The 288,358-nt window shown below is 38.4% G+C and overlaps 2 protein-coding genes across 2 annotated transcripts in view; both read left to right on the top strand.

Annotated features, from left to right (window-relative positions):
- Window positions 1–93,142, top strand: part of LOC139722202 (septin-7-like) — a 102,133-nt gene extending 8,991 nt beyond the window's left edge. The window contains exons 2-14 of the mRNA XM_071633518.1: window positions 5,970–6,075; window positions 34,015–34,121; window positions 55,338–55,438; window positions 58,969–59,103; window positions 62,435–62,552; window positions 68,488–68,580; window positions 70,919–70,969; window positions 75,369–75,465; window positions 77,228–77,387; window positions 79,609–79,756; window positions 80,285–80,436; window positions 85,361–85,405; window positions 91,574–93,142. Of these exons, the coding sequence (XP_071489619.1) occupies window positions 5,970–6,075; window positions 34,015–34,121; window positions 55,338–55,438; window positions 58,969–59,103; window positions 62,435–62,552; window positions 68,488–68,580; window positions 70,919–70,969; window positions 75,369–75,465; window positions 77,228–77,387; window positions 79,609–79,756; window positions 80,285–80,436; window positions 85,361–85,405; window positions 91,574–91,619 (1,359 nt within the window). The 3' untranslated portion in view covers window positions 91,620–93,142. The remainder of the gene's footprint in view (window positions 1–5,969; window positions 6,076–34,014; window positions 34,122–55,337; window positions 55,439–58,968; window positions 59,104–62,434; window positions 62,553–68,487; window positions 68,581–70,918; window positions 70,970–75,368; window positions 75,466–77,227; window positions 77,388–79,608; window positions 79,757–80,284; window positions 80,437–85,360; window positions 85,406–91,573) is intronic.
- A 19,208-nt stretch (window positions 93,143–112,350) lies between these two features.
- On the top strand, window positions 112,351–251,928 carry LOC139722178 (F-actin-uncapping protein LRRC16A-like). Its single transcript, XM_071633493.1, has 32 exons — window positions 112,351–112,683; window positions 137,002–137,099; window positions 152,798–152,848; window positions 155,984–156,043; window positions 158,716–158,852; window positions 160,237–160,405; window positions 161,365–161,438; window positions 162,316–162,394; window positions 163,667–163,755; window positions 164,418–164,599; window positions 165,254–165,357; window positions 187,486–187,524; window positions 198,775–198,926; window positions 201,457–201,564; window positions 202,503–202,572; window positions 203,431–203,612; window positions 204,477–204,531; window positions 205,276–205,379; window positions 206,471–206,608; window positions 207,561–207,753; window positions 208,938–209,066; window positions 211,121–211,231; window positions 225,705–225,877; window positions 232,637–232,724; window positions 234,780–235,091; window positions 236,740–236,818; window positions 237,901–238,375; window positions 239,830–239,933; window positions 244,375–244,556; window positions 245,885–247,028; window positions 248,284–248,355; window positions 251,681–251,928. The coding sequence occupies exons 1-32, from the start codon at window positions 112,644–112,646 to the stop codon at window positions 251,851–251,853; spliced, it is 5,166 nt and encodes a 1,721-aa protein (XP_071489594.1). The 5' UTR covers window positions 112,351–112,643; the 3' UTR covers window positions 251,854–251,928.
- Window positions 251,929–288,358: the final 36,430 nt, after the last annotated feature.

The raw sequence follows: 288,358 nt of genomic DNA, 5'->3' as shown, positions 1-288,358 counted from the left end.
TCATTCGCACAGGAAATTGCAAATCTCACTGGTAATTTCATCTCTTGAACAGGCTGCACTGTACATGTATTTTCATTGTAAAATGAATTGTTAGAGAATTAGGAGGATCTCATTGATTTCTGAGATAACATTAGGTCTTTGATCTCTGATGATTTATCAGACTTTTGAAAGTCTTCAAATGTCAAGAAATGTCATTTTCAGTTAATATAAAACACAACTACAAATATTAGCTTACTGTAGGTAATCAAAGGTATTCACAAATGTTGTAAAGCTACATCAAAGAGTGTTGAAAACTTGCAGAAATTAAAGCATAGATACAGTATGATTACATCTGCTGATTCTGATCTCTCAAAGATCAGAATTGGCAAGATTTTAAAAAGGGGAAGATTATCTTATAGAGAAGTTACTAATAGCAAAAAGGACAAGAAAGAAATACCCCATATACTGAATAGTCCAATCAAAGTCATATCAAATGTCAAGAGAACACCTCCATGTACATTACACAAACTTTCCCAAGGGAATACACAGTAAACTGTATATTATTTTGTACTTTCATTTTGATCTATCTACCCATAATTACGTGAATTTGTCTTCCCACAAGATCTTACGTTGCAGATGTGAGATTTTCAATGTGTATCATCATCGAACATGTCATATTTATTTGGTGAAGTGTGAAGTCAAACAGTAACTGGAGGAAGTGTTGTTTACCCATGCCAAGGTTGTTTACACATTCCAGAAAGGGGATAAATTCTATACGCAGTGGAATCAAAGCAAATTGAATGAAAATCATTCACTTGTGTGATCGTTGGGGACTAAAGTGCGACTCGCCTTACAAGCTTGTATCAGCACCGGAATGTTTTGTAAAGGGAGATCATGTCAGTTGTCGGGGAAAAGGAATTTGTTGAAGTTTTGGAGTGTTGCTGAAAATAGTTTACAGTTTTACATAAGTAAGACGCGTAACCCTGAAAAGATATTTACGTAGGACATGAATTAAAAATGTGTTTTAAGAAGCAATTATATAGATACAAACCATCTCTAGTTTGAAAAGTAGTTAAAATGCAGTAGGTACTGTAGCAGTATCACATAGGGCATATCGATAATGGTTAGCATCACATAGAGTTTAAATTGCTGACTACTACAGCACATTTAAAACCCCTTATAAATGATGCAAAACAAGTGTATACTTTTTTTTTCAGGGGTTTGATAAATATTTCTAAGCTTTACCACATGGCATCAATATAAGTTTGTATCATGTAGTTACAATTCACAGAGAAAATGGTAGCTGTTTGGCAAATTTTAGGCTTAAAAACAAACAAACAGACAACCCACAATTTGTCAAAGCTGGCTGTTTTCCAGGTTAGAATTTTTTAGAATTTTGTTTGTTACATATTTTTGGTTAAGTGGTTGGCAGTTTTGCCTTTTGCATTTTCTACTTCTTTGTCTTCTTTTGATGTGCTGCTGCAATTCCCTTCTTAATCTAACATGTGGGAAATGAAAATCAATGAAGTTTTAATATATTTGTCAATTCTACTGTGATTATTTCATGTCACACCAACAGGATAAAACTTGATACAAATGTACTGAACTACATACAAATGTACATTAGCATGTTTCATGTTTACAGTATAAAACCATGGTACACATGTATTGCTTATTAAAGTACTCTGCTTTATATTCGGCCAGCATTAATTACACAAGTGTATGTCAGGAATGAGTGTGATTACATTATATGCATGAATGTGTGACCATTTCATACATGTATGATGTGTAATGAACTCCATACACATTCAGGGTAATACGAGGAAGTGGATCATATTGGAAACACAGTATCATTACACACACAAGTTTAGATACGTTCTTAATGACTAAGACCCCACAGTAGAGTTTTATAAACCACGACCTCATCTCAACGAGTGGCTGAAGCATTCAGGAATAAAAGCAGGGGAAACCGTAACTTTGGATACAAGGAATACATATACCCATACTGTTGCTTCAAAAAGGTACATTGTATCTTTCAATATCACGCCAGAGCAACAAAGTGGCTCAGCCTGCACACACTACACTTTTAAAGGGACTGTACAGTACTGGTTGAGGTGAGGATTCAGGTTTATGACATTCCTATGTGAGATAATGAGAAACCTCTCATGAAATATGAAAGAGTATGTGATTTTAAAAAGGATTCAATGTTTTGATGAAAATTGGTTTTCAAATGGCTGAGATATCAAAAAAGTGACAATAATAAAAGGCGACAGGCCACGCCTTTTATTAGGATATCTTTGTTCCACCTTGTTTTTTGATATCTCGGCTATTTCAGAACCGATTTTCATCAAATAAACTTTTGATTCCCGTTAGAATTTCATGCTTCTTTGACATCTCATAGCGTAATGGGGCTTCGCATTGTAGCATTCAGGATCATGACAGAATTAGTATCGCGGGTAAATGTCAACTTAAAATCCAAAAATTTCTTCGATTTGAAGACTTACCAATTAAGTTGAAGTATTGAAAACAGGCTTCGAACAACATTTGGTTCTGCCAATAGTCCCTTTCTTTTTGAATTGATGACTCAATGTGACTCGGTCGAGAGGACCTTGGGAGAGCTACATACACTTACTACTACGGCCAGCGCATGCGCACACAAACATCTTATCCGTTGATGGATTTGAAATTTGTGCGCATGTGATGTGTTCGCATGCACTGGCTGTAGTATTCAGTGTATGTAGCTCTCCCAAGGTCCTCTCGACCGAGTCACATTCAGTCATCAATTCGAACAGAAAGGGACTATAGGCAGAACCAAACGTTGCCCGAAACCTGTTTTCAATACTTTACCTTAATTGGTAAGTCTTCAAATTGAAGAATTTTTGGGATTTTAAGTTGACATTTATCCTGCGATACTAAATCTGTCATGATCCTGAATGCTACAATGCGAAGCCCGATTACGCTATGCGTATGGGACTGCTGGTCGCTATGCGTATGGGGCTGCTGGTCGCAGTTAATTGCATGATTACTAAGACATGAGAGCACTTTGGGGTGAGTAAGTCTCACAGTGTTAGTTATATGAAAGGTACTTTAACCTGAAACACAAACTAAGACAAGGAAATTCAAGGAAACTTTTGAGGTACCAAAACTTTTTATTATCTTTAACCAGAACTGTACAATCTCTTTAATACCTCAAACAGCATGTGATAGTGGCATGCAGAAAGGTCAGTTTACTCTAGCCATGCCCTCTACTTTCCTAGTAGTCCTGAATTTAGTAGCTGGATTTATCACTCACCATGAAGTGCTAGAAGCGAGTAGAAACGGGCAAAGTTATATACTGGGATATATTGCTTTCTACGCAAACCTGAATACCGTATAGTGACCCATGTGTTCATATGTTTCATAGTTTGTATATTGAAGAGGCTTTCTATGAAAGAAATCACGACTCTAGAATGAAAGATTGTATGATTGAGGAGGTATGCGAGCTCATTCATGTAATTTACCCAAATACTCAATGCATGGAATAACATTTTGCAGTTGTCGCTTTACCCTGAGCTATTTATCCATGTAAATTTTCTTCAAATTTTCATTGTTTTTCACTGGTGTCGCAACATTGAGTTACAAAAGATTGTAGTCAGACACAGAGAGGGGAAAGGGAAGGAGGGAGATTTGATGATGATGATGATGATGATGAAACAGCATTTATATAGCCCCATTTATCTGTAGATAACACATCATTCACAAAGTTGCTGGAAAAGATAAGTCTTCAGTTCAGACTTGAAGGTATTGAGGCTTTTGCAATTCCGAAGCTGGACTGGTAGAGAGTTTCACAGACGTGGCGCATTTTCAGAAGAAAAGGCTCTATCCCTATACATTTTTAGGCAGGTATTGGGAACATGGCAGGATTTCTGACCATAGTTTTCAATGTGAACACCAACTTCTATACAGTTGCCCATGTGAAAGGGGTATTTTGTTGGTATGTAAAGTCTGCTTTAGGCTTGTAATAGCATGTATCTGAAGGCTTTTGAGATGGAATTTGTTAATGATTACAAGTTTGCCTCCTGTACCCATAGTCATGGTCCAGCAGTCATTTCCTGGTTGGCTGGTCAAACAAAAAACAAATTCTTGTGAACTTGTGCCATTGTACTATTATAGAGACATCAGAAGTTGCATTGCCAGTTCTAGTCCTACTGTAGTGTGTGTCAAACACTGCATATATGATGGTGAACCAGACTCATGAAACATGTACAAAAGAGCAAAACTTGTGTGAAAATTACTCTGATTGTATAAGCCATATTATGTGTAAGTATTTAGCGAGTCTAATTTTTCGCGAATCAGGACTTCCCAACAATTTTGCGAATAGTTGTATTCGTGATACAGTGCTGAATGGAGAAAATATGCATGCATGTCATTCGTATACTGGATCAGAGTCAGTTTTTTTTATGTGTTATCAAATTCTTGAATAACACCTGACTTGTGAAATTCATGAAAATAAAAACATCACAAAATATTCGGTGGAGGACCCTATAGGCCTACAGTATTCTTTACCTTTTGCCACTATCACTGGCAAGGTGTTTGCATTCAATGTTAATAGCATGTATCATCTTTCTAGTTTCAAGGGGGTTAAATGGCATGGTATATATGAATACCACTGTGTATGTGTTCATTTTTAATACACATACAGAGATGTAGGATGGATTCAGTTTAATATTGTACAACATGCCTATGGATAGTATAAAACAAATTGAGAGAAGAAAATAAAAAGGATGCATTAATCAACAGTTGAAAACAATTACTTATAGACAGTTTCTATTGTGTGCAATATCAGATGTCTACATGTACATCTGACACACTGCACATTGTTTGTGTCTAGTTTCAGTGCAGTTGTCAGGTGAATACAGAGTATGTATTACAGGCGTGCAATACACTTGTACATTGTAAGTGTGTGTTGAGTGACTTGCACCTATGTGTCACTTCTCGCTCTGCGTACATTATTCATCACTGGAACCTTGCATGGCAGGTAGAATGGCGTAGAATCAATAGTCGAAAGGCGGGAATCATCAGTGTCATAGAGCATGGTGCCCCGTCACTCTCGAGCTAATTGAGCAAGCGTCCGTCGTGGCTCGTCATGTACAGCTGTAATGTGATTGGTGTGACTGGAATGCCCATGGGCCGGGCCACTCTTAACACACAGGTCGCAGTCAGTAATTTGATTACTTATCACTCCGGGCGAGCCACTGACTAGGTGAATGTGTCGAATATGAACCCGTATTTGTTTTGCATTTAGTCGGTGTTAACTCTTATGCTGCTTCCTATAGCTTCTGAGAGTTATTCTGTAGCACGGGACCATGAATCCTAGTTTCTCGGAATTTCATCCCGAGGTGGGAGGTCCAGTGTCTTTACCCTGATTTGAAAATCTACCCCAGGGATGGGGTGGGGGGGGGGGGATGGCACAAATGGCAGTAGTTCATTGTGATATAATCACAACATTTGATTCCTTGTGATATAATCACATTTAAAAAGAAAAAAAAAAAAAGAGAAATGGAGATTTTCATGAGATTGATGCAGTAGGGTGCACTTTGTATTCTAATTGTAAAGATTCAATCTCTGAATGGAAAGTGAAAAGAAAGGTGTCTGCTCTAAAACTTTATTCATTATAAATTATAAAGTAACATTATGTTGATTCTGCACTTGCTACTTTCTCATTCAGAGATATGATTTCAGTGGATTTCAAAGGATTTTTCTTCACAGGCTTCTTCTCTTCAGATATTCATGTCAAATGATAGTCATGTGTAAACACAAATTATCGGCTGAGAATGATAAAAAAAGGCCATTAAGGTGCCTTGAACAATAAGGCTTTAGTGGCAACTTAACACCCTCATCATTCACACCCGACGAAATATTCATATGATATCCTTCACATCCACGATTTCTCACTAAAAAATTGATGATGATATTCCTTCTCTTTTCTCCCCTTTTATTTCTGTGAACAGAATAAACCCAAGGAGATGGAGGGTTATGTTGGCTTTGCCAACCTGCCCAACCAGGTCTACCGGCGGTCAGTGAAACGAGGATTTGAATTCACACTCATGGTAGTAGGTAAGTTAAGGGTGCTGGCTCCATTACCCAGCATAGCCATTACCTGTAGTTTCAATATCAATGTCAGATATTGTGTTTCAGGAGCACCAAGAATATACAACAGCATTCTATATTTCACAGAGAGGGCCTGCTGTGAATACTATAAAGTAATGGTAATTGTTCAGGCTTGAACAAGTAAAGTCAACTTACTCATCCTCATTTTGCTGTTGTCAATCCTGGCATAAATTCATCTAGATGAGCCACAAAGTCCTGTTCACAAAGTATTTGTATACGGGTGTCTTGTGTTTTCACTAATACCACATCATGTAAAATGTGCAAAAAAAACAAACAAACAACAACAACAACCAAAAGCGAAATTACAGTTCTGTGAGAGCCAAAGTGTAAATCCATATATGCCACTGTTTATGAATACGTACAATGTTTGGGCAGAGAGATGAAGTATAACTCCATCATATCAACAGCGTCTGCTGTAATTAGCCGACTTTGTTGATTGCGGTGACTGGGTGGACTGTCTGTGGCTCTGCGTGAGGTTGTTTTTAGTCTGACATATTTCCACGTCCCACTGCCCGCTTCCCTCTTCTTTGCCCCCTCGGCTTTGCACTTTTAATTCCTGTGGCATTAAGCTAAATTAACCAGTGACAAGGATGTTCTTGAATGCACTGCACAGAGTAACAGGGAGTGTGTACAGAGCCATGACTCCAGACACTACACGTCTATGGATCCACAGTGTGCGCATTTCATCAGTGATTGAAGTATTCCGACACACACCAGCAAGGTACACAGTACAAGGTGTAGGTTTCATAGGATAGACTGCCAAGGTGACGTTTAATCGTCAGTTAATTCAATCTTCTTCGTGTCTGCACCATTCCTCAGTTGGATTGTATAGTAAAAGCCATTACAAATCAGAAATGCTGTTAAAACAGATCTCGGACTGTTTGAGTAACTCCTTCAAATCGAGATTGGTATGACACATAAAGAGAAAAATAGACACACACACACACACACACATTTTTACACACATTACCAGTACCTAGAGCTGCAATCATGAACATTGATAAAATCTATTTTGAATTCTAAATCACTCGGATTTACATATGAAGTGATAAAAGAACAAATCTGTAAACTTATGTTCATGTCAACTCAGTCATTTTCGTCATTTTTGTCTGAAATTCAGACAAATGAAAGGCGATGGAAATGTTCAAAGCAGTCAGCATTATCCAGATACCTGACTTTTTGTCGCCGCGACTAGATAGCCAAAGTACCCAATCAATCATGCTTGGGGTTCACGCTGCGTTTTGTGCGGAGATAACCGTTTCGTCGTTGGCATACCAAAGGTGTCAAAAGGATCACTCAGGTATGGTAAAGACATCTTTTTAGGCAGTGCTATCTGCTACGCCGACAAGCAGGTAACAATGGTCCATGGAGTGGGGCGGGGTAGGGCCATTCTATGTGAGTTCGGGGGGGGGGGGGAACTGTCGGGAAGGAAAACTGTTGATGAATGGGTCAAAAAGGTACAATATATGGGCTGTCCATGCTCTGATTGACATATTGTTGTATGGGTTGCACATTTTCATCCAAAGACTTGGAATATAAAGGCATACAAGAATGATGATAAAGAAAATAACCAGTAAATGCCCCCCCCCCCCCAAATAAGGGGAGGAAAAAGCTTACAGTATGAGAGATGCAATGGTTGTAGTGATTTATCGGCGAAGCCTTCAAAACTCTTTATGGTGCAAAGATTACAGATTTGTCATTGGGGATGGTATTATACACAGCCATACCAGGTACAATGGTATAAGTATTAAACAGTCTCTGCCCCTGTGATCGCCAATGTAAAAGAGTCACCCTTGGTTATCTGTGTCACCGGTGAAGGCTTGTTTTCATGTAGAAATATACCTTCTGATGGGCTGGATTTGAATAAGAAAATGATGACAGAGAAGGGACAAGTTCGGTTCAGTCATGTGTCAGTAACCTCAACATACATACATAGGGTTCTCTCGTGGGTGCAGGCTGTGCTGTCAATGTAGATCGGGATATATCCATGGACGGACGCTGTACATAAAAAGACCTGGAATGGTTCAGTCATACGTTAGTCACTAATCTCATTGCCCAAGATAGTCTTTTGAGTACAGGCTTTTAGTCGATGTTCCTGTACCACTTTGGCCCACCACATTAAATTTGACTACAGGAAAGCTCTGTACATTTGTAGCAATGCCGTATAGATTAAAAGAACAATTGGCATTTTCACTGTAACCTGTACATACTGTAACATACTTTGCTGGCCTTTGAAGCACAGTAAACTTATCCATTAGTGTCCAAAATTATCATATCTGTTGCTAGAAATGTTGGAGCAGTGCAATACAACATACACCACCTTGAATTGTGAATATTAATGTAAGGTGAAATTTCGATTAGTGCAAGTTCAAATCTCCCTTGATATACAGTGTAGTATAGATACATGTACTGACTACATTAGGAATAAGCCAATAAACGTACAAGTCTAGAAGAACTATAGTTTTTATGACCACATAAAGAGGTCTAAAAATACTGACATTTCCCCCAGAGACCACATTTCTAGAATATCTGTTGTCATTATTGTCACTATCTCCCTTCCTTTCCTTTCCCTTTTGAACAATGCCTAGTAATAAAGAAGTCTTATCTCCTGGCTCACCATTTCCCAGTCTCGTTGAACCGAAATTACCTTGGTGCAATACAGGTTATGATAAACCGAGGTGGGGTTATAGTACTTTTGGGGGAACGCTATCACTCTTGGGCAATATCTCGCATCGAACATTGCAACAAGAACAAAACCTGATGGTACCATGTACTGTAATCTATCGTGCACATACATGACTTCTGTTTGTGCTGCAGTCAGTGATCAGTTTTACAGTTCAGCCACAGTGTAATAGCGATAGAGGTTTCCTGCTGTGCTTTTCTGTCGTGTTTGTTGTCAAGATATTATTTTTTTGGAAGGGGAGTGGGAGGGGAGGGGTTGGACATCGGAGGGAGGTTGTTACTTTATTTTGTGAAAATTTGTCAAACTTACAAAATATGTGAAAAAAGCACACAAAATGTAGGGCATTTATGCACAGTAAATCACTGTGGCATTAGATTGTCACTCTGACCTATTCAATTTACTATTCCATACCATTATCAAGTTGGCTTTGATAACTAGAGTACACTCAAACAAACAAATGGACAGAGGTTTTATCAAATTCGGACCTAACAACAAGAGAGTTAATCTCATTTCAAAGTTTCCCTCTGTTTTTCACTGTTCACTCAGTGTCCAGATACAATCCTGCATTTGTCACAACCACAGACTCTAATGGGCAGAAACTATGATTGCCTCACCTTAAAAGTCTCCCAATAAAATGTATAAATCTTTACAAAACTTCCCTTTACTGACATGGAATCAATGAGAATAAGATTTATATCTGTTGCATCAAATTATTGTGAGCTTGTATTACCCAAGTAACCATGTTCATTCAATGAATATTGTGGTCTACAATATATGCCTTCTCGTAATCTTTTGTAAATTACTTCATCCAAATATTTCATGGTGTGAAGTTACTGTGGGAAAAATTGCTACACAAATAGCAAATGGTAGTGAGTGCTATGGTGTACACAACAAGTACAGGATTTCCATATTAAGATGAAAGAAGAGATAATATGCTCTATACTGTACGAGAGACAAAGCCGAGTTCATTAGAGTGTTTCATCTTGCAGCGAGTTTGAAGTCTTGATCAATTGTATGAATAAAGACCATGCTCTGATTGTTCTAAACAACATCATGGATGCTCCAAGCCAAGGCCTGAGTACAATGACAACCATTTCTCAGGACAAAGTGAATGGGAAACAAGCTGCGTGTTTGAAGGAGAGCCTTTGTGGGGAGTACCATGAACATGGCTCGATAGCGAAAGCGTGTAGCAATACTTTTTAGCGAGTGTCGTAATGAGCAGACAACTAATCAGATAGCAGCGATATATTGGGCTGTTGTATCATTTAAATGCTAGCCATCAGATTGCTGCTTTATGATGAATGTTATGCAATGAGTTAATATCTTTCTTTGATATAGACTGTAGATACTTTTCTCATGATACTTGATTTGATCTTGGAATAACTAGCCACAGTGAACATCAACAGACATTTGCAAGATTATACATTCTGTAACAGCGAGTGGACTTTTTAATGCTTCTTTTTATGATTATGGTGGGAATTTGTGAGCAAGGCCTACACATGCATAGTTTAACTCTCCTGAGATGAAGATGTAAGATACAAGTATAGTGCACCTGTAAAATATATTTTATATCTAATTGATGCACTGTTGTCAAAGGCAAGATTGTTGGAAGATGTGATAGAGGGTACATTTTGCCTTTTAATTGTGCTATACTCCCACAGTGACCACCTACATCTCAATCTAACCAGCTACAATGTAACAGTCCTTTCTTGCTGGGTGCCTTGAACTCACATGCGGATAACAAGTGCTAGAAAATGGTACACCATGCCAAGGGGTCAGTGCAGCTTTAATGAAGTCTTGCTGTGAGGGACACAGCAGGAATTTCTTTCAGTATGAAATTTCTATTTTCACATTCATGCACTCACAAAGAGAAATTGCCAAGAAACAGCAAAGGATGATAATCATGGGGGGGGGGGGGGGGGGGGAGGGGGAGTCATGGCCACTCTTACAACCATGGGAATGGTGTGATAATGAAGGAATGTTGTACATACAAAGTAGTTTTGTCAATTGTATTAAACTCTGCAGTACAGAGGTAATGGACTGAGCTTTCATTTACATTATAGTGCATGATACTTTAGGTCATTATTCAAAATTCCTATGAAATGCTGCATCATAGCACTTTGACTTCTCTGTAAAGCTGGATGCTTTCTTAAAGATGAAGTGACTTAAAAGTTTGAAACTCCCAGTCAGACTTGCCAGTATTCATTTAAAGCTCTATTGCAGATATGAGCTGATAGTAATAGTTAACCAATGTCCAATAGCTCACACTTTTCTATCTAGATGTGTGTTGTACCCAAAATCAACCCCTTAGTCCCACTCTTTGATTATTTTGGAGTTCATTGTTCCATTGATCTTCCTTCACAAGTCGCTGGTATATGCATTTTGGCAATGCCAAATACAGGAAAAAGGAACTCCTGGACAACATGATGTAATAAAGGCTGATCCAAAAGAACGTTTGCAGTCTTTCCTGCTAAAAGTTTGTCAGAGAACTAATGCATAATTCCGGCTTGTTAAACCATGCTCCATGATGTTAACATTTTATTTTCTGGCTGGCATGGCTTCCAAGCCCTGGTGTGTGATATCGCCTACATCGAGTTGCAGTCAAATTTGGAAATTTGCCACATAGAAGATTGTAGACAGCAAAATGCTCGTAATTTATCACAGATTTAAATAAAGTCACATAATCGTCCAGAGATGATATGATACTTATTCCAAATTTTACCACTTTAAAGCTGCAAAACACTTAGCGAAAGCATGGTGTTAGTGCCACTTCAACCCACAAGCTATGCTTTGCTGAGTAAACAAACAGACTTATCAATGTCTTTCCCTTATGTAGTCAGTGTTATGCTAGATTTGTTTGAATATGTCCACACTGTATCCTTCCTCCATCCTGCTGTACTTGCCAACCCAAATTCATTACTTCCTTCAAACTGCCTGATAATGGGGTCCACTGCTTGACATTCTAGGTTGTATCGAGCAAGATAAAGTTTGTTTGTGTCTGTAGAGAAGATTCAGTTGGTGTCATGCAATAAATCAGCAACAGACAACAGACAACAAGACATGTGGTACTTGTATGTTTAACATACAATCTTTTTGTACTACATAGTTAATCACATTGAATGATTGTAGTGATATGGCATCAAATTCTAGCCAACAGTTTGGGGAAAGGTTCCATTGTTTGGCAATTTTTTTTATTTGTTTGGAACGCAGCGGCTTTTCATTTGACAGTTTGACAACTGAGACGTCTGGTCAATTTGGCAATTCTGACTAATTTCCTTACTAAAGCTGTGGAGAGCCGTGGACTGTGTGAGGTCGGTGATTCAAAGCCAAGTTGGCAATGCACACCTTTCCACTGTCCCAGTTGGTAAAGCTGAAAGACAAAGAATTCCCTTGTGAAGTTTCCATGTATACTATATTTAGGCCAGTCAGCAGAGTTGATTTTTGTTTTGTTTTGTTTTTTTTTCAAAACCTTCGTTTTTATACCAGCTAGACACTCTAGAATAAAAGCCTTGTAAATTTGAACTGGCACGTGTAGTCTCTCAGAATTTCGTCACCTTTTTGTGGAAGTTCATAATTCTGCAATAATGTGGTGTGCTAAACTACTCTGTACATCCATGTGTCTGTAGGTGTATACCAATATCAAGAGGAGGAGGTGGAGGAGGAGGAGGAAGAGGAGGAGGAAAAAGAAGAGGGGAAAACCAGTTTAGTATACAGGCACTGACTGGTTTACTCTCCTATTCATATCTAATGCATAAATTTATAGCAAAGGTTGTTCAGACTGATTCCAAGAAATCTTGGACAAGTCTTGCCTGACATAGCAACAACTGATGCATATGAACTAATTCCATATACAAGTATTTTGTATGGAAATGCCTTGGGTATATGTACAGGTTGACTAAATAACTTGTGAGAAGGTCGTCATTGAACATCATCCTCTTTAGAGCCTTAAGTGAGAATCATTTGGCATACCAGCTTCTTGACTTTGGTCACTGTATTTCATGCCAAAAGAGATACGTTTTATGTCACTATTACGTCAAAGGGAACGTCACTGATAAAGTCAGAGCAAGATTGAGTTTTGGTTTTTTTTTTTTTTTGTTTTTTTGTATCCCAGGCTGTAGTAATTCTAAAGCATGTATCATGAAAACTTCCCAGCCTGATCCATTTCCAGAGAAATCACCGTCATGGGGGCTAGGATACATAGTGATTCAGCCAGTGGTTTTTTCTGATGTTAATGCATAGTGACATGCGTGAAGGGCAATCAGAACCATCACTGAGCCTGTAGAGGGCAGAGAGCTAGCCAAAAGTTTTCAAAAAATCTGAATTTCAAGTTGTCATGTTGATACCAGAAAAGCATAGGCCTACTGTATGTACCTTTCAAATTGATCTTATACTAACCAAGTACATCATTCCCTTAAAAAGATAATCAAAATGATATCAATATTTGCTAGAATGGCAACTTCTTGTAGACCAATGGCCAATCAGGAAGTAGGGATTTTGTCATTACCTGGACACTTGTCCTACTGCGACAAGAGTTGCTAGTATACTTAGTATGGCAACTTTTTCATGAGATGGAGCCGCAGATTTGTCCTGAAACCATTCCTAATATTTTTCATGTAAGATTCTGAATCTGCACAGACTTTATACAAGATCCACCAGGTGCCCATACGCAGTGGGTTAACCAGAATTTAAATATCCTCTGCAGTTTTCTAGTGTATTCTCTCATTTTTTTTCTAGAGCATTCCCCAGTGCCTAGCAAGAATGGATGGGTTAAATGTGTCTGAGGGTATGACAAAGAATGACCAGGAATTGCTCACTGTGTTTTGAAAACAATGCAAGTCATTGCCTTCGGCTGTAGTGCTGGTGAGCTCCTCTCGTTGGAGACTGCTCAGAGTGCTTCGAAAAGAGGGCTAGTACATTGTACCTACCTTTAAAACTCGTCTCGAGATGGGGGAGCTGGGTAAACTCTTCTCCGCGTCTCAGTCGATTTAGATTCAATGGGAGGTTGTGTGATGAGGTAGTCAGAAGGGAAGAGAACACAGAAGTGTGTGTGTGTCTGAGATGTTGATCGTAGGAATTCCACATAGTTCACACGTCTGCCTTATGTCTCTCCGTCTCCCCCCTCCCCCCTCATATTGTGCTCTCGATTATGTGACACATAGGAAACAGTGATATTTGATTTGTAATCCGAGTAGAAGCATTCTTAAAGCCCATTCTTACAATGCTGTCAGATACAGAAGCTCATCAAAGGGACATGGTCAACTTGTTTTCAATGAAAAGAGAGGAAAAAAAATCAATTTGATTACAGTTTGTAAGCAAACACTAAAAGCCATTGCTGGTTCTGCCTCTCGCACATGACCATGTTGGCACGACAGCTATAAACATCAAATACATTTGGCATTTTAACTGCCTGACAACTTTGATATATGCTCTGAGGTTGATATTGTCTAGAAACCATTCATAAACCTTGCATGAGTTTGTAAACTTCTAAACTTCTGCTGTAACAGTTGAAAAGAAATGATATGATGTTGTTTGAGGACACAGAATTTGATCATGCTGACGTGCAGGTCTGTAAATCCAGAAGCATTAGCAGCATGGAACGTTTTAGCGAATTGGAGCCGACGGCCTTTTTCGCAGCTTGAAATTTTCGTGAATTGCTGACCATGAAAAAATTACAACTTATACTACATTATGTACCAGTAATTCAAGGATTTGTTGAACAGACACTGCTTGTCTAGATCGAGATAGAATCTGTAGCATTCAGTATTTGGGAGCTCTTATTCAATAAAGTATCATGACAGTATCAGAAAGTATTTTTGTTAATGCCAGTTAAACAGAGTTGCTAGTGCATAGTATATCTCAGCATATTGTTAGCCCCAGAGTAATACCATTGATGTGAATATGTGTGAAAATGAGTTTTGTTTCGAACAATTCTTTGATGAAGTTTGACAGAGGAAGATGCCCATATTGTATAATGTAGACTTTGACTATTCAAGTGATTACACAGAATGACATCTTATTCTTGAATAATATGTTTCACACAATGATCACTGACAGAGAGAGAGAATGTATGGCTTTAAGGTCAGGTTGCCATGACAGCGTGAGACTGTGAGTCAGGGAAATAGGTCCCCCCTGTCACCCGAATGTCGCAGCCAATTCCCGCTAATCGATGAGGATGCCACCACACTCTTGATACAGAGCAGAGCGAGGGCATCCGTATCCGACCCTGGTTCCGTACTGGAGGAGACTTAAAAATGCATTGACTGTGGTCTGCAGCATTTTCTTAGTAAACGAGAAGCGGCTTTGCGACCTCACGTAACAGTCCGATATGTGCGGTTTTGAATGAAGGTCCCACTCAAGTTTTCTCACATGATGTTACTATGTAGTTGTCATCCCCTCTCCTAAAGTACTGAATTCCTCCCCACCAAGTCCTCCCTCTATGAAGTGTTATCAATTCAGGGCTGTATTAGGTTTCTGTGAAAGTGCTTTTGGCGGAGAATCGAAAGGACGTCGTGTTAGCACCATACAGAGTCTTTGGAGTGAACGCCCTTCTTGTTCTTAACCACCATTGTGCCATTATCAGTTACACTGTATGAATTCATGAAAATTCAGGAGGGTAGTGCCCTCCTAGTCAAATAGATTGGAGTGGAAGAAGTTAAAGGAGAATGAAACCTAACTTTATAAATACAGCAATATTAGTAGAAGACATCAGCAAGGTTTCTAGAAAGTAGAAAGTCAGATAATCCATTTAGAAGTTATGAAGTTTTAAAGTTCTGGTTGATGCTGCCATCATTGGATGCAAAGAGTGTGACACTTTGTGATGTATGGAAATATATACAAAGAAATGGAAAGTACACGTACACTGTATGGATATTCAACACATTCTCACATTTTTAGCATAATGGAAAAGCACTTGACTTACCTCTTCCAGGAAGCAGGGGAAATAATCATTATTCTTGATATATTATGTCAGTAACAAGTCAAAAGAATTTGTACTTTTCATGAAAAATGATTTGTGTGTGCGTGTGTGTGTGTGTGTGTGTGTGAATTCACTACATCAGAGCTATGCTCTATGTGTGTGTCTGCATGTGTATAGTGTATCCAGCTAAATTGTGCAAAACTGCAGTGTTTATGCTTTTGTTTGCGTACTGTATGACCTTATCTAGTATCTTGATAGGGATATCAGAGAAAATACACAGTACGCCTTTGGAAACCTTTAATTTGTTTTTGTACCAAACATCCATCAGAGTAACGTTTAAAGTTCATCTGTGTACATATGCACCATAGTGATGTGGTTCTGAATTCTTATCTCATTGGTACAACTGTATAATAGCAGATCCTTGGAATAACATGGTGTCTCTGACAAGCATGGGCTACAGTTTGTACATGGTATTGATGCAGTTTACTATTCACAGGGGAAAAGTGCATGGGAAAAGTCTTATCTGTGTCAATGGGCAGTAGTGACATACAATTGTATTACATGAGTATTTTTGTATTTAATGTGCTTGTACATTTTTTTTTTCAAAGAATGAAAATAATTTTTCCAGCTGACCCTTTAGGAAAAAGACTTAAGTGAATTTACGGCATGATTTATGTCATGTGCTGTCTATAAAACAAGCCATTGCACTGACTTTGATAGCAGGTAAATGTCCATATTGTACCTTCTTGATACATTAAAATGCAATAGATTTTGTGTTTTATCATGGAGTAAAATGCTTGAAGAGAACTTCAGTTGCGGTGTGCATTTATGCATAGTAGATATTTGATTTCTACAGAGAAATTTATCCCACTATGAGCTATGATATATGATGCCATTATCAGCTATGCTGTGTGCGTGCAATGGTGAGCCAAACAGGCAAAAAGAGTAAAATGAAAGCACAGAGTTGATGAGACGTTTCAAGGATAACTCCATCACGATGATGTCATCAATACTCCAACAGCTCTTCCTGTCTCTTTCAATGAGAGAAGCCCCGGGAATGATTCGAGGAATGGGAAATTTTCGCCTGGATGGAGCCAGAATGAAGCGCTGTCATGTGATTTTCGGGGCATCTCACCAATTTGGCCCTGTAGCCACTTTCACAGATGTGTTGGCGTACACATGCCACATTCTTGACATTCTCGATGTAAGCTGTCAAGCAGAGTTTGATTGCACTTAAAGGGAGTTTATCCCTCTTTTCCAAGCTCCTCAAAATCTCCAAAATATTCTTTTAATAGCAGGACGTATTAAGATCTCATCATATTTGTAGCAAGGCTAACACTTCGAGGTTCAGTTGGCGTGTAGGTATTTGTAGAGCATTAGAAATGTTCTGTCAGTTTTCTCTAAAATTGTTTTAGATTCTTTATGCCATTGTTCTTTCTCCTTTAAATCACAAGTGTGGTTTTTGAGTGAAGAAAATGAATTTTTGGAGAAATTTGTGAGACACTTGTTTTCTGTGTGTAGAAAGTTTATGGTCTGTATGATTCACATGGTTGACTGCGCATTTTAGTCTAACGTAACAATAACATCCAATTTTGTGTTGATCACTGATGAAAAGTAGGATAATTATATTAGAAAGTCAGTATGGTTATTAATGTTTTGAAGTCAGCACAGATGAACTCAGTACTATGCAACGGTTTATCCTAGGATGGACTGAGAAAGAACTTTGCTTTGATTCATGCTTAGCAGTAGCAATCTCTAGAACTGAAGTGTCAATTCTAGAAGCTGACTGCCCCCTTTATAGAAAGTCAAGGAAAGTCTTTAGAACGAATGGTCAAGGTTTCACTGTTGCTGTCCTTAGCACCCTCCTTCAGAAGGAGAGGGGGGAGGGAGGATGCAGCGTATTGCAAAGTGATGCGTGCTTTAATTTGCACGCTAATTAGAGCAGGCACTAATGGCCATTACTGACAACAAAGCATGAAGTAGGGGTGGAGATTTCGTGTGAGATGAGATATGTCTTGCCAGGGTTTCCACTAGCTGGAATCCCAGAGGGCGCATCACAGATGCCCCAGCATTGACAAGAGCATGTCAATCATTTTCATCAACTTGGCTGTCGCTACGGCAACTGCTCTTTCTTTCCTTGGTCTTATTATTTTTAGGAGGAAAAAAAAAGAGACATAATCCACCTCAGAGCCAACAAAGGCAGGTGCACTGTGCAACAGTTTACCTCCCTTGCACTCTAGAAAGAAAAGGACAGATATCAAATATATTTAATATATAGTATAATGTATTAAGAAATATAAAATATTCGTATCATCATATGTTGAGTAGCAGAGAGTTTGCTAGACTTTTTTTTTGTATCTTTTGAATTTCAAAGAGGAAAAAAAATATTCTTACTATCTGTGAAGTGAGCTCAGAGATTAGAGCCATGTGAAAGTGTCAAAATATCAGATTGAATGGGAGGTTCATATATTATACAAAATACACACCTACATGTGTATAAACTAGAAGAGTCTTTGCAAGATAGTTTGTGAAAACAGCATTTAGGGGAAAAGTGGCATACAATCAACCTTGTTTAAGTCAAATAATCGCTCAAGTCGAAGGACTTTCAAGCTGTAGGATGATGTTTTGTAGTGGAATATCTGTCATCCCTTAGGGTGGGATTTCACGGAGCACGCGAACGATTTGCGAAGGATGCGAATGACAAAATCCAACATTCGGAAAAGTTTTTCTCCAAATGTGTTCCGACAATGAAGCCGAAAACTATTCTTGCGCAATTTGTGCGAAGTTCCCACGACGTATGTGCGATTGTCGTGTGTATCATTGCTAAAGTACAGCATGTTACGTACACGAACAACACGCGACGGAAATGCGAACAACGAAACATTTTCAATAATCATGGGAGAAAATGTAGCAAGGAGAGGTGGAAGCAAGAAAAAAAATCAACTCAAAACAGCTTTCTTGAGTTGAATTTTTTTTCTTTCCTGTATTTCTCCTTTCTTTTTCTCTCATTTCTCTATCGTGTGTTTGCCTACATTTTTCCCCCTAGGACGTATCTCCACTGGTAAAGCATTGATCTTTTTTTTTTTGCAGTTCCTCCAACACATAATCTCTATTGTTCAAATGAAATTTACACACTTAAGATTGATTTTAAGTGTATTCTGCGATTTTTTTGGTATATCAAATATTCTTTCTCTTTGCTAGTCTTTAATTTCTTTTGTTACTATAGTTGTTAATAATTGTTTGATGTTAAGATGTATGCTACGATTTTTATTTGTAGAAAACGTACAGGGCATACATCCCCCAAACGTGCGCTAAACGTTCGCGAGAATGTCTCAAAAGGTACGCGAACAGTTTGCGATTACGTCGTAAAATGATCGGAAAAACTTCGCAGATTTCGCGTAACATACGCGAGACATTCTCCGAAGTTTCGGAGTCTGCTTGGGGTTTAACGAACATTTTGCGAACATTGCGCTTGTCTTGCGAAGGTCTTGCGCATATGACGAAGCTTTAAAGACACTTTCGAGAACAATTCACGAGCAAATACCGACTAAGTGTGCGGAAAAGGTTCGCAAAAAATTTCAAACTTTTTTGAAATTCTCGCCGAAGTAAAAACGACATTCGCGAACAATTGACGACGCTTCCGAACCCTCACGTTTGTTTGGCGATCTTTTGCAGACTAAAATGCGAATGCTGGAATTTGCCATTCGCGTCATTCGCAAATCGTTCGCGTGCTCCGTGAAATCCCACCCTTAGAGATTTAGACCCAAGGTCAAGACCTGAGGCCAATTAAAAAGTGCCCAATCAATTATACAAGAAATAATGAAGAGGGAAGACAAAAAATAGTCTCTTCAGTTATTGATTGCTGTATATCCTATTAAAATAGAGCATAACCCACTATATGACAGTGCATTGTAACATCACTTTTTACAGTACTTTTAAAAAAGCATAGCCCATAAGTCTGTCATGCTTGTCATTAGGAATCCTAAAGATAGAATGTTGCTTGTGTTGTTACTCTGTGCACACACTGTCATCATAAATGTTAATGAGATTCATTGCTGTCCTCTTCGGTTGGAGAGAAAAGGGAATCTTATGGGCATTCAGGGCATCTAGAGACTTGTATCGGGGTTCGCTGTACAGATGAATATCAGCTTAAGTTCCGACATTGTGAATTTGTTTCTTGCTGTTTCAGATGTAATTGTTCTGAGTTGTTTGGAGTTGCATTTGTTGAGTTCTCAAGTTTGTGGATGACCTTCGTAATTCAAAACCTCAAACATTATTTTGAAATAAAGTTTCAGGAGACAAGGTTAAAGGATCATCTGTGACAAAAAAAAAACAACAACACACAAATATTTAAGTTAAGTTTTGCTTGGACCTTGGACCTTACTCTCTGATTCTCTCTGTTTTTGTCTTTTTTGTTTGTTTGTTTGTTTGTTTCTCAAGATATCTCAGAGGTGACAGGTCATGATTTAGCACTGGACCTCTGCCACTGTTTGTCTGCAATTGATTAATCCAGCATCTACTGCAAAACTTGATCTTGTTTCTCCATGTCATAGTACATCCACGGCTAGACTAAAAGAAGGGAGAAAAATAAAAGAAAATCATGTGGATGTTTTGTTGACAGACACAGCTGGCTAAAGCCCATGAGTAGTGAGCATTAGACCCTGACATGATGGCTGTACACGTCTCCACAAGTACATTAACCATAGTGCATTTACTATGCAGGTTTCACAATATTACACCAGAGAGGATGGCTATCACAACTGAAACTGTGTGGGAACTGAAACTGTGTGGCTTCGTGCACTCACATTGAGCCATGCAGATCTACACCCGTTGTACACATTTTATCCAGTGCTGCATTGTGCGCTGCAACTGACATTGTATACATTCCCTGTATGATTTATGTAAAGTGGTACTCCTAATTACCCTGTCCAGAGTGAAATAGGCGACTGCTATTTATAGTGGGCCTCATTCATGTTCAAGCTGCATAACTACACTTCATTGTCATTATAGCTGCATTTGTGTCTCACTGATGAATGTATGAATTGCAGAAAATTACTGACTGATTTTGTTATAGCGGAGGAATTTGATATTTTGTAAATCATCTCGAGAAGACACATGGCAATTACTCTGCCTTACTGTATACGCCGTTATTTTCGCATACAGATATTTTCGCGAATGACGAGGTCATAGACATTTTCGCGAGGTGTTGTTTTCGCGAATTGACGTCGACGCTTACGTTAATGCTCTATCAACAAAGCGCATGGAGACAATTTCGCGTGTTGTTAAATTTGCGATCCAACTGCAATTCGCGAAATTCGCGAAAATTAAACCCTCGCGAAAATAACGGCGTATACAGTATATTTCAAACTCCAGATCTTTAGATATGACTTCCCTTTCAACATTACGTTGTATGTTTCTACAGTGTGGTCCACAAGGGGTTCGATCATATTGCTGCAACATGCTCAGATTTTCGTGCAACATCGTCAAAAACCAGAACACGCTATGAAACATCCTCGAGAATTGGCAACATGCTCACAATAAAATGTGATCAAACGTGTGGAAAACATGTGCAAAACTTGAGAAACATCAAACTACTCTGAAAATTTGTGCACAAAACATCGAACATACGCAGCACTTGATGGAAATAAGTTGCGAAAGATTGCATGCTGTACACTCGTGATGTACACTCCGTGCATGTACAATCTCTGCAATATTCTCACATTCAGAGCTTGCAACATACTCAAATTTCAAGTTTTGGACCACCCTGTACTATGTTCATATCTGAGTAATCTGCAGTACAATTGAGGCAAAGACTTAACAAGTTCCAGTGATGCCCGAGGATACACTGTAGAGGAAAGCAACTTTAAATAGGGTACATTAGACAGACCCTTTACTGTGGTAAAACATCCCCAAAAGGTTTCTTCGTTTTTTCCAGCACAATGTGTCACGTTCATGGGGAATTGACTCATGAACCCTCATACAGGCATCTGTACATTACCTGCACTGCTTTTTTGCATGATGCATATTGTATGATATTACTGGATCTGCATTACATGAGAAGTTAGCAAACGAGTGTAACTGCCTGTCAGGCGCTGGTGACCCCAATCTTAGCAAGGCGACCCTCTCTGATGGCTCTCAGAGTTTGTATTAGGAAATGGGAATCTGGGAGTGCAAACATTGTTAGCCTTTACACAAGTCTGAAGGTTATTTAAAAAGGAAATTTCATTCTGATTAATGAGATGCCAGAGATGTGGAGATGTAAATTTCCTTGCAAATTTAAAGTCTTTTTTATCAAGTAACTTATTCCCAAGAGACCAGGGTCTTCATGATTTATGAAGAAATATCTTTTTTTTTTTTTTGTTCTTCTTCTTTTATCTGCCATGCAAGATCAGATATGCTAAAATAAAGAAAAATCAATAATGGTTGTGACTATTTCCAAGATTATGTACATGAAGTTTAGAGAATGTTTTGCAGGGAACTTTGTGCCGGGAATGTGCTTATTGAAAACTGTTTTCATTTTTGTTGGAATTTGTCGTGCCTTTAAAAACACTGTAAACCAGTTTGGAGACAATGTGAACTTTGTGTTAACTGTTACTGTTCGGAGACATACTGAAACCAGTTTGCCACATTCCATGGGTATAGAGAGAAAGAGGGGGGGGGGGGGGGGGGGAGAGAAGACCTTAGTAATGATGACACTTGATCCCAAAGACATGGTTACATTATACATGACAACATTGAAAATATGGTGTACATTAAGCTATGTGTATTGAGTCATTTCATTCCATCACACCACATTGAGGCTGATAGTGAAAATGGATTTTTTTTTTTTTTTTTTTACCCAGATACAATAATGTGCTTATACTGTATAGGTCCTATATGTTTACACTGTAGATTATTTATTCCTCCTCCTTGGTATACATGTATGATGTATCTACACAATTAGCTTACCTCACCAATGTTCCCTGCAAAAAGAAGATCTATGCATTAAGGAGAACTTCTGGCATGAATCTGTGGGTATTTTTATAATTTACCAAACAATTAACAATTGATTGCAAGAATGTACTACATCAGACTTTTTTATATTGTATGCATGTTATTAATGTTATTTTAGATGTATATCTGAAAGAAATGTTATGTTTGGACTTTATTTCTTGATTCATTTTAACATTCTGTTGCTGCTAGTTTTTAGGAATGACAATATTGGCCATCTTGATAATGACCTATTGCATTATAATAGAGCAGATTGTAATCTGATCGTATTTATGCAATTATGAACCATTCTCAATTTGTCTTGCCCCATCAATTGTAACCCTACAGGGAAAGAGAGAGAGAGAAAAAAAAAAAAGAGAGAAGGGGGAGAGATTGAAATGTGAATATGTTATTGTCCTCTGATACCATTATTTAACACCTGTAGGGCATTGTCAAACAAGATTTGTCACTGTGTAATCTGATCCAATCTGTCAAAACTCTGAGAGGCACAAATTGTACATTTTTTATACCCCCGCCAAACGAAGTTTGAAGGGGGTATTAACATAGGAATCAGCGGACGGTCGGTCGGGCGGTCGGGCGGTCGGTCGGGCGGTCGGTCCGTTGCAAATCTTGCGTCGCGAACTACTTCCTCAGTTTTCAACCGATTCCCATAAAACTTGGCACAGATGTTTGCCTTGGGTTGCAGATGTGCAAGACGTATTTTTTTGACAGTACCCAAAAGTACGTTGCCATGGTAACGGCATATTATGGGCAAAAATGGGTACAAATCTTGCGTCGCGAACTCCTCCCACAGTTTTGATCAATTTTTATGAAATTAGGTACAGATGTTCATCTGAATATGTTAATGTGCAAGACACATATTTCCGCAGTGGCAAAAAGTGCGTTGCCATGGTAACGGCATGTTATTGGTAAAATATAGGGCAAAATGCTTCATGGCAAAACTGCTTCATCAGTGTTCTTCCAATTCTCATGGAATTCATATTGAATGTTTGTCTTAGGATATAGGTCAGCATGACACATTTCTTGACAGTGACAAAAAGTATGTTGCCATGGTAACAGCTCACATATTATGAGCCAAAATGATGGAAAATTTTGTGTTGCAAACTACTTCCTCAGTTTTTGCCCAATTTCCATGAAATTTGGTACAGATGTGTGCCTTTGGTTGTAGATGTGCAAGACGCATTTTTCGACAGTACCCGAAAGTACGTTGCCATGGTAACGGCATATTAATGGCAGAAGATCAAGGAAAGATCTTGCGGATTTAACTACTTCCTCAGTTTTTTGACCAAAGCTTATGAAATGTTGTTTGGCGGGGGTATAACCAGTCGCTGTAGCGACATTTCTAGTTTCTCTCTCATTTTATAGACAGGTAGGAAGTGATTTGCCAAAAGAGGTAGAAAGATGCAGGAATGCACAGATTGTGTTATGTTTCCACCACAGACAAATTGTGACACAAAGTCATACGAGATCACAACTTTGTCTCACAATGTTTTGAGATATCAAAGGCATTGTTTACCATTGGGAGCAGTGATTAAAAAAAAAATGTTCAAGTAATCATGTTTGATGCATACACTTGCATGTGGAGGTCAGTTTTAACACAGTTTTATCAGGGAGATGGATTCGTGTCATTGCCATGACGCCTTGCAAATCCAAAGAGTCACTGTCATTGCAGCTTTTTATGAATTGAGGCCCAGGAATTGCAATAACATTGCTATGTGTGCATTCATCATTTAGGCCTATTGATGAGGTACAGTACGTGTACATACTAAAGCAATCAGCATTCTATCGTTTAGATATTTCCAATAAAGTTGCGTGTGTCCTTGGAGGTTATGATATCCTACTGGCAAGCAAATTTGTTTGACAATTTTTTGTTACTTATAAGGACTTTGAGGAAGTGTTTACTTTCCATATCATCTAGTGTTTACTCTTGGGGTCAGGAATTTGACTAGCTGGCATACAAATAATGAGGTCACCAGCCTACCTTTGATGTCCTAAGTAGTCCTGACTTAACAAATATTACCAGTGATATTTACTGTATGAATGCAAGCATTGCTGACTGTATTTCTTCAGTTCCAGCTGATACATTGAGCTGTTTACAGTTTTTACTTTTAGGCAACCAACAGATAGGAAAGGGCTTGTCATAGAAGTTTGGCAGATGCTACTGATAGCAAGTTTTATGAAATTATAGGACACACCTCTCACAACAGAATGACTGTTGTTTTCTTGGCTGCTTTTGACTACCAGGTACAGCTTTGTGTACTTTATAATATTAACTAGAAAATGGGACACTTTTACTCTAGCGATGATTGCAGCTTCAATGCCCATTTGCTGCTCAGGGGACTGTAAAATGTTGATGTATTGATGACAGCAGTGTTACAAAAGTTAAATCAGAGGTTAATCTAATTTGTCTTTCCCACAGAGAAGTTGAAGTTAAAAACATACATTTACAGGCCAACTATAAAAGATCATGTTTCAGAATGACTGTTGTTTTCTTGGCTGCTTTTGACTACCAGGTACAGCTTTGTGTACTTTATAATATTAACTAAAAAATGGGACACTTTTACTCTCGCGATGATTGCAGCTTCAATGCCCATTTGCTGCTCAGGGGACTGTAAAATGTTGATGTATTGATGACAGCAGTGTTACAAAAGTTAAATCAGAGGTTAATCTAACATGTCTTTCCCACAGAGAAGTTGAAGTTAAAAACATACATTTACAGGCCAACTATAAAAGATCATGTTTCATTCAAAATTTCTTTGGAACTTGAGATGTCTGTTTGTTGTGGTGGTGGTGGGGGGGGGGAGGGGGGCAATTGGCATTGCATATCATTTGATCTTGGCAATATTTGTGTGACACCATAATGTGCATAACTGCTCAACTTTGGGCTGCTCACTGCAAGGCAAACCCATGGATACCAGTCAATGTATATCCAGTAGATCCATCCAATACCCAGTCTAGAGCTGTGATAGAAACATTATGTGTGGCAAAAAATTTTTGGTCTAGCTGGGGTCAGAGGTCAAATTCATGCAACCTTGCTCCCAGGAGCCTTAGCCTGTCTCTATTTGGCAGTCACAGCAAAATCTTCATCCTCATACTTTTCTCTTGCATGTAAACATGTATTTAATAATATGAATATTTTTCTTGAGGGGGGGGGGGGGGGGGGGAGTTACTGTGGTAGAAAAAAATTATGGTAAGGGTTTGCTGACAGGGGCTGTCTGGAATCGTTGAGGTCGGTGTGCCAAGTTCAGAAGGTGAGGTTATTGATTGGGAAGAGGTCTTGAGATAACTCAAATGGGTCAAGATTTTTTTAAACAAAAAATGAGGATGAGGACAGATAGGAGTGAACACTGCAGGATTGGGATAGAGCCATCTAAAGATATGGGAGGTCACCAAAAGTGACATGTTGAAAGACTTACACTGTAGGCCTACCTTTTATGCATGACCCCCCCCCCCCCCCCCCCAAGAAAAAAAAAGAATGATATCCAACAGCTCTGCTCAGTAGAAATTTACACATATAGATGTTCTTTTTCTGTCTCATCTTCTTTGCTAAATATTGATTTAAATATGTTGCCAAACATATTATCAATCCAGAAATAGTATTTCAGCATTTTTATTGTTCAGTATACGAAGTATTCTTCATAATTCTACCTGTGAAATCCATGTCGTACCATCAGCTTCAAATTTACTTCTTTTTTTTTTCTTCAACCATGACTATTCCTGACAGACCAAGGATTGTTCTTTCCTTTGAGCCGCAAATGTACTGTTTGTTTTTTTCTGACACCAGAATGTCGCGACTGCCTGCAATGTGTGATCCCGTAGCCTGCGCTCCACCGCCGCTCCTTGCAGTACCGTAATTGCCAAAGGCACAATTTTACAGCCCTCGGCGATGGCTTCGGCACCATCAATAATTTGTTCCCCCCTCACCAGGAAACTTGGGAACGCCAAGTTTCCCTCTTTGTGCACGGGGCTGGTCAGATCCTGTTTATAATAACCCCTATGGGCAGGTGTCAAGATCCAAGTGTTAGCTGGCAATGAAAATGCCTCACATGTCTGATGTGTGAAAGTCAATTTCGCTGAGCTGTTTGAACAATTTGAAATTTGTGTGAACATGAGCAGTGTTTCTTATTTCTTTCTTTCTTGTTTCCATGTACAGTATTCAAGGAGGTGTCATTGGATGAACTTTGCATCCTTTTCCTCTCCCTTGGACCTTCACAAACTATAAATGACTTGCTTTTTCATGTTCAATTGTGGACTCCAGCTCAGTATAAACACAGTATAACTTGAACTGGATCAAATAACAAAACATAGGAACTTGTGCATCCAGTATCTTGGCACAAGGTGAAAGCAAGTTCCAATTCTGCCCTAGAAGTAGAACTCAAAACCTTAAAATGTTACAGGATGCTGCAAGCCCACTTGCCCTTATGCCCAGATGCAGCTAAACTGTAGGGAAAATAAAGTGAGTGGGCTCGTGGCCTGTGTGGGCAAGTTAAACATTTTTTTTTTTGTATTACCAAAATTTAATATTGCTACTCATTAAAGTGAAAACAAAGTTCTGGTAAGGGCTAGAGAACCCGTCTGGCACCATTTCATATTTGCTTGCAATATATTGAAAGAGTCTACAAAGAAACTTACCTGGCTGACGCGGTTTGCCGGAATGATGAGTCGTTTTGGAGTATTTTGAGAAAAATAATTAAGAAGTTGGTAGACCGACTTTTCTTCCAGAAGGCTCCAGACTAACTCGGTCTCAGGGAAAACTCGACCCTATTTCAGACAATTTACACACAGTTCGTGATCGCCATGTTCATCAGTACTGAATACTACGAGTACCAAACGAGGCCTTTTATGAGCAGACAGGAAAGTGCGTGCTAATCCTGTACAAAACAAATGGACAGCGCGCGGTCCTCAAGCCTGCAAGTATACGCACATCACCTCAGTTGCTGAGACGCGCGGTCTTTGAAGTTTTTGTGGTTGTTTATCAAGCGTCTTTGATTGTTTTTAGAGGTGCTTGAGAGGCGCACACTAATTTTGCATGCACGCCAAAGAGGTTTTTGATGCGCGCGTTGTAACAACTCGGACCATTACTGCGAGTAGCCAGAATGCTACAATGTAGTTTACACAGGCCGCTTCCATATGCATAGTACAACACTGTACAATCCAGAGGGACAACCAATACAACTCATCCCGCCGTCAAGCAAAGCGAGGCCAAGTTATCCCCGAGTCCGAGTCTAGCCTGACCCCGTTCGGGTAAGTTCTGAGACTGAACGTTTTTGGTTAATATTTCCCATTTTCGTCGTTACCCATTGAATATCTTGTTATGACAGCGTTATTCCGCACATTTCCTAGGCATACAAGTATGTTCACATTTTGGAGCAAAATTTGACAACTTTTGCAGGCATACCAGAACTTTGTTTGGGTTTAAGATGTACTTTGTGTGATGATGAGGACTGTCAATAGAATTCAAATTAAAATATGAGTGAATTAGCTCGAGTAAAGAGAGGCATACATTGCAGCTTGAATAAACATCCAAGTCCTAAAGGATTACAGTGTAGCTTTCTATTAAATGGATTAGAATTCATTTTATTCAATGAATGGCTGGCTGGCATGGCAACATTTCTTTAATGCACTGTAGATCCCTTGATAGTGATGATGTAATTGTCACAAGCTAATTCACACAGCTCAGTCGCAGAAATTTGAGGATTTCTGAAATTGAGCCCCTGCAGTGTTTAACTATGCCATTACAATCTGGTTAGGTCAATGGGGAGTCATAGATTACATGGGTAGACAGTGTTGGAAGTGGTATGGGGGGGGGGGGGGTGGAAGGAGGCAGATGAACATCCACATCCAGGGAACGGGGTCGGCTGGCTTCTGGTGGTATTCAGCTTCTTAGCTTTTGGGTAAATATGCACAGTTTTTTGTCTTCCCCCCACTTTTTCAATAAAACAGGAACAACCTCCTTTGTGCGGGAACCCTTTCCTCCGGTCAACGCAACATATTTGTGAGGCTTAGCATGCCCCTTCTACATACAGGGACAATCAGACTGTTGCGGTTAGGTTCTTTATAGAAACCAAAGACGGGTATGGTGGAAGCGAACAAAACTATCAGGAGTGGGCGTGGTTCGTAGGGGTGAGGGTTAGTACTGGTAGGCAAACTATTTTTAAGTTCTAAACTTTTGTGGTGTAGGCACCCTACTACATGTACATATAATGCAGACACTATTCACAGTTACCGAAGGTCTTCTTTGCTGGCAGAACTATCTATTCAGATGGCTAGATTAGTACTCTGCTAAGCTCTTGTCCCCATTTATAAACTTTGGTGAAGTTTTGGTGACAAACAAACTAAATAGAGGTGTTCTTGGAGAATAATCCTGAGTTGTATTTTGGAGTGATTGATTTTGCAATAGCTACAAACAATCATATGTGGACTAGCCATGGTGTAAACAAATTAAAAAAAAAAAAATACATGTTCTATTCAGCCTCCGAAAGTTTGGTTTGTTCGTTTTGGTTGCGAATGATAAGGTCATTAAGTTGCCACTAAAGTCAAGAGTTTTCATGAAACCTTAACACCCTTATTATCATTCTCAATTAACAAAATGATGAAACAGTTCCTTGTCAAAAGAATTTCGAATGCACAACTGTAGACCTGTATTTTGAATTAGAACTGCAGCAGCCATTTTCGTGAGTAAATAAAACAATAATATCTCGCCCAGTCACTCTCGTGATGTGAAAGTGCTCATGACTGGTGATTATACTTTGTAATGACTGGTTATGAGCAAAATTATGTGTCAGACAAGATGAATGCCTGGTCACATGTAGTCCTACACTCTCAGCCAATCATTTTATTAAGATCTGTGTCATCATTTTACATAATAGAATTATTCTGACATATATGAGAAAGAAGTGGGGAAAAAGAGAAAAAGATATCCATTATTTTTGTATCCTGATACCGGGTATATCGTGCTGATGTTGCTCAATTCAGTGCTGTAGTGTCTGAGTTACATGTCGTGTACTGTACAGGGAATCTATGGGGAATCCAGGCAGAGGTGTTGTGCGTAGCTGTGCACATCATAATAACTTTATATCAATCTGCTTCGTATATAATGCAGGTACTTCACACGTCCCTGGTCTCATTGGTATAATCAACTATGTATGATTACATGATACTCTGCCCGTGTGTGGGTGGTGTATAGAGTAGGATTACATTTCATTACAAACACAAGTGCACATACAACACGTACACATACATGTACCACTGCAAGTTTATATTTCTATTCAAATTTCATTTCAATAGTGATATGGAAACCATATTCACAAGGAACGAATGCGCAAAAAAAAGTACTAAAATGAAGCAGCTAATATTGCACTTTTTTATAATGGTGTGGCTTGATCACGTAAATTTCTTAATGCAAAGAAAGAAATTATACAGATTCATGCAACAACAAAAAAGAAGAGTAAGACCTGCACCATTGTGTAGACTGCATAGAACTCTAACATAATGATTCAACTCAATCGCCTTGATCAAATTCATATGCACACGCACACACAAAACAGAGAATCCATCCTGTAAGGTGTGGCTTCTGATACGCATAATTTCCTATTTAATTTCCTATAAAATGTCATACTAGAGTTACAAGATAATTCACCGACACCCAAACATACTTGTCAACATTCCATCTGCTCAATCTAGCTCACAATGAATGAAGACTACCACATTGTCATTTGCACGGTTGGGGCAGTTAATCGAGTTTTCTCTGTTTGTTTATTTGTTTGTGTGGGTTGTTTTTTTTTTCCAAAATATCTTTCCCTTTCACTTTACCTTTCACTTTGTTTGCCATCATCCTATTCAGCTGCGTCTGTTCATGTCTGCATCATTATAAAGAGACATTAGTGTTTGGAGGTAGTCTTCATTCAGTCTGGTTGGGTATTTTGATATCAGAGTTGACAGGGTATTTTTAAAGCGTGGAGGAAAGATGACATCACATGATGTAATAGCCAGACTGTTTAGATGCCCTTTGTCAACATTCTTTTCATCTGTTGTGTATTTTTTTAACCTTTTCTATTTCAAAGAAGAAAGGGAAGAGCTCAATCAGCTCTTACTCTGCAAAAATAACGTATACTATATTTTCCCTCTTTTTTTTTTCATCCAGCAAACCTGATTAATCAGAAAATAGCATACTATTCATGTGACCTTTTCTTAAAGATAGCGTTGCATTTTCTTTGCCGATACATTTTTTTTTTTCACCCCAGATTTGTGAAGCTACAGTGTATCTGCAATCAGGAAGCTTTTTTGGATACACAAAGTGCTATTTCTGATGATGTCATTGACACCAAAACACCAGTGCTTTTGAATCTTTGCCAGCATCGTGATTTCCGTCAGATCTTCTGTTCCATCACATGAGTTGATGCAGAGTTTACATAACCTAGAACCACTATGGAAGATACATCTTGAAGGATCATAGAGAATGTCAAGGAGATAAAGTTTGAGTGGTTAGAATATGTATTTTCTTTTCTTTTTTCTTTGGGGGGGGGGGAGGGGGAGGCTGATGGGCGATCTTGAACTGACTTTTGCTGCGTTTATCAAGTTCCCATGTTTGAAACATGTTTCAATACCCGTTATCAAAATGCCTTTGCAAACGCCTTGTGTTTCTCAAGTTGTTGGTTTATCAAAGTTCTCTATGGCGAGTCAATTGGGAGGCCTTATCACAGCACAGCTCCATTGCACTGTTTGACCCAAGGTTCGGAGATGTGTAGTTTTGCATTTATCAACTGCCCAAAACTACCCAAAAATTATTTGGAAACCTTAATTCTGCGCCAGAAGTGAGTTGATGAAAACACCCAAAGACGCATCTGAATGACACCACACTTTTTAAAAGAAAAGTTTACTGCCCCGTGAATCTAGAACAATATGTGGTATGGTTAGTCCCATTTAAATAAAAATGGAGTAAAAATGAGGTAAGAACAAAACCAGTGAAGTCCAAGGTACTTGGCAGCCATGCTTAATTCACTTATTATTCCTTGGCACAAAGGAAGATGGTTAAAAGGAAATATGAGGGAGGAAGGAAGGAAGGAAAAGCCACCTCTCATGAGGTTGATCGTCTGGTAGCAGACAAAGGGGCCCTGCAGAGTGCCATGTGCTAGCCAATGTCATTCACATTACTGGCACAGTCACTCATCCAAGGTGGCTTTTAACCCTTTAGTACCTGGATGTTTCTTGAGATGACAACCTGTTCTCACTGAAATTAGCACCAAATTGAATACTTCTATATTTGAATTATGAGAAAAATGATTGTGTTTGGAGCTTGTTAGGTGATATGCTATCGGCGTATCACCTCTTGAGTTTGTACGGAATCTTCCTCTTTCTTTTTGGTTTTATATTTGTTGGATTATATATCTCTAACTCTCCCTTGTTGTTTCCATTGTAAAGGGATGGCACAGTTTTCCAACGTCTTTTTTATGATGAATATTTGAGATAATGAAAAACAATACTCTTACAAAATATGAAAGAGCGTGTAATTCTCAGAGGAATTCGAAGTTTATTTAATAAAAATTGGTTTTGAAATGGCTGAGATATCTGAAACAAAGCAATACTATTAAACTAGAAAAGCACTCGGAGAGCACAGACCTCTGCCAAGCCAGCAATTCATTTCCCAAAATAGAAGCCTTTTGTTAATGTTATTACGCGGCACCTGGTGCCCGAGCAGAGATCACGCTTTAGTGCATGTAGGCCTATTTGAACCTCCAATATGTGCAACTTGAACCCCAAGTTCGTTGACCTTATATGCCAAAAGATGAAAAATCCTTCAAAAATCCATAAAAATTCCTGGATCACTACCAAAATTGAATGAGTTGTTCCTTGTGTCAGTGTCAACTTTTTATGCAAGTTTCATTTTAATCCGTACACAACTTTTAGAGTTATTTTGCAAACAGACAAACCAACGCCGATGATCACTTAACCTCCTCCTTCCTTGGTGGAGGTAATAAAAGGTGGGACCCACCTTTTGTCAGAATTGCTTTGTTTTACTTTGCTTTTGGATATCAGCCATTTCAAAACCAATTTTCATCAAGTAAACTTTGAATTCCTTGTAGAATTGTATGCTCTTTGGTATTTCATAAAGTGGTTTCTAGGTATCTTGCAAGAAGTTAAAAGCTGAATCCTCACCTCAACCAATACTATGCCATCCCTCTGATATGTACAACTATGTAATTCACGCTAATACCCCAGAATAGGTCACTAAATCGATGACGCAAAATAAGTGCTGCATTTATTATCGTTATTATAATTTATGGAAATTAAGTTGAACAACAGGGTGATATAAAGATAAAGCCAGGCAAAGAAAAGTACACACTTGCCCACGACGTCCAGGATGCACATGGGGTCAGCCGCAGGTACTTCACTAAGCTTTGAGAGGGGCAGGAGCAGCTACGTGTATGTTGCTTGGGGACTGAAGGGTTAAAGAGGGGATTCCCCCTCACAGCTCTTGAGGGTCGGAGGCATAAGAGAATGAGGCAATTGTCCTCATATTGTGTTCTCGAACTTCCTGCGCGGACCTGGTCATACATATACCTCCTTCCACAAGATGTGAGTCAGTCACAGCCAAACATTGCTAGAGGGCTGGGAGCGCAGTCCTGCTCTTGTGTCCGCGTTTCCCTTTGTAATCCCTGGAACAGAGGGTCCCTTCTATGCTTACCGTCACTGGGGTCAGGGGGTTAAGTCTTCTAAAAATAGAAGGAAAGAGAGATGTTTAATCCATGGGGTGGGCAAAATCTTGAACTACAGGCATTACTCATGAAGGTGAGTCTTGCATTGTAGTCTCCTATGATCATATATTATTTATTTAAAGGTCTTGCCTTGCTTTGTTAAACCGTAATAGGTATTGTGACATTTGGCAAGACTTCAAGATACCAGGTATTGTGGAAGGGTTGGATTACATTCGTAATTGCAGTGCAACAAAGTGTGGAAAGAATCTCATGGAAAACCAATGAATTTGGCCTTCAAGTACACCATGTTGCAGAGTAGGGTACCAAGTGCTCAGCTGAGTTTTTATATAGGGGTGTGGTAGTTAACATTAAAATGTTTGATGTTGCCATACCAAAAGTCTTACTTCCACTCCAGTGCTGTATTGGCATTTGATGACCAGTAAACTGCCGATAATACACTATTTTTTATTTACATGGTTGATGGTCTCAAAATGAGTGAGATTTACATTAACAAGCATACCTGAATACTGTAACTATCAGTGTGAATTACAACTGTATCCTGATTAAACGTCCTTCTTCTGTATTTTGTTCTCTCTATCCAGGTGAATCAGGACTCGGTAAAAGCACACTCATTAACTCCCTGTTCCTTACAGACCTCTACTCAGCAGAGTACCCCGGTCCATCACAACGAATCAAGAAGACAGTCAAGGTAAACTCTTTTTTCCCCTTGCAAGCTCTGCTCGTCCAACAGAACAATTTAGGCCTGTTCACAGTCCCCCGAATTAATGTTTTTTCTAAATTTATTTTTATGATGCGATGCAAAAATTGTTAATCCTTGTGCATGGACAACAAAAAAAATTGTTTTCTCTCGTGATAAATGTCGCTATGCAAAACTCAGTCCAGCATCACTTTTTCATAAACCCTTGTGATAATTTTCCTGTGCAGCATATATGTGAATGGCATGTGAAGAAGCTATCTAATTTTTCATTTTTTTTTATCCCGTAATGCATCTCGCCACAAACAGGTGCCTTGGGTCACACTCTGGTCATCATTAACACATGTGCAATGTAGACATTTTAAGTGCTTCATTTGCCACGAAGTAATTATTACTTTTGCTGTGTGAGAATGTTGGCAAATAAAATCTATTTTTGGCATCGCAATACAAAAACCGACAACTCCTGTGTGTGAATGCAGCCTCCGTAGTGATTTGCGTTTAATAGCTAAAGCTGGCCATATCGACCATAAACTTGTATTATAGGGTTTAATTGATGGGGGAAGGGGGTATGTGGATGGGGTGAGGTTGTCCACCGCATCCCCCCTTGCTAGAAACTTGATAAAAAATGTGATTTCTGAGTGCTTTATATTTCTGGATAATTAGCCATTTTGTAGTCCTTAAAAAGAAATGACACCATGATTCTAAATTGCTAGAAAAATTTAATTGTCCCTTATTTTCACCATATGATTTCACGAAATGACAAACTGCATCGCAGTGATGGAATATCTGGTTTTCGTGGGTCAGGGGGTAATGCTTCATGCCCCATTGGTAATCCCCCAGGAGCAGGCAGAGACAACATACCCTCCAATGTGTTACAGATGTACCTACCTTAGGATATCCTTTATCCGTTTTATGGGCAGCTGAAGTAAAAGGATATAATGCAGTGAAAGAGTGGGGAAGTGATATTTTCCTCTCAGTGCGACTGCAATGTCAATATTATTACTCTAAACATTATCTAAGACATATGTTGTATACACAGTTTCTTGGTTTTTATCTTCTTCTCTCTTCTTTTTTTCTTAACACCTGGCCAATGATTCCAGGTCATAGACACAATGCCATGGTACCAAACATGAACGAGCGATGAAAATATTTTGATTCAAAACAGTTTCACTGAGGCCTTATGGTTTTGTTTTCCCCATTTTCTTAAATGCAAACATTCATTTGATTTTGCGTGGCACTTGATATGACACCCCCACCCCCCCCCCACACACATATATACACACACAATCCTATCAAGAAAAAAATATGGGACAGAGGTCATAGCTGGGTAATGAAATATGGGGGGGGGGGTGGCAAGAAGAGAATGAGCTAGAGAAGGATATAGAGGTAAATAGGTGGTATCATATACATGTATATTTGTATCTTTATCTACATCGTATTCATCTGTTTTTCTATATGATCATATCTGTACATCTATGAATACATTTTCCAAATGACTGTAATTTATTGTATTAGACACGAATTGTGCAGGTTACAGAGATCTCCAAAGAATGAGCTGTGAATCCCTAATGTAATGATTTGATAGCATACAATAATCTTACATGATGCCTTATAGGCCTATTTGTTGTAACCCAGTAAACATTCATTTTGTCATCACAAAAAAAAAAGCAGACTGTCATTAAAGCAATTTTTCCTCCTTTTTTTTTTGGGGGGGGGGGGGGGGGGGGGGGGGCAAACAGCGGGCCTCAGCTTATAAAGCATCCAGACAATCATTTGCCAACATTTCTTTAAATAAACATATCTCTTCAAATGAGAATAGAAATTTGTATTGAATCTTCGCACATAAGATTTTTACATATTATTTTATGTTTTGTTTTTCTCTTGTGTGCTTTGATAAATCAGGCCCCTACTAAGTTGACGCAAGTTTTGAAAGGAAAGAAAAATCTTTTCCTTCACTTGTTCCAAATATTCAGATATAATAGCATATCAAGGTATCTCTTTGATGTGATATTTTATTGTCCTAGCTGAACTTATTCACTCGCGTATGATTTGACACAGCTCCATTAGAATTGATGTGAAGTTTTTGATGCCTTCAGATATGTCATGCACATTTAGTAGGATTTGTGCCTAAATGGCACGGATGAGTCGGGATTACGATCCCTAAGTGGGTTCAAAATCCCACGCAGCCTTTCAATTGACAGTAATTAGCATCGCAGGATAACATTTCTGTGGAAAAAGATTGCTTTTCCCTGTGATCAAATGATATTGAAGCCGTTTTATGTGAAATTGCCTTTCCAGGCCTTCTCTTCAAACTTTCTGTGTTTGCAATGAAGTTTGTATTTTTCTGTAACAGAGGCTAATATTACATGAGGTGCCAAATGCTGGCAGTATTTTGTATGGAGAATAAAATGGTTGCATGCAGGTGACTGCATAAATTCACACGAACTCCTGCTAGGTACAGTTCTCCCTTGCGTGTCACGATGATGCCGGAGCTGGCGCAGAATTGAGTTCACGCTCCGTCTCTCTTTCGATCTATCGCTATACATAGCACTCTGACTCATCTCGCAGAGTGAAGACGCTCCTGTGAAGTGGTGTCGAAAAATACTATCTCTCCCGCTCGAGCTTTTCCCTCCCGCCGGAGCTTTTCCCTGATTATGCTCTTTGCAACCTACTGATGGACGTGAAATCCAGTCCACTGTGTGCTCACGGCTTCCCCTGTTCCCATAGAATTATGCAACACTGGTGATGTGCTGTGCAGTGTAGTCCCATGTGTAGTGTTCTCTGTTGCCTGTGATGAATCTGAGACAGGTGTAAAACGTACATAATTTATGAACCTTGTGGAAAGAAGACTGAACTCGATCAATATCCGTGTGTCGAGTACAGGTCTGCAGAGGGACTTGAGCTTTGTGGCGTTCATATAATATAGCGCAGAAGAATATGTCTATAGGTTTTGCGCTCTATAAATTGATACATTATTATTATTATCATTATATTCATTTTAATACATTATGTGTGTACAGTTTGTGATCTAATTTGTCTGCTCAAAATTTTATTTACGTACTTAGTGAGTTTGTCCTTCCTGTGGTAAAACCCTTTCACAATTTAGAGGGTTTGTGTACTCTGTATCAATGTTAAACCAGCATTTGAAATGGAGTATAACAGTAACACAATTTCTGTTTACCTTTTTGACTAACCTCCTCCTCCTCTGCCGCCCCACTCCCACCCCACTCAGTATTTCTCTCTGATCTTTGGGAAACAATTCCGTGTCTGATTTCAGGCGTACTGGACTAATGGATAGATTTGGTATGCGGTTTTGTAGGAAATTCCTAAAAAGAGTGGGCATTTAGAATGAGACATGCCAAGCCATTTAGCTTCTCTCTGTTCTCTAATTTATTAATGCAGAAATTTTGGGGGATTTATTTGTTGAGTTCATGCTCTGCTGACTGTGCTATGTAGGTTTAAAGTGAGATGGTTTTTGTGGCTTGGCATTGCTGTAAAGCTGTGCATACAAAGGCCGCTCTTTTCTTTTATAGGGAGAGGTTTATGCATGCGAAGGTCATGCACTGTAGTGCTAAAAAACCAACAATTCTCCTTCATTTCCGAAATGCGTTCCAGGAAATGAAATAGTTACCAAATTCAGAGCACATTTGTTCAAACAGCACCGAATTATGTTTTATTGATATGACCTTATGGCAGAAATAAAGTCCTATGTAGACCCTTTGTCAACAGTTCTTACTCTTGTAATTCATGTAATTCAGTTGTATTTAAAAAGTCATATGTGCCAAATACAAGAGAATAGCACGAATATGAGATTACATATAAAGATAATGATGTATTGTAATTACATAGAGGCAGTAAGATGCTCTATGAGCCATACTTTGTGCTAAGATTATAATTATTGTGATTAGTACTTGTACATACCCTTGTATGCACATACATGAAGGTATGTTGAAATCTGAACCCTTCCCAATTTAGCTATCTCTCCTATTTGATTTTAGAATGTACTATAATATTTGTTGTTGCAAAATGGAATGAGAGTGGAATTATGTAGCCCCACTTATTACCATCTGTAATTATTGCCACAAGTATTTTCAACATTCACATTCAATATTATAGATGCACCAAGGTATAGGATTATCACATATGATAGACTTGTACAATGTTATACCTCTTGCAGATAAAAATGTAATGTGGGAACTGTGGGATGCCAGGCTTCCTTGTTTTCCCTGTAACCATACTGTTATAATTGAGCCTGTCTAACACTGAACAAAGTTTATGGAATGTAAAACAAGAAGGGCAGCCAACTGAGGTAGGCCTACATGTAGTACTGTCCTGTAGTGTGCCAGACATGATGACTATCTGTAACCTCCAGGGAATACAGGTATTTTCTTGAGGTCAAGATGGTAGGTCACCTCAGGTCAAATGTTTTTAAACTTTATTGCCGTCGTTTATGTTGGTGTTTTTTTCATTTATTAACCTCTGTTTTTAGTCTGATATTTTAGTGGATGATTTACAAAGAAACAAGTGCTAGCCACACAAACCTGATACAATTTCAGCAGGTCAAGCCATGGACACAAAGCAATGACCAAGTAGTCATCTTTATCATTGTGTTGATTTGCATAAATTTATGACACAGAATCGCACCAAATCTCAGTGATTTTGAAAGAGCTTTGTAATGAAGAAGAACATCCATATTAAGATGGATAAAATGTTTCTCACAACCAAACATGGCCTTATTTCACTGAATAAGTAACTTGCATTGAGTAATAAAACAAAAACAAAACAAAACAAAACAAAACAAAACCCTAGCACCTCTATGGCTGAAATAGTTAGAGATGGAAAAATTAAAAGAAAAGAATATTATTTATCACAGAGACTGGGATGAGTTGTAATGAAGTGTTTTGTTTTTTATTTGATTTGATTTGATTTGATTTTCCAGTAGCCTGGGCAGAAATGTATTGCTGATTGAGTGATACCAGGGTCCTGTTGTATGTCAAGTTGTGACTGATTCAATCTAGTTGTAAGTCCCTCAGTCACTCCCAAATAATTTCTTAAATCCATCTAAAAAAAGGTTAGAATTGATATCAGTCAGAACTTTTGCATTGAATTTTACAATTGAATGTAAATCAATCATCGGATATTAAAAAATAATAAATAAATTGCAAATTGTAGGTTACCTTGAAATTTACAATCAGTCAGTCATTCTTGACATCAGAACTATGCATAGAGTATTGTAATAGGTAGAGGAGGAATCACACTTTACCATGAGGGTAATTTTAAGGTCTGTGGGAATTTAGATTTGGAATACAAAGATACCAAAGTTAGGTACATGCTTTTTTTTTTTCAGTCTTACAGGATTGATATGATTCATACTGATCGGTGGCAATTTGAATTATATTAGACAGATATTTGCAAACTACAAGTTGAAATCAATTGGAAGTTTTATAAGACTGGGCCCTGCAGCTCTTTTGCAAACATGCTAGTGTTAATATCCTCATATATTGAGAGGAGATGTCCCTAAGTATACGACTTGTATCAAGCTAAGATCAGACTGGATTTGATATCAAACCAGGTTCAAGTAGCAGCACTTATCCCATAAATGTGTATCACCTTCCCGACTGGATGGCTATATATGGACCTGGACCTCAAGAAATGCATAATGCCAGGTCATAGTCTTAATACCAGAGGTGATGACACAAACACAAGTACAATTTTTTGCAGATTGAGAGATGTGTGCATTTATAAAGCATATTCTTAGGCAGGGATTTAAGAGAAACAGACAAAAAAGCTGTAACAAAATGAAGAGAGTTGTACAAACGTAGATACACTGTAGGAGGACAAGACATGGAGAAAAGGTCAGCTTCAGATCTTGTGCTGGCACTGTGATAACACGTACAATTGAAAAGACTGTTCAGATCCTTGATGAGATGGGGAGAAAAGGGGGTGTGGGGTGTGGGGGGGGGGGGGTAAGAGAAGAGGAGAGTTACATTTTTAGGGGAAGGGGATCGGCAGATATTTATATAGCTGTCCGGCAATGGTATTGAGCGTTTCAATTTCGAGCAGCTGTGGTCGCAGGCAGTCAGGAAATGATTAAAGCACCGGCGAACGAGGTCAGATCCTTGCTCGGATATATCTGCTCATCTGTTCCGCTGCCGAGCCCTCATAGTAGATTAAATCCATATTTTTGTATCATTTATTCCACAATTGAGCACTACTGTCCTTTCAGGTATAGACATAAGGTCAGAATGTTGGGGGAGGGGGGGATGTGTGTATAAAATGAAAAATCTGTACTGTAATAATGTAGAATGTTAGGCGTTTGTATTGTAAGCACCAGTGATATTAAACTATACCGTATTTGAAATTGATATGCTCGGGTTCTTGCATTGCTAACAATTTCATTCAATGTACAATTATTCTGTTAACAACAACAAAAACAACAAAGATTCACTGAGAACCCCCTTGTCATACATACTCTGACACACTTCTATTACCCTGCGATTGACAAGATTGATTTCTGTCAGTACAGCACATATTACATCGTTTATAACTTGGCCACAATAATGTAGTTGGTATTGAGGAGCAACTATGTAGGAAATAGAACTCATAACATAGAGACAGACCGCATAGCCATTGATGCACCAGATGCGACTACACTCTTGACAGGTGAAGTTTATGAGCGCGGCGTGCCAGGAGACATAACTTTCTGGCGTAAATCAATCCCCCGAAGAATGAAATGAGAGCCAGCCATGCGCGATTAATGGAGCAAAGTTCGGAGGCTGGATTTTGCCGCACGAGTCATGAATGTTTGTGTTCTCCACGGTCGATGTCGGAATTTGATACTGTTGAACGATTAGGAGAAAAATACCAATGGTTATGCTGTCACCACTTCAAACATTCTCTGTTAAAAGATTCGGCAGTCCATGACTGAAAGACGGCACAACCATACAAATGTGGAATATTTTGTGATGTGGAAAATTTCTGCATGTTTTATACCTGATACTCATGCAAAGATATAAATGTCTATACATTTGTAAATGTTGTGTACTACTTTTTGCTCATGTGAATTACTACAAGATACCTGTATTGTTTGTTTTACAGTTTGCAAAATAAAAAAGTGTGCCATCCATTTTGACTTTAACCGGAAAACATTTATCCCTAATTCTTGGGGCATTGCCTCCTGTCAAAAATGTCAAGTTTGTATCAGAAATCATATAAAATGGAGACCCGGGTTGAAGAATTCATGAAAATGTGACATTTCTGACTATTTTCAGCATTTATGAGTGGAAGATGTTCTTATGATATCCAGTGATGTATGTTTATGTTGATATCCAACTTTGTTTTATCAAATTTGACATGTGGGTACAGGTACAGTTGTATGCCAGTATCATCAATTGTAAGTCATTCTGAAATGAAAGAGATACACTTTTTGTATTTTAAAACTTTGTGAGGACTTACTTGAGTAACGGTACCTTTAGAATCTTCATTTTGGAAGTTCACTTTTTGGAGGGGTAATGAAAAGAACCCTCACAAGCCTTCGAGTATTACATGTACATTACAGGGCAAAGCTGATATACTCCAACTGCATGCCAATGAAGAAAATTGGGTCTTCTTTGTCAGGCCTGGAAAGCAGAGCTTTTTTTGAAAAAGAGTGAAGGTGCAGTGGAGGAGAGGAATTCCCAGGCTCTCAGACTTGTCAGATCTCGTTGCCAAAATGGCTGAGAAAAATCTCGCAGATCGCGGGGAGATGTGGAGGAGAGCCAGCCGCACGGAGGATTTATGTCGCAGAGACTGTGACGTGATTGCGCAGTTTGAGGTTCGGTTTCAGTGATGTCATAACCCCAGGAAAAAGTGCTGGATGCATGCAAAAAGCATGAGCTCTAGGAGATGGCTATTTCGTGTCATTCTGTTGACATCGAAAGTTTTTTTGGGGAAAAGATTGATTTCTCGACATGAAAATAAGCGAATGAAAACCAATGTTTTGCCGCACCCTTCGACGACATTTGATAGTTAATGGCAGACGTGTTTGTGGGAGTGGATTTGTGAGTCTCATGCGTAGTTGTTTTGTTTCGTTTAGCAAGTGTAGGGGTTGATTTCGCAGTGTAACCACACTTCATTTTCAACAAAATTGATAGATATGCTGACTTGACTTCTCCGTTTCACCAATAAAGGTGTGAAAGAGAGGGTGTTTTGATAGAAACAGCAGTGAACTGTGATCATTCTGTATCCTTTTGGTCAGTATCGAAGAATAAATTCACATAGAAAAGGTAATGTGTCACCAATTTTGCTCTTGCATTTCAGGATTGGCTTACACTAACATGTTACTGCCTCCGTACATATGATGTTCAATTGTAATTTTTGTAAAATTAATATGAAAGATTAGTGTGTTTATGTGCATGCTTGCAACATCTTCTGGAAGATTTTTAGTTGCAGTGTGTTACACATTATACTCTGAATGTAGAATCTATGTTTTGAAATGTGAATTTTCTGAAAATGTTAACATTTCTTTATATTGGATAATAGACTGTAATAATTTTTGTCCGTCAGGATGTATGGAATACGTAAATATTTCCATAATTATTAACCTTTCAAATCTCCCAGATTTTGATACTGTACTGTATGCACGAAATGTTTTGCGAGGTTTTATTTTCGCGAATTTCATGAGTCAGAGTGTGTTATTCGCAGATTTAAAGACATGTGAAAATATTGACTCTGATCCCGACATGAATGTGATGTGCACTAATAGGCCCTACAATTGTATACATTTCTCCATTCAGTACAGTATTCCACAATCACAAATTCAACCACTCGCGAAATCGTCGGAAAGTCCCAATTAGCGAGAATTTAGACTCACTAAATGTATGGTGTGTGCTGTATTCTACAGTTGTAAATGTACAGTGTGTAGGATCACCTTGACAGCCCTGCATGTTTAGCCATGTATATATTGTGATAGGAATATGTATTTCTTTGCTGTAGAGATCTATCCTTGTACAAAGGAGAAAGTTGTCACATGGGAAATTAACATTCTGCTCCCCCCCCCCCCCCCCAAAAAAAAAAAATGAATAAATAAATAAATAAAAATAAAAAGATTTTCACTACAATATGAGTTATTTCTGTAGGATTGTAGTTCAGAGAAATACATTTTTGTAAGCATTCATGGAGATTGATTTCTTATGTACATGAAGGGAGAAGCCTTATTACAGAAGTTACAGACGAGAAAGTCTGACCCTTGTCATTTCAGAATTTATTGCTTCCCTCATGCACTTGTGCTGCTGAATATTACTCTAGCAAATTGAAAACACTGTAAAAAGCATTGCTAATCTTGGTGAAAATACTCCAGAATATTATAAAAAGAGAAAGTTCATTTGACCTACCACTTGCATTGCTCTGACAAGGTTGCGGTCATTGATGAGTTGAAACTTTGATATGGTGGGAAAGAACGTTTGATAATTCGTCTTAACTAAAATTTAGCATCATAGCTGAAATTCTATATATCTTAACAACCTCCTTTCAAAGTTTCAAAGTCTTATAATGTACATTGTGGTATTGAATTTGAAAAATTTACAAAGCTTATTACTGTGATCTCTTGGATTGACCTATTTTCATTACATGACTCCTGTCTTACAAGCCATGTTTTTGTGATGACTGGCTTTCCTCTTTCCTGCTGTGGTAGGTTCTTGGAAATATAACTGGATAGAAATATAACTGGATGGAAATATATTTCACTGGAATGCTCTTTATCACATGTTCAGGATTTTGTGGTAATAGGTCACGTATGCATGGACGCACAAAGATAAAAACATCAAAGAGACATTCAGTATAAATGTTTTGAAGAGTGGACTGGTACATGTACATGAGCAGAAGGGCGGTCACATTAATGAAGAATTCACCTTGGAAATAAATGACCTTGCACTTTGGTATTCATAGCCTAATATGGAAATTATTGAATGGATGGTTGAATTTTATGTGGGTTTTTTTTCCTGTGCCATAAAAGAGAATTAGGTCTCAAATGATCCTCATTATCTGTATGTAGTGGGGCAGATCAACACCTCATAGACACGTTATCACGAGACATCCGTCAGTAAGTGTGAATTGGGCCCAAAGAGTTTCGAAAGGCGCCACAAAACCTGCTCAATAGTGAATATGACTCACTGTCATGATAGCATTTTTGCGATGTCCATTGAGTGGTGATAAAATCAATTTTATATGTTGTAATCATGATGATGGCTATTGATACTTAGAAAGGCACAATTAGCTAATCTCTTGCAAATTTCCACTCCCCCTTTCCCACCCCACCCCCAGTTTTTAAAGCCTCTATCAACAGAGTACTTTTACTATTTATGTTATGTCTGTCTGTTTGTGCACATTAAACCATCAAAACGTAAAATACATATGTATAGTCAGAAACCTTGATGATACATGTACCTCTTTATGGGTACTTTCCAGCTGCGGATGGTGTAATATGTACACTTGTAGTGATGTACACATATTTTGACATGACAGTGTAGGCTGTCCCCTACTATTGTTCTGAAGGTACGATTATGTACCCAATTGTACACATACACTGTGTACAACATATCAGTGTATCAGAGTACATGTAGATGGGTCAGTGGTGGAATATTTCTTTGTGACATACGTGAACAAGGCAATGTGTACATGTAGACTCCAGTCCAAACTTCTCATCTCTCTGGTTTACAGTTTGAGTTGACCAAATACATGAGAAATGGAAGCAACATAAATCTGGGAAATTTTGAGCAAAAGTCTCAGCATTTGATACTAGGTGACTTTGACTATATGTGGCCATAGAGATTTGTAATACTAGAACTAGTATGCATCTTTATGTATGATTGTTTGTTTTCATAGTATGCAGAATGTAGTATCCTGGTATGACAATGTATAATGCAGATGTTTTGCATCATGTGTTTAAGACATTAGTTAGCAAAATCTAGATGCTGATTTGATAGTTTAGAATAGTTTTTCCCACACAGAATTTCATTTTGCATTTCAGACCATTTCAGGTCATGAATTAAGTACAGTATGTGCCCACTGATGTGCAGTGTTTGTACACTAACACAAAAACGGACGTGTGGGACAGCATCTTACATGAATTACAAGTTGCAAGTTATTTCTTGTTCTACAAATGCTCTTTCAGGTTCTTGGCTACAGCTATGATAGTCTATGCAACCCTCTTTTGTCAAAGCATGTTATGTTGGATGCAGTTTTGACGAACAATTAATAAGTGAGAGAAAAGCGGGCAAGACGTGTTTGTGGTTTACCTCTAAAGTCTTTGAGTGCTTCAAATGCAGTTAAACATCAACTGAAACTGGAATGAATGATAAACTGCCATGCCTTGTGTCTCATGTAATAGCGTGTGTCTTTATTGGACTTTGGTCTCCTTTCAAGAGACTTCTTTTACTTTTTATGTTATTTTTTTCTAGTTTATATTTCAGTCATGCTAATGTGCATTAATTTTTACTTCTGTTCTCCAGGTGATTCATTGTGTTTATATCCTAGATGCTTGTACTTGAAAACTATGTACATTGCTTGAAGTGGAATGTAGCAACTTATAAAGTGAATTTTACTTTTCAATAGTCTTCTTCTTTGCTTTCACATATCAATATGCTGGAAAAGTCACAAAAACTGACACTATTATTCATCCTATTTGATCCATTTGTCCACATAGGACAAGGCAAATGTTTATCCATTGTATCTTTTCCAGCAGATTATGGAAACTATACAATAACAACTTTTATTTGATGGTGGTTTTGTTTTCATTGGGGACAAAAGTACTTGGATTTTCTTAGCGATGAGTTTGTTTTTGTTTAGTGATCAAGGAGGGCCTCAACCCACGAATCTAAAAGCCTTTTCTAATAACGGGAATTGGTATCTGTGTAATATTGGCTTTCAAGGAATACACTAGATGGTATAGCTGGGAGCATGTAAGAGTGGAAGACAAATACGTAATATATTTTGTTAGATTAATATTTCAGACAATTTCACTAGCACCACTTTGACGGAATGAGAAAGAGGAACATTGTTATTCTGCAAGAGAAAGAATAGAGACTTCCTACCTTCGATATAAACAGCACACTTCAGTGATATGTATGTACAATATAGTGAGCAATATTTCTGTAAGTGTTGCTTTTTAAAACTGACAGTCACCTTGTAAAATTTTTAGACAAAAAAATTGAGAAATATGCTGCACATACACCACAATATGGTCCTAGTTGTAGCTATAAATGTGTCTGATGTACCAAGTCAATGAAAGTCGGGATTTAAGGAGTTAAGAAAATACCAGAAAATGGCTAAGAATGAAAGGCATTTGTGTCTTGAAAATGGTTGCTGAGCAAAACATGGGTCAATATCTTCCTGTATTTAATAGTGTAATAAAAGTGCATGTAAATTACTAGCCAACTACCTTACACTCACCCAAACAAAGAAAAAAGAAATTATGTACAATGTAAATAGACACAAGCTTGTCTGTGAGGCGCTTGAACACATGTACCCATTCTAAAGGGACCATGAATGGCGACTGGACATTACCACAGGACATGTTAGCAATTTTCAAAGTGCATAAAAGCAGATATTAAATTGACTGGTAAATTATATTCTCCACAGAAAGAGAAGAGGAGTTTCTAGTCATGTTCATTGGTGCGAGGTATACCGCTGTCAGGGCCCAAGGGTATAGGTTTTTAAGGCAAGGAAGGCATTCAGCGAGGGTAGCCTCTTTTTCCGTTCTTCTTTTTTTATCCGTTATGAAGATATGATGGGGGTGATTATTCCATATGAAAAGGGGATTAGCCTAGAGGCGGTCTAATTTGATTATCTCACCCATCTGAGCACTCATGCAACTCAATCTCATCACGCCCTTGTGTGCTGTAGGTCGCATGCAAACTGGGTAGAGGGGGGGTTCGGAATGTTGGCAGTGCTCTCTGGGTAGTGCAGACTGGAAATCAATGGTAATCAACTTAATTAAGGGTTGATATTAGATGAGATTCATGGTTGCCATTAGAAAATATCTCAGATACTGGCAAACCATATGAATTTTCAGATTCATATCCTTACTATTTTGCAGTACGTTGTTTCCATGCCTGGGGGACATATTTACCAGTTTTCTTCTAAGGATCTGCTTTCGGTCTTTCTTTCTTTTTTTTTTTTTTTAGTTTTTATCAGCTATTGGGAATGTCACCAATGTTGGCTGATTAATGATGATTACTCTGTAGTCATTGATCACATACACACGTGTGTATAGAGCTTCTCACTGTGGGCATTGCATCCTGTATTCATTTTGGTTCTGCACCAATCCAAGCTTGAATGAAGTGAGTAGGATATCAATCATGAAGAGTGTGTGTGTACCTCTTTTTCTTCCTTTCTTCTGTTGACACCTGCTCTAGAAAGCATCTGGATATCAACTGGCTTGCGAAATTCGTGAAAATAAAAACCTCGCAAAATATTCGGCGTATACAGTATGTCATCACATTGTGTCAGTGTATCATTTAGAATGGGAGAGGGAGAGGGGTAGTCTTGATAATACAACTGTAGCAATCACATCGATAATAGTAATGGCTTGATTTTGCCCTAAATGCTTTGTCATATTGGAAATAGAATAAAGTGGTCTTGACTTCTGCATTTGGATAGAATAGTCTTTACATTGTATGAAACACATTCTGTCTGTAGCGATACATAGGATGTATTCTTCTAATCATGCTCAAGTTTGTACAGTGCACTTTCCTAGAGTAGCGACTGTTGTTTGCATACAGGTATAGATATGTATCTTTTTCAGGTTGATAATCTGTTTGCAGAAACCATTTGGACAGGTTTTCTTTTTGTTTCTTTTGTATTCATTAGTGCAAGAGTCTGTATTACTTAATCTTGATCGACAACAATAGAACTTACGATGCATGTTGTGGTGCTCGTATTGGGGCAGATTTCGGAAATATTTTGCTTGCACAATACATTCAAATTTCTCTCTCATACCAGAAGAAGCCACAATAAAACATTCATTTCAGCGATGTAGAAAGTTAGAAAACACTATGCCAAGAAACAACTGAACGTGTTTGTTTTTCTTATCCAAAGGGTAAAAGCCTTGTGAAAACATGTACATGTACACTGTATATCTATTTTTTTTTTTTAATGAGACATATCATGCTGTATATTCTCCTTTCTATTTTCCATTTATTTCTTATCTCCTTCCTCTCCACTGACTGTCATCTAATCCCACTTCCAGTGTAATTCCACACTTTAATTGCATCTGTTCTTTTCATGAACGATAATTCCACCATGTCCACGCTACTCCTACAGTACTGCCTCTCTATAACATCTCACAGTGGGACCGCTCTAGCATTAACCCTCAGATTGTCTGCCTGGTTCCATGTTCTAATCAATTCCCTGGCCCCCGTCGATGATAATCATGATGGTACATTCAGGTGTACCACCGCCAGTGACTCACCCAGGGGGCTCCGTCATAGACAGATGTTCCTGCGGTAACAAAGGGGACATCTTCATTTGCAGGCAGACATGCATCCGCCTCTGTGGCCCAGCCTTTTGTATGATGCCTCCAGCTATTGGCTAGGGCAAGGTGGCACACAAATTACTTGCAGCTCCTCCTCAAAAGTCTGGTGCTGGAGACTACACTTTTGTAGTAGATTCCTAGCATGTGAGCGTCTGTGTCTGTGCGTGTATGGAGCATAATTTTTCTTGTGGCAATTACTAGAGAAGTCTACACTTTTTATCTCTTTCACATGTTAAAAATGGTTATCTATAGATGTTGAACTCCAGGTAGTAGGGTTTAAAAGAGGCCGAGAGCATTGCATTGTTTTTTTTTTTTTTTTTTAATGGATTAATAAGTTTTGATGTATCAGAGAATGGGAGAAATGTGCAGAGTTTATTCATCATGAGCACATTCATGCAATAAGCAATGCAGTGTTATGGATTGTTTTGCCACAGTAAGACTGAAGGCAAATGTGTATTCAGACAGGACATGGTATGAGTGAATCTTTTCATGTGTTGTGCAAATACCCTTAGCACAGATGATTAGTTGTCTTATGGTCCTTCAGTATTACAAACTTTATTCCAGCATCCATATAATTTTATGTTTAAGTGTATTTTCTAGCGGTTAGGAATTCCTCCCCCCCCCCCCCCCCGACTGACAGACTTTATGCCAACATGGGTACATAATTTTATGTTTGCTATTTTCCACTGTTAAGAGACCCCCCCCCCCCCCCATCATCCGACAGAGTTAATGTTTTGCTATAAAGGTAAAAACCTAGCATGTGGCATAGACATGATGCATTTACAGCATGTGCAATTTACCTTAATTGCAGTTGCCATGACAGCAGCCGGAAAGCAGCAAATTGAATCCACAATTAGCAGTTGTTGCCATGGTAACCGTTATAATTTGTGTTTTGCAGTATCAAGTTTTCGTGGAATCTTTGTGAAGTATTTTCTAGGAATACAAGATTCACTTCAGGGATACCAACATGAATGACGTAGGGACTATTTTTCTTTCTTGTGCTCATATTTTTGTTGTTCAACGTGCAACTACTATGTACGTGTATCTGCCTTTTTCAATATTTGTTATTCAACTTATAATTTGGTGTAGCATGATGATTAAACATCGATAAAAAAAGTTTTCTTATTAGAGACTAAAAGTGAAGGAGGTATATCTGTCATGAATAGACATCGAGCCTGCATCAAGAATCACATGTTTTGATTGTCTGTAATCTACCAGACTACCATTGAATTGGAGAAATATTGTATTCATTATGTGTATGTCACAATAGTTGTTGTACAATAGCGTGAGTCATTATGTACACATCCACTCCTGTGCATATTTTGCTCTCTACAAGGACATTATCTGGGTATAACTGCAGCAATTTGCTAGTTTTACTGTCTCATCAGTAGTGAATAGAAAGGCAAAGTTTGCTTCTTCTTCTTTCTTTTTTTCTTCTTTTTTTTTTGGTGGTGGTGGCAGGCTTTAGTTCTCAATACTCGGATAGTAATCTGCATACTAAATTTTGACACAAGAATTGAACAACAAGACTATACATTGATAATATCCAGGTACATCGTACTTGTCATATGTGTAGTATGTGATATAGATTGTATGTGTAGTTCTGCAGTTTGAGCTGAAGTGCAATTTTTAGGATCAAACTTCGAGGACAGGGACAGTCTGTTTTGTCGTATTGATGAACATGTCTTTGTTATTAACCATCTGTGCATAAAGTCATCATTTCCTCTGTCTACATGTATCTGTCTATCTATGTGTCTGTCTGTCTGTCTGTCTGTCTGTCTGTCTGTCTCTGTCTCTGTCTCTGTCTGTCTGTCTCTCTCTCATATACATGTACATGTATACAACTGTATGAAATGTACCAGCAAGAGCTAAATTGGGGTTGTACTACTTTTTAAACGTTTAGAGACTTGACATTTTTATTTAGAGTACTGTAGCCCCCTCATTTAAACTGGAATTTACATGGATGGATAAATGAATTGCAAGGGTATATTGCGTGTGGACTGTTACCATTGGCTGTGAAATACTGGATATATGCCATATATTTCGTGAGTTTAAATTTTTGCGAATCAGGAATTCCTGACGATTTCGCAAGTAGTTAAATTCGCAGTTGTGGAGTCCTGTACTGAACTGAGAAATGTACACGCGTACGTCACATCCGCATCGGAATCAGAGTCAATATTATTGCGTGTCTTTAATTTCACGAATAGCACCTGACTCGCGAAATTCACGAAAATAAAAACCTCGGGAAATATTCGGCGTATACAGTACTTGCGTTCATCACTCCAGACATGAACTTTCACTCCAACCACAACTGTCTCCCCTTCCACATCATGCCCATGAAAATGATTCTGGAAGTATTCTCACACACTGTAAGTTTTGTATGTTTTAAAACCCGGTGTGGATGTCATATCCAGTGGGATTTTGTGCTCAGCTGAATGAAACAGGATTTTTGTAAGTGGTGGCATGCAACCGTGCTTGGAAGTTATAAGTTGTTGTAAGTTGATGCCAATGGTTTCTGCTGAGGTCTCAATGGTTGATGTTCTATAAAGGGGAGATCATGAAGTGATTTCTCATTGTGTACTTAATTCAGCCTTACACGGTATATTGGGTAGCCCTGGGCTCTTAGTTAACCCATTGAGGACGAGTCCCGAGTATACTCGGGCAAGTGTCTGTGTGGAAATGCGTGTTGTAGCAAAATCAGCCTGTCCTCAGCGGGTTAAGCCTGCAAGGTGTGGCATTTGGGTGTGGTGCATATTTAGGGGCCTACCCGTCACCAACCCCCATCATCTCACCCCTCCACATCCAGTGAAGGTACCACAGATCCCAGCCCGAGTCTAGAAACTCCAGCTAAGCCTTTCACCATCTCACTCCACGTGTACATGTGATGTGTGCGGCAGACTAAATAAATAGTGGATGACCTCCCCCAATCCCTACATGTGTTGTTAGCTATCTTCTTCACTCTTCTGATCATTCTCATAATGCTGGCGTATAGAGGGCACCAGACGAGGCTCCTCCCATACTCCCAACCTTTCCTGCCTGTAAAAATAATGCCCCAAGAGTCATATTACCTGCCATTTTTTTTTCTGTGTCCTGCCTTCTCTTTTTGACCCCAGTTTATTTCATTTTCATTTCCCTGCGATGTTGTGAGAATTGGGAGAATGCACATCAAAACTGCGGGCGAACATTATGAGTGAATTTGGAGGGATGGTTCGGTCGTAATGTACCAAAGCCGCTGATCTCTGAACCCTGCGTCTCGTTAACGTTCCCATGAAAAATGGGGCTCGTTTGTGCCCTGACAATCAGCGTGGGGATTTGATGATGTTAGACCAGGGGTACATGAGGTCGTTATCTCTTGTCAGCGATTCACTCATGTATGGCTGCATTTTTTTGTCTGGCCCTGGTATATATCCACAAATAATGTGTCTCTCCCTCACCTTTTGTTAGGTTAAGTGTATTCCGATTGTATGATAAACCACATCTGCCCAGTCTTCCTTATTCTTACGAGGAGCCCTTGAAGCTTTTGAAAACATCTCTTCAAATTCCCAGAGGATATTAAAGCTTTTCTGATACGGGAATTACCCATATTATTACGGATGTGTATTTTTTTAAATATATTGAGATGCATGTAAAATGCAGGTACAGTGTATCTCCCTTGACCCGTTGAGGACTGGCTGATTTTGCTATATCACACACATTTCCCATAGACACCTGCCTGAGTATGGTCGGGACGAGACCTCAGTTTTCAAAAGAAACCTCCATGATTGTGGCTTGTAAATGCTAGCAGCTCTGACTTGTGTATTTGCATCTCTTTCTAGGAATAGATGGTTGACTGACATAGTAAATTGTGTGCATATTATGCATTGGTTAGATGGCATCGTGTTGTTTGTCTATCTCTGTTTGTCTGTCTGTCTGTCTGTCTGTCTGTCTGTCTGTCTGTCTGTCTGTCTGTCTGTCTTTCTGTCTGTGAGGAGGGGGAGGGGCATTAGGGATGCTTTAATTTTGCTTTTGACATAATTTCATACAGACTGCTCTCTCATTATTCTCCCTAATCATTGTTCCGAGTCACCGTCTGCAGCAAATTCCGACTGATTTTGCGTCAGACAGGTCTTTGCTATTATAAAGAAATGTGTTCTTTGAAGATGTACATTGTATGACAGTCTTACTGATCCTGTAAAACTGTTTGTGCATTTGAATTTTTCTGTTGTCATTACTGAGTAATAAAAATGAGTGCAAGTTTATGTTGCAGGTTGTAAGAGCTTGCTTTGCCTTTACTTTCAGAGTTAGATTTCTTTAAACCTTTTAGATTAAGAAAACTAGAGAAAGAGATAGAGAGAGATATACAAACAAAGACAAAGAGGGAGCTATTGAAAGAAGAAATGAATTTGGAAAGAGAATGAGAACAACTATTAACCATTTCAGATTGACAAAAGAGCTTATTGATATTAAAATGTGTTCTTTGACACACATTTCATGCCCATCAAGTTATTTCTGTGAGTCTGTTAAATTTATAGCAAGCTTGAAGGCACAGTTCTCCCCAGCATGTATCTCAAGTCATATACAATGTGACTAATCGTACTCTGGAGGTGTTTTCCAGTTGAGGTAGGCTTGGGTTTTTGGTTGGTGCGCATTTCTGATCTGAATGGTTTCTCGACCTCTAGCGTATGTGTGAAAGAGGTAGAGCTCATCAGCTTGACCTTCATTCACTTCCCTCAGCAAACAGCGCTCTGTTTGTATAATGTGTGTGGTGCATGCATACTCTTGCTTCTACAGTATGTGCATGAGGATCCATGTCTTAGGATGACAGGCCATACATAGGACAGGGCTATAGCGTGGAATGCCATTCACATGTTGCGATCGGCGAGAAGACTCATTCGAATGTCCGAATACTCCATGACTGTAAACGTGACTTGAAGTGTGTGACGGAGGTATGAGTGCAAGCAAAAACCAAAACAAACCAATGCTACCGTACGTGTACTGTGGATCTGAAAGTGGACTGCATCTCTTGTGTGCATGCATCACGAGCGGAGGGAAAATCACTTAGCGATAACAGCGTGGCAATGAAATCATCCCGTTTTGATGTGGCTGGCAGCTCTCTGTGCTAACCTCATTCATTTCTTATTTTCCTTCCTCTCACACACACACACACACACACTCACTCACTCACATACATATGCACACACTCATGTCGTATGAAGCCATAATGTTTCCTGTGCGGCATTTCATTACAGTCTAATTAGATTTTCCACCTAAGAAATGGGATAATGAGGTTCTGCAACCGCACTAGCTCTTGTCACTTCTCAGACATTCGTAACAAGTACCTTTAATCATCCAATTACCCCCCTCCCCACACACATACACACACAAGGAAAATCTTTTTCGGTAAACTCCCCTCCCTCCATGTACAGAATCAGATGCACACTTTGGAAAAGCAGTTGTAGTGTCAAACTTGAAATTGTTCATGTTTCGTTGAAATGGAATGAGGTTTAAGATTCAGTAAAGCAGCCGCAGCCATCCAACCATCCCCCACCCCCATGTAAAAGTAATATTAAGAACTAGCACAACAAGAAAAAAAAAAACACATAAAATGCATTATTGGAAAATATACTGGTCTATCATTGATGTAGAGCAGTATTTGACCTTACCTTACATCTTCGAAAAAATTATGATGCTTTATAGGGGAATAGGATAGTGTCCTTTCTTTGTTGTCATTATGCCATGGTTCCAGGTATTAGATTGTGCAAAACAAAGAGTATGGAGCAGTTTACTACTGTAGTTGTCTCTTATGACAACAGAGCAGCTGTGTCAAGATTTTCTTGTTTTTAAGATGAGTCGACCTCTTTTTTTTTCTTTCTTTTTTTTGGTGGTCTTCTCTTGGTAGTGATGTGAAATCAGATTGTGTATTGCTGTACTGTATAGTTCACCAGTTACTGTACGAGCTGAAATTTTCGCGTACAGATATTTTCGCGAAATGCTACTTGGAGGACATTTTCGCGTGTTGTTAATTTCGCAGTTGTGAGGGTCTAACTGAACTTAGTTATTCGCGCGTTGTTATTTTCGCGTGTTGTTATTTTCGCGGTTCAAAGGCGATTCGCAAAATTCGCGAAAAATAAAACCACCGCGAAAATCTCGGCTCGTACAGTACCTTCTTCTTGTTCAATCATATTAGCATTTTCCAGTGATTGACAGAAGATATCACTGGCATATTCTTAGTTTGGAAGGTGTTTTGTACGTGTATCGAATCCAAGTTGTAAAGAAAAATAGTAGGAAAATTACCCAGTGTTACAGCGACATACAAGACATGTTTAGATAGTCATTTAGTTAGACACAAGGTTGTCCGTGAGGATCACGGTGTTATGAATCAATGCAAGTCAACATACGTTTGTATTGCATACTGTATAAGCTGTTATTTTCGTGAAAGAGGTCACAGACATTTTCGCGAGATGTTGTTTTCGCGAGTTGGCACCGACACTATCGAAAAAGCACAACCCCAGCGCATGGCCACATTTTCGCGTGTTGACTAATTCACGATCCAATTGTGATTCGTGAATTTGGCGAAAATTAAACACTCCTAAAAATGATAGCTTACACAGTAGTTCCTTTAACAATAGTAAAATTACCGCTGGAAGAGTAAATAGATTGATGTCTCTACAATGTTTCTTTACTCTCCCCTACCCCCCCCCCCCCCCCCCCCCATGCTACAGGTGGAAACATCACAAGTCGTCCTCAAGGAAAATGGAGTCCAGCTGAGACTGACAATTGTAGATACACCAGGCTTCGGCGACCAAGTAGACAACAGCAACTGGTAAACATTTCTGTGAACTCATTGGGCAGTTAGCCTATTGTCGTGAATATATGTATGTATATATATATATATATATATATATATATATATATATATATATCCCTTCCCACATCCAACAAACTAAAGAAGCACTTGGGAGAGTGCAACTTTCGCCAAGCAGCTCATTTCCACCCATATACACATACACGTGTATGCTAAAAATGGCCCTATTTTTCTCATTCACAATAATAAAGAATCCTTTATAATGTCTCTGCCGTAGCTTCTTGCTGCACCTTGAGTGCACTCTTGTGTGTTTATGCGCACCTCAAATGCAAGCAGCTTGAATCCCCTCATTTGTTGGCTCTATATCCTGATGATAATCCTTCAAAAGAAATTTTTTTTTTACAAATCCTGGATCCAGGCAGTGATCTGGATCACTCCCAAAATTTATCTGTTCCTTCTGTCATTATCAACTCTTTCTGAAAATTTTATCCTGATCTGTTCCTAACTTTTTGAGTGATTTTACAAACAGACAAACAAACCAATGGCTACAAAAAAAAGTAATCTCCTTGTCAGAGGTAACTAGAAATGTTCCTTTGATACAAGATCTGCATTCATATATGAAGTAGAAAGAGTAAAGACTACCTCCCCCCGCCCCGACACACACACACACATACACTGACATTTGTTGTTTTATCATCAATACTCAAATATCAAATGTCTGTGGTGTGGTCAAATTACAAAATCATGCAGTTTTTATAGCAGAATTTCTGCACTATTCAGCTTATAACCGTATACGTGACGTGCAACAAATTTTGTATTCACATTCAGGTAGGCTAGAATGCACTCGACTGTAGGAAGAGGAACCAGTTAAATCTCAGAGGAATGAATATCAAAGGCCATTCCGTTTAAAAGTTTGCGATAGCGCTTCCAAGGAGACAAAAAACTCGGCATGAGGTGATCGCCGAACAGTAGCACATCTGACGGACTGAACTGGCTGTTTTGGAGAGAGCTCAAGCCTTGTATCCAAGTTTAGTCAACAAGCCGCAGCAAAACCTTATTTGATACAGATCTATCTATCTATCTCTCCTCGCAAACCCTCCCGTAGTAATCTGATTACGTGTTTATTTCCGAGACCAAAAACACCGCGCAGCGTTTCCCACACTGTTTTAGGTTGAGTGGGATAAAACGAGACACCCTAAACAACCGAATGATGAGGAGCATATTACCCGATACCCATGAAATCATGAAACCTTGAACTGGAAATATCTGCAATATTTACTGGTAGCTGGATGCACCGGTGGCATAAACACCCACGGTGCATCTCGCATTGCTAGTGAGGAAGACTGCACAATATCTCGTTCATCAGTGGCATCAAGTAACATTCCCTAAACCGTGCTTTTGCTGTTTTGCAGGGGCTCAAATTCCCTCCTCAACAATCCTTATAAACAATGCTTTACAGGCAGAAATTCACACACCCCTCTGGCTGCCCCCAAACAAACTGCAGAGAATACTTTTTGTGTTGTTGTCTCCGATGAAACAACAAGTTTTTGTTTTTCAATATCTACCTGTGTCCATGTTTGGCAAGATGCACAGGTAGTTCTTAAAGCCAAGTATGATTTTGTAAGCGCAAGTCCCTAATAGAGGGAAAGTGTTTTTTCAGTCTCTTTAAAGATTATACACTTAAAATGCTGATCTTCTCATATGGAATATTTGGCCAAGCAGTTTTAAAAAAAAGAGTAAGAAAAAGAAAAACAAACATATCTTGAAACTGAATAGTTTATAAATGCAGCTATTAGTGTGTGGGATTTTCAGTTAATGTAACTGCTGTAAACTTCTTATGCAAGACTATGTAGAGATATGTAGTATATAAATAATATATATGATATGGGCATTATATATAATCTCAGAGTTGTGTTTGAAGCAATCTGGTTCTACTGATCTTTTTGTGGCATTTCCTTGTGACAAGTCTATTATCACAGGATGTTTTCCTCACTAAATATAACAGCAGGAGCCAAGATATATCTAAACCATATGGCTGAGATGGAACCAGTTGACTCGCAGGATGATTGAGATCTATCACGTCTATTTCTGTGCAAACTTATCTCTCCTTGTGTCACGAGAATTGCCAAGAATTGCAAAGAGAACTGCCAGAATATGGGAACTGACTGTGTTGTTTCAGACAAACTGGCTGTTGCAATACAGTTAGTCCAAGTGGGCCCATGCTTGAATTCAGATATGCATGGATTTTAGAAAGTAAAGAGTAACTTGGGGGGGGGGGGGGGTAGGGAACAACTTTTAACTATGTGTGTTGCTACTCCTTTTATTCTTCAATGAAGGAAAACAAATCAACGTATTAAAACTGATATCCTATTTTCACTCATTTTTACCTACAGTGATATTCTGAAGTCATGATTCACACACTGAAATAATTATGGGCACAGAATATAAGGGAAAGTTCTTGAAACAGGAGCGGTTTTGACTTGATTGCCCCATTCACATCACTGTGCAGATGATAAACTTTCAGTTCAGCAGCAGAATGTCATTCATTGCACTTTAAAGAGAATTATAAAGACAGATACTACCTTTCACTAGTTTCAGTAGGCATGTCATTATGTGACCCACAAAATTTTAATGAGATGACACTTAACCATGTTTACCACAGTATTTTGTTGTTGTTTTTTTTTTTTTCATAGTGCAATGTTTTATCAGAGAATCTCGTGATCTCAATAAAGTGAATACAAGTACATTCCTTTTTGTACCATAATGATTCAAGTTATGCACCTCCATACACATACAATTTAGAAGGGAAAAAGAACAAGATCTGTTAATCATGCAAAGAAGGGCACCATAAGTGTTGTATTTCCTGTGTGTCTAAAGTAATATCATTCTAATGATCATTACTGGATGCTGATGTGACTGGCTGGCTTTTCGGGATCTGTATCTCAATCTATGTTAAGGCCAGCATGTTTGCATGTTAGGGTTAGTCAGGAAATGTTAGGGTAACTTTTCAGTCCTTGGGGCTGACAGAGACCCCATGTCTGAGAAACAGGTGTCGGTGGACAACCACGCATCAAATTTGAGACAGGTGGAAAGGAAGGTAGTGTTGTTTGTTTTGGGTTTTGTTCTGTTTTTTTGTGAGGAAATCATAACCAGGCCATCTTATTTCATGCTCAGGGACTGTGTGGCCAACGGAAGTCTGCATTCTGCTTTACAAGTACAGTGTATAGATACATGTCGTATGTATGTGCAGGGAGGTGTATTCACCTCCCTGGTATGTGCGTGTGTTATAAAGGAGGTATAATATTTCTGCTACAATCAGCTTATTTATTTTTGCTTACATTTGAATAATCAGTATACATGTTGTACCCTGAATTAATCCATATGAAACGTTCTGCTTTGAGATTCCTCCTTGTATTGGTACAATTTTGTGTTCTGACTACACTATAGTATGGCTTTGTGTATGCCAAATTAAGCAGTCCCAGTAAAGAAATCATTGTTTAATGTTATCCTTTGTGTCATTCTCCCCTGTCTTCCCTGTCTCTGACCAGCTGGGCACCCATTCTGGACCACATAGACAGCAAGTTTGAGGAGTACCTCAACTCAGAGTCCAGGGTCAACAGATATTCCATCGCCGACAAGCGGGTACAATGCTGCCTGTACTTCATCGCGCCCTCAGGTCACGGGTAGGTAGTAGCCGAACCGAAGCCGGAAGGCGGGGCGTCGATCCCAACCGAGGCACAACGCGTTGAGTTTAGGGATGGGCCTTTATCACGTACGGGAATGACGAGTTATGGTCTCTTTTGGTGGTTGTTTAATTGCCAGAGTGAAAGCTTCGTTAGAACTGGACAGTTTGTCCATTGACAGCGATGAGGCCATTAAAGGATCTAACCATGTAGAGCGAGAAGGTTGTTAATGCTGTAGACTTATCACAGAGATAATGCCCTCATCATTCTGTGTCGGTAAGGTTGCAGTGATAATAACAAACTATGAAACTCTAGCAAAACTGGACTGCAGTGTGCGATGATGGAGCAAAGAAGATATCTATCAAACAGCATGCAGCATGGTATATAAATACCTGCTCGATTCTCCCCACAAATCTGGACACATACCCCCAACCACACACACATATGCAGTTTTTATCTATACTCCAGGAAGCAAACCTCACACACAGTCCTTGCAGATTGTCGAGAAAGCGATAAGCAGTATTGCTCCAAAAAGATAGATACAAGATGTATTAAAGTGTACAGTCTCATCAATAGAGAAAAAAAAAGGAAAAAAAGAAATGAAGACTTGTATAAGACTTGCATGGAATTTGATTTGATTTCATTTTTGCATTTTTCACAAAGTGAATATAGCATTACAAAGAATTGCTCCGAAAGGATTAAGTAAATTGACAAATATTATGTATGATTTCATTTCGTTTTTGTAATTTTCACAAAATGAATATAACATAACAATGAAGGGGTCCAAATATGATTAAGTAAATTGAAAAAATATTATGTATAGTAATCATACAATACAAGACACTAATCATACATTTGAATTAATTTTTTTAATCACATTATCATAAAGAAATGCAGAAAACCGCCAACTTAACCAGAAGCTTTATTTTTATGTCGGCCTCTGACAAGAATGCATATGGTCAAATTGTCATTGCAAATCAGTTCCTATAGTTAAATTGTCATTGCAAATCAATTCCTATGGTCAAATTGTCATTGCAAATCAGTTCCTGTTCTACATGAATACATGATAAAGAATAGACTTTGTGTGTAACAGATTTGTCAGAAGAGAATGAGTAAAAAAAAACACATGCTGGCCTTTGCCTGCCATCCAGTGCAGACATTTTGCCCCCTCAGTGGTGAGAACATCCCGCTAAAAGGTCACACACTGTGGAGGGGAAAAGGAATTAATTTCCTTCATATCGGCACGTTGATCCTAGTACCATCTCTTTGTGAGGGTCTGTCTTGTTCAATAAAATGCTGTCTCATATCGGACAGTCAAAGAAATCCAATAAATGGCTTTGCGGAATTTTGGCCAGAGCAGAATGTAATATTCTGTTGATATGATTTCTTTATTCATTTTTTTTTTGGGGGGGGGGGGTGGGGTAGGGGGGTGGGGGGAGGTGGAGGGTTACATGCATTTGGTTTTTTGGGTTGTTTTTTTTTTATTTTGGTGGTGGTGTTTGTGTTTTGTTTTTGTTTTTCCACAGATTTGCTTTTACAGTCACAGACAGTAGCATGCTAGCAATGTATTGTGCAGCCATACTATGGTTGAGATTCATCAAAAATTATACGTGTGATTTGCAACAACATTACCCTCAAAGGAACAGACTTTAAAGCAAAGAAAATTGCAAATTGAGGTGATATGGCTGAAATGAGAAATATGTTATGTATGCTGAAAAAAAAAATGCAACATCTAATTTTGTAGCTACCTACTGTCAAGATTTCCAAAGTCTGTTATCGTTTTGAATTTGAATGTTTCATTTACTTAAGTGCAGTAGTAAATAGGATGCTTTGAATTAGCCTATTGTGTGTATTTTTTTAAATGCCCAGTCTGATCTCCTGCAAGCTAGACTACATGCATTGTATGCACATTAAAGGTGATTCTCCCATTTCATCTGGGGTTCGTTTCATGAAGTCATCACATAAAAGTCTTTACATAAAGTCAGAATGGCCAAAGTCGCTCATAGATTATGTAGCTGTGAGAGACTTTCAAAGAGGTCTATTTCATGAAGTCTTTCATAAGTGTGTCTTATGAGCAAAAAGTCTCTTGTAAGACATTCATGAAACAGACTCCATGTGCCCAACTTTCTGAAAATCTCTGTGGTGCTATTTTAGAATGGATAGGGACAAATTTTACACTGTCAGAATTTCTCGATAATTGGACACATCCCGTAATGCTGAATTTTTTTTTTTTTTAAGTGTTAAACAACTTTATCAGTCTTTAGGTCAAGTGGTCACACAGATCCAATCATCCATGAACTGTGTTGCTATGTATGCAGCAGATCAGTACGTGTTGGAAGGGGGTTGTCATGGCATCCGTTGAGATCAATTTTTGAGGCATGACGGGCGAGAAAGGACGTACTCATGCTATCAGTTGGAGGGCCATGTTGTCCCCCCTCGAGAGATAGGTCATGCGTGGCCCTGGATTTTAATCTGTGGTTACATCAGAGGTTTGCGTGACTCAGCGATGCCGCCACGGGCCGTGGATATTACGTGCATCCGAACACACTCCAGACGAACAGGAGAATCCTTCGCATTGCATGTCATCCCTAGCAAAACACTTGCCTACGGTGCTTTAGCAGGCTCAAAGGGTGTGACACCATCCACTCATGTTAAAATAAAGACAAATTTTCTGCTCAGATTAATTGAAGTTGATCATCCTTGAATTATTTGCCGAAAAGACAGCAGCCTTCAAATGCTATTTGTTATTGCTGTATTTCCCCAAAGTTCATTAGGTAATACTTAGAATTCCAATATTTTTATTGATGCTTTTTTGTTGAAACCCAGCATTACATGGCTATTGTATCAAAGGAATTCTTTTTTGTGAGTCATGAATTGCCATAACCCCTTTTCAAGGTAAATGTCATGAATCTGAAGAGCCATTAAAGTAATGTGCAATACACCTGTTACTGAACGAAATCTCTCGGTTCTGTTTGTTACAAAACACCCTGGCATTGATTGAAGTTTCTGCACAAATTGAAGGAAACATAGAGGCAAGTACCTGTATAATCCCTCTAAGGGTTTACCCTTGCCCTTACTTTTAAAAAGAAAAAGGGTGTGTATACAAATACTTGCATATAATAAGTTGATATCCCTAATTGCTACTTCCAAATACTGACAAACTCAAAAAAAAAAAAGAAGGAAATTTGTACAACAGTGTCACTTTCCCACATCCAAGCCTAACAGTCATTTGATTTAAAATTTCTGTGCTAGTGCGTACGGATATCAGTCACCGTCGCCCTCAACTTCCTCGTATCTTAACATGTGACGACTTACGTGCCCTTCGTTGCAGGTTGAAACCGCTGGACGTGGAGTTCATGAAGAGGTTACACGACAAAGTGAACATCATCCCACTCATAGCCAAAGCAGACACACTCACACCGGAGGAGTGCAGAGAATTCAAGAAGAGGGTGAGGACGGGGCAGCAACATCTAGTATAATAATTATCGTCATCATTATTTCTTTGATGATAATGGTGGTAATGATGATTGATGACAATAATAGATAATGCAGTCAAACCTGTCTAAAGCAGCCACCCAAGGGAGACCAAATAAGTGCCCATTATAGACAGGTGGCCACTATAAACGGGTCCTTTAACATGCCTTTTTTCTTGGAGGGAATTGTTTTTAGTGATTGTATACGGCAGGTGGCTGCTATAGACAGATGGTCGCGAAGACAGGTTTGACTGTAGTAATGATAATGATAACAATGATTAGAAGAAGCAATATAGATATCTTTAGTACTACTGTCATCATTATTATGATTAATCTTTAATTTGAATCATTTTATTGTCATTAATTCCATACTGTTATTCTTAATACTGTTCAAACAGTATCATGGTGAGTGGTATGGTCATCTATAGAGAGCTGACTACGATAAAAACTGGGAAGTTTGGCAAAAATGCAATTAGCAAAATTGCTTGCTTTAGTAACCCAGGAGCACTTAACAATTTATCCATGCATCCCTCAGTTCATATCATAGATAATTTCATTCCACAGACTACTTTTCAGTAAGATTAGGGTTATGGACAGACCGCTGGTTAATGAGCAGTGCGTGGCTTGTACATTTTCTTCTCATGTACACTGTACAAGTGCATCGTTAATCCTGCCTTTCTTCCTGCTGTAAGCCACCTGTGCATGTTACTCACAGCTTGGATGGTTCAGCAGTCTAATCCCACTTTGCTCCCGCCCCAGCCCCACCGCATTTCCTCCCCTTCCCTCACCCCACCCCTCCCCTCACCCCACCCCTCGTCATCCCACCCCTCCTCATCCTAACGCTATCCCGTCCCTCCCCCATCTCAACCCCATCTCTTCCCTAACCCAACTCCACCCCATTCCCCATCCCACCCACCTCCCTTCTCCTTTCTATCGCACCCAATACCCTCCCTTGATGCTAGTGTAGATACATGTACATGTATGCACCACCTCATATTGAATGAATCTTAAACCTACTCCAAACTTGCCCTAAATATTTTACAACCTAAAACACTTGCATATTAGTATCCAAAGTCCAGTAGAAGTTGAGCATAAAGACACTCAAAAGACACAATTCAGAATAATTCAATCTTTTGAATTGAAGCTCAGCACCATACTCAAGCAGTCGTTAGTAGTAGGGTACGTACATGTACACAGTAGTGCACCTGTTATTTTCACATAAACAGTCAATCATCCAACAGTATTTAAAAGTGTCAAAATTAACGGCAAATAGGAAACTGCTACCAGACTTTGGAGACTCAGATGCAAGTATTTTAGGTTGTGAAATATTTAGGGTGAGTTTGTGCATATTTGAAAATCATTGAACGAGGCGGCGCGAAACTACTCTAGTACCCCTCTCCCAATTCTCTCCCCATTCCCTCCCTTCCCTGGCCAACCCCACCCCTATTTCTCCTTTGCCCCCCCCCCCCCCCCCCCCCCCCTTCCTTTATCTTTCTCTCACTTTAATTATCTTTCATGCAGTGGTTCAGCAAACTAGTCCCACTTGTCCCCACCCCCATCCCTCTCCATTCCCTCCCCTTCCTTACCCCACCCTCTCCAAGTCCCAATCCCCACCCCATTTCCTCTCCTCCCTGCCCCACCCCACCCCCATTTCCCCTTCTATCTCCCCTACCCACTCCCTGTCCCAGTCCTTTAAACTCTGTTGTACACCACTCACTCTGCGGCTTACCAGAAGACAGAGAGCAGTAAGGAAGACGTGTTAGCGCAGATGACATTTTGCTAAACCAACTTTGCCACTGCACTGAAAGTGCCTGATTAGCACCATTTTCTTGCTGGTGCAGTACAAGTCTGACATTGCCCAAAGAAAGGCTTCTTAAAGGCCTTTATCAGCTTTTGTAAGCCATGCTGCAAATCTATTTCAGAACTGTACAAGATTAGACTTTTTATAGATTCCTATAAAGAACAGGGGCACTTTTTTAAAAATTTATTTTATATATACAATGATTATTATTTTTTTTAACAGTGAAAGCGTCAGTCATTGCATTTATGAAGCAGTGATTCTCGTGGGGGGGGGGGGGATACATGTAAGCGTGTCTCATCTTTCATACTGTAGCTAAATCCATATTTGTTGCTTTTCTTGAATATTGCATTGTATCCTGTTGGGTTATGGTGCTTTTCCTTGTTTTTAAATGACCCTGTAACTTATGCAAGTTCATATTCTTTGCATTACCAAACAATCAGGACTACATACATTATTTTAAACTCTCATAGAGCTTAAATTTTTTTAAAATTGTTAATCCTCAAGGCTAAGAGTGTCACGGTGGCAACTTGCTCGCCGTTCTTTTGACGCGACTTGCCAAGCATGAACGTAGGCAGAGCCAGAGCCAGAACGTTGGATGTCAAATTCCAGCTAAACCCAGCACTGTGCAGTGACTTGACCTGTCCAGTCCTATTAAGGTCTATTTTAGTGCCTGCTAATTTGTCCATACCGCCCAACAGGTGAATCTGTTGCCTGAGTAAGGTTTCAGATGCTGACCCCCACACCCCACCCCCAACTTTGCTAGAATTTATATAGTGGCCTGGATTATGTAGGATTTCAAGTTTTCTTCCTTGTTTTTTTTTCCCCCCTTCTTTTTTGGATTCTTTACTGTCATCATATTGAAAGGAAGGCGGCGGGGAAACTTTCCGGTCCAGACAAAATGTCTCCCAAATTATCTTCTGTGCTTCCTTGCTGGGGAAATACAAGTCTTGTCATATAAGCTTCCCATATATTTTGGCTCATGCTGTGTTGATAGCCAGTAGCAGAGCTGCTATCTAGTCTTTTTGTTGTTTGTGGTGTTGCTTTTAGATATTTAGGATGTTACCTTTTTTGGACATCAAACGGAACAAAAAAAACCAAAACACAGACACAGGTACAACGTGTACTTGTATTTGTGTATAAGGCACACCCCCAACTTTCCATATTTTTCAGGACAAAAAAGGTGTGCTTTATACATGAGTGTGTTTATGGTAGACAAATAGAACCCTACTCAAGGAACATTCTTGCATGCTTGAGTATTTTCAGAAAATGAGTGTTTTAATTTAAGATTTGAACTGTTTTTAAATACCATAGATTAATTTCTCCTCCTACAAGTATCGAACTGCCTCCAGAAACTTGGTTGACAGTGTCATGGACATAATTCTCTGGATTTATCATCTTTTAAAATCAAATGAATTCATTCAAAAGTGAATTGATGTGGTTCTGGTTTGGGACAGTTTTTGAGATTGGGAATGGAGAATCTGAAAGTTTCATTTAAGAGTTTTGATGCCTCCGCCACAAAGTGTTGCTGGAGGCATTATGTTATGGAGACAAACCAGTCACCATACTGCCATTTCTTGGTTATCTTTTTTTTCGGGGGGGGGGGGGGGACACGTTGTGGATAACAGGTGTGAAATGCTAGTTTCCACATCAAGGTGTTGCAGATCCATTGTATCACTGATGTGAAGATGATAGATGAAATGAGGCTTTTGTGGTGAAGGATGGAATAAAGTTGTAAGAGTGCTAGTATACAAGAATACTTTATCACCCAAGGATATTCCTAGGCCCATCGATTTCTTTGACAAAAGGAGAAAAGGAATTAATGGGGAACGATGACTTTAGATTTGTCAAATAACAAATACATTTCCTTTCAGGACTATTTTGGGAATGAAGATTTTCTTTTCTCAGTGTCGTGTTACCTGACCACAAGCTAAAAATGGTCAGGCAATGTTCGGAAAGATTGGGAATTAATCGGCACAAGTTGTGGAGTCTTTGTTCGGCCATGGCTGGGCCAAGAGTTCTGACACTGCTCAGTGTTGGCTGTCGGTGGCAGAGTTTCCTAAAGGGGGGACCGCTTCCTTCTGCAATGTAGGTGTGCAGTAGGGCACTGTACAGGTCCTGGCCTGGGAAGTAGGGTATGGAAATGAGTTATTTCCTTGGCAGATTGTCAACGCAGACGTCACATAGCGAGAGCTGTAGGAGAAAGGTCTGGCTCTGGCGCAGGGGAATTTGCAGGGAGTTTGCAGAGCACTAGAGAAAAGGCACCGTCTGAAATGCAAAAGACCACATTTGTAGCCACGAGGGAAAACAAAAAACAAAAAAAGCAATCAAGTTTGGAAATTGAGGCTGTTAGGGTATGGGCATTGTATTTGCAAACTTGCTGAGATTATTTTCAAATAAATGATCCTAGTTGTACTTGTCTTGTCTTCAAAGCATACTATTGAGGAATATGTCAAATTTGGTGAATGAGGTAAAATTTGTTGTATAGTCCAATCAAACCAAAGAGGAAGCTTTGCTACGTACACAATTGTGATGAGGATGAGGCGCAAATAAGCCGTATATATACTGGCAATGAAGGGTCATGTATGTAGAGCAGTGATGAGGCTACTACACCATTTCAGATTCACATGTGGTCAAACCTGTTGTTCCAGGAACTGCTCTTTGAGAACTGTGCCTCGGCCTAGAGAGTGAAATTGACAGCAGCTTCTGCTTTCAAGGAATAGTGATTTTGACAGGATAATAATAATGATAATAAGGTCTCCTTTATCCAGGGTAGCCTCTTCATTGTTGCCACTGCTCTACCAGAGGGCCCTGCCATTATTATTACCCTAGCATTGCCAGGTACCCATTTATACACCTGGGTCGAGAGAAACATCGTGGGTAAAAACATCTTGTCCAAGGACGTAAGCACTTGGCGGGAATCAAACTCGGGTCTTTCGATTGGGAGTCGGGAGTCCTATCCACTATGCCACAGCGCCCCCACATGGTCATTACCCTCTGGTCTTAATCCTGCAAAGTGCATACCTTTTCCCCCCATACAACTTTTCCCCTTTGCCAAACTCTTTGCCGAGCCCCCTGCCACACCCCCCTGCCTGGCTTCTGCCCCTCACACTAAGTGCCATGCTGATGTAACCACTGCCTCACTACTAAGCCTGGCTCCTTCATCTTTAACTTGCTCCATTCTTAAACCACTACCCCCCCCCCCCCTTTGCTCCTTTCTCTAAAAGTCAGCTTTTATCCCCCACCTCACAGGAGATTTACCATCCACAAAATTGATGGTATCTTTGGCCTTATGTGGAAGCAAGTGTTGCCCAGTAGTAACGGGATGCCATGGTACAAATCCCTTGAATGGATTTTTTTTTCTCTTTAAAGCCACCTTAGGTACTAGCATCAGTTACCTGACCCGTATATTGAAATATTGATTGATCCCTATCCATTGCGTGACGTCAATGTTGTAAAGGTGGCACCTGCCAGTAGAACACTTTGACCTTTTTGTCCTTTTTATTTCTATCTCTCTTTTCTTTCTCTCCCTTGCCCCCCCCCCCCCCCTGCACTTGCTCATTCGCAGTCCCTTTTCTGTGTGTGCATATTTGTAGTGTGTGTGTGTATGTAGATCATTTGAATGTAGGGCATCAGCTGTCGGTTCACTTTGACACACAGAGTCACCTTTAATAATTATGAGGCAGAAGGGACGAATGGGAGTCGGTTTCCTGTCAGAGTTAAATGTTCTTTGTCAGTGAAAGTGACAAATCAAGTAATTAACCTTTTTTTTTGTGACAGAGTCTGGCCCCTTATACAATTATAGTTCTTAACACTGATGCATGTGTGTAGCGAGCTCTGGTATGAACCTTTATGTGGCCCACACATGATAATTTTGCAGAATGTACTCATGTTCATCTGCCTGCATGTACACGTTTTAAGTCCCATTTATTTGAAATTTTAGATAATCTATTAACTTAAAAATAAGCCGAAGTGACTTTTGATGATTTTCTTTATTGCTCATATCATTGCAACAACAAAAAAGCAAGTATGCACATACATGTAATTTTTTATCTTGCCTCGTCATTATTTTTCTCGTGTGCCTCTGCATCTGACCCCTTGACCCCCACACAGATAATGGCTGAAATCAACGAACACAAGATCAAGATCTATGAATTCCCAGACATTGAGGAGGAAGAGGAGAACAAGGAGAATAAGCGAGTCACGGTAGGTCAAATAACCGCGTAGCGATGTCGGGACGGTCAAATGACCTCTCGGCAATGTCCAGAAAGTAGCCCCACGTGCATAGACAGTAATGGTTGACTTTACCGTACTTAACGAGCCTTTGCAGTATTCAAGTTGTTTAAAGAACATGGTTAAAGTTGGTCGTGTGGAACTTTTTTTTTTTTTTTTACTTGGCGCAGCCTGCATTTTCCTTGAAAAGATCGGAAAGAAGAAATTTAGCTTTGATTACTAAATTTAAAAAAAAGAACTGAAACAAGGTATCAAATTGGCAGTGGTTGTTGGAGGTTGTGGACATATGAAATGATGTAAAATATGCAAGAAGTCTTGACAATTCTACCTGTAAGAGATTGATGATAAAAGAAACATTGCCAGAGCATTCGAGGGAATCGTAAGTAACTCTAAAAGAGACTTTTTTGTTTCCTTTTCATGGCTTGGCTAGGCTAGATGGCTGGTAGAGAGTTTATTCATTCATGCCATTGAATGGGTTTCACATCTTTGTGTATCTATGCTCTCTGATTAGCAAACAGTACTAGCATAGACAGATATTATTTGTACATTCCTGCCTTCATATCTTTTCTAAAAAGGTTGTGGTTTTCTCCTTAATAAAAATAGTATGTGTAAAGTGTCTGTCTAGTTTAGAGGTGTCCATTCGTACAGCAGACACAAGATTAGTAATCAGTAGAGTCTTTCTTTTTCTCTGTGTGAAATGGGTTGCCTTGGTGTAATCACAATTCTCTATCTATATGCATAAAACTTTAAAAATCAGATTTCTTGCCACAAGTACTGTGAAGACAGTGAAGTCCACTTTTTGTGCCAATTTGCATTTCTCAGTTGTCCAGTCTGAAGAAATGTGTTATCTATCTCTCAGGATTCATTCTGGCAAAAAGGAGAAAACCGTCAGAATCATTTTGCCATATTATTGCTCAAAAGGGATTTACTAGTAAGATGGTGTTCGACTGCATACATGTATGAAGCATATTTCATCGTTTACCTTTTTGTTTAGGACAGAGATTTTAGGGCGTTGTGAAATTTCCATAATGGTGAAAGACATTGAGTGTAATATAGCCATTTTGGTCTGCCACTACCATTGCATTGAATTGTGACTCCACTGAATCGGGCATAAAGGCTGAGTGTTGTTGTACATGCATACAATGATTGTATGTGTTGTTATTGCATCTATTTAGTCACCCATGCATTGGTGATATTGGCTTTAACTTTAACAACTTCTTTTTTTGTTGTGTTTTGTTTGTTTGTTTCCATCCTTTGATTCTTTGACCATCCTTAAATCCGCACACCCCCTGTACCTGATCTGTGAATCAATCCTGCTTCTGTGTTGAACATCACCCTGAATAATCTTTTGCTTCGACTTTACGCAATATTGCATCTATGACCTTTTACCACTCATTCATCTCTTTTCTAACTTTTGTTTTTGTTTTTGCCATTGTCATCCTTTCATATCACCTCCTGTGGGTTTTCCCCTTATTTATTCACCTGTAAATTACTCCACTCTCAACCTTTCACTGTTTACGCTGGTCCAACATTTGTTTCTACCACCACTTTGGCTTCACATCACATCAATCTCTTCTGTTCCCGCTTGTCTCCTGTGGATTTCTCTCTCTTTTCTATTGATGACGTTCTGCTTCTGTGTCCATTCTGGGTTTCGTACATTCCTCCTGTTCGTCCATGTATCATGACCATGACATGACCACTACTGTTGATCTCATCATATTTACGTCTCCCATTTATCTTTGCTCCTTCGCTCGCGCCTCTGTCACCGATCCTTTCCCTGCACCTTTTCCACCGAACCTTCATCTCACATGCCCACAACATCCTCACTGGCCCGTCCCCACCTCCATCCCTATTCACACCCCAAATTTTACACTTTTCATTCTTCCAACCCCTCTACCACCCATCGCTCTTCCCATTTCCAAATCATCCTCTGATCCTTTCCCCCATTTATTCCAAATTATTTCCCCCTTAACTCTTCCTGCCTCCCTTTCCCCACCTTCACCACAACCACTTCACAAACCATCCCCAATAATCCCCTGATGTCCCTCCCTACCCATCCTCCAACCTCTTCTACCACGTCTGCCCCTCTTCCACACCCCTCTCCCATAATCTTCTTCACTCTTCCTCCCTATATCTATCCCTCCCTCATTCAATCCCCACCAATCTACCCTTTCCTCCCCTCCCCCTTCCAACCATTCTGCTTGCCTCACCTAACATCCCATTCTGGAATGCCATCATGGTTGGTCCGTGCACGAATGCGCTCTTGGTCCAACCAAACCACACCCCCTCGCTCATGTGAACGAACCAATAGCAACGGAGGAATGGCCCCAAAGAGAAAGAGCACTCTCCCAACAGTTTGAAGGTATACCAGAAATCACCGTCATTTTCCATCTTTTTTTGTTTATTCACATATGATTTTTTTTTTGCTTGTAGGGACAGTGGTGCCCAGAGCTCACTGGACGAGTCATAAGTTGCCAAAGTTACACCTCGTGCTAACTTCTGTTTATCAAAAGAGAAACATAACAGCTGACGCTTGGCAAGAAAAAATGTAGGATGTGTGTCTGAGTTGAATGCGCCATATTTGTCTAATCACTCCAGCATTTTTTAATAACCAGCGTCGTTGTTTTTTCCAATCATATAATTGATTTCAACAGCAGAAGAAAAGTTACGATAGTTGTGGGTTATGATGGTAACCTAGCCAAACAACTGGTGGTAATGATCTGAAACGGATGATGATAATAACTGCGCAGATTTTCTGAGACTGGCTGTCTTTTGCCTGTGACCCAAATCTCAATCATTTTGGCTCCCAGTTTGTGTGTCGTTGATGAAATTGAATCGTCTGTGAATGGCAACTTATGGATCTTGTCTCTGTGCGTTATCTGTTCCCATATGATTGACTTGGTCACAGCTCCCTACAGCTTCACCTGGACTGAGTTGGTTGCGTGACAAGAATTGAAGCATTTGGCGAATTCTTAAGCTTTACGCTTTTAGCATGATTTCATGCAAAAACTTTCCATCATCAACAAATACACTGATCAATGAGCACAATGAATTTCACAAGCATCTTCATTTTTCCATTCTCGGATTATTTGCGTTTACTTTAAAACATTTTCCTCTTGCACTCTGCATATTAACCTGAGAATGTTGCAGTGGAATATCTTCTGAAGAGACACCGTGGCAGTCTTATATCTATGAACTTAACATGAATTTGTTCAGTATTTTTTTTCCCTCTGATTTTGCTTGAATTCTTCTTTTGAATGTATGCAGATTTACAGCCTTGATTCTCCTTCTTCTTCTTCTTCTTTTTCTTCTTCTCTCTGAAATATTAGGATTGTTACCGTCCTCTTTTGGGTTTTTTTTTTCTTGTGTTCAACAACTGCAATATGCAAAAACTTGTGTGCTTAATTTTTCTGCCATACAATGTAGCTTGTAGTGTGAGAACAATATTGCAGCAATAAAGTGACTATTACATATTCACAGTCATGTAGATGCTATGAGGTTGTAAATAAGTTTAGCAGGGGCATGCTTAACCTATGTTTGAGCTCATGACCATACAGCAAGTACCAACATTGGGGTCTAAATTATTTCGATTAAGAAAGCAAGTGATGAAATTTCTCTTCTTGTTTATCTTGTGTGTCTGTACCGCGTAATCTTATGTTTTGTGATAATCTGCGCTAGTAGAGTTAATATCAATACACTACTGAATAGAGGTCGATGCTCCAAACTTCAGACATCCTGGTAGAGCTGACGGAGTTTCTCACAATGTTAACAATAACTTTTACTGAACGCCTTTGCGTAAATCATGTATTACGTGCCCCTTTGTCCAAATGATGGAGTCGATAGGGACTAAACCATATTGCCCTTTACATTGCTCAAAGCAGCTGCAAGCTATCAAGCTAATGCCATATTCTCATGCTGCAATGGAAATCATTTAACAAAACATATTCTTTGCCCTCTACTTTGAAAAAAAAAAATGTAAAGGCACGAGTAGCATCGCCAAGAAAGAAGAAACTTGTAGTAAGTTGCGCTGGAATGTTTCAAAATTGCAACCGAAATCCAGAGAAAATTCACAAGCATGATCTCACTTGAATAGCTATTCATCGCTTTGTTTTTTCCCCTCCAGCTCAAACTTGGAATGATTCTCTTTTGTTGTTGTTGTTTTTCTGAAATGTACATGATCTAACCAGAAGATGTGTCATTTTGTTTTCGTCCTGATGTCAAACAGTCTTCATCAAAAAATGTTCTTGTCAACTGTATGTGTGTGTAGAAGTTTCGAGAATTGTGAGGAGTAGATAGTATATAATCATGCCTATCAACTGCTCATCATTTGCTTTGTTTGTTTTTTTAACTGTCAACTTTATGCTTTTCACTAGAGGATATTCTTTTTCTAGATACATTCAGATGATGATCCTTAACCTTGAGGATAAGTTCTATGGGGTGCCAAGTGTCACACGATTGATTTTGTTACGAAATCAGTCTTTTCTTCAATGAATTGATTTTCCCTTTTATTGACATAATGACTGATTTTGTAACGAAATCGACCATGCGACACTTGGTACCCTGTAGAACTTATCTTCGTGGTTAGTTATCCTTGACATTAAGGATCATGTCTGAATGTAACTAGTGAATGGGGGAAACGGGGAGGGGGCAGGATGAAAGTTCAGTTTATTCCATGTGCCTATACACTCCTCAAAATCACCCTACCAAATAGATGAATAGATAGATAAATGAAGTACAAAAATTTGACCAAGATAACAAGATTACTTTCACATATTTGGAAAGAAATATCATATCCTGCTTTGAGAAGATATGCTGTAGAGCACTCTTGTCGAAATTAAAGTGTTCTGATTCATGATTACTGTTAAGTAGTCATTGAGGAACCATGTGAAGATAGCATAAGGCACAGGATAGGGGGAAAAGGGGGGTGATTTACGATTGAGGTCATTCAACCTGAAGGTGTGAATGAAGTATCGCACAGGTGTGTGAAAGGCTGATTCACTGTATGCTAACGAGTTGGGAGATTTCTATTTTTGATATTCATCCAAAGTCTGTCAGGCAGATTATGCAACAGCCATTTCCTTTCTGTCCCATTGCTTTCTCTGCACAAGTTTTCGCTCCTCTCTCTCTCTGCAAAATTGGCCTGGCCCTGGTAGCGAATGCCGTGTGGGTTTTGGGCAAGAGAGTTTTGGTGCGTTGGGAGCAAAACTTGCCTTTGCAGAAACTAGAATGAGGAAGGGATGGATCACTTCTTTGATTTAAACTTCCTAAAAATGAAGAAGTAGAGAAAATGGCTCAATTTGATACAAGATAAAAGATGCAAAAAAGAAAAGAAACAAATTTGCGTTTTTAGTGCAATGTTCATGTTTTGACTGAAGAGAGAGCTTCTTCTAGTGAATTTCTTTTGGTTGCGAGTCCAGTATTAAAAATGGTTACACCCATAAGAAGTGTTCACTGCTAAAATGTTTTGGAAATCTCTGTTAATGAGAAAACGTGGTCCACTGGTATGCTTTTGGGCCAAAATTACTTACGGTGAATGCACTTGATACATGTGTGGGACATCTAGTCCCAGTCTTTACAATAAAAAACAATAGCAAAAACATTAGTTAACAGATATTTCTCTGTTCTTAGTCATAAGGATTAATCATTGTATAATAGAAAATTTGGTGGATTGGATTGACATCCAATTGTTTTTTAGCAGTTTCCAAATATTACAAATTTTAGGAATTTCATTGTGTGTGTGTGTGTGTGTGTGGGGGGGGGGGGGGGTTGTAAATTTACTATCGTATTCCAGAAAGCACATCCTAAAGTATCACAGGAAAGATTACAATCATGTCTTTTTCTTTTTGTTTCCATGTTGACATGTACAATGTTTAGAATGTGGCTGAGTATTAGTATTCGATATTTATTGAGTCTTTTAACCCGTTGAGGACGGTTTAATTTTGCTCCAACACGCATTTCCCGTAGACACTTGCCCGAGTATACTCGGGACTCGTCCTCAATGGGTTAAGTGACAGGCTTGATGAACAAGGATATTCATTTGCTTTGTCATGCTCTGACTTCAGTGTCTTTCTCTCGTGTGAAACTGCGTGCTCTATTTCTGTAGCTCTTTGCCGGTCCTGCATATTTACATTCGTGTTCTTCTTTTCTCTTTCCATTCTTCTTTTAATCTCGCACATTTGCGTGCGGCGTCTTTCAGCGTTCCCCCTTTGCAGTGTGTCTGTAAATTTCAGTTGCAAAGTGACATGTACCGTGTATTAACATTACTCTAATGAAAAGAGAATCTTGTGAAAGTGAAAACACAATAATAAAATCTTTGTGTCAAATGAATGTTGGCATAAAAAAATGTTCATATCTGCACTAGCACATATGATAAAATGGAATGAGATCAAAAATAAATTATGCTAATACAGTGTATCTAGTTGTTAAAAGATAACATGCAGTTTTGTGTTCATAAGTCATAAGTGTTAGTATTCATAGACGCCTATTCTTGTGTACGTGGGATATTGATAGTGATGTAATGATTTTTTTTTAATGTTTAGAAATGGTCATCCAATTTCATACACGATAGTACTCGGCTCTATCTGCACACTCTGTACATACGTACAGTGTGTCTTTGTAGTAACTGACGAACCTATGCAGATGATTCAATTTCTTGTCGTAAATCGATTGATGATGGGGAATTAGATGTGACAAGACGTACACTGCATGTATCACATGATGTAGTCTAATCTTCGGCCTCCTCTTTGATTTGGCACCCACAGGAACGCGTCCCGTTCGCAGTCGTCGGCAGCAACCACATAATGGAGGTCAACGGAAAGCGGGTCAGAGGTCGGCAGTACCCCTGGGGCATTGCCGAAGGTATTTCAGGGGCACCACGCCCTAAATGTTTGCCTCCCAACATGAAAATGCAGGGGTACTTTGCTGTATCCAAAATTCTTACTGTTGTCTGTAATTGACATGGCTTTATGGAAATGAGATGTTTCTTTGCATTAGATGTAGATTATGAAGAGATTGATGGCAAAATGAGGTACAGTTGAACCTCTCGTATCCGGACAAGTCGGGACCGGGGCTCATCCGGATAAGGGATTTGGCCGGATACGGGAGACTCAGTGCTTTATACATGTACATATACATACACATGTACTGATGTAGCCCATTGTAGTACCACATGTAGTAATGTGTATACTGCAACCTTTTCATTGTTACACTCAGTAACAGACCCCAAAATAGAGGTTCGTGTTTGCAAGAATGAAATAATTTTCTTTTATAAATTCTTGGGATGATTAACCTATATAATTATTAAGAAATGTATCAAGTAGATCTTGAAAATAAACAGTACGAGTCGACGAAACTACGCTTCAAAATTCGATCATCACGGCTCGGCAAAGTTGACTGTGGGTCGCCATTGTTAGATTGAGTTGGGAATCCCTCTTTCCTCCCGTAATTATAAAAAAAAAAAAAAAATCACGGCGAGATTGCGTCCGTATAATAGAGAGATCCTGATAAAGGGAGGCCGGATAAGAGAGGTTCAACTGTAACTCCATTCTTGTCAATTTGAGATATTTGCAATTAAGACAGCTAAAAAACAAAGAAAATAATTAGGAAAATATGGGATTTTCTAAATCACAACTTCTAGAATATTCCTTGGTATCTGACAAGGGAGGTATCCTTGGAAAGGCTGTAGTTTGCTCTATCTGAAAATGGACTTGGTGTAAAATGTGTAAAAATGGCGGTGAACCTGTTTTTGCGACCAAACTCCTCATATGTATGTTGTTTTCTCTGGAATGAGTTGAATGCATCAAAGTGCACCAGTACAATTGCGTAAAGCTGCAATCATGTGCTGTGATTTGCTGCATTTTGATCATTCTGTCTACTGTCACTTGTGATGGGATCTAAAAAAATTTTAAAAATGGCTGAAGACGATCGGTGAGTTGTCTCATCGACTGACTAGTGTGCTCTGGACTTAAATGAGAGGTTCCTGGTTCAAAACCCAGAGAGAGACCAGCTGGGCAGACGTTGTGCGTTATGATGCCATTACCTCTCTACAGTGAATGTCTGTATTTTACAGACAGTAGAGTTGAATTAAATGGTTGATTTCATTGAATCCTTCTCTAAGGTTGAAAATGAGCAGTCTTATATGTGAAATAACTGCAATGTACATATCGTCAGTTGAGAATGAGAAGGGCTTTAAGTCTTCTCGAACACTATGGGTTTTGTGGTCACTTAACGCCCTTATCATTCTCAACCGACGATATGTATGCATGCAAAACATTCCATTTCACTTCGTTTAAACTGTCCATTCCATACACAAATAGGAAAATGGGCAAATGGTGCAGATCCGGTTTGGAGCATCCCAGGTTACAAGCAATAGCTAGCAAACAGTAGTAGTAATCATGCACTACAGGCTGTATGTGCCATATACAAAACATTGTAAAACAAACAAACAACTGGCCATCAAACAAACTGACATCTTTATAGTTACATGTGTACATGTAGGTCTAATCAAACAGCATCTAAGTGGTTAAAAGCAAGTTATACCTTCTACCCTGACTGACTCAGCTAACCCTCTGAATACCGGTCCTCCTCTTCCATCTCTAACCCTGTCCTTCCCACCACACAGTGGAGAACTTGGAACACTGTGACTTCATCCCGCTGCGCAACATGCTGATCCGCACCCACATGCAGGACCTTAAGGATGTCACCAACAACGTCCACTACGAGAACTTCCGGTGTCGCAAGCTGACCGCCGTCACGTCGGGAGACGCCAAGAAGGGCGGAAAGTAAGGATTGTGGATTTTGGGGAAAAAATTTGGTGGATTCTCAATGACCCTTGTTGAATATACTGTACAGCAAGATGTTTTTTGCGAATTGGAGCCGACGACCTTTTTTTGTGGTATGAAGTTTTTGCAAGTCGCCACTGGCATTCAATGCATATAGTGTAGACAAGAACTTCACGTGCATTTTAATTTCGCAAATTTTTGCTGTCGTGAAATTAGCGAAATTAAAATGCACACAAACATTTCTGGTTTTACAGTAGTAAATAGGGCAGGGAGGCCAAAAAAAAAATAGACATCTGTATGCTAAATCATACGTGTACATTGCAGCACCATAGTCAACAGTACTTCCATACAATTTATGTTGCGTGTGGTCAAGTGATAGGACTGGGTAGTTTTCAGGCCGCGTTTAGCTGCCATACTATGAATTGATAGTGGGACTGTATACCGATATATGAATTTGATGATATCCTATCATACAGGAATGATTCCATTTGGAAGTTAGAGATTATTACAAAATGTACCTCACTATTGGAAGGTAGATGCATTCTTTTATTCACATATCTCTTGTAGTTAATTCAAAGACGTGAAGATTTGGTTTGTGTGCCAAATAGCTTAATTAGAAATATAGAATATATCTGGATGGTTGGCTGAGCACAGTCTTGACAAACTACTGTGAAGGTTCCTATGGTTTATACATTTGACAATAGAGTAATGATGTGGGATAGTACGTTGGCCAGTGTAACTGGATTTTGTGGGACCTTAGGTTTTCACTGCCCTTTGTAAACTCACAAGATCAACATGGACTTGCTGCAAATTTCCAGAAGATTGCAGTGTACTACAGCAGCAGCAGGAACTGCTCAAGTTTAGTTGATCTTGATGTCGAATCAAGGGCATGATTAAGATTCACTCCAAAAACAGAATTGTTATCTTTGACCCGCAGTGGTCAGTGTCATTTCAAGGACGAGTTCTAAATGCAGAACAGCAAGGGAAGTAGAAGTGCATCGAGGTTGAAGAGGTTTTCCTGTGTGGTATGTGAAAATCTCGCCACACGCACCATGCATGCTTTGGTTCCCTGAAAGGGCAGATTTTCAGACATGCAGCCCTCAAATTTACATTAATCCTTATCAGATTAAAGGGACTGTTTAGTTTGCTTGAGATGGGATTCAGATTTTAAAACTTTTTGCAAGATAATAAAAAACCACTTATATGAAATAGTAAAGACCATACAATTCTATTAAGAGGAATTCAAAGTTAATTTGATGAAAAGTATTTTTTAAATGGATGAGATATCCAAAAACAAGGTAGAACAAAGTGGTCCTAATAAAAGGTGGGACCCACCTTTTTAATATTTCATATAGGCGGTTTCTATTGATGTGGCAAAAATGTTAAAACCTGAATCCCCAACTCAACCAAAACTACCATCCCTTAAAAGTTTTCCCAAAGCTAGAGGAAAATTTTAGAGTTGTACATGGCAATTGTCTAAATATCAGCAACAGTATAATTTATGGATTTGTTTGTAGTGTCTCTTTGTCTTCCCCTGATCATATGAATAAATCTATCACTGTTTACAAACCAACCAGCAAAAGTTATCCCTCAGATGCAGTTATATTTCACCCATAGAGTGATAGTACATTTTCTTTTATTAGGTCCAAAAGTTTTGCACAATCTTTCCCATCCTCTTCACCAGGTGTCTGCAACAGACGGTTTCAATCAGAACAAAAATCATGCTCATTCAACCTTTAGTTCTCCACGACTTACTTGTATTTCTAAACACTCTTTGATTACTCCTCTCAGCTGTTTCTGTGCCATGTGTCATAAGTGTCTATACAAAAGTTCCACGAGTGTCAAGAGGTTGATCTGTATGTTATATATTAAGTACCGAGATGAGTATGATGATGATGATTGTTAATATTGTCATTATTTTGATTATTATCATCATCATCATCATCATTATTAACAGTATTGCAGAGCCGCCAAGTCTCCCTGATTCTGCAGGAGTCTCCCTGAAAACGTCAAAATCTGTTCATGTCTGAATAAGAGAATATTAAGATTTCCCTGATTTGGGAATTATTTTTGCCCATTGAAATGCATATAACACACAGATGTATCTCCCTGATTGCTGTATGGAATCTCCCTGATTTGGATGTGGGAATGTTGGCAGACCTGGTATTGTTATTTTATGATGTTGTATGTCATGGTTTGAATTGTTTTCCCCTCATCACAGGGCCAGCTCCAAGAACCCCATCGCCCAGTTTGAGGAGGAGAAGCTGGAGCACGACAAGAAGATGAAGAAGATGGAGTCGGAGATGGAGCAGGTCTTTGAGATGAAGGTCAAGGAGAAGCAGAAGGGTCTGGAGGACTCGGAGACCGACGTGAGTCCCCCAAGAGCTTGGACAGTGGTCACTTCTGTGGTCATTAGTATGAGCTGGACATTGGTCCCAGTGTTGGCTGTCAATTTATTGTTCAGTGGTTTGATCTTATTTTATTTGCCCATCTGTTTGATCATCTCATCATCATTGAACGTGCACCTCTGAATATTGCACTGCATATTTTGCAATATCTAAAATTCCTTCAATCTGTGCAAAATCAGAAAGAAATCTACAAAAATGTTCCAATTTGAGAGAGGAGCACAAATTTCAATAATTTTTAAATGTCTTTTTAAAATAAACCTTCGGAATTATGAATCTTGTATCTTTTTTGGACTAGCAAATCTTTTTTTCACGTTTTTGGATTGACAAATCTTTGAAATACTGAACGTTATTTCATTTTTGGAATTAAGATCCTTCGGAGTAATGAACCTTCAGAATAATGAACCTTTGGATTAACAAACCTCAAGAATAACGTACCTTCAGAGTAACAAATTGTAACCAAACCATCCATTCCATTTGTCACGACGGCAGATGAAGAAGCGTCTGGAGCAAATGAAGAAGGGGCTGGAGCAGCAGCAGCGTGACCTGGATGAGAAGAGGAGAAACTTTGAGAAGGAGAAGGAGGCCTTTGACGAGAACCAGAAACTCAAGGACGAGCAGCGCAAGGCCGTGGAAGGATCAAAGTAAGTCCCGACCAATCCCCCTCCACCATCCGCCCCCTTCTCCCATCAGACGATGGGAATAATTCCCACTATCTGTCTCAGATAGTCTGGGTGCCAGAAGCTTGACATAGATTTACCGTCCCCCAAATGTTTGTTTTTCTTCCTTTTTTTGATGGTTTTACTCTATTTTGAAGGTGCTAAATCCAAATCTGGTTGATTCACCTCTTGCATCCTTGAGGATTTTGAGATATTCAATTTTTTGGGGTGGTCAATTTTGGCAGCCTTCTTGAAGAGCTCGAATCCCTCGAGGATGCAAGAGTTGCATCAGCCACATTCATATTCAGCCCCCTCAAAATGTGGTAAGAACCATCAATTTATTTTCAATATTTTCATTACTTATAAGGGAATACTTATATTGGAATTTCAGTTTTTGGCAGCCACTTTGGATATTTCAAAACCCTTAGGGATGCAAGAGCTGCCTGATTGGGGGCCAGCACCCTTGAAATAGGGTAAAACAAATTTCGACTTCAAAATGTTAAGCGCAGTGTATAAGCATGACTATGAAACATTTCTGTGGCTTTTAAGCAAAGTTGAGGCAGTTTAGCCAATTTAAAAAGAAAAAGAGTGAGAATAGAAAATTATGGGGGTGGGGGGAATCCTAACAATCTTTGAAGGCAAGGCTCCACATGTGGAATGTAGACCAAATTTCATGATAGGGTAATGTTAACGAAGGTAGAAATACAAATTCTTCATCCCTGATCATAATTGCTCTTGTCAGAATATCAGTGAGTCAATAAGAGATTCAGTTCCAAGGTTTATTGCTGTGGCCCGTTGCTTTGAAAGCATGCTGTGCTCTTAAAGCAAGTCAGGTCAAGCTCTAAACAAGACAGAGTCACAATGGAATTCAGTGGAGCAGAAAAATACTGAGTAGACCCATTTTCTCTGACATTTGAGGCCTTTTTATTAAAACATCTCACAAGATATCAAAAGTAAGGATTGTGTATGTGACATAAAGTTTACATGTATCTCTGGTATTTGAGAGGCCTTTTCACAAGAGCATCTCGCAATATTTCATTTATAGTAGTAATTGTGTAGGTGGTGTGGAGTTAATTCTCAAGAAAAATAGACCATGTGTCTGGATGCACCATCTGTGAGAACGATGAGCTACATTATTGTAAATCTTAATCAATCATGTGATAGACATAGCAGATTTTTTTTGAGGTAGTTTAGCATACCATCCATGTTGCATCAGAGTGACAGTGAATTATAGTCCGCTGTAATGACTTTTCGTAGGTTTGTTACAGTCGGCTGGCTTTCATAGTAAGCAGTGATAGTTTGAAAGCGTAGTGTACCATCACGACTGAAGCCTTAACAATCTCCCTGATTAACACGCTCTTGTATTTTTATGTCATATCCATTTCACTTTGAAATGTTAATGTTGTGATATTTATCATCGCTGAAGAGGATGTTTAGAGAGTAGCTAATGATTCAGAAATGCTGCAAACATTGCTCATCCAGTAATCTGCCACAGAAATCTAATCATTACATTTGCTTTATCATCATGCTTTTTCGTGTTGTTTTCTTTTTTATTCATTTATATTTTTTCTTCCGCATCTAACCTTCAATAGTTTGTCTTTTACCACTCTGTCCACATATTTGTTTAGTAGTTAGTAAATTTAACGTTCCTATAAAAATTCAAGACTTCCCTGTGACTTTAAAGGCAAACAGGCCATGGATTTTGTTGAGCTCAAATAAAAGAATGAATATTCATTATTATCATAATTACTTTGTGAAATGATTGTGTGAATACTATTCTTTCAAGAATTGAATCAAAATTTTAAAAATTAAACACACACTCTCACACACACAAAGAAGGGGGTGGGCTTTGGAAAGCCTTTTCATATTTGATTCACAAATTCTTGTCTATCAAGTGTACTTTAAAGTTTGTTTGCCATATGATGGCGATCAAATTATACAAACTTGATTTCTATTAGTTAGACTGGTTCAATGCACCCACAACTAGAATATGCTGCTATTACATTTGATTATTCATACCTACCCCCTTTGTAGAATAACCTATCGTGACGATCATAATATGAGAAAGAATTTTATGAGCTTTAGCTCAAGTGAATGATCTATTAAAAATTATAATAATGATTAATGATGTAAATGAACTAGCTGATGGCAGCAACCCATATAATTTCATTGCATTTCTCAGTCTATTTAGTTACACTTTTTTTTTAATCAGTTTAAAATAAAATAAGCAATTTGATGATTAGGGTATACAAAGTTTCAAAACAACACAGAATTGAGAGCATGTATATGGGAATTTTGTTCACAAGAGCGATGGAGAAAAACCTGCTACGGTTGTAGATTCATTGCAAACCGGTTTACCCACAATTACATATCAAACACCTTTAAAGACTAAATAAAAGAGTAAGAGTTTTGGACTTCTTCATTTTTATCTATCTCATTATTTTATTCTTTTTCATTCATTTTCATGAATTATGTTTTTATTACATGCCAGAAGGAAATTAAAAAACAGGTTACACACAAAAGTAAAGTCAGCTGCATGTCTGCCACCATTAAGCTTGCAGAGCAGCCATCATATTCTGTTTCATCAGTTACCTTGCGCTCACTAAATGACCAAAAAAAAAAAAAAAAAAAGTATATCAAGCATGAGGGCACAACTGAGCAAATGCATAAGCTCTGGTTTTAAAACCCAACGAATCCCCCTTTCCCAACGGATGTAATCAGAGTTGGAATATATTGTGCACAAAGTGTAGAATAATTTTAATGCATGATGGCATCAAATTTTGCAGGAAAATATCTCTGTTTGTGGATTGGGACACCAGTACTAGAAGGGGGCGTTGCCGCTCAGACACCCCCTTCCCTTAGTCAGTGTTTCTCTCTCTCTCTCTTTCTCGTAACTATGTGACCGATTCTGTGTTGTTTTCATGGGTGCTCTTTGAGATACTTGCCCCCCCTCTACCTGCCTGTGTTCACAGAATGTGGGGCGTGCAAATTGCATTCCACAGGAAGAAGAGCATTCTCATGAAGCCCCCCAAGCTGTTCAGCCAGGGCGATTGACCTTTGACCTCCCACTGGGTCGCGGCCTGAAGAGAAGGGGGGGAGGGTAAGAGCGAAAAAGAGAGAGAACCCGGGGGAAAGGAAATCAGAGGACCACTCGAACACATTCTTGGAACATGAGTAACACACACACTTTAGGCAATCGCACACACTCACACATCACAATCAACTACCACCCCCCCCCCTCCCTTCGTCCGCGACGAGAGCAGACTTCGTGCCGTGTCTCTCGTAAGTTTGGACTGCCATGATCGACTCATGCATAGCTGTGCCCATTTGAAAAGGGGGGAAAAAATGGCTGCACCGTGTCTTGCTGTTAGTCGTTTCCGTGGTGATGTGACAAGCATGCCTCCTTGTGTTTGTAACATTCGGTTCTAATCCTGATTACATGTGTTTCGTGAAATAGCCAGAGAATTTTTCGGCCTCATCCCAATCGTGTCTGATTGTACAGTTCGTTCGCTTTGAGTGTAGTCTCGCTGTCTTGTTTGCATGAAAATGTGAAATGGTTTCAAACTTGCATGGGGCCTGTCCTCCCCGTCAAATATTAAATCACAGTGAGTTTGATATTAGCATGCATATCTGTGGACATTTATCACCTCACCTCACAGTGCATGAATCTGCTGAAAGAGGATGAAAAGCTGTGATATTGACTTGACTCAGAATGCTCCTCCACTCCTCAAATCCTCATTCCTCAAAAAATGCAAACTACCCCAAAGGCCAGGGGGAAAAAAAATCCCCTTCTTGCTGTTGTTGTTGGTACACTTGTTTGTTTGTCTTTCATCTCTGTGTCTATGCCATTGAACGACAGACAATAATCGGACATGAGAACATTCCATTCGGAATATGACTTCTGAGTAACTACCATGTGGAGATTAAGTTAGGTGAAGCACCTAAGGTATACCAATGCAAACAGTCCACGAGTGAAGTCTCAAGGGATCCAAATCAACTAGCCTTTTCTTGGTAAGGGTGTCCTATTGCAGGTGCTGGTTTCTAAAGGAAGCAGTCCATCATAACCTCCTCCCCTGTCAGACAGATAAACAGACAGACAGACAGACAGACAAAGACAGTTAAGGTCTGAATCATGTGAATCACGAAGTCATCGAGCCCCAGCGACCTGAGGATGGATTGTTCACACGCAACGAACAGATTAGCACACCACTTGGGCATCACGTTACACTTTGTAACAACTTTTCTTGAACACAGTCCAAATCCAAATAATCTTACATTTAATTCTCCTGTGCGGATTGAAACTTCGGCAACCCTGGCTTACCAGACGGAAAGAGAGATTTACAGAATGAATACTTAGTGTGAATTCTCTGTAAAGAGTACCAAAGTGTCAGCATTCAACATTGTGAAATTGATTTGACCTTCAGCACTATTCATAAATTCACTCATTGATTACACAATCACACTAATATCACCTCACACCGTCTCCGGATCAACAAAATTACGGTTCCATCTCAGACTTTCTCTTTAATCCACAAGTAATATCTTCCCACCCAGAATAATTACTAGTATATGAGACATCATTTCGTCACCCTCAAGATAACTTGTATTCATTGAATATTCACAGCCATGACACCCATCTCCCATGTGTCAATCAAGTTTGATGTACCCTGTGGGTCACCGAATGCCATGGCATGCATCTATATCTATCTATCTGTATCCTTCCCAGTATTCCTTCACTCAGTTGTCTATCTATTCATCTCCTATCCTGATTGTGTATATATTTATATATACATGTACAGTTAGTAGAACACGTGATGTGGGATGAAACACATCGCCACATCTATTTTTCATATCCGTAAATGTCTATTGTGATGCCATTTGGTGTTTTCTGGTGTGGTAACTTTTGTAGAAGAACTCTCAGCAAGAGATGGTCGTTTGATCCGTCTACACAGAGGTAACGACAAATTTGGCAGCATCTTTAATCCCAATTGCAAAATTATACAGCCATGCCGTACTTTTGGTTTGAGTTCATTGATTTGCAGATATGATTTTTTTTTTTTTTAAACAGTTCTTAATGATTAACACACATTCACAGCGTACACTGAAAAATTTTTTCAGTTCATTTATCAATTTTGATTCCGCATTTGTTTTGATAACAGTATTGCAGTAAAAGTTCACAATATTGATATATGCACACAATTTTATCAACATTTTTTTTTTTTTTTTTGCAATCACAAAGCTCTGCCTTTTCTGAATTTCTGTGCAAGCCACAGAAAATATCCAGCTTTCTACCTGTATTTAAGTGCTCATTTCTAACAGAGCCAGTATGCAAACTCTTAATTGGTTGTAACCCTGAAGTTTGGCTACTATTGATTTGTGTTTTTCAGTGCTTCTATGCTTCAGACTAACCTACTGCTTATGCATCTCACTTGCATCATGTTTCTCGAATCAAAGAATCACTAGAGCAGTCGTGGAAAAAGGACATGAAATTTGACCCGCCGCAACAAAAGGATCGTAAAGTCGCTGACAGCTGAGCCGAGAAAATTGAGTTTGAAGTCAGATCATCAAAATCGGTCAAAACGATCAGATTTCTGTCTTTGGCATAATTTTGTAGTCTAATGTGTCGTCTATCATCTGCCGAAATTTCAAAGTTAAACGATCAAAGGAAAGGCAAGAAATTAGTGTTTTTCTGGGCCATGATTTTCTGACTTTCAACAGAACAGAAACGTGTCCAAAGATTTGGACTTAGCGCCGCAGATAGACTCCGCCCCTAGCAATGTGGGAGTGATCTTATTGATCAGTGCGTGGCACCCTGGTTAATGATTGGTCATGCGTAGACCACTGGCGCTAAGCTTGAATGAACAGCGTGGAGGTTGCTATGAGCATACAATACCTTTTATTGTCAAGAGGTGAAACTTTCTTACCTCCCCCTGATCATGATTGCATCGGAAAGAAAACTTTGAAGGCGGTTTTCTCGAAACGCTGATTTCTTAGACCACTCGACATGGTCTCATAAAATCAATAATATCTCCGTAACCGAGTACTTTTATGAGTCATGTTATATACAGAATTAATGCGGAGGAGTAAGGGAATAATGCCGTGTCATTTTCAGAAAATCATCCTCCCGCGACTTTCAGATCCTTTTCTTGTAGCGGTCACAAATATGTGAAGAATACAATGAGAAAACAGGGATGGCCAGTAAGGCAGTATGAAACATCGTCACGTTCCGTCAAAAACTGATTTTTGACTGACCATCAAGGCACACAGGGACAGGATACAGAGAAATGCTGGAAATTTGAGTTTTCTAGACAATGCTTCACTGATAGAGCAAAATCCATTCTATGTTTGACATTTAACTTATTGTATTTCTGTGTATGTAATTTCTCACACTACAACACGGTGGTACTTTCAGTTCAGAAATTCACATCTTACCTTTTACAAAGTATACTTCTATAGTGGGGGGTACAAAAAAAAATGAGATGATCCATGGATTCAGTGATATGTGTACAGTTATGAAGACTCTGCCAGCTTTTTTTTTTTTTAATCTATTTATTGTTCCAAATTCAACATTTCATATTCCATTGGATTTGAAGAGAGAAGTACAACACAAAATAGTCAATTTTGGATGGAAATAAACAAATATATGCTTGTAGAATTTAGGCTCCATAGTAATGACTTGTAGTTTATTACAATGTATTAGTGATCAAAAATGATGAAACATATGACAACACAAGATGTCAGTAAAGTGATAAAGTTAGATAATGCACTCACACACAGAATATACAGTGATCCATGATTAACGCTGAAGGTATACATGTATGTAATTCAATAGTAGCAATGTGGTCAATCAAATTTAGTCACCTGAGTAAGACTTCATTGTGAATACGCAAAGATATTCCTATTGATCAGGGTACATGTAGGACAATAAAACATATGATTGTAAGAAATTGGCTATTAAAGCTACGAGTGTAGCTCATTCCAAAATGAAGGGCATGTACAATGTAGTCTTTAAGAGCCAATGCTGTACAAATGGGGGAAACTGATACGAGCCACTGTGTCCTGGAGAGTAAGATTGAATATTACTGTTTTTAACAAACATTGAGGAAAATGATTCTTCAATCAGTGATATAACAGAGTCAGGTTGTTTGTAGCAGGACACAATGTTGTGTTTAACACAATCATTCTATTAGACTGTATCCAGCTGTATGTGTTAAGTTTGTCCCCCCCCCCCCCCCCCCCCCCCCCCCCCCCCGTGTGTTGTATTTCTTCTTGTGTTTTGAAGCCCTCGTCTGTGTATGTGAATATCTGCACGTGTGTGCATGCTCTTTACATGTACTTGTATGTACCCATGATTATTATACATCATTGCATAATTTCTTGGTTTTGTTATATTTATTTCTGATTCTTATTTATTGTTAATGCCTTTGTTGATTTATTTATCTCTCCTGAATGTTCTTGTCTTTATTTTCTTCTGTGTTTATAATTTATTTGTTTGTTTATTTATTTATCTATTTCAATATATTTGTTTATTTCGATATTCGAAGTACTACCCAGAGAAATTATTCTTTAAGAGTGAATGTTTAGAACCATGCACTTTACAATCAACAGTGCCCTCCTTGTATATGGTGGGAAATATTATCATCTTAGTAGATAAAGGAGTAAGGGAGGGTGGGGGACAGGGGTATAAGAGTATTGTGTTAAAACTGACTTTGTTCTAAAACTGACAGTATACTCGTGTATGATGTCAAATATGCAATTGATAATTTTGTATGCATACATTCATGCATTCATCTTTTATGACTATCGCATGAGAGAATGCTCCATATCCTCTTGATAGCATGATTTTTTTCCCCCTTTTTCTCTTTTTTTTTTCTTCCTGGGGTAAATGATTTTTGTGTTTTGTCCTTTGCATTTTGTGAATTTGTTTTGTATGTTTCTTTTTGCTTCCTTTTTAAATTCCCTTTTACTTTTGGTAACTCTTTGTTTTGCCCACGTTCTTGAAGGTAATTTTGAATCTGCATTTGTTTCGTCTTCTTGTGGCCTATGATTAATAAGATGATCAATGGAAATGCTTTCTTACTGTACCTCAAATTTGTTGTACATGTTAGAGTGATCGACACATATTTTATGCTTGTGTTGTCATTGCTGTGAAATTAGATTTTTTTTTTCACTTCATTAGATATAACTGCTTTTGTTGTCGACTCCAAGAGATAGTCCTATCTTTCAATTTATCTGCTTGTGAAGTTGTGTCATTGTGCCTGGATAGATTTTAGTGAGTTCACAAAAATAGAGAATGCCACGATACGTGACTAATATATGTACTACTATTTAAGGATCATTGCTTTCTTGCAGCAGGATTTGCCCTTGTAAATACAATTCCATGACGTGCTCAGGTTGGCTTTAACAAATAAAGTGACAAAAGGGGAACAAAATGGTGGAAATCATGGATGTACATACTCGAGCAGGATTCGAACCTACGACCTCCTGATCACCGGACAGGCGTCATCTCCACTAGCCCACCAATTACGCAATTACGCAGTACCCGCTGCATGCAATAAGGATTAGAACCAACACTTGCCTGCTGGAGTATGTACGCCCATGATTTTTTTATCATGGCTACTACTATACGTCGATGTAGGGCAATTTGTCAATCAGTTGCAACAAAAAATGGTGGAAGTTCCATAAAAATTGGACCCAAATTAGTGCAAGGAAATACAGGATTTTGAAGTTCATAGTAGTCACATATCACTGATATAAAAGTCAAAACCATATGTACTGAAATTGGCAGATTTGAGAATTTTGTGACCTTACATTGAACTACATGCAAACTTCACCATATTTCCTTTTTTTTTTTTTTTCTGTTTTGGACATGGGAAATCACTATGGATAAGATGTATCCTGAGCATAGAACTCTTGCTGTCTTTTTATCACCTAGCAACAATGACTTCGGAACAAAGGGGTTTGCAGTTGCCATAACATTGACCAAAACACTTTGGTAATGCTTGTATGTCAACCAGTGGAAGCTGGCTGTGAAATGAATTTGTGTGTGTTCAGTGAAAGCATGTAAAAGTCTAAAGAGTCCATAACTTTCTATCTTTATGTCCAATTTTCATGAAACTTTTGCCTTTTGTCCATTTGATTTGACTCTGTATTTAAATGCCAACTTGAACACATCGTGGGATTGCATTTAAGCACTAGTATGACGAGACTTGCTTTTATCAATTTATTATTTTTTTTAAAGTGAGCCAAGGGAGATATCTGTTGCTTAGCCATATTTCAAAGATGGGGAGATGCCAAAAGAAAAGACAAATGTCTAGGATGTTGTAGTAGTTTATATTGGTCAAATTCAAATAAGTGTGCAGGTACCAGTTCTACAATTCAATGAGCAATGGACATGTGGAAAAAAAAATTGACTTGTAAGAAGTTATCAGATACACCTGTGTATGTCAACAGTGCTGTTACATTCATCTGCAAGTTCTCATGTTTGCGATCAACTCTTATAGATGATCATTTGTGCACCTTGCATTTTGCATTTTGAAGCAAATTGGAACCTCTTTCTTGATTTCAATTCTCTCATTCTTATTTTTTTTTTTTGTCTTTTTTTTTTTTACTTTTGATGTCAAGTTGGTTAAGAGTGGGGAGAGTTGTCCTTTATTCAGAGAAGTGACATTAGATGTATTCCTCTGACACATTTAAGGCATCATTAGTGTTGCAGGCCTGAACAAAAAACAAAACAAAAAAATAAATGAGTTGCATAGTCTCTGGTTTGGTGTGAAAATGAAACAGTTGAAAGAAAATGTACAGTTGAAATTTATGATTGAATGCTTTTTCCTTGTAATCACAGTTAGTGGATGACTATATTTAACTCCCCAACTTCCAAATAGACCAAAGTGTCAGAACACACAAAATGTTTAAAGATGGTGTACTGGCTTTGTGGTTTACAGTGTATGCTCATAGATAGCTTAATAGTAACAACACACTTTCAGAAACTATTGTATGCTTGACTGTCTCTGTATGCCTGTGAATATTAATTTGAATCATACATCTTTTATAATAGGCAAAGTAACAATCTTTAGGATTAAGCCGCTATGATTTTAAATTTTTGTTATGTGTCTTGTCTTTCTCGAGACAAATGATTAAATTCAGGAGAGGCTGTGTCACTTCCTACATGCAACTTTATAAAGAGTTGTTCTTTTTTTTTTCCCAGATTATCTATTTATGATAAACATCTTTTAACTGAATTTGCCAAGTTCAAATATATTTTTGAGGAAGTACCACTTTTTAATGACAATATAACATTTCACTCAATTTGATATCTCATGATCATAACTGAACCACTGTCCTTTTGTGAGACTAAATTCCCATATGCAGTTAATCTATTGACAGTGTGTGTTGGGGTAGTGAGACAGAACACTGAAATGAGGAGATCTCCCCATTTCTAACCTGACTTGACATCAAAGGTTTTGATCTTGTTTTCTTAGGGTTTGACCATTATTTTCTTCAGTTATCAATTAGTTTTTAGTTTATTGAGTTTCTTTAAGTTAAATTACATACCTGTAAAACTCTCCATTAGCATTGTTTACTGTATACGAGAATCAGTACACCTTGGTTCATACTTGTATTCAATTTAGACATTTCCATTTGCCCGTTTGCTTGGGGTGAACGACTCTTGCCACTTGTAAATCTTCATAATTGTCTCACATGAAATGGTTGTCAGAGAGCAATAACAACATTTTTAATTGTCATCCAAAGTTGGCAATAAGCCCTGGATCCATTTAGGAAACTCTGCCTTAAGTCATTCCATTGATAAAAAAGAAAAGAAAAGAGTGTTTACATTTTGCATCACAGTTAATGCCTCCGCATCCCATCTTTACTTTAACTCAACAGATTTATACCATTAGTAAAAGAAACAGGGTTTATGCCATCTTAAGGCAAAGGAGTTCTGCATCAAAAGTGCAAGCACATCCCCATTAAGTAATGTGGTTCAATGGGAGACCAGAACTGTAATGCCTAAGTGTCAAGAATCACTTAAAGAAATGTTTGATGTCTTGTAACAACTGTTTTTCAACATATTCTCTTTTCTTCCCACTCTCTTTTCCCCCCTGTTTCACATGGTGTCTAGGACCCTGGACCCCAAGAAGAATAAGACAAAGAAGACTATATTTTAAACTGGACTTGAACAGAGCCTCATGAACTCTTTTTTTTTTCCTATGTGCGCCGATTCGCGACATCTTGGGAAAGGATTTTTTCCCCCACTTTCTTCTTCAAGAGCACTGCAATAGACTAAGAACCGCAGTCACCTTCCTACAGCCGCAGAGTTGTGCCACACTCCTAAGGTTCCCTGGCATCTTTGGACGATGTGTCCAAAATACAAAAACTGAGGGGAAGACCCATTCACACTAAAAATGTGATCCAGCTGATCGTCGCCCTCTTCCTCAGAGCATCCCTGGTCGTCGTCGTCATCATTTGCCAGCATTATCTTCATCACCGTCATCGTTGTCATCACTGATTTACACTCGCCTCGGGTGGCAACGGTTTTCGTTTGATTTGTTGTTTAGAAGTGCAAAGCTGTGAAGCAGTTCAGCATAATTGAAATGAAAAATAATGTCATAAGAATATGTCCCTTGTAATTTTACTTTAATATACTCTGTCACATGATGTGAAATGAGTATTTTAATTTTCCCCTCCCCCCCCCCTTTCCTCTTAAAGACTGCTTCATTGCGGTTGCATTTTGCAGTGTTGTGAGGAAATATGATCATGCAATGTGTACATCAAAAATTTCCAAGTCCTAATTGTTTTTCATTGTTCTTATAGACACAACAGTAATTTCTTGTTCTTTGCATTGTAGACATGTATGTGAAGTCACATATCTGCTACAGGTTGTGTTGCAGAAGAGAAAACAATTTTTAAAAAAAACTGTGGGGTCTACCCGCGAAAGGTCATCATTTCCTTCCTTAGTCAAATGTTTTCGAGCCAGATTGACACAAGCAATTTTGAAAGGCAAGGTTGGTTGGAGATGATTTCAGGAAGAGGAATGGGCGAAACAGTAACTAAGCAACAGCTAAACTCTGTGGGGGGTGATGATGACTAGGACTAGCCAAGTGATGGATATGGAGCTTTAATTTCCAAGTAGACACCGAACGTGATCAGAACAAGTTCCGACAAGCTAGAGAGGCTATGTTAGACGATTTGCTGAGTGGAAGGGGGAAAAAGCAAGGAGGGGGATGAAAGTTCACTATGAAAGTTTGAATATAGATTTTGTTACAATCACAAATATTTAAGTGTGTGCTCGTAATTCTCTTTAAAAAGTTGTAGCTCCAATATCAGGAGAGTGCTTGTCCATATGGGCAATCAGCTATTCCATTGCCCTCATATCTGCACCTTGGGATGGGGTGTAAGCATGACCCCCTCTCCCTCTCAAACTCCCCCCCCCCCCCCAAAAAAAAAGAAAGAAGAAGAACTATGCACCATTGGTACTCGAATGAACATTTGGAGGAGTCGTCTTGTTCAAGTATCTACCCCCGTCAGGTTCTACTAAAAAGATGGAATGGATATGGAAGCATACAGATTGTACATTTTGTCTACTTTGTTTGTTAATATGTTAGTCTTGTTTTTGTTTTTGTTTTTATTCCGTGGAGAAATCCTGGATGACAGTATGTATTTCATTAAAAGATGCGGGGCGGTTTATGCTGTTTTGAAGAATCTGATCTGCAGTCTCACGTCAAGTAATTGAGCAGAACATTTTAAAGAATGAAACAAATTTGCAAATTCTAGTCGGAGCCTGAAGACTGGTCGTTTATATATAATGAACCTTGTAGTGAAAAGTCTGTTACTCTTCTCTTTCAAATCGAGGTGTCTCAGCCATTTTTTTGTCTTTTTCTTTCTTTCTTTTTTTGATAGTTATCGATGGGACCAAATAGGGTACTACAACCAGTGATGAATCATTCTGCATATACAATGTTTGCTATGGATCATAGTGAAGGTTCTGCCGAGCTGTATGGATAGTCCTTTTGCGATAGTTTTTATTAGTGAATTGATTGATTTGCATCCATGAATTTTGATTAAATAGGAAGAAGCGTTTCAGGCTGGGTCTATTTTAATGGAGAAGAAGAGAGAAATCACAGCAGAAATTCATCAAACCAGTGTGAAATGAACGGCACACTCGTGAAATTATATCCACGTATCTTATCCCTCCATGTGTTGTGTAATTTGAATGTGTAAATAGTAATTCTCTCCTTCATTGGAATGAAAATGGAAGTTAGGTAGGATGTTATAGTTCTTGAATGAGAAGTCAGTTCATTTGAGCTTAACACAAGGAGATGGGTGCTCCAACAGCTGAGGTAAACTGTTTTCATGTAGACTATTAGTCCTGCTGTTAAAGGATGATATTCTTTTCCCTTTTATCGAGGTGGAAGGGAACTTGTAGCAAGGGTGTAAAGGAAGTTGTTATATAATATAATAGATGGTGTCTACTTTGCCACACATAGAACAACAGTCAGATTGTTACAAGCAGTGTAGAAGCGTCACCAGTAGCTTCAATTTCTATCTACTTTACAGTGAATACTTCTCTAAAGAGGTACCAAAAAAAAAAAAAGTAATTGTATACAATAACTGCAACATAGCTATTTAAAAACAAAAAAGACAGTATACCTGGTCATCCTTTGTAGATATTTTGTTTATAGTACGAAGTAGTTTCTCTTTTGTATGACATTTCTACATTTTTGTGTTTCTTTGTGTATTCGAAAGAAAATGAAAAGAGTCACGGTGTGACTTGCTGTAACTGGTGTTTCTCGATGGTGCAAAAATCGGCTCTTCTTGCTTTCGAAGAACGTTGGATTATTGGCCGCATAGGTCGGTGTTGACTGCTCGCATTAGCAGGTGAAAAGTTCATACAGCCCATTCAGCAACACATGTGCCTATGGTATTTATTATTTCTGCTGATGTTTTATCCTTTTCTTGTGTGAGCTTCTATGAAATGTCTATTTCCTAATGCATTATTGTTGGGTTTTATTCTTTTTTATGTATTTGTATCTCTCTTTATTTATTTACATTTTTTTTGTACCCAAATCCATGAAAGCGAAAGTTTATGCATCAGTTTTATATCTGAATAACATTATGCATACAAAAGCTGTATAGGGTAGGATATGATTAGGTAGCAGTTTGTGCGTATATGTGTATTAACAAGTGTAGGCTATTATATGTTACGGTTGAAAAATTGTTCTGTTGCCATTGGCTGGCTCTTATTTTAATGGAACCGTGTTGTATGCATATGTGTACATATTATGTAATTTAAAATGCTACGAGTTGATGAGAAGCACGTTTGAAATATTGGTTTCCCCCTCCCCCTTTCACACCTGTGGTTTTAAAAATCATGAATTTGTCCGAGATACTGCGACAAATTGTTCTCTACTAGCTACTAGTAAATCTCCCCCCAAAGAAATGCTGCCTTTTATTTGTGCTAATATGTGGAGTTTGAGACATGTATGTTAGATTCATGGGAGTAATTCTTTTTTCTTGTTTCTTTTTCTTTCTTTTTTTACTAGTACGTTCTCAAAATAAGTTCACAAGGACTTTGACTGTCTTTAGAACGGGTTAATTGTATCTTTCCTCTTTCTTTGATTGATCCGTTCAAAAGAGCGACAACCAGTAGTCACGGATGCATTTAGCGTTCAATGTACACTTTACTAGCACAAAGAAAAAGCTCAGACTTCACAGGTGTCTTACATACATAAAAAGAAAATGGAAGAAAAAAACACTGGGAAAAATGCATACACATTTGTAAAGGGACATGTTTAATGGATGGATCTCGACGCTTATCTCGTAGCAGACTGGCAGTGAAAGTCGGTCAGCGTGGTGTATGAGCAGCAGAATAGAGACACGGTTGATACGTGGTGGTCCCCTTAGATTGGCATTCACAGTCAAAAACTGCAAGATTTTTTTTTTTTAAGAATCCAGCTCCTTGAGAGAAGACTAATCTTCATGTTTCAAAAAGCTCACTTTTTTAATCCATGTCTTACTTTTTCTTTTCTTTTTCTTTTTTTTTGGATATATGAGATTGAAGTTCATTGTTTATACAATCCTCACCAATCAGATAGAGATTGTGAGAGACGGGGGGAGGAGTTTTTTTATTATTATCATCATTTTTTTTTTCTTGGTAAGTTGGTGATGGGTATATGAACATGTGATACTGTATATTCCAATGACAGTGAAATGTACAAGTGATCTTATTTTTATTACTGTCATGTACCACACGATGGAGAAAGAAAAAATTAGCATTTTTACTAACAATAGAGCGAAACAATACATATCTGTCTGGAGTTTACAGAGTGTGTAGAATAAATTCTAAACTCATGCAGGTTTGTGTATACTCACATGCAAGAAACATGCATGTGCATGGTATCGTGTATAGCGTCATGTACATACATGTATGTTTATGAACCACCAAAAGTATGGACTAAATATGTGTTTATTTGACATGAAACAACAACAAAAAAAGAAACATACTCAATTAAACCTATCTTATGTTACGACTTTTTTCATATCGGAAATGTGTGGTTTGTTTCTTGTCTTGTGAGTGTGAGAGGTTGTGTTGTGGAAAAAAAAAATTAGTGATTATCAACTAATTATGGATATACAACTATAGATTATGGGAATATACAGTATTGTCCAACGGAAGGGTTTGAAATGTGAGTAAGGGGGGATGTCAGTCTCAAGACAAAGTGTACGTGGCATACAGTATATACGTGTGTATGTGTGATGTTAGTACATATATCTTCCTTATGCATTAAAAGAACCACCCGTGCAGTTTTAAAGATATTCTTAGCACATAGTTGTGTATGTATGTATATATATATATATAAATATATATATATATATATACATAGTTGTGTGTATATATATATATATAATTTATATATATATATATTTATATATATATATACATACATACATATACATATATACATACATATATCCATATATCTTGGAGTTTCCCACGTGTTGGACTTCGAATGTTAATATGAAAAGAAGATAGTCTCGAATATGCCATTTGTAGATCCAACAAGAAGGTTTTTATTCACAAAATTTTTGGCCCGAGGCAGACCGAAAATTTTGTGAATAAAAACCTTCTTGTTGCATCTACAAATGGCATATTCGAAACTTCTTCTTTTTATAAATATATATACATATATACAATTACATATATATAGCAGGTGTACACCCACAGTTAATCTAATACACAAATTTTTGGGCACCTTACCCTTTGTCAAGTGATTTACAGACTGAGTCGTATGAAAGAACATGTATTTTTGTTGAAGAATAAACAACCATCGTTAAAGGATTTACTAAAACTTTGTCGTAACAACTCACTGTTATACAAAAATAGCTTTTGAATCCAACCTTGAAAAGAAGTGTCTGAAAATGTAATTATGGAACCATGAAAGTACAGCAAGCCAAAACAGAATACAATGTACATGTATATCAATAGTAATACAAAACCTATTTGGAAATGAATTCAACATGAAAATAATGAAAATACAGTTAATGATTCTATTCATCTTAGAAATGAAAGTATAACCAACAGTCAAGATATTGCAAATACAGTTAGTGTAATCATTATTTTGTTAATATTGGTACTAAACTGCAAAATCTAAGTAGTGATAAAGATGCAAATAAAAGCTTTTCAAGATTAATTGAAGTTGCCAAATGATAACATGTATTAAAGCTGATCACAAACGAAATGATAGCCATATTTGATAATAATTATGAAGAACGATATCAGCTCTGGTATTGATGATACTGATATCAAGGTGGTAAAATATGTGATTTCATTGATATTATGTGTTCCTCAATGTATCGTTTTCAACGAAAGTTAACCTACTTGTAGTTTTCCTGAGAAAGTTGCTCGAGGTACACCCATTCACAAAAGAGGAAAACTAACTGATGTAAACAATTATGATTTAATATCAGTGTTGCTTACATTTCCCATGATATTAGAAAAACATATTTATAACAGATTATAATTTGTAGAAAAAGGTTAACATATTCATTTAAAACTGTGTTTGGTTTCAGGCAGAGTCATTCAACAGAAGCAGCAATATTACAATGATGATAAAGTATATGCGTTAAATGTTTTCATCAATTCAACCAAAGCTTTGATGTTATAGACCATTTTATTTTGTGAAAAAAACTTACATTATTACGGTGTAAGGAGCGTCTTATTAAGATTACTGACAAGTTATCTCTCAAATGATCTGATGGTGTCCAATCAAAACTTAAAGAAATAAAAGTGTAGAGTAGCAAAAAATTATATTCTTGGTCCTCTTTTTTCATATCAATGATACACATGATCTGGATTATACATTATTTGCAGATGACACACGTGTATTTTGTGAAGGCCCAGATCCTAACATTATTTCATCGTATGAATGTTCAACCTGATAGTACACTCTAGGAAAAATATATTCTACCGTCGCAACTTTCAGACCGCACCTTAAAAGGCGCAATTTTGCACCTTTCTGGTCTGAAAGGTGCAAAATTACACCAGTAAAGGTGCTACAATTGTTCACACATCGAGGTACAAAGTTTAATATATTTTTCTTAGAGCGTCATAAGCAACTGGATGTTAGCAAATAATTGATTCTGAATGTTATAAAACCAATTATACATTTGGAACGAAATCTAAGAATTATAATAATTTGAATTTGATTTACCGAGATAGGGAAATAAAACGAGTTATGATATCAAATTTGGGGGTGTTTTATAGATGGTAAGTTGTCTTGGAATAACCATATCAAACATTATATATGTTAAATCATATCTTAAAAAACTATTGATGTTCTTCATAAATTACAAGTTCTCCCGAGAAAATTTTAAAGATTTTATAGTATTTCTTTGTTTCATCCTACATAATAGTATTGCAGCTGTAATTGTTTGGGGCTTTACTGCCAAGAAAAATGTTGTTCGCATCTCTAAATTACAGAAACGTAGTATTCGTTTGACAACCAAATCCTCATATTAATTCGCCACTAAACCATTATTTTTTTAATGATAAAAATTTTACCTGTTCAAGAATTTATATCCATTGAAAGTGTGATGTTTATGTTCAAAATTTGTAACAATATTCTTCCTGAAGTATTTCAAAATCAATTCAGTCTGAATTGTTCAATATTCATAATCACAACATTACGACTGCTCTAATTACTAACGTCTTATACCCCATCAAACTGGATTTCAAAAGCACAATCTTCTTCTTAATTCTTTTGTTTTCTTTTTGCAATGGTTATGTTCTTTGGAATATCTTTTCCCCCAGCAATCAAAAGCAGTAAAACTTTTATTCTATCCAAAAGACTTTATGATAATGATCATTTAAATTATCTAAAGTTATCTAAATTAAATCATCTGAAGTTACGTGTATGAGTATACAGTATTTCTTTCCCTCTTATCTTCTCTTTTCAATGTATTTATTTTTTCATCTTTGTTTTATCATGTGAATTGGTTTGATCATTGCTCCGTTGAGATGTAATCGATGTTTGTAAGGGATTATTTCAAATAAGCCTTGTGTGTGCTATAGTTGTAATCCCTTCATTCAAGATAATCTATATACATTATAACATGATTGTTGTATTTTGAATTTTGTAAATGTCTAGTTTTAAAATGGCAATACTGAATGTGTGAATGAATGAATGAATGAGTGAATGAATGAATGAATGAATGAATGAATAATTGAACGAATGAATGAATGAATGAATGAATGATTGAATGAATGAGATACTCCTTGATAGACGGTATAGTGTATGTAACAATGTGTACTAAGGGTTGTCACCTGTGAAACACTGATTGAATGGGATGTCACGTGGGTGAGACGGAGTGTCGTCTCATTAAGATCTATGTCTTCTTAAGCTACGCCATCCCATAATACATAATTATAAGTGTGAGTGTATACTTAGTATGTACCGCGCTTCATACTTTGTACTCATTTACATTATGAATATCAAGTGTGTGAGTATAAGAAAGAGTGTACATTATAGTGGAGGCTGCTTTGTTTTGAGGAAGTGTTTGGCGTTGAAATTTTCTCTCGTAAAAAATCTCGCCGACAGAAACAACGTGGAAATGAGCTCTCTAAAGACAATAAATTTCAAATTACTGCGATCCTTTCACCGGCTAAACGCTTCCTTGTTTCGAGCAGTATACTCACTCCTAATTTCCCTTTTCAGTGCCATATCATAGATGGCATTGTTTGCGAAATTTCACTATCCAACGAGGTACGATACTTGGCACTCATATAAGGAAAAATGGAAAACCCAAGATAGAAGTTCTGGCTTGACAAACACAACATGACATCTCGGCAGATTCCATACGGTACGTAGCTGCACTTGCATATAATATGTACATCAATCATGAGTATACTATTGATTTCAAAACGTTGTTCTACTAATTCACAGCCGCTTTCGAATCGCTTATAGGCCTATAGATCATCAATAAACTGGCGGTAGCTGCTAGCATGGAGAAGAACAACAGAACTCCGCCTTGTCGTGGAGGTGTCGATGCAGAGATGTACTTTAACCAGGCACTTTGGTGAAATAAATTTCAAAGGATATGATTGGAAGCAAAATGGTTTCATTCTCAGAGACGCGGGAAAGTAAAAGATATATACGTGAAGTGGGTAGACGTGAGATAGAAAAGTTGTGTTATTATTTGTTTTGAACGTTAAGGCGGATGAAGAATAAGAATTCAAGACAATTCATGGCGGAGTATTTTGATCTATCAACGTATAACATATAAAGGGGCCTATTGTTTCTGTTAGTGTAAACATGTAAGAAACTGTAATGACTATGATATAATTGCCGTTGTCCTCATAAAAATGTGCACACATTATTGTGTATGTCTACTTTTTTGTGTTGTATACCTATAGGTGTAAAGTCAGATTGACTCTGTATTTCCTCTTCAATTTTTAGTAGAACGACATTGTAAATACATTTGGGCAATTACATTCATCCCTTTTCAGCATGCTACCTGGTTGCAAATCTAAATCGCACTGATATCATTGGGAGGAGATACATCCGTATAACAATGTTTTTTTTTTTCACTCGATATCAGTCTATAAAACCACAGAAATCCGGGTTTTCCAAAGTTTTCATTTCCGAGCATTAATTCATATTTTTTTCTTTGTTGCAACACAAGTCATTGTGCCTCCACGATCCCTTGAAGGGTGCCGGTGGCATCATTTTCGGATTCAGTTGTCCGTAACGGTTCGTCCCGTCCAGAGCTATAGTTGTGAGATTTTGTTTCCCTCTTAAAGGTGTCTTTAATGATAGCATCATTATTATATACAAATCAAACGTATAACTATATATCACTGCCTCTTATCACCAGGAAATAGACCCATTTATCTAGCTCAAGTATAATATACTCAGCAGCGCCGATCAGGGAAATGGACTCAGTGGCGTATCTAGGGAAAACGACGCCCGGGGCAAGCGCGAAAATTGCGCCCCTAATTTCTGAAAAAGACTATTGTTCAACCCCAACCCCCCATCCCGGTAGGGACTTTAAGCAAAGTCCACATGATATGCTTTTCAAGCCCTTAAAAGGGGTCTTTTGAGGGTGATTTAAATGTAATGAATTTTGATAAATTTTGGCGAGCGAGCGCAGCGAGCGAGACGAAAATTTGTGTATTTCAGCTGACAAAACATGGAATTCTTGTCATTTTTTGCTTACCAAATCTTACAATTCTAATCAAGATAGTGACGGCCTTATAGATAACGATTTATCTATACCAACAAACTGAGTACTTTAAAAAATATTCTAAATCACAGGGGCATTTCATGAAGCATTTTGTCCGACAACTGGTCGGACAAAATTTGCTTTCAGCCAATCAGAAGCAAGGATTTCAGTAGCTTTTAACAGTTTGTCAGACGAAATATCTGACGAATTGCTTCATGAAATGCCCCCCCCCCCCCCATGTACGCGCGAGTGAGCCGAAATTTGTATATTTCCGCGTCATCATCACGTTTTGTTCTTATCTCCTTTTTAATTTTGATAAATTTTGGCGAGCGAGCGCAGCGAGCGAGCCGAAAATTTTTGTATTTCAGCTTACAAAACATGGAACTCGTCATTTTTTGCTTATCAAATCTTACAATTCTAATCAAGATACAATGTACACTGTAAAAAATTTGTTTAGTTTCTAAACACCTAACTAAACACTTTTCTGTGACAGTTTAAAAACACTGCGACGCGTTTATATATTAAACATGTTTAGGAACTAAACACATGCTGTGTTTATTTTCAGCACACCCTAGGTGTTTATCACACACACATGTTTATGTTTTAAACGGTTGTGATGTTTAAAAACTAAACACCTGCTCTGTTTATAGCCTAAACACCAAACGTTTACACCATAATCACTCACAGTGTTTAAATACTAAACACCACACAGTCACATAATCACCCACAGTGTTTAAGATCTAAACACTGAACCAAAAAATAAACATGACGCACTGTTTACGATGTAAACACTGCGACATGTTTATTCGCTGTGACAGATTAAAAACACTGCGACATGTTTATTTGCCATTGAAGTGTTTATTCTCAGAACACATGTCTGATTTTTAGATCGATCACAAAATTGCATACACTAAACATGTGACATGTTTACATATTAAACATCGCAATTTCTCAGTGTTTATATGATACATGTTTACACCTTATACATGCTGAGTGTTTATATGAGACATGTTTACACATCATACATGGTAATTTCCACGTGTTTATATGAGACATGTTAACACATACATTCATACATGCTAATTTCTACGTGTTTAAATGATCATGCATGTTAATTCCCATGTATTTATTAATGTAAAGTGGATTGTTTCGAATGAGATAAACGCATAACATTACAATATAGAATTTACCCAGTATGTACCAAATCATCAGCACACTTACATCGCATAATACCAGGGAAGACCTGGGCTAGCTTTCACAAACATTTTGGCTACAAGAGTCAAAGGCAATTCTCTGAATGCAAGTTATCAAAACATCAATCAAAGCTTGGACAATATCTGATGAATAATAAATTAAAATCCTTTAAAGGGGAAATCGAGTCCAATAGATAAGATAGTCTGATAAAAAAGAGTAAAATCTTACAAGTTAAACAGTAAAAAGTTGAATGAAATCGGATGAAAAATAAGGAAGTTATAAAGTTTTGAAGTTTTGCTAATTTCTGCAAAGCAGTTAAAAGTGAAATATGCAAATGAGTGAGTTGACCATGCCATAACCTCACAATTTTCCATTGATCGTGTACAAAAAAAAAAAATGATGAAATTCAATGTTTATGTTAATGAAATGTGAAACATTATGGTATTGCTGGTTGAATACCTTCAGAAAAGTGATCAGTTAGATAATATTATTAGGACTTGAGCCTCGGGAATAATTGCGTTTGAATGAAAAACTTGAAATTAAGTAAGTTGTGAGGGAATGACATGCCCCCGTTGCCATTTGCATATTCATATCAACCATTCAAGAACTGTTTCCTCAAAAATTAGCGAAACTTCAAAATGTCATAACTTCCTTATTTTATATCCGATTTCGATCAAAATTTTACCAATGAACTCTTAATATTTTACTCTTTCTTATCAGACTAACTTGTATTTGGACTGCATTTCCCCTTTAAATATTGCCATATTTTGCTATACGACACAACACTGAGTTAAATGCAAGATACCTGGGAGTCACTGGCATGTACACGAAGACATAAATGAAATTCTTTCCTATACACACAGTAAAGTCTGTATATGCAGGAAATGGCACACAACTCATTTTGGAGAAAAAAAAATATTGCATTAAACAATTACTTTTCAGCCACATGTAATTCTTGGCCTACTTTCAAGAATTGCCGTCTTTCTACTGTATTCAGAACTAATTCTTAGTATTGTAAAACAAACTAATAAACTTGTTGATTGTGACTTGCAACTCAACGCATCGGAAGCTTGACATGTATGTAACACCTCCAGGAACATAACTGCAGTCTGTGAACAAACCCATGCCGACCTTGAAGATTGCATCAATTATTGGCAAAGTACTTTGGGGTGTACCCGAACCAGATTAGGCTCACGGCAAGTTATACCATGCACAACACTATGGTCGTATTGGTATTGGTCAGGGAGTGTAGATGATGCACTCCATCATAAAGAGACCAAAGGAAAAAAAAAAATGTTTTCTCTGTATTTAGCCTGTGGTGAACATCTGCACTCCCTGATCAGTACCAATAATGGAACTTAAATACATACATGATATTGTTCTTTTCACTGCGACGATCACTGAAAGTACATGTAGGCTAACAGTACTGTATGGATTTTTCACTTTTGCTATTTTGAGAGAAATATTAGAATGTTAGTGGATTTCAAGGGGTGAGTGAGACAAAACTTCTACCTTGCTAGAACCTTGAAGAAAGAAGTCAAACTCAATGGGTATACATGCATAGTCTATTAGAGTCTAATCAGTCTCATCATACTCCACATAATCATGGTATGGAGGGCTACTTTCAATCTCGACACAGCAGAATTTTTGGTAAAGACAAGAGGATATGAAAAAAAAATAATACATTGCAACTGGAGGCGGGAGGGTATGCAAGGCTGTCATGAACACGCGATGTGATCAGCAAGACTCCTCCCTTGTCAATTTGTCAGTCAGTTGCAAGACCCCTCCCTGTTCTCCACACATGTTGTACTACATTTCTAATACCTCTCTCCATGTGACCGATTTCAAGAATATCCCAGAAAGAAAATATTAACTACCGAATACTGCATTTCCTATCAGGTCTACAAGAAGATTGCAAAGAATTCCAAACAAATGCAACTACTGGCCTCTTATTTGCGTCCAATATCTGCTGATTGTATTGGAAGCACCTGAGGGGAAAAAAATGATATGGCTGATATCTTGATTTGATTTGTTTTGATTTCTATATTCCTTTTTGCACAAGACTATAACAGAAAGCCACTCGAACAAAGTTCTTGAGAAATATCTTAACAGGGAACTACAATTAGTACTTTGGTTGATGAATAAAATGAAGTGAATAAAACTGTTTTTCTTAAGAGTGCGAAACGATTTCGAGCAAGTGTCTTTACATACTAGTATTAGATGAAATTACAATTTTACGTACCAGCTGTTAAAAAAAGACAATTACACATATCTATGAGCAATAAGAATGCAGGTGACCATTATCGTAAGCACAGAGGACAATAGAATCGCTTTGTTTTGGATATCTCTGCCATTTCAAAACCAATTTTCATCAAATAAGCATTGAATTCCTCTTCAAATTATATAGGCCCCCTACCTTCATTTTCTTTAGAGGTTCGTCATTATGTAATACACACACGCATACACACACACGGAGAACTGAAGCCCCATCGCATACAAAACCCTATCATCCCCATATGATTTACTTTATTCTAGTATACAGGTTTAGATGCACACTGTCAGTGAAGAAAAAAAATAGAAAGGTTGCTCTAACAGGTGGGATGCCTCCTAATTGGTCTGTAGTGCATCATGACGATGTGAGACATCACATGGCTAGCGGGAAAAAGATTATTAACATTCAAAATTATTGTCCATGGTTTATTTCCTTCATATGGCATGTAGGCCTACAGATATACTGTATATCAGTATATCTTGCGATGTCCTTGTAATCCTCAGATGTTTGCTCTTTTAGACGGGTTGTATAGAAGTAAGCGCATGCATCTTTCATTCTAATCCAGACAGGTTTGGCGTGATCCCTGATCAATTCTTCCATGATGTACTGGTGCTAGTAAAAAGAAATGATTACACAAGGAAAACAAATCAGTTGGCTATGCAATACAATGGACTTAACTGCTCCCATAGATTCTGAAAATGAATGGATAGCAAAGAAGTTGACCGAATCCATAAGCAAGTTCAAATTAAAAGGAATGTCAGAGTCCCTTCATCACATTAGCCCTTGGTGTCTTGCGTCAGTTTTTACTTACTTTGCTGAATTTTCTGAAAATAATTCAAGTCTTTTTTTTTGTTGTTGTTGCTTCTTTCTTATTCATCATCATTATCAAGCAGAGTTACGACCATTACTGTATCCTTTGTCTCTTGGGTGAAGATTTTCACATCTGTAATTTACACTTTCAACAACATTTGCAATAAATCAATTTTCCATATTTATTTTAGCATAATGGATTAGATTCAGGAGTCGGGAGTAGGTAATCACCCCCCCCCAAAAAAAAAAAACAAAAACAAAAACAAAAAACAAAACAAAACAACAACAACAACAACAAACAAACAAACAAACAGAAGAACTTTAAGCATCTAAAATATGCATTTTATAGAAACTCATTTACATGCCCTTTCATTGATTTGGCTCTGCAATTTTGAGTACTTACTTGATTTCCACTTTCCACATGGGTAGTATACAGTGATGTACTATCCCCAGTTGATGTAATACTCCGCTGACTGCACCATGCCTCGTTCTCTGCCAGCAGAGGTAATGGTGTCTTGCAGAATTTATACAGTCGTCAAGACATCACGTCACCCACTTTGGTGCCATCGGCATCCCTTTCCAAGACATCCTAATGGGCCTTACATTCAGTTTTCACCACCTGTTGAGTTATGAAGAATGTACAGGGAATAAAACTGAATTTCACTCAAAATGTAGATCTAGTCACTAACCCATCGTCATTCACATGAAAGATACTTCATAACCTCGTAAATACAGTGAGTTTACCCGCTAGGCCGAGTTTACGCATAGCTACGGTACCGGTAATCTGTAGAGTGTAGGCCTATTGTATTAACGTTAACAACACTAACACGTTACAGTTACAGCGTTTCCCGTTCAAACGTTAGATTTAGAAATAGAAAACTAAAACAAACAAGCAAAATCTTCAGGGCGTAGCCTATTTCTACGCCTACTACAGTTTTACATTAAACGAGGGCAATTTTGCAATAAATCTTGTTATTCACCGACTTAGCAGACTTACCTTTCTGCTTTCAAAGTTTCATGCAGGCCGGCCAGGCTAGAACTTCTTTATCGCTTCGACGCCATCTTAGCTAGATCCGTTCGTTTAGCTTCGAGCTTTACATGCAGTACAACAGTACAGTCAGTGCATGCAGTCGATCGAGTCGTAAGTACAGTGTAGTGGACGATACCAAGCCTAGAACGAATGCGCACGTACTGTAGGCCTACGCACATCACGCTGCTAGGGCAGCACCAGCCAGCCAATCAGACAGATCCATCCGTACAGGTACCTAACGCGCACATCTCCTTTCCCGCCAATTGTGCATTGATTATGGTCATAATTATGCATAGCACGAGTGTGCGCTAGAAGCGCACGCACAGGGCACCACTGCATGCGTTGAGGCCGCGGCCGTCATGTCACATGCGCTGCTGACTGGTAGAGTACTCGTATCACAGTGTTTATGTTAAACATGTGCGGTGTTTAGAACGTGTTTACGAGGCGTTCTAAATGTAAACGCGTCTGTTTACCCTGACAGTAGAAGTGTTTAGGCCTAACCAACAAACATATGGGTAATGCCCTAAACCATGAACGAATTCATTAACAAAGGCAACTCCCATTTTTTTCTAGCAGTTAAAATATAGGACTGTAGTATGCGAAACCAAAATATAAATTTATTACAGTTGTATTACATATTTTTAGGTTATCCTTTTTCCTTATTGGTTAGGCATTTCAATGAAAGGCCTAAAACATGAATTATTTCATAGTGGCTCTTGATGTCGTAACAGTTTCCACTTTCTCGTGATAAAAGGAAACTAGAAATTGCAATTTACACACCATTTCCAACACTTCTCCATATATACATGGACATATTGAGATTAACATAGCGTGACCAGAATAAACACTCCAACTAAACATTCCAAGCTAAACACTTTAACTCTCAATACTTTACACGTGCTATACACACCGGGTGTTTAAATGTTAAACAAAGTGTTTAGATTTTTAACACTGTGTTTAGTTCATAAACATGTCGCATGTCGCATTTTTTACAGTGTATAGTGACGGTCTTACAGATAACAATTTTTACCAACAAACTGAAGACTTGAAAAAATACTCTGAATTAGTACGAGCGAGTGAGCCGAAATTTGTATATTTCCGCGTCATCATCACGTTTTGTTCTTATCTCTTTTTTGTTTTGATAAATTTTGGCGAGCGAGCGCAGCGAGCGAGCCGAAAATTTTTGTATTTCAGCTTACAAAACATGGAACTCTTGTCATTTTTTGCTTATCAAATCTTACAATTCTAATCAAGATATAGTGACGGCTTTATAGATAACGATTTTTACCAACAAACTGAGGGCTTGAAGAAATACTCTAAATTAGTACGAGCGAGTGAGCCGAAATTTGTATATTTCCACGTCATCATTACGTTTTGTTCTTATCTTGTTTGATTTTTTTGGCGCCCTCCCCCCCCCCCCCCCGTATGTTCGAAACCGTTGGCGCCTTCTTTTGATCCAATTGGCGATCGCTTCAGAACGAAAGAAATTGCAGCCGCTGCTCAGTGAAACATTTTGCCTGCTAAATATAAAATGACATGTGTGAACATAATAGAAATTGTCATTTTGTCCGCTTCATCATCACATTTTGTTCTTACCTTCTTCTTCTATATAAAATTTAGAGAGCGAGCGCAGCGAGCGAGCCGAAAATTGTATTTCAGCTTACATAACATGGAATTCTTGTGTGAACACAATAAACATTGTCATTTTGTCCGAGTCATCGTTATGTTTTGTTTTTATCTTTTTTTGATTTGGTTTTCTGCCCCCCCCCCTTCCGGTGAGTTTCTTCTTCTTCTTCTTTTCTTTTTTCTTTTTTTCTTTGTTTTTTTTCTTCTTCTTCGTTTTTTTTCTTCTTCGTTTTTTTTTTTTGCGCCCCCAAGGAGTGGCGCCCGGGGCACGTGCCCCCCTTGCCCCCCCCCCCCTAGATACGCCACTGAGATGGACTATACTGGAGATCCATTTCCGAACTACAAAGAAATATGCTCCGTACTGATATGATTGTATAATACTTGTATAGTAAAACTCATCGAGTCGAAGGCAGACATGTTCGGCCTGTTACTTTCATACTTGATATGTTTAAATTATATACACGATTGCCCCTCCAGTACAAATTTTCTCGAATTTGCTAACGCTGACAATAAAAGCAACAATTTTGTTTGAGTTTGTTAACTCTTTTAGTCATTTTATCTGTTTGGTTGGACAGTAAAAGACCATGGTTCTATTCATTGTGCTGTAACGCTTTGGTTATGAGCAACATCAATAATTTGTTCATATAAGTATACAATCACTGGTCCAGTAGGCCTGTATACCTGGAGCAAAACACTGCGACTTCTACGTAGGGTGATTCAATAAGCTGATTATGACACACGACGAAAATAAAGATTTTTAGATGCGGTGAACACACAGTGAAAACCAAACAAAATAATAGAATATCTACAAAGATGTATTTCTCCCCTTTATCAACATCATTATCCTCATGGTATAATCATTGAGTTCTCAGCGAAAATAACGCCTGAAAATCTTGAAATGCAGTGTAAGGTCTGATGTACCCTTTATTCATCATTTTTAGCTCCTGCGTCACATAGTATTATCATAGTATTTTTTTTCTCCCCAGCGATAAATTTAAACTAGTAGAAAAGTAGAAACTGTGCTTTTCAAGAGGATCATTATATTTTATCCTTTTATTCTATGCAGGCACGCGAAAAAGCTGACAAAAAAAATTATTCCCCATCCCAGTCGGCATAAGTTTCTGTCCTCTTTTATAGGCCAACATTTAAACACCTACATCCCGTGTGATCGCGTCTCCTACACTTTGGTCAACCTCTTTCAGTCAAGGGGACTGATAAGCAAAATGCAGAATTTAAGATGCGGCGTTTGTTTGTTTGCTTGGTTTTTTTTTATGGGGGGGGGTGGTTGTTGTTGTTGTTTTTTTCAAATGCCCATCGAGACATAACCGTATGTCCCTGGACCCGAATATGATAAATGATAACCAGGAACACACGTTTATATATCTATGGTGGGTATCGACAAGTAGGCCTCCTTTGCTCAGGTGCCCTCTAAGTATCGTTTGGGGCGCGGCGAACTGTGATAGCTGGCATTTAGTTGCCCACAGGGGGAGCTGTCTACCTATACATGTACATAATATTTCATAGTACCTTTTGTATTACTGTTATCATAAAGGGTGCAAGGTATCTATCTTGTTTGCCTGCTTTGAAAGTTGATGCATGACCCCCTCATCAACATACAAAAAAAATTTAAAAATGGAAGTTCTGCGCCGGAGTGTAATAAATAGATATCAAGAGTAAAAACTGCCATATAAAAACACCGCAGGAAGAAGCCAAAAAATTGGACTGACGTTTCGGTCAAAGACCTTTATAAAAGACTTTGATAAAGGTCTCTGACTGAAACGTCAGTCCAATTTGTCGGCTCCTGCAGTATTTTTATATGACTGTTTTTACTCTTTATGTTGTATGTATATATACAGTCAAACCTGTGTATAGCGGCCACCCAAGGGACACGAAAAGAATGGCCGCTAAAGACAAGTTGTCCAACTTTTGTTTGCATTGCCTACATGTAGGGCCTATGTACATGTATCATCGTTGTTGAGTACATCTATAAGTACTTTCATGTACACGCTGTACATGTATTGTATGTGTACACGTTTGCACATGTGTATCATACAATCGCATAGTAGCATGTGTACAGTCGTGAAGAAAGTTTAACACTTTTGCATTGCGACTGAATGAGTGATGAATGCAGCGGTGGCGATCACTGAATGTTGCCCATGAATGACTGGCGCTGCTACAAAAAGCAGAAAAACACGCTGAATTATTTGTTCAGCTACGGCGCCATCGGGTCCGTGGCCGCTATATAGACAGGTTAAAATCTACCGCGGGAAACAAAATTTGTGGCCTCTGACCGCGTTAGAGATGAGGTGACAGCTATACACAGGGTCTTTAACAGGGCCTTTCTCTCTGGGTCATTTTTCAATGGCCGCTGTAGACAGGTGGCCGCTAAAGCAGGTTTGACTGTAGGCCTATGTACATAATAATACACTGTAGTAATATGGTGGAATTCACCCCCTGCAGGGTAAACTCTTCAGTGTTAGTATACTGCCCGAGTTTCAAAGGGCCCTGATGCATTTTCTCTCCAGTTGTCAGGTGTCGAGGTCGTCGAGGGGAATCGACACTATCGATATAACTTCTGCAAAAACATCCCGTGTCCAAGGGCGATATAGCGTCATCAAAGCAGGAATCAAACTCGGGATTAGATTCGTTATTCTGAAGGTTCGTTGTTCCGAAGGTTCATCCTAAAATTATTAATAAAAGGTTCGTTCGTTATTCCGAAGGTTCGAAAATCCGAAAACGAAATAAAATTCGTAATTCGGATGGTACGGTAATACGCATCTTCTTCTCCATTTTCGGATTGACGAGCTTTCGGAATATTAAACAAACTTTTATTTCATTTTTGGATCATCCAACTTTGGGAACAACAAGCATTATTTTTTGTCGGATTATAATAAGGAACCTTCCGAATTTCTAATATCCTTAAACCTCACAAATGTTCGGATTAACGAACCCTTTTTCATTTTTGGACTAATGATCCTCCCGGATGCGTTTTTTTTTAAGACGGCACAGATTGGGGCATGGCGCGTGTGAAACCTATGGGAAAAACGTTGGGTTAGGGTTTTTGGTTATGGTTATGGTTATGGTTAGGGTTAGGGTTGGGGTTAGGGTTAGGGTTAGGGTTAGGGTTAGGGTTTGATGGTTAGGGTTAGGATTAGGATTAGGGTTAGGTTTAGGGATAGGGTCCCCGATAGATTTTTAGTTTCCCCGGATAACGAACCTTATAGGTTGTTATTCCGAGGGTTTATTTTCCGAAGGTTCTTTCATAATAATTCGAAAATGAAATAATTATGGTTTGTTATCGTATAGACCTATCTCGAAGGTTCGTTAATCCGAAAAACGAAATAAGCTCCGTTACTCTTACGCGCCTTAATTTGGCGCTACACCATTGGAACAATTTCTCTTTCTTTTTTTTTTCATTACAAGGAACTTAAATTATTCTAATAGAATCATAATAAAAAGTAACTCATATGTGGGTCGATTAGTCGTGATGATCGAATATCGCCTTTGTGGAGTTGCGGGGACGCAACATGTTAATTACCGGTGGTACTGCCAGTCCGTTTTGCAAACGTATATGCAGGCCTACCCAATATCAGGGCTGTGAGAGATCAGATTTTAATCTGATTTCAGACTTTTTGCTCTTCCCCAAACCCCTCTTTTCAGATTTTTTTGCAGTTGAGATGCACTGAAATATCTATAGTTTAGGGTATTTCAGACTTTTTTCTGTTAGTTTCAGATTTTTTCAAACTTTTTTTGGCAAGTACTCTCACACCCCTGCAATATATTCCTTGGAGACAATCACGGTCTTTGTTTGCTGTCGCAATTAATAGGACAAGGTAAAATAGCTCCTTTTTTCTAATAGTATGTTAGTTTGCAACACTTTCCCGTTGGCCACTCCCTTGTCCACGTTATGACGTATGACAGGGGGTGTCCCCCTTTTGACCCCGTTTCTTTCGCCCTTGGCCTTTTTGGAGAATGAGATTCCAGGCGCTACCTCAAAATGACATAAATGGCATTCTGTGATAATGCCTCTGAGTCCCATATGAGCTAATGAAATCGCCCTCATGGAATGCCGATTGGACAGAACGAATTTGACAGCGTATGGCGCAAACACTCGCTGACAAAAATCTTTCAAGCTTCTCACACAACCACGCCGTACGGAGATGTGGATGTGTGTGCGGCGCGGCAGTGGTGTGCTAGCGCAAGCAGCAGTGGCCACTTGTTATGATTTGTAGCGAGAGATTGGTCTACATGCATGCATCCAACTCACACAGCTGAACTCATACACAACTCAGTTTCGGAAACAACTTCCGCATGTTGATCCTAGGCACTTCCACCGTTTCGTTTGGGGGAAGCACTTCTGAAAAACGCCCATGGTATTTTGAAAACACAACATTCTCCGTGGAGGGAATTTCTGGAGTATTTTCTTTCGTTCGTCTCATTGTTCCGATAACCCAACCCAAACGTATGCCACGCTCTGTGGAGAACTAGTAATAGGGTTTTTCTTTCATTTGGTGGAGAACTGTCAACATCATCACCAACATGAGTTCCACCACGGGCGAAGTACCACCGGAAATAGTCGGTAAGTTATCAGTGTGTGGATAGGAATAGGTGTTACCTCGTCTGTCACCGGCCTACTGGGCAAGTCCACAGAGGTTTGAGGCGATGCGCAACTTTAGCGCTGCCACTGTATTCCAAATTTAGCAAAATTTGCGAATGTGAAGAAACAAAACACAATGCCAGTTGTTGTCCAGGGTCCTTTTCCTTTGGCGCAGGTAGTGTGCCACTGGCACTGCTTCAGATCGTGCCTGGAATGATGCTGGCATTCTTGATCATCATACTCATAGCCCATGATGGGCCATGGCCATGTTGATGGCCATGGCATTGGGAGGAGTGAAGTGGAAGTAGATCTACTACTAAGTAGGATTGTAGGAATAGATAACATTGTACAAGTGGGGGAAAGAAGACAGGGTGATTTGCCTCGTTTTGAAGATGGGGGGGGGGGGGGGGGGTCTTTGTTATATTACAGCAAAAGACCTACCAGATAGAGATGTACCATACCCTGACCCGTTATCCTTTCTGATATCCATTGAGCAGAGGCTCTTTTGTGTGAACGACATCTGAGGTATGGTGATGAATCTGGACACATACAATGACCAATGTATTTTTGTTGATGACATATTTTGTTTGCAATACATCATGCCATTGAATACAGGCAACAGAAGGCCAATGAGCGTTTTTACACTGACTTAAGATTTCGAAGCGATGCTGATCCAATCCTGATTGAAGACTTATCTGTGACCCACGCTCGTCAATCTCTGACATAAATGGAGGGAAGAAAGGAAGAAAAAGAAGAAGAAGAAGAAGATGGACAAGAACTAAGCTTTTAACACACACTGTCACTGTGATACCCCCCATGCCATGCAAACAAATTCATACGATGTGAGACAAAGTACTGTAAAACGCAATATTTTCGCAGCATTAAATTTTCGCAAATTGGAGACAACGGCCTATTTAGCGGCATGAAATTTTCACGAGTATAGTGTAGACAAGAACTTTCATGTGCATTATAATTTTGCGAAACTTGGTTCTCGTGAAATTCGTGAAATGCAACAAAAATGGTCATGAAGAATCTGTGCTGTCTATATATGAGGATAATTTACCATATTGGCCTATAGGCATACTCGATAAGTGTACAATGTAAGTTAGGGATAAAATCTTGGATTTAGGGTGAGATTGACCATTCTTTGCTCCGGTAGTGTTGAGCTGCTAATGATGCAAAATGAAATATTTTCTAAAATACATATTGGGAGTAAAATACAAGGGCCTAGCGGTTAGGCCTACAGCTTACTAGTTCAAAAACAGCAGGTAGAAATATCAGCTTTATCCCCAATGAGTTCAATTGTTGGTATTTTATATCCTGTAACAGTTTGCAGGAAGTGCAGGGACAGAATATCACTAGTCATTGAAAAAGAAAGCTCCATCTGGCCTCTAAAGGAAAGGCTCTGTAATTGTCATGATAGCTCAGCAAACTGCAGTGTATAATCAATACCTGACGGAAGGAAAGAGATTGCACATTTACACAAGTGTACGTGTCTTCATTTAGAATAAAAAGAAACACAACAACACAATGGTCCATGATTGCTTATTTTGGGTATAGAGCGCACTATTTTTAGACGATTTAAAAGCAATTCTACAATGCTAAAGGTCATTGTGGACACAAACTGTTGGCTTACAGTCAAACCTGTCTATAGCGGCCACCTAAGGGAGATGAAAAAGTGGCTGTTGTAGACAGGTGGCCGCTATAGACAGGTTCGTTAACATAAATTTTCTCTTGAGGGGGAATTGTGTTTAGTGGTCGCTATAAAGGTTTGACTGTATTACAGACATTGTAAATTAATGATTACTTGTATGGGGCCAAACTAGCCATCATTTCAAATCATTGCATACAGAAATGCCTTGGTGAAATTGATTGTAGGGTTTCTGAATTGTACTAAACAAAAACATGGTAAAAGAGTGTTATGCTAGCTCTGCAGGGTAGGTCAAATTAAGAATCAAGACACTACAATTTGAAAGGCATTCTTTCACTTTATAAGTTGTTTCATAGCACTTTACATTGTACATCAATAACAAAAGAAAAATGATATTATTGTTGATTGAACTTCAGAACAAAGAGTAGAGTTTTGAGATGTTTCATGCAAACCTCCAGAGAAGGGGACAGATGAACAAATCTTGGAAGCTTGTTCCAGTGTCTGTAAAAGAGGAATACAATGTACACATGCCTTGAAAGCACTGTCACCAACCAAAACGTCTGAGGAATATGGAGTATAAGGATACTGTCTGTAGGTACCCGTACTAGAACAAAGACTGGGACACAACTAATATGTGGAAGGATGAGAGAGTTAATGGGAATCTGGAGCATTGTTTTGGACTACACTTCCTCAGAAAACAACAGTCAGGATGCATTTCTTGACTGGGAGCCAATGCAATTCTCTCTTCTTTTTTTTTTGTAGCATTATATATATTACGGTACATCCATTAGCCTTAAAGAGCAGCACTGACATGTATACACACAAGTTTTAATAGTCATAAAATACTGAGAATGCATGCATGTCACAGCATTCAATGTTTAACCAGTTGAAGATGAGTCTAGAGTATACTTGGGCAGGTGTCTATTTGTTGTAACAAAATCAGCCCGTCCTCAACGGGTTAAATATTTTTTTTGGTTTATAGTCAGTTTGCAGTCAGCAATTGGATTTAAAGGGACTGTACCATACTGGTTGAGGTGAGGATTCAGGTTTATAACATTTTTTTGGTGAGATAATGAGAAACCTCTTATGAAATGTGAAAGAGCATGTACAGTACTGTAATTTCAAGAAGTATTCAACATTTATTTGATGAAAATTGGCCTTGAAATGGCTGAGAATGTCCAAAATGCAATCCTAATAAAATTGACAGGCCATGACTTGCATTAGGACCTCTTTGTTTTTCGTTGTTTCTAGATATCTCAATCATTTCAAAACTAATTTTCATCAAATAAACTTTTGATTCCCCTTAGAATTGTATGCTCTGTAATATTTCATCAACTGGTTTCTAAATATCTCGCAAAACATTAGGTTGAACATTACCATGTGATGGTAGACTGTAATCATTCCCTCATTGGGAAAACATATGGGAATGGTCGTACCCATGGCAGAACGTTTTTGTGTAAAACAACGGCAAACCATGGAAAGCAGGTTGTGCTACAATGTATATAGAAGGGTATTGCAGTTTGCTATAGGTTGTACACACTACCTGTGTGTATGCATGGGTTGTTGTTTATCTGCAAAAATGGCTACCCGCTACGTTTAAAAAAAAAAAAAAAAAATCAAGTGAGAGGTTTTGTATGCATTACTCTCAAGTACTTTGACCAAACTATCTTGGGAATTTACCGGTAATGTTCTAACCTCAGGGTTTGAATGTATGCTACAGTGTATTGTGAAGGTTATACAATTTAAGTCCCTCAGCTTCAACATGGAACTTAAAACTTTAAAGTGGCATTTTAAACTGTCCAGATATAATAGGGATCATGCTAGATCACTCTGTACATTTTCCCTCCTAGAGATGTACACACCAGTCATCTTCTACACAACGTTGCGACCACGCTTCATTGTCGGTACTGAAAGTGCGCTGGAAAACACTGAAGTTGTAAATTACCCCAGTTTCCCACGTCATTAGTTTTGATGGTTGCAGACTATTTATCAAACAAGGATTGCGGACTTTGTTTTCTTGTGTTTATGTGTGAGTCTGCAGTGTCTGAGGGGATAAATTTATCAGTTAATGTGCGTCTTTGTAGATAATTTATTCTAATAATGATAAACATGGCCAGGGTGCTACAACTACTTGACTGCTCATTCGGGGCTTGTAAATCATACTGTTGGGCAGGTTAGATGAAAGAGCACTTCATTCATTTATTCACATGGGGCCCTCGTCCCATAACCCATTATTAAACAAGCTGGAGAAATATTCTTTGTAGCAGCCTGGATGCATTGAATGTACTAGCTTACTGTACATACCGTAGGTTACATGATTTTGTTGTGTGCAAGCAATGTCTCGGAATTGTTGCAAGATGTTTTTGGAGAGAGGAATACTATCATGAATACTTGTAGATCTTGTTCTTTTGACCATTTCAATCATTTTCATGGTACATTTTCAACACAGAATCAAAAAAATTGTATACAAAATGTATGTGTGTGGAGTGAGTCATGTTATAGGTAAAGTCAATAACTTTTTGAATATAATATCTAGCTGAATTAATAACTGATCGGCTTCTTAGATTTATTTACTGTGTTGTGTGTGGGATTTTTTTCACTTCATTAATTCATTTTCAATTTCAACAAAGAATAAGTTTGTGAAACATATGCAAAAAAACATGTACATATTCTATATATCAAAATATAGTGTAAACACACAATAAGTTGTGAAGTCAAGATGCACGATTATGGAGGGGAGCTATAAAAGCAGATCTTGTAATAGTCATTCCTCTCAAAGCCAATATTGATAAGGTACAGAAATAAAGATGTTGCCTGTATACAGAGAAACGTACACGTTATTGTTATAATACAGGTACAAGTGTACATGTATTATGAAAAGTAACAACAATATTATCGGACATCGATGACCAAACTAAAAATCCTGACAGAGCCCTAAGGTTGCGTTCATGCAGCAAAGGAATGGGGGTGGGGTAGGAAGAAGTCATGAGTTGAGTTTCGCTTTAGAAAGTTTGATGTTCATGCCAAAACTTTTTTTTTCCCTTTTTCTTTATATTGATAAACTTTCAAATTTGTTTTTCCTAGCTTTCATTAGTTTCGAATCTGTTTTTCCTCTTTCATTAGTTTGGCAATCATAACTTCCCCTTCAAAATGTCACCAGCGCTGTTGAAGTCATTACAGCCCCACCGAGATTGACTTAATGAGAAGGATAAGTGTCTGCCTCCTGAATACAGTTGTAATACAAGTGTACGATGCCCGTGGAAGGTTGCATCTTTCTTGAATGGGAAGAGTATAGAGGTGGTCTACACGATACAATGAATTTCCATATGGAAGGGCAAACTGTACTCCATGATTGAGTGCAGATTCAAGTCACTCTCAGTACGGTCTATTTATTTGCCGAGAGATGTGCAGCAGCGTGATGCAGAGCTCATCATAACTTAAATAAATTTGGCTTTCCCCCGAATAAGTTGTCCTTGAAGTGCTGTACAAGCAGACAGTTCGATAGCCCTAAAACAATGACGACAACACAACATAGCAAAAAACACACAGCACTGCATTTCCAGTTGCATAGTGCATGCATTGAGTCTTCAAAAACATTCCATCACAGTGCTGTGATTGATAGGCTACATACATACGTGTCAACAGAGATTGAAAGATGAAATGTCATTGCTGTTTTTATATGGCATGTACAATCAATGTACTGTAAGATCCGTAAAGCAATTTTCAGCTTAATCAAGTGCCGTAACAAGAGTCTCATACCTTCAGAGATATAGCACGCGCAACAATGAGTGTCAGTTTTATGGAGCATGCATTTGCAATGTGTACCACAGTACTTATATACAAAGTAAGTGGATATTCTGCAACAAGGATACAAAGTGTACAAAGATGCATGCTGCTGCCATTTGCTGCGTTATTGACAGCAGTATTGGTGGTTCAAATTCTGAGATTTGGAATACTTGTGTGTGCGTGATTGCTTTTTCGCTTGTTTGGGGCATCAGCGTCAGTGCAATACTGTAAAACATGATATATTCGCGGCACGAAATTTTCGCGAATTGGAGCCGACGGCCTTTTTCGTGGCAAGAAATTTTCGCGAATTTCCACTTGTGTTCAATGCGTATAGTGGAGATAAGAAATTTCGCATGCATTTTAACTTTGCGAATCTTGGCGCTCGCGAAATTGGCGAAATTAAAATGCACGCGAATATTCCTCGTTTTACAGTCTAAGGATCATTCACCTGTTGTGATGTATGGGGATCATGCCTGAATGCCCATTTGGGTATTAAAGTCAAAGAAATGTTTGTTGTAATGCCAGCAGAGTGATATGAAAATATGACTGCCAAATAAAAGCCTTTATGCGAATTGTTTGCACATTCGTTTCCAAAAATACTCATGTTTATGTTTCAAAGATAGTGAAACTGTATTTGGATTACAATTCAAGATTCCACTTGTCTTTGATTTAAAAAAAAATCTACAACATCTTTTTTTTTATATGTCTAGCGCAGAGACAAGGAAATCATTTCCTTTGCTAAATATGTGAAATAAGTGACATTTGACAGACAGGAAATTTTATTACTCAGATGACCTTTTACGTACAAGTTCACTCTCTATCAGCAATTTTAGATCAACTCTTTATATAATATGCAATGATACATTCATGAATGTCTGTTTGCCTGAACTAATCATTTTTTTTGTGGCCTCACTTTTGATGCCCTCCTTTAATAACATGTCATCTTCTGTACAACTTATTGTAGGTCTCCAATGAAATAATGCTACATTGTAGGTTTGCCTTCTTCTTAAAGAAAAATTGAGGTATCATAATGTGATATCATAATGTCAATCCTTTGGGCTATCAGGACATTGTATTCCTAAAAAGGGCTTAACATTAGTGATGGCCCGGTGGCCCGAGGCCATTCAAACTTGATGTTGGGCCACAAAATTTTCAAAAGGCTATCTTTTGGTGGCCCATTAATGGGACACTAACTGTAAGATTCAAAGTGAATTGTTACAAATGTATGTTTCCATTAATTTTTGGGCCACTATATTACTTTTTTGGGCCACCAGAATTTCAGATTTAAAGATGTTAGTGGCCCACATGGGCCACCAGATCAAAAAAAAAGTTAGTGTCGAGCCCTCCTACATTGTATATCAGGTGTTTGCTCCAAACGAAGAGCGAGAATACATTTGTAGCATCAGTCTTTGCTGAATTGTAAATTTAAACAGTAATTTTTTAATTAACTTTTGCATACTATGTAAACATACAATGTATTATATGGCAGATCATTTTTACCAGATGATTTACAAGTCAGTTGATATCAGTGAAAAAAAAGAAAACACAACACACCAGTTGAGTATTTCTAGTGCTACATGTACACATAGTTTGTACGTTTGCAGAGATTGTATATTGTCAACACAATACACGTGTACATTATTACTGAAGTAGCTGGCATCCCTTGTACACACTGTACAGCTGTCATTATGGTCTTCAAGAACAAATTTTGTAATGACTTGCACAGTTGTCTTCATATACGTTGCAGTATCGATATGCTTGGGGAATATGTGAGGAATACAGTATTACTTTCAGGGTCATATCATACTTAAAATTATGTTTTGACAGCTGAAGAAAAAAAAAAAGGGAAGTGTCTGACTTGGCTCAAAGTCAAACCTTTGCTCTATACAATCTGAGCTGGCAATGGCATTCCCCTCGGAAGGATTGAGGTGTTATGTATATGGTGCACTTATTCCCAAAGATGCCAACTTACATTCCATTTTGAAACATACAGCTTAGGGCTTAATACCAGTGCTGTGATATAATACAGTTGTAAGAGGAGAGTGTAAAAATCTGCACAATACCTGAGCTGTGTATAATTTGTAATTAAACACGACCACGGCCCAGGTGTGGGCAGTAGAGATAGCTCAATCAGGGAATTTACGAGGGACAGGTTTGAATGTGAAAGGTCATTCTCGAAGATCTGCAAGCCATCGCTGCTTTCTGCAGGTATTCTTGAGGGGTTCTGTTCGGTAGATGAGGTGTCAACTGAGCGAGGCAGTACAAATTCACATGGACATCCATGCCTTGTAGCTCAAGTGTTAAGTGTTGTTAGTCACTAATTTGTGAAACCCCAGGAGTAATGCCAAACACAATTCTCCCCCCAAACTGACTTAACCCTAACTAGGCCGGGGGGGGGGGGGCCCGAGGCCCCCCCCCCTCGACGTTCCGCGCAAAAATAGCAAAAAGCTATCGCCGCGACGTTTCATGACTTTTTTCTTTCGAGTCTCCCGCATCTTTTGACACCAAATTTGCGACGCCCGGGCACGTGGTTCCGAAGTTACACATAAATATGTACAAGTACATGCATGTCAGACCAAAAATTGCTCAAAAACGTTAATTCGTGTACAATTTCAATGCAAACTGTGCTTACAGGCAAATTTCATAAAAGCATGATTATTTTGGTGTTTTATTGATTAAAATTAATGAATAACATATTTTCTTGTTCGGAGCGATGTCGCGGACAAATTTCATCGAAAAAACAATGAAAAACATAAAGTAGAGAAAACAACGAAATACATAAGAAATTAAAAAAACAATAAAATACTTAAGAATTTTTTCTGATATCACAATTTTTTTTTATTACATTTGCTAAGGACACTAAAAAGAATATTAACACAAAAAATGTGCCTGTTTTGAGCTTTATTTTGTGATTTATACCAAATAGTCTGATTTTATGCATCATCATGCATAAATTAGCATAATTAGCATAAATGATAATTTTTTGAAAAAATAACTTCATGGTATTTTAGATTACATCATAGGCAATGTGTGTGCCAATTTTCGTCGCGATCGCGCAGTCGACGGCCGAGATCTGGAGGGGGGGCCTGGAATAGAAAACCAAACTCCTTCCCATCTACAAAATATGTCTGCTTTTTATATGCATTAAATTTCTCTATTACAAAAATTCACCGCTAAATCATGGACTCATGTACGTATTATACAAGGGACAGATAATGTTCGATCAGATAAGATAATAAATCCAGGAGCCCACGTGCTTGTTCTAATTCTCGCCCAGTTTTCCCTACCCCTTCTAACTTTGCCCCATTTTAAATGTAAAGAAAAGAGAGAGAGAGAGAGAGGACAAAGCAAAGCATATGTCCATATATGTTTTATGTATTGCAAACCTCAGGCGAGCTTTCTGCTCAATTGATTCACAGAATACCAATGTGTACTGTACAGTATAAGTTCTGTGGTCTACTGAAAGACAAATGCCCCTCAACTCATTGATTCATTTAATAGAAATTAGAAATTCAATGTCATTTATGATAGATACTTTCATATCAAAACTAAAAGCATAAATCTCTTCAATAACAAATTTGTAGTACTTGTGTGCTATCATCTGTACAGTTGTACATCTGAAGCCTTTGAGGAATGGGAGAATATGTATTTGTATAGTTGCTGCACTATGGAAATTCATATCTGCTGTTTTTATTGTTATTATTTGCAAGCAGAATTCAATCTTCTTGGATTCAACACTGAACACTTGATCACGACTCTTGTAGTATCTAGTCATCAACTTACAATGTTGCTAATAAACTCTGACAGTAATTTAGAATGGGGGGGGGGGGGGTATACTGGATCAATTGTCCTAAGTTGAGAAGCCATTTCAGGTCAAAGGAAAGAGGAAGTGGCAGATTAGAGGGATTACAGTAGATTAAAGCAGAGCTGTGGCTGAAGTTAAAGTCAGACAAAGACCAGATTTGTACACCTACCAGTACAGTGCACAAACTTGTTAATTAAGGTGACAAGGCAATTGTGAGGCAGTGGGCAGTGGCCAGGTCTACAGTAGCGAATCTACTCTTATTTTTGATTAAAACAATAGAAATAAAAAGAAAAAATGAGGGGGGTGCACGCGCCTCCCTTTAATTTTGCAAAGGCGCCTCCCCTTTACAGAATTCCTGGATCCACCCCTGGGTCTATGATGTCTCTTAAAGATGTGTTACTAATATATAAAACAATATACACTTGAAGCATCACAGGAGAAAAATAAATATATTACCCTCTTGAAAAAACACACACACATGCAACAAAACACCACAATATCTAAGTGAGCTTAGAATTTGCAGTAACCAGTGAAAATTTTTCTCAGTGCATTTCTGACAATAAAGCACCTTTACCAAACAAGTATTTTGAAAACAAAAATGAGTACCTTATAATGTAAACTTGTAAGGTAAATTCCTACACGTAAGTTTACAATGGGACTTCACTCATCGAGGACATGTTTGTTGAAGTATTAACATGAAAGTGTCGGTGAATATGCAATCAAAACTGAAAGATGCAGAGAAACAACAACAACAAAATCATTTGAAGTGATACCTAACCATCAATTCACTATGTGCAATGTAATATACACTGCCAGCCACACCTCTCACTTGTGGCATGTGATTATGACATTACTTGCTCTGAAAATATCATGTATTGTGTATACAGATCAGTCAACTGCATGATCTGTATGGATTTTTTTTAAACTGTGAAGTTATTAAATGCACGTCAATTCACAAAGTTGTTGAATCAGCCCTATGTGGCAAGTCGGGGCGGTAAAATTAGAACTCCTGCAGATACAACTGCTGAAATATGATAGCGTACCATTTAATCTCCCGTTAATTGCGCATGCCAGGATGTCACAGTAACTGCTGTGTGAAAGGATATCGCTTATCTTTTTTCAGGTCGCCATGGGAACGGTGAATGAAGCAGTGATATGTCAGGGTTACTTTAACATGAAGCAACACTTGACTAATTTGTGTGTGTGTGTCTGTTATTTTTGTTTTACTGGTTGTTGAATGCTTTTAAAAGGTGTGTAAACAGTTGCATAAATGCTATTTAAGTCTTTGGATGTGTGAATGACGTTAATGAAAGTATGTGCCAAGTGGCGGATCCAGACGGGGGCGCACCGGGTGTGTGCCCCCTCTTTATTTTTTCTTAATACAAAAGAAATAAAAAGAAAAAAATGAGGGGGCGTGTGAGCCCTCTTTGATTTTGTAAAGGCACCTTCCCTCTAAAGGGGATGGCTAGTAATCGATCAGTGGGGATCAATGGGAATGCTGAGGGATGATTGTTCCAATCCTTGTGGGATTCATTTAAGAGTACATTACCGTATATATCTGCTGTTGTGTGAAAATTATTTGCTTCAGAACGGTCTCATATTCAAGTAATAATGTGCAGATTAATGCCCCGTCACTGACCAGGCACGCTAACCTGGAAGCATTAAACTGCACATTACGGTACTTGAATATGAGACCATTCTGAAGCAAATAATTTTCACACAACAATAGATATATAATTGTACTCTTAAATAAATCCCACAAGGATTGGAACAATCATCCTCCAGCATTCCCACTGATTCCCACTGATCAGTTTACTAGCCATCCCCTTTAACAGAATTCCTGGATCCGCCCCTGTGTACCTCACCATTTATGTAACTTTTTTTTTCCTTTTGTGTGTGTGTTTATGCTGAAAATATTACTTACACAATTTAGAAACTGAAAGAAAAATGCTCAGTCAATTCACACAAGAGTAAATACAAGGCCACAGATTTTTTGTATATTTTCTCTAGGCTGTTAGATGTCCAATGAAGATAATGATTTTCTTGTTTGCATAAATCATTTTGATTGTTTATAGTTTCTGGGACCTGCATTCTTTTCTTGTAGATTGCTATCTTTTTCCTTCGTAACCCAGCTAGCACAAATGTAAAGGATACATCTGAACTTTCATACGGCACAGGCTCAGTGAAAATAAATCCAATGGAGAACAGTTCAAAGTTTAAATTGATGCAGCTGCCATTTATATTAGCTGTGCACACTTGTAAGCAATGATGTCTTGAAGGGATTGGTATGTAATTTGTAAAAGGGAAAATTTTTGTATAATTATGGTACATGCTCTATGCACTGATTGAAGTTCAATTACCTTTGCCTTTTGTGTGTGTTTGTTCACATAATTTCTCTGTCTGTCTCTCTAATTATTATTATTATTATTATTATTATTATTATTATTATCATTATTATCAACATCATCATCATCATTGTCTATCTTATTATTATTTATATTATCATCACTTTATTCATTTTTGTGTTTTCTTTCATTTGCACTCCTCTGTTGTATAATAACTCATATTTGAGAATAGAACATGAATGAGGTGCAGTGTTTGAAGAAAGATATCAAAGGTCCTATTTACCTTTGGGAGTGTCAGTGATTTAAAAAATATTCATATCACTTTTGATGCATATGTGTAGGTCAGTTGTATCACAAAACATCCTACCATATAAAATTTTTGCAATAAAGCCCAAAATATAAGGAGATATCACTATTTTTCTCATTAAACCGTAACCGTAGACAGTTTAGTCTGGAAACAGAATTTATTTATAACTATTGTTCACATTCTGTGCATTTAACAATACTTGGCATCGATTATACTGGTTCAGTTTTTTACATTGGTTGTTTCTATCCCTAACTCACATTATAAAACTATTTAGAAGCAGTAGTGCTGGGTTTTTGTTTCATCTGCAAATGGTAAATTATACATTTAAGTTGCCCAAACTCTGTAAGCTTCACAGCTCAGTCCACCAGAGAAGTGGACCAGCAACAAGACAAATCAGTTCTCAGCTCATCGTTAAAATAAGCTTTACACACATCCTACACATTGGAGGATGGAAACTACACTGTCGTAATGTACCATGCATTGCAGTTTCAGGTTCCAAATGATAATTGATGGCATAGTGTGAAAGCCTTCAGGAAGTTCATAATGACAGGTCCAATGCCAAATTACATCATTAAGATGATTTTATCCTCACAGAGCCTTCACATTATCCCCTAACACAGGTTTATCTTCACACTGACATCTTCAAGTTGGAACCAAAGCAGTCCACCCCACAGATATGCATAGATGGGACTATGCACAAAATAATCCTCTTTATAAACTATCATTTTTTTTTCCCTCTTGAGCTGAAGAAATAAACCTATGCCCACCAAATATTACGAGTGTCATTTGACATGGTATCCACTTACATTTAACATTGATAAACTTATATTGAGGCCTTCCAAGTGTCTTAAGGGTAATAGATGACATTATAAAGTGGAAGTGGATGTTTGCACACTTAAAGGCCCACAACAACATCTAGGGAATGCACACAGCACACACGGCAGCTAAATTTGGTAAGTTGTTCACAAAAATTGTAATGATTGCCGGTTCACATGAAGGCAGAATACCCTCACTCCCATGCAGTAATTCAAAGCAATTCATTCATTTCTTTACTCATTATTTGGTTTAATTCGTTCTTCTTCTTCTTTTTTCTGTACAACAACTAGTGGTTCCATTGAATAAAAGAAAACAAAGATGTCTGTTAAAGGTAGACTACCACATTTCATCAATCAAACCATAATGATGTCATGTGCTACACCTAAAGGACATAAAAACTAGAATGTCAACTTAATATGTAAATACTTGTATATGTTTTTACATCCATCACTTGATCAAGTTTTGAAAGCTCTTTCTGCTTACAAGGTAAGATGGAGAAGAATAGAGCAATGTGAGATATCCCACTAATAATGACAGTGGGAAGCAATTGAAAAATCTTTTTTAAATGACATTTATTACATTCCGGTTGACCTCTCTTGATTGAGTTAATGCTCTTGCCCCATGCATAGTGGTATGGTGTCTTCATTTTTGGAAAGTCTTGGGTCTGAGAACGCCATCAAACTTCATCCCATAAATGAGGCTTACCTCTTTATTGATGTAAAATATGTAGGGCCTATATATAGCAGCCTGCGTGCCATATATGTTACTTGTATCTGATAGTGGTTATGTGGACACAGAGTAGCGTACACAGGCAATAACATGGGGGACTTGGCCCTAATGATATTGGCAGGTGTTGAAAAGGCTGAGCACGCATTGGTTTAATTGCAGTTAGCATCTTGGGAACCTTCAATGCATGTCTTGGTGCTTTGTGAAAAAAAAAAAATGGAAGAAATCAAATGCATATTATGTGATGTTTTGGTACAGTGCATGGAATCGTGGAGAGAATTTGATCTGCAAACAAGTGTTGTCTTGAAAATTGAGTATAACATATCACAGACACACTCATACTGTGCAGTTATATATAATCTCTTGAAATCTGACATTTAAAATCTAATGTCATATGCAGCGAAATGCATTCATGATTCATCAAATGTTTGAAATTAATCGAGGAGAAAAAGGGAAATAGCTGATATTCTGTCCACTTTTTTTTTACTAGACGAATGGGATATGCGGTCTATGTGAAAATTGTGAAAATATGCTTCCTTTACAGACACTTGTATGTAGAAAGATTGTTGTATATGGTCGGAGGGCAAGCAAGCAGGCAGAAAAGCCAAGCTGCTATTATGTAGTGGTGGAAATTATGTTTACATTGTATTTTTGTTTTTGTCATCAAAAGTACTAGTACACTGTAGCTATGTTTCTTGAATTTAAAATAAAATTACTTTCAGATGTTTGATGGAACATGCATCATTTTCTGTTTACTCATTTTTCAAACTTAAATGTGATTTTTTTGTTTAAAATATTTTGAATATGTCCTTTTTGTCTGTTTTTTTTTTTTTTTTTTTTTTTTTTTTTTGGTTTTAACTGTACCTAAAGTTCTTAATCTGCAGAAGTTGGCACTCCTGAAAAGATCTGCTTTATTGGCCTGTCTAGGTCAAGAAAATGTGGAAAAAAGGTTAACACTGCTATCTTGACCCACATAGGTCTACCATAACAAGTGAGAGCAGTCTACATGTGCCATGTACATTGTACTGTAGATAATGGCATACTGTGAATATATCATATTTCGTGTGCATGGATTGTAACATTATACTACATGATCTTTCATCATGTATTGGGGGGGGGGGGGGGGGGGGGCAAGACCAAGACGAAATGCCCTCCTCACAACAATGTACATATCAGTGAACAAATTCTGTATTAGCATCTCAAGGAAAAAAAGCAGGGTTTTTGAACAGGCTTTCAATACTGCTTTATTGGGTAACTTCAGCATATATGTACCGGTATATAGAATTATCGATACTGGATTAACCATGGTTCCGTCAAATCTCAAATTGTCATTCCATGTCGTACCCCAATTTTGATGATGGGTTCTTTGTGCTGTTTCATTTTCAGATGTTGTAGGTTTGTTTGTTTGTTTGTCTGTTTATTTGTTTTCAGACTTCAAAGTGGTATGATCAGGCATTACAATGAATTTAGCCAGGGGTCCTTTCAAAACTAAAGAATTATTGTGACCCATTTGTGCTTCCTTTGTTACTTTGTACATGATAGTATCATGTCTTTGTTCGGTCTGGTTGTGATTACATGTACAGCTGTACCCTGTATGTTGCAGTGGGAATCCTTTTTTTTTTTAAACACTGATCATAAACCTGGGCCTTCAAGGTACAGAAGAGCAAAGTGATGTATGCTGTGATTTTTACACACTATACAAAGAAATGTGCAGTTGATGAACAGTGATGATTTGAAATACACAAAATGGTACACAAAAACACCTGCAACTATATTTTGTACATGTAACATATCTCAGAATAACTTTTTTATGTCTTTATTGTATAGTAATTTCTGGTAGGGAGGAATATTCATGACATAGTAGCATTTTCATAAGTGTCATTATGATCTACCTTGTATAGTAAATTGCAAAGAATATGGAAAGGAAGTTAGCATTCGAGCAATTCCTATCATTATAGATATTTCAAACATAAAAAATATTATTGTTCATGATTTGTACTTGAGATATATCTGTTTGTCTTTATCTAACATGGGGTGGGGATGACATACACACTGTGGGTGCACTATTTTTGTTATGCCTCCACCACGAAGTGGTGCCGGAGGCATTATGTTTTCGGGTTGTCCGTCCGTCCGTCCTTCCGTCCGTCCGTAATGAATTTTGTGGACAAGGTAACTATCAAAACCTGTTGAGGTATCCTAATGAAACTTGGCATGTATGTGTATTAGGGGGTGAAGATGTGCCTATCAACTTTTGGGTGCACATGCTCAAGGTCAAAGGTCAAAAGGTCAAGGTCAAATACATAAAATTTCACTATTTCCACCATATCTATCGAATGCCTGAAGATATTTTCTTGAAACTTAGTGTATACATGTATTACCCAATTAAGATTCTCTGGTGAAAGTTTGGGTCATGAGGTCAAAGGTCAGAGGTCAAAAGGTCAAGTAAAAATATTAAAACTTCTTTTTTTTTTCTCCGTACCTTGGAAAATTGTTCAAGGTATCTTCATGGAACATAGTATATACATGTACTGACTGGAAGTGATTATCTAGAGAATGTAGAGTTCATGGGGTCAAAGGTCAAGTGCAACACTTCAAAATTTTACTATTTCCCTCATATTTATGCAATGCCAGCAGGGTTATTTTTTTTTTTACACTTGGTGTATGCATGTGTAACCTAATAGAAATTCTCTGGAAAGTTTTTTTTTTTCTTCTTTTTTTGCCTCAAAGGTCAAAAGGTCAAAGATCAAGTGAAAGTGCTGAACTAACTTTTTCCTCCATATCTCGGAAGTGGCTCAAGTTATCTTGAAACTTAGTACATATTATGCATGTTCTACCTGAAAGTGATTATCTTATGAATTTTAGGGTCAAGGGCTAGATGAAAATGGTAACAATTTACTATTCAATTCAGAAATTCCACTTTTTCTCCACACCTGTACCTTGAAAATTACTCAATGCCTAAATGTATGAATGGGTCAAAGTCAAGTTGAAGTCCTTAAATCCCTAGATGCATGCTCTCCTATTCATCCAATTAAACCTAGGTCAAGGAAGGTGAACATTCAACACATTTGTGACAAACTTGTCATTTCAATATTTTGCCGATTTTGTGAAAATGTTCAAGTTCAAGTTCAAGTTTATTTTCCAAATCTCATAAAAAGAAAAATGAAATCAATGTGATTTCATGTGAGCATAACAAAATGTACACACAGAAAAAACATTCATAAACAAAATAATGCACATGTATAAAAATCAAAGTTTGTGACTCAGGATATGTGGCGAGTGTGGAGGGGAACAGCAATAGGCCATTGACCTTTCGAGGCCGAACCCCATAGACAAAATGTTAAAAAAGAGAGTCATTAAATAATGATATCATAATCAACAGTTATCAATACAAGCATTACAGAATAATTAACAACAAGCACATAAAACAATTACAAATACTAAATGCACTTACAGAGGACAAAATAAGACACAAATTACAAAACAAAAACAGTCTACAAAACAGGACATTATGTAGCACTAAGCCAGATAGGACTACACATTTATACAATAATTTGAAATAAGCTGTAACTTATATTTTCTTCTGAATGATGCAAGAGATGGACTTTGTTTTAAATCAATGTTTAAACTGTTCCACAATTTTGGACCTAAAAATTTTATACTACTTCTCGATATCTTATATCGGTAAAATGGAACGTACATATTGCACGAATTTCGGGTTTCATAAAAATTGCTATTAAATGCAAAGTAACCACACATTGTCCACATGTAATCACACATTGTCCACATGTACTATCTACCACCTATTGGGAAAATCATGCATTATGGCGGAGGCATACCAGTCGCCAAAGCGACATTTCTAGTTCTGTCATGTTTATAAAAAAATACCTGGTTGCCCAATGCATGGTTGGGTAGCTGATGTTTTGTTTTTCAGCACTATGACCTTATGAATAAATGTCAACTGTGTATGGTTGTTTGGTATCATTTCCTGAATCAAAAACCTTATCCTTGATCTGAGTTGCTCTGCATAAAACACAAATTTCTAGATGTTTTTAATAAATCATTATGCCCCATGCATGTAGACAGTCAGGCTGCTTGCCAGTGTACAGCACACATGCTGTATGAGCAAAGAGAAAAGCACAGTGTACATATACATAATTGTTTTGTGAGTGGAACTTTGAACCATCCATCCACTTTTGGGAGAAACAGTTGATAAGATTGTTGGTTTGTAAATCTATTCTGACGTTCAAAGGGTATTTCCCCTTTTACTGGTCTGCCATCACTGCTGGGCAAACACACTTCGGCCAAGGGGTGAAAAAGGAAACAAAACAAAAAGCCATTACAAGAAACCTGCATGTAGGCACACATACATATAAACTGAGGCAGGCTAGAATGTAACATGATGAGTTTGGAGAAAAAAAAAATGGTGTGTATGTGGGCACTTATTACAATAAAAATATCAGCTTTTGCAGTGTGACAAGCATTTTTTTTTTTGATATAATCTAAGTTATCAGAGTTATTCATGTTCTTTTCAAATGAAGACATTGTACGTTTATATCACATAATACAAATGTCTTAATTGGAAATAACAAGACTTTAGTTGGATTTTTTTTTTTTTTTATATTACCGGTACTCTTATGTTTTGATCATTTTTTAACCCTGCAAACTAATAATGGAATGGGCATGAAATGGAATTTCCTGGTATTCAGATGGTGTTTACATATTAATCATATCTAGGATGATTTACCTTGACCCTATGCCATGACCCTCACAAACAATTAGAAAAGCCACAGACTCTATGTGGTTGTACTCGCTACCCACGCACAGTCCAAAATTGATGATGAAAAGCAGAAATGATAAACTGTGCAATACAAAACTCTGCAGCAATTTACGTATAAATGTACTGGAACATTTCCAATGTGGGCAGCAATGAGGCATGCTGGGCTATGCACATTGCATCTGAACTTAATAGATTTTGGGCGTGTGTCAAGCTGAATTAGAAATTTGTAGACACAAGTTTGAATGTTGAGTAAAATAAGGTGGTGCTATTTTTGCTTAAAGGGATCATATAGTTTTGGTTGAGACCTAATTTCAGGTTTCTTACATTTTTTTTTTTTTGGAGATAATGAGAAACCTCTTATGAAATAAGAGCATGTAATTCCATGAGGAATTCAATGTTTATTTGATGAAAATTGATTTTGAAATGGCTGAGATGTCCAAAACAGAGCGATTCTAATAAAGTGTGGGACCCACCTTTTATTATGATCGTTTTGTTTTGCTTTGTTTTTGGATGTTTCAGTCATTTCAAACCCGATTTTCATCAAATAAACTTTGAAAATTTCCTCTTAAAATGGTATGCTCTGTACTATTTCATAAGTGTTTTCTTGGTATCTCGCAAAAAGATAAAAGCCCAATTTCCATCTCCACCAATACTGTACCATTCCTTTAATGTTTCACTGCTCTCTGTACATTCTGTGAGATTTACTGTGGCTAGCATAAAGTTTAGTACAACTGTTTAACTTTCGTGTGGGCCTGCTTCTATTGTGCTTCACTGAAGCATGACAGCAAATAAGGTTTGAATCACAAACAGGTTTTCTTTAAAGTTCAGGCAGTCTTTGCAGCAGCAGCAACAACAACAACAAACAACCCCCCCCCCCCCCATTAAAAAAAAACCAACAACAACAACAACACACAAACCACCAAAGTCTTGAGGCATGTTTGACCATGGAGATTGCTAGAATGTCAACGAAATCCAGTGGGTGCCCATGAAAGCATTGTTTATTCATCTGAAGTAGAGTCCAGTCTACTATCGTGGCATTATTATCAGGTTGTCCCATACTATGTGATGTAGTACAATGTAATGTGGTGCAGCAGGCCTCTGCAATCTCAGACTATCGGCATTGCTCTGTCAACAAGGAAGTTTCCCCTGCCAGATAAAGATTGAGGCTGATTGAATTGAACAAAGTTAATGATTTGTTACACCCTTCCCAAGTTCCTTCTAATATCAAGGTAGGCCTACATACAAGTATACGCTGGCACATTGTACATATTTTATGTACAGAGTACGTATGTTTAATTACAGCAGGTGTGCAGTATTGTATACCTGAAATCATGTACGGAATGTACAGGCCCTGGTAGTTTAAAAGAGGCTTCAGATTTTGAAATATGTTTTGGAGGTTTTTCTGTGTTTTTTTTCCCCCTTTGGTTGACAGATTTTTGTATTTATTGCTCTTTTTTTTTTTTGGGGGGGGGGGGGGCAGAGTGGTTGATAAGTATTAAGTGATGTGCATGTATACTGTGTGTGTATCACTAGAAGTCTGTATAACACAATGAAATTCTTGACGAGGCTGAAATGCTTTAAATGTGACACTTCACGATAGATTATTATTATCAATATGATTATCAGAGTGATTTCAATGAGGTTAACTGTCTGCCAAGAAAAGAAAAATCAGTGTGTTCTTTTTTGAGACATGAACACAATCCTTTCAGAAACTGCTACATTCCCACTCGTATTACAGTTTCAGTTTGTTTTCATCATCATAATTGTTGGAAAGCAGCCAGTATAAAACAACTACAGAAGTGCTCGGGATCGACCTACAAACAATTTCGAGCCGTCAAATTTACAGCGCACCACGTGCTGGAAAATTTTACGAGACAGGCATGCCTGCACTTGTGTGTGTGACAGAGAGTAGTTTCGATGTCTTCACATCTTCGAAGTGTGTGTGAAATTGTTTATTATGCACGATAGGCAACGGCCACTGTTGCTTTGGCTTCCATTAATAATGATGAATTAGTGGTGATTATGGTACTGGTGGTAATAACGATAGTGGTTATGGTAATGATGACAAATAATAATGATGGTATCCGTTATAACTGTGATGATTTAACCCGTTGAGGACGAGTCGCGAGTATGCTTGGGTAGGGGTCTATGGGAAATGCGTGTTGTAGCAAAATCAGTCCATCCTCAATGGGTTAAGTGATAAAGATGATTATCAAATTATCTTGTCAAAAAAAAAAGTCCCTTAAATCCCCATTTCTATCTGGGGTGTGGCACAGTGCCTGTTAATCATATATTTTCTGTCATTCATTGTTGGTGTTTCATAACCATGGAAGCATAAAGTTCTCCTTCATTTGACCCCTTTGTTGTTCATATATGGTTGTTTGTGTTGCAGAATATACATCTTGATTCCAACATTATAATTAATCCCTAAAGTAGCAACACATTTTGGAGAAGATTTAAGTTCTTGTTTTCTCTCTCTGGTTGGCAATTATTTGTAGATAAAGAAAATATTTATGTTAAAAAAAAACACACTCTACTTCACTTTTCTCGCATGATAAAAGAGCACTTGGCTTGCTTCTTTCAGAAGGCAAGGGAATGAGTATTACCCCTTACATGTACATCAGTAACAAGGCAAAGGAATGTGTACCAGTACTTTTTTTTTTCTCTCTTTTTATTTGCTGTATACATGTATATCTTTCTACACATGTAACATCACAAATTTTAGTAGTCTTCTCATCCAGCGATGGCAGCACTGAAACTTTTGAATGAAACTTTTGAATGGATTGTCTTATTTTCCTGAAATTTTCATTGATGTGTTCAACTAATATTGCTGCATGCACTCAATCCAGATCATATATATTATGGTGAACTCATCCTTTAATGACAAGATTCCATTGTTTCCAAGCCTCCCTGTACATTGTACAGGATACTGGAGGTATCAAATTTATAAACCCCTTTGCTTGTTTGTTGTTCTTTGCAAGGATTTGTCATCTTTAATTAAAACTCTGAATTTTTCGCATTGTATGATATAGATACTATGCTGTACACATTATAAACATATTTTGTGAGTATGATACTTTGCAAATTAAGGCTTGTATAAAAGCCAAGTGAAAAAACTATTAGTTTCTCATCCTAACTTTTTGAAAAAAAAACCAGGAGGATGAGGGCATTATTCCTTTTTTTGCCTCAATGCAAGGTTCAAAGACTGTAAACAGTGAAAACTCAATTGAAATTATGTCTTTTTATCATTCAAAAAAAAATCTTGATGTGACAGCAAAAAAAAAAAAAAAAAAAAAAATTGGGTGGGGACAAGAAATTAATCTTTTTTTTTTTTTGTCTTGGCCTATAAAGACAATTTCACACAAGTTATTGAATTCATGACCGAGAATCATAAGAGATTACAAATTAAGTATCCAAATCCCATTTTTCAGGGAAACAGTTGGTACTTTCCCACATGTGTACCATTGACCACAATAAACAGCACATTTGTGTATACACGTGGTGATGATTTCATGCATTTTTAATTTCCTGAATATCACTCAACTCTTGAGATTCACATAAATAGAAATACTACAGACTGTACGTACTACGAAATAAACTACTGTACAATCAGAAACAGTCACAAGTTGAAGCCGACAGCCTTTTTTGTGGCGTGAAACTTTTGCGAATTGCGACTTTCATGTGCATTTATGCTTTCACGAATCTGGACTCACAGAATTTGCAGAGGTTTCATGCGCACAAAAATTTCTGGTTGTGCAGTATACATAAAAGTGATTGCAAAGTTCCTCCTTGTAAGTTTGAAGATGAATTTGGCCTTGAATTTCCCGTTCAAGTCTTGTCCACTAAGAAAGAAATATAAGTCACATGATGTGACTTTCATTTCCATCCAATAGTGTTGTTTGTAGTTTAGAATTTGTCCACATATACGTATGTATAGTTTATTTGCATGACCAAAGCAGGAAATGAGACACATTTATTTTTTTAGACTCTGCCAGGACAATTCTCATTGCAATTTGTCATTGAGCTCTCGTTTGTGCTGTTGTGGAAATAGTCAAGGTTATGATGCCACTTGATTTCAGAATTGTGTTTAGTATCTCACAATGCATGATTAGACTATTATTTACAGTCAAGCCTGTCTATAGTGGCCACCCAAGGGAGAAAAGAAGGTGGCTATTATAGACAGGTGCTGCTATAGATAGGGTTTTTAACATGGCTTTTCTCTCAGGGATTTTTTTAGTGGACTTATTGGTATATGGCAGGTGGCCACTAAGACAGGTTTGACTGTGGCTTATAAGGCCCATAGGGTGTACCTCTTGCTTTTGAAGAGTGAAGCACTGTGGTAGTACACTGGTGAAAAACTAGTCAAAGATGAAAAACAAAAATGACAAGGGCTATGACTTTTTCTTTAACATGACATATACGGTCGGCTTGAGTCAGGGACCTTAAAGATAATCATCAAGGTCATGTGATTTGGTCATGTGACAAGGCCATGTGACTTTGATGTCTGAATAGTACTACTCAGTTATTTCTATACTTACTGTAAATGTTGATAGATTTCTGTTTCTTTTCCCCCCACATGCTGAGAGTAATTGACTTCCTCTAATGGTGTGCCCAAAGAGGCTATCGCAGTGTGAGATATGAAGGTTACATTTTTTCATATGAGTGTCCAACATGTGAGTTAATTTATTCTCTAGCTATACTTGTGATCCGCTCAGATAACTGACTGTCATTCACATGGAGATAACCTTGTCTGTGGCGAACATATTTATAATTATTGAGGACATGTTTTCCCAATATTTTGCACTTTTTTATACCTAATGTGGACTATGAAACATTTTTTAAAGAGTCAGAAGCGTAGGGAGACATTGAAACAATCTTCGTTTGCTGCCCGCCGGGTTACATTCAAAAAACACAAATACATGTAGCACATCAGATACAGTGTACATGTACGGTGTATGTGCATGGAAGCATATGCTCGTCGGTAACGATCAACTGCAGCCGAAATTCTTCATCTGTTTGTGTACTGACATAAGTTACGTTCAGACGACAAGCCCTAACCTCGAGTTTAGGCTCTTGCCCCCTAACTTCGACGCACGTCCACACGACGAAGCTTAATCTCGAGGTTAAACTCCTGCCCCTTTGAGTTCGTTGATTTTTGTGTCCACACAGGTGCTTAACTATGAGTGGGGACCCCCCGCGGCTCATGGTTAGAGCGCTAACTATAAGATTTCTTGTGGCTCTTAACATCGAGCTAACCTTGAGGTTAGCTAACTACAAGTGCATCTACACGGTTCCTAACTACGAGCTTAACCTCGAGGTTAAGGCTTGTCGTCCGAACGTAACTAATGAGATCAGGGATAAAGCTGTGAAGAATTTATGGGGATTCTGGAGTAGGTGTATATATCCAAGCTGGACCAATTTTTCGAAAACAGCACTTGCTTTATTGATTTTCGGACAAGAATACACCAACGTGTATCTTTCTTATAGAATCATGCAAAATGTTCGCATGTTATCATTTCGTACTAAAGTGAATTCATCATGAATCAGAAAAGCACTCTGAGAGCGCAGACCTCTGCCAAGGAGGTTTTTCCACCACTGATCTCGTTCTTTCATTGAGATAAATGATATCCACTAAATACATGCATGCTGAAAATAGCCCACTTTCCCAATATAGAAGCCTTTAGATACGTCATCAACTTTCACCTGTGCATGTGCCTCGCCCTAGCCCCCCAGCAGAAACAAGAGCACGCACTTTAGTGCGCGCATGCATGCAAACCTCAAATACGTGCAGCTTGAACTCCCAAGTTCATTTACTATAAGTGCCAAAATATCGAAAATCCTTCATAAAATCCATCAAAATTCACAGATCACTACAAAATTTAATCATCTGTTACTTGTGTCATTCCCAACCTTCTCTGTAAGTTTCATCAAAATCCATTAACAACATTTTGAGTTATTTTGCACACGGACAAACAAAACCAACGAAAACATAAACCTCCTCCCTTGGCGGAAGTAATAAGTTTTTTGTGCCTTGCGTTTTCCCCTCAAGTTCAGCCAATATCCCTTCATTTCTTCTTCCATTCACAGAGAGCGTGAAGCAGGCGGTGGGCAAGTCATACGAGCATGGACCGATCAAGATGGTCATGATGAATGTCCGTGGTACAGAGCAGGAGGAACGGATACTGGTGAGAAAAATGTTGGACAGGCTGTACAATTTTGAGCCAATGATTGGCATTAGTCTGGTTGGCATTGCTTGGTTACAGTTTGTTCATGTAAAGATAAAATAAGGGTTGCTATTCAGAAGGTTTGTTTAAAATATTCTGAACAGGAAATTTTTTTTCCAACTCAAATTTGAGTAGCAATTTCAGCTAATGAACAACATTTCAAATGGGGTCTAGGGCAATTACCCCTGGGCAATTACCCGGGACCCTTCCCCTGGCCCTAATCCTAATTGTAATCCTGAACTTAGTCCTAACCCTAACCCAAACTCCTAACCCTAAACCTATTGTAACCCTAACCCTAATCTTTACTCTAACCTTACCACTAACCAGTATTTAGCTGGGAGTAATTGCCCTCTGGGAGTAATTGCCCGGATACGTTTCAAATGGTATCATGTACACTTCTATGGAAGAAAACTGCTACACACAAGTTAGTTTGTGTAGTAGTGGTGTAAAAATGCATATCAAATTGCGATGCGACACCAGGAAAATTATTCCCTGCTGAAGATGAAATAAGACTCGCTATTCTGAAGGTTCATTAATCCAAAAATGAAATAAGGTTTCACGTTTGTTACTCCAAAGTTTTCGTAATCTGGAAGTGGAGTAGGATTAGTTATTCCAAAAATGAAATGAGGTTCACTATTCCATAGAGGAATAGGTTTGTCATTCCGAAGGTTCATTGATCAAAAAATGAAAAGGGGTTTGTAATTCTAAAGGTTCATTGATATGCACCATCTGTTGTTTTGTTTATTTGTTAACCTTATTTCATTATGAGATTAACGAACCTTTGGAATAACAAACCTTATTTCATTTTCAGATTAACGAATCTTAGGAATAATGAACCATATTTTTCATTTTTTAATTAATGAACCTTTGAAATAATGAACCTTATTTCATATTCAGATTTACGAACATCTACTTTTGTAGGTGTGGGGAATTTTTTATGTTTCAGAATAACAAACCTTTGGAATAACAAAAATTAGTTGTCATTTTCAGATTATAACAAACCTTCATAATAATGAACATCAGCCGTTTGTGGTAAGTGTGATGTCCAATATATATAGGTACTGAGAGAGGGTAACTTGATCTGTCATGATATGAGTTCCATTCATACAAACCACAAGTCTCGTTGGTATTGGATTACGGTACAAAACTTGACCTCATTCACCACTCACTGTTCATACATCTCCAAAACATTCGATTGGCTACAAGATAAGCTCTTTAAATGTCTAAACTGTGCATTCCCAAATGATGACATTGTAGCGAGTTGGGACATTGGATAAACAAGTTGATCAAGTATTTATACACAAGTCAATGTACCCATGTATGCTGTGCGATAACTTACCGGGTACTGCAAGGATGTTAAAACTCAAGATGGACTCATTTTTGCATCATAATACAGATTGCAAATATTAGGGTGGGGTTTTTTTTTGTGACTCCATACACAAGAATTATTAGGTTTTACAGTTTAGATTTTCCAAACTGATTTGTAAAAGCTCAAATATGATGGGGAGTTCATTTTCCATTTGCAATTTCAAGGTACGCAAGCACTGGAACGCAAGAGCATTCTCTTATTGTGTGTACACTGTAGATCGTTCAAAAGCGCGTTCTAGAGGAGTCACAATTTCTATAGCGGATTTGCGAACAGTAGCGCATGATCTTTCCGTGGAACGCTCAAGAACCTGTCCCCAGTAAATCGGTAATGACTTTGTTCTTGCCCGTTCCGCAAACAATAGCCAGATTTCCGTTAGTCTTCCTGCCAATCGAAAGATAACGTGCCTTTTGTTTCATTTAAGTACCTCGGACTGAATGCCAGCAGAACTCCAGTGACTTAATTCCCTGACGCCTTATTATGGGATGCCTATGAATAGGCCTATTGGGTTTGTGATAGGTACTACTCAATTAGTAATCTCCATAGCATCAAGTGGGGATTGTTAAAACGGTTACAATTCATAGAAGCCGGGGGGGGGGGGGGGGGGGGGGTACAAGCAGAAGATGATTGCCATTAGTGAGGCAAGTGAAGTAATTGATTACAGCTTAATGACAGATGGACAAAATGTTATGCATAATTTGCAAACATGATACAGAGTAAACTGATTGATGTCCATAGCATTTACCGCTAGATAGCCGACGACAAGTACGGAATACAAGACAAGCAACTCAGTGTGTCGTAAAGCATCATGTCCAGTACCATATTTGGCCCTTACAGTGTTATGTTCACTGATTGGCACACATGCTGTACCATGTTGTGCTTGTTTCATCTATTGTCACAGTTGTCTAGAAACAAGCTGTCAATGAATAGAGATTACCTAATCCCCCCTAATCCGTATTGTGGCACCATAGCCTTCCTGTTTGACTTTGAATAGGCACCAGGCTATACCTGAGTGGGCTTGCTAACTTTTTCAAAGTTGTTTGTCAAATTTGCATGTATTGCTAAAGCCAAAGGATGATGAAAAAATAAAGCTTGACAAGTTAGGCTGAAGTGTCATGGGTGTAACTGGTTAAAGATTGACTCAGTGTAGATTGTAGATGTACATGGATTTATACAATAAAAGTCCACCTATAAAATGACTTGTTTTTTCAAAGCGTCAGCCATCTTTTGTATTGGGGGACACAAAGAAATTTTACCTGAAAAACTTTACAATTGGGTTTAGATGCTACTTGCACTCGACAGGAAACAGATTCTCTAAATTGCAGCATAGGGCATTGGGGTACTGTTAAACCAAAAATTTCCATAATCATGTACATGAAACTTTCACATGTTTTGCGAGGGGCAAAGATTTGCGAGAGTTAGTTGCACATGACAGTTTTTGTCCACACAATGCATTGAATGCCGGGTTGGCAAAATTTCACTAAAGTTTCATGGCGCGAAAAATGCCATCGGCTCCAATTCACAAAAGCTTTATATGGTTTTACAGTATCATAGTACCCAGCATGCTTGCACATGGTGACACTGGAGCATCTTAAATTCCATGGTGTGGCTAATGGGATAGTGTGTGATTATCAATGAGAAAATCAAGGCTTCATTGCATTTCATGATGTACCAGCAGACTGGTCAATAATGCCCAGTACAATAAGGATAGAAACTTGGCTAAACAATTGCAGATGATACAGTACAGTGTGATTATGGTGTGTAACATGAGCTCGAATTTTGATAGTATGTTATCAAATGAATATAGGCCATAGCTAGCCACACAATGATTTGATGATGAGATATCCGAGGACAAAACTGATAGCTTTCTATTCACACTTGAACAAAGGGGGTTCTCATACATGTTGAGTATTTTTTTGTGTGGTCATATTGGCGGCATGGCCATGCAGTATTTCGATGTGAGAACATCTACACGTATAATGCGAGAGTCGTATGAAGGACCATTCTGATTAATCTTCCCCTGCCCTGATGTATAAAAGTTGATATCAAATTTACAGTGTAGGCCTACCATTAAGTGAGAAAATCAAGCATAAGTTTCGGAATGCTCGTTTCTGATTGGCTATTAATTATATGGCTTTAATGTATAAGTTTGGTTTTGAGACTCAGGTTTGATTTCATCTTTTTGTGCAACACGGCCCAGGTTGAGTCTTGAGAGTATTGAGAGTAACTTTTTAAGCATTGAAAGCTTGTGTTCAACTTCATTCTTATGCAGGGTTGACTTTGGGGAAAGATTCTGCAGACAGTGTTTTAATAAAGTCCACACAGTTTTATTATCTATGCATGCTGGTTCTGGAGTAGAATTGAGTTTCATGACTCGCCTCACTATATGCACGTAGAAGAGGTCCCACCTACAAGTGTACAAGGAAACCCTGTTATAATGAGCTCACTTACAAAAAGATCCCACGTTTTGGTAATTAATGCACATCTATTTAACGTGATGAAATAGGCAGTCCCAATTTTCCATAACTGCATTAAAGCTGGTCTCTTGTAGTACATGTACGTTTACAACGAGGTACATGTAGAATCGGCGGTTCTGCCGACCTCGTTATAATGGAGATTCCCCTGTACTTTAAACACATGTGTAGATGTATCACAATATGAGACTCGACATACATTAGACACCAAGGAATGGATTACACACAGTATACATGTACTTGTACATCGTTACTTATTTGAAGACAATGCTCAAAATTGTTGTTTCGATATACACTATGCAGTCCATTATATCTCGTTTTGATGACAGGCATTCACATGAAAACAAAAAATTCGTGAAGAGTTGTTCATCAAAAAAGGTTGTATATCTAGTCGTCGTACAAATTGTACATCAGTATGTATAGTGATACCAAAACTGCCTTGAATCAGAGTGTGTGTGTACATGTGTGATGTTTCAACTTGCGCAATTCTCCTTGACAGGTGGGTTTATTAGCTGTTGTTTTGTTGAAGACGAGTCCCGATAGTTCCCTGGCAGACGTCTAGAAAGTGGGAAATGCATGTTATATAGTAAAATCAGCCCATCCTCATTGGGTTTAATAATAGTCATGGATAGATTCCAAGGCAAGCTATTCTCAGTGGCTTTGAATGAATCACTTTTAGTCCGGTTCACATGCTGTTCCTAAACTTCAAGTTTACAATTTGTAGGTCAAAAACTTTATAACTCTTGATGATTAGCTTGTAGTGTAGCACCGTGTGGACGCACTTGAAAGTTACAAAAGTGTAGCAATCTTAAAGTGATGATGATTAGAACCACGATGATTAGAAACACTCTAGACATCTTTAGGTTTACACACTCTCCATGAGCTGCTGGGGGTCCCCCACTCATAGTTTCGCTCCGTGTGGACACAACAATCAGAGAGCTTGTGAGTTAGCGTGAACCTCACTTCTCGTGCGAATCCTTGTCAACCTCTAGCTGCGCTATTTTGTATGGGCATAAGGTTATTAGGCAAGACTCTGCACTTCTGGTGTAATCATCGAGTGGGATGCACTCATAAATTGTAACTTAAAGTTTAGGTGCGCCTGTGAATTCACAAGTGGAAAATGCTATAATCATCAACAGTTCAGTTTTCGACCTAAACTTCAAGTTTGGCAACTGCGTACCGTGTGAACGTTACAATTTTTTGTGGGGAAGGAATGTGATGTACTTAACAACTGTTTAATAGGAGGCGTTAGTGGCAAGGAACATTAATTCTTTCTGTGCCAGGGACTTTGGAAAGTGTGTACAACACTATGGGGTTTTACTGGGCCAGTCAGCACTCAAAGCACACAAGGAACGAAAATCTAAAAAGCTCAAGGGTGTCATTGCATCTCTGATTACCTTCAAGAATAGGAGATTGAATATTGTGTTTTCCGTTTTATTTTTTTTTTTCTTGCTTTGATGGCTCCAAGTAGAAGAGTATATAATCAAATTGTGCAAAGGAATGGTAGTGTAGAAGTTTCACCAAATTTCTACATAAAATGAGAAAGTTACCAAAGTTATAATACATGTACTTGAGTTCATGAACAGTAAGTCTGGTTGCAACCCCATTATTATAACACCATGAGGTGATGATGTCGTCATACCACAACACTCATATAAAACACAAGATAATATTCTTGATTGATGATCCGGCCAGTGCTCTCCGTACTGCTTTCCGAGTTATCATTGCCAGCTCATCATAATTTCATGTGAAAGATATGATTATGCTTCTTTCGGTTTCACTTCAAGAAGGAAGATCACATATGAAGATCTGTGATGTGGGTCAACAGTGGCGGATCCAGAGGGGATCGCACTGGGCGCGCGCCCCCTCTTTATTTTTTTGTTAAAACAAAAAAGAAATAAAAGGAAAAAATTGGTTGCGTGTGTGCCCCCCTTCAACTTTAGTTACGTTCAGAGGACAAGCCCTAACCTCGAGGTTAAGCTCTTGCCCCCTAACTTCGACGTGTGGACACACGACAAATCTTAACCTTGAGGTTACGAAACCTAGAGGTTAAATTCCTGCCCCTTTGAGTGCGTTGATTTTTGTGTGCACACGGTGCTTAACTACAAGTGGGGACCCCCGCGGCTCGTGGTTAGAGCACTAACCATATTAAAGTTTTCTTGTGGCTCTCAACATCGAGCTAACCTCGAGGTTAGCTAACTACGAGTGCATCTTCACGGTCCCTTACTACAAGCTCTAACCTCGAGGTTTCCTAACCTCGAGGTTAAGGCTTGTCATCTGAACTTAACTTTTGTAAAGGCACCTCCCCTTTACGGAATTCCTGGATCCGCCCCTGGTCAATGGGCAACTTGGACAGTGATGATATCTTGAGAGCCCCCTTCACTTTTCATCATGTGCCATTGCAACAAGAATAACTTTTGCCCTCTGAAAACATAAATATTATACTAAAAATTCTATGCCATCATCATGAAGCCTCAAACAGGCTGTATCATTTCAAACATGATGGTGTGGTCTGCAATTGTAGCTGTTCACTTTCAAATACACCATATTTGTACATGCACATGCTAACTGTATTTGCTCTAGGAGGCTATGATAGGAAAATTTCCAAAAGATAGTCACAGTTGAACAAAACTGCGCAATAATGTGAAAGTTGTTGTCTTCTTTTGTTAGACTATATTGATATTGCATGGGAACTGTTGCTTTGACCTCATTGGATTACAGGAACTATCAATATACCTTCTCATTTTAGGAACAAATACGTGATGGAAACACATGTAACATGTGAAAAGTGTGGGTTACATTGAATTCTGTTACATGAAGGTGGTGGTGTTACCTTTAAAGAGGCTGTCATTATCAAGTGAGGACTGTATCGCAACTTAGGTACACACAGTAGCATCCACGTCTAATTGCATACAAGTGTTTGTCTTTCCTTATGAATGTTTTGCCAAAGCTGTGACACTTTTTGCAGTTATTACTGCCTGGTGTCTGATGATTTGGAATGCTGCCACAAAAAACAAACAGGCATACTATGTAGTGTATTATCTGTTGCTGCAGCATGCTATGGACTTCCCAAGCATGTGTTTGATGTCTACTGAGATATCTCTAACTCTCAAGGGCTGAAAGTGCCACTGTTGCCATGTGAGTCAGATAAACTTGGCAACTCTTTTATAACAGGCCCTTATTATTGTGAAAAATAATACTTGTAGTTCTTAGATTCTAATGGGCCCTTATCGTTATCAAAACATCAAGGAGAAACCCTTCAAACACACATAAATCAATTTTCTATTACTACTGCATTTGAATTTCTGTGAATTTTTACATTGCTACGACAATGATTATAATGACCAATTGATATTGATGATATAATGATGATGATTTAAAATGATACCAACCACACCTGAACTGGGCACACAGAGGGATATAACAAGGCAACCATCCCCCAAAACAAACAAACACAAACAAAGGAAAACAGCAGAAAAAAAAGACAAAGAAACAGAGAAAGAAATGTCCCAAACGAACAAACCAAAACAAATGGAAGGAAATGATTTGTACAGTATCTATTATGTAAGTTTTTTAAAGGAAAGAAATTTGAAAAACCAGGGGGGTCATGTCCCTGGAAAAACAGAGGTGCTCATAGGCTAGGGAGAATAGCAGCTCCAGTTAGCAAAATAAAAACTTGCATTAAAGACACAAAGCTTGCCTCTGTTGGGGAAGTCAGTAATAGGAACTCAATAAGCTCGCCACATTCTTGTGGAATCAACCATTCCCTCCCTGGAGGCCATATTGCGTTGTGTTCGCATTGTCTGACATTTAACCCTTTGTTTGCTTTGGGTACAGATTGTTACAGAAAACCCCATTGGTGTTACATGCTCGGTCCAAAGTCCTCGGCAGTGGAAGAGTTAAGGTTAGGGTGGCATGTCACCTCAGGGGGATTTTACCAGGGGAATTCCCAAAGCCTGCATGAGGTCAACTAATTCCCAATGAGGGCACTACTGTGAGGCTTCATACATTTCTTACCCCATGTCATCAACCTAGAGTTCACTATTTGTGTGATATTATATCATTATATTGTTACCTTGGAAATCAAGACCAGTCAAAATATCACACACACACCCACACATACACATAGATTAGTGCGATTAAAAGAGATTTTCCTAATAATCAGTACTTATGTAAAACATTACTGATATATGTACAAAATGTGCCACTCCTAATTAAGTTGACTTTGATAGATCTGATATAAAAAAATAAAAGAAATGTCCAGTGGAAATAGAGAAATTTACATTAAAACAAATTATTGAAAAGTAAGAAGATTAATGACATTTTAATTCAAACTTCCATGTCTTCAGATATGTTTATTGGTGTGTGTTTGTGTATTGTGTTTATGTCAGTCTATTATATGTTTAGATATCAATATTGTACAGATATTACCTTTTTGGAGGTGTAATATAACTCATGTAATTCCTGCCGTATTTATATTTTCCCCAAGAGATTATATTATTGAGTGCTTCAAGGAAATATTGTCCCCTGGGAAAGATATACAATACTCCCAAGAGACTGTTCAGTATTGATTATATGATGGTATTACAGTGATAGACAAGACAATAGCCGGGTTCACACGTACAAATTAGCGGGATGACGATCGCGATGCTCATCCCGAGTTTTTTGGCGAGCGTCCACACGTACCAAATTAGCGGGATGGCGATCGCGATCGGTATCCCGCTAATTTGGCGAGCGTCCACACGTACCGAATTATCCCGCTAATTGCCGACAGAGACAACAACAAAGCCTGCAAACTGGGTCACACAGCGCCCTTCTCTATCACTGCTTGCGCGCACTTACCTTTGTCTATTGTCTTTTACGCGTCAGTGGTGTGGTTTGCGCGCTGAGTGGTTGTGCTCCAAAGAGGTGAAGGACCTCTTCGCAGAGGCCTCGCTGTTGTGATGTGCGCATTGCATGATGGGATGTAAAAACTCGAGATTGTAATCCCGACCGTTCACACGTACCAGCGCGCGGCCAATTATCCCGCTAATTGACGAACCAGCGCAAGATTTCTTGGGATTAGCATCGCGATGCTTATCCCGCTAATTTTCGGGTTTTTTCTGTCCACACGTGCAAAAAATTCGGGATGACGATCGCGATGCAAATCTCGAGATTTGTATCCCGCTAATTGGTGTACGTGTGAACCCGGCTACTGTGTTACATGATCTGGTTGACATGAATACACACCATTTCATTCTAGTCCTATTGGCAGCCAGCCAGTCAAATTTTGGAATTATATTGACCTCATGTGACTCCATTATGACCAATTAACAACCAGTATTTATATTTGATGTATAAAAATATTGATCTTGTATTCATGTGACAGAAGTAATTGCATTAATGAGCTTATAAATGTACTGTAGGCATATGTACACCTGTATGCAATTGTGTGTTTTTGTGTGTGCACACATAACATGATACAAAGAAGCTTGTTGTCATGCTGTTATACTTTCATTGTTTTAATACACCAGCATGGCATTTGATAAGAAGAATTTGTTTCTGACTTATTGATTTTTTTTTCTGCCAGGTGATCTGTGTAATATGCAAATCTTTCACCTGTTTTGCAGCTGTTGTTGATGTGTGTGTAATGGTCTACAAGTAAGCCAATGTATTGATCATCAAAATATCTGCACTTTTGAGGGTAGTGTCAGATTTACAATTTGTTGTTATTGTTGTCAAAGAAAATCTTACGTTTCTGGTTGTGCATAACATATTTAGTACATTTTAGAACTCCCATACTGGAATATCTGATGCTGCAAAGCTCTGAAATACACAGTTCTGATACTAATTTATTGACCTCTGAAATACACAGTTCTGATACTAATTTATTGACCTCTGAAATGAATACACTATTGAATTGTCATAATATACCCTTATTATTTAGTCCTGTTTTTGGATGAATAAATCTGCTTTCAAAAAGAGACCTCCGGATATTTTTTCAGGCTTTTACATTTGAACAAGTTACAACTATAAGATTGGTTATACTGGGTCCAGAGTTTCAGAATTTATAGTGATTGGGATGAGGAATAAGAATGTTTTTATGCCTCCGCCACGAAGTGGTGCCGGAGGCATTATGTTTTCGGGTTGTCCGTCCGTCCGTCCGTCCGTCCGTCCGTCTTTCCGTCCGTCCGTCCGTCCTTCCGTCCGTCCGTCCGTCCGTCCGTCCGTCCGTCCTTCCGTCCGTCCGTAATGAATTTTGTGGACAGGGTAACTACCAAATCCTTTTGAGGTATCCTAATGAAACTTGGCATGTATGTGTATTAGGGGGTGAAGTTGTGCCTATCAACTTTTGGGTGCACATGCTCAAGGTCAAAGGTCAAAAGGTCAAGGTCAAATGCTTAAAATTTTACTATTTCCCCCATATCTATGCAATGCCTGAAGATATTTTCTTGAAACTTAGTGTATACATGTACTACCCAATTAAGATTCTCTGGTGAAAGTTTGGGGTCATGAGGTCAAAAGGTCAAAGGTCAAAAGGTCAAGTAAAATGTTAAAATTTCACTTTTTTCTCTGTATCTTGGAAATTGTTCAAGGTATCTTCATGGAACATAGTATATATGCATCCACTGACTGGCAGTGGTTATCTAGGGAAATTAGGGTTCATGGGGTCAAAGGTCAGGGGTCAAAGGTCAAGGGTAATACTTCAAATTTTATTATTTTCCTTATATTTATGCAATGCCAGCAGGATTTTTTGTTTTAAAACTTGATGTATGCATGTATAACCCAATAGGGATTCTCTGGGATTTTTTTTTTGCCAAGAAGGTCAAAGGTCAAAAGGTCAAAGATCAAGTGAAAGTGCTGAACTTACTTCTTTCTCCATATCTCGGAAGTGGCTCAAGTTATCTTGAAACTTAGTACATGCTGAATTTATGTATGTTCTGCCTGACAGTGATTCTGTTATGAATCAAAGGCCAGATGAAAATGATAACAATTTACTGTTCAATACAGAAATTGCGCTTTTTCTCCATACCTTGAAAATTACTCAGTGCATAAACTTATGAAATGGTCAAAGTCAAGTTAAAGTTCTTAAATCCCCAAATACATGCTCTCTTATTCATCCAATTAAACATAGGTCAAGGAAGGTAAACATTCAATACATTTGTGACAAACATGTCATTTTAATATTTTGCCAATTTTGTGAAAATGTAATCACACATTGTCCACATGTACTATAGACCTATTAGGAGAACCATGCATTATGGCGGAGGCATACCAGTCGCCATAGCGACATTTCTAGTTAAGATTTATGATACAAATCACAATGAACGAGGATGATGACATTGCAGTTTCACTGCAAGAATGCATGCATGGGGGCTCAAGGAAACAAAACAAATTATGAGGAAGAATATGTACATAAATTCTACACAGGTGAACTCGTTAAGCAAGCAGTATTGCTCAGTTTCTGAAATGTGTGAGCCTCCTACGTCATCATCCTTGTTCAGTGTAACTTGTTTTGGGTTTTTCAGGGTATTGGTTCCTATATACTCAAGGACCACAATAAATTCTACAAATCTAAATATGAAGAGCTCTGGCAATTTATGTGCTTCTTGATGTAAAATTATGAAAACTGTCTAAACTTCCCTTTAACGTACTGACATTCTTTGCTGTATTACTAGAGTGATTTGTCTTCAGTGTTTGTTTTCTCTTTAAGAGGTATTAATGACGATAGGCCACTATCAGACACACCGAGTTTTCAGATTTTATATGTTATATGGATATCTCTCATATGGATATTCTATTAGTATGCAGACACAAATAAAGCAGTTATATGGATTTTATATTTATGTGTAATATGTTCATGTATGAAAGTGTTTAGACATAATGTCCTGATCTTTTACGTTTATTGTGTGGCTGCATCATACGTCGCGCACTGTCAAATTTCATTTGAAGCTCGTGGGTCATGTACACTTGTAAGAATCTCTCCCTCGCGCTATACATACGAACCTTGTGCAGGCTTTGTGCAGTCTGTTCGTACTTCACGGTCCATTCATCTGGCAGTTCGCGCTTACCCTAATGAGCGCCATGAATAAGTCCCACCTGCTTATAAATACGACATACATTATGCATATGACAACATTCAGATGCAAATAAACTCTGTATGGGTATACAAGTCATATGTCAAAACACTGCTCAGACTGTATTATGTTGATATATATGACGTGTATTATCTATACAGCGTATCAGTATTAGAGTATTCAGGCATACAAGATACAGACATGCTAAATGTATACATGCATACATCGTGTATATAAATCCATATGTCACATACTATATCATGAGAACTCTGAGGCTGAGATTCACACTTCATAGTTTGCCATAAGTTGAATTGTTGTGACATTTTTTGTCCCCGCCGAACGAGTTCGAGCAGGGGACTATGAAACGGGCTCCGTACGTGTGTGGGCAATTCCACGGTAACTGACGTTACACGTAAGGATTTTCATGAAATTGTTTACCTTGTAGTTTTGTGAATGAAAGCACCTTGGGCTTGCAATTAGCATTGATGAATAAGTTCATGAGAATGAAGAAATAGGTGGAAAGTTTTTCTCTCAAACTGCATTTCTTATCACATAGCAAGTGAAAATGTGTCGGTAACTGACGTTACGGAAAAAGGACATGGGAAATTATGGTGTAGATGTAAATGGAAATATCTCATGTCCCTGACTTTTAGCCTTTATGTGTTTAATATGGCAATACACCTAGGTTCTTAGGAACAGGTGTGCAAAATAATGTGCACTTTAGTTGTCTCCTTTTACCACCATGCCAATTTCAGTGAAGGCATGACGGTAACTGACGTTACGTAACTGACGTTACGCTTACATTTGCCATAGGGTTTACACATGCAAAATCATGATTGGGAATAGCTATGTGATATTTCATAATTCTGACCATTCAGAATGATTTGGTTGATATGGAGTCATACCTTGTTTCATCAGTCATAAATACACAATGAAATGAAACAGTAGTCCATTTTCTTTGTGTTCTATGAAAACTTAAAGGTAAACATGTCAGTAACTGACGTTACGTAACTGACGTTACACATACTTTGCCGTGGGGTTTACAGAGAACTAATTTATTTAACGGGTTATTATACTGCTGCAATGTACCAGTGACAATCCCAGGCAACTACAGCAACAAATTAAATCAAAATCTAAAGACACAAATGATATTGGGTGGGCCCTTAGGGGGCACCCCCCCCCCCCATGCCATAGCACAGTTGGGTAAAAATAATGTAAATGCACAAGAGGATATTTCTTGACATTTGTCTGAAGATTTAATTTTTATTCAACATTTATGATTACACAGAGCCAATAATAGATTAAGCAGTTCCAAGTATAAATATATTGACATGACTAAGGGCTTTTTTGTTTGTTTGTTTGTTTGTTTGTTTTTTAATGAACAGGAAAGTTTTTATCTACATAGAGTGCTCCACCCATAATACCTTGTAGTACTACACAAAACATGGATACTTTTGTGCTTGAAAAAAATATCATTCCAGGTCATGAGGAAAAAACATGTATCAACTCATAAATATGCATAAATATGTATGAAATCAATTGTGATATATTTCTCCTTCTTTTCTTTATTTCACTCCTGATGATCTCCATCAATTGATTTAAATGAAAAGTGTCGCACTTTTAATATTTCTCTGTGAAGAAGAAAAATAAATGCTTTTTTGGTCAAAAGAGCATTATTGTTTTATTCCTAGCTTGAAGTAATTTAACTGTTTTTCTTTTCCTTTTCACTGATATATCACGGCTTGCAAATACATTCGAGATACCAAGAAATCGGACTTTGCAACGAAAGAATACTAAAATCAATATAAAAAACTCTTCCTATTCATAATTATTATGTGTTGTATTACAAAATGTCCCTGCATGAATAGAATAAAGTAATCAACAAATACACACTGTATGAATTTTTTTTTTCAAACCCTATAATCCTCTCTCACTTTGAGCAACATCAGTGTTAAGTTTCAAACAATAATGAGTACATGCCTTACGTACCATAATACAAGATGAGCCATGTTAACTACACCACACATTTAAGTGCAAGAGAAGAAATATCTGTTTGTGCATTTGCCTTGAAACTTGACTAAGCTTCCTGAAAAAAAAAATGCCAGCAAAAGCAGACATTGGTGAAGATTGTTAAACTGTTGGTATACAGCTGTGCAGAAGTTTTTTTTTTTTTTTTTTTTTTAGAAAATGTGGTTAACATGCAATCATGTCACTGATTAGGCCTACAAACTTTGGTAGCTTTATCATCGCGTAGGACTGGGAATGTACTAATTTGAGTGCATATACTGCATGTGGCAAACTAAACTTCCAGATGATTTAACCTTAAACTTGTGCTGAATCAAAAATCGAAAGCTCAAGCCCCCCCCCCCCCCCCCCAAAAAAAAAGAGATAATCATGGTAAATGTATGAATAAATGAATTTAGAAATAAAATTAAAAAAAAATATCCATGGACATACCATAGTAATGACATCATTTCCTATGAAAGGGATTGCTGCTCTTTGTTGTACGTTGACTTCCCAGATGTATTGAAATGGCCAAAAGTAAAAAAATTTGCCTCAGTTATAATTACTGTCATGGTAACTGACGTTACATACTCGTGTATGACATTTCGGTAACTGACGTTACACATTTTGTAGTGTTCATTTTGACTCTCCAGTATGCTAAGTATCCTTATTTCTGGTATTAAAATAAAGGCATATGGGCATACATTAGAAATCCCAAGTTACATCATACAGCTCACTTCCTTTGATGAATAAACTTAAAAATTCCTTGTTTTTGGTAACTGACGTTACATCCATCATTATCAAAGTAATTAATAGTTTTTATCAAATTCTTTAAAGTTACCAGCTTTTTTTTCTATCGTGTGGTAAAAGACTTCTCTGGTAACTGCATACATATGAAAGATTGTTGTTTAGAGTACTAATAAAGTGGATATACAGAGAGTAAGTTATGCGACAATACACTCTTTTCACCATTGAGTTATAGGCATATTTTGGCAGCCATTTTGAAAATCAAAATGGCCGCTTTTATTGAAAAACATAATGATTCTTAAAACTTCAACTCAAGTACTGTCTGAAAATGTATGGTGTTTGAAACAAATATCATTTTGAATTTTTGGCACCTGTGTCCTAGTTACCGTGGAATTGCCCGTGTGTGTCCGTGTGTCCGTCTGTGCGTCCGTGCGTCCGTGTGTGATCAAAATGTTCAATTTGCTACTTCTCTGTCAAATATGAGCCAATTTTGATTCTGTTTGCTTTATATGATAGCACTACATGGGAGCTTTGAAACTTCTACACAGAATTTCAGTTGTGACCTTTGACCTATATTGTACATTTTGCTTCAAAATGCTACTCCTTCGCCATTTCTAACCCGATTTCGATTCCAATTGCTTTATGTGATGGTACTAGGTGAGGGCTTCAAAACTTCTACACAGAATTTTGACCTTTGACTTCTTTGACCTTTGACCTTGATTTTTGACCTATATTGTACATTGGCTACAAAATGCTACTCCTTCGCCATTTCTAACCCGATTTCGATTCCGTTTGCTTTATGTGATGGCACTAGGTGAGGGCTTCAAAACTTCTACACAAAATTTTGACCTTTGACTTCTTGACCTTTGGCCTTGATCTTTTTACCTATATTGTACATTTTGCTACTAAATGCTACTTCCGGCGGGGACATATATTACGCACCGCGTAATTTCTACTTTTCCTTGTTGCTAATGTAATGTTTCCTTTGTATCTCCTGTTGTGTCATTGCAGGCTCTGACGGAATATAAGATGTACATTCTTCAGCACAAAGTGCAGACAAAGGTTTGTATTATTCACCTTGTTTAAACGTATTAATTGCCTGTGATACAAACGTATAATATCCTTTATGCTTTTCACTTTACCTGTGATACCCATCTATAAAGGAGAAACATGGATGATATTTGAAACCTTTATGTGTGCAACATCATCACATTAAAGATTTCCACAATTTAAAGAGAAAATGGCTGGTCTAATTCTCTTGTATTTTTTATCTTTGTAGAACACATTGTACTTGACAGTTTTTCCTTGCTAATAAATTTACAACTTTGATTGTCCCCAGAGGGATCTACCATATTGTCAGCGGTCATCTGAACCGTCGTATACAGTATGCAATTTTCGCTTAAGAATGATATTTTGAGATAATCGCGTTTGAAGTGTACCCATTTTTCAGTCATGATTGCTATTCTTACATATGTCTAGCATTTCTAATTATTTTAGTAAATTGTCAGACTTTAATTCTTACTTTTACCTGTGATGTTTTCATCAAATAGAATTTTTAGGAATTATGCGAGAAATCACGAGAGAGCCTATATGTTGTTGTTGTTGTTTTTTTTTTTGCAAGGACCATTATCTTTTACCATGTATATTACAGTGTTGTTGACCGCGTGCACAATAAAATGTAGTTTGCAGTCACAGAACCGTTGTATATCACTAAATATTATGCGCAAAGTCAATGTGCCTGATATGACAGTCTGGTTGACTGCTTGCATTGTGCCTGAACTGTCTTTAAATAGAGAGGACGGCATAGTGTTGTTTTATAACACGTGTGCCTATGGGAAAAGTAATTATTGGAACAAAATTAAATGACAAGACTCTATAAAAGGGATAATTACGCACAAATATTAAACCAAATCAGAAACTGAGAATTTGACATTACAGTATGTATCCAATGGAATGTCCACTGTTGAAATGACTGAAAATCTCAAAATAAAAAATTTGACCAAAATATGACGGTTTGGATGACTGCCGACGATATTTGTACTAAGTATTGCTTTTACTACAATGTTTATGTGCAGAATATGGTATGTATAAGTATGATTTAAATTGCTGTGTGTCCACAATGCTCAGTAGTCGGAGGTATTCTTTGTCATACACATAAGCTTTGCAGATTTTGAAGGTCAATGAAGCTCACATTGTTATCACACAAACTCAGTGCTTTTGTGTGTTTCAGTGAATTATGAATATCAATCAGTATCTCCCAAATTTACTCCAGGGTCAGGGTTCAAAGGTTTTAAATGATGAAATATAACAACAGAATGCACATTCAGTAGCTGCATTAGTAATGAAACACACAATCACAGATCAGACCAGTTACGAATGACTGTAGGTGATATATTGATATTTTATGAATGTGTATCTGTATAAGGTTCAGCCTATGGTGTATGTATGCATTTTTGAAGCAATTTTGAGGCAAATTGTAATCATCCTCTGCCACAGCGGCAGAATAGTTTTATCTCGCGCCTTTAATGTTTAATGAGCCGTAATGAGTGAGTCATAAATCCATTGATGATTGGCCTCGGTTCGGTCATCATTCATGGCTGATGCACATCGGGTTGTGACCTTGGCTGAATACATACAGCCAGATATTGAGTTTTTCTGCTGCTGTGAAAATTTGATGCTTTGCTGCAGGGATATTCGCTATTAAATGTGTTCTCCCCTCAGAGGAATGGTGTCAGATACCGGCATGATTAGGGAGGTTTTATCACACATGAAAATTTTATGTTCATGTGATATATGAAGGTAGCTATTACACAATATGCATTCTACTATCTGATGAAGTACACTGTACAATGTACATGTATGCTCTGCACAGAGATAGGTTTGAATAATACTTCGAGACCTGATACTCATGATGATCATTTATCTCTATGGTAAAAGTTAGTAACCGCAGATTACTTACTATCAATCTATTAACTATCATTATGTATGATTATCTATCATTATCATATTAATCTATCATTATCATATCTATTATATCTATCATCTATTATAATGCGATATATGATATGTCGTTTTTGGCTTGTCCTTTCATATCTGGATGTTCTTTGCAATATCAACACTACTTTGCTGAAGAAAAATTTCTGTCTGTGGCACAGGTTTACAGTAAACTGATTATGTTTGTTGAGACTATCCAGCAATTTGTGGTGGTATAGGGCTTAAAGGCACATAGTCCCGATAGTGTAGAGGGCGCTGTTGATGATACTGCTGATCACCGTTAGCATTGATACGAAGATTACCAAAGTTGAGCTGTCATCAAGAGTGAAGTGCATAGGTGTTGCTAAGTAATGTTGCCTTTGTTGTCTTCTCTGCGCATCGCGCAGTCTGTAGTAATGCCAGGGTGCGTGCATATGTGCTTCTTATTATGACATCACAAAAGAAGTTTGCTAAAGCTGTCATCCCCCTCAGCCGAATCATGAGCCGAACTGTGATCGGACCACTGACTACAGTGGATCGGACTTCTTCGGACTCGGAGAAGTGGGTCATAGCGTAAGCGCTAAAGAGGAGTCGATAGCGTAGGTCTCTATAGGAAACTTGCGCCGTGCGCCCGTGTATGCATTCAACTAAACCACCGGGACCATGTGCCTTTAACCCTTTCTGTGTCAGGGGCTTTGGACAGTGTGTATGATGTTATAGGGTTTTCTGTGCCAATCAGCACTCAAAGCATACAGAGGGTTAATTAGACTAGACAAAGAAGCACAATTCATTTTCACATAATTCCTTTTTATATTGTAAAGCATATGTATACACATGCATACGCATAGGCCTACTTATTTATCAGCCATGGGTGGTTCAGTGTTTGCGGTTTTTTGTGTTGTTTTTTTTAAGAGGGGCAACTATTCACTGTGGAGGTGTAAAATGGTTATGTAAGGACATACGATCTTGGCGCAATACAATTAGCCCATTGAGAATGGACTAATTTTGCTACAACACATATTTCCCATAGACGCCTGCCTGAGTATACTCGGGACTAGTTTTCAATGGGTTAATGAGGGATGAAAAAATAGCAAGTACACATTAGACCCATTTACACACTCTCGAAATTAACATTAAGTGTATTTGAACACCATTTTTTTCCCAATGTGATCATTGCTGTGGGGACTTTTACATCCATTCATTATATAATATTTTTCTTTTCAGGTTGAAGCCAAGTTCAACCACTTGCAAATCGAGGCCATTGAGAGCGACAAGCCATTAAAGGTAAGGAATGGCGAGGGGAAAAGAGGTGATTATGCTCTGGGGAAATACTTTGAAGTTAAAGTGCTAGAGAAAACCAAAAGATGAGAGAATGAGAATGAGCCTACTTTATGACGCCAGAGCTGGACACAGCCCAGAAAGTAATTAGGCAGCGAAAGTAAATCAACAATGAGCTGATTGAGGTCCCTACAATAGTTTAAGCAGGGAGGCTTCCACTTCCCTGGTTTAAGTCTCACAGCAATCGCCTGTGATCTTGGACAAGGCAGTTTATCCTAGTGATCGATGGCCATTTACACTTACGGCAAAGTACGCAGAATTTTTATGGTATTTCGTTATTAAGTGAACACAAATACCTCACAAAAATGCTGTGGCTTTTAGGGTGGTAATTCAAAGTTTGTGGAAAAATTATGCGTGCGACATATGAATGTGAATTCTGTCACAAAATATTACCCTTTGGACAGCAGTGCATTTCTCACGTTAACTGACATCCTTCCCTGTCCTGTCAGTGTAGGAGATGCGCGAATATGTGCACAGTGCTTCCCTCTGAGAGGTGTACTTTCTGGTGACAGTTACATATACCACAGTGTTTTGCAAATTATGACAATGATACCAATTGACGGAACATATCAGGACAATTACCTCCCCCCCACAAGGACACTAACCCCCCTCCGGCTAAATACTGGTTAGTGATATGGTTAGAGTAAAGATTAGGGTTAGGGTTAGGTTTAGGGTTAGAGTTTGGGTTTGTGTTAGGATTAAGTTCAGGATTGGAATTTGGGTTAGGGTCAGGGGAAGAGTCCAGGGGGTAATTGCCCTAGAACCTTACTGTGGTATCTATTCCTGTGGTATTTCACAAATGAGAACAATGAAAACGAAATACCACAGCAATTCCAATGTGATTACACCTAGTGCCAAGCCCTGTGGCGGGCTACAGCTCTGTCAATCGCTAATGGTTTCTTGCTTTACATATAATATTCCTTGCTTCCCGAGCTGGCAATGTAGAACAAAGTTAAATTGTTTTCGAAGAAAATTTGAAAATATTTTGAAGAAAATGTACTGCCATTGGTTACTCTATGAAGATGAGAACATTTAGCCTAAATTTGTTTCAGCTTTTACCATGTAGGTTATGTATTTGATTTTCCCATAAGGGCAGATCAATAGATAATTCTAATGCCTTTATAGGATTTTTAATAGTTTTTGTCATTTCTGTCAAGAAACGATTTAGAAAGAAATGTTCAGTGCAGTGAGTCATCAGAACTTTCAGAGAATCTTTTGTGTATCGAGTATGATTTGTTTAGATAATGGTCCATGAAATGGACTTTGAAATTTGATGTATTGATAGAGGAAGCATGGTCTCAGAGAGAGAGAGAGACAGACAGACAGACAGAGAAACAGACAGACAGAGGGAGAGAGAGAGAGAGAAAGATAGAGAGTTTTGGGGTGTTAAATTATGAAGCATTAAAACAGGATGAGATTTGATCAGTATGGCGTGCAATGTTATTTATACATACGCATAGTAGTTCAACATTAAAGGGAAATGCCGGACCAGTTAAAAGTTAGTCTGAAGGAAAGAGTAAAATCTTTAAAACAGTTAAAGGGGATGACTAGTAACTGATCAGTGGGAATCAGTGGGAATGTTGGGGGATGATTGTTCCAATCCTTGTGGGATTCTTTTAAGAGTACATTATATATCTATTGTTGTGTGAAAATTATTTGCTTCAGAATGGTCTCATATTCAAGTAATGCGCAGTTTAATGTTTCCAGGTTAGCGTGCCTGGTCAGTGACGGGGCATTAATCTGCACATTACTTGAATATGAGACCGTTCTGAAGCAAATAATTTTCACACAACAGTAGATATACGATATACTCTTACACGAATCCCACAAGGATTGGAACAATCATCCCTCAGCAATCCCACTGATTCCCACTGATCGGTTACTAGCCATCCCCTTTAAGATTTGGTCAAAATTAAATGAAGATTAGAAAGGTTATGAAATTGTAAGGTTTTGCAATTTTATCCAGAATGGTTCTTGAACAGTCGATATTAGCATGAAATGAGCTAATGATTGTGTCATCCCCTTTAAATTTTCATTGATTGTTATTTAAAAATTTATGAAAATTTAATTCTTCTGCTATGAAAGGGTAAAACATGACGTTATACTGGGTGAATCACTTCAACATTTTGATCAGTCGAACGTATAGAATTTGAGAGTGAAGCATATTGTATTTTACCAAAAAAGGGGGGCAACTAGAAATGTCAAGATTTTATGTTCAAAGTACATGTAGATATGCAAGTCATAAGATGATGGCATCGTCAACTCACTCATTTCAGTGTTCATTACTCTTCAAGATTTTTTTTTTGTGTGAAAATGTATTTAATTCATAAAATAGATGAATGTGAAGGTAGCATAGCAGAAAGTAACCTGAACTAGCACTATTCTAAAGTAGAAGATTCTTGGATTTATATGCGATAAGGTTGCTTCAGAAGCTTCTGCTTTGTAGTAGGTTCCTCATATTAAATGTATATTTTCTTATATATTTGTTTATTTCCATCTCATATTGACAATTTGGTGTAACAGTTGTATTTCTCTCTTCATATCAAATGGAATGTAAGATTGTAAAAAGAAAATTACAAGAAGTCTTGTTTCATATAATGTCTTTCCATATACTGTAGCTGAAGATTACTCTTCCAAAGGAGAAGGACCGGGATCGGAGTTACAGTCTTCTGATGGGCTCTGTCAACGACACCCTGGACGTCATCGAGTTCATCCTGAAATCCCTGCGACGAGTCTTCCCTCTGACCAACATGGAGTGAGTGTGGATAACGTTGGGTTGGATGGGGAGGGGGATGGGAGGGTTAAAGGGAAATTCTGTCTGGATGTCCTCATGGTCGGGTCAATGTCACTTTGGGTATAGCTGGAGTAAAAGCTACATGATGTAACAGCTAACCTTTACAATAAATATGTAGAGCTTGAGCATAGATCATGATTATGCATGCAGTGAACGAATCTATGTGATGATACAGACGACGCACTTCACAGTACAACGTTGATGTTCTGAATCCTCAAGCTATCATTCTTTACCATAATTTGCGAAGATTAACATTTCTTGTGGCTATCAGAAATGTTAAGATAGACCGAATCATACAGTTTCATGAAATGTCGAGGCCGATTATGGAAAAAAAGGTCGATAATTTTGTCAAAAACTTTTCCAGTGGTGGTTTTGTAATAGGTAATAATTACCAAGAAATGTGTAGAGTGTTGTTATGTGGTTGCTACATTTTTGTCACTCATGATTGTAACCCTCATCATGGAAGCATGTCCTTGTAAGGTTTGTTGTCCTGACTTACCCTCCCATTCTCATTGCCCTCTCCACTCTCCCCTCTACCCTTCCCTTCCCATCCCGTTCCCTTCCCCTCCCCCTCCCTTCCCCTCCTCTTCCCCTCCTCTTCCCCTCCTCTTCCCTTCCCCTTCCCTTCCCCTCCCTACTCCTCCCCTTCTCTTCCCCTCCCTATCCTCCCCTCTCTCCCTCCGCTTTCCCTCCCCTTCTCTCATTCCCCATCCCTCCTCTCCCCCTCCCTTCCCTTCTCCTTCCCCTTCTCTTCTCCTTCCCATACCCCTCCCCTTTCCTACCCTCCCTTCCCCTCCCCTTTTTCTTCCTTTTCCTTCCCCTTTCTTCCCCTTCCCTCCCCTCCTCTTCCCCTTCCTTCCCCTTTTCCTCCCCTCCCCTTCTCATTCCGATCCCTATCCCTCCTCTCCCCCTCCCTTCCCTTCCCCTCCCCCTTCCCTTCTCCTTCCCCTTCCTTCCCATACCCCCCCTTTCCTACCCTCTCTTCCCCTCCCTTCCCCTCCCCTTTTTTCTTCCTTTTCCTTCCCCTTTCTTCCCCTTCCCTCCCTCCTCTCCCCCTTCCTTCCCCTTTTCCTCCCCTCCCCTTCTCATTCCACTCCCTATCCCTCCTCTCCCCCTCCCTTCCCCTCCCCCTTCCCTTCTCCTTCCCCTTCCTTCCCATACCCCTCCCCTTTCCTACCCTCTCTTCCCCTCCCTTCCCCTCCCCTTTTCTTCCTTTTCCTTCCCCCTTCCTTCCCCTTTTCCTCCCCTTCCCTTCCCCTCCCATTTCTTCCTTTTCCTTCCCCTCCCCCTCCCTTCCCCTCCTCTTCCCCTCCTTTTACCCCCCCCCCCTTTCCCCCTTCCACAGGAGGCTGATCCGTAAGGTGGAGTTGAGTCCAACAGAGCGCCAGACCCACATGGAGGCACGCCTAAACAGAACCTCGCTGGTGGAGCAGGGCCCTTGCGGTGGCTTTAGCCACATGTACAAGTTCATGTGTGACTATTGGGACCTGTCCTACTTGGCAGAGGTGGCCTGGGTAAGTCCTTGTCCTGCTGATGGTAGAGGGGTGCATTTTAAGCATCCATCAGTAAAGATAACTGTAGGCTGGGTTGACAGTTAGCTCAAGATTTAAAACTTTCATTTTCTTCCGAGTGATATAGACTGGTCTGACGATTATTCATATATTGCACATATTTTACTCCTTGAGGTAATGGTCTCAAGATATCTAATTCACCTGTTCCTGTGGAATACAGTTAAAAAATGGGGATCCATTTTACTGGCATTAGTTGTGTCAAGACATGGGCAAGTGTATAAAATATTAGGAACATTCAAAAAGAGCATGCAGAAGCTTTTATGTTGGAAACTGGCATCATGAACCTCTTCAGGGTTCCCAGCCCATCAGGGTAATCAGGGAAATCAGGGCACACTATTTTACTGTTTTCCAGTCATGAAAAAGTCAGGGAATTTGATAAAAATGCCTCAAATCAGGGAAAAGTCAGGGAATTTTGATTGGCCCAAAAATTAAAAGTAGTCAGTCAGACTCTGTTATATTTTGTTGCATATCAAAACAACATCCATTGGATGACCAGTGTTTTATACTGCAAATATTTCACTGCAACAACATAGAAAACATGGGAAACTGGCAAAGAGTTGAAATAATTATGGAATTTTGAGACTTCATTAGGGAAAAATCAGGGATTTTTTGTTTTCTTTAAATGCTGGGAACGCTGATGATAGGGCAAGCTTCAATACCAAAATAAGTTTTGACACTTTCTGTTGCTTGCCCGCAAATAAAGAAACCAGGTTGATTCAGTGTCTTCAAATTTGTTGAATAGGTTACTTTGTGCTTCTTGTGATCCTTTATTTTCAATTTTCCAAGTTTTTCCTCTGGTGTCACAGTACATGTATGATTCTTATAAAAGAGATAGGATTTTCTGAATATGATCATATGTTGGCTATTTAACTAATGTGTTTTTCTTTTTTCCGGTTATCAAGGATGTGGACACTATATACTTGTCTCAAGACTGCAGGGAGCTGAGATTAAATGATTTTGATGATCTCAAACCAAGGTACATGTACTTCCAGCTCTTAAAGTGAAATCCACCCTGAAAGCTAGTTTATGTGTATAGAAGCAGGAAAATTAAGGAACAGGGCAGTGAAAATTTCACTAGACTCTGATGAAAACTTAGAAAGTTGTAATTTTATAATGTTGTGATCAATCAAGTACAAATTGGCAATTCTGTGATTTCACATGTGAGTCTGCTGCTTTTCTCTGTGCTGTAAAATAAGAAATTTCATTTTCCCATCAAGTATTTTTTCTTTGTTATTTGACTTAACCTGATGTGATTTAAGTTGTATTTAGTTGTTGTGTCACTGTACTTGTTTTTTTGCTATGAACATGACTTGGAACTTGATGTTGTTTTTGTGTGGAGATGCCTGTATATACAAGGTTGCTAAACTTTTCATGAAGAATACAATGTATGATGATATGAAACTTGGATTATCTATTGAATTTCTGTATAACATTGTACCATTACATTCCCCCTTACTGTTTTGTGAGCAGCTTTCGGTGGCTAACTCTTGCTCGATGTAAGGGTTGCAACTCGAATACAAACAGTTTCATCATAGTCTGGTGCTCAGTTGTAATCCTTTCATCTAATGATGACCGACTTTGACTGGTTATCAGAGATGTGCAACTGACTCAGAATCTTCATCATTCCATTATCACTGAATGATCTTACAATGACTTCTCACTTCAGCTGGAAAGAAAAAACCAAACAAAAAACTTTGTAAATCTTGACTACAAATATTTCTCACTTGACTGCACTTTGTCAGGCTAGGTTCTTGAAAGGAGACTACTAATGAGGCCTATTTTAATACTGACTTTAGAAAAAAAAAACAACAACACATAATCCTGTTACAATTTCAATGCATTTCTTACTGCAGCAAACATCTCTTGCCGATTGTGTCAGTACTACACTACAACACATGGTTTACCACTCTCTCAATGGTCAACTTCAAATTGGTAAGTCACAGAGGGCGGATATCTGGGCCATGCCATTATAAAGAACTGTGAGCAGGCCCCATTTCATAAAAGATGTTAGGATGGCAGCTCTTGCTGGAAGAGCAACTTCCCATAGCAACAGCCAATCAGGAAGCTGGATTCTTGTCATTACCATGACAACTGCCATTCCAGCAAGAGTTGCTATCATAGCAACTTTTTATGAAATGGGAGCCTGGTCCATGAAATAATTTCTCCAATATACTGATAAACTTTGTAACAAGTACAGTATGTGATTGATACTGATTTCACAAGCATCTAGAAGGTTCTTAGTCATTTTATGATTCCAAACTCAACAAAGCCTTCAATGCACTTGTGCTTTTGTCATTAACCATGTTATGATGGTGATCCCACATATCCAAATTGAAATTTCTTTGTGAACTGTTCAAAGTGTATTGCATTCGTCAGCATTTCTGATTTCCAGTTGTGAAGGTGTCGTGACAGTTCATGTGGTGCTTGTCATGTAGTATAAAATGATCGATTGTGCTGGATTGCAAATGAAAGAGATCTACTTGGTGGAGGACCATAAGTGCAGACGAGCACTAATGTAAATCTGTGATAGTTGTCACAGTACTCTGTGTTCACACTGCTACACTTTGCTCTCAGTATGACAACATTACCTGCTTTCTGACAGACAAAGTGAGTGCAGCTATATCAAGATCTATGTAGTGATTGGATTGGTGGGTGCTTACTAGTTTGCAGGCACAAACCCTTGTTGGTCTTTAACCAGGAGTCTGCGCCAAGACTACTACATGCACCACTTCGGCACTGTCCCATAGGCTGCACTGCAGTGGTGCGTGTATTAGTCTTGGCGCATGCAGACTCCTTACGACCAACAAGGGTTTGTGCCTGCAAACTAGGTGCTTACCATCGTATGGTGAAATAGAGATTGGTTTCTAGTCATTATTATATCTTTTCTGTTCAATCAAAGAGGATGTCATAGACCCTGCTGCCTTAAGAAAGACTACAACATAAACTAAACAAGGTGGGAAAGACAGATGTCAAACATGATGGTATTTGTATTAAAAAAAAAAACAAATATCCACCCCAATGTCAAATTGGGTAGAGAAATATTGATTATATATACGTTTTTGGCTACTGATGCTGAAATTTGCAACATAAAAGTGATACATGTCTATCTCTCCTTCTCTCCCTCCCTCTCCCCCTCTCCATCTCTTTCACTCTCCATCTCTATCCCCCTCCATCTCTCTCACCGGATGGTCCCCACATCCTCAGCCACAAGAGGTTCTGAGGGAGATACCACGGGTCCTTCTATCCTCCCAGACCCTCGAGTGTTTGATCCTCGATGGAGTGGGCCTCAAATGGTAATCTGATTTGCCTCTTGTAGCATCTGATTTTTCTTTTCCCCTTTTCTATTTCAACAAAGAGGCTCTTTCATACCGAAAAAAAAAAATTGTATTTGTGAGAGTGTGTACAAGTTGGCATAATGCTAATCGAGGTACCATAAAGTCTCATGTACATGTATACAAGTAAATACTCTGTTGTTAGTTTCACAACAAAGAATCTTTATAGTCAATGTTGCGCTTTATGCATCTAAAAACAAAAGAATTGTGGCAGAAATCACCCAATTAAGATAATTAACTTCTGGCTCTTAATGAATGTAGGACAGCAAAATTTACATAAAAAGAATTAAGCTGAACTAGATGACTGACTAATATCTTGCAACCTGTCAAAATCAAGCAGAAAAGATGTAAGACCTTTTCCACTTGCAAATCTTCAAAGGTATCATGAAATCCATAATCTTTAAAGAAAAGAAAAAAATTGAGGACATTGTCATACAACTGAAACTTTATTACAGTGAAACTTGGATTTTCCTTCATGGTTGAAACAGTAAACATCAAAAGATAGTAGTATGCAGCTGTCCATCTGTTGCCATTTCAGATGTTTTTCTCTCTACTTGAGTAAAGGCAGTTAATATGAAAACATGCTTCTCTGTCTCACCAGTAAAATCTTTTTATTTCTTCAGGGACTTTGTGCGGGACTTGAGCACCTCGCTGCTCTCCAACCCGCAGTCCAATCTCCGTGTCATCGACCTCTCCAACAACCCCCTCGATGACCGGGGCATCAAGCACCTCTGCGGGCCCATCGCGAAGATGTCGCACGGCCTCTCGGAGCTGCGGCTGTCCAAGACGGGCATCAGTGGGGACGGTGAGCTCATCTTCTGGGACTGACAGTAGTCCTTTTATCTCATCACTACTGGCATTCCCAGTTTCTTGTCCTATTTACATTTATATTTGGCTCTAACCCTTCTGTGCTTTGTTTTATCAATTGGCTTGCAGGCCGGAGCATTTCTTTGCCAATTAGCACAGTTGCATGGAAAGAAATTGTCAATGGAATAGAGATTACATTGTACCTCATCCCCCAACTGCATCCCCCCATACTTTATATACAGACTGTAGTGTCATTATGGTTGGACAGAGACACATTGCTACACCTGAGTTGGTTTGCTAACTTTACAGCTCAGTCATGTTTGGCTTGATTACTGAATACTAAAAAAAAAAAGTACTTGGCAAATTACAATGGGTGCCTGAGCACGTAAAGCCTAAAAGATAGATAATTCTGTCTTTATCATTGCTTTCATCATAGCAGCATCTTTACAAAGATACAAAGATTACAAGATAGGAATAGACCAAGAGTATGATACAGTCAGAGAGGGTACTTTATGTTAACACACTATTTTGCACAACTTTTATTCTTATATGTGATAGGGACTAGGATTTTATGTCGTGGGCGATGATGTTACCAATTTGTGAGATTTGCATGGTTTTTAAAACTATCCTCCCTCTGTTGATTGAACTTTAGGTGCCTCGGCACTAGGCAAGGCTCTTGGAGAAAACAACTTCATTCCTACCACACTCAAGGTGCTGGACCTGTCAGGGAACGCCTTCAGGGATTCCGACCTCGCGGTAAGAATAAACATCTCTTTCCCCTACCTCTTATCATGGTACAATGTAAAAAAAAATGTCAAAATATCATATTTTGTGACTCCTTTGTTTGTAGCTTTCTTGTGGGATGCGTAGGCTTAATATAGGGGAATTTTTTGTTGTAATTTTTTTTATAGTCTGTGTGTGTGATTTTTCCAGACTCCACTGTGCTCTCTATGTAAAGCATCTTCAGCCGTGTGAAAGAATGAGGTTATTCAAGAGTTCTCTTCAGATTCTGAAGCAATCGTACCATATGCGATCATGAATTGTGCTAAAGTTCACTCTTAATTGCTCCTGGCAATTACAGTAGAATTTAGCAGGCAAACTCTCAAGTGCTATAAAGATGAGAGAGCTTGGTGTCACATGCATATACAATACAATGGTGTACTACCCACTACTGCTTATCAACAACTGTTTTTTAATATAAATCATTGTTTTCGGGCGAGTGAAAAGTACTGGTATAAACTTGGCATGCCATTGCATGAGAGAAGCATGCAAAAGTAACAGTCAGATACATGTAACTGTTATTCTTGTTTCGAATCCTTTTCATGAGAGATATGTTTCTGTCCAAAGATATGTTCATGTGAGATATGTTCATGAGAGATATGTTTCTGTCCAAACATGTCTGGAAAATCTGGAGCTTGAGGTTTTTTTTTTCTTTTTTCTTTTTGTAACATATGTATTGCCCTCATTGTGGAAATATAGATTTTTGTGATTGAAACATGGTCACAGCATCACTGGTCACTGGTCAAATTGATCTTGTTCACTGTGATGTGATGTATTATTCGGCATGCCTTTTTTTTTTAGTTAGTAGCAGTGAAACATTCAAACCATGTCCCCTCCCCCAAATGATCAGTTAATGATGATTGAAAAAAAAAAAGATAGGACACCATCAATGACCAGTAGAGACTGATCATCATAAAGTGACCAGTGGAAGCTTAAAGGGATCATACAGTTTTGGTTGAGACCTAATTTCAGGTTTCTAACATTTTTTGGTGAGATAATGAGAAACCTCACGTGAAATATGAAAGGGCATGTAATTCTAAGAGGAATTCATCGTTTATTTGATGAAAATTGGTTTTGAAATGGCTGAGATATCCAACAAAGAGCGATTCTAATAAAGTGTGGGACCCACACTTCATTGCGATCGTTTTGTTTTACTTTGTTTTTGGATGTTTCAGTCATTCAAAACCCAATTTTTATTAAATAAACCTTGAATTCCTCTTAAAATGGTATGCTCTGTACTACATCATAAGTGTTTTCTTGGTACTGTATCTCGCAAAAAGTTAAAAGCCCAATTCTCATATGCACCAATACTGTACCATCCCTTTAAATAGGGAATGATAACAATAAATGTCTACAATGGTAGCAGTACATCTAAATCATGGAAAATACTGATGTTTGACTGTCTTTAGTATGCAAAACAACAAAGTGGGTGAGCGAGGCAGCGTAGTGTCCTATCTTACCACTCGAGGATCAAAACAGATTGAGAAGATTTAGGCAAATCCACGTATTGTGGACAGCCAGGCATTATGAACACGTTCCAATTCACTCATCCTGGCCTATCACACAAGGCAGTTTGTAACGTCTGCTGCTCACAGTAACGACTGTTGCCATGGCAACAGTCTAAGCAACAGACAATCAGCCTCGGAACATTTGAGATGTTGCCATGATAACTGCAACTTAGGTGGCTTACAATAATTTCAGGCATCTCTGTAAAGCAATTCATAGAATGAATATCGGTGACCAGGAAAATAATGATTTGTATTTTCATATACAGTTACATCTGTAAGTAGAGACAATTTGTTTCATAGTTTCAACTATGTGTACATTGAAGTGGAGCCAATTTGTGTCTCGATTCTGGAGTGTGTTGTTGATGATGTAAATTATGACATTGTTAAGAGAAACTGGCCCACTTTTAAAGTAATTCTCAGGTCCAATAAGCCTATCAGACTAAATGCATAAATGTACTGTCTGTAGAATATCCCTAGCCTCTTTATTCTGCCTGTTTGTGTGTGTGTCTGTATGTTTATGTGTGCCTGCCTGTCTATCAGCATGTGTGTTTGTGAATGTGTATCCATGCAAAGAATTTCAGAATTCAATATGGCAAAAGACTACATTTTTTTTTTCAGTACTGATTGTGTAATTGCCTTCTGAACATTGTGGACTGCTCCCACAAAGTTTGAAATATTAACCAACAACAGTTTTAATGTTAGATTGGCACTATTTAGATGTCATCATTTTTAGGATCACAGACAGTGAAACAGTGATAAAAAAAACACCCTTGTTCAGATTGTAATTTGTTACTCTTTTGATTTGTCATGAGATATATTTTATGACGTATAGACAGTGCATGCTCGTGAAGGCACTGGACTATATTATATTACATGCATGATTAGCCCCACAACCGGTTTATGTCACTGAGGTCAAAGGTCAAGAGGAAGAAGAAGTTTTTATTGGCTGATAAAGCATTTAGAGATTGTGAAATATAGAGTGAAGTGTTAGGACAGGGTCTGCACTAATTATCTTTTTAATTAGTTAAGTAATGTGAATTTGCAACATTGCAGTGCCGGGGGAGATTTGATTGTTATAGTGCATGACCTCACCATGCACTGTAACAAATGTCGCATCCTGCCAATTCAACTGATCATAAATCATGGCATGAATACTTCATTTGCCCATATGCATGTAATATGTGGTGTGATTTCTCCTTTTTTTTTTTCTTTTTTTTTTTGGCAGGTGGTGGGGGATGGGATGGATCAAATATAATATTATATTATTGGTAATTGAAATGAATTCATGCATATGCAAAAATTACCATATTTGGAGTGAAGTCTCACATTCCCTTTAACTCATTCTCTGCCAAGATGCTGTTGGTCAATGGGACTTTGATGTACAAATAGTGTGAATTTGTTTACTGGTCGTGCAGGGACTTAATTCAGCTGTCGTTTGTATCCCTATACAGCTCTCCTAAGACTACTTTGTACATTGTAACTCTCTGTGTACTTGAGCTGCAAAAGCAAGGAAGATCATTAGTCCCACTAGTTCAAGTTTGTGAAAGTGTTTGAAAGAATAATGAGCTTTGGTTTCAGAGCAGAGGGAAGTGATTCCCTTGATACTGTAAGAGCGTAACTCAATCTCTCTGTGCAGATACTTACATTTGGACATAATTGTCATCTTCTACCACATCTGTGACAAATACAAGTTAGTACATTTGCAGTTACATACACATAATTATATGTTACAATACCTTACGCAGAGTTTGAGAAGATGAAATGGGATACGGGTAATTAAGAATATCTAATTATGCCTGTGGGAATACTGACAATGTTTTGGATGGCATTCGATAGGCACACACTTCTGAGTAATTCAGCACTCAGTGTTTCCTTTGTTGTCTTTTGTTTTAATCCACAAAGAGGAGAAGACTCTAGTTTAGAATGTTTAATAGGAATTTCTCAAGTGTGAACCAATCCCTGTGGTGATCCTTTGTTGCGTGAAACCATAACTAGACTTAGGTTTTCAAATGAATGCTTTGTGATAACAAGAAAAAGATTTCAATGGCTTAATCAATATTGGAAGGCTTTCCTGGAAGAGATCACGTAGACTTGAGTGCTCACTCATAGCCAGGCATTGAAAATATCCTGTCATAGAATCTGGGGTGCGAGTCTTTCTGAGATAATTGAAAGTATTAAAGGTAGAATAAAGTTCTCTGAAGGGCTCAGAATTCATATTCCACCATTTGGAATTTGTTTTGCAATAGATTGAAAGGATCTACCAAGAAGCTTGTCTGGCTGACACAATTTGCCAGGATAATGAGTTGCTTTGGAGCAATTTGAGATCAAAAGTATGAGATAATTTCGATCTTAGTACCTAACTTTTCATTCCGAAAGTGCCCTCCTCATTCAGTAGAGGATAGGTAGAACATTACGTGATGGTCGATTGTGCCCTAGCAGTAGTACTTCCCAACAAGCTGTATGTGATTCAATCTTGCACAGAAGATGGATGGATACTGCTCTGGCCTGATTCGTAATCAATTATAAAAACATAAATAGATAAATAACAATGTTTTTAAAAAATTGTGTAATCTTAGCAACCACAATCTGGTATGCTCTGAGAGTGCAATACTTCTGTCATACCTTTTTGGCTAATATTTCACATTTTCATTGTTACCTTACTGAAATTGTGTTAATATCACAGCATCATTTCACACACTTCTTTGGCATATGTGTCCATTTTCGAGAAGAAACTGACACTGTCTGCAGGCATATGGAAACTATGTTTTACCCTTAAAGGAGAGCTTGATTATTGAGAAGTGGCCTCTTATAAAGAAATGTTCACAGAGTAGTTTTGATGAATAGTGTTATGACAAGAGCATCACTCTTTTTAAAATCTCAGTCTTTGAGGCCCCTCACGGGGCCTGTTAAAGATGATTTGATTCAGCAGGTCAGCTTTGCCAACTTGGCAACTTAAACTCTAGTAGTGAGAGTGAAGCGGCAAAATAGAGTAAAATAACCCCCCCCCCCCCCAAAAAAAAAAAAAAAAAAGGAAAAATGAACAGATAAGTTTCATTACTTTTACACATCATGATGGACATGGAAAAGAAAAATTTTCCATATATTCAAATTTAAGCCTTTACAAGTGTATTTAAAGAAATGAAAAGTAACAAGAATAGATATCAGTTTTAGATGAAGACTCTGTTTTAAAATTGTGTGCGAGTCATGTCATTAAACCGATGTATGCCATCCGCCTGAATTTTGTGTAAACAGAAGGGAGCCCCCATGTCAGAGTGTTCACGGCAGCTGATGCTGGTGAGTGAAGGAGGGATGCATGAGGTCATTTGAGGTGCTTGAGGTCATTTGAGGTGCCTTAGGTCATTTGAGGTGCCTTAAAGAGAAACTCCGCTCCAGCTCCTTGATAGCTGTTTTTGACATTTTGATAGATCCAAATGAGTGAAAAATCAAACAAACAGACACAACAGAAGTGTCACTACTTTTAAATCAAAATATCAAAGTTGTGATATTTTGCGTTTGTCATGATCACATATGCAAATTAGATGAAGATAATGTAAATTCCTCACAAGTCACATGTTGGCCAGTATACAACTTTTATCAGAGTTTCATTTTTTTTTTAATGACTTTAAGGAGTATCATGATCTTCTTTGCATGAATCATTTTACACATCGCATACATGTATGATGAGTTAACAAAGCCACAGTTGCTAACTGTTGGTACTTTCTATAAATTATTTCTGTGTATTGATCCAAACCATTTAGAGAATGACATCAGATTTTGGCATTTGATGTTGTCTGAGCAATTTACTTAATTGTTAATGTTTCTGATCTGTGAGACAACTCACTTGTTCTGTCTTGTTTGGATTTTATCAAAGACACCGCAATCAAGGAGTGGAGTTTCCCTTTAGTCCCAGGGCAGTATTTTTGGCATTTAGTGCACACTGCATGGTAGAGAACTAGAAACCCAAATATCAGGGGGGTAGATGGGAAATCAGAAGTATGATCAAGATTTGCCTGCATTTTTGTCCATCGCAACTTATTTTACGTAGCACACAGAATATCCCTGTAGTATCTAGATGTAGTTAATTCCCTTTCCCCCTTTTTGGGTTAGTCTTTAGGGATGATGAACATGTTGCCTCTTGATATGTTTTGTTGTTGTTTTGGGATAAGTTTAGTTCTTCCCCGCCTGTTACCCCGTAGAATTGAAGGGGATTTCTTTTGGTCCTCTTGAGGTATTTGAGCATGCACATTTCTCTTCCAAAATGAGTAGTCTGTAGGTTTGTGCTGTATCTTTTTTAATCATAATTTCCACCATTCATGACTAGTATTTCATGAGATTGGATTAACATTTCTCGTTCATATGAGCCCCCCCCCTTTTTTTTTAAATCATTGAACCATTGTTTATTTTAGTTTGGGAACTTTGAAAGCATCTAAATTGTTACATTCATAAGTGATCCTCAAATTGGCAAAACATTGCAGAAGAGAAAGTTTATGTGTATACCTAAAATTGACAATTTTTTTCTATCATATGCAGAATTAATGAATATAATCAGTGAACTATTGAGTCTTTCTCCATTTATAGAAAGTGGCAGTAAATTCAATAGTTGCCAATATTACAAAAGAAGGGTAGAAAATCCTTCCGCAACATTATCCCATGACTCAAGGGATCAAATTATGTTGACCCTTTCCATGCCTTCTCTTGCCGCTGCCCCCCCCCCCCCCCCACTTCTTTTTGTGTAGGTCATGGTAGAGGTGATAGAAATCGTTCCTTTTACAGAAAATGCCAACTTAGAATGCATGCCAGGGGAATGAATTTAGATGAGAATCTGTGTGTGAATCTTTGTGTGTATGTGTATGTGTGTGTTTGTGTGTGGTAGTCATAGACATAGCCCAGTGTTGTATTTGGTGCTGAAATTTTGCATGCATGCAACACAGGGTATGTGGTTTCTCTTGATAATAGGACAGTGATTTTAATTGAAATGCATGGACATGGTCTTATTTACCCAGGGTAGCCTCTTTAGCACGAGTCCTGGTCTTTCCAAGGGCCCTGCCATTATTACGTATTACCCCCAGCATTGCCAGGTGCCCATTTTTGTCACTTGGGTCAAGAGGGACATCGCTGGGAAAGATATCTTAATAAAGGATGCATTAAAGTACTTGGCAGGACTTGAACTCGGGACATCTGTCATGAAGTCAAGAGTCTTATCCACTATACCACAGTGCCCCCACAAATGAAGGGGTACTGTGTGTTCAGGAATAATACACAAGTCCAGTGACATGAACTACAATGTACAGTCACACCTTTACAAGTTGCAACTACACGTACCTGTCAATATACTGCTTCCAGCTGCCTTGTGCAGCAACTACAAAATTCCCTTGGAGTAATGGTGTGTCATACCACCTGTGACCCTACATGTAATGTTAACCTTTGTAATGTGACCAGTAGCCCCCCCCCCCCCCCCCCCCCCCCCCCATCGTCTCCTAGTTGTACATGTACCTGTATGGTCCATATCATGGTATGTAGAGCAGCCACAAAGTTGAGATTAAACCCTATTTGCAAGGATGCAAAGTTCCTATAATCATTCTGCCACTGTTTTAGAATCTCACACAGTGGATTTTTCCAGTACCAACATATACAAATTGTATAAGCAAGATTTATATATATATATTTTTTTGTCTGAACATTCATTTTTCAGACTATTATGATTCAGTAGTGGATTTTGGATGATGTAAATACCTGATATAAAGTTATTAAAATCAAAATGGCAACCAACCTGTCTACAAGTGGCCACATGTGTACTAAGGGACACTTGTTTTGGTTCTACTACATAAGTTGTGACCATACACAGGTGGGTCCATGCCTGAGTGCAAATGAAGAAGTACTGTCCTACTTTTCAAACCACATACGTGTACATACATAATATTGTATACTTTTTAGGGGACAGTGGTAGCATCTACAACAAACATGTATGAGCTGATCTGTTTTCAAACACACCAAATCAAATTCATCCCCAATTTTACTTTTTAAATTTATTATTATCATCATTATTATTATTATTGTTATTATAATCATTATTATTATTATCATTATTAGTATTATTATTATCATCATCATTATTGTTATTATTATCATTATCAGTATTATCATTATTATTATTATTATTATTATTATTATTATTATTATTATTATCATTATTATTATTTTATTTTATTTTATTTTATTTTATTTTATTTTATTTTATTTTATTTTATTTTATTTCATTTATTCATTTATTTATTTATTTATTTTCTATTATTATTATTTTTTTTTTTTTGCACATCCCTCCACAGAAAGTCCTGCATGTGTTACATGTACATCTGTATGTGTCAAATGACAGTTATACTGTCTGGATCTTCTCTTTTTTTTTCTTTTTTCTTTTTTTTTTTTTTGGTCTTTTTTTTTCTTGCCTGCCTGCTGTATTTTATACTTTTTGTGCCTTTATAGAGAAGCCTTGAGGTGTTTAGAAAATGGCGTCATTTTCATGTCACTTTTCAGGCTTGGCTTATTACATGTACTTCATACTATGTGAGCATGTGTTTGTATTGTATACTGTACCTGGTACTCTGTACGATTCACAGCATCATTCATCCCCCTGCAATGTCTGCCTGTGTCTGCCTAATTAGCATGATGTCTGAGCATGTTTCATATAATAGAGGATCAACCTACGGAGATGGAAAAGTTAGATATTTTGCTTTTATATATGCCTCAGACTACTCATCATCATGCTGAAGGCATGAATCTAAGACTAGATTTTTTCCTTCATTCTCTCTAGTATTTAGGAAGAATTGGTTTAAATTTTCTTGTCAGTAGTGGATGAAAGTATCACAGGTTATAATTATCCTATCAAGTTTGTACACTGGGGTTTAAAGTGAGAGAGTTTAAAGGTAAACAGACTCAGGATTCAAGAGGGTGCTATTGCATGGACCCACACTTATGCATCTGCCAATGAAATTCTCCAAATTTAACCTTTGATATTAAAGGACAAGTTCACCTTCATAAACATAAGGATTGAGAGAATGTAGCAATATTAGTAGAACACATCATTGAAAGTTTGAGGAAAATCAGACAATCCGTTCAAAAGTTATGAATTTTTGAAGTTTTTGTGCAGTACCCGCTGGATGAGAAGACTACTGCAGTGTATGAATAACTTAGATGTCACATGCGTACAACAATTTAAGGAAAATACAAAGAGAATTTCACAAAATTCCATCTTTTGAAAAAAGTACACATTCCCCTGACTCGTTACCGACAAATGTTATGGGTAATATTATTCCCCCTGCCTTTAGAAAGAGGCAAGTCAAGTGCACTTTTATTATGCCAAAAAAGTGAAAATATGTTGAATTTTCTTTTACATTTTCTTTATACTGTTGTACGCATATGACTCACAAGCTGTAGTAGTCTCCTCATCCAGCGGTTCCAACACAAAAATTTAAAAAATTCATAACTTTTGCATCGATTGTGCAATTTTCCTCAAACTTTCACTGATGTGTTCTACTAATATTGTTGCATTTTCTCAATCCTTATGTTTATGAAGGTGAACTTGTCCTTTAAAGTATGTAGAATATGGTTGAAATTCTGTCAATTTCAGTTCCTGAATCAGCCATTGTTCCTGGATGGTCTGCCTACTACAATTGTACATACAGTATACAGATTCTGCAAAGACAAAGTTCATATACTATCAAGCTGAGGAGACTTGCATGAAGATGTGTAGGCCTATTGTGTAACAGGTACTGTAATTGATGGAATGATGTGTCAGTATAAAACAAGATCTCAATCTACACATTACCTGAAGATTGATGATCAGTCCCATCCAGCATGTACCCTTGTACATTGTACATGCATTGTACTATCATACCCATGCTACATGTTACCAGCAAATCATGAGTACCGGTATTGAACCTGTACAATAGTGAGTGTATGCAATCCCTGTGATCCACTTTGACAGTTACAAGTGTAGCTAGCTTTACCTCATCAATCTTCATAACGAAGATGGCAGCAATTGTCATACCATGCAAGAGCCCCCTCTTGTGTCCATGTGCCTTAAAAAAATTACATAACTTCCTTTTAGAATCTAAGTCTTAATTTTCATGAAACTTTTACCGTCCAATGTATTTGTATGCTGCACTCATTATCAAATCCAGCTTTTACATGGCGTGGAATCTAACTATAGGCCTGTGTGGAATGAACGAAAGTGGGTGGATACTATAAATACATTGTGTGGTTGTAGTAAATCAGTTACATATTTTATGCCACCCACTGGGGGCAGAGATTAGACTGTACCTGGATGTTCAAACATACACCAAAGCATGCCAAGGTATCAAAACTATGTGTCAACAGTTCACGCAAGGTGATGTTGGCCCAAACAAAACACATCCTCTCCTTCCACCCCCCCCCCCCTCCATTTTGTTTCCTTTTTTGGGAGTGGGGGGTGGGGTGGGGAAGGGGAGGGTGTAGCAATAAGTTACTTTTAAAGGGATCGTACCGTGTTGGTTGAGATCTAATTTCAGGTTTCTAACATTTTTTGGTGAGATAATGAGAAACCTCTTATGAAATATGAAAGAGCATGTAATTCTATGAGGAATTCAGCATTTATTTTATGAAAATTGGTTTTGAAATGGCCGAGATATCCAAAAAAGAGCGATTCTAATAAAGTGTGGGACCCAAACTGTATTACGATCACTTTGTTTTACATTTACTTTGTTTTTGGATGTTTCAGTCATTCCAAACCCGATTTTCATCAAATGAACTTTGAATACCTCTTAAAATGGTATGCTCTGTACTATATCATAAGTGTTTTCTTGGTATCTTGCAAAAAGTTTAAAGCCCAATTCTCATCTCCACCAATGCTGTACCATCCCTTGTAAACCGTTGAAGACTAGTCCTGAGTATACTCGGGCAGGTGTCCTAGAATGGGAAATGCATGTTATATCAAAATCAGCCCAACGGGCTAATATCACAGATGAAATCATACTTGGTTTATATGTACTTCCCGAGTGTGGTAAAGTAAAGCATCTGCTTATTTATGTACCTCTCATCACACGTAACAAATCATGCTTGTGTTTGTTTCGTGGAAAAGCACTCGGAAGCATGTCATAGTGTCCAGAGACTCCAACCCCAAGCACCTTTTGATCTGGAGATTCTCCCGCCTGAAACCCCTCGCAAACGGGAGACTCCTACTTGATGTTGCGCGAAGCCCATATTACGAGCGCGAAGTTCCTTGCGGCCGGGGTCCAGGGCCCGCTTGGGTCCTGGAAGCTCTAATAATTAGGGTTCTTGATGCTCTCTCGTGCTACCTAAGGCTTATTTTTCAACATACGAAGACAAAAAGTAAGAAATCATTTCAAGTGGGAGACACAGAGCCAGGGCGGGAGAAATTGAATCTCAAGTGGGAGAACGGGAGATTTTGCAAAAATGGCCATTCAGTGGGAGATCTCCCGTCGAAAGTGGGAGAGTTGGAGTCTCTGAATGTCCATTTTATTTGAGGAGGGCTTTTTATGCCGTATTTGTACTCCACATGTAAGGATAGTGCATACAGATAGCATACTGCTGAGTCTGCACTGTACAAAAGAGAAAGAAAAGAAAGAAAGTGTCCCTTAATTCAGGCACATTCAGACAAGTGAATATCAAAAAGATATAAAAAGACTAAAATATAGTCATTTTCAACCAAGCTGCTTTTCTATTGCATGAGGTTTTAATCATTTTGTAGATGATGACTTTAGACCAGGGCCCTGTTTCATAAAACTTGTTATCAGTGACAAGTTGTCATAGTTGTTATAAGCTAATGAAATCCTTGCATCTGATTGGCTGAGAGCAAATTTGTCACAGAAATGATAACAAGTTTTATGGCATGGAACCCAGTGATCTTTGCATGCAAAGTTTCATGATGATTTTTTAAATAGTTGAATTACAAGTATGTGGATTTCTTTTTTTTATGTTGGAAGCATTATTTTTTTATGTTATTTCTCTTTGCATTCTTCATTGCTCACATCTTGCATTGCATTGCATTTTGGTTTATGTTCCTGTTATGTTCCTTTAATTTTCAGTTGTTATATTTCTTGTGATTATTTTGTTTCCCATTTACTTTATTATTATTTTTTTAATTTTATGTTTGCCAGAAGCTGCAGAATTTTAAACTGCACTTTGCCAAAGCAGTGAATCTGGATGCTGACTCTCACGTACATGTAGGTCATGCCAAACTTTAACCTTCTTCATGTGACTTGCCATATGGAATGAACATTTTTGATATCATCCACCATCATGCTTTAATAGTGAAAACATCCATGAGTAACCCACCTCATTTCTCTATCATATATGTGACAACCCCCTTAATCATCAAAGAGCAATTCCAGACCAGATTAAACATACTAATAGAATAAGAGTAGCATGCAGTAAGCACAGCAGTGACAATTTGATCGAATTCAGATGAAAATTAGGGAGGTTTATGAATTTGTGAAGTTTGGCTAATGTTTACAAATCAGTTTCCTATGAATGTGCAAATGAGTGAACTGTACAGCAAAAATTAGTGATACTTCACTATTCTATTCACAACTTCCTCTATTTTATTTCATGTTGATGAAACATCCACTGTTGTGCTAAATATAAAATGTATTCTTTCTTTTCAATCAATATTCAACTGGTCTGGAATTGCTCCTGTTAACACCTATAATGGCCAGGCTTCATTGCACTCTTTGATGAAAAAAACAAAGAAACAACATCACAAAACAAAATTAAAGCACATTTGCAAGTTGTCTTATTTCATTGACATGGTTAAAGGCATAATTTACCATTTGCAGATGAAACAAAAAACAGCATTAGTGCTTTAAAATAGTTTTAAAATATGAGTTAGGGATAGAAACAACCACTGTAAAAATTCAAATCAGTAAAATCGATGTTAAGTATTGTTAAATATACAAAATGTGAACAAGAACTATAATAAAAATGTTTCCAGACTAAATCGTCTACAGTTACGATGTATTGAGAAAAATACTGACATCTCCTTATATTTTAGGCGCTATCGCAAAAATTTTATTTGGGAGGGTGTTTTGTGGTACAACATACCTACACATATGCATGAAAGGCGATATCTTGAACATTTTTCAAATCACTGCTCTCAAAGGTAAACTGGACCTTCAATGCGTGCTGTTTCAGCCATTCATAAGTAGAGAAAATTTTTATTCCAACAATTTGACATAAAGTAGATTCTGACTCCCTTATATTTGTGGGCTTTTGAAGAAAATTCAATGTTTTTGGTAGGCTGCAAGTTTCTTTGTTCTTTTCACTGATACTTGGGGTTGCCATGAAACCAAATTTTCTACAAAGTCTAGTCTCTGTATCTCTGTGTGCTTACTTTGGGCTGTTTTGAAATTTCTGTGGAAGGTGGCCTTGATTGTAGCCCCACAGGAAGGGGAGGGTCATAGGTCAAAGCTTGAATTAAACTTTGACATTAGTTTTATTTATTAAGTAAATGAAGAAAATCAAATAATCTTGACAGGAAACAGAGTGTAGCATCTTCTGAATGATTAGTAAGGCATGTTCCCTTTTATTCTTGAGTGTGCTGGTCGGTAAAATCGAGGTGGAAATATGAAAAATTGACTATAACCCAGTGCTTGAGGTTCCCACACAAATTGTCATGCATGGGCCTAATATGACAATTTCTGCCTTTAAGGTAAACTGTGTCAGAACTTTTTCTTGCAAAATTTATCTTTATTAACTATACACATGTACTAGGTGTTTCAAAAAACATTTCCCACTTTTGATCATTAATAGTCCAAAAACTATTCATCCGATAAAATTGTCATTGATATGAGTAATAGCTGAATAGTGTACAATTTTGTTGAAGGTAATTTGGATGTGAAAGCATGAATCAGTTTCATTTAATCTAAGATTGATTTTGAAGTAAGGTTTCAGATTTTGGTCAAATTTTGACCCTCTGTACAAAAATGAACTTTGCACAGGAACCAATGATGAATATGTGAGTGTGTGCTGACAATGGCCTTGAACAATGGACATGCCTGAACCACCTGTTGACGAGGTGTCAAATCGCTCTCCCAGGCACATGAATGCTTAATCAATAATTCATGTGGATTGCCCTGGGTACTGCTAGTCTGAATTCATGCACGGTAAAGGGTAAAATGCATGCACATGGAAAAAGTAAGCACATGCTTCAATGTGCTCGCAAACACCACATTTTCATTCCACCCGGCAATCATTTTCAAATTTTGCTTCACATATCAGTAAATCTGGGATATAAATATTAAAAAGCATAAATGATCTAAAGTTCCTCATTTGAATACAACTGTTTACTAGTAGTCTGACAAATTTGTCTCTTTTTCGATAAAAAGAGATAATTTTTGGTAAAGAGTTCAGCAGCATTTTTCATTGGGGTGATTTGCTTCACAGTTGTTAGTAGATTTATTCAAGGCTGCGTATACACAAGTGTATACTCCAGTTGATTTTCTTTGCTTCCTGTCACCTTGTTTACGACAGAACAGAAGGTATTCATTGGAATTTCGTTTTTCAGAAGTAGGGAGAGCACTGTCGCCACTTAACGACAGTATCGGCAGCCGTTTGACTTTACACAGATACTGCCAGAGGCTGAATAAAGACTACTTGTGATAGTAGAATTTCTCATGAATGAATAATGAAGCATTCAAACCCTGGCCATTGTTCAGGACCATTGTCAGGGTGTTAACCACACACTGCCCATACACACCCATTGACCCCTGTGTAAAGTGAAAGTTTTGTAGAGAGGGTTGAAAATGGAGCAAAATCTGGAACCTAACTGTGAAATTAATCATGGATTTCATGAAACTGATTTATGGTTTCATATTTAAACCACCTTCAACAAAGTTGTACACTATTCAGCTATCATTGATACCAATGACAGTGTTATCTGATGTATAGTTTATGAATTATTGAGAATCAAAAGTGGGAAATGTTTTTTGGAACACCTAGTATGTACTTTCACTGCTAGTTTCATGAGTGTTCTTATGACTTTGGAAGAAAGGCACGGCATAAGGTGGATGAACATACTTCCTGAGATAGTTTCCAAAGACTTTTGGATGGATGTTGAAGGTTGAGGGCTGAATTCTGTTTGCCTGTTCCATTGTTATTATCTCAACAATATGTGAAATGGTATGAAAAAGTGACTGTTATATTTTCAGCATTCAATTAAAATGACTTTGATTTATACAAGACTTCTGTTGCTCTTTTCATGATTACCTTTTTTTTTTTGGGGGGGGGGGTCAGAAGTCCATAGGTTAATATGTACAAGTTCCAAAAATCCTCTTTCATTCCATAAATCTGTTTATACTTATCTAGTGTGATTAAAAGACTCTTGAGTATCCTAATGATGGGATTTTTATTCTATAGTGAACAAGTGCTAGACCTTGTTTTTCTCTATATATGTACACAGAACTAAGCAGTGATTACATGTTTAATAAACTTCATCCTAGATGTACACGTATATGTTGGAAGGAGATGTCAAATTACCTGTAGCTGACATCTGGGCTGGCCTGTTAAATTTGAACCTGTTGAATCCTGGGGTAGTTTTGCTTCAGACATGATCATATTTCCTTCATCAAATTGGCACCTCTAATTGCTTATACAGTCTTGAAGAGTGATTTGAATAGGTGCAACTGGTTACATTCAGTACATTGAAGTCAGAAAACAAAAACTAGCCCCAAAATTGTCAATTTGAGGGAGTTATATTCCATTTAATCTTATAAAAATGTGTTGCCAATTTAACCCTAACTAGGCCGGGCTATTTGGGTAGATGATAGAGCCGGGGGGGGGGGGGGGGGGGGGGGGGGGGGGGATGGGGGGGTCCTCCCAGGGCCCCCCCCCCCCCCTCCAGATCTCAGCCATCGACCGCGCAATCGCGATGAAAATTGGCATACACATTGCCTATGATGTAATCTATAGTACCATGAAGTTAATTTTTTCAAAAATTATCATTTACACTAAATTATGCTAATTTATGCATAATGATGCATGAAATCAGAAAGTTTGGTATAAATCACTAAATAAAGCTCAAAACAGGCACATTTTTTGTGTAAATATTCTTTTTAGTGTCCTTAGCAAATGTAAGAGAAAAAAATTGCGCAATCAGAAAAAATTTCCTAAGTATTTTATTGTTTTTTGAATTTCTTATGTATTTCTTTGTGTTTTTCGACTTTATGTTTTTCATTGTTTTTTCGATGAAATTTGTCCGCGACATTGTTCCAAACAAGAAAATATGTTATCAATTGATATTAATCAATAAAACCCCAAAATAATCATGCTTTTATGAAATTTGCCTGTAAACACAGTTTGCATTGAAATTGTACACGAATTCACATTTTTGAACAATTTTTGGTCTGACATGCATGTGCATATTTATGCACAACTTTGGAACCGCGTGCCCGGGCATCGCAACTTTGGTGTCAAAAGATGCGGGAGACTCGAAAGAAAAAAGTCATGAAACGTCACGGCGATAGCTTCTTGCGATAGCGATACATCGTGCGAAAATATAGAGGGGGGGACTCGGAGCCCCCCCCCCCCCCCCCCCCCCCCCCCCCCCCGCCTAGTTAAGGTTAAGGATCACTTATTAAAAGTAGATTAGCAAATTATGGGTCTTTCATACTTTTGCAATCAAACTAGACAATTATATACAGTGTAAGGCAAACATTTGACTCAAATGGAAGAGAAGTGTCTGTTCTACCCTTTGAAATACTAGCAAGGAAAGATAAAAACTTACATGAGAGAGGATACATGGGCAAACTACAATATGGTGTTTTCTGGAACTTGGGGGTAAAAAGTGACTAGTGATATTGGAGACTTGATTTATATTGATGAAGATCATACACAGTTTACCAAAAGTTTATTTAAAAAGAATAAACTTTAATGTAACATTTACATGTAGCTGAGAGATAACCCTTCGGGACAAAAGCTCTAAACTTATAATCCATACTAACTTGATAACTTTATCTATGTTCCTCACAGTTAACTTTATTCTGATTAGATGTTAACCAACTGTGTGCACCATCATCTACTGAATAATGATAACTACATGTCCTCTTTTTCATGTTATTTCATCTATCAACCATTTAGACTACTATCCACTGAGTGTTATTCTCATGCTACAACTTCATGTCACAAACATGTGTGATACCCTACAACTGTACTTTAACAGCATCCCTTTAGTTTAATACACTCAGCAAAAAAAGAAAGTAAACACTTTTTCGAAGTCATATTTTTCATAGAAGATTTTTAGGAAAATCAATGTATTATATACCATGTTAAAGGTAATTAAATTGGCTATTAAGCTAGTGGGTTAATTAAAAAGAAAATTTTACGCATGAGTGAGCACATTCGTTTTTGTCCTCCAAAGCACAAAATCAAATATTGCAAAAATTGACATGTTCTCAGTCATTTGCAAATGCCCTTCATGATAACATTGGCAACAAAAGACCGGTTTAACACAATGACAGACATGAATGAAATAGGAAAAATAAGTTTTTGTTCTCTTTATCTCTTTATAACTTCTAAGAAAAACAAAGTGGGAAACTTAAGGGGAAAAATAAGAATTTTCTGTCAAGTCAAATTTCAAATGACATAGGGAATGATAAGCATAAAGATGATTAAATAAGCTGAATTTCTTTATTTATTTCTTTTGTTCTAGTGATTTAAGAGCCCATGTGATAATTTCAAGAACCAAACATTATTTACAGTTTCTTAATTTGAAAAGAAAAACTCAAATTTCTACCATTTTTACTTCTTCTCTTATTTCATTTGAATTTAGATTTGACATAAGATGCTTTATTTTCCTCCATTATTTTTACCCTTCATTGATCTTTTGGGCTTTAGAAATATCATAGAGTTCAAAGGTTTATTTTTGCAACTTAAATCATGTTTCTTTTTGTGTGAAATTTGTTGTTTGTTCATATTGTTCCATGGAAGAGCACATACGCATGAATGACAACTTGTTCAATTTTGCAATTTTTACTTTTGTGCCTTGGAAGAGAAAAACAATGGTGTTCTCTCATGCGTAAAGTTTCCGATTTCGTTGACCTACCAGGTTGATAGCCAATTAAATGACCTTCAATATGATATGTAATACATTAGCTTTCAGCGAAATATTCTATGAGACATCAAAACTTGAAAAAGCGTTTACTTTCTTTTTTTGCTGAGTGTGCTGAATAACAACTCAAGCACAGTCATTGCATACTTCGTGACCCTGTAATCCAACTGGTGAATCAATTTGTCTGTCAGTGAGTATGAGAAAATGATGAAGCGGATCCTAATCAATTGATTGGTTGAGAGTGTACTCGTGACCATGCATTCATTTTGCCTGACACGTAATATTGCCCATGGCTGGTCATAAGTATTAAGTATAATGACTGGTTGAATAAAGTAAAGTAAAGTACTATTACCAGTCATGAACACTTTCACATCACAATATGGGGACCAGCAAAGATTTCATTGTGTTTTTCACTTGCAAAAATTGCTGCTGCAGAATTTACAATGCCAAATTTCAACTACTCTTGATGACTAGGATCTGCTTCATCATTTTTTAAAACGAATAATTCACATCATTTTGTTTTGGCATTAGTATAATTACCCACACTGGGTACCTGTGGAACAGTCCAAACATCTTCCGCAATTGCCTCGGGCCTGTTAAACTTTTTTTAAGGTACTTTGTGTAGGTAATTCTTAATACCATTGCTGATGTGTATCATTTGTACTATGATATATTCCTCATCCTACACCCACTCTACTGAGTGGATTAACATAATACATCTGCGAGTTTCGTTTTCCCTTTCAATTAATACCAAAAAGAACCTACAATAATCCTGTCAAGAACATATACTGGTATCTATTCATCAAAGTTATGAAATAAATTGCCAAGGAAAACATGCCCAAATCCTTCAATGTACAGAGAACATGCACATGCAAGAAAATGTATTTACAAACATAGATGCATATATATATATTTTTTTTTTTGAGGGGGGGGGGGGGCATACCTGGGCCTAAGGCAAGCATCTAACAATGTGAATATCAAAAAATATTTCATTCTTTAGGCAGACACATGTCATGTGAGACAAAGTTTTAGTCATTTTCTCCATATTTCTGATATTTTACACACAGTTCACTGCCTAGAAACAGACTCTGGATTTGTTGCGGCCCATTTCATAAAACTTGTCATCAGTGACAAGTTGTCATAGATGTGACAAGCTACTGAAATCCTTGCATCTGATTGGCTGAGAGCAAATTTGTCATAGAAATGTGGCAGTTGTCACTGATGACACGTTTTATGAAACAGGCCCCTGGTATCACACTTAATCACATTTTCTTTTTCAAGCCACTAGTGCAGAAGTATTTTCCAGGGTACAAAACAGACATAACAATAGAAAATGATGAAATCATAAGCTTAGTAAAATTAAAACAACAGCTGATCTGCAGTATCACGGGAAATAAAAAGTTGCAGGAAATATTTCACCGTACAAATAGGATTTTTTTTTTTTTGCATCACAAGAGCAAACTGTACTGGATCACAGTATTCTTTTGACTTGTATTAAATCTGTTTTCTTATCTCTTGGTTTTCTCTTTGTATGACTTTTGACAAAGTTAATACGACAATGGCAATATGGTCTGATTTTACTAGGGTAGTGTCTTTGGTGTTTTACTGAGTGCCCTTTTAGTGGGCTGTGACAATACTTCAACCCAGCCCTGACATATAATACCTTATTCTTGTCGTCTTTGTCTTTTTTGACACCTGGGTCAATACTGTATGGAAGGATATTCACACAAGGCAAGGTGTGAACTGAGGACCTTATGATTTAGTGTTCAGAGCCCTGTCCACTTTACCACAGTGCTTCCTTCGTCCCTTTCCATATATAAAGTCTTCATGTTTCTTATCAAATTTTACCACCATGTCCATGATTATGAGTGCTGTGGAATTGCCTACATAATTTTTTTTTTAAATCAACATTGAAGTGATTAACTCATCCAGATCACCCCATTTTCCCCCCACTAATGAGGAATATCACTTTTAACTTCCTCAGTGTGACAGTTCATTTTGTGTCAGTGCCTCCCTGAAGTTGTGTGTGTGTAGTATTTATTGGTGTTAACAAAGTATTATTGTATTCCACTCCAATCCTTGCATTGGTGAGGATTGTTAATACTAAACTTCTCCTGCAGGTATGAATAACATGAATGAAATGAATGCATGCTTGTTTGTGTTCCTTTATATATTTTTACATAGATTTGGAATATCTTCAAATTTCTGGTGAAAGTTAGGGTATTACTTGTGATCCAAAGTACAAACATGAAAACTAAACCACAGGCATTCAATGTGGTAACAGGAATTATTAGAGAGAGACAGACAGACAAACAAACAGACAGACAGACAGAGACAGAGACATCAGAGCGAGAGATTGCAGTCAAGCGAAAGAGTAGCTAATGTCAGTCTGACCTGTATGAGTGTATGTGTCAATTTCTGAATCCCAAACGGGTTTTTTTAAAACAAAAGTTATTGTTTGCTTTTTTGTCTTCATGTATAACTGTATTGTCTTGCTTGTTTAAAGCTGATTTTATTGTCCACAGAAACCAAAAGTTTTGAGGATTGCATAAGAATAATAAAAAAGTACACTAACCCATTTCAACTTAAACTTGATAAAGTTGCCAAGCATTGATATTCTGATACTATGTCTGCAGACTCATAGCCAGTTCAGTGATATATTATGACTTGTGTCCTAGCTCATTTTGGGAAACCTTCCTCAGAACCAATAAGATATGCTTAACACAAGATAAACATACATTGTAGCTTTGTGAAGATAGTCTTTGAAGTGTAGTTACAGTCAAGAGATAAGGCAGTGTAATACAATTGGGCTACAATAAGGCAATTAATAATACAATAGTAGTAAACATTGTAGAGATTTTAAAACTTTTGATTTTGTTTGAATCCTAGATTTTTAGTATTTTATACCCAGGTCACCTTATTTGACATTTTATCAGGGTACAGCGTATCAGCGTGACATTCATGAAGCAAAAGTGTCTATCTGGCAGGGATATCAAAAGTTTTCATGTTGGAAAGAGAGAAAAATAAAATGTGATATCATACCGTGGTAGGCAGACTCAATGTCGTTGAAAGCCGACAGAGACTAGCCATAACTTTCCTTCATTTATTGTCTATCTTGAGAACCTGCGAATGAATGGCAAGAGTATCTATCTGCCAGGGAAATTTGTGTTTCAGTGCTTGACAGTTGGGAAAGAAAATGTCATAATCCTGTTAGCATGTACAAATAGTTTTTATTCATGACTGTCTGCCCTCCAAGTTAGTGTGTATAATGATACTGCAGATTAATCCCTTGAAGAGATATCACAAAATTTCTGTGCATTTTGGTATAATTTCTATGATGTATTGGATATTCTGCCTGAACTTGTAGGCTTAAAGTTTGCATGCTGAAATGGGATTATTGTATGTAAATAGTTATGGGCAGAATATTCCAAGAGAATGTGCGAAGATTAGATAAGAGGTATGAGCAGATTATAGGTAGAAGCGGTTTTGAAGAAATATGAAGATCTGAGTTTCTCCTCTCAGGAATGCTTTGAGACATTTTGTCTCCTTCCTCCGTTAGTTTAGGTTGACAGGTGGGTACATTTAGCTGCTGTTGCTTTTAGTATCAAAGGCAGTTTTGTCAATCGATGCTGCTCGATGTTGCTTCAATGTATATAAGAAAAAAAAAAGTCCTCACTGTCTCAAGGAAGTGATATACCTTCAAACCTTCCTTAGTGGCTACCTGTTTATAGTGGCCACCTGCTTTATACAGCCACCAAATGAAATTCCCCAGAGAGAAAAAAGCTATGTTAAAGACCCTGTCTATAGCGGCCACCTGTCTATAAAATGTGAGATGTGCATATTTCAGCATATCTTACAGAATGGAGGCTTTTAAATGCAGGTCACTTTGACTCACAAAATCCTGCCCAGAGTAATTTGGCAGCAAACAAAGAATGATATTTTCCTTGGATGATTTCTTGGGAGGCTCAATGGTTTGGCAGGACAGAACAAAAGAATAACTGAAGACCATTGCCTGGTTAGTCCTCGGAATTGATAAAGGTTATTCTCCAAGTGATAGTAATGATATGTTTCTGTCGAGGATTTAATGCTCATCACCAAACAAGGAAACAGGAAACAAATAGGCAGAGAAGAAATCATATACTCAACTGGCAGCCTCAAGATATTACACATGAGATACTTTGTCTACGTAACGGCTTTATGGGTAAATGAATTAAAATGATTGTAAAATCAGCATGGAAGACTTTCCTCTTTTTTTACCCGTTGAAAACGAGTCCTGAGTAAACTCAGGCATATGTCTGTGGAAAATACATGTTGTAGCAAAATAAGCCCGTCCTCAACGGGTTAAGAAAGCTGGTGGAGATCAATTAATACTGCCTATGCTTGGAGGATGCCCTACCTTTTCTTTGTTGATACAGGAAAAATTTGATGTGAATGAGGAGATTTATTTTGTTTTTTTCTATGTCCCCCTTGTTTTTATTTCACTGTTTGTTTCTGCTACAGAGGTCAGGTTTAAGGAAGGAAGAAAACACGACAATGGTGGTAATTTTTTTCCATGTGAAATTGTCTTTTCTTCTTCTTTTTTTTCCACCCAAAACCTGTGGTCTTTGAAATCTAGTTTGTGCTTTTGCTGTACAGTGCTTGTTAATGCTGCCCCAAACACAGCATCACCACATACTCAATTTTGTGTCAGTGCATAAACTTTAGTACAGGTACCATTCTACACCATGTTAGAAGTTGGCTTTGAATGGAGTATAGAGCAAAAGTAGACAAACAGAATTATAGAGGTTTCATCTAAATCGGACACAGAACGAGAAAACTCTTCAAGTCTCAGTTTAAAAAATGACACATCATCTTGTGCCCGAGAGTAATGCGTACACATGCAATTCAAGGAACCCAAGCCCGGGATAAAAAAATAACACAAATGCTAATTCCACAACTCCCTAAATTGTATGTCTAATTTGGATGAAATTTCTACCATATTGTTTGTCTGGTTTTCCTCTATTGAAGTCACGTTGAACATTTTGTTGAATGCACAGAAACTCTGTCTCTCTTTCAATAAATGCAATGCATTTGAACACATCACATCTGTCGCGTCTCCATGTATGTCAATATTTCTTCCTCTGTTAGAGAACAAACAGATATGTACAAGAAGGCAAACCACCTTAACTTCAGTACAAACGAAACACAAATAAAAACTTTAATACTTGCTGACAATCTGTAATACTATTCATTCTTTTCTATTATTGGTAAACATTTGAAGTACAATTATGGTGCAAACACCTTGCATAAGCCTCACATAATTTGATTTTGCTATCAATTATCATATAAATTGTTCATGCTTCAATGCACAACGGCTGTATCCATTGATTTCTGATTAAACAAAAAAAAAAAAAAAGGATGCTGAAACTTCTAATTTCAATGTGCGGATATGACTCTTGTGTCATGATCTGATGAACCAATTCTTGTTTTTAAAAATGTGAGTGCTACTTATACATTTTACAGTCTCACTGCAAACAATGCTGCCAGTTCTTTGTATTTGTTATCGTAAAATGCAAAGCAGATAGTGAAAATGCTTAAAGCAAATTGAGATACAAATTAAAATGAAATTTCAAGCAAAGTTTGAAGGACCAATTTGCATGTTCATGTGTGTGTGTATAAGTGCATAATTAGAATTCAAAACACAAAGCTATAATGTAATTGAACTTGTATCTGACAATTGTTTGCAAGTTGTTTGGTGGCAAAAAGGTGCATGAAGCAAGTTGAAAGAAGCAAAATGGCAATGTTTATCAGTTTCCACACTATCACCCATCATTAAGTATGTGATACCATCACTTCCAGGAATCAGTTGCTGAATCAGATGCAGAAAGTTGCATGTGCCACAGAAGTTCAAAGCCTGTAAAGGATAGGCACTCTGTATTTTGCAGGCACATTTACATGGTAACTTTAATACATGTATGTCCGGATGTTGGACACAATCAAATGAGATCAACCTTTCATTTTCCTTGTAATGGACATTTGCGAAATTCAACCTGTGAGTGTTAGCATTGCCCATATTCATTGTGGAACCAAAGCTGTCCCCTACCCCCACAGTACCCTTGTGCAATATCATATTAACATCCTATACCCATAATTCCTCATTTGCATACATACATTTGTACAGTACAGCAGCAGCAGGATTTATATATTCGAAGGAAGGGAGGGTATGAAAAAGATGAGCTCATTACCATTTGATGATAAAATGTGATATTGCAACCAATTTCTTGTGCAAGTGTAACCTGTGTGTGAAAAAATAATTCTACAGAGCATTTAGATGTAGCTCATGACTTTGTATTGATTGATAATACAAGTAACCACGTATTGGTAAATTAAATATCTCCTATGGAACACATACATGTAAGTTTCTTCCTTGCGTTGTTTCAAAGACATCCTACAAAAACACAAATTTTCTCCAAACTACTCCTTAGTCACATATTGTCTTCATTTCAAACACAGTTACAATTCAATGTTTCCTTGTTACTAGTGACAGTCACTTTTTTTTCTCTCTCTTCTCTGTCGTCATATGTTTCATGCCGTAAAACACTTTGTTTGCTCTTCAATCTCTCTATCTTTCTACTCACCTTTCCAAACAAACAAACAAACAAACGAACGGCAAACACTTTCCAACGCTCCCACAGCTTTTCCAGTCGTCACCAACATCCGTACCCCTCTCCCGACAGCTTACGTTTCAGATCCCAGCATGGATGTCGAAAAGCTCTGCCTCTGCTCGCCTCTCCAAGTTTTCCAAAAAGCATTTTAATCGTAGGAACAGCTTGCGCTCCTCCACCGAGATTTGGTATTGTCAGGTGGGACGGTAAATGCTCTCTTAACGTTTGACGTTGCAACCATTTTGTTTTCTGCTTGCTTCTACAAGCTTGTACTTGCCCCACCTGCAGGTCACAAAGTTTAAAATGGCTGATTTTATTCACTCTTTGATTTTCCTTCAACTTTTATTTGCCAGAATCGAGCACAAGATTAAGAAAAATGCAGTTTGTGTGACGCTCGTACATATTTCTTTCTTCTTTTTTTTTTAGCAGATACATTCCAAGACTGAGCCTTAAGTTGCAATTGAAAGGAGATAGATATCAACCCTGAGTAGTTGAATTACCAACGTTAAAGTGCGCTCTGTATTTAAGAGCATACTGTATATGCCGAATATTTCATGAGGTTTTTATTTTCGCAATTTTCGCGAGTCAGCTGCAATTTGCGAAATTAAAGACACACAAAAATATTGACTCTGATCCTGATATGAATGGGATGTACGCATACCGTACACATTTCTCCGTTCACTGAAGGACTCCACGGTCGCGAATTTAACCACTCGTGAAATCGTCGGGAAGTCTCTATTTGCGAAAATTTAGACTCACGAAATATATGGCGTATACAATATACTATAAAGCAGAAATTTTTTGTGTGCATGAAACTTTTGCAAATTTCACGAGGAGTCAAGATTCGCGAAAGTAAAATGCACGCAAAAGGTATTGTCTGCACGATACATTGAACACCAATGGCAAATTCATCAAGTTTCATGCTGTGAAAAAAAGGCCTTCAGCTCCAATTTACGAAAGTTTCATGCCGCGACTATTTCTGGTTCTACAGTAGTCATTGCAGTTCTTCTTTATTCTCAGAATTTTTTAAGTAGCAAAGTGGGAGAGAGCATCAACAATAGAGCTCTTTTTTTTAACAACCAGATCTGAGGCGATAATGAATAGACAACCTCCATCTTCATACTCTAAAATCACAGTATGATGGATACCATACATACACATGCATATATAAGGTTTTTATGATATATTTGTAATCATGCAATTTTGACGAAGCCAACAGGAGGATGACATAAATGTCGTAAGATGAAAGATACATTGTTAATTTCTGTGATAGAAACCACGTTTCATAATAGATTAAGAAATACTTGTTGCACATTCAGCAAAAATGTGTCCACTTTGAATATGAGTTTGAATTGGTGCACATTTCATACTGCATTTACACGTTTAATGTTTTTGCAAAATATGTTTCACTTCATAATTGCTAATTTGTGGAAGGATCATCACAGCATTATGATTTTCAGTCAATGTGCATCTTAGTATATCACATTGCAATATTCATCTTAGTATATCACATTGCAATATTCATGAGCTTTGCATCCAGAAAGTTTCAAGATGATGCCATTGAATACCTTCATTTTATAGTCATTGGTTACTCCCTGAGGTAATGTTTGGCAGCAGGAAATTGGCAGAGTGTATGTTTGTTTGTTTGTTTGTCTGTTTTCATAGCTAGAGCAAAGGTATGGATTTTTGACAAAACAGAATCGATGTAACACAGGATGGATTCTCTTCTCTGTTACATTGTATTAAAGCATTCTTTTTCTTGTAGGAGTTGAGCAAGATACAATTACAGCTGAGTGCATTTCTTGCAATGTTAAACCTAAGATTGATTACGACAACAACCTTTTCTTTGGGGTCATCCCACGAGACCAACACCCATGAGTCATACTGCCCATGAGTTTGACATTGAAAAAGTCCATGAGTCATACAGCCCATGAGTTCGACACTAGGTAAAAACAGCCCACAAGGTTGGCATTTACAACACAGGGCGTAACGTGTCGGTCTCGTGGGCCTTGTTTGCTTAGTGTCAAACTAATGAGTAGTATGACTTGGGGGCTTTGTGACTCGTGGATGTCAAACTCATAACGTGCACCCCTCTTTTTCTTTCCTTTTCCCACAAGGAGGGAAGACACGATTTCCTCAACTGTTTCTGTATGTTTTCATTCCTTGTTGTTTTGCTCTGCATCATTGTAGGCCTATCATGTAGCACATCTTTCCATAGTTTACTGTTCTCATGATCTTTTTTTTTCTTTGTCTCTACTTCTGCAATTTGAGCTCATTTTCGATGAAGGTAACCACAGCGTATTGTCTCAGTTATTGAATTATATTTTTGTGACATTTTTCATTGTTGAAGATGATATCATCAAGAAACAGATTGCTGTTTGCTCCTACATGTCTTTCCTTTCTGCTGGTAAAATTCTCAGATTGTAGGTATATAGTCGTGGTGGTAAAGCTGCATTTATTTTGTTCCTTGGTTCATTTGCTCAAGACCCTACTCTGAATAAGTGTATGACCATCTTTAAACAGCTTCTTAAAGCTTTATCCTTTCATTTTCTATGTAGATACCATTTCCCATCCTCTTTTTTAAAATCAGAGGTACTTTATTACAAATTCATTCAGATTTTTAGCTCACCTGAGCCAAAGGCTCAAGTGAGCTATTGCGATCGCCCTTCGTCCGGCGTCCGTCGTGCGTCGTGCGTCGTGCGTCGTCCGTCGTCCGTCGTCCGTCGTCCGTCGTCCGTCGTCCGTCGTCCGTCGTGCGTCGTCCGTCGTGCGTCGTGCGTAAACTTTTTACATTTTCATCTTCTTCTTGAAAACCCCAAGACCGATTTTCATCAAACTTGGCAGGTAGCATCCCTAGGGGGTTAGGAACTCAATTTGTTAAAATGGGCACCATGCCCCACCCAGGGGGCCCCCAGGGGGCCCAAACCCCCCAAAATTAAGGAATCTGTAAAAATCTTCTTCTCTAGAACCAGAAGTGATAGAGCTAAGTTAATACTATGGGTTAGTACATTGATGACTGTAGTTTCAAGTTTGTTCATGGCAGAATCAGGGGTGCCCCCCTTGGGACCCAGGGGAGGGGGGTGGGGAGGGGTTCTAATGGGGCTTAAATTGTACATTTTCATCTTCTTCTTAAGAACCCCGTGACCCATTTTCACCAAACTTGGCAGGTAGCATCTGTAGGGGGTTAGGAACTCAATTTCTTAAAATGGGCACCATGCCCCACCCAGGGGGCCCCCATGGGGCCCAAACCCCCCAAAATTAAGGAATCTGTAAAAATCTTCTTCTCTAGAACCAGAAGTGATAGAGCTAAGTTAATACTATGAGTGAGTACATTAATGACTGTAGTTTCAAGTTTGTTCATGGCAGAATCAGGGGTGCCCCCCCCCCCTGGGACCCAGGGGAGGGGGGTGAGGAGGGGTCCTAATGGGGCCTAAATTGTACATTTTTATCTTCTTCTTGAGAACCCCATGACCCATTTTCACCAAACTTGGCAGGTAGCATCCCTAAGGGGTTAGGATCTCAATTTGTTAAAATGGGCACCATGCCCCACCCAGGGGGCCCCCATGGGGCCCAAACCCCCCAAAATTAAGGAATCTGTAAAAATCTTCTTCTCTAGAACCAGAAGTGATAGAGCTAAGTTAATACTATGGGTTAGTACATTGATGACTGTAGTTTCAAGTTTGTTCATGGCAGAATCAGGGGTGCCCCCCTTGGGACGCAGGGGAGGGGGGTGGGGAGGGGTTCTAATGGGGCCTAAATTGTACATTTTCATCTTCCTCTTAAGAACCCCATGACCCATTTTCACCAAACTTGGCAGGTAGCATCTGTAGGGGGTTAGAAACTCAATTTGTTAAAATGGGCACCATGCCCCACCCAGGGGGCCCCCATGGGGCCCAAACCTCCCAAAATTAAGGAATCTGTAAAAATCTTCTTCTCTAGAACCAGAAGTGATAGAGCTAAGTTAATACTATGAGTGAGTACATTAATGACTGTAGTTTCAAGTTTGTTCATGGCAGAATCAGGGGTGCCCCCCCTGGGACCCAGGGGAGGGGGGTGAGGAGGGGTCCTAATGGGGCCTAAATTGTACATTTTTATCTTCTTCTTGAGAACCCCATGACCCATTTTCACCAAACTTGGCAGGTAGCATCCCTAAGGGGTTAGGATCTCAATTTGTTAAAATGGGCACCATGCCCCACCCAGGGGGCCCCAGGGGGGCCCACACCCCCAAAATGAAGGAATCTTTAAAAATCTTCTCTAGAATCAGAAGTTATAGAGCTAAGATAATACTACGAGTGAGTACATTAATGACTGTAGTTTCAAGTTTGTTCATAGGAGATCCAGGGGTGCCCCTCTTGGGGGCAGGGGTAGGGGGGGGGGGGTGGTTGGGAAGGTCCAAATGGGGGCCTGAATTGTACATTTTCATCTTCTCTTCCTGAACACCTCGTGATGGATTTTCATCAAACTTGGCAGGTAGCATCCCGAGGGGGTCAGGATCTCAATTTATCAAAATGAGCACCATGCCCCACCCAGAGGGCCCCAGGGGGCTCCAATCCCCCCAAATTAAGGAATCTGTTAAAATTTGGGCCCTTATTGTACATTTTCATCTTCTACTTGAGAATGCCTGGTCAAATTTTGGTAGAGCTGTGAATAATTTAGATTAGTGATTGCGTGAAAGGTGAACTTGCGATACTCAGGTGAGCGCTAGACCCGCGGGTCTCTTGTTATGTAGATATTTTCCCCTGATGAGGAAATAATGCCAACCTATTCACTTTGCTGATTACTACTTGACTACATTATTGTAGTTTGAACTCAGTCTGCATTAGCGCTAGCTGTTGCTATGTCCGACAAGCCTTGGGAATCTTTCTGATCATCAAGAACAGAATTGCTGTTATATAAAGGTATGCCTAAAATTTGGATATGATGGTGAGTCTACAGTAGCGAGCTTTAGATCCGCGCCGCAAACACTGCAGATAAGGTTATCAGGCAAAACAATGGTGTTCTGCACATGAGCGGGACAGTTACTTCCATTGTCCGACTCAGGAGGAGGCATCGTCCTTGCAGATCTAAAACTCGCTAGAACCCCCCCCCCCCCCCCAACATCAGTGAGTTTTAAGGCAAGTAAAACTCAAATGTGACACATTAAAGGGATTGTATAGTATTGGTTGAGATGAGAGTTGGGCTTTTAACTTTTTGTGAGATACCAAGAAACCACTTTAAATGAAATAGTACAGAGCATGCTGTTTTAAGAAGAATTCAAAGTTTATTTGATGAAAATCCGTTTTGGAATCACTGATACATCCAGAAACAAAGTAAAACAAAGCGATCCTAATAAAAGGTGGGTCTTGCTTTTTATTAGGAATGCTCTTTTTTGGATATCTCCGCCATTTTAAAACCGATTTTCATCAAATAAATGTTGAATCCCTCTTGGAATTACATGCTCTTTCATATTTCATGAGAGGTTTCTCATTATCTCACCAAAAACTATTGGAAACCTGAAGTTACAATGTAGGTCTCGACCAAAACTATACGCTCCCTTTAAGAGTAATCAATTTCTAACAAGCTCATAGCAAGAGTATTTCTTTTTGGAGAAAAAATAGAAGAAGAAAGAATTCAATAGCACCTTTGTCACAAATCAAAACATTTTAAAGAGATCTCAGCTAGAAAAGTCATGGTGTCTTGAATTAGCATTGCCATTGCAAGATGCCTCCACATGTTACCACCAAATGTATTTACCTGAACACCACACTGATTTGCTCAAACACCAAATCACTTTGCTTTACACAGACACTGTTTTCAAAAGGATATTACAAACTGATACTGACATTGGCTGCTTGTTTTTGCCACAAGTTTCCATGTTTATTCATTTTCTCTCTTTTTAGCTCACCTGAGCCAAAGGCTCAAGTGAGCTATTGCGATCGCCCTTCGTCCGGCGTCCGTCGTGCGTCGTGCGTCGTGCGTCGTCCGTCGTCCGTCGTCCGTCGTCCGTCGTCCGTCGTCCGTCGTCCGTCGTGCGTCGTGCGTAAACTTTTTACATTTTCATCTTCTTCTTGAAAACCCCAAGACCGATTTTCATCAAACTTGGCAGGTAGCATCCCTAGGGGGTTAGGAACTCAATTTGTTAAAATGGGCACCATGCCCCACCCAGGGGGCCCCCAGGGGGGCCCAAACCCCCCAAAATTAAGGAATCTGTAAAAATCTTCTTCTCTAGAACCAGAAGTGATAGAGCTAAGTTAATACTATGAGTTAGTACATTGATGACTGTAGTTTCAAGTTTGTTCATGGCAGAATCAGGGGTGCCCCCCTTGGGACCCAGGGGAGGGGGGGTGGGGAGGGGTTCTAATGGGGCCTATATTGTACATTTTCATCTTCTTCTTAAGAATCCCATGACCCATTTTCACCAAACTTGGCAGCTAGCATCCCTAGGGGGTTAGGAACCCAATTTGTTAAAATGGGCACCATGCCCCACCCAGGGGGCCCCAGGGGGCCCAAACCCCCCAAAATTAAGGAATCTGTAAAAATCTTCTTCTCTAGAACCATAAGTGATAGAGCTAAGTTAATACTATGAGTTAGTACATTGATGACTGTAGTTTCAAGTTTGTTCATGGCAGAATCAGGGGTGCCCCCCTTGGGACCCAGGGGAGGGGGGGTGGGGAGGGGTTCTAATGGGGCCTATATTGTACATTTTCATCTTCTTCTTAAGAATCCCATGACCCATTTTCACCAAACTTGGCAGCTAGCATCCCTAGGGGGTTAGGAACCCAATTTGTTAAAATGGGCACCATGCCCCACCCAGGGGGCCCCAGGGGGCCCAAACCCCCCAAAATTAAGGAATCTGTAAAAATCTTCTTCTCTAGAACCATAAGTGATAGAGCTAAGTTAATACTATGAGTTTGTACATTAATGACTGTAGTTTCAAGTTTGTTCATGGCAGAATCAGGGGTGCCCCCCTTGGGACCCAGGGGAGGGGGGTGAGGAGGGATCCTAATGGGGCCTAAATTGTACATTTTTATCTTCTTGAGAACCCCATGACCCATTTTCACCAAACTTGGCAGGTAGCATCCCTAAGGGGTTAGGATCTCAATTTGTTAAAATGGGCACCATGCCCCACCCAGGGGGCCCCCGGGGGGCCCACACCCCCAAAATTAAGGAATCTTTTAAAATCTTCTCTAGTATCAGAAGTTATAGAGCTAAGATAATACTATGAGTGAGTACATTAATGACTGTAGTTTCAAGTTTGTTCATAGGAGATCCAGGGGTGCCCCTCGGGGAGGGGGGGGGGGTGGTTGGGAAGGTCCAAATGGGGGCCTAAATTGTACATTTTCATCTTCTTCCTGAAAACCTCATGATGGATTTTCGTCAAACTTGGCAAGTAGCATCCCTAGGGGATCAGGATCACAATTTATCAAAATGAGCACCATGCCCCACCCAGAGGGCCCCAGGGGGCCCCAATCCCCCCAAATTAAGGAATCTTTAAAAAAATGGGACCTTATTGTACATTTTCATCTTCTACTTGAGAGTGCCTGGTCAAATTTTGGTAGAGCTGTGAATAATTTAGATTAGTGACTGCGTGAAAGGTGAACTTGCGATACTCAGGTGAGCGCTAGACCCGCGGGTCTCTTGTTTTCCTTTCTTCATCTTTTTTTTTTCATTTTTTTTTTTTTTGGGGGGGGGTGTGTGTAAATTTAGTGTGCTGCTTTGATTTCAAGAGAACTTTCATATATAGTGAGATAAATGTCAAGAAAATGTGCCCGATCATCAAACCATGGAAGACAATGTTTTCTTCAAAAATCCTGCTCACCTGCCCAGCAACAAAGTAAATTCACCCGCACACATCAATCGAGCACCAAACACCTCTTATTCTTCATAATGTTATGTCGTCGCAAATGCAATATCACTATGCCACAAACATTATTTCAACCTGTCCATAGAGTCAACAACAGTACCACCACATGATGTGTTTTTTGTTCCAATTCTCACAGAATTGTTAGAACTTTCAACCATGTTTACACTTCACTCTACCTATCACTTTCTTCTGCATATCCCAGACTCACGCAAGCCTTACATCCCACACCTGTTTTCTTCCTGCTTATCCCAGTTACCTTCAGTAATTTCTTGATGTGCATTAAATCAGTAGTACTCTGCTTTTTTTATAATGCAGTGTTAAAAGATTCTGTGTATTTTTGTATATCACAATTAATGAAGCAAATACACACATACACACACACACACACATACACACACACATACAACTGGCAACTAACCAGCTATTTAGTTTAGCCAATATAACTGATTGTTATGTGTTCCTTTCTGATTACATTACTGTGGGTATAAATGGGTAATTAAATCTAAATTGTATTAAACTGGTGTCAGAGTTGCTACATTCAATGACGGAACAGACAAACGTAATTCCTAGAGGAAATTTTATCCTCTCAGAGTATTAAGATAAGAAGGTTATTTAATTTTCTTGTTCTTTTTGTTTTCACTGAGTATGGTATGATCATGACCGTTTTATTTAATGTCATTTTATCTATTTATTTATAATAATTTCTTTGCTTTTCAATTTGTCTTTCAAAGGCCCAAAGACAATATGAATGTACATAATCGGATGATTGTGGATGGATTTAGGCTTTGGCTAGGCTAATATTTGGTAGCAAAAAAAGAAAAAGAAAAAAAGAGGCATAAATGAATGTGATTCATATACTTTAAAGAGAAATTGTAACATGTTGTATGAAAGTTGTAACAGCTCAGTGAAAACTCATTAAGGGACTCTAATATATGAAAGTTTACACCATTATGATGATTATTCTAAAATTGTTATAGCGCATAATAACCGAGTCCTTTCCCATGCATGTTACAGCCACAATACCATCGTTACAAACAAAGATTCAATTCAGATAAACAAAGTGTATTAGCATGTTTAGATAAATTATAATGTGGTTAACAAGTAAAACTTTAAACATATTTTTAAAAACATCAACCTATTGATATCTGTTGTCTAAGGTTGGGCAGAAAAAAAATGTTATAGAGTCTTATGATGATGAAGAGAGGCCGGTATATTTGAGGATGATGGGATGGGAGGAGGTGTGATTCCTTCCAGAGTTCCTCCTTAAATTCTCATTTTGGCCCCAAATGTTCCTCTCCGCAGAACCTCTACGCCTTCCTGTGTCACCCAAACAACATCAGTCACCTAGACTTGTCGGACTCGGAGTGCTCCCTCAACCAGATCTTCGAGTGCCTCTTCCGGGGATGCTCCTCCAACATCACACATCTCAACCTCTCGGGGACCTTCGCTCACAGGTGGGCTATCATCATCATCATCATCTTCATCATCATCATCATCAGCATCATTACTTGTTGTTATTACTTCCATTAGTGTCATCATTGTCTGTTTGCCTTCATTGCTCCTAAAGACTCGGTAGCACTGGGGTACTAGAGTAGAATGGAAAGGCTGGTCCGGCTCGTATATATTTGAGGACCCTCTGTAATAAGTTGTGTACAGTTTTATCATTGATCTCAGTGTAAGTACACACACAGCCGAAGATTACTGATGAGCGTATGCTTCAATGCACATACTGGTTGACTAGTGCTAGTTGTGGTTTTCGGATGTACCGGGTGGACTGCGAATGAATCAAGCCACCCACGAATCCCCATGCTACTGGGTCTTTACAATCTTCCTTGTGTGTCCTCCCCCTATCTTTCTTGCCTTCGTCTTCATTTCATCCATTTGAGTGCCTTTGCAGGAGTAGCCCCTCAGCCATTTCTCATCTCAAGCTCTCGAAGACCCCCTCAAACAGGTGGGTTATTCTCACCGTCATTGTAACCAACGTTATCATCATCTTTATGTCATCTTATTTGTCATCACTTATATCATCATCATTCTGATTATCTTTTGTCATCTAATATGTCACCACTATCATAACTGTATGATCATCTTCACATCGTCTTATTTGTCATCACTATCATTGTCTAATCATCTTTATCAATTATTGTCACCACTATCATCTTATCTTTTTTCATCTATCCCCATCACTATCATCATTGTCTTATCATCTTCACATCATGTTATCTGTCATCACTATCATTGTCTGATCATTTTTATCATTTCATTGTCATCACTAACATCTTATTTGTCATCCCTATCATCATCTGATCATCTCTACCATCTTCCTTTCAACATTACCCTCATTATTCTCATCTTCATGTCATATATTTGTACCGTCATCATGATCATCTTTGATTAGATGTCTGTCAATCATTTCAGTCATTATCATCATTATCATCATCTCTATTTTCATTGTTTTCTGTAATATGTTTATCATTGTACATTAATCTTTATCATCACCATCATCAACATCAACATCACAAATTTTAAGTCACTGTTATTTTCATTTTCAGGGAAATCATCATCTTTTGTCATGATAACTCACATCCTCTTCCACAATGCAATATCCCCGCCATCAACGGCTTCATCACCATCACATTATCCTTGTCATCAAAGCTCCACCACTTTCTTCCACTGCTTGCACTCGTCATGTTTAAAAACCTTTAATTTTCTACCTGCTTTTTATCATTATTTTTCATCCCTGATGTAGCTGCCTTGTGGTAGCTTCATTGCCTTTATCTTTGTAATCACTTTAGTTTCACTTTCTCCAGTCTAAGTGTTTCTATTTTTAGGTATCATTTTCTATCATAATGATGCTTACAACATGCTTTTAAGAAAAATATCAAAGGATTTCTTTTTTCTTCAGACTCTGAGCAATATTTTTAGACACTCCATACAGTTGCTGCTCAAGATCACTCGCACTGTGCATTATTACACTTGAAATTCAATTGTCCTGCACAGAGTTCTGATCATTATTCTGAAAGGTATGATTTAATAATCACCTTTTGACCCCTGTGCACCGACCACAAAGACACCATGTACAGGCTACGAAACTCTGCATACCGAGTATGTGCTTCCTTCGCCAGCCACCCACCTGATCTGGCCTACTTGCGATCACCGTGGTGGCTGGATCACAAACGCTTGTACCCTTTTCCAGAGCGGACTGAGCCCAATCACCCCAGCAGGTCACTGCAGACAACCTGTCTGTGTTCCCTCTCACCTCTGAGCCGCCAGTCCCATACAGTTCACATGTCACTGTACAATCTCTGACAAGAATGATTTCAACAATATTATATGCATTTGTACATATCTGTATGTATATGTTTGTATGTATGTATACATGGACATTCCTGTGTGTTTGTCTGTGTGTGTGTGTGTATCTTTTTATCTGATCATATGTACATTCCTGTGTGTCTGTCTGTATGTGTGTGTGTATCTTTTTATCTGTTCATATGTACATTGTAACTTTATGATTAGAAGTACAGATCTTGCTTGATCAATTGAATAATGATGTACATGTATGAGTTTTTATTTCACTTTATGCTTCTGGACTTTGTTTAATGTTTTCTTTGCATGTACTGTATCTATTGCCATCAAGCACCACTAATGAGCCTGATCAAGTTGATCTAGTATCACTGAGTAATTCATTGTAAGACTTTTATGTACAATGTATATATTATTCCAGGTCTTCGTAAAACTATTTTAAAAAATTAATCTACATAATTTTTTGTTGTTTTTTGCCTGTACAAATTAAGGTGATCAAGCAGTATTAGTGAGTGGAATACTATCATCTCTTATTTGTTTGTGCATATTTGTTTCTTTGTGAATATGACTTTAATATTATCAAACAAAGTAAGAATAAAAAGTACAGATGTGCATGCCTACATGCACATACCAATGTCAGCATCTGAAGATTCTCTGGTGTCTGTCCTTTTAATTTTGCAGTAAACCACTCCCTGCTGCTCCACGGCAAGTCAAGAATTTCTTCACTTCCACAGTCAACCTGAAGTGCCTCAATGTGTCCAGGAACAAGATCTCACCGCCTGTCATCAAGTAAGTACAATCAAGAGTGGCCATTAAAGGCAGGTTCTCCAGCGTTTCACGTTATCACATACGTCAAATCATCACATATTAACCCCTTCAATACTGAATTCTGAGATCCCCATAGACGTAATACAGAGGCCATCAGGATTTCGTAGGTAACGGGTTAAATGTCATCAAGTTTAATAGTATATACATAAACATTATCTGGCACCCATCTATTGTTTTGTGCATTTTGTCTTTTTTTCTTCTTTTTTTTTGCAGGGAAGGGACTTACAGTTTAAAGTCACAGTAATGTCATGTGCGTCCTGTTGTTCTCCACTGCAGTTGCTGGCAGAACGTTGAACTCATTCCATGTGGTACATTTTCTGTCCTTGCTTGCTGGCCAATGGATTATGTCTTATGAGTAATTCTATGAGCAAAAGTTGGTCTCCCTTTGGGACTGTTAAAGATATTTACCTGATGCTGATCAGCTTTTGTTTGCATAATCCTTTGCAATTTAGAGTTAACGGGAAAGAGTTTAGATGGCAAATACTTGTACCAGTTTAGAGATTTGAGGGGAAAATTGATCTGTTTTGGTGAGAATAAAGATTCTCTTTTGAAGGGTTAATGACGTCTTGCAGGACTGTTTAGTTTGATCTTGTTGATTGTCATGCATTGTCAATATGGTGATTATGGTGAGGAGCTTGTATCAGGGCAGTTACTCCCCCCCCCCCCCCCCTTCCCGGCTAAATACTAGTTAGTGAAAAGGTTAGAGTAAAGATTAGGATTAGGATTAGAGTTAGGTTTAGGGACTATAGTTTGGGTTAGGGTTAGGATATGGTTCAGGATTCGGATTGGGGTTAGGTTTAGGTGGGAATGGTCTGGGGTAATTGCCCAGGGGGTACAATGTAACTGCCCAAGACCCGAGGAGCTGCATGTCGTCATTTGTTTCTTGTCTTTTGCTGCAGAGAAATGCTGGAGAGCATCGGCTTCAACAGGAATCTGACCGACGTGGAGATTGACCTGAGTAGCAATGAGGTGAGATGTGGTCAGCTCTGACCCTCAGACCCCAAACCTCCGTACACTGATACATGCTTTATGGAGTACCAAAGTGTGATGTCATAACCATTCATCACCATGGGAACTGGTTCTAAACAACCTCACCTGGCCAGAGTGCCTATGCGTGCACCCGGTTCCAACTCAAACGATAACAGAAGACTTCGACATCACCACTATATTGCCCTTCTAGTCAAGCCTTATCGTGCAAGAAATTATATTTGTTTTGTTACAGTTCTGCAACACCTCATTGGGATCAAATGCATAACTTTGATATTTCAGTGAAAACAAGATATCACACCTATCAGGTCTCAGAGCAGTTATGTTGCAGAAATTTCATTTCATTTTATTTATTATGGATTTCCACAAATTGTACTTTTGTGACATACATGTACAATGTACTGTACATCTACAGATCATACAATAGTAACAGTAGTGATAAAAATCCCATGTATACAAAATGACATTAACATGATAAGTTTCATGTACAGGAAACATTGAAATGAGTCTATAAAGTATGTCATATTCATGTTTTGAATTAAAATAATATGTGGAGGAACCTACAGAAAAGCAGATACTTGTGGGGGTAGGTCCCCATAGAAGAAGTCATCACACACACATGGTGAACATCTTGTCATGGAATTAACACATCGTCATTTCACTGTATCTTACGTTAGAAAAAAGAAATTGTGCTTGATTGATTACTCAAGATGTTTGTTGTGTCAAAACTATTATGATTACATTTGTGTGTGTGTGTGTGTATGTGTGTCTGTAATCAGTACTGAATTACTTCCTTCATCTTTTTAAATGCTCTCTGTTTTATTTTTTTGGCATTTTCAGTTGGGCCAGGAGGGCGCTAACGCCATCAGCGGCTGCATCCCGATGCTGAGCAACATCAACAAGCTGGATCTCCATGACAACGGCTTCAACGATGCCATGGTAACACTGGTAGCGTGGATCGGGCAGAACAAGTCCATCCAGTGGCTGAACCTTGGACACAACATGTCAAATGTCAACAAGAAGTGAGTGGTGGAGGAAGTGACTCCATTGTGGCCATTGAGTTACGATACATTTTGAATATGTTTCAATTGCTTCATTTTTCATAAACTATAAGAAATGCTATTATATCTAAGCCTTGTCAAATTGGGGTTGATGTAAATATCTTCATGAATCTCTGAAATGGTAATGAATGAATTGTGATTGCATCGCTTTTTCTCAAACGTAATCTTCCAGGAGGTTGGATTTTTTTTTAATCACACATTTAATTTTGCCAGGAACATGCATGTCTGATAATGTTATTTTCGAGCTGTAAATCTCCTCTTCAAGGGTCTGACCTACACTGAAAATACTGGCATACAATGTACAATATTTTGCCTCTACATATTACAAATATAAAGATACCCCTTGGTACATTTAAACACACATGTATGATTATGTGCATATATGCTTGTTGTACATTATTATGGATATACAAAACTAGTGTTTAAATTTTCAGAGAATTTTTACGCAATATCCCATAATGCACATAGTCTGTAGGCTGTTGATGAGGTTCCAATGACGTCACCAAGACATGCATAGGGGCAAAAACTGCATATGGGGGCCCCCATACTCACGGGCAAGCACATAAGCGTTACATCCCACATCCCATGATGGGCAGGCGGGTATCCGGTGCACGTATCGCGTGCTATAGCTATGCGCTAAATTCTCGCATGATTTGTTTTTGCCCCTCCGGCAACGTATCATTTGATGTCACGGAACCTCATCTATACATCATGCATTTCTCCGTAGGTGATGGAACCTTTTTGTTGTTGTTGATGTGTTTTTTTTTTTTTCACCCAATGAGGGAGATTGTTCTCACGTAAACTCTTTCACTTTCCCATCCACAGAGACAAGGAGAAGGTGGTGAACGCCATGGAGGATATGATCCAGAATCCAGACTTGGTGAGGACGTCTCTTTAATCTCTGATTCGATATCTTCTGATTTGATTTCTTCCTTGCGTGTTGTTGCTATCACAGGCAAGACGTTGGGGATTCTGTGGATTGTGTTCTTGAACTTTGAAGTCTTGACATTCTAATGTGCCAGTGTAGATTCTACATATTTTTGTCATCCATTCTTGTATCATTTGGGAGTTGTGCTATTTTGTGTGACATTTGTAGTTTACTGTATACGCCATATATTTCGCGAGTCTAAATTTTCGCGAATCAAGAATTCCAGACGATTTCGCGAGTGTTTATATTCGCGATCGTGGAGTCGTGTACTGAACGGAGAAATGTACACACGTACGTCACATCAACATCGGGATCAGAGTCAATATTTTCGTGTGTTTTTAATTTCGTGAATTGCACCTGACTCGCGAAATTCGCGAAAATAAAGACCTCGCGAAATATTCAGCATATACAGTATGCTTGAAATGGTTGTTTTGTCTGTTTGGCCAAGAGACCAAATTCATTCTGAAGTTTTCCTTTAAGCCTGATGTAAAAGCAAGTTTTGGCATTTCATTTTGATTTTATGTTCAAATGTATCTGGAAGCATTTTGCAGTACATTATATGAGATGAATGAAAACAAAAGGTCATTGGTGTCACTACACATTTCCCATGGCAACCATTAAATCTCTTTTTTTTTCCCCCACCATTTCCTGTTGCTGTGCTCCGCCTCCCTCCCATTGCGTGATTGGCCACTGCAGCCACTGCACACACTCTTGGTTGCCAACAATCGGATGCACCACGACACGCACCAGCTAATCAACGCTCTAGGAAGCAACACAACTCTACACACAATTGACTTGAGGTAAAAATCTCTGAGAGACCCCAGATGCAGCTGTGTTGATCCATGTTAATGTTTAGCATTCCCTTATCGACAATGCTCATGTAATGCCATTAAGATTAATAGTGCCAAAAATTCAGTATTTCAGTATTGTGTCTAGCTTCTTTCGAAGTTTATCATTGATGACATTTTAGTTACAGGAGGCATGATTTGATATTTTGTCTGTTTACTTATTACTGAGAATAGTAAAACATCCTTGCTCAATCATGTTATTTCATTATTTGGAGTACATGCATGGTATTTTGATTCTGGATGCATTAAAAAGATATTAATTATTAATGTTTCTCATGACATAATTGTTTGGAACATTGGCTGTCAGGTTTAAAGAATGTTTTATCTTTGGATTTCAAAATTTGGTACACCGTAAATTCTTGCCAGTCATGGCGAATATTGAAACTTCATGTTTAGCATGGAGAACTTGTCATGTACTGTACATGTTGTACATTTCTGATGGCATGTGTCCTCTATTTATTCTGATGCCATTTCATAATTCCTTCATCCAAAGGACTTTGTGATAATGTATGACTTGAAGGAAGATATCTTGTGCATCTTGTGAGAGGTTCCTGATATCCACCCACTTGTATTCCAGTATAGATTAACTGATTCATTGTAGAATTTTGCTCTGAAAACTCTTTTCCTGTCATCTTTAAATTTGTGCCTGTGAATTTTTCTCCATTTCTTATATTTGAGAAATGCTTAATGGAACTTAAATGCCAATTTGAGAGGAGAATGCAAATCGTTGGCCTCATGCCAGAAGGGCCCTAACAGTGTACAAAGTCTATGGTGTTAAGGCCCTTCTGGCATGAGGCCGACGAAATTGTAATCTCCTGTGTTGCCAACTTGTATTACCATCGTATAGGATATAAACAGCAAAGTGCTCATATGAAGGAGACTTGTATGACTTTCCTTTCTGAAACATTAAGACTAAAATGTAAGAAGCGTAATAAAAATATACAACTCCAATTCAGAGAAATGTTGCTTTATTTACACCTTACGTGTTCATTTTGTCTTGTTTTGACATGATTTTGACATTGATTGGCGCATTCTCCATTCAGCGGCAATGGTATCGGGGACATCGGGGCGCGGCTCCTGGCCAAGGCCCTGCAGATCAACAGCAAACTGCAGAAGGTGATCCTGGACAACAACGGCATCACAGCCCAAGGGTTCCAGGATCTGGCCCAAGCCATGGAGAGGTAAGGCCCCCATCTCACTAGGAAGGCGACCATGGCGACCATAGCGATCTGTGACGATTTTGGAATAACAAATCGTGGGGTGATCGCCGTCCGTCTCCATTTTTGGCCTCTGAGGCAATAACAACGGTTTCTCTACGCTCGACCTGCACTGTAGGCAATAGCGCCACGATAATGCTACGACGCTGCCACGTTTTGCCGCTTTTCCATGCCAACGAGACGTGCTGCTTCTATGATCAAAGCGATTGTATTGCGATATCCGTACGCTTATCAAGACCTCGCTACAACAGTGATACGATCAGAGTGACAGTGATACGTTTACGCCGGGCTCATTCTGCTCATCAGAGATAGGACTGAAAGAGATGGAGAGAATGAGAGAAAGGGGAAGAAAAGAAAAACACGGGGAAAGACTGGAAATGGAGAGGATGGGAGAGAAAGAAGACGGGAAGAAGAAGAAGAAAAGGAGCAAAAAAAAGATGAAAGGAAGGAGAGGGTTGGGAAAAAGAAGAGGGAGACGGAGGAGAAGAGATAGAGAAGGGGGAGATAGGTAGGTAAAGGAGAAATGGAAGAAGGAGAGTGGAAAATAGGAAAGGAGGAGAGAGAAGGAGAGAAGAGAAAAGGTGAGAAAGAAGGGGAAGAGAGGGCAGAGAGGAGGGAAAGGAGTAGAGGGAGAAGGGGAGAGGAAGATGAGGAGAAGTAGAGAGGAGGAAGATGGAGAAAAGGAAAGGGGAAAGAAAGAAGAGTGGAGAAGGAAAGGGAGGGAAAGGAGAGAAAGAAAAAAGGTAGAAGAAGAAGGTAAGAATAATGAAACTTAAATACCATGAGAGACAGAAGAAAGCAGAAACATAATAGTATTACATCAATTGGAATTGAGTTCCTGTGAGGAGCTATCGTGTATCACCTTAAAATTTTAACACCCCTTTCTCTCCATCCCCCCCCCCACCGCCACCCAAAGGAACTACACCCTGAGGCACATGCCGATCCCGACGGTGGACCTGATGGCGGCCGTGCAGAAGCAGCAGGAGAAGACGGAGAGGGCTGTCCAGCGGATCCAGGAGCTGCTGCAGCGCAACCACAGCCCCAGGAAGTTCTCCAACAAGCAGGCCTTCCTCCTACAGCGCGGCTTCCTCTACACCACTGCGCACCAGGTAACCATGGAAACCTCATCAAGTGATGATGATGGTAGTGGTAGTGGTGGTGATGGTAATAATGGTCAATATGGGTGATGCTGGTGAAACTGATTGTGGCGATGATGATTATGACAATCGTGATATATTTGGAGATGATGACAGTGATGATGACGACAATGATGGACGCTTGTGGTGGTGGTGATGGTGATGATGATGATGATTATGATGAAGATGTTGATGGTGGTGGTGGTGGTGGTGATGATGATGGCGATTACATTTGATTCTGTTATGATGATGTTTGATAGTAAATGTGATGATGGTGACAATGATGTTTATAATGATGGTGGTAATAGGCTTCGGAGATGGTGATTATGATGATTGATGCTGGTAACTACAGTGGTGCTGTTGCTGATGACTGTCATGATGATGGTGAATGCGATGTCAATGATGATAATTACAATGATGATGACGATGAAGATGAAGATGGTGGTCATGGTGATGATGAAGATGATGATAAATTCTTGACAAGGATGACGACGATAATGAGGACAATATCAATGTTGCTTTGACAGATGCTGATAAAAATTTTGGCAGTGAAAGTGACTGAGATTACCCGGGGTACTACTAGAAAAATGATAAGGAAGATGAACTGTGTTCATGATAATGGCCAGTGAAGAAAGTCATGACACCTATAATTTAACCATGAGCTCAATTCGGTGTCCTCAAATTTTTGGCAGACCAGCATGTGCAGGCATGTATGAAATTGAGTTGTAGTTTTCCTTAACTCTTTGTGTATCAAGTTGCCAAGTTTGAGCCCCTGACTTAGTCGACGGCTCGCCAGCTTTGCGTATTTTGCTCAGACAAACAACCGTGCACAAACTGATCAATAAATCACAATATACCATGGTACATTTACACTGAATGTCATCAAGTACAATTCCATTCCTGACACATATTTCCAGTACAGTCAAGCATGTAATTTTTTCTAGAACTTTGCTGTACTGTACATTTCAAGCGTAAATGTGTCCTATATAAAGTTACTTGGCTTTGAAAAACAGGATGCTTACCAAAAGTGCTAACGAGTTGTGGTGTTAAAATAATGCGGCACACACTGAGTTACAAAAGGGAACTTTTCATTAGAACACTGAAATGATCTTTGCCATGAATTGACATATCAAGGGGATAATGCATTCTTTGGACAGATGGTAGACAAGCTAGTCGTCCACATTGAGGACATGGTCAACGAGCTGACCCAGAAGTCAGACGAGGAGCTCCAGGACAAGATCACCAAGGCCAAGGGACTCATCGATGATGCCAACAACTCCAAGAGGGTGAGTGAGGGAGGCACCCCGTCTCCTCTTACTTCTGTTCATTATCTCTCTGTGTTACAACCTTTAGTTGGAGAAGACCAAAGCAGAAATAAAAAATTTTTTGTGCCTACAGTGATTAAAAAATGGCTTCTATGTTTCATAATTGTTGGCAACTGTTGGTTGACATTCAGAGTTTCTCTATTAAAGTCAGGTAAAAATTTAGGTATTTCTCTTGTACTGTAAATGTTGATATTTTCGCATTATCAATATTTCGTGCTGAGCGGCTCAAAAATCTATTCGTGGGTTCTTGAATTCGCGCTGCGCAATTGTCAACCCATTCACAATGTGCAGAGAAAATTGCAAAGATATCGTCGCGGGTTTAAGAATTTGCGCTAGCGAGAAGTTGTACAAAACGCATGAATATTAATTTACCTTGAAAATTTATGCATTTACAGCATTTTGAAAGGAGGTTATTTGTACATTGTATTGTTAATTGTATTGAGAAATTGATTTCATCAAATGTATTTACAAATTCTTTTCTCTTTTTGGTGGATTTAATCATGGATTTAGCTTTCTGCAAGTAAAGATGGATGAAAGACCAGTTAATAAAACATGCTCAAATTATGCTTACCTCTCTAACAAAGATGTTCCTGACAGCCTGATGATGGCTGGCATGAGGCTTACCCAACTGAATAATTTACCTGTGAATATCAAAAAATGGATGGCAAAATATGCTTTAGATATCTCAACAGACAAAATATACATGCCATTACCAGAGCATGTTTTCACTGAAATATGTCAGCTGTTTGTTTACAGCTGCTGAAAAAAAAAAGAAACATGAAATACAGTATTTGCACAGAAGTAGATTTTGAAATGTCCTAAAAGCTTCACTCATTTGACTCCACATACAAGGCCAGACACTCTTCATAATCACAAGCAGATAATAAAAACCTCTGTGGCCTCACCTCCAGTCTCTCGTTACTGGAACCACTTCCTGTCACATTCTCTTTCACACTTGAGACTTGAAATTGATATTTGATAGATGACCAAAAAAAAAAAATGGTGTCAATTTCTATGTTTTCATATTGGTTTTTGTGGTTTTGAGCTTGGCTTGCAATGGCCGTGTGATGTGTTGTTAATGGCAGGAGAGTATGGTTTAAAACTACAATACAATTTTCTCAGTAGCAACAGATTTGCAATTAGGAAGCACTTAAGGACAGGTGGTTTCTGTAAGGACTTTCTGTTCTTTTCATGGCAGATGATTATGACTTTGTTACTTTGTTTTTAGTTAACTCCTTCTTGCAGTAAAATTGTTAGAAGCATACAAAAGTATAATATATTTTCTTTATTAGTTTATATTTTTAGTGGCAGTTGTTAATCAAAGCGTGATTAGCAACCTCTGGATATCTGCCTAATGTGAACAATGTGTGAAATTACTGAGACCGTGAAATTCTCTGCTTAGAGTGCAGTGCTCTGTATCATAAATTTTTTCATTTCTCTCTGTACTTCTCCTCTCCCATCTCCTTCATCTTGTCTCTTGCTCTACTCATCAATCCTCCCTTCTCTTTCTTTCCCATAACATACAATCCTCTGAATTTTTGGACGTAAATTACCGTATACCGCATATATTTCACGAGTCTAAATTTTCGCGAATTGGGAATTACCGACGATTTCGCGAGTGGTCAAATTCGCGATCGTGGAGTCTTGTACTGAACAGAGAAATGTACGCACGTACGTCACATTCACATCGTGATCAGAGTTAATATTTTCATGTGTCTTTAATTTCACAAATAGCATCTGACTCGCGACATTAGCGAAAATAAGAACCTCGCGAAATATTCGGCGTATACAGTAGTGTCGAGTTCACAAGCTGCATCATTCCATTAACAAACGTGGCATCACTAATGATATATTTTTGTGAATATTTTCTATTTTGCTGAAGTTTGACTCTTTACTGACATTGACTGTGATCACAATTTAGCTGTGATCATGGTATTGTTATTCAAAAGTCTCTGTGTATACTCCAGATGACCTCACAAGTTTTTCCACATCATTACCTCGTGTCTCCCACACAGATCTATGATGTGCTCCAGGGCGTCGTGGGGCGGTCGGAAGACGAGGGCCTGACCGAAAAGCTGAGGGAGATCGCTTGCCTCATCGAGAAGGAGATGGAATCGAGGCTCGAAGTAAGTGACTCCTTTGACCCTTTCTACACCGGGGACTTTGGACAGTGTGTGCGACATGGTGGGGTTTTATGTGCCAAGCGACACTCAAAGCATGCGAAGGATTAAACATCACTGTTTCTTTCCTCCATTCAGAAGTTAATGGAGGACCACTGATGTCTAACGCATCTAATAACGTCTTCAATGTCAGCCATCCTGTGCACAATGTTGCATAAAATTTCATATTCACCTCCTTCCTAGTCAGGAGCCCTATTGACATAGGTATCATATTCAAGATCATCCACAAAAAGTAAATACAGTGAGATTTTTGAACAAGTGAGTGACTCTCTTTTCTTTCAAAAATAATATTTAGTGTAATTTCCTTGTTTATCACATTACACAATGTACATTACACACAGACACCCACAGACACACACAAAGTATGCAAATATAGAATGTGTAGCTTACAAAGGAAGCATAGCCATCCTTTTCACACTGAGTATATGAAGTACATTGTAGATTTGTTTCAGACTTAAAACAAATTTCACACAAAATTTGTCTTGTCATTTAAGCCTTTGCCTACGACATTCTGAAATCCTGAAAGGCATCATACCCAATCCATTTGATTCTGGTACAATTGTAGTTATTGGATCACTAGTTTAGAGATACAAGTGTACGTGTATGGACTGCTTTTCGGGGCGGTATTGATATAATTGCCCCGACCAAGGGATCTGACTGCCATGCTATGACCTTAGGATCTTGCTCTAAGGAGCATAGCATGGAGTTGAGATCCGAGGGGCAATAAATGTCTGCAATGCCCGGAAAGAAAAGAGTCTATATCTGTTTTGGATACTGACTAGAATTAAAAGAAAGTTTACGTGGTCGATCACAATTGCATTAGCCAGGTCACACATCAGGCACTGCCATAGACATTTGCATTGAGACTGCATCATAGAAGGGTCACATCTCGCCCTGTGGAAGCCAAAGCTTTTACAGTGCATGTATATGCATCTACGAAAATGACTTGGTTTGGTGCTATGGGGCAGTTTGAGTACCATGAGGCTGCAGGCTGTTGTTGAAAATTTATGCCCCTTATACAGTATCCCCGCGTTCACATTGGTCCCTGCGACGCGGGGAAAGTCCCGAGCTGTGGGACTTTCTCAAACCATAATGTGAACGCTCACTGGGACTTGTCCCCCCGTCCCCGCCAAGCAAGTCAGGGACAAGATTTGGAGGGGAGAGTGACCTTGGGGCGAAATTGATAGCGTCCAGCTGTGGTCATCAAATGTGCGCATGCGCTATGCCTGGCAGAGCTCGGCCCAAGCTCCAATTGCCCCCACAGCTCGGGGACAGATGAGATACCAATGTGAACGGTCAGTCGTAAAATAGATAAGATCTCTTGTGGCTGTCCCCGCGTTGCGGGGACCAATGTGAACGCGGGGTGTATCAACCAATCAAAATGGAGGATTCATCAGATGAGGTATGTAAGAATTACTCTGCAGGGTTACGTTATACAAAAGTGGGTGAAATATATGTTAAGGTTGAGCCCAACATTGCTGTGATTTGATATTGCTTACATTTAATGCGAGGAAGTACAATGTACACGTATGTGCACCGCCCTAGTAAACTGACACCATTTAAAGAACATGGGATGGACAGATAATAGAGCGCCCTCTGTTGGTGAGTTGGCTGATGAGGTGGAGTCCCCACCTCCACTCAGATTGTCTAACCTGCTCAGCCTGTCACGGACACCTCCTGTGTCAAAGTGCTAGTTCCTTGCGAGGAAACCGTGCATTGCTGGCCGACACTTGCCTTGGAATAATATCTGTGGGATTAACACATTTTGCAAGGGTGCGTGGTCACTTCTAAGGTTAGTGTATCTTGTGTAGTGCATTCTTTGTGTCTGCGTTTATCTGTTCTGTAAGAAGAGATATCAATTAACCAATTTTTGGCTCTATGAGCTTGGCACCTTTCTGAGTTCATTCTTCATTTGTTCATTGAATGTTCACACTACACTCAATTTTCCCTATGTGTGTATGTGTGCACGTGGGGAGAATGCATTATTCTTATGAAATAGTTCCTCTTGATGTTCTGTTCAGCCTGCAGTTTTGAGACATTTTACTGCCATCCTTATTTTCAAGTGAAATCCGAAGGTCTGTAATTGTAGGAAAAGTTTGGAGGGTAAACAGAGCATGACTATTAAAAGTGAGCTTTTGTAGAGAGAAACAGATTAAGTGTACACAGAGTGCTGCTAACCAATTTGCTAGCAAGCCCAGGGCAACTAAGAGTCCTTGTTGGGCAAGTACAGGAATGGATGAATGGGTATACACCTGTTTAACTCCTTCTGTGCCAGGGACTTTGAACAGTATATACAATGCTATAGGATTTTCTGTTAAAATCAACACTCAAAGCACACAAAAGGTTTAAGTCAGGGGCCCTTGCTCAAACACCAATCGGGGCAAGTGGGGGCGACATATCCTTTTTCTTGTGTTGTGATATGCAAAACAAGTTCGTATCACGTCTGACGCTAAAGGGCACTAAGGCTACAGACATTACAGTGCTTAATGGCCTTTTGCTTTGCGGTGAATGTGTCGACTTTTATCAAGGGTAGGTTCTTGCGGTCGGCTGCCCACAGAAATGTGAGCTCTGTGTGCAAATGGGATGGGGGTAGGGGGATGTAGGAGTATAATGATTGGGAGTCAACGACTTAAAATCATGTTGGTAGACAACAGAGTAATTAGCATTAAGGCTTTTCCTCTCTCTACATGCAGACACGTCATGTTTTGAGTCATACTCATACATGTGTGTGTGTGTTTTATAAGGTTGTATTTGTTTTCCAACTCATTCCCAACATACACATTGTAGACAAATATACACTAATACTCGTAATTCTCTCTCTCTCACTCTCTCTAGTTTTCTCTCTCTGTCTCTCTCTGTCTCTCTCTGTCTCTCTCTGTTTCTGTTTCTCTCTGTCTATCGTTATATATCTATCTCTCTCTATTTTTGTCTACCTATCTACATTGTATCTGTCTTTATCTATCTCTATATATCTCTGTATCTATCTTTATCTATCTGTTTATCATTATTTTATATCTATCTATCTATCTATCTATCTATCTATCTATCTATCTATCTATCTCTGTCTATCTATCTACATTGTATCTGTCTTTATCTCTGTATATATCTATGTATGTATCTATCTTTCTCTATCTCTATCTTTATCTATCTATTCGTCTTTATTTATATATCTATCTTTCTTTATCTGTATGTCTATCTATCTATCTATCTATCTATCCATCTATCTATCTATCTATCTGTATCTATCCATCTTTCCCTATCTGTCTCTATCTATCTCTGTCTATTCAGCTTTATCTATCTATCTATCTATCTATCTATCTATCTATCTATCTATCTATCCTTTTTTCTTTCTTTCTTTCTCATCTCTCTCCTGCTCAAGAGTGCTCCCTTCTCTCTCATTCATTCACTGGTAACACCACTCACCAGCACAATGCTTTTGAGTCCAGTCAGTGAAAACATTCACTCAACAAGGTGCTCTCAAATTTGTAAAAGGTAGCAAGTTCCCCGTTCCCTGGACTGAGTTCATCTAGTTCAAGAGGACTCTCCTTGGGTTTAATCTGAGATGCATCTCTCAAAAGACGCATCTTTCAGAATTCCCCAAAGATGACTTTGAGGCCAAAATTTCTCAAAGCTCCAACAACTGAGTGTAGTGCCACTCACACTTGGTTTAAAATAGGGAACATGTGTTCAGTCTATTTTTGAATCTTCGAGACTTGTCCCCCTCTTGTTCGTCATTGTCATATGACATCATCCAAAGATGGTTCATAGATGTTGAAAATTTGCAAAGGAAACTTCAGGTGTAAAGGCGATAACAGTGTAAAGGAAAGCAACAAAAGCGGCTGCTAGACCTGTAGCTTGACCTTGTAACTTATGTTTTCCTCACTAGTCATATTACAATGGCACGGTCATCTTTGCTTATCAGTGAGATTATTTGCTATCTCAGTAGGAATTCATGTTTGTCGCAATGAAAAATGTTGGAGTAAAACATTATTTGGAGTAAACTCTGCATTAGGCGTTTGTTTTAAGTGAAAAGAACTGCTGTAGAACTTGCCAATCAGAATTATTGTGTTGTATTTACTATTGTATTGTCTCAATGATTGAAATTTGCATTCTTACATTTCAAAGTCTGACCTTATTCGTGAAATCAGACTTACATTAATTTCAATTAATTTCAGTCTGTGTTTTGATTTTTTTCTACAGAATATACAATGTAATGATTGAAATTAGGCACGTATTTGAATAATATAAAGAATAACAATAACACATCATCCTACCTGTTTTGTCCTATGTTCTGCTAATTGTATGATCATCACTATAGGCCATATACTGCCCCAGTTCCCCCTTTCATTCTGTACTGTACTAAAGATATACAAATAGTGCTCGTGCCATGCAAGCCCAGTTTTGCAGCCCTTGTCAACTCGACGAGTAGCTCGTAGTCCCACGAAGTCGGAGGTTTTTTAATTAGAACAGGATGTTGTAGGGGTGGGTGAGTAAGGTTGCGTTGGATCACTGACATTTTACTGAAACTCTCCCCCTCCCCCTTCTTTTTTTTTCTGTTGACCTCCCTCTTCACTGTCAAACACCATGTCCCTTGTTGCCGTGTTTGGTTATCTCCAAAATCTGATCGATAGCGTTTTGCTCTCAAGTGGGACGGACCGCTCACTGACCGGCTGTTGTAAATCTCTGGACTGCAGTAATGTTAGTATGCCCCAAGAAAATTATCAATTTCCATCAAGTTAAAAATGGCTCGTCATTCACATTACAACTTGTAGGTGACTTAATTGCTAGTTGAGATTATCAAGGGGTTTTTTTCTTTTTCTTTTCAGTGAGTTATATGAGATACTGTAACTGGTCTGAAGACTGAATCTACCTTAATGGGGTAATGTGATCATAGAGCCTTGTCATGAAACCTTGGAAATTTTGCTGACCACTTAGTCACGCAGTCCATCATGACCAGTTTAATGATACAGCATATCAAGCTATTACTGAAAAAAAAGAGAAGAAGATAAAAATAAAAAAATAAAAAATTGCTTTGTGGTCAATACTTATGCCTGCATGATCAGCACAAATCATAATGTACAGGGAAGCCCTGTTAAAACAAACTCTCAATGAGGTATTGCTTTCAGTGAGGTAAATTCAGCAGTCCCAATTTCCCGTGACTGTTTATTCAGATAGTCTCTCTTTCTTTTAGTAACTTTACAACAAGGTACCAGCTGTAACAAAGTAAAATCAGTGGTCACGCCAACCTTATTATAAAAGGGTTTCCTTGTAGTGCTGCACTCGGTAAAGCCACTTGATATGACTGTGAGATCTCAGTGGTTCAAATCCTGTGTCAATGGCAAATCATAAATCCCATCATACATGTATCTCTAAACTATTCTTTGGAGTGAAACAAAGCACTGTCAGATACAGCTCTGAAACTTACTGCCACACTTAAAATACTCGGGAGGTGCCTAGGAACTTGTCATTTTCCCTCTTATATTTTAAAAGATATTGTTGAAACTGAGAAAGCAGCTATTGGTGCTGTGCAGTGGTGAGCAAGGGAGAGCAGTTGGAGAGAAGTAGGACACATTAACACACGCGTGACAGGATTTTGCCTACGGCAAGTTGATTTCTGCCAACTTCCGCGGGCTTCCCCCTAACCGCTGCCATCTGTCAAACTGAAATAATTATCTGGCGATGTAAGCCATACCTTTTGACTTACCTTGCAGGGGTTCGCAGTGTATTTGTCCAGTGCAGAGAAAATGTATTTGTACATCGATTGGCCATCAAAAGGAAGATGACTGTTACACCTTCCTTTGTGATTATTTTGCTACTCGTATTTTCCGTTTTTCCCTTCTTGGCCTGTTAGACAGCCAGTGGTCTCACCACTGTCACTGAAGTTGAATACAGACTTCCCAACCCTTTTTTTTTTTTTTTGACTAAAAAAGAGGGATGATTTAGCTCAAAAGTAGGAAAGAAAGAGCGGTTCCCATAGGAGTGTGCAGTAAAATTATCCAGAAAAATAGGAAATTCCTGTTGAAACAAGAGCTTGAAATGGTCAAAATTCAGTTTCTTTCCTCAAAATTCAGTATGGGAGGTCTGTGAATACAAGTCTTTCTTGACAAGTGTAACTTAACATGTAGTAGTGGCTGAATTTTTCTTAAGGACATTTAAAAAAATAAAAGATATATATAGACATCATTGGGGCAGAGACCTAGATGTAATATTTGATAGTGGAACATGGCAAAACAAAATTGAAAAGGTTATGCAGGTGTTACTGATTTTACTTCTTTGTTTTAGAATTAGATCTGGGGGGCATTTCATGAAGCATTTTTGTCCGACAACTTGTCGGACAAGTTTGCTCTCAGCCAATCAGATGCAAGGATTTCAGTAGCTTTTAACATTTTGTCAGACGAAATATCTGACAAAACGCTTCATGAAATGCCCCCCTGATCTCATGTCAAAAGCATGCTTTTGACCAGAGCAAAATCATACAAAGTTACATGTACCTGTGAAAGTTTTATCAAAATCTGGCACACACACAGAAAAGTCCGGAATTTATCATGAAATAGTGGTATCAACACCGATGAAACGTAGAGCATCATCTTGAATCCTTGCTGCAAAATGTGATTTCTGAGTCGAATAGTTTCATTGCATCGATGTGAATCGAGTGTACAAATACCAATTTCTGCATATACACTGAATGTACAAGGATGTAGGGACTTAGCCATCTCTGCAGAAATCCCGAAAGATGTCGTCGCGTCCCAGATGCACGGGCAGTGCATGGGTCATGAAGGGTTCTAGGCTAGTCGCGAGTCACCGCCGTGTCAACGTTGCTTTGTGATGTTTGTGCTGGGGCTGTCAAGGAAATGGGCTCGTTTGGATTGATTTCCTACCCTGTCCACTAGTAGTCTGTGCCTCTCTCAATGGGGGGGGGGGGGGGGGGGGGGGGGGGGAGGCTAGGATTTACGGGTTCGTTGCAACTCTTTAATGTAGCGTGTTGACAGACAAGAATTGATGATACCTCATTCTTAATTGACTTTACCCCTTCCCCCCCCCCCAACCCCAACCCACTCATGCTCTTCCACCTGTAAAATACATGTATATAACAAGTATGATACTTTGTATTGTTGAGATGTTGAAGAAGTGTTGTTTTCAGAAGTGTTGTTTGGACAGTTTCTGCTGCATCTTTCCTTTTATTCTTGTTATTATCATCTGATGATTGTTATTATTCGTATTAGCATTAGTATTGATAGTGATTAAAAATAATGATAAAAATGAATAATTACAATGATGATGATAACATAATAATGATAATAACAATAATATATATACATGTATATAATATATATATCCTAATATTGTCATCATCGTAATCAACTTTATTTGTCCATTATCATCGTGGGAATAGTATCATTGTTATGGTTGTTGATATCATTGTCATCACCATCATTTTCAATCACAATCCTCTTTTTGATTCAATTCTATCACAATAGCATCAAATTCCTGCATATACATGTACAAATGTACATGGTGTAGAGAAATTCCAGTTGTTGAATATGAAGCTGTGGTACACAGGCTGCACCTACTATACTCCCCGCCCCACTCCCCCAGCGCTTTACTTTCAGTACCTTCCCGGTTTCTTACCAAGCAGCATGACTGTTGCTGGGACATCAATCACAGGGTGCATGTGGGGGATGGGGTGGGGGTGGGGGGAGGGAGATAATTGTTGGGCACAGGTGCGATTGGGGTGTCATTGAGTTACGAGGGCGCACCAACTGTTTCCCCTCTTTGTGTCGGTGCGGCCGCGAGCTACATCGTAGGTGTAACATGTTCTCATGTACGTGTAGCTGTGTACATGTACCACACATGTATACCTGTAGTGTATGTGCAGTTTGGAAGTAAAGACATGGATGTGTTCTATCTTCATTTATTATGTGTGGATGTTGTTGTTCATGGTGATTCTCTTGTAGTCAAAGTAGCATAGAAATTGTGGGGGTTTAACTTTTCTTTTTAGTGTTGTTTATTCTATTCACAGTATTTATTTTGAGTGCTGTTCTTGTTTCTACTGTGCATTAAATACAACTAGCTGCCCATCTCTGAGTAAAGTATGCTATTATATGTACCAGCTACATGTATGTCTGAACCTGAGAGCATAACAACACAGAGAAACAAAAACAAAAACAGCCACTTACTACACGCACCGCCGTGTGCCTAGTGGTACGCATCCCCAACATATGCCACCATTACACACAAATGTGTAACTGCCAAATATATACACATCTCAAAGCAGTTGCATATTTATCCTGCAAAAATCTTAGGCTGCAATTTTTTAAATACATCAGGCGATTGTACATCGTTCAACCACTAGCAAATTTGTCCACAAACTTTAATAATGTAGAAGTACAGTAAATGATATGCAGCAGTCATCTCACAATTCATCTTTCAATTTTTTTCGTCAAGAATGTGAAAAACACACTTCTTTTTGTTGTTTAAGGGACCAGTTGCTCTTCACTATTTCCAGAGTGTATTTCACCATGTTGTTTGGTAATTGAATCAATGTTAAAAGACCAAATTGCTAAAATATTCGAATTTTGTGCTTACCTTTATATCAAAGAAATAAGAAAGATTGCCTGGAGCTTTGCCAATGCCCATAGGAATCATCAACAAGTATAATGTGTGTGTGTTCTCGATTCTCCGTGTTGAACTGGATAGAAATATTGGGAACAAAAATTAATTGCAAAACTTTTGCTCCTGGATACTACACTGTATGCATCATATTGAATACATTTCTTTATTTTATGTGGCCTATCATTACCCATCCCAACTTGTATTTGATGAAGAGCGTGAATCTTGATACAAGTAAACAAGTCCAAACCTCAAGTTAACTTGAAGATTATCTACTTTAAACCAGCCTGTGCCACCTGCATCCCAAGGCAAGGGGCAGGGCAAAGTGCATCATGAAATGGTTTCCCAGAGCCGTCACAGCTCAGTTTCACCCTAATTTACAACTTCCTGTCCGCAAGTAATCTGGATGGTTCACTCGACCTCAGCGTTTATTCAAACTCTGTCACCGCGAGAAATGTTCCCTCCACGCTGAGGCTTGTCCATACCGTCCCTTTTAACCCCATCTCCATTAGAGGCATGACTTATTAATGGTATTTTAAAACCATTGGATGCAGAGGGTTAATTGTCCAGGGCACGCTATGGATCGGACTTCCTCCAAATGACAACCCAGTGTCATTATGCAGTAAAGCGTGATTAGCATTTTTCATGTGAGGGGATGTTGCTATTCATAGATTACAGTTTTCCCCCATTTTTCACTCTGAAATACACAGAAGGCATTATGTTTACAGGTTGTCAGTATCACTCAAATATATTCATCTGTAGTAGATCTTGTTTGAAGTGAGGGTCAGTATATGTTTTTACATTGTTTGTCAAGCCCACAAGTGAACATTAATGATCATTCTCTTTATCATTGAGGCATACAGTATCTTGGATTTATATTCTTTGTAAACAAAAGCATCATATCAAAATATCCCAACTCAAATTACTTGGCTGTTTAAAAAAAAAAAAAAAACAAACTTTGTATTGAAATCACACCTATCCATTTTTCATTAAATTGATTTCTTTTTGCATGGTATAGATGTGATTGATAAACACACGCACCATATCACACACATTCACACACATGTACAAAGATGCAAGTGTATAATTTTGTGTCATTGCAGTCCCAATCAGTTTGACAAAGATGAATGTTAACCATAGATTTGTAACAAATACAGTGTACAAATCAAGAAGGCTTGTCCCCACAGTAAAGATGGAACAATCAGTCAAAACCAATTCATACACTCAGCAAAAAAAGAAAGTAAACACTTTTTCGAGGTCATGTTTTTCATAGAAAATTTTTATAAAAATCAATGTATTATATACCATATTAAAGGGAATTTAATTGGCTATTAAGCTAATAGGTTAATTAAATAGAAAACTTAACGCATGAGTGAGCACAATCGTTTTTGTCCTCCAAGGCACAAAATTAAAAATTGCAAAAATTGATGTGTTCTCTTTCATTTGCAAGTGCGCTTCACGATAACATTGACAACAAAAGACCGGTTTAACACAATGAGAGACATGAATGAAATAGGAAAAATAAGTTTATGTTCTCTCTATCTTTTTATAACCTCTAAGAAAAACAAAGTGGGAAACTAAAGGGGAAAAATAAGAATTTTCTGTCAAGTCAAACTTCAAATGACAGGGAATGATAAGCATAAAGATGATTAAATGAGCAGAATTTCTTAATTTGTTTCTTTTAATCTAGTGATTTAAGAATCCATGTGACAATTTTATGAACCAAACATTGTTTATAATTTCCTTATTTGAAAAAAAGCTCAAATTTGTACCATTTTTGTTTATTATTTCTTCTTCTCTTATTAGATTTGAACTTTGTTTTGACATAAAGATGCTTTATTTTTAGCCTTCGTTGATCTTTTGGGCTTTAAAGATATCATAGAGATCAAAGGTTTAGTTTTTCAACTTAATTCATGTTTCTTTTTGTGTGAAAGTTGTTGATTGTTCTTATTGTTCAATAGAAGAACACATACGCATGAATGACAAGTTGTTCAATTTTGCCATTTTTACTTTTGTGTCCTGGAAGAGAAAAACAATGGTGTTCACTCATGCGTAAAGTTTCCCTTTATGTTGACCTACCAGGTTGATAGCCAATTAAATTACTTTCAATATGGTATATAATACATTAGCTTTCAGCAAAATATTCTATGAAAAATCTTAACTTGAAAAAGCGTTTACTTTCTTTTTTTGCTGAGTGTACATGTACTGTACACCCTTGTACACACTCAATCTACAGTTTATATTGCATTAAAGGCATAATTTACCATTTGCACATGAAACAAAAACCCGGCATTAGTGCTTTAAGATAGTTCTAAAGTGTGAGTTAGGGATAGAGACAACCACTGTAAAAATTTGAATCCTTATAATTGATCTTAAGTATTGTTAACTACACAAAATGTGAACAATAGTTATAATAAAAATGTTTCTAGACTAAACCGTCTACAGTTACAGTTTATTGAGAAAAATACTGATATCTCCCTATGATTTAGGCTTTATTGTGAAAATTTTATATGGTAGGATGTTTTGTGATACAACAGACCTACACATATGCATCAAATGTGATATTTTTAAAATCGTTGAAATCACTGCTCCCAAAGGTAAACAGGACCTTTAAAAAAGTAAAGTCTGTGATATAGGTACAGAGTCTGTTGATGTTAGTTTGGAGATAGAACTTAAAAATCTTTTTCCTTGAAAGGTCTCTATACCTCATTCAGTGGCAAAATAAAAAATAACAATGTGTAAAAATAGTAATGTGTATTGGGTAAATTTTGTCCTGTGTTTGGCAGGGTGAATAAAAAAATAAAAAATATCTGAAAGATCGGTCGAATTTGCTCCATTTCCTCTGGCAATACAGTAATGGAATAAATTTCTAACAACAAATTATCTGATCAAAATGCTGATACAGATAGAATGCTGAAATGGCATAATCACACAACACTGATGCAATACGTTTGTCACCTTGGGATATTAAGCAAGGATATGTCACTCATGCCAAAGATCTTGTCACCACCTAGCAACATTCTCTCTGCTTGTAACAGAGAGCCAAGTTTGCCTCCGTAATGACAGCACGCCTTGAGGCTCGTTCCCACCAAACAAGGTCGAGAATTATTGTTTCATCGACCCGTAGCATAGAAGGATGATGTGCCAATTTGAGGCATTCGAAGACACATCACGCTTGGCACAGAAACTTTCCAAAAAACTTGGCACTTTTTTCTCTGCTTTCTTAGCATAATGTATTTCCAGGTATTTGTCACTGTTTAATGTTACTCATCTTTGGATCATTTCAAAGCACTACTCATATGTTTAACTTTATGAAAACCAAAAGCATGCAATTATATTGGATTCTGAATAATCTGAATTCATTTAATTTTTGGGTCTAAATGCTATCAAATTTTATGCTGAATGTGTTTCCTACAGTAACCCCGCCTTTTGTTGCAGATATCATTGTCTTGTCCTCAGTTAAAGTGGCAACTCTGAATTTTACTGCACATCCAATATTGGAGAACCATTGCATAGAACTTGCCGTAGAACAGTAAATCTGCTCAAAGTCAGAAAATTTACAATATTTGCCAAATTTGAGAGAGACACAGAAACCTTGATCGCCTAAAATATGTTCCCAAGTTAAGAATGATCAGGATGATAGGGATGTAATTGCTCTGGCCTAACAAGACAACAGTCCTCTTTGAAGGCCGATGTAATGATTAATGGGATTAAGTAGTCGATAGGATTTACTGATACTTAGATTTAGGTCATCTGTGTCAGTTGGCAAAGAAAGTCAGCCACTGGAAATGTGCCCATTGTCAAACAAACCAACAAAGCACAATTAGCATTGAATCCTTCAATCTTTGTTATTTTCCTCTTACAATGTACCTTCTTCTTTTTCTTCTTCTTCTTCTTCTGTTATTATCATTGTTATTATTATTATTATTATTATTATCAATATCATTATTATTATTATTATTATTATTATCAATATCATTATTATTATTATTATTATTATCATCATCATTATTATCATTATCATGTTTATTATTATTATCATTGTTATTATTATCATTATTAATAGCATTATCATTTAGTTTTTATTAGCTCACCTGAGCCAAAGGCTCAAGTGAGCTATTGCGATCGCCCTTCGTCCGGCGTCCGTCGTGCGTCGTGCGTCGTCCGTCGTCCGTCGTCCGTCGTCCGTCGTCCGTCGTCCGTCGTGCGTCGTCCGTCGTGCGTCGTGCGTAAACTTTTTACATTTTCATCTTCTTCTTGAAAACCCCAAGACCGATTTTCATCAAACTTGGCAGGTAGCATCCCTAGGGGGTTAGGAACTCAATTTGTTAAAATGGGCACCATGACCCACCCAGGGGGCCCCCAGGGGGGCCCAAACCCCCCAAAATTAAGGAATCTTTAAAAATCTTCTACTCTAGAACCAGAAGTGATAGAGCTAAGTTAATACTATGAGTTAGTTCATTGATGACTGTAGTTTCAAGTTTGTTCATGGCAGAATCAGGGATGCCCCCCTTGGGACCCAGGGGAGGGGGGTGGGGAGGGGTTCTAATGGGGCCTAAATTGTTCATTTTCATCTTCTTCTTGAGAACCCCATGACCCATTTTCACCAAACTTGGCAGGTAGCATCCCTAGGGGGTTAGGAACTCAATTTGTTAAAATGGGCACCATGCCCCACCCAGGGGGCCCCCAGGGGACCCCCAGGGGGCCCAAATCCCCCAAAATTAAGGAATCTTTAAAAATCTTCTTCTCTAGAACCAGAAGTGATGGAGCTAAGTTAATACTATGAGTTAGTACATTGATGACTGCAGTTTCAAGTTTGTTCATGGCAGAATCAGGGGTGCCCCCCTTGGGACCCAGGGGAGGGAGGTGAGGAGGGGTCCTAATGGGGCCTAAATTGTACATTTTTATCTTCTTTTTTAGAACCCCATGACCCATTTTCACCAAACTTGGCAGGTAGCATCCCTAAGGGGTTAGGATCTCAATTTGTTAAAATGGGCACCATGTCCCACCCAGGGGGCCCCCAGGGGGGCCCAAACCCCCCAAATGAAGGAATCATTAAAAATTTTCTCTAGAATCAGAAGTTATACAGCTAAGATAATACTATGAGTGAGTACATTAATGACTGTAGTTTCGAGTTTGTTCATAGGAGATCCAGGGGTGCCCCTCTTGGGGGCAGGGGTGGGGGGGGGGGGGGGGGGGGTTGGTTAGGAAGGTCCAAATGGGGGCCTGAATCGTACATTGTCATCTTCTTCCTGAAAACCTCATGATAGATTTTCGTCAAACTTGGCAGGTAGCATCCTTAGGGGGTCAGGATCTCAATTTATCAAAATGGGCACCATGCCCCACCCAGAGGGCCCCAGGGGGCCCCCAATTCCCCAAATTAAGGAATCTTTAAAAATTTGGGCCCTTATTGTACATTTTCATCTTCTACTTCAGAATGCCTGGTCAAATTTTAGTAGAGCTGTGAATAATTTAGATTAGTGACTGCGTGAAAGGTGAACTTGCGATACTCAGGTGAGCGCTAGACCCGCGGGTCTCTTGTTTTTATTGTTGGTATCATTATCGCTTTCTGATCAGTGCTATTACAATATAGTTGTTCATAGATCATCATTATTGTGATCACCTCCACTGTATGATCAATGTTATTATTGATGATTTTTTTAGCAGCTTTTGCTTATTATTACTAATACCATTATCAGCGTTATGGGTCATATTGCCACTTGTCTAGCCAATTACAACACAAGAATAATCAAGGGACTGCACCATTTCAATTTGTGACTCTTATCCGCCGTATCGTTCGTTTCCGCAGTCAAACGCCAATGGGATGGTGGACGGGAGTACGCAGCTGTGCGGCTATGTGATGCAGGATCGCGCCCTCTACGACCGGATCGAAGACACGTGCCGTTTACACTACCGACTGCCGCAGCGCTTCGTGGAGGACCTGGTAGAGCAGATCAGCGCCGAGACCAGCAACCAATGCAGGTGAGAAGGCAGTTTCCTTTTTTTTTTGGGGGGGGGGGGAATAGGAATCAATGTGACCCGCTACAACAAAAGGATCCGGAAGTCAGGGTAGGACAATTTTCTGAAAATGATGTGACATTATTCCCTTTAATACTCTTCCACTTTAATTTCATATATAACACGACTCATAAAAAAGTACTTGGTTGGGGAGATATCGATGACTTTATTGGCGCATGCTGAGTGGTTTAGGAAATCAGCATTTTGAGAAAACCGCCTTCAAAATTTTCCTTCCAACGCTATCAAGATCAAGGGGAGGCAAGAAGGTTTTCACCACTTGACAATAGAAGGTATGCTCCTAGCAACCTCCACGATGTTCATTCAAGCTTAGTGCTGGTGGTCTACGCACAACCAGTCAGTTACCAGAATGCCACGCACTGACCGATTAGATCACTCCGTCGTTGCTAGGGGCGGAGTCTAGCTGCGGTGCTAAATCCGTAATCTTCAGACATTCTTCTGTTCCTTTGAAAGCCAAAAAATCATGACCCAGGAAAAAGCTAATTTCTTGCCTTTCCTTTGATCATTTAGTTTCAAAATTTTGGCAGATGATAGACAATACAGTAGACTACAAAATTATTCCAAAATAGAAATCTGATTGTTTTGACCGATTTTGATCATCTGACTTCAAACTCGATTTTGATCATCTGACTTCAAACTCGATTTTCTCGGCTCAGCTGCCAGCGACTTTAGGATCCTTTTATTGTGGCGGGTCACAAATTGCCAGTCCTCTCTGTCAATATTTTGCCTTTAAAAGGAAATCCGCCCTTTGTTTAAATTTGCTTGAATTATGATAGAATTAGCCAGAAAAGTGAAATTTTTCATTCAAATCAGACACAAATGAGATATACAGAATACTAAAGTTTCACACCTTTTTTTTAAACGGTCACTGTGATATTGATAGCAATTGCATATCCAAATATGTACATGTATTTTTTACATGACCGTTGACAATTCTACCCAACTGATTATTTTATTTTGCTTCTACTTTAGTGAAATTTTTGTCCATCTGTTGAAGTTGTACTGATTGTTTGATTTTATTCCTACGTCTGTGAAGTTGACTTGAACCTTGAGTGGTGTTCCCCTTTAAATGAAACATTCCATTAGTCCATGCCTGCTGTGTGGAATGTGTTGTGTGCCCAACATGAGTGGGCCCCATTGCGTGAACAAGAGAAATTATCAGACTCAGAAATAGGATCTATGATGCATTCATTGATATAAACCTTCTATCTCAATATCATGAATTTACAGGAGTGAAAAAAACAACAACAAAAGACAACCTTCACTTTTTGCAGCATTTATGCAAGATAACATGACATCCAATAATGTGGATACACATTGTTTTGATTACATTGATAATTGTTCTGATTTGAAACTCCAATCAGTATTTTTAATATGAAATCAAAAATCATTTTAGAGGTTTTTTTTTTTGTATATGCGATTTCAGATTAAGAGTATTGTGACCCCAGGGAAGATGCAGTGTATGTATATTTGTATCTATTTATGTATACACAAATATCTGAATATATCTTTATTCATGTATATATTTGTAGGAGGTTTATACTCCTTTGTTGTTTTCATACTCATGTGCATTGTGTTGGATTCACACACCCCCTGCATGACCTTTGCAGCAAAGCGTGGGCAGATTTTAACCGTCCTCCACGGGGGAAACACTTCAATGTGTATCACATTATAGCAACGACGAGGAAAAGGAAAGGATATTCGGGGTGGGATTTGGCGGGGGGGGGGGGGGGGGGGAACAAGGCGATTTCATATTTCTTTCTTAGTCATGCGGTCCCAGAGATGGCATTGAGGCTGGATGGTGGCTAGGGGTGAACGGTAGGGCTTTTCTGGCACACACGGGCTGTAACTAGGGGAGGTCGTGTTCGAGGGCTTTGGGGATATGGGACGCGGTGAAGCCAAGTTTGCTTGGCGGATGGAGGGGGAAGTACATTGTACAGCGAGAGAGAGAGAGAGAGAGAGAGAGATATGTACAAATGTATATGTGCATATACAGTATGTACATGTGTGTGTGTGTGTGTGTGTATTATACACGATATACACTTGTACGTACATACAGGTGTGTATACATATGTACACATACAATGTATGTGTCTCTCTCTCTCTCTAATACTATTCTTGTCTTTATGAATATATATATATCGTCGCTGGGGCGACAAGACCTTGTATCTGAAATATTGGTCAAAATGACTTTTTTGGATTAATAGTCATATAATCAGTAAATAAGTGATGTCCTGTTCAAATCCTAGTGTTTTTTTGCTCTCCTGAACATTTGACATTATGTAGATACGAGGTCTTGTCGCCCCAGCAACGATATGTAGATTGATTCTTACAATTACATGTGGGCCACTAAAATCTGTAAATTTTTCAATTTTGATGGGCAGAGAAAGAAATGTACATGTACATGTAGTGGCCCGAAATAAACAGAAATCTCGAAATTCATTTGAAATCTTGCCTGCCTGATTGGACCACCAAAAAGTAACCTTTTTATGGAAATTTGGAGGCCCAGCATCATTTCTTAGTGGCCCCGGGCCACCAGGCCACTGGGCCACCAGGCCACTGCTAATAATGAGGCCTGTAAACACTTTATATGCATACTGAGAGAGAGACAGAAGAAGAGGTGGGGAAATCAGCAATTAGGGTATGACATTGGATGAACATTGTGTTTAAAAAAAAAATTGAAAATGGAAATGAGGTATGGGAAGAAGGTGCACATTTCAAGAGACAAAAAGCCAAATTATAATACTGTATACGCTATATATTTCGCGGGGGTTTTATTTTCACGAATTTCGCAAGTCGGGAGCTACAGTATTCGTGAAATTAACAACACGCGAAAATATTACCTTCCAAAATGAATCCCTTGCCTTGATGATACGAACATTTCAGTACTAGTATACTATGTCGTGGCTTACCAAACAGACCATACTGGCTATTAAAGCTTGTTTACGTACATAGCACGTCCACATCTACTTACGAATACTGTAGAGAGCCAATCCATTATCGCAAGGGGACCACTCGTCAGAAATCTAGCGCGATGGACTTAACCACTTCAAAAATGTTGAATTCTAACTTACTAGTTCGCAGAGTTTGGTAAGTTTTTTTTTTTTTTTCATGCAGTGTATAACTAGTATCATTCTTATTTGCTAGTAAGTTGAAAATTCACACTTTCTTTGCCACTTCATATTCTATTTGGTCCCCCAATTGCGAATTTAACCACTCGTGAAAATGTGTGAGAGCGGCAATTCGCGAAAATTTATGTACGCGAAAATTATAGCGTATACAGTATACCTCCAACAAACTCCCCAAGGGTGACTCATACACTTATCGTGTTGTTGTATTGTTGTATTGTTTGAATGACTCATGGACACAAACTCAATGTGACCATGATCATGTTCAGTCAATGAATTTTCACTAGAGTGGATGTTGAAGGAATTGTCTCTTCTGTTTCCTAGTAGGTGTTCAGATTTTCAGTTTTTTTGAGGAAGTTAAAGCACAGATACATATCAGTGAATATTCTTGTAGTAGTGAACATCTTAAAGCTGGGTTCCCACTGTCTTGCAATTTGCTACGCATGCCACGATTGCCCGTTAGTAGCTGATTGTTGTAAGTTTTCTTTGTGTCTGATCACAATTTGTGCCATGATTAAAATTGTCTGAATGGTGGAGTAATCATGGTGATCTTATCAGATCTTGAGATCATTCGTGGCAATCACATTAATCGTAGACAATGTTTTTAACTGGTCTAAAATTTTTCTTTGATCATTGGTGATTGCCACGACTGACCTCAAGATCTGATCACCATGGTTACTCCACGATTCAGACCATGATTTCGGCAGTGTGCACAGATTGTGATACACATAAACAAAAATTTCAGGATCAGCCAGTACTGGCCAGTCATGGCGTGTGTAGCGGATCACATGACAGTTGAAACCCAGCATTAGATCAAAATAAGACGGGAGTGTAGCCGATCATGATCAAATTGTCATAACGATCAATATGAAAAGGCACATAGTGACAAAATTAGAAACTAGAGAAGCACTCTGAGAGTACAGACCTCTGCCAAGCAGCTACTTTCCACCAATGATCTTGTTCTTCCATGGAGGTCAGTGATTTTCACACATACGTGTACTTATGCATGCTGAAATCGCCCAATTTCCCAATATAGAAGCCGTTTGACACGTCATCAACCCTCAGCTGCGGGGCGCACCTCGCCCTAGCAAAAACTAGAGCATGCGCTTTAGTGCGCGTATGAAAACCTCAAAAATGCGCAGCTTGAACTCCAAAGTTCACTGACCCTACCTGCCAAAATATCAAAAATCCTTCAGAAAATCCATGAAAATTTCCGGATCACTACCAAAATGTAATCATGGGCTGTTTCTTGTGTCATTCTCAACCTTTCCTGCAAGTTTCATCTAAATCCATTCACAACTTTTGAGTTTCATAGTTTGCACACAGACGAACAAACGAACCAACCAACCAACAATCAGACAAATGGTATGAAAGCATAACCTCCTCCCATGGCAGAGGTAGTAAAGAAATGAAAAGGGCAAAAGAACTGGAATACTTCCAGCGACCAGGGTAATAATAGTATTGCATGCACCTTGAGCACTCTACAGAGTGGATATGGCGCAATATAAGTTACATGTATTATCATTATCATTATCATATCAAAACCAAAAGAGCAAACCAGGGTCAGAGGAAGAAAAAGGGGGTTACTGTTGGAGTTGGGGATGAGTTGCAGGCACCCCTAGGAGAAAGGGGGTGGGGGAGGGGTTTGATGGAAAAGGGTGCTATATTTGATATCTGAGTCATGTGCATACTCAGCCAGTTTCAATGCTGTGAACAGAAACTGGTTTAATAGCTTCACAGTTCATGCACAGTTTTAGGAAACCACTTTTGGGGTGTTAAAAGAAGAAAGCTGTTGACTTGAACTTTTTGTGAGCCTGCATTGTGCAGTCACCAAAAGAAGCTGTAAATTTTCATTTGATGTTGGCTTCATATTTGCTCTAAAAATCATCACCAAACCATCGGTTATACATTTAAACTGGACTGTACTCACACAAAAGTTTGGAGCAGCAAAATAATTTTTTGCCTCATCATGATTTTGCCACTCTCATACCAAGCACAGCCACATCTCTGATTCTCGGTCATATCTAAAAGTATTGTGGGAAAAGTTTTACTTCCTGTTTCGTGTGTTGCACAGGTCTCCTATGTTCAGGGGTGGGGATGGGAGAAGGAGCCTTTTTTAATTACTCTAGCACTAGCACACATCAAAATTTTGTGTTGGGAATTCAAGTATTCGGAGGACAGACAGATTTCTGACTACTGATGATCACAAGGATGAGTCACTTTCAGCTTCCTGTTCAAAACATTTCATTCATTTGTTTGATCTCCAATGGTAACCGCGTGGAGGAGTTTGGCAGTGACATTAGGAGCGTAAAGGGCAGCCGCTGCCTTATGGAAGAGACTGCAGAATGCTGGATGAGATGGGAATGTGAATTGTGGGCGTAGGATTTTGACCCGTTGGGACCGTGAAAGAACTGCCGTAGCTGCGCAACTGTGATGTATTTTTTTGTGTGTATGAGGGTGTTTGGACAATAAAATGTCACAAAATTTCTACTTCCTGGAAAGGATGTTTTCTTCATGTTTCTGCACCAGAGATGAGTGAGAGACAAGACATCATTGCACAATATTGGTTTGGTTATGAGATTGTTGCATCCTGCATGGAGAGTGCAAGATTGCGGATTGATGATGTTGCCAGCGCTGTGAAAGTGGAAATTTTCGATTGAGTATTCATTTTGCACTCCGTCAGGTAAAATAGATTTTGCATGGTTTGTAATTCTGCACAAATCACAGATAAGTTGTTGCTCCATACAACTTGTATTGAAAGCAAAAATATTTGCGTTATTTAATTTTCACGCTAGTCTCATGTTGCGCGAAATGCGAGAAAATTTCCTCACCGCAAAAATTTCCTTTTTTTGCAGTATTCTATTGGTAACGACCTTCCTCGTTGATTATCCAAGCTCGCTCAATTATTGATTGATCTGTTGCGTCCAAATACTAATTCAAAATAACATTATTTTAGAGGTGATTTTTTTTGTCTCATGCAGAAATGTGAAGAGAAATATTCTTTTCTATGTTAAGTTGCCACTATTAAACAAATTGACTCTCACTGTCCTGGTATTGTTACTACATCTACATCTCATTATTTCTGTTTCCATGGTAACAGATTGTGGCATTCCATGAAGTTTTAGACTGACAGGAATTGTCAATTTTTTGTCCTCATCACAGAATACCACTTGTAGTGTGTCAAGTGTACTGCATATGACTCCATGCAGCGTCAACCCATTTGGAAAATAGTGATGTATACATGTATATTTCTCTGTGCAATGTGCAATGCATAAAGATATTCATACTTGTCTTTTCAATCTCTGTCCATATCTCTTCTTATTTCTTTTATCTCCATCTCTCTTTCTCCTATTCCTTATATACACGTATATCACTTTTATCTCCCCCTCTCTCTTACCATATCTTTTCTGATTTTTTTCATCTCCATCATTCTATCTCTTATTCCTTACATATATCTCTTTTATCTCCCCCTCTCTCTTACCATATCTCTTTCTCTTTTATCTCTATATCTCTATCTCTTGTTCTTTATGTTTATATATCCCTTTACCTCTCTCTCCTTTACATATGTCGTACACAGTGAGACTAATCTTGCCATGGCTTCGTTCATCTCTGACACAATCCTCGATGAGATCATAGAGCAGCTCACCAGTGTTGAGGCAGAACTTGTAAGTGCTCAATAGAGGGCGCTCTTACCCCTTTTACTCTGTTATACTGTGGAAAAATTAGACCAGGGGCTCATTTTATTAGAAAGGGCTTAAATGCAGACGATTTAATTTCTCTTTATGAATTGTATGATAAATTTCCAGCAGAATGGAAGGTGGCGAGAACAGGTAACGTGAGGGATCATATTTTGAGTGATAACCCTGCTGATGTTTTTGAAATTAGTCTTAATATAAACAAAAAAGTGTACCCCCTAGTGTCAGTATCTTCAAAAATGATTTACAATATCTTTATTGGTACCATTGAAGATTCTTTTCTTTCAAAACACCCAGAAGTATTAGAATTAAACATGGATAGATCGGCTATTGCAGTTTGTTTTTCTATCCCTAGAATTTCAACACTAGACTGGAAGCTGAGAGAATTCCAATATAAGCTTCTGCACAATGTTATTTTTTGTAATGATAAACTTCACCAGTTTGGAATAACACAATCAAATCTGTGCTCCTTTTGTAGGGAAGAGGTTGAAACATATCATATATTTTATGACTGTCCTTTAGTTTATCGAATATGGAACGAGGTAGGAAATAAACTAAAATTTCCTCAGTTTGTTAATATAAATTGGCTTGATGTTTTACTTGGATTCAGGGAAAATATCAAACTCGATGCTTTGTTGAATCATGTGTTAATTTTGATTAAGCATATGATTTATGCTAACCGTAAAAGTGGAAGAGTTCCAACCTGTAAAGAAATATCTAGGGCAATCGCCACCTCAAAACAGTCTGAATATGAAAAAGCAACTTTAAAGGATAAATTGACATTACACTACGCGAAATGGGAAAATTATACTTCATGAAATACCGGGTTTGATTATTGCATCCTGATAAGACATATCTTTTGTATTTACCTCAGTCAATCTATTTAAAATGAATTGAATATCCTGTGTTTTGCTTTCCCCGCTCCATATACTGGTTCTTTTTCTCTGATCGTCATTATTAAAGCTTAATCAAATATTATCTGGTTATGAATCTCCACTTGCCTAAGAACCAGAGAGATATTAGTTCTCATGATGTTCATAACTGGTGAATAGATTACATTTTAAAGATTTCGTAATTCCATCACCTCTCATGTTTCTTATATTTGTTTTAGATAAAATCTTTATTCAGACTGGTGACTGAATCATGTCAAGTGTGTACAATTTATCAATGTTTAATCTATATCTTGTACAAAACCTTTTTGTTGTCCGTCAAACAGTGTAATATAGATATTTTGTGTCACTACAATGTAACAATGTTGTTTGGTCTGAATAAAGGCTATAAAAAGCGTCAAAAAAAAAAAAGATACTGTGAAATGACCTCTTTAGTTCAGGTGCTTTTAGGTCTTGTGTCTGTAGATACAAGTGTAGTTTTCCAAAGACGCACAATCATAAGAATGAGAAATACAATATTCTATAAAATCTGAAGATCAAAATAATTAAATGTTTCATATCTAAGTAAATCAACTTGTTTTGCTAATACATCAGTTCTGCATTTTTTTCCTTTTAAAACTGATCTAGAGGTCTTCAAAGGAACACTCCATTTTTACCACTTATATTAGTAGCTGGTTATTTGGATCATTTTGCAGGTATCTGGTACTTAAGCATTTAAATAACTCATTTTATATGTATTTGAGAAATCTTACAAATTGTAATGAAGTTAAGGATTGCTTTAATATTCGGAAACCTTTTTCGAAGTAATTTTCCTGTGGGCACAACCTATTGGCTTTGTGACCATGACTGTGATTTCCTTGAAAATGCTTTGTTATTTCACTCAGTGGCTGAGTAAATACATCTATATCCTGTAGACTAGATAACGCACGTAGTGCCCTTTTAACCCGTTGAGGACGAGTCCCGAGTGTACTCTGGGGAGCGTCTATGGGAAATGCGTGTTGTAGCAAAATCAAACCGTCCTCAATGGGTTAATGGACGGGTTGTAGTAGCATGCTTTATTTTAGTGATCAGTGATATACCCTGAAGGTATGACCAACTTATGAAAGACACCATACTCTTTTGATGTCGGGGACAGGCTGACGAGCTGAAGAAGTTCCGGGATGAGGTAGCCAGCGGGACGACGGTCAGACAGGTGGACAGCATCCTACTGGACGATTCGCGGGACGAGGAGAGCGAGGATTCAAAGGCGGAGAGCAGTGGTGCGGGAGAGGAGGGGGCACAGCCAGCCACGCCCACCCACAAAGAGGGTGCGAGTGAGGACAAGGAGGGTGCTGTGGCAGACGCCCATTTGCAGAATGGCGATTTGGGGGAGCCGTCGCCAGCAGCGGCAACTGGGGGCGAGCCGAGCGAGGGCGCCAAACCCATTGTGGCCAGCCTTCCTCCAACGGTCAGTATTATCAGTGTGTGTGTGTCTGTAACACCTGGACAACTTCCCCCTCAGCACTAATGACTTCCTTCCATACAACTTCCCTTGTTTTGGGAGTGGCAATTTTTTTACGATAGGAACTGTTGTCCAGAAATGAGTATGGATGTCTTTTCTCCATCCTCACTAGAAACTTTAGTAGACAAACTAAGTATTGTAATTATGTGTAAGATAACTGTTCATTTACCAACTGTACACTGATGAGAAGGGCACATTTGGAATTACATTTACACATACTATGTACAATGAGGAACTGCCTGTGTTGGCTACTACAAAATCACAAGCGAAGTTCCTTGTTGCATGATCTATTTTCAATTTCTCTGACTTCCTTACACATACAATGTATGAACGCATTTGTAATTTTGCATTTTAATTCAGCACCAAAATACCAGATCAGTTGATGCGAGTTTGAAGTTGATGTCCCGTCACCTTTAGCTATAGCAGCTTGTTCATTGAGTGAGAAGCATAAGAGCATTAAATCGATGTGTGAAACCTGCAGAATAACCTGTGACCTTCTGTTTCTTACGTGCAGAGGACAACTTTTTGTGAAAGCATGCTGTATACATTAATGTGACAGATATTTTGATGTGTCATTATGAAAGCTCTGAGAAATTGCACCACTCTTGGCGGCTCCCGCTGACTGGCAGACATATTTGTAGCCTGTAACGATCCGTACATTGTACATTATTAGAAGGAAATATGCTGATATTGAAGTTGAGAAAACCTGAAAAGTAAGATAATTTGGATTAAAAGAAAGAGAAGTGTTTTTGTTTAAACTTATTGATTAAAATCTAAATATGAGTACTGTAAAACAATATTTTCACGGCATGGAATTTTTGCGAATTATGTCTAATATTCAGTGCATACAGTGTAGACAAGAACTTTTACATGCATTTTGATTTCACGAATCTTGGCTCTCGCGAAATTAAAATGCACGCAAACATTCCCCGTTTTACAATATTCTACATGTAACTACCTAGTGATTGACTGTTTTTATTGAAATCTTTTATTTTTTTTATGTTCCTATGAAGTGTGTCACTGTAGTGTTTTGACTTGACCTCTTGTGTTACAATGTTTCTTAACACTGTGCAAACATCAAAGCTAGTTTTCTCAACAATATGTCATGAAATATAGGGAATTTTATGAAATGCAGTGGGACAATCTCCATACCATAATTATGAATACACAAGAATAATTATATGATTGTCCAAATCATGAACTTTGTGACTTGGCAATCTTATCCAGTATTTGTGATAACATCAGTATACTTTCTAAGACCTGCTTTGATTGGAACACCTGTTTTCATGCTTTGTCTTCTAATAAGTGAAATTATAATGAAACTGCTGTTATAGAGATGTGATTATGCTATCATGCATATCTTTTACCACCGCAAAGGCCTGTATGTGGGACTGTTATTTTTGTGTAACTTCAATTTTGGCCGGGTTATTTTGAATTCCTTATTTCTTTCTTTATAGGGGTAGGGTCTGAAGGAGAGGGTATTCATACAAAACCAATGAAATATCTTGCCAAGGTAGGGGTCAGTGCATTACTAATTAGTAATTAGGAAAAGTTGATGATTTCATCCATTGTCCACTCATTGTGACCACTGCAGATGACCAAGAGACAGTCGGCCAGAGTCCAGAGACACAAGAGCATGAAGAGACCCAAGTCCCACTTTGGTGATACATATGGTAAGTTGTGACGGGAGAGATGCTGTGGTCAGCCACCAAAACACTCCGCCCTTTGAACACGAGGGTCAAGGGTTCAAATCCCCCAAACCAAGAAGAGCAGATGATTCTTTTGGCATAGTGTTCAGTCTCGATCAGCAATGACACATGTTCCTTTGTAAGAGGAGGGTATTCCAGATTGGGTACTACTGACGGCCCCATGTTTCTGCTCATAGTGACCAACAAGCAGTGGTCATGTTATGCATGCTTATAGATGTCTTAAAAACTTGTCCACTGAAAATTGGGAAGCTTCACAAAGTGTACCACTTTTCTTTGAATTCACATGTTTATTTGGGATAAATCATATTGGAGACAATTTGTTAATTGGATTGTTGGTGTTTGTGGATAGAACATAGTCTTGCAGTCTTTCCAGATCCACATGATGTTTTTACACATCCATCCATATCCATCAATTGTTTTTATTTCGTAAATAGTGAATGATCCTTTTCAGCATTATTAATCCTTGCAGATGTAGTCACAAACATGCACACCTATTGAACACTTTTTGTCATTGATGCCTTGAATAGAAACATGCTAGCAAACAGGCTGATAAACTATCAGAAAAAGCTCCTCAGCAAACAAAGCGAAGTTATCTGTATTTGTCTTTGTATCCATGATGAATGGCTGTCAGGGAGACGAGACAGTGTAGTGTAGTGAATTTGTTATGAGGTGTTCAAAATTTTCTGGCAACAATTTAATTTTTTGGAAGCAAGTTGAGAGAACTGTCTCTTTTCACACTTGTACCATTTTGGTAGAGTCAGTCACAGCCCGTACGTACAATCAAATAGAATCGTCTTCAATGTTTTCCACTCATCATATAACTTGGATTGTGTAATTTGTTGTATACAGTGTGATAAATGACAATTTAGTTTCAGTGTACAGAATACAAGTGCTGGAAACACTGGCTAAACTTTTGCTGTTGAATTCTGGAAAAAAGGGGGAATATACATGTGTGTGTGTATATTATATACCTGTATATGTATGTATTTGTGAAAAACATTAGTGGAGAGATAATGTGTTTCTGTTTTGCCTCATGTCTCTTCCAGTGATTGTCCCCATTGTTGACGGTGACGAACCAGATGGCAATAATGCTGAGGGTGCAAGCCCCTTGCACACTTCTATCCAAAGCCCGCTTCCTCCATCCAAACCAGAGGAGGACAAGTCGGTCACCCCCACACCACAGCCCAGGCCGGCCCCAGCCCCAGCCCCAGCCCCAGCCCCGGCCCCAGCCCCGGCCCGAGCTCCAGGCCCGGCCCCATTGCCCGCGCTGGACGGCTTCGGCCCCATCTCTGACCAGCCTTCCTACCTGTTGCCGGACGTGCGGGCCAGTCGGCCGCGAATCAGCCGGGTCATGAGGCCGGCCCGGCCCCACCCACCATCGCGCCCAGGCACCCATAACCCGGGCAATAACCACACCTTGCAGGAAGAAGAGGAGGACATTTCAAAAATGTTTGAATCACCGAAGGTTGAAGGTTTTGACTCTCTAGAACCAACCAGTTCGCCGGGACCCACGCCTAAAGTGTAAGCCTAGAGTAGAGGTGTAAACTTTACATCTAATCTTGAGTATCAAATCAGAATAGCATGCCTTTCTTTCGTGCTCAAAGTCATCGAATAAATATTAATTTTAAAAAACTGTTGAAAACAACAGCAAGAAGAACATATGATTACATATTATTCATTCTGGATATCTATATTTGTAGTGGTACAAAATATAGATTTTCAACCAGTTGAGGACGGACTGATTTTGCTACAACAGGCATTTCCCATAGACACCTGCCCGAGTATACTAGTACTCGGGACTCGTCCCCAACGGGTTAATGAGAACAGAAACAGGCACATACAGTTTCCCCAGTTTGATTAGATATTACAAATCTACACATTTAAAGTCCTATGGGAAGAATTTATGAAAACCATATAAGGGCATGGCATCCATGTAAGATTTGGAGGTCAACCAACACATAAATGTGATTTTGAGGGTAGATGTTGCTCAGTCAAAGAGCATATGACTTGCCTCCTTATGAAGACAGGGGAATAATTTCACTTGCTACATACATGTGGAGGTGTCGTGGCTGAGTGGATAAGAGCGCTCGTCTGTGAACGACATGAGCGCGGTATGGTTCGTGGGTTTGAGCCCATGCCAAGCCCGACACGTTTGCCCTTCAGCAAGGCACTTTATCCACATTGCTGCTCTCCACCCAGGAGTATAAATGGGTACCCGGTAGGATGAGAAAGCTTATGTTGGTTGATCAGCATGTGCGCGCCTGTAAAATGGCTGCGACTGGCTGGAATGCTCCCCAGGGAGTGGAGAATGAGCACTGTTAGTGCTGGTGTGCTGGTTGGAAATAATGTATCCAGTGACCGGGGTAATAATAGTCTGTAAAGCGCATTGAAACCCTGAAGTGTGTGAAATGCGCTATATAAAAAACCAGCTATTATTATTATTACGTGTATATCAGTATCAAGTTCATGGACCATGTAATTTTCATATGAGCTGAAACTTTGTCCAGTACTCCGTAATATTTTCGTGATTTCGTTCGTGTCTACTTTATAGGAACTGTGCAGTGCAAATGCAAATGCATGTTGACTTGCATTGATTCATGATGCCCTTTCCAAATTATTATACACGATTAACAGAAGACATTGCTGGGAGAACATGCCAGTTATGTTGAGTCCCAGAAAAGGTGCATTCCAGTGTCTTTTGTCACTCATATCAACACTTAGAGTGATGAGTGACAGATGACGTTATAAGGCAGCTTCTTGGTTTTGGAAGGTTTTGTTTGTTTTTTTGTGAAGCCAAGTAATCTGAAGAAAAATAATAGAAATATAATCATGAAATATATGGCACATATTCAGAAATATTTTTTCAACCACGTAAATTATGGTGTTATGATGTATGTCAAGTATATAGTCCCCGTAATACAACACAGGAACAAAAAGGAAATGTTTTGGATATGCATTTCTCTAATCACACACAGGAACGAGTCGCCGGCAAAGGAGAGCCCCAAGGAGACCGGAAGCAAGAAGTCGGGATTCCTCAAGAACTTTTTGAGGCGGGACAAGGCGGAGGAGAAGAAGGACGGCAAGAAGAGCAAAAAGGAGGATTCTAAGAAGGAGAAGGAGGCCAAGGAGAAGAAGAAGAAGGAGAAGGAGAAGAAGGAGAAGGAGAAGAAGAATGAAAAGAAGGACAAGTTAGGGTCACACAAGAGGTGAGGCAGAATATCACAAAGAGAAGGTTGTACATCTCTTCCACTTCCCCCATGCCTTAGGGCAGGGGCCTCATACAATGTAGTTTGAATGGGCAAGAGCCAATTCATTCCACTTGCTCAGCAGCAATTTCATGTTTGTCCTGATGGGCATTTCTCCAGTTTACGAGATACTGAGGGTTGAAGTCTTTGTAAAGGTTGTCAACGTCCAGGCATGAGCATTATTGTTATTCTGTAATTGCTGCAAGATTTTGTACGTAGGGCAGCACTGAAACAGTGATAGCTGCAGGTTTAGGCCTGTGTGTACCTTGCTGTTTTCGTATCACTTGTGTATTGTTTTAACATGCAACTGTTACATCAGTATCTACTAACTAGATGCTGTCAAAAAAATGGAGAAAAAATGTCTGCATACAGTAGAAAGGGAATATGACAATGATAATGTTTCTATTATGCCATAGGGTTCCATTATGATACAGGAATTCTGAGGATAAACAAGGGAAATCTATTCGATTACATTGCACTCCCGTTGTTACGAACACGGTTATAACGAAATTCCGGTTACAATGAAGTAAAAATTCACGCTGCAACATTTTCCAGTCTATTTATTTTTATTGTTTATTTGTTTGGTTAGAACAAAATTTCGATATAACGAAAGAAATAATTAATGGGAGTCCACTGTATATGTATCTGTCAATGTAAGTTTTGACCACAGGATGCCACCCAAACACAAGCATGAAGGAGCCTTTTTCATATACACAAACTCAAGACACACTCGAGGCTTTGTTAATTGGTGCTATAAACACAGAATAAATTCAATCTGGTTAGATCTTGATAGCATATGGTCGTAATTTTTGTGCGACACGGGATCGAAGTATAGGTTACAATATTTTCAAAAGGTGTCGTATTAGTGAACCAGTAGCGACTCGGGAATATTTACAAAATAAATGGCTTTGATATGCGTTGCTCTGTTTTGTCCCCGTGCCTTTTCCAGTAGTCAACAATCCATCGATGAGTCAGATACTGGGACCCCTCCCGCAGCGGATTCGCCGACCATCGAGTCCAAGTCACCCCGCCCGGAGGCCACGCCTTATGGCTTCGTATCTCAATAACAATTCAAAGGAATATGAGTATTGTTCTTGTCATAATTTCAAACTTCTCTTTATGTATTCTGTATGTCATTGTTGCGCGGTGACGTAATGAACTGTCATAGTCTTCAAATCCAGCAATGGCTGCACTGAAACTTTAGAAATTAGTAAGTTTTGAATAGATTGTCCAATTTTCCTCAAACTTTCACTGATGTGTTCTTCTAATATTGCTGCATTCCCTCAGTCCATGAAATATATATTTGGATTTCATTTCACTTTAATAAGTAGAAGAATTAGCACCACAGACATGCATAAAGCTAATCCCACGTTCTTTATCAACAATGTCTGGAGTTTTCAGGAGCATGGAGCATTCAAATATTTTACCAATATACTGACATGGGAACATTCAGATGTACTGCCCCAGTGGCGGATCCAGAGGGGGGCGCAACCGGTGCATGCCCACCTTTATTTTTCGTAAAAAACAAAAGAAATAAAAAGAAAAACAATGAAATGAAACCCGGAAGTGGCACCAGAAATATTAGTCACGCCCCCCTTTACAGAATTCCTGGATCCGCCCCTGTGCCCTGTAATATGACAGTTGTATGAGAGCATTCAGACTGCATGCCCTGTAACTCCTCAATGATGCGAGAGCATTCAGATTTCCAGCCCTGTATACATGGCAACTTTACGAGTACATTCAGGCAATCGTACAATCGTATCATAATCATGTTACATTGGAACTCTGACTCATAATTGAAACAAATCACACTCATGCTCAAGTACCTGAACTTCAAGAAAGTTCCTGCACACTGTGTTGACACAGGGACTCACACATCCTAGTCAGTCTTGAAGTAGCAGTCAATGTGAACGCAGCTAGGACAGTAAATGTCCCCCGCCCACTTTCTGGACACCAGTATGAGTCCATTCAGACATGTAAACATGTCATGTGAATGTACAATAAACTTTCGAATGATGCTGAAACATCCATGCTTAAAAAACATGACTCTAATTCATTGGACATGTCTCAAATTGTATATGAGCATTCAGATACACAAAATTTGTGCATATTCAATCTACTGTATGCGTGTATCCATTCATCCATACAAATTGTATCGGCAGAATCCGGATCTATTTGTATCTTTTAAATTTCAGTTGTGACCAGTTGGTTGTATCACATGCACAAATTACACATTGTAGAAGACCTACCCCCCCCCCCCCCCCCCGACAAAAAGAAAAAGAAAGAAAATAACCCAAGAACAAAAAGCAAAAAACAAACAAACAAACAAACAAAAGTATAATCCTGCCATTTTTCACTGTTCTGCAGATTCAGCATTTTGATTTGTTATGTCTGCATGTTTACATGTCAAGTTTACATCTGTATTTTGTGTTGTCATGAGGTAGCTTTCACACGAGAACTCATTCCTTTGCACCCTAAGAAACAAAGTCATGTATTTTTGTTGTTAAGTTGGTGCAGTGACAGGCAAACGCTTTAAAACGATTACTGCATATGCTGTACGTTTAGCAAATGGTTTTGTTCTGTTTTCTTCTTACTAATTTTTTGGCAAAGATAAATAGCATGCCAAAGTATTACATTCTGGAGCAAATTGCACCGTCTAATCTTCCTCAAGGTGGAAAAGAGCTAACCTTGCTTCTTGGAAAAGGATGATGCGTCCTTCTTGTTCCCTTATGAGATTCTCAAATTAGTGCACATACGGCGTTGTCCAAATTCGCAAAATGCACTGCTCACAAGATGCTGTCCTTGAAAAATATATGTTTTCATAGTCCCATGACATTTGCCCCTGCGACAATTGCTCCCATGAAATTTCTGCTCACTAAGCCAATCATAAAATTTTACCAACAAACATAACCCAAACCCTAATCCCAATCGTCATATCAAACCAAACCTAAATCCAAATCACAACCCTAACTGTAACCCTAAGTCCTTGGAGAAAGTAAGTCCGGAGCAGTTGTCGCAGGAGCAAACATGTCACCATGGCTAATACAGTTTTCAGTTTTCAGGAGACCTGAACTTTCATTTTGTTGCTCCTTATCTTGAAGTGCAAATTAGCTTTGTGTCCTTGCACTTAGTAAGACATTCACAATGTTGAATTATTTTAGTGCAGCACAACGCAAACTTGTTTCTTTAATGTGTTTTTTTTTTTTTTGGGGGGGGGGGGGACTGGGTATCTGCCATCTTGGGTTTCAAGTGCAAAAATACTCTTAAATTTCAAAGATGATTATAAAAAAAAAAGGTTATCCCCGCTCAAACAGTCTAGAAAAAATTGTTGTGGTTTTTTTCGGATATAAATTTTACAACTTGATAAAGTTTACTTTCGTTCAAATGTTTTTAATATTTACATCTGTCTGATGTAGCTCAAATTTTATTGATTGGGGTATTATAATTTTCTTGCTCTACAAAACTGGTTCGCAAGTCAGTAATAGCACTGCTTCAGAATTTTCGCTTAAGAATGCAGAAATTAATTAAACACCATAGTGTATTAGAAGAATTTATATGCAAAAACCAATGTAGGTCATTTTCATATTATTTCATTTAAGCTCTTCATTATTTTGTACTTTATGAAATGGAGTAACATTTTTCCTGTAGGCATGTACATGTATATGAATATATTCGTCAATAAAAAAAAGGAAAATTCAAGCAGTGTACTGTAATCATGACATGCACATATTTCTTGTAATTCCCACTTAGCACATACACTTCTCATCGCCATATATTGCCATCAATGAATGCATATTAGTTTTTTCTATGTACTGATACCCATAAAGTAGTCATTTTCCCAGGTTTGGGGTTTTGTATTGTTTTGTTTTATTTTTATGTGCCTTTAAAGTCACCAGCACATCTGTGTCTCATTTCATAAAAGGTGTTATGAAAGCAATTCTTGCTAGAATGGCAACTTCTTGTGGCAACAGCCAATCAGGAAGCAGGATTCCTGTCATGTGACCATTGCAGCAAGAGTTGCTATCATAGCAAAAATTTCCTGACATATAATGCAGGTGGATGCATCCAAAAAGGGGGAAAAAGGGAATCGCCATATATCCATTGCTCTTGACGCTAGAATGCTAGAAACCATGCAGGCCATGAGACGCAAACGAACACACATTCTGCAGTAAATGTTTTCATTGTCAAATGCAATGCTTTGCCATCTCCTTTCTGCCTGGCCCCCTTCCCCCACCAACCCCCCTTCCCCCCACCCCCTTTCCCTTCAATGAACAGAAGGGCGTAAGGAGGAGGTGGTGCTCCCCCCAGCAGAGAACATCGGGGAGAAGAAGGAGAAAGAGGTGGAGCCGTCGACGCCCCCAGTGGCCAAACCAAAGCAGGCCATGATCCCACCCCGCGCCGTTACGGGCGTGAACCCATTCGGCGCAAACGTTATGGCAGAGATGAAGAAAAAGAGGGTAAGAGAGAGAGAATATATGTGGCATGTGTCATGTGAGAATTCTCCCTGTCGCATATAGCTGTAAAAACGGTGGGGCTATTTAATTTCCACAACAATGTATTAACAACATTGTGCCGGTGCATTGCGAAGGCTCTATTTGATCATACACAAAAAACATGGAACGCTATCTCTCTTATCTCCTCCAAACTACAATAGTTTTGTAGGTTTTCTAAGCAATTGATATGTGTCGGGAAAAGAAATATCAGGTCATAACACATATACAAGCTCTGAAAATACATACCATTTCTATTGTGAACTGAAAATGTTTTAGTCATGATAAATAGGGAAAAAGTGAAGATGTGATTACCACATACATGTACAATGTGCTGTGCCCATGCCTGCTGCACAGTAACTCGGCATCATCAGAAGTGCACAAGTGAACACCAAAAGTGTGACCCCACTTGACCCCCACATGTTGCCTGCTACATGTAGATCACCTCCTTCATTTGCATGTCGCATATTCGAGTGTACGGACCCTACCGTTAGTGACAAAATGTTTACTTTTATACACTGTAAATGATTGGGAATTGGGAGAATTGTTTTTGGCAGTGCAATGCATGCCACCACCAAGTTAGGTGGGAAGAGAAAACTCGCTTCATGTTGGTCTTGTGTTTGGCCCTCTGTGTGATGAATGCTCTCTCAGAGCGGAGACACCGGCTTCACGACCCAACTGTCGTACCGAGACGTATCGGGACAATTTTTGAGAGAAAAAAAGGCAACTTCAAAATTTGATTCCAAATCATTTGGCGTTTCATACTAACTGTTTTCAAGTGCCAGAAAGCTTTCAAATGGTTACATGTTTTGTAATATCAAAGTTTGTTTCAATGTTCTGCTGATCTGTGTACTCGTACTAATCACTAGTTTCATTCCAAATGGCTGTTACTTTATAGTTTGGCTGTGTTGTAAAAGCCTCAATCTCCAGCCCCAACACACACTCATGCATATGCGATATAGCCGGGATATCAAAGTAACTTTTAACTGACTTAAAGCTTTAGAGAAACAAGTTGTAAATGCCCACATGTTTAAAATACCCACATGTTTGGCCTGAGAATCATTGTTCCTAAACTTTGAAATAATTTTCCATTTATATTTCTCCTGACATCATCCATTCCTTTTGATGCGTGTTCTAGATTTGATCAATGATCATTCGTCAAAAATTCTAAAATAAGAAGCATTAATGCTTTGTTAGAGGGTTTTCTAAGCTGTAATGACTACTTACGATGTGCATGTTGTTAGAGGAGTGAGATCCGTGTTGTGAGAGTACTGATTTCATTTTTTACCTTGCAGGAGATGAGAGAAAGTGGAACTGAATCCAAGCCATCTATCGCACCTGCCGCAAAACCCCTGGGCAAGAAGACTAGCCCAAGCTCATCACCACCAACGGCAGAGAGGGCCGCCAACAAACCGGCCCTGGTCCTTCCAAAGTCTCCAGGCCCGAGCCCTTCCTCTTCCCTGAAATCTCCATTACAATCCCCGTCTCCGAGCCCCAAGCCCACCTCGCCGACACCATCTCTGACGCCGACCTCGCCCAGGCAGACCGCGGCGTTGTCGCCCCCAACGGCGGCACCCAGGCCGGTGCCGTCTCCGCGGAGATCCATCAACGCCGAAGCCGAGCAGACCCAGAAGACTCCCGCGGCGGTTGCGCCAGCACCGGTAGCGGAGGTTAAAGAAGAAGAAGCGCCCGCAGAAGACAAGCAGCAGACCTCTGCCGCCGCGCCGGACGACAAACACGAGCAAGGCGAGGACATCGCAGCCACGCCCGAGGAACCACCAACAAATGGAGACGAAAGTAAACCTGTAGAGGACAAAGAGGATAAGCCGGAGGAAACCGTCAAAGACACCAAGGAGGAGGCCAGCACCGACAGAGCCGAGGAGGTGCAGCAGGAGAAAGAGGAGGAAGCGGCGAAGGAGGAGGAGGCAGTGAAGGAGGAGGAGAAGGAGGATGTTAAAGAAGTGAAAGTGAAGGAAGAGGAGGTTGCTTCTGAGGACTCCAAGAAGGATGAAACAACGGAAGACATTGAGCCGGCAGCAACCGGTGATAGTGAGGATGTCACCCCGGCAGAAGTGAATGATGGGAAACAGGAGGGCGGGGCCAGCGAACAAAAGAAGGTCGAGTCCACCAGCGATGCAGCTGTGACCCCGGCGACGGAGGAGAGTGCAAAGGATGACTCCAGCTCGCAGGAGAAAGTGAAGCGTGCAAGCTCGGCGTCCGACAGCCAGTCCCCGCTCGTCATCAACAACAACTCGCAGAAGAGTCAGCCGGACGCCAAAGAGGTCACCGAGGCCAAGGAGGCCCCGCCACCAAAGACTGCTGTCCAGTCAAAACACATAGCGCCCAAGCCAGCTCTGGACCTGACCCCCAAACCCAAGCCCAGTGTCAGTCCCAGACACTCGCTCATAGCCAAGAAACCACCTGTTGCTTCCAAACCAGGTAGATACCACTGCATTCATGTCATGGGGAGCTTGGGCTTTCTTTGGGGAACATTTGCCTTCTCCGAATGTCATTTCATTGCTTGCATGTTTACAATGTGGGTTACATTCTACATGTGGGTCACTTCTCTGAAGTCAAATCACTTAGTAACGTTTCTGCCACGCTAGGTCCTTTTGATTTCTCACAGGATAAGGTTCTCCAAAGAAATAGAAAGACACACATTGCAATTCCCACACATGTTTACAGACTGTATGTACATTATGGCAATAGGCTTTTAAAATGGAGAATTTGCCCCAAAAGTAAATCATTTTGATATTTAATGAGAGCAAAGAATTTGTGCCTATAAGCAATAGCAAACAAAGAGCCCATGCCTAGCTATGCGTTATTATCCACAATCCACATTGTATTAAGAATTTCTTGATTGTTTTCCTTCAATACTACTGCAAAATGGCTCTTTCGTTATTACCAAATCTATTGTAATCAATCTAACTTGTTGGGTACATTCTCCCGCCGTGAATATGTTTGGGGTTTTTTTTTCTAGATATAAGAAAAAGAAACCATCTAGGTATAGTTACAGAAAGTCCATTTTCTGCTCTGAAAGCCTTTCCGACCTAGAAAAAAAAAAATAGTCACGTATAGAGAAGTGCACTTTTCGAGCATTACTTTTCTCTGAAACGAACCTGAAATGGTCCGTAAATAGTTGTTGCACCGTCACCAAAAACTTTTAGGCACCTTTTTCAGAGAAGCTCGGGGTAGGTGGTGGGCTGGCACTCTCACTAGAAGTCCATGGTTGCAATATGCATTGTAGTGAGTCTTTGTGTTTTTGGTTTTGTTTTGTTTTTAAGAAGAAGAATCAGCTGTACACCTCTTTCTTTTCCATTGTTGCAATTATCCAACAGGTAAGGAATCAAAAAGTTGCATTGAGCATTGTAATCTAACATAGTTAGATTTATCTTGATGCTCTTCAAAAGAAAATTTGCAAGCTCTTTTCAAGCAGCACTTTCCAGTTTAGGAGGTGAAATTTTGGTGAGTTCAAATACATCGGGGCAAGATTTCTTGATTGTTATTTATTTATTTATCTATTGATTATTTTTGTTGTTTATTTTCTCTCTTTTTGGGGGGATGCCGCTATTTTTGGAGCATGAAATGTTATGCTACACTCCATGCCCATGTTGTGAAAAATGTGTTTCCATAATAATGTCACTGTTCTCTGCACCCCTTACCTCCATCATCCCCTTGTCACATCGTTTAGCAGGAGAGGGAGTGAGTCCGCAGGATTTGAGGAAGTCGCTAAAGCCGTTAAAACCCCCACCCGCCAAGAAACCAGGTGAGCTTCTAGCGGTCGCCATGCTCGGCTCAAGCCGCCTTCCACAACAGGGCGCTTCTGCCAGAACGGTAGATGTTCGCTTTATCTGTGTAGTTCATCGTGGATTGCTATTGAATGTTGGTTGGAGAATTTATCATTATTATTACTATTGTTGTTGTCATTGTTGTTGCTGTTGTTGCTGTTATTGTTGTTGTTACTGTTATCATCTTCACTGTATGCTGATTGACAAATTGCCCTACATCGACGTATGCTGTTGTCATTTTTGCTGTAGATGATGTGGATGAAATGACAGAATGAATTTACAGATGGGCATCCTTTTTTTTATTTCAGAAATTTTGCTTGTAGCCCAAGAATTAGGAAATCAACCACTGGCAAATGTTTTGCTTCCTGTCAAATACAAATGCTATATGATGCAGTTTTTAGTACCCTGGGGTACCAAATAGAAATCTGCCAAGTTGTTACATTGTTTGTCCCCGCCGAACGAGTTCGAGCAGGGTGACCTTTGACATTGACCTTTGACCTATATTGTACATTTTGCTTCAAAATGCTACTCCTTCGCCATTTCTGACCCGATTTCGATTCCGTTTGCTTTGTGTGATGGCACTAGGTGAGGGCTTCAAAACTTCTACACAGAATTTTGACCTTTGACTTCTTGACCTTTGACCTTGATTTTTTATGCCTCCGCCACGAAGTGGTGCCGGAGGCATTATTACCTATATTGTACATTAGCTACAAAATGCTACTCCTTCGCCATTTCTAACCTGATTTCGATTCCGTTTGCTTTATGTGATGGCACTAGGTGAGGGCTTCAAAACTTCTACACAGAATTTTGACCTTTGACTTCTTTGACCTTTGACCTTGATTTTTTACCTATATTGTACATTTTGCTACAAAATGCTACTCCTTTGCCATTTCTAACCCGATTTCGATTCCGTTTGCTTTATGTGATGGCACTAGGTGAGGGCTTCAAAACTTCTACACAGAATTTTGACCTTTGACTTCTTTGACCTTTGACCTTGATTTTTGACCTATATTGTACATTGGCTACAAAATGCTACTCCTTCGCCATTTCTAACCCGATTTCGATTCTGTTTGCTTTATGTGATGGCACTAGGTGAGGGCTTCAAAACTTCTACACAGAATTTTGACCTTTGACTTCTTGACCTCTGACCTTGATTTTTGACCTATATTGTACATTGGCTACAAAATGCTACTCCTTCACCATTTCTAACCCGATTTCGATTCTGTTTGCTTTATGTGATGGCACTAGGTGAGGGCTTCAAAACTTCTACACAGAATTTTGACCTTTGACTTCTTTGACCTTTGACCTTGATTTTTTACCTATATTGTACATTTTGCTACTAAATGCTACTTCCGGCGGGGACATATATTACGCACCGCGTAATTTCTACTTTTCCTTTTTTCTTGTAGTTCTGTACCCTGCGTAACCAAAAAATAGGTGTAAGTAATTTCTAGTGCTTAGCAGAGGAAAATATTGTTGCAACAATGAGCTCAGCAGTGCAGTGGCATCATAACATCATGCACACTACACCAGTGATTTAAATGTTTGCACACTGACAACTGCACCACACTATACATTATGAGTCAACAGAAGAATTAAAATTGAGTAATCATAGGACAAGTTTGAGGATTAGATGATTTCATTCTGAATTACTGTTCAAAATTTTAATAACATGTTTTTAAAAAGTTGTAAGATAGTTATCATTATTGTCATTATTGTGTGTTACGGTCAAAAGCTTCATTACAGGGCATAGAGATCATTATCCCCTCGTGCTATTAAAATTTTGACCTCCATGATGGCTGTGTGTAAATATACTTCTTGCCAATACAAAATGGCGACATACAACATGGTACCCTGGGGTATCGCATGGTGCATCATATACAGTACCTCAAGATAGGAAATGACCAACTTTTTTCTTGAAAAGAATTAAAGAGGACATCCGGTCCAAATATAAGTTAGTCTGATTAAAAAAGAGAAAAATTTCACAAGTTCAACAGTAAAAATTTGACTGAAATCGGATGAAAAATAAGGAAGTTTGATAATTTCTCCAAATCAGTTCTTGTACAGTGGGTATGAATATGCAAATGAGTGAGGTAACCATGTCATACCCTCACAATTTTTCATCGATCGTGTACAAAAAAAAAATGACAAAAATTAAACGTTTCTGTCATTGAAGTATGAAACATGACGTTATTCTGGGTTGAATAACTTCAGAATAGTGATCAGTTAGATATACGAGGATTTGAGCCTCAGGCATAATTGCCTTTGAATGAAAAACTGGAAATTTCAAAATTTTATGTACAAACTATTATGTGGTGAGTTGTGAGGGACTGACATGCTTACTTTGCCATTTGCATATTCATATTGACTGTTTAAGAACTGTTTCCAAAAAAAAAACTGAAACTTCAAAATGTCATAACTTCCTTATTTTTCATCCAATTTCGATCAAATTTATACCGTTGAACTCATAACATTTTACTCTTTCTTATCAGACTAACTTATATTTGGATTGGATTTCCCCTTTAAGTAGCCCCAAGTAATTTTACCTGAGGTTACTTTGGATTCAGCAGGGTTACAGGGCAGATGCGCTGCCCCTGCGCCTTCCCCTGCATCTTTCCTCTGTGCGGCACATTTTGTGTGTGCAATACTGGCCACTTTTATAGATGGATTTTATTCAAATTTTGTGTCTAGATGTACAGCTGTATCATTTAAAAATCTAGCCACTGATTACTGTTAGTAATTGCGCCCTCATTTGTTTTGTCTTTACACATGAAAGTCTGACTTTTGAAGGTCTCTTGGTCTGCGGTGCACTCTGCTGGGCAAATTTCTTGATAGATTTCCTTCAAGTTTTGTACATACATGTAGATGTATCATTACTGAATCTTAACCTGTTCCAGTTTTGGTTTCTTTGGTAGGCAGGTCCGTCATGGTAAATTCTTTACCCCTATAGGTTAACGACTCAAGGAATACACTTCCGTTTTGTGGCGACTGGTATTTCTAGTTACTTGCAATTGTACATATACAATGTACATGTATGTGAATGGCTCTGCGCTAACGGGAACATAAACAACATGTGATTGAGTGAATCAAGCGTGCAAATGCGGTGCACAGATAAGTTTTACAAATATTCATGCAGATTTCTGTGAGATTGTTTGTTCTGCAGAAATCCCATTCTTTCCCTTACTCATCTCAAGCGAAGCAAAGCCTCTTCAGTCTTGCATTGTACATTAATACACATGTGTATCTCCTTCCCTTGTTTTTCTCTCTCTCTCTCTCTCATACCCCCCCCCCCCTTCCCCCTAGCCCCAGGAGAGAAACCCATGATTCCTGCAAAGCGACCGAGCGACATCAGGAAAGCCAACAAGGCAGCCATCAACGGGGAGGCCGGCAAGGAGTCGCCCGCTCCGGACCCGGCGGCGGAGAAGACCGAGGAAGACACCACGTCCACCAGTAAAGGTCAAGGGGTATTCGTTTGACCCCTTTGATCTTCAGTGACCGCCATGGTACACCAGCATCAATCATTCCCATGGCAATAAACTCTAGTGTACTTTTTTTTTTTCATGTGACTTGCGACCAAAAATATCAGACTATTACATACACTATGTAGATTGGTTTAAGACATGGGTCACTAACTTTGAATTCCCTTTCAGTCTGTTTATGGAGACGCTCCAATAGACAAATAAAAGCGTTTGTTTGTCTGTTTTGTGGCCAGAGTTGTATTGTTCTTACTTTGTATAAATGGTGTACAAAGAGCATTTTGTGACATTTTTTTTTTTTTTTTTACTCTTTCATAAAATGAGTGGCTATTAGAAATGCACATTCCTCATAGAATGATGTACAACTCGTAGGCCTAGGCTTTAGAGAGAAGTTACACAGCAGTTTCACATTGGAGAGGCACCAAGATTAGTTACTTCAATGTGGAATTGAAAGGCACATTCAGAAAACCAAGATATTTATGAAGCTGGATCGAATTTTGATAGTGGTCTACAAAGTTATGACTATGGTTGATATGGGCCAATACATGTTCAAAGTAAGGATACTAGCATTGGTAATGATATTGGTAATATTTATGTATAGAGGGCTTTTCCACTGGATACAAAGCATTTTGAGATTCCAGGGTCAGCATTCCTGGAGTCAAACTTTGCACAGACTACCCTGGAAGTGACAATGTAAGTTCAATGAGTACATGGAGTTTCAGGAGCAGATACGTCTTGGTATTTTCAATGCCTGGTAATAATGTATGTGTGTATATTTGTCAGATTGTGTTGTTGTTGTTGTGTCTTCACCAGGACAATTTGTAGGGTCCACAGTGTCTCAACAACTCTGAACTGAATGAAATTTCTGTGTGCGGTTTAGCCATTTAAAGGAACTGTGATAGTGTTTTATGATAGAAGGAAAAGTTGTCATCTTTATGTTTGCCAAGATACAGTATTGATTCATGTATCTACGCAGGAAGGCAGTACAGAAATTAGTCGTCAGTTCTTAAGAGATCTATGCCTGCACGCTGGATCATCCCATTCTATTTCGTACAATGTACACTGTACTTACAGATTTATTTTCTATGTACCTGGTACCTGGTACATGCAATGCTCAGTCTTTCATATAGAGCATCTCAATCTTTAGCATACGCAGAAGGCTGCACGTAAGAGCAGCGAAGATGTAAAGGAAAGGAAGGGCCTTGTCAGAATCGGTGGCAACTTAATTTTTCTAATCCCAATGCCAGACCAAGCGCTGTGATGTAAAACTGCAGTATTGGTGAAAAGGAAATGGCACTTGACATTCTTTTCAGAGTACAGTTACCACTTATTTGCATAACCAGAATTGATCATCACATTTTTTTCTTGCATGTCCGAAAATAATGCGTTTAAGCTTGAGATAAGTAAAGATGTTAAAGAACCGTGATGTCTCCCATCTTTTGCAACAAAATATTTATTTCCTTGCTGTGGAACATTCCATGAGATAAAAGCTATAGACTGCAAAACATGTCCTATACCACAATGGCAAAAGATTCAATTGTTGAAACCAACTAAGGCAATTTGTTTTAATATTTCATGGATGTATGTATGTCAATTAAATTGCTGTGGATAAATGAACATTTTTCTTTAATTCAAATTCATGAGTGTATAAGCACCCATACTACGATAACTCATTCAAGCTTGCAATGAAGATTTATCCAAAATTGCTGCCCCCCCCCCCCTCAAAAAAAAAAAGAAAGATCCCTTGTACATTGATAAATGTGATCACTGTGAGTGATGTTACAACATGCTGCGCTGGGGATGACTTTGACTGTAACAGTCATGCTTTTCTGCGGAGGAAAAATGAGATGTGAAAGGGGAAGAGTTAGAGATGTGTTTTCTCTATATAACATTGTGTGTGTGTGTGTGTGTGTGTGTGTGTGTGTGTGTGTGTGTGTTTCAGAAGTTGATTATTTCCTCCTCGCTAGTCCATCTCCATGGAAACAGCATGGGATTCAAAGGATAGGTCACACATTGGATGATGTAAATATGAAAGAAGAACAAGGCCTGCATAGCACGTGTTCAGAGAAGAAGAGAACCGAGATGCAACTGGGTAGATTAGGTTTGCAAGACACCGTTTGCGTCTTGCTGTCCATACTACAGAGAGTTTTCAGACTTGCAAAAAGAACTCGTTTATCAACATGTTTCATAGCAGCTGTAGAGTTGCAAAGTGTCCAGACAGTGGACAAGTTTCCTGATACCGGCTGTCTGCTGCAAACGACATTCCTTGCAACAGCTGCATCACCATCTTCATGATCAGGCAATCAAACAAGGCAACTGTCATTACATTTACTATACATTCATGCGAGAGTGAAAGAAAAGAAGAGGTTGAATACAAGGTCCGATCCACACTCCACCACCACAATCATGCTTTAAAGGTCGAACTTTTTCAGACTGCGAAGACTCTTCAGCACTGTTTAAAACTAAACTGTCAAAAACACCTAGACGACAATTATTGGCCAAAGGTGATTTAAAAAGGTTTGTTCGGAGGAAAGGGAGATAATAGTTTTGGGGTTCTTTAACTGTAAAACAGAAGGTTTTGATCAACATTAAAAAGTGAGTTTCTGTACAAGTTTACGAGGAAAATCCTTTGTAAGGCTGAAACCCCCACAGATTTTGAAAGTGTAGTCTTAGTTGTTGGATACTCGTGATTCACTAAAATCTAGTGGGGTACGGGAGAGACATTGACCTTCTCATTAACATTTGTTTGTTCTGTTCTTTGATGATGTCATATAACAAACTTGTGGACTGTATGTGAATGAACTCAGTGAAGACGCAAGGGAAATATCAAGTGTACAAGATTGTAGATTTAGGAGGGACTGGACTTTATATGATGCGTCAATGTATGAAACTCACTGAAAAAGAAATGACATACATGTATGTCTGTTATACGATGTATTCTTGTGATGTTAATAGAACAGTAATGTACACATTTGTGTTTTTTTAAAGTGTCATTTATGCTATCTTTTTAGAATGATAAGTCTTTGTCATCAGTGGTCTGTATATGTTGGAATAAAAGCTGTAGTTTTAATATATGTACAATTGTATGTATTTGTTGTAATAAAGTTAATTTACTGCATACCAGCTCTATGTGGAAGCAGTATGTTGCACCAGAAAGATTTAATTCCGTTTATTCACTCATGTAACCTTTTTTTGAAATTATATTTCAAAGATGTGCATTCATTGAAAGATTGTATTTTTATATTGTGTCCTAACTTGTTGCAACTTAATCCGTTCGATGATCATGTCGTCTACTAGTAATTGGAATTATCTTGACCAGAGGAAATATTTTGGTCCGTATGTCATCATGTATTAAAATGTCTTTCCAGTTATAAAAGTTACCCAAAGGACAATGATGTGTTAGTGTAGAAGACTTCCATAGTCCAGATTATGTCCCATGCAAGTCCAGATTTAATAGCAATTTTTGTATTGTACTTTGTAAATCTGATACATACATATTTTGTAAGTTTTGAGCAGCGTGTGGTGAGGCTGAGGTACTTCTTAACGTAACAAAGAGCACATAGTCTTCCTGAAACCTCCTCCAAAAATGTCTGCGTTACTCCCCGCTTTCATTCGTGCCAGCTTAAATGGGGGCTTTTTAGAAACCATGATTTGAATTATTTCACCAAAAGAAGATGTGACAGCTGAAACATTATTAGTTGTTCTTCGTCATTCCTGATTGGTCAGACTGTACAATGAACTTTGACCCCCCAAAAGTGTAGAACTATAAAGAAGCAGCTGATCTCTCCAAAGGTTCACTCTTTATCTTTATGTCTATACCGTTTAATGAAGGGTGTTCACGATGATTCTTAACTGAGGTGCTTTATTCAATTCAGACTCTCTGGGCTTGCAGGAATGATCTTTTCACACTGAGTAGTCACAAAACACAAAGCTTCGCTGACATACAGATGAATTGTTCTGCAGTTTTCAGTGCAACTACTTCTCTTTGGAGAGGAATAGCCATCTTTATCGATATTATTTTTAAAAACAAAAACGAATCTACACCAAATTATGCCATTCCTTTTTGCAGTCATACTCGAACCCACTCTTGAAGAGCAATGACAAACTACAATGTCTAAACAATTGCCAAACTTGAAGTGTATGCCTTTGAGACTCAGCTGTATCCTATCAATTGAAATCATATCTAAGAGAACTGCTTTATTATTTGTCTATGCTCAGTGGTTATAAAAAGTTTGAGATTAAAAAAAAACAACAAATGCAAGCAAAATGAGAAGGGAGAAAACATGTACCATGCGATACTGTTTTCATACATGTTTTTTCTTGCCTTATGTACAAATACAGCAACAGGTCCAACATTCTTGTTGTCTTTGTTGTTATTATGATTCCTGGACATTGAAAGCTCTACAGAGATTGATATATACAAAACTGGTGTATTCACAGATTTGATTCAGCTTAAAATCAGGTATTGGGTGTCCAAGGCAATTTCTGTAAGATTTATCCAGTCATGTGTTCTGGGACATTTATTAAAGTATTAAGTCTATGCAAGTTTATGGTTGGGGTCAGCCTGCTGTGTCACATTTGATCCATTCATGGAATTTGCTCCTTTAACGAGCTTTAAACTTTGTCTGCATTGTTTCTTTTTAATGACATTTTTTAATGAATATACTGCTTTATAACCAGAAAGAGAGAGGGGCAAAAAAAGGGGAGGGGCAAAAAGACCCCAATAAATATGAATTAATTCTATGAGTTGCCATGTTGCATATTTGAGCAGGATATATCATGGGTACCGGTATGTACCATGATAGATTGAGAATCATTGTAAAAGTGAAAATTATCCCTCATTTCTTGCGACCAAAAATCAGCTGTTATATGTGACACTATTTAATGTTTTTCATTCCACAAAATTAAAGATGTGAAATTCCTCCTACCCAGTCGAGCGTGAAATATGAATTACTGAAACATTTCCACTTTTACTTTACCTGCTAATGGGAGTCATGTCTGTGCTACATCTACTGTATATCAGGCACAATCAAGCTCTAAGAATATATTTCTAAGTGAATATAATTTTCGTTTTTTATGACATAACTTATTTAGGTAAGATAGAGAGAACATCCTCAGTAAAATTTCAAGAATATGGCATCATATTTGGCACCACTTGTTGATGTACAGTTTCCTAGTTTTTGTATATGCACATCCATTCCAGGTTTTTGTGTGCAACCATATTACATTCTTTATTACTCATGAAAATGGCATTCCTAACAATAAGGTTCCATGTATTTAGGCTGCTAGGCAATCACGTTGAATAGATGTAGTGCAAAATCATGACAATGAGCCCTCTTTTGTGCAGCCCATTGAGAACTGTAATCATGGGTGTAAATTGTACATGTAATTAGAGTTGCCAATTTGGCAAACCATAAATACTCTGCTGCTCTGTAATTGATAATGACAGACAACCAGTATGCATATTATATGATTTTTTGTTTTAATGTACATGATTTGATGTATATTGGATGTTTTACTGTATATTCAAAAATGACAAAATCATGATGTTGATCCTTTTTTTTTAACATTTCATCTGGTGTCATTCCTCATTGTGTCAATAACATTCACCTCATGTGGAACACATTTTGAATAATTTTTGATTTAAAGTGATATGTATTTGATCTTGCTCACATAACCATGATGATATGGCTGATACACCAGACGACATTGATGTATCTGCCAACCTTCTAGTCTATGATCGTAAGCAGATCAGCTCTCTTGCACTCTCTCAATATGTCAAAGAAACTTATTTTTCCAGTGAAATCCTGATGTTTGACCTATTATGGAATGGTCAGTGGTTGACTTAACAAAAACTATATGTTATAATTGCAAATGTTTCATTTCCTCCATTTGTAATGCATATAACATAATTTTGGTGTATAATAGTCTTGGAGTTTACTTACCCTGCAGTTGTTAAATCAAGGAAATCTGGGTGTAATTGACACTAAGGTATTTTGCTTTTATGAGCATGAAAATTGTTATTGGTTTCACATATTGTCTTCCACATATTTTTTACCATGACATACCCATTCGTTTATGTTGATTTGTCAGTATGTATTCTAATTATGCAAATGGCAACAAATTTGGTTCTCCTTGTTTTGTAAAAAAGAAAAAGAAAAAAATATCAGTTTACTTTTTAATATGATCATCAATACTTTGTATTGAGTAACAAGACATGTAGTGTCATATCTTTCTTTTTCATTCATAATTCTTATTCCTGTATATGATATTCCATTTTAGGTTGTTCCTTTAGTTCTCGTATACATGCAATGTTAATGTAGAAACAAACTGTCATATAAGGAATATATTAAGCATAAAGGGGATTATATTAAATTGATAATTTTGTTACAGATTCTACTATGAGTCTCTCTCTCTCTGCATTACTCTTCATTTGTGTATCAAAAAAGTATGTATGTGTGTATGTATATACATGGCTCGACACTAACTTTTTTGTTTGGTGGCCCGATGGGGCCACCAAAATCCTAAATTTCAAATTTTTGGTGGCCCGAGAGAAAAATTTGGTGTCCCGAATAAAAAAAACAATAAAAAACATTAAAAGTCCTTTTTTTTCATGAGTCAAATATTTAAGATTTATGATAGTAAGAATTAGAAGTTGGACATATCTACTCATACATAAACTTCAACAAACTTGCAACACTCACTCTCAGGCATTCATTCAGTCCTTTTCATCCATCCTTTGAACAAATTTAACTGCTAATTTCCGGCGCAAAAAGTTACGAATTTATTGACATACTTTTCAAAATATTTTGGTGGCCCGAGGCGGGCCACCAAATTTGCCCATTTTTGAAATTTGGTGGCTCAACTTTCATTTTTGGTGGCCCCGGGCCACCGGGCCACCGTTAGTGTCGAGCCCTGGTATATATATATATATATATATATATATATATATATATATATATACACAAATTAGAAGAAGAACGAGTCTCAAATACGCCATGGATCCAACAAGAAGGTTTTTTATTTACAAAATTTTCAGCCTGCAAAAACTTATTGTCCTAGTATACACTACACCAACGAAGGCCTGAGGCAGGCTGAAAATTTTGGAAATAAAAAACCTTGTTGGATCCATTGCGTATTTGAGACTTGTTCTTCTTATAATTACAACATTTGAAGTCCAACACGTGGAAAGTTCCAATATGAACATATATATATATATGGGTGAGAATTTTGAACGATGTACAATTGCCCATTTTCGCACCTCATGACATTCTTTCCCTTAGAACACGCCAGGATGATCTAAGAAACCAGATTTTTTCATGTCATCTCAAAGATTGGTAAATTTCCTTTCAGGAAATATATGGTTTGGTTGACTTTTGCCTGATATTTTTCATTTGACAAGGACTTAAAGCGTAAAAATACGGTAAAAACGCTATTTTCACAATAATTTTTGTTTTTCAAAGTAATGATGTGCATATTTAAGCATACGTGGCATCTAATATCTGACCATGTTCTGGATCTGACATATCATGGGTATGAACCACAACATTATAAGAACTATATGAGCACGTATAAAATCACAGAGAACAATTGAAATATCAAAGTCCTAAACAGGCGAACGTCCGTGGTGCTTTTATTTCTATCGCTGCTGCAAATTCTACTTTGTTGTCCCAACTGTAATGTATACGAAAATTTGGTGTTCCACCTAATGAACATATCCTGCAAAAATTGTACGTCTGCTGGCTGTACATGGGACGCAATATTCTTTTATGCAAAATTATACTCAGTTTTCGTCACGGACGTGCTTCCGCTATTTTCGAATAAAGATCGTATCCCATTAAACGCTATTGGTGATATTGTTCTGAGTCGTAATCAACTAAGATCTAGCCACACGATAATATGTTTGTTTTGAGTTTCTGTCCATCCTTTGTCAAATAGGAACCGAAATTATATTTTTAGACGAACCTCCGAGAAAAAAAGAACGTCCGTAATGATTAAAACGTTTTCGAGTGGAACACCATCTTGCTTTGATGACGAAGGTGCATTTTACCTTTGGCTCTCTAGCCGAGGAGCTGTATGTTATTTTTGGAGCGGACTGAGGCTTGTCCGCAGTTTTTGGACCTTGCAATTCACGGAAAACCAAGCAAATAATTAATATTTTCTCTGAAAATTCACCTCCTGATCCCCCTCTGAGCAATAAATATGTTGTAAGGATGTCAAATGTCTTATAATTTGCATTGACAATACCTTTTCAAATTTTTGACAGAGTTAGGAAGGCTAGGTACTCTCTGCCGATTAGTTATCCTTCCGGGAACATGACCTTATCAGTAGAACGAACGTCCGTGACAATTCCAGCGAACGTCCGTGACGTATGCAATCCCTTCGATAGGGATAACTTGTCCCCAAAGTGTCCTGTATTCTTTAAAACTTTTAGCTCCAATAGTCACAAATAAAGTTTTACAAAGTAAACAATGAGTTTAGGGCAGTAGTTTCAGAATTTTTAAGGCGTTATGTGATCATGATGAAGAAACAGTTGAAAATTTACTCACAATTTTACGCTTGTTTTCCCTCTAATTATACAAAAACAGCTAAACACTGAAAACAAAGTTATAGGAAAATGGAATTTTGCGTTATCTGTAATTTCTGTGCATTTAAATTTCTTTCTAATCAGGATCTGGAGACAATTTGTACTGTTACAGGTTCTGAAAATTTCGCTCACGGACGTTCTGTCCGAGAAAGGAAATTGCTGATAATTACAAATATATCACTGCACATAAAGTTAATGTTAGTTGAAAATATTACCAAATCACCTAGCCGCTCATACCCAAAAGTAAATAATGTTCAGCACTCAATTTACTTGTAATAACAAAAGGAAAACGTTTTGGTCACGGATGTTCGTTGGTAGAATAAGTCAATGGATTACATAGTAGGAGAAAGAGGATCAGTGCCACTTTTTCGTGACAGGTGCGCCAAGTGTTTATCTTTTGAGTATGGTAGCTGCCGTCTCAAACAGAACACATCCAGTTTTGGCCCCCATAACGGACGTTCGCTGTAATTGTCATGATATTAAATGCCTTAATTCATTCTTATTTTTCTCTTCATGACGATTTTTCTCTCATTCCCTCAATAGCCTGGACATGCTGCGACCAAACAGAAAACAGAAACAAAACAAAACAAAATAAAATAAATCCGAAAAGTGCTACGTAATCACATGCAGGATAATGACGGAAGAAGTCTGTAATGGGCATGTGTTGAGTGAAAAATAGAAAAGTTTCAAAAGGACGTGTAAGCAGTTGAATAAAAATGACTGAGAAACAGAGAAGGGATCGAGCTGCTCCAACACACAGAGAAAAGAATTGCCAGTGCACTCCCGTCGTACCAAATTCCTCTGGAGAAGTTTTTGTTTGTTTGTTTACGTTTTTTATTCATCGAAATGCCGTCACAAGCGAACAAAAATAATGCAGTTTACAATTGTCGGATGAAAACAAACAAATCATCCGCTTATCATCACATGGTGTTGTTTTATACTCATCAATGAAAAGCAATGATCATTTGTAATTCTTTCCAAGATTTTTTTTTTTCATTTTACATTTAAGAGACAGAGAGATCGTCAATTTGTTTGTGTTTTTGTGCTTACTTTGAAAACACATGTTAAAAAAAGTAATGATCAAGAATAGGTTTAAGGTTACACTTTGATACGTTCGCTCTTCCTAAGATTCGTTACTCCGATGTCCAAAGGTTTGTTATTCCGAAAATGAAAAAAAAAAAAGTTTGTAGTTAATTAAGGAGGTTTGTCATTAAAAATTTTCTTATTCCGAAAGTTTGTTAGTTCGAAAAATAAATATTAATGATCATTATCTTTAGGTCCGTTCTTCTAAAAGTGGAAAGGGCCTGATATTCGTTTAGGTGAAAACGGTTATTATGAGGTTTTGAAATTTGAAGGATTGTAGTTGTTAACTTGTTTCTCCACATTTGGATAAGCGAACATGATTTTTCATGTTCCGATTAGTAAACCTTTCGATTAACCTTCGGAGATTCCTATCATTTACCGAATAAAAAAGCTTCATAATAATACGAACTCTATCAATTTTCGTATTGACAAACTGTATGAATAACGAGCCTCCGAAATGACGCGCTACAACATGTTTGTTATAACGAACCATATTGTATAATATCGAAGTCACAAACATCCATCCATGTAATTTGGACTTTACTGTGTCTTGTTATGACGAAACTTCGCAGTATCGAACCTATTATCATTTCTGACTAATATAATAATAAAATTTCTCCTCGGTAACTGTGTGTAACACAAGGAGCAAACATAGAGGGATTTCTTCCCAACATATTCGTTTGTCCTCCCCAGCTAAACAACGTATTTCTATAACGGAGCACATTTCTGTTGTCTTTCTACGTTAATTCTTTGTCATAATTTTAGCTGTGACCATGTTCGTTATAAGCAAATTTTGCATTGTAGACTTTAGATAACAAATTTAGGACCTGAATCTTTACTTCATGATAAACAAATTTTGATAAATATATTCGTTCTCAAGGATGGACTACGTCACTGAGATTACACGTACGTTTGTACGTTCATTTACGAGAGATGGAAAAATTGTTTTCTTTGATTCCTCAGTATGAGAAGATAAACAAGCTTATGTAATTGAGAATTGGTAATATCTGTTCAGGATTTTGCAGAGGAGTTTGTTCTCGACATGAAATTGCTGTTTGTTGTAAGTAGAATGCGTTTCCAACTCAGGAGAGCTGCATCTTGTTTGTTCCGAACGTCCGTGAGCTACATGCGAACCTCCGTGATGAAAACTATGCTATGTTCGTTGGGTTATAGAGACTGCCTAGATCAGATACATCTTAAAAAGGTATGTTATTATTTGGGAGTGGGGATTGAAGTATGGGATAGTAAAATAAGAGGTCAAAATATTGAGTTTCTGTAAAATGCGCGTAAAGTGGAGAAAGTGTTTAGCGGAAGAGCAATATTTCAACAGAAACGACGAATTTAGTTAAATCATCAGTTGTCTACCATTACGTACAGGTTAAGAGTACAAGCTTAATATTCTGCAAGCACGTACACATGTCCCTTAAGATATTTTGTTAGGATTTTGAACTGAATCAGATCTTTGCAAACTATGTTAAATGGTATTCAAATGTATGTGCTGTACTATTCCTCACGGAAGTTCGCTGCTCTGGACATGGTAAACTTCAGCGGTGAATAAAAACTTGTTCCTCTGGGCAAATCCTAGTATAATTGGGTTCATATTAAAGCTTGAGTTATACTCTTTCAGGTAAGATGAATAATTTGGAGAATTTCCTACTTTTTAAATTTTGCCTTGTTTTGGCTCAATTGTACATCGTTCAAAATTCTGACCCATATATATATATATATAAAGAAATGAAGAATAAACTGGTAATGCACTTTTTGGCCAAAGAAGAATGACTTTATCTGACTCAAATTTTCAGCGACCCCCGCCTTCTTCACGAGTCTTGTCAAGACTCCTGGAGAAGGTGGAGGTTGCTGAAAATTTAAGTCAAATAAACTCATTCTTCTTTGGCAAAAAAGTGCATTACCAGTTTATTTCTTCATTTCTTTGTGGAGTCAATACGTGAATTCTCAACATGTTTATATATGTTATATGTTAAACTAGTAAATATTAACAAATTGAAAAAAACAAACAAATATATTTTACTTACATTGAGTAACAGTAAAATCATATTGCATTGCACATGCATCAAGGTCAACGACGCGGTGTGTTAGGAGTTTAGTATCAGCAATGCTGTCAATTATTCAAGTTGTTTTTCTTTTCATTTCTGTTTGATAAACAAACAGTGTGTGGTGGTGTACGTATATCAATCAGGTTTAGTTTTTACGCAAATTTTCAAGGGTGATGCGAGGTGGATTGCGTATTGTTAATATCATGCGTGACAAAAAAAAAAACAGGCGAAGAAATATAAATATTATGCACTGCTACTTTTCATATCAACATCAAATGCTTGACTTGGGTTTTTTATTCAACTTCGGTATTTGACATGAAAATCACAATCTTAATTGTATTTCAGTTCACAGTAGGCCTCCTTTCCTTGATTTTATTGTTCTGCTGTTTTTGCCATTGTGGATTCAATGTTTCATTACAATTAGAGTACATATTTGTTGGACATGACACATTAAAAAGAAACGACACGAAATGAAAAACCTTGGCATATTGATCGGATTTACAACACACTTCAGAGGAGAAGAAATTTAATATTGAACAAATGAGAAACATTAAAGTTTATAGAATTTGCGACGTTGCCCTTTACATTGAGTGTTTTAATCGTATACAAGGACAGGATGTACAAAAAATGATGATAATAATTATGCAGATGGCTATGCCATAATGTGCATAACATACGATATATAGTCATCACCAAAAGTTATTCCTGGGTAGTGGCGGATCCAGTAGGGGGCGCAACCGGCGCATGCCCCCCCCCCCCTTTAGTTTTCGTGAAAAACAAAAGAAATAAAAAGAAAAAAATGAAATGAAACCCGGAAGTGGCACCAGAAATATTAGTCACGCCCCCCTTTACAGAATTCCTGGATCCGCCCCTTCTGGGCATGATTTACGGTTACAGTTCGTATACAAACACTTGCGTGCGACTCTACACGTATAATACAATCACCCATATACATCAGTGCACAAATTCCATCTCATTAATCGGCAATTCCAAGGTGCATTGATATGCAGGTACATGTTCAACCAGGTGTACAGTTGACTACCAATTATTTGCATGTTTCTGCTTCCAATATCAACAAAATAAACAAAAAAAAAATTTGGATTGTTTTTACCTCTTAATCAAATATATTATTATGTATTATCGTATCGAGTCATATGAAACAGTATCCATGGCTTATTACTGTCTAAGCTCGTGAGGTTACATTCGAGTCTCTATTGGAATCGATTCTGGCCGCGTAAAAGTAAATGAAGTTCGTATTTTTACGTTCAAATTACATTTACTTTTTGAAAGGAATGAAGGGAAAGGATTGCTTTAAAAAAAGAAAGAGAGAAAGCGTCGTGTACCTCCTTCATACCATATCATTAATCAGTTAATACGATATTATGTATTACATTTATAAAACACTCTTACAAATTATTGGTTGTTTCACAGCGCTTTGCATCACATCATCGTCTACAGCGCAATTATCACTCTTTTATACCGAATACACTCTATTATCTACTTAATTTCTCTTTCGATTGTATACACCCGTAACAATTTCAAATCTAAGACCTAAACACAACTTAATTAAAAACAAACACACATAGACCAGTAGACTATATCAAAGAGCCAAAGGAATTTACAGGAACCCCCTTGATACCGACACACGTACCGCAGTTCGGGGATACGTGTGTTCAGCCGATTGGAGAACTGGATATACTGTATATAAACAGTGCCTTTTACATGCACCATGATATTTAGATGTGTTGCTGTGAAAAATTATATTTCGTACTTTATTTTGCACATATCTATGTGCTATCGGAGGCCTGTCTGTTTGCATAATTTTCTGCATAATACTATAGTATTTCGATTTTCTAAAAAATACTGTCAAAAGAGATTGTATTCCTGACATACTTGTCTAAGTTTGTATTTGATTATATGTTGCGACACGGATTGTCGCCCCTACACGGATTGTCGCCTCCTGCTCGGGGCGACAATCCGTGACGGGCGTTGGCGGCACGGATTGTCGCCCCCTACACGGATTGTCGCCTGCCCTCGAAGCACATTTTGCTGGGTAATATCGTTCTGGACATAATCATTGAAATACTAACACATAACTTACATGGCTACATCCATGCAAACATGCCATGTAAAAAGTCATGGTGAGGTTTCAAGGAAGTGTGTATGTGCGCGTGCACATGATAATTTAGTGTCCGTTTGTGCGTGCGTGTGTGTGTGTGTGTGTGTGTGTGTGTGATGGAAGAATGTGTTTATTATGTCAGTTTTTTGCGTATGTGTTTTTTAGCTGCGCGTGGGGAGGGATACCTAGTAAGCTGTTGCTGGCATAAACGTTGATATTGATTTTATCAGCAGCTTTGAATTTGATGAGTTTGTTTGGCAGATTTGTATAATTATGAATTCGGAGTGGAGCTTGCGTGCGGGCAGATGCTGCTTTTCTGCATACGGTCCATTATGTCTTATTTATCAACATTGGGAAATCGTTTCATCAGGCTCATTCGTCCGAAGGCTCATTCGTCCGAAGGCTCATTATTCCGAAGGTTCGTTATTCCGAATTTCATTTTTGGATCAACGAACCTCTACGTATGTATAGGGAATTGTGTGTTTCGGATAAATGAAGCCTCGGAAAAAACGAAACTTCGGAATAACGGAACCTTCGTGTGTGTGTGTGTGTGTGTGTGTGTGTGTGTGTGTATGTATTTGGGTTGGTGAATGTGGGTGTGGGATGATTTAGGTTTTGTTTAATCAGGGGTTGGTGGGTTGGGGATTGGATTTGAAGAAGGATAGTTATAAATGGTATGACAGATGTTGGTAGGATTTAATATTTAGGATAGATGTAGGCCCTAGATTTGTTTCGGATGGGGAGGGGAGGGGGTGGTCGGGTTTTTTATGACTGATTTCATTCTAGATTCGTGTAATGTATTTGTTTTTTATGTATATGCCCTTGTAAGTAAGAAGGTGTTACATGATCCAAACCAATGTATTCAAGGAATATAGGTTTGGTAGGCCCTACATGTCAAAACTTTCTCGTGAAGAAATTGTTAGTAGGGTTGGTCTATAATCGAGTTATCTATGTTGAAGTGAGATTATTTGTGGTATAAATTGACAAATGGATTTGTTTCTGTTTCGAATTGCCATTTGTAACTTTTTTTCATGTTACACCCAGGATGAGTCGATTTATGAATGATTTGAATGAAATCAATGAATATCAAGGAAAAAAGTGTTGAATTGGTTTATTTGCATTATGAGGATTTGTTTGAGTGTTTGTTGGTGTTTGTTTGTATTACGTATGTATTAGCGGTGTGCAATGGCAGTTCGTTTGTGCTAAAATCAACTAACGATTGACAATTTTTTTTACGGCGTGTGGAAATTATTCGCTCATGCATAAAGCATGCCAAACCTATTCTGGGACAAAGAATAGTGGTATGGACGTTCTAGTCTATAAGACTGATGGAAGAAAATGACTGCAGTGAAAAATGAACAAAGACAAATAACATTTGGGGAGGGTACCTCCCTCGTATGTATTTTCTCTCGGTCTCTCTCTCGCCTAGCCCGCCTCACCGCTGATATTGGTTCACACACCCATACTATTTTTAGATCAACGCTGGTGTGAATTTTTTTAAACACGTGCTCATACACTCTGAAGGCCTTTGTATTGCCACAGTAGCGCCACTATATTCCACATACACACGTAAGCATACAGGCACACGTATACACACAGACAAACAAACCACTACCACTATGACCACCACACATGCACAGTTTCTACATGTTGTATTATTATACTCCAAACACACACACATACACACATTTACACACACACACACACAGACAGACACACACACACACACACACAACAAATCATACACATCACATATCATGCAGCTCACAATACACACACACACACACACACACACACACACGCACACACACACACACACACACACACACATACGCATAACTTACCAGTCATACCCATCCCACCAAAGCTTAACACCGGAGGAACCACCCCGAGCCCGGGGCGACAATCTGTGACGGGGCGACAATCCGTGTCGCAACAATTTTTTTGCCAACACGGATTGTCGCCTTCGAGGTCAAAAACTGGGAACTGCACAAGCGTCACGGATTGTCGCCAGGCGACAATCCGTGTAGGGGGCGACAATCCGTGCCGCCAGCGCCCGTCACGGATTGTCGCCCCGAGCAGGAGGCGACAATCCGTGTAGGGGCGACAATCCGTGTCGCAACATAAAGCTAGTCGAAAATCATTTTGATAGGAGAAATAGTTTAACCTTTGCTTGATTAGTAATATACATGGTCATTTCGTCTGTTACGTAACAAAATTATTCTGTTCGGGGGTTTTTATGTGTGTGAGTGAAAGCCAACTTTATTTTAAGTCTTATATTTACACGATATTTTGATATCTATACTACATGATAATTATTCATTACAGTTCAGTTCGTGAAGACTTGGTGCAAAAAAAGGGGGGGGGGAAATAGACTCCCCATCGGAAACTTCACCAACAACCCTATTCCGTCCTAAATGAGTGACTTCATTTGTGTGTATGTGTGTGTGTGTGTGTGTATGTATTTGTGTGAGTGAGTGAAAGCTAACTTTGCCTATGCTGTGACGATGATTATATCTCTTAGAATGGCAATGTCAGAGTTGCTGTTAACAAGAAACACGCTGATTATCTACGAGATTAAATAGCAAGCTTGATCACTCTAAGTATTATATTTCATACACGACATTATTTGATATCTATTACAGTCATGATAATCATTAATGTTAGTTCTGTTCGTAAAGATATGCTGCAGAAAAAAAAATCTGAGACATCACCAACGACCTTATTTCCGCTCCAATTTAGTGACTTCACTATATTTTGTGTGTGTATTTATGTGTGAATGAAAGCCAACCTTTATTGTAACAATTATTATATCTCTTAAAATGTCAGAGCGTAGTGCTGCTAACAAGAAACACGTTGTTTATCTATGAGACTAAATAACAAGCTTGATCACTATAAGTCTAATATTTCATACACGACATTATTTTATATCTATTACATGATAATCATTAATGTTAGTTCTGTTCGTAAAGACATGCTGCAGAAAAAAATCGAAATATCACCAACGACTTTATTTCCGTTTCAATTTGGTGACTTCACTATTTTTTTTGTATTAAAATTTTTGTTTACGAGTAAAAGTCAACTGAACCTTATTGTGACAAGTATTATTATCTTAAAATGGCTATATCAGCTGTTAAGTTATTTATCTACGAGATTAGATAACAAGCTTGATCACAACACCAGACTGCGACGGCAAGGCTACGGTCACAACTCAGAGCGGCGACCGACCGATTTGTAGCCTGCTCGGTCGCTGCTGAAATTTTGGCACCGCTCAGCAGTTTTTGGAGATGTTGAGCAGGCTGTAAAACCCCAGCGATGAACAAGCAGTGCCCTGTCGATCTCCCGTCGGTCACCGATCGATTTTCAGTAAAATTTTGGCGAAATATGGGGATCTGCAACGCGCAGAGTCCGAGCAGTCACCGAGTGATGCCCCATCAGCAACTGGACGATCTCCCACCGGTCACCGGCCGATTTTTACGAAATCGCTCAGCGACCGACGGGTGATCGATAGGTCATCTACCGGTAACCCGTAGGCGTGCCGGCGGCCACCCGCCGGTCTCTGCCGGAAATTTCTCACGAGCTACCTGTGTTTATTAATGTACCTATGTGATTTGTGATGTGTTAATCAATCAATTATTTAAGATAAAACTCGAGGCAAAAGATCTAAGAGATAAATTACCAACTAACAAACCTCAGCTATGTGATACAACAGATAACTAGGAATTAGGAAATAAAACAAAATTGAGGAACACCCAAGATGTAACAAAGATTAGAATAGATTAGAATTTTCCAAAATATCTTGTTTGCTTCTATATTTTACAGTATTTTTCTATTCCTATTTGATTTCATATTTCAATTTTCCCATCTCTTGTTATTCATTTCTTCTTCAATCAATAGGCCTTTAATGAATGATAAGGTAACCAAACCATATTTTACTACGTCAACATATCGACACTAACTTTTAGCTTTCATCTCTTTTGCCCCAAAGTGGTTGCCTCTGACTTCCATGTCCCTCATGTTGGTTGCCGAGATGTTGAGATGCTGAGATGTTGGTGGGGTTCCCTTGCCTCTTATCCCTCCCCCTGCTTCTTCCACATTGCACTAGATTATCTTCTCCATCTAGTCCCTGGTTTCCTTCAGTGCTTCTGTCATTTTTATCTTAACATTTTCAGTCCCTAAATCGCTAGACGGCGACCGCTCGATCTGTTCTCTAGGTTTTCTTCTATGCTGTTGTCATTTTTGTCTCTATTATTTTTGTTCCCTAAATCGCTCGGCAGCGACCGCTCGATCAGGTCAGTGCCTGGGCGGTTCCCGCTCGGACACTGAGCGTATTTTGGGCAGCGAGTGAAAACTGGTCGGTCGCCGCTGAAATTTTAACTCCGCGTTAAAACTTCAGCGGCGACCGACCGATGCCCTAAAAATCAGTGGCGCCTGGTCGGTCACTGGTCGGTCACTGGTCGGTCACCGATCGTTGTCCGACCGGTTTTGGCTAAAAACTCGCCGACCGGTCGCCGAGCAGGCTGATTTTGGGGGTTGTGACCGTAGCCTAAGTCTTATATTTTATACACGATATTATTCTATACCTTTGCATAACACGAATTATTTATTATGCTTCTTATTCACAGTACACAGGTACATGAATATCTGCCTTCTTGCTCTTGCTTATGCACGTTTTTCACTCCCAAAAGGAAATCGTCCTACAATTCTTCATAGAGTTCTATGCGAAAGACCGTGTTTGTTTCGGAGTTCCAAGAAATAGGAAGAAGGCGGAGATAACGGCAAGACAACGGGTCGGGGAGACGGTTGAACACTACCGTTTGACTGTCCCAGTTTGCCGTGAAGATCTGAAAAGAGAGAGAAGGGGAAGTGTGTCTGTAAGATTTTCAAAAATGTACACGTGACTGGGTATTAATCATGTCTATCAGGAAATTTTGCCTACCACATGCCATTAGAAAAGTATAACGCTCATTAACACTGTCACGTCGAGATGTCGGTAGGCCTATACATAAAATTGTGCGAGAATGCTTCGTTTCGTTACGCGCCTGAATGGTTGGCGCGCAGCGGATTCTTTTCAAAGTGACAACGATGTGCGTCACTATTGATAAAGAAAAATAATACACATTACCCTTTTTTCAGGCATTAGTATAATCACCTACACTCGGTACCTTTGAAAGAGTTGGCTCTTCTCATCCAGCAGGGACTGCGCAGAAACTTCAAAAGTTCATATACTTTTGAACGGATTATGCGATTTCTCCAAAACTTTCACCGATGTGGTTTACTAATATTGCTGCATTCACCAAAATCACGTGTATCTTATGAAGGTGGACTTGTCCTTTAAACCGTGATGTGAGACATTCGACTAAGAGAAGTAATTTCTTACCATGTCACCACAGGATTCCTGAACAACACTGAAATTTACTCCATCCGTCCTGTAGGATACTTTGTAGGACATCACCCATGATCCAATGTCAGGTTTACTTCCCTGGGTTGCTATTCCCACGACTTCGAGCTGGGTCAGCAGATCCACCTATTGAAAAGGTTGACCAGAGTTGTGCTTGATATAAAAAGTGCGTATCAAAAAGGGTAATCCAACTTTGGGAGGCTACTAATCATAATTAACACCTATCGAGAGCACAGTGTTGGTTGTGAGGAAAGGAGAACTCTTTCCATTAATACCTAATCATTTGATTTGATTTGATTTATTGATTTCTGTATCATAATTGCGTTGGCAAATGTCATGCATGACTGAGCATGTTGAACTTTAAAGACAACAAAGACATATTGCACTTTTCCCTATTTTCCTATCTTTATAAAATACTAGCCATTTAAAGTTGGATTACCTTTTTTTTACACGCACTATAGAACCCCATAATAGATTTAAAAAAACCTCTCATAAAAGAAGCACACCAGTCAATAGACCTGCTTCACCTTTTCCACCAGGACACTAATCACATCTGCATACAGTTAAATCGTATTTGTTACAAAAGGAAAGTCTCGATAATTGTCATTAAAATAGTCAAGGCTCGATATTACAAGTAGGCCAGTGGCCTTGGCCCATTAAGAAATATTAGTAGAAGGCCATCACTTTTTTTCAAAAATATTTTCTGTTGGCCCTTTCAGGACATCAAAAACTTGTGAGTGTGCGTTTACATTGTTTTATGTTAAATGAGTTAGTCAAATACCGGTTACTGATTGGCTAAACAGAGTCACGTGATGGAGGTACATTCGTTATGTTCTCCCATGGGCGAACATTCTTGGTAATGTTCTCCCATGGGAAAACATTTCCACGTAACAAAATGTAAGGCCTAGTAGTCTGGGTGCCAGAGGCTGAACCTTGTTTTAGCGTCCACCCAATGTTTTTTGATGGTTTTACCCTATTTCGGGGGTGCTGAATCCGAATCCGGATGATGCAACTCTTGCATCCTTGAGGGTTTTGAGATATTCAAGATGGCCGCCAATATGGCCGCCAAAACCGGAAATTCCCACGTATTTCCTTCTAAATGGTGAGATATTGAAAACAAGTGATGGTTTTACCCTATCTCGAGGGTGCTGAATCCGAATCCGGATGATGCAACTCTTGCATCCTTGAGGGTTTTGAGATATTCAAGATGGCTGCCAAAATGCCGCCAAAACCGAAAATTCCCACGTATTTCTTTCTAAATGGTGTGAAATTGAAAAGAATTGATGATTCTATTTATTTGGAAGGTGCTGAATCCGAATCTGGGTGATGCAACTCTTGCATCCATGAAGTTTTAGAGATATTCAAGATGGCCGCCAAAATGGCCGCCAATTAAAACCGGAAATGCCCACGTATTTCCTTCCAAAAGGTGAGATGTTGAAAACAATTGATGGTTTTACCCTATTTCGAGGGTGCTGAATCCGAATCTGGATGACGCAACTCTTACATCCATGAAGTTTTAGAGATATTCAAGATGGCCGCCAAAATGGCCACCAAAACCGAAAATTCCCACGTATTTGCGTCTTCTAAATGGTGAGAAATTGAAAACAACTGATTTTTTTACCCTATTTCGAGGGTGCTGAATCAGAATCTAGATGGTGCAACTTCTCCATTGTTGAAGATTTTGAGATAGTCAATACGGCCGTTAAAATGGCCGCCCAAAACGGAAGTTCCCGTGTATTTCCTTCTAAATGGTGACAATTTGAAAGCAATTGGTGGTTTTTATCTTATTTTGAGTGTGCTGAATCCTAAGCTCAGGATACAACTCTTGCATCCTTAAGGGTTTTGAGATGATAAAGATGGTCACCAAAAATGACCGCGAAAAACGGAAATTCATATGTAGACCCCCTATTTCCTTCTAAATTGTGTAAAATATAAAACAGTTGGTGGTTTTACACTATTTTGAGTTTGCTGAATTTGAAGCTCCAGTATACAGCTCTTACTTCCTTGAGGGTTTTGAGATAATAAAGATGGCCGCCAGAATGGCCCCTAAATGGCCGTCAAAAACGAAAATTTCCATGTGAGCCCTATATTACCTTCTAAATGGTGTGAAATTGAAAACAAGTGGCGGTTTCACTCTATTTCGAGGGTGCTGAATCCGAACCTGGTTAATGCAACTTTCGTGTTCTTTTTTAAGGGTTTTGAGATGTCCAAGATGACCGCCAAAATAACTGTCAAAAATTGGTAAATTTTAGGCCTATTCAGCACCCTCGAAACTTGGTTGTTGAAATTCGTCCATTCTTTAGGGTTTTTAGACGTCCAAGATGACAGCCAAAATAAGTGGCAGAAATTCCAATGTCAATATATTTTTTCTTAATGGTAAAATTCTTAAAATAAATTGATGGTCTTACCCTATTTCGAGGGTGCTGAAGGTCTTTGAAGGTTTTCGGACATCTATAATGTCCTGTATGAACAGAAACTCCTTAACATGTTCTTATACTGAAATGGTGAATTGTGCTCCAACGCGAAGCGGGAGATTAAACCCATGCAGGGTGAAAAGCAATAATTCGTATTCTTGAATTCAACTCAGTTGAGCGAATTTGTCAAATCAGCCAAAATTTATTGAAAGTCAAAATGACAGTCATAATGGTATTGTAATATACTAAGATATTCCGATATGTCTCAAACGGAACTTTAACACGTACTGGAAAAAAGAAGAAGTGATATTGACATCATACTGAAACGTACAAACGCAAAGAAAGATACGATTGAAAATGTCTTTATGCATAATTGTTATGAAATAATGCTTGTGGTCTCCAATAATATTGCTCCATAGATGTAAAGTTAATCATTTTCGGCTATCAATAGAGTAAAATTAAATTATGGCATGTTGGTATTTGGTGTTGAAACTTGTCTTGTATTCTGACGAGTCTCGCCTCGTATTCTTGTGAAACTTGTCGCATATTCTGATTAGGTCATTGGAAATGGTTGCATCCATGACCACTATAGTAGATATCAATAAGGGTTATTTCAAAAGCACTCTGCGCGATTATGATATTCGTAAGTACTGGATTATCAACTATTACCTTCCATGTTGTCGTTTGATTTTTATTTAGTTTTTTTTTTCCAAGGCGCATTACCTGTGATTTGTCCGTCCCCTCACGCTAGTGTGTGTTTGTAATAGATTATATATACATATATACATACATAATGTTACATTATATTGAAGAAAAAATTGAAGCATAACAATAAAAATGTCCCACTCGTGTCTTCAACAAATGTCATCAAGACCACCAATATAAACCAAATAACCAATTTGAGTGTTCATGGATAAAGAGATTAAAACTGCGCATGGATTAAGGCAGGTAATGTTGGGTAATATCAGTACACTTCTCTACATCACTATCACAATATGATTTAGATGAACATGTCTTGTCCATTAATTGTTAGTGTTCAAAACTTGTCCATTATGTAGAGGAAACAGTCTAATCTTGCAATTATTCAACCGCATCTGTAGTCTTGAAGGGTTAATTATTGTTGGCACACTTGTATCGTACCAACTCAAAGATATCCAGTAGAGCTAGTTTCACTGTATATACAGCAAGTTCAAACTGTGCCATTGACGAAAACCATCAATTGTTATCAATTTCTCACCATTTATAAGAAGGAAACACATTGGAGTTTCCGTTTCGGCGGCCATTTTGGCGGCCATTTTGACTATCTCGAGGTGCATCATCCAGATTCGGTTTCAGCACCCTCGATATAGAGTAAAACCATCAACTGTTTTCTATTTCTCACCATTTAAAAGCTAATACATAGATATTTCCGGTTTTGATTGGCGGCCATTTTGGCGGCCATCTTGAATATCTCAATACCCTCAAGGATGCAAGGTTTGCATCATCCAGACTCGGATTTAACACCATACAAATAGGGTAGATCCATCAATTGTTTTCAATTTCTCACCATTCAGAGGGAAATACATGGGAATTTCCGGTTTTAATTGGCGGCCATTTTGACAGCCATTTTGGCGGCCATCTTGAATATCTCAAAAACTTCATGGATGCATGAGTTGCATCATCCAGATTCGGATTCAGCACATTCCACATAGGGAGAATCATCAATTATTTCCAATTTCACACCATTTAGAAGGAAATACGTGGGAATTTTCGGTTTTGGTGGCCATTTTGGCGGCCATCTTGAATATCTCAAAATCCTCAAGGATGCAAGAGTTGCATCATCCAGATTCGGATTCAGCGCCCTCGAAATAGGGTAAAACCATCAATTGTTTTCAATATCTCACCATTTAGAAGGAAATACGTGGGAATTTCCGGTTTTGGCGGCCATTTTGGCGGCCATTTTGGCGGCCATCTTGAATATCTCAAAATCCTCAAGGATGCAAGAGTTGCATCATCCAGATTCGGGTTCAGCACCCTCGAAATAGGGTAAAACCATCAATTGTTTTCAATATCTCACCTTTTAGAAGGAAATACGTGGGAATTTCCGGTTTTGGCGGCCATTTTGGCGGCCATCTTGAATATCTCAAAACCCTCAAGGATGCAAGAGTTGCATCATCCGGATTCGGATTCAGCACCCCCGAAATAGGGTAAAACCATTAAAAAACATTGGGTGGACGGTAAAACAAGGTTAGGCCCAAAAAGTGGCTTTGGCACCCAGACTATAGGACCGCGCGCGCACAGTGAATTTGGCTCTGCGGGAGCGAGCTATAGTGCGTAGTGCTAGCTGCACATTCATGCTATGCTGGTACATGGTGGCCGTGGCTGCAAAGTTCGTACAATACACTGATCTCTACGATCTTTGGTGGTTGACGTTGACGTATTTGACTTACCCATATAATATAACAGATGACAACTTTTGTTATCAGGGTTTGAAATGCTATTTCGGGAGGCTACAAGTCCCATGACTTCGTCTCGGGACTTATAACCTCCCTCAATAGCATTTCAAACCCTTCGGGTGGAACATTCGGTATGTTCCCTCCCCCGCCAGTCATCATCTATATAATGTGTTTGTTTCATCCATCACAATGGGGGAAAATAAGTTGCAATTGAAAGATTTTGACAACTGCAACATTTTAGCTATACCTGAGGCGGTCAGGCCCTAGGGTATAGTCAATTCGCCAGTCTTCTCGGCTAGACATGCCCGGGCTACTTTGGGCCTGTTTCGGCGAAGCGTGTGTTTTGTTTAATTTTCCTCTCTCAAATTTGAAGTCCAAATTTTACCTTTCCCATGATCAAATGAGATATACCTTTTATTTCCAAATTCAACCATTTCATAAATAATTAATGTCTTGAAAATCATGTTTATGCTTCGATACAATAATTATTATAACAAATCACTTCACTTCTATTTTGTGTCTTATGTCCTTTATCATATTATTTGGGGTTTTTTATGTCACAGTAATTTTGACATCTGAAGCACTTTTTATTTCCGCCCAATTTCCATGATAAATCACAAATGATGGTATTTGGATTCTCATTAAATCGTTTTATTATTTATGTTCTCCTTTAACTTTCTGACGGTTAATTCTTTCAAATTTGAGTTATAAAGACTTTGTGTTGTCATCTTTGCTCTTTTTTTCTTTCAAAAGCTTACGCCTGGTTAGGCAAATCTTTTATGTGTACACTTATACTATACAGAAACATTTTTATATAAATAAACATGAATATGAATAAACATAACAAACTGAGGTCATTTCAAATAATTATACGCAATTCCACACGGGGCCTACACAATATGTTAACATTAATCATAAACAGACTGTATAAGTTTGTGTATGCAATATCGGAAAATGATTTACACATCATATCTGGTAGGCATAGAGTGTGTGTGCCTGTGTGTGTTTGTTCAAGGAAAACAAAAAACATGGATAAGAATGAAGAATGTGCGAAACAAGTGCGTATATTTTATTGGTTTCGGGGGTGATTTCCTTTTCTTGCATTTGTTGTTGGTGCTGCTGCCCCTAAACTTTGCTTTTTGTTTTAGCACACGAATCGCATTTATACCTGAATCCACTCGCATCCGCTTGGCACCGCACCTTCATAGCCGCTGGGGTTATGGTTGAGGCGCCAGAGCGCGCCAGAACCTATGCTTGCGGAGTCAGATATCTGGAGACTGGAGTCTGGGATATCCTCACTCTCCATCCCTAAGGGCCTGACGTCATTCGGAACTCCTGGAGTTACAGTCAGGAAAGACAGTCATCACACACCACGTGGTTTTCACATGTTATTAGAAAGATTAAAGATTGTTATAAGAAAATGTAATAGTGTAACACGTAATATGTAACACGTGAGCATGAACAAAACACATTAATGCGCACAATGCACAAGCGTAATTAAATATTGGTTTTAATCAATGCAAATGAGCGATTAACTTAATATTGTTACATTACGAAGCGGGTGGACGGGCGTGCTCCAGCATATTCGTGGATAATTGTAAAAACTGACCTGGGGTTTGCTCGTACACTTCAAGTCGCAGACACATATGTACATTGTAGGTGATCGGCGCAACTCTCACCGACTGGCAGTTATGTGGGCGTGGCAGGGCGTTGTAGACTACCGTGTCGCGATCAGCGTTACCCTGGAATATCTGTGGCAGACACAATAGTTTTTATTAGCTGCAGATAATTGCAGTTGCTTAAGTGGCTATACTCTCTAAAAAATCGAGGGAAAATATTCACTCTTGAAGGAGTGAATTAAAAAAAAGAGTGAATTTAGAGGGAAATTGGAGTGAATTTTGAGTGAAAGTGTTCATTTTCACTCGTTTTAGAGTGACCTCAGGGATCACTCCAAAATCTTCGAGTGATCCCTGAGGTCACTCCAAAGTGAGTGAAAATGAACATTTTCACTCAAAATTCACTCCAATTTCACTCTAAGTTCACTCTTTTTTGTATTCACTCCTTCAAGAGTGAATATTTTCACTCGATTTTTTTTTTTAAGAGTAGGCTACAAAGTGACTGACTAACATTGAAGAAAGCGTCTTGCCTAGGTCGACAAATGGTGGCTGTCAGGATTTGGTGTGTACTTGTTCAGTTTTTGAATGTTTTTACAAAATGGATAATGAATTGAATACTAGTACAATTCAACACAACAAGTTGAAAGCAACTTAGCAATCATAGTATGTTTTCACAAGGAATGAAGAGGCAGTGGATGTTGGTTCTTCATCATTAAACATTTTTATAATAGTTCGACAGAGAAAAATGAACACAAATTGAAAAAAAAAATCAAATGATGTTTTGAATTATTTTCATGTTTCACATTTTCCGAAACAATTGCCGATCTCGGCTTATTTCATTTTTTTTTAATACAGCTTGTACATACACACTCATATAAATGTGATGTATGATATCAAACTATTTTGATACATATATGTTTTGTTATTGTTTTTACCTGTATATGGGTTCGTGCCCAATCGTACTGTGGCTAGTATCTTTTTTGTCTCATTGCAAATCAATGAAAATATTCAGATATTATTGTTTTAACACTTAATTTTGTCTACCTAACATCCAAATTGACGAAAAGATGATGAAATTGTTGTGAAAATGAGCAGATTAAAAAAAAATATAAGAACGCTGTTTGTTTCTATTCTTTCTCAGCATTCTCTCCAAATGGACTTTGGTCCTGCTAACTTTTAGTTAATCATAGGGTGTACAATCACCTATAAGTTGGCTGCTTCATCCCCAAAAATTAGGATTTTTGGCCTAACTCTGTACCGGGCAGGACACATTCCAACACAAGTGGATTTCCGCTCTAGCCTGAATCTCTGATAAAGCAGCACATTCCTTGCACATTCCGTATATTCTGACCATTCCGCGAATTACACCGTTTGGAATACTATGTTGTGTATAGTCCACTAACGATTTCTACATTTTACCGTATATCAAAGTGTGCACCCGAATATTTTTTGTTTATTATAGTTTTCACATAATCTGAATTACCCGAATACTTTTGCGAGTTTAAAGAAATACATGAGGTATTGGGGTATAAATATCGATTGCTATGACCAAGCGAGGAACTTCTTGGACAGAGGGACTTCCTGCATCAAGGACTTCTTGGATCTATGGAGACTATCAAGACGGAGGCTTCGTGTTATGCAGTTAGACAAGTCCTGTAACAACTCATGTCGATCATGTGTGTCAGCGAAAAGTGTCTGCCAATAAACTAGCAGTTTGCTAAAAAATACGCTCTTCCAATCCATTAAACTCCATGTTGTACCTTTCTCATCGAGATGGTGAATCGCATGAATGTAGACCTGCACCTTGTAACTAACGTGCTCTATTCACCAATCATAATTGTTCCTCAAATCGATAAATGCTGAATTTGTATGTAGAAGTTCAAACACTTAAGATATAAAAGTATATAAAGTTATAAAAATAAGTTGATATAATTATAAAAGTGTTCTTGTGATATGTCTCCATTCACTTAATCCAGACATATACTTATCTGTTACAAGATTTATTCAGATGACCCGTACAGTAAAAAATATCATTAACTTAATCCAAAAAAAAATCAATGATCTATAATTCCTTTGCTTTGAAAGTAGACATATACAAATTGTATAATGGATTTGAGTTTTGATGTAGTATTAAAATGAATTTATCCTTTAATACTTCATTTGAAAAACTGGAAAATTGCAATACTTACTGGACACATCTGAACTTTGATACTTGACATTTGATGGAAATTTTGCATGTGTCATCACGTTTTGAACTGTTCATTAAAGTAAATGATTATAAGCATGAAGCGATCAGTTCCTGTTTAATTTGTAAATAGATGTGATTGAAATTCGATTGTTACCAAAGAACTTCCCGCAGCACTGCAGATGTCATTCACGGGATTGAAGGTCGTTCCGTTGGCACTGCACATAATCTTGTACGAAGTCACCCACCGATCTTGATTTGATCGACCCTGCGTTGCTATGCCAACGATGCGGTGAGGAGACTGAAAATCCACCTTGGGATATTACGGTTTAATCAAGATCGTCGTGCTCCTTACATTTCTTAGTTATAATGTTTTTCACAGTTCTTTCAGAACACACAGATGCTTTTCTTTTGTTTTCACATTCTTCATTTTCTGAGTAAAAAGCACATTCCCCAAGAAATAAAAAAATCCACCAAATCAAGATCAGAGCGACACTTCTTTCAATTCGATTCAATTCAATTCAATTCAATTCAATTCATTTATTTTCATTCTTCTTCTTTTTTCTTTTTCAACAAAAAAATAACACAAGATAAATCAGGTTTTACATCATAAACAAAGAACATTTGCCTTTGCAATTAATAAATGGTATCAATAAACATAGGAGCGCATACTGGCAAAAAAAAAATACAAAGTCATGCTTCAGTTGAAAAAAAAGGAAGAAAGAATATACTATAGAGAGGTCCACTAAAAAGCAAAGCTTGTAGATTGTGAACCACTCATAAAACCTATGAATTACTTATTTACAAACACTTGTGACGAATAGAAACACAACAACATGACACAACTTGCCAGAATAGATGAAAAGTATGGAAGGAAAGAAAGAAAAAAAGAGAGAATGAGAGAATACCTACACGCTGAACAAGGGAAATGGAACAGGGGATGGTAGAGAATGTGCTTCATAGATTTGGTGCTGCATGCAGCTGAGCAAGGATTGTTATGGCTACTTCTTTACGTAATAATTAATTCAGTGATTGAATGATTGGTGGGTGGATGATGAACCCTGAGGTTAACGAAAACTATAGCTATTAAAGGAAAAAACATATCAGGGAGGATTTGATAAGAAAAGTTTCAACTTGCGCTTAAAAGAATACAAGGATGGGGATTTTTTTTTATTTCACAGCTCAGTGAGTTCCAAAATCTAGGTCCGGTGTATATAAATGTATTCTGAGCCAATAAAGTCGCTCAGGAGGGGTAAATGAAACTCATTAGATTGTCTAGTGGGATAATCATGAAAAGACTGGTTCCGTGGGAACATTGATTTAAAAGTACTGGGAAGTGCATTTACATTGTAATTAAACATAAACTGACTAAGTTGAAAAAAATACAAATCTTTAATTTTCAAAATCTCATGTTTAGTAAATAATGGCTCTGTATGGGAACGTGGCGGGACGCCACAAATAATACGAATAACCTTTTTTTTTTGTAACAAAAGTAATTTATCTAGTAAGTTTTGATGGGCACTACCCCACGCTAGGAGTCCGTAATTAAGATAAGGTAAAATTAGTGAAAAATACAACGTCAACAAAGAGGACAATGGAATATGAAAATTGAGCCTATTAATAATACCAATATTGCGTGAAATTATTGTACTAATGTTAATAATATGCGGCCTGCACGAAAGTTTATCATCCACTGTGATACCAAAGAATTTTATATGAGAAACTCGTTCTAACAAAGTGTCATCAAAAGCAATACCTGCGCCTAAATCTTCTAAAGAATTACTAAAAAGCATATACTTAGTTTTCTGAAGATTAAGAGATAATTTATTAGTTCTTATCAACTGAGTTACTTTTTTTAATTCGGAATTAACGATGCGTACAAGAGTATCTGGATTTTGGTGAGAAAAGAAAATATTTGAATCGTCAGCAAAAAGTGTAAATGAGAGTATGTCAGATGATCTGCAAAAGTCATTGATATAAATGATAAAAAGTAAAGGTCCTACTAAACTACCCTGTGGGACGCCACATTTAATGAATTCTAAACTCGAGCTGTAGTCGTTCAGAGATACATATTGTTTTCGGTTTTGTAGGTAACTCCTGAAGCACTCCAAGGCCTTCCCACGTATTCCATAATTAGACAGTTTATAAAGTAATATTTCATGATTAATTGTATCGAAGGCCTTGGAGAAGTCCAGGAAGATACCAATAAGATGAGAATGATTATCAATAGTGTGCGCAGCGTGATCAATAAACTTTGAAAGAGCATGAATGGTGCTATGTTTCTGACGGAACCCAAATTGAGAATTTGTAAAAACATTATGCAAATTCAGAAAATTAATTGTTCTTGTAAATATCAATTTTTCCAATATTTTAGATAAAGATGAAAGCAAAGAAATAGGTCTATAATTACATGTATCAGAATCATCTCCTTTTTTAAATAAAGGGAAAACCTTAGCTATTTTCATAAAATCAGGAAAAACACCACTTGATAAGGATTTATTGAAAATATATGAAAGTGGGGCAGCAATTGAAGATATAATTCCCTTTAAAATAAAATTACTGATATCGTCATAACGATATCAGTACATTTTCCACCTGTCAGTAATTTTTTCCATCCGTCTAATGGACTATTGAAGACAAAAATCTGGAAACCTCATTTATTTCTTGTTAGTTCTGAAAACGTCATCGTATTATGATGTTCGCTAAGTGAGGACACTTATTATTCTTGTTGACCTTATCATTAGCAAATCTTTGAACAGTCATTAGAGGGTAAAAGATGTAAACTTCCTCGAAATCGCATTATTATGAGAGCCTTTAAACATTTTGATATCAACAGCAGACTGTCTCTTAATATTTCTCTCTTTCCTAACTTGATCCTCTATTCCACCAGCATTATGTGGACCCACTGCTTTTCTTTTATTGTGTTTATATCATTCATTATCGGTTGCCAACAGTAGGGCTTAGTATTTATTTTTGCAATTGTTCTGTATGCAAATTATAATGTAGCATATGTGATTATATTACGGATTATAAATGTATAAGGAAAATTGGTGAAAATACTCACATCACTCACATCACATCACATCACTCGATGTAATGTTATATTAGTACAATGATATTGACATTGCTTAGAATTGATGTACTTGCCATATGGAGAATAAATCAAATAAATCATATCAAATCAAATATATATACATTGTATATATATATATATATATATATATATATATATATATATATATATATACATTGTATATATAAAGTGTGAGTTGTGTGTCTTCAGCTAATGATGAACCCCTGGGTCGTCGCATCTTTTTGGAGTGTGTATGTAAACGAGAGTAAAGAGGCGGTAGACGTTGCTTAATCCTCACAAGTGAGTTTACTCAAGCTTTCGGGCTTCCTGCCCTTTGTCAAGAGGTGTGAGGTGCACACTTCACATTTGGCCCGGTTACATGCCAGCAGTCAATTTGCAGCCGGTTGTGGGGAACCGGAACATTTGTGGTGGTGGTTGAAGTTAGGTCTGTTAGCTGGGGTGAGGTGTTGTGTGTGTTGTGTGAGGTGTTGTGAGGTGTTGTGGGTGTGTTACATTGTATATATATATATATATATATATATATATATACATATGGTGTAAGAGAGAACGAGAGAAAGGTACACATAAATACGTCTAGAAAGACAGATAGATTTGATGGTAATAGATATATCGATAGGAAATTAGATGTATTATAGGCAGAGGTAGATGAGCGGGACACCAGAAGGAGAGAGAAAGATAGACAAATGAAAAAATGAAAACAACTTTGACCGCTGTCTGTCGCTCTCTTCCTTTCTCAAATATACGCTGAAAAGCTTAAGTCATGTTCTACCTGGATCCACTCGTAATTGGAAAAAGGTTTGTTGGCACACCACGCTCCCGCAATACCGGCCGCAGGACTCACAACATGCAGTCGCCCCCTAGCGGGTCCATAGCCATTTATGTTCCCTCCACTAATGCTCGATGCTGAGATGCTGGAGTTGGGAATGGCGTAGCTCTGAAGGCCGAGCGGAACGGCATCCCTTGGTATGCCTGCCGGATGGAGGAAAAGGATATGAATGACTTCGTAATACTCTTTCGTGTGGTGAGGATTGGGATAGACACACCGGGTGGGGTAGGCATCATAGGCGCCGGAAGTGGGGGGGCAGGGGGGGCCCGCCCAATCCAAAAAGTGGGGGGGCAAAACGTATTTTTGCCCCCCCAAAAAGCCCCCCTCCAAAAAAAAAATAATAAGAATAAAAATAAATGAATAAACAAAGAAAATAAAATAAATATGTATATATATGAATAAAAGGGAAAAATATGGCTACAAACGGCAGCTTTTGGACAGTAAAATGTCAAAATTTTCAAGCTCGCTCGCTTCGCTCGCTCGCATCCAGCAGTTGATCCCGGTGCGCCTCCCCCTTAATTTCTAAAGCGAAGAACATAGCTACGACGGCAGTTGTTGGACTCTAGAATGTCAACATTTTCAAGCTCGCTCGCTTCGCTCGCTCGCATTGAATCGTTATGCCAGTCTCCTAATGTTGCTGACAGTAATTGCCAGTATTTGCGCCCGATGCCCCCACCCCTTAATTTCCAAAGCAAAAGATAAATATAGCTACAAACGGGAGTTTGGGGACTGTAACATGTCAAAATTTTCAAGCTCGCTCGCTTCGCTCGCTCGCATTGAATCGTTATGCCACTCTCCTAACGTTGCTGCCAGTAATTGCCAGCAGTTGCGCCCGATATGCCCCCCCCCCCTTAATTTCCAAAGCGAAAGATATAGCTACAAACGGGAGTTGGGGGACTGTAACATGTCAAAATTTTCAAGCTCGCTCGCTTCGCTCGCTCGCATTGAATCGTTATGCCACTCTCCTAACGTTGCTGCCAGTAATTGCCAGCAGTTGCGCCCGATGCCCCCCTTAATTTCCAAAGCGAAAGATATAGCTACAAACGGGAGTTTTGGGACTGTAAAATGTCAAAATTCTCAAGCTCACTCGCTTTGCTCGCTCGCATTGAATCGTTATGCCATTCTCAATGTTGCTGCCAGTAATTGCCAGCAGTTGCGCCCGATGCGCCGCCCCATTAATTTCCAAAGTGAAAGATTAACTGCTACAAACCCCAGTTTTGGGACTGTAGAATGTCAAAATGTTCAAGCTTGCTCGCTTCGCGAAGCGAGCGAGCTTGAAAATTTTGATATTCTACAGTTCCAGAACTGGAGTTTTAATTGTAGCTATATATTTCGCTTTGGAAATTAATGGGGGCGCATCGGGCGCAACTGCTGGCAATTATTGGCAGCAACATTAGGAGAATGGCATAACGATTCAATGCGAGCGAGCGAAGCGAGCAAGCTTGAACATTTTGACATTCTACAGTCCCAAAACTGGGGTTTGTAGCAGTTAATCTTTCACTTTGGAAATTAATGGGGCGGCGCATCGGGCGCAACTGCTGGCAATTACTGGCAGCAACATTGAGAATGGCATAACGATTCAATGCGAGCGAGCAAAGCGAGTGAGCTTGAGAATTTTGACATTTTACAGTCCCAAAACTCCCGTTTGTAGCTATATCTTTCGCTTTGGAAATTAAGGGGGGGGCATCGGGCGCAACTGCTGGCAATTACTGGCAGCAACGTTAGGAGAGTGGCATAACGATTCAATGCGAGCGAGCGAAGCGAGCGAGCTTGAAAATTTTGACATGTTACAGTCCCCCAACTCCCGTTTGTAGCTATATCTTTCGCTTTGGAAATTAAGGGGGGGGGCATATCGGGCGCAACTGCTGGCAATTACTGGCAGCAACGTTAGGAGAGTGGCATAACGATTCAATGCGAGCGAGCGAAGCGAGCGAGCTTGAAAATTTTGACATGTTACAGTCCCCCAACTCCCGTTTGTAGCTATATCTTTCGCTTTGGAAATTAAGGGGGGGGGCATATCGGGCGCAACTGCTGGCAATTACTGGCAGCAACGTTAGGAGAGTGGCATAACGATTCAATGCGAGCGAGCGAAGCGAGCGAGCTTGAAAATTTTGACATGTTACAGTCCCCAAACTCCCGTTTGTAGCTATATTTATCTTTTGCTTTGGAAATTAAGGGGTGGGGGCATCGGGCGCAAATACTGGCAATTACTGTCAGCAACATTAGGAGACTGGCATAACGATTCAATGCGAGCGAGCGAAGCGAGCGAGCTTGAAAATGTTGACATTCTAGAGTCCAACAACTGCCGTCGTAGCTATGTTCTTCGCTTTAGAAATTAAGGGGGAGGCGCACCGGGATCAACTGCTGGATGCGAGCGAGCGAAGCGAGCGAGCTTGAAAATTTTGACATTTTACTGTCCAAAAGCTGCCGTTTGTAGCCATATTTTTCCCTTTTATTCATATATATACATATTTATTTTATTTTCTTTGTTTATTCATTTATTTTTATTATTATTTTTTTTTTTTTGGAGGGGGGCTTTTTGGGGGGGCAAAAATACGTTTTGCCCCCCCACTTTTTGGATTGGGGGGGCGGCCGCCCCCCCTGCCCCCCCCCCCACTTCCGGCGCCTATGGCTGACAGTATATAATTTGTCGATCGTTTCACACCGTCATTCCATAATCCATGTAAGGAAAACTTACAATGTTCCTCAATGACTGCGTTGTTGAATGTATCACATTCCGTAATGTGTTGTAGTCCCATTATTGCTCACGCACACACGCACAAGCATACAGACCATCAAAATTACTTTATGGTTCACCCCATGTTTCGACCCACCGTACGCCACTTTACATATATATATATATATATATATATATATATATATATAATAGATGTGTGTGCGTGTGTGTGTGTGTATGTGTATATTGTGTAACATATGCATGGTCTAATCTTGAGCCCCCTCCAATGTTTGCCCCCCCAATCCAAAACTGCTTCCGGCGCGCCTGGTAGGCATTTGTATGGTATAAACTTGAAAATGTTTCATTTTCGCGCAACTACGAACATCGCGCATTCTTATAACAATGTCAGATGGCATTCTCCTGCAGTATTCGTCTGAAAACAATTCAACGTCTTTTTCAATACAATGGTGTTGTTCCAAAACAAAACTGATGGGGACACAACATGTATATTTATATTTTGGTCGCTATAGACGTATTCATAAATGGAAGAGTAATTGACATCCGCCCAACCGCACACATAAGTTAGTTATCTCTGATAAGTCATTTTGTTGTCTGTATTTCTAAAAAGATGCTGTTAGGTTATTATATTAGATTCTTTATCATGAATTCCTTTTTTTCTCATTCATCTATTAACTAGACTTCGGAAGCAAAATTCAGGGCCAGATTTTTACTACTTTTGCAATCGCCAAGGTCATACCAGAATCAGGGGTTGTTGGAATATCGTCGGTTGTTTGTGAGACTTCCGTTGTTTGGTCATTACTTGTGTCCAGTGGCGCATCCGCAGAGGTTGTTGGAATATCGTCGGTTGATGGTGAGAATTCCGTTGTTATGTCTGTGTTAGGCGCGTCTCCAGAGGTCGTTGTGATACCGTCTGTTCTCGGTGAAACAAACGTTGTCTTTTCAAGTGTGTTCGGCGTATCTTCTGAAATGGAAATTGAATGATGAAAGATGAAAAAGTGATTTTTTTTCTTAACACGCAGTTTTCCAGGGTTGTACTTCCGATTCATAGGATTAAATATGAGGTACGGAGGCCTATATGTTATACGCTCTGTCTAAAACATTTAGAATGAAATCAAAATATATATCACAGTCGAATATCTCAACCCGATTTGATTGTGGAGAACGTAATGCTGTGTAGTGATGAGCCTTGCACAGCTTCATTTCCAGATATCAACATCGATGTTTTACGACATCTAAATCCCCTATCGCCCACAAGTGCCATTGACTAAGACTTCTATCGAGGTACAGGTAAGTTGTCTCTCGTCACGAACCATTTAAGGCATGCGAAAAACAATCACAAAGCTGGATAATTTTAAACAAGAAAACAGAAATACAAACACGAAAAGTGAATCACATATATATTATATAATATCATACGATATAAGTAGTATAACTGAGATCATTTAGGAAATATTTGAAGGATAACAATAAAGTAGGTATGGAAAAAAAAGAGTGGTCCTTTAAAAGCTAAGGTTGTAATACATGGATCTACAGTGTACATCATATCAAGGATCATACCGGATTCTGTGGTCGTTGGAATACCGCCGGTTGTTGGTGATGCATTCGTTGTTGCAGTTTTCTCAGTGGTTGGTATATCTTAAGAGAAAAAGTTTGGGTGCAAAGTCAAAGAAATAAGATTTTATACAAAAAAGTATTTCCCTTGAGGCTCGTCTACCACCCTTATAGGATTATCTATTATATCAGGAACCCGATAAAAACTAAAGCTTAAAACAAGATCCACAGTGAATAAACACACACACACACACACACACACACACACACACACACATATATATATATATATATATATATATATATATATATATATATATATATATATATAAGTAACAAAACTGGAACAAAGTTCATGCTGTATTCACCAACGGTTTATTTCTGCACACAAATTTTCGGGCGTCTTGCCGCCCTTTCTCAAGTGTTGATATACTGAGAGGGT

Source organism: Diadema antillarum, unplaced genomic scaffold (genome assembly GCF_040938485.1).
Source record: "Diadema antillarum isolate AM-2024a unplaced genomic scaffold, OU_Dant_1.0 scf00000160, whole genome shotgun sequence".
NCBI classification, from domain to species: Eukaryota; Metazoa; Echinodermata; class Echinoidea; order Diadematoida; family Diadematidae; genus Diadema; species Diadema antillarum.
Note: the sequence above shows the minus strand (reverse complement) of the source record. Positions and strands in the feature narration are given on the sequence as shown.

Coding starts and splice junctions, on each gene's coding strand:
- LOC139722178 (XM_071633493.1), top strand. CDS start 112,644: ATGAGTTCCACCACGGGCGAAGTACCACCGGAAATAGTCG. Junction 164,600..165,253: donor GACGGGCATCAGTGGGGACG/GTGAGCTCATCT, acceptor ATTGAACTTTAG/GTGCCTCGGCACTAGGCAAG. Junction 232,725..234,779: donor CCAGTGTTGAGGCAGAACTT/GTAAGTGCTCAA, acceptor TGTCGGGGACAG/GCTGACGAGCTGAAGAAGTT.